At 37.4% G+C, this 288,358-nt stretch overlaps 3 protein-coding genes, 1 long non-coding RNA gene and 2 pseudogenes across 8 annotated transcripts; 2 read left to right on the top strand and 4 right to left on the bottom strand.

Annotated features, from left to right (window-relative positions):
* The window catches only part of LOC105863357 (catenin alpha-2 pseudogene), a 17,813-nt pseudogene extending 12,533 nt beyond the window's left edge, over positions 1 to 5,280 (bottom strand).
* Positions 5,281 to 16,786: 11,506 nt separating this feature from the next.
* On the top strand, positions 16,787 to 17,502 carry LOC105863353 (14-3-3 protein theta pseudogene; annotated as a pseudogene).
* A 60,049-nt stretch (positions 17,503 to 77,551) lies between these two features.
* LOC105863354 (uncharacterized) lies at positions 77,552 to 117,265 on the bottom strand. 2 transcript variants are annotated; one of them, XR_012921425.1, is made up of 4 exons: positions 99,128 to 117,265; positions 83,309 to 83,451; positions 79,304 to 79,410; positions 77,552 to 78,448 (listed from the first exon to the last, which is right to left on the bottom strand). It is a non-coding gene; the product is annotated as an uncharacterized LOC105863354 (long non-coding RNA). The 2 variants fall into 2 exon arrangements; XR_012921424.1 differs by having other exon boundaries at positions 77,552 to 79,410.
* Positions 117,266 to 117,363: 98 nt separating this feature from the next.
* On the top strand, positions 117,364 to 239,236 carry ZDHHC17 (zDHHC palmitoyltransferase 17). 2 transcript variants are annotated; one of them, XM_076007152.1, is made up of 18 exons: positions 117,364 to 117,559; positions 138,484 to 138,587; positions 149,776 to 149,898; positions 156,622 to 156,699; positions 157,673 to 157,817; positions 163,974 to 164,038; positions 164,700 to 164,862; positions 170,144 to 170,269; positions 179,816 to 179,958; positions 181,445 to 181,547; positions 194,856 to 194,978; positions 195,755 to 195,817; positions 199,774 to 199,867; positions 200,679 to 200,762; positions 202,008 to 202,165; positions 202,770 to 202,864; positions 207,022 to 207,085; positions 238,800 to 239,236. In XM_076007152.1, the coding sequence occupies exons 1-18, from the start codon at positions 117,467 to 117,469 to the stop codon at positions 238,878 to 238,880; spliced, it is 1,905 nt and encodes a 634-aa protein (XP_075863267.1). In that variant the 5' UTR covers positions 117,364 to 117,466; the 3' UTR covers positions 238,881 to 239,236. The 2 variants fall into 2 exon arrangements, with proteins under 2 accessions (XP_075863267.1, XP_075863268.1); XM_076007153.1 differs by lacking the exons at positions 207,022 to 207,085; positions 238,800 to 239,236 and adding an exon at positions 203,887 to 206,764 and having other exon boundaries at positions 117,366 to 117,559.
* Positions 210,140 to 240,284, bottom strand: CSRP2 (cysteine and glycine rich protein 2). Of its 3 annotated transcripts, none has more exons than XM_012750349.2 (6): positions 240,202 to 240,284; positions 221,120 to 221,232; positions 218,196 to 218,364; positions 212,340 to 212,469; positions 210,951 to 211,044; positions 210,140 to 210,454 (listed from the first exon to the last, which is right to left on the bottom strand). In XM_012750349.2, the coding sequence occupies exons 2-6, from the start codon at positions 221,229 to 221,231 to the stop codon at positions 210,378 to 210,380; spliced, it is 582 nt and encodes a 193-aa protein (XP_012605803.1). In that variant the 5' UTR covers position 221,232; positions 240,202 to 240,284; the 3' UTR covers positions 210,140 to 210,377. The 3 variants fall into 3 exon arrangements, with proteins under 3 accessions (XP_012605803.1, XP_012605806.1, XP_012605807.1); XM_012750352.2 differs by having other exon boundaries at positions 240,227 to 240,261; XM_012750353.3 differs by lacking the exon at positions 240,202 to 240,284 and adding an exon at positions 239,605 to 239,710.
* Positions 240,285 to 259,802: 19,518 nt separating this feature from the next.
* LOC105863375 (large ribosomal subunit protein uL16-like) lies at positions 259,803 to 260,477 on the bottom strand. The gene has a single exon (XM_012750354.2). It carries the CDS (start codon positions 260,352 to 260,354, stop codon positions 259,863 to 259,865), a length of 492 nt encoding a protein of 163 aa, XP_012605808.2. The 5' UTR covers positions 260,355 to 260,477; the 3' UTR covers positions 259,803 to 259,862.
* Positions 260,478 to 288,358: the final 27,881 nt, after the last annotated feature.

The following is a 288,358-nucleotide window of genomic DNA, read 5'->3' as shown; positions in this document are numbered from 1 at the left end:
TTAATATGAGGTGGTTTTATTGTGACCTCTTTCTTAGTGGTAGGATGCTTCTCCCCTCATTTTCCCCTGTAGTCTCTCCCCAGTACCTTTCATTGGCTGAATCTAACCAGAAGCCAATTGGCAAGGGATACTGGTAAATATAGTTTACTCTGATCATGTCCTGTGATTCAGAACAGATCAAAGAAAGGGCTGAGGATGATAGATTTGAGAGCAGACAGGAAAATGACCACCACAGAATCTGAAATTAGGGGGCTTTTTATATTTAGAAAATTGCTGTGATTCACATAATTGGTTCGAAGTCTTTTATCAAAGATTAGTCCCTCCCTTCCACCGCTGCCCTACTTTGTCAGCATCTTTTTATCTTTTAGGTCAACAATTTGCTTTTTCTTCATTAACTTTGTCTGATCAAGAGGGCCATTGCTTATCATCAAGACAAATAATTAGATAATTATTCCTTTATATTACCAAATTCCTCTATAAAAATATCATGGCCCTCTACCTGACAATGTCTAACTCTCCCTTTCACACAGACTATGTTTTCAGTTTTCCTTGGGATTTGTTCTCTATTTCTCTCACTATATTTTAGCCAAGCACAACTGGTTTGGGGAACAACAAACCACGTGTAGATGCTCATTCAAACTGAAGCTGTCCCCAAGGTCTAATTCAGTTTGTATCAGGAAAACCCAGACAGGAGACTAAATTTGTGCTATTTATATAAGATTTCATTCCTAAAACCAACCTTCTATACATGACACAATCTCTTTTGGGGCCTCCTCCCCACCACCAGCTCTTCTCTATTTTCTGTCTATCCTATATTTTACCAGTCTCTCTTTTTCTAAATGAAAATCGGTTTTTCCTTGCAGCCCACACTCTTGACTCCTGTACTAGTGTACGATATAGATGTGAGTTGAGACCACCCTGATCTTCCAGTGACAGGGAAAATCATTGTATTGTCATTAATTAGAAGGGATATGATTCAGAAGACCAAACCTAGGACCTCAACACTCAAAGTCCACACACTGCAACTAGTCTGGAGGTTCTATTACCAATAAACCCAGGCCCCAGTCTGTCTTCTGACAGACTCAGGACCCGTTTACACTCTTACAAATTGGGGAGGATTCCAAACATCTTTTGTTTATATGAGTTATATTTGTTAATATTAGAAATTAAAACTGAGAAATTTTTTAAAATTTAGTAATTCTTATAAAAATAACAATAAAGTCATTACATTTTAACATGAATTATACATATTCCATGAAAATTAATTGTATTGTCCAAAATATTTTAGTAAGAAGAGTGATACTATTTTTACATTTTTGCAAATCTTTTTTTTTTTTTTTTTTTTTTGAGACAGAGTCTCACTCTGTTGCCCGGCTAGAGTGCCCTGGCGTCAGCCTAGCTCACAGCAACCTCCAATTCCTGGGTTCAAGCAATCCTTCTTTCTGCCTCAGCCTCCCGAGTAGCTGGGACTACAGGCACGCGCCACCATGCCTGGCTATTTTTTTCTATATATTTTTAGTTGGCCAATTAATTCCTTTCTATTTATAGTAGAGATGGGGTCTCACTCTTGCTCAGGGTGGTTTTGAACTCCTGACCTTGAGCAATCATCCTGCCTTGGCCTCCCAGAATGCTAGGATTACAGGTGTGAGCCACTGCACCCAGCTCAAATCTCTTTAATGTCTGGTTTAATGGAAAGCAGCTTGGTTCTCATATCTACTTCTGTATTCAATCTGTTGTGATATATTGTTTTGGTTGAAATAAATGAAAAAAATCCAGCCTCACACACATATATAATTGAAAAAGGAAGGAATATTTTGATAGTTTTTTGTAAAAAGTTACAGTAAATATTCTTCTTTGATGTTATACCACCCAAACTGTGCAAGTATTAATTTCTTAAAGATGAGTAGCAACATGGAATCTGAAACCATATGAATGTACATTTTGTACATTGTTATGTTAAAATCCATTGGTGTATCTTGAACTTTGAATGGACCTTTTACCCATGTATTATTTTGTAACGTCATGCATATAGTTATTTGGAAAATAGTGGTTCATTGAGTTGTGCATATCTTCCAAGTGCACATTCATTTTGAGATGTCAAAAAATCATATTCATTATTATCACCACTGATCTCATCAGAAAGATTTTCAATAATTAAAAAGTTGTCAAATTCACGGGGTGAATACAAGTTTTCGAAAATTCTAAATTTTGCTTGAAAGCCCAAATTTTATCATCAATAAATATTTGCTGAATATTGCCAGTATTTCTTTAGTTTAATCTTAAAAACCACCTCCATTCTGTTCAATTCCTAGAATTAAGACTGATGACCCAGATATAGTTCACATGCCAAAAGAGAATGTAGGAATGTCTATATTTGGGACTCTACCCATCTCTTACCTTAACAAGGGAAATGGATTACAGAAAGAGAAATACACTACACTCCAGCCTGGGTGACAGTCTCTTAAAAAAAAAACAAAAGAAACAATAGATTTATGAAAGTAAAAAAAACCAAAAATAAAAAACCAGGGGGGTTTCTTATTGTAAGGCATGGAAGATGCAGATAGTAGAATAATTAAAGGCAGGCCAGAAAGGCAGTGCAGTGTCATGTCATGAAAGGTGTTGAATATCTGAAGTTTATTTGGCAAGCAATGGGGAGCTATTGGGGATGTTTGAGCAGAGGCAGAGGTAAAGGGATGAAACAGGCTCAATATCAGAGTTTGCAGAAGGTTTATTTGGCAACTATATAGAGGAAGAATTTGGCGCGGAAAAGAAAAAAAAAAAAGAAAGAAACTTAGGCAAGAAAAGCAGGTTGGAGGCCTGAACTAGGGTGTTGCATAGAAACGGAGATGGGTGGAGACAGATTTCAAGTACAATGAGGAACTAAGATCAGTAGGCGGTGGTAAAAAGTTCTTGTCAAAAATGATCACAGTTTCAGGCATGAATTACTGGGAGAATGGTGAGGCTATTAAAAGAAATCAAGAAGTCAGAAAAAGGAACCGTTTGTGTGAGGCAAGAGATGAGTGCAGTTGTCTCCCTGTTAGGCATGTAAATGGCTAAACTCAAGTGGGAATTACTTAAAAACTTTATAGCATTTACAAGAACTGGAACCTTGCAGATATTAGAAGATTGTAGTTATAGCTACACTGGCTTTATATTGTCTCTTTGCAATATAAATGTAAAGGAGGAAAAATGCAGTTTTTCTCCCTTTCAATTTTAATTCCCTGTAGAGTTTCTCTCTGGACAAATCTAGCAGGAATCTTTAGCTTTTCTGTGGTCCGTATATCACAAAGATAGCTCTTATAAAGTGGTACCTATTGTATTTATTGAGTGATTGTATGTGTTGGTTATTATGCTAAATTTTATGTTTTTTGTCAATTAATCCTCACATCAGCTCTTAGGTATTATTATCCAGATTTTCACAAGAGAAGTCAAGATGCAAGGATGTTAAGTAACTTTCCTAAGGTCAAACAGGAAGCAATGTAATGACATTTGAACCCAGGTTCTTTATGGTTTCAAACTTTCTTTTTTTACTCTATACTGCTTAGGTATTTACTTGCCTTCTTCCCTATTCCTTTTCACAGACTGAAAAGGAAATAGTGCTTGTTAGCACAGATTATTGGTATTTACTATATGATTATATCCAGGAATTCATTTATTTTTATTTATTTATTTTTTATATTGTCTTATTGATATTGTCTTTTTAAAATTTTTTTTACTGTAGCATATCATGGGGGTACAAATGTTTAGGTTACATATATTCCCCTGCCCCACCCAAGTCAGAGCTTCAAGTGTGTCCATTCCCCAGACAGTGCACACTGCACCCATTAGGTGTGTATATACCCATCCCTTCCTCCCCACTCTCATCTGCCTGATACCCCATGAATGTTATTACTCTATGTGCACTTAAATTTTGATCAGTTAAAGCCAATCTGAAGGTGAGTACATGTGGTTCTTATATTTCCATTCTTGGGATACTTCACTTAGTTAAATGGGTTCCAGCTCTATCCAGGATAATTGTTTTTTGTGAGAGGGATTCATTTAGTACCCGCTTAGGAGATTTGCTTTATACGCACTGCCTGGTACTTGGTGCATGCGTAATACATGTAAATTCCTGTCTCCTCTTTTGCATTTCCCAAAATGATTTCCCACATCTCATTTCCTATATATATTAAAAAAGAAAACCCTGAGGAATAAACCATATCATTCCCAGTGTAGAAGTACATAAGTCTTCACTTGTTGAAGCTAAGAATGACTGGATAAATCTGCAGCCTGATTTCTCTAACCTGAGTGTTCTAGGTTTGCATTCTCCTTGTAGAACTGATCATCTGTTCTCTGACCATTGCACTGTGATGATGAACAGAGTTTCATCTGGTAGGAAGGGTTTTCCTGCATGGAGTCCGAACTGAACATGGATCCCATATAAGAAAAGGTCTATGACACTTCTTGTGTAAACCTGAACTTCCCTCATGCAGTAGCTGAGTACACTGCTGTTAATTTCTTTATGCCTCGGGCTGTGAGGGTTACATGTTGTACAGAAAAGATATATCAGTTGTTTAGTTTGAAAGAATTATCAAGCCTCATGGGAAATCTCAGACATGAGGTAGAGTTTTAAGGACTGGTAGGATTTTTATAAGCCAAAAAAGTTCGGAAGGTTTGTCAGACATGAAGAAAAGCGAAAGCATGGTGCCATCATGTCACACAAAGGAGACCTGTTTGTCAACAGCATGAAGGGAAATTGAAGGAGAGAAGGTTAACTAGAGCTTCAAAGTTCAGATGATGGGGGATGTTGACCAAGACGATTATTAACTTTGACTATAATGTATTTAAGAAACATTTGGTTATTAAGAAGAGAATACGGCCGGGCGCTGTGGCTCACGCCTGTAATCCTAGCTCTTGGGAGGCCGAGGCGGGCGGATTGCTCAAGGTCAGGAGTTCAAAACCAGCCTGAGCAAGAGCGAGACCCCGTCTCTACTATAAATAGAAAGAAATTAATTGGCCAACTGATATATATATAAAAAAATTAGCCGGGCATGGTGGCGCATGCCTGTAGTCCCAGCTACCCGGGAGGCTGAGGCAGAAGGATCACTCGAGCCCAGGAGTTTGAGGTTGCTGTGAGCTAGGCTGACGCCACGGCACTCACTCTAGCCTGGGCAACAAAGCGAGACTCTGTCTCAAAAAAAAAAAAAAAAAAAAAAGAAGAGAATAAATTATTTACAAGTAAAGCCACATTACCTTGTCTAAGACATATTCTTCCACCTTTATTTCAGGCTTCTTCACTCTGTGAAAGGAAAGGGGAAGGAAGTATAATGACGAGTAACTCAGCAGAACCACAGGCCTCATGTTCCCTAAAGGAGAAAGCATAGCCCCCAAAACAGTGCAGGTAAATGGTTCTTCCCTCTACCAGTGTCTGACAAGAATCCTGGAAACCAGGAAAATTTTCTTACTATATTAAATCCAGACCCTTACAAAATGAGAAGACTGTATATATTAGTCTGCTTATGCTGCCATAACAAAATGCCATAGATTGAGTAGCTTAAACAACAGAAATTTATTTTCTTACAGTTCTGGAGGCTAGAATCTGAGATCAGAGTGCCTGCATGATCAGTTTCCAGTGAGGGCTGTCCTCTTGGGTTGAAGAAGGCTGCCTTCTCCCTTACATGTGTGCTCGCATGATTTCCTCTTTGTTCAAACATTGAGAGAGAGAGAGAGCAAGCTCTCTGATATCTCTTCCTTTAAGTGCATTAATTCCATTGTGAGGGTCTACCATTTAACCCTAATTAACTCCTAAAGGGCCCATGTCCAAATGCTATCACATTGGGGGTTAAGACTTCAACATATAGATTTGGGGGGAGACACAAATGTTCAGTCCATAAACTATTTATGTTGAGATAGTTAAATGGTGCCTCCTAATGGCCTTAATGTAACCACCTATAAAAAACAAGATGGCATTCTGGGGAGGCCAGAATACCTGTAAAACAAATTTAAATGGATCTTTATTAGATCCATTATCTATATATCATACCTAATGTCTATATTCTATTTGTTCATTCAAAAAATATTTATGAATTACCTATTATATGCCAGGTGCTAAGGATATAGTATTTACAAGATAGACATGATTCTTGACCTCATGGAATTTGTAGTCTCCTGGGGAAGACAGGCATTAAATAAATAATTGCATTCATTTTTACCTCTATAACCTTTAAAATAAATTTCCCTTTTTATGCAAATATCATCTAAGCACTTACTCTGTAAAAAATTAACAAATATCTTTTGAGGTTTTATGCTAGCTGTAAAAGATACAAAAATGGCTGTCTCAAGGAAATGAAAGTTTGATCTACCTGTGAAGGCACATGAGTAAAAGTTTTCCTATTTTCACCCTTAATATCCAATATTGCTGTCTTCTGTTCCTCCTAATGTGATCTACCCTGAATCCCCTTTCTGTCAGTATCCCCATTCACTTCTCACTCCACTTGCACCAATTATAGAATACCATCACCAATTACCATGGAAAGCTGTCAAAGGACCTGTGAGTTCCTCCACTGAAAGAAATTTCTCTGCCATATTGTACCTCAGCTGACACAAAACAGGCCTATGCGTTCCTGTTTCAGAAAACAGAGAGGCATCTTCTTTGACCTGAGAGTTTAGGAACCATTCTCATGATAATTAACCAACTCTATTGATAATTCATTAATTTCTGAATGGATTAATCCATTCATGAGGGCAGAACCTCCCTGATCTGATCACTTCCCAAAAGTCCTATCTCTCAACACTGCTTCACTGGGGACCAAGTTTCCAACACATGAATGTTTGGGGGACACATTCAAACCATAGCAGGCCTATAAGGTCCTATTTTAGAATATGGCATGGTGGAGAACTGAACATAAACACCCGGATCCAATAACTTTAGATCTAAGACTTGGCTTTATATATTAATAAGAGACTTGGATTTTAAAAAACAAATTCCCTCAGGTCTCTTTAAGGCAATGAACTAGATGCAAGGCTGAACTTATCTCACTGTCTTCAAAAAACATCAGTGGGACTATTTCTGAATAACCAGACAAATAGAATAAGAATTTATACCTCTTAAATCTCTACACATAGACGAGGTAGGTCTTAAAGCACATATTCCTCCATTGATGTTTATCTAGAACTTTTAGATTTCTGGTCCCAATTTTGGAGCTATATAAGTCATTTATAGTACCTGTGAGCCGACAGTCATTATTACCAGAAATCTGAATGCCAGGATTGGTAACAGTTCTACTTCAGCCCAAACAATAATGAGATATCTTACTTTTATATAATGGATATAGTAATGAATAACCTAAAATTTCACCCTGAGCTCCTCCAACTAAAAGAAAGGAAAAATATAAAACTCAAATAGCATTTCCTAAAAGGTTTCATGGTTCCATATTCGGAAATGTATATTTATTGAGATAAAATAAATTGAACTTTTTAGCAAGTGTTCTATGCAAAAAATTTATTTTTTAAATTGGAAGAATCAAGAAAGAAAAGAGATACAGGCATTTATGCTGGTAAACCAGCTTTCTTTAGAGGGAGTAGCTCTGATTTGAAGTGTTTGTTGATTTCTGTAGGGTATACTTCTACCATAGCCAATTTCAAGCCACCAACCTGACATCAATGAATGTGGAGTTGGAAAGAGATGCTCACAATTGCCTCTCATGAGCCTGTGGAAGGCAGCTCCAGTTCACTGGCTGTTACTGGGGAAAAAAGAAATATAAACTTATTTTCTGCTAAAGGTCCATAACACTACATCTTCCCTGGATGTAGTTTCTCAAAAATCCAGTTTTGAGAATTATATTTATCTTTTAAAAATTATGTTTGGTTTTAATACAGACTAAAAAGTCTTTTGATAAATTTTTAAAATGCTACACACTTAGATGTGATTTAGGTGTAAACATGGCAACAAATTTTCCCTAATGAGAAATATTGATAAGGATATAAATGTTTGTTAATAAGACAATGATATTAAAAAGATTTGTGTTTCTGAACTTGACAGTAATGTTTCCATTCCATCGGATGCGGTAGATTTAGAGCATTCTCATGACTGTCCACCAGATGGCAGACATTTCACAGCAACCTTACAAATAAGCACTATTGCCTTCATTTCTGCAATGCTGAAAAATAATTTTTAAAAATACTAAAAGAAATAAATATTTGATTAAATAACAAAAATGCATGAGCACATTTGCAGCTTGGATTGCACTCTTTTTCTGCCTCCAGACTACTCCTCTCTTTGGGGGTCCAGAGGGCTCTATCCAACTAGTCTTTACTGATATTTTCATTCATGGAGACATCTGAATTTGAACATGGTTAAGACAACTTTTCATCTTTTCCTCCCCTCCAATTCCACTTCTCTTTCTTCCTTTCCTTCCACCTTCTCACCTGGAAATCAATAATTTCATTTTTCTATCTTTCTTACCTAATCCATCATCAAATCCTCCTGATTCTTATTATCATTTTCCCTGGGATGACTTTCATAGTCTCCTAACTTGTCTCTCTTCTGTGTTCCACACAGCAGAAACAGCATTATTTAACAAATGTAAATTATAACATGTTATTCTGTTTAAATCCTTCAATGGCTTCCCCTTTATTTCGTATAAATTTGACATCTTTAAAACAGCCCTGCATGACCTGACCTCTTCCTACATGGGCAACCTCATATCCAGCCACACTTGCCTTTGTTTTCTCACTTCAGCCTCACTGAATTGTATCAATTCCTCAAATATATTCAGTGTCTAGCACAATCCCTCTCGAAAATTCAAACCCCTCCCAATATTGATTTCCCTCACAATCAGCTTGTAAAATTAAACCACATATGAAACATTAGCATTAGAAAACTTCCAAAATATTAAAGAACATTTTTTTTTACTAGTAATTGACTTGCTTTTCTTGAAAGTAATTGGCTTTTCATCTATCATAGCAGGGGTTCAGAATGAACTGGTAAATGTGAACAGATAAGATGCAAAGCATTAAACTATAATATCCCACTGTATACAACTACCTAGCCCTGTAGTGTAGAGTAGATGTGCTCCACACAAAATAAGTCATTATTTTAGTGTTCTCAGGGTCACAACATGTATGTCACCCACCACAAGAAAATTGACATCTATCTCAGGAATGTTAAAGGCAGATCTTATGATCTTATTTCAAAGGATGTAAAAGTCCCATAGGAGAAATTGTGAAGGGAACGCTGGGATGCTGGTTAGGTCTGAAAAGAATTTAGTGCTTCTTAGAAAATCATGAGATAAATCTGCCTCAGCCCCTCAGAAGGATTCTTCAGTGTTCTGGTTATCTATAGCTGTGTAACAAACCACCTCAACTTAGTAGCAGAGAACAACAGTTTGTTTATTATTATTCTCTCTCATGGTTCCAGGGGCTGACTGGACTTGGCTAAACTCAGTTTTTGTGTGTCTGAAGTAAGACTGTGGCTGGGGCTGGAGTCACTCACAGCCGTCCTCATCCACACGTGTACAGGTGTATGCGTGCCGTTGGCTGGGTCCTCAGCTGGGGCTATTGGCTAGAATAGGTACATGCAGCCTTTCTATGTGGCCTGGGCTTCCTCACAGTCATTAGTCAATGAGGGAACATAAAGGTCTAGCCATCTTGGCCCAACTTGAGACAACTCTGAAGGGTCACTCCAGCTCTAGGAGCTCGTTGTGGAGTGGGCCAAGACTGTCCTTGGTACTGCAGCACAGCTCAACTTCTCCCCCTGCCCAGCCCTGCTTCTGCCCCTTGCCTTCCACAAGTGCCAACACCAAGGCACTCCTGTGTAGGTGTTTGAGGGTGGGGTAGGGGTGGAGTTCACTTTGGGGACTTGATTTGAATTGGCTTGTATACAAGTGCACTCTGACTTAGATCGCATACTTGTAGACCTGTGTGGGCAGCTCATATACGGGGATAAGAATAAAAGTCCCTGCCCACCCCACCCCAGCCACTCTTAGGTTGTCTAAGGTTGGCTGAAATAGTGGTGGCATTCTCCAGAAAGTCTAAAGAACCGAGGCAGTTAGCAGAGTGTTTTGTGGCCAAAGAGGAGCAAGAGAATAATCACGGAGCAGAACCAGAGCCTGCAGTGGCCGGACTGAGGGAGGGCACAAGAACCAGTGTACTCACTGCCTGCACTGCTTGTCCCATAGAAAGATTCACTTGAAGACTTTGAAAAGCTTGTTGGAGCCTATTGAGAATCAGCCAAACTTTAGAGCTTCAAAACACATTATCTCTCAAATATTAGTATAGTGGATTCTCCTCATTTCATTTAGATTTTTACTCACATATCACCTTTTCAAAGAGGCTTCCTTGATCACTCACTCTACTTAAACTAGCACCCTCTTCATTCTCTCCCTTTATACTGTTTTTATTAATATTTTCCTGTATACTGCTTATCACCATTTGACACAATTTTATGTATTTATTTATTTGTTGGCCATCTCTCCCACTACAATGTAATCTCTGGAAGGGCAGGGAATTTGTCTATTTTGTTGATCCCTATATGCCAAACGCCAAGCAATAGCAAGAACTTAACAGATATTTGTTAACTGAATGAATGAATTGGTATTTACTTGGGCAATCAAAATTTCTCTAATTCTTCATATTCAGGGAGAAATTCTAAATTCTCCCAGCTATGGAAAAGATAAGCAACAACAACTTTTTACTGCACATTTCCTAAACTTTTATTTTATATCTTTGAAATTAAGAGACTAGATTACTATGGAATGGGGTGGTGATTTTACCCGTGAAAGGTATAAATGCTATCACCTGAGGTAGAATCGTTTTTTCCGAGAATACGTTTATGAACTGGAGCGGCATCCGTAGAATACCATGTGCACCGGGTCCTCCAGCTTCCCGGAAACTGCACTCTCTCTCCATATTCTGGGAACCTGGAGCTCACCTCCCCAGTCCATATGAAAGATTATTATTCTTCCTAAACTGTGACGCTCTTCCCCCATTCTGGGAGACGGAGCTGGGCCAGCTCCTCCCCTTGAGATTTGGAATTGGGATGGAAGATTTAAGCTCTTTTCAACAGAGAAGATAGAACCTAAGGAAGGAGTTGCTGATAGTGAATATTTTTTGCTCTATGGCCTGGAAAAAAGAAAAAGCATGCAGCATGCAGGGGTTGATGACTGGAGGAGACTTGGAGGGAAGCAGAGACCCTGGATGGAGAGCCCTTTGATTTCCCAACGGTGCTCAGAGGCACTGGTTCTAGTTGATTGCTGAGGTCCTGCTGCATCTCTGCCTTCAGTTCTGTGAGACGACCTCATTCCCTATAATTCCTTCTCCCCCTTAATCTATCTCAGTTGGGTCTCTGTCACTTGCCATCAAAGGTTCTAACACACATGCACTTTTAGTAAGTTTTAGGCTTCTCAGGCCTGTCTCTTTCTCTTCAACTGCCCTTGAGAAATCCCAGAAAAACAAAGGAAGAGAAGGAGGTGTTCCTTTCTCCCTTACAGAGAAGCAGACACTGTTGAGCAGCATAAAGGTATGTCTGATAAAGAGGTGACTTCAGGAGGTCCACAAAAGTACTGGTCTTAATTTTCCGTGCAGTTTGGAGACAACTGTAAAAATGTTTAATCCCGTTCTGTCTACTGTTATTAAAAACTCTGTTTGGAAGATGGTTGTACAAAGGAGCCTTTAAAAGACAGCCAGACTTGAGAAGAGATTGCTGCCATGTCCTCTGAAAAATTTGCTACAACCTCCTCCAGCAGTCTGCAGTTCTGATTCTCTTAATAATTTGTTTCCCTAATAATTGGATTAAAAACTGACATCTCTACTTTTAAAAAGGCAATTAAATGTTTGCTAGGTTTCTTTGTTAAGCCTGAAGAAGAGTTTAAAATGGCCTTTCCCCCGTCTTTGTGCATAAATGAATAGCACATCCATGACTCTCTTGGCTTCCTTATTCAAACAGATAGGTGAGAGTTTTTGTCTCTAACTGGAATGGGTCAGCGTTGCACTCACTTCCCATTCCAAACCCATTCTTACTCCTATCACCCAACTTAGTTTCATTGACTGATCCCTAATATTGGGAAAAGTATTTGAATTTCATGAGTCCTTATTTTCTATTATTTCCCAAACCATTTTAAAAGATGAGTGTTTTCATTTCTGTAGTGTAGGCTTGCAGCTTATCAGGATTTGTTTGGGCTGAGCATGAGAGCTACTTGAAGAAAAAGTAATTTGATTTTTGTGGTCTCTTAGGGAAGTGGAAAACTCTCTGCTAAATTTCATTTTGTGAAGAAAGAAAACTCATTTTGGGGTGCATGTACAAATAACATTTATGTTATTTGGTGCACTTTAGTGGGGTCTTCTGGATTTTAGAGATTTACCTGGCTCTAGAGTTTTTTTGTTATGTAGTCCGGGCCTGGGGAACACACAGTGAGAAAGTGAAAATTATTGGAGCCTTGTGTCTTTGATGAAACTGGTCCAGGACATCCCTTAGCTGAAGGCTCCCTAGGGCTGCTCAATTGCTCATTTTCTGTTACTGCTGTCAAAAGAATGAGCTTTGCCTTCTCTTCATGACTCTTGTCCATACTGGGTTATGTATCACGAAACACTCAGCCACACAATTAAGACACAAAGCTATTATGATGTATGTGAGGAAATCTTGATACACACATTGTATACATAAAAGTAATCTGATTCACAGACTTATTTCTTCATTTTCTTCCAGTCCATGTAGAGCACTCTCTTACTTCTGACTTCTGAGGAAGTGAGATTTTTTTTTCTCATTGTTTTTTTCTGGCTAATTTAATTTTATTGTTTTTACTTTTTAATTTTTATGGATACATAATGGCTGTATATATTTATAAAGTACATGTGAAATTTTGATACAAGCATATGATGTATAATGATCAAATCAGGGTAATTGGGATATCCATCATCTCAAGCATTTATCATCCTTTATTTTTTTAATTTTTTGTTTTTAATTATTATGAGTACATAATAGTTGTACATATTTATGGGATACATGTGATATTTTGATACAGGCATACAATGTGTAATAATAAAATCAGAGTAATTGGGGTATCCATCACCTTCAGTGTTAATCATTTCTATATGTTAGGAACATTCTATTATTAATAATAATTTCCACGCCTGTAACCCTAGCTCTCTGGGAGGCCGAGGCGGGCGGATCATTTGAGTTCAGGAGTTCGAAACCAACCTGAGCAAGAGCGAGACCCCGTCTCTACTATAAATAGAAAGAAATTAATTGGCCAACTAATATATATACAAAAAAAAAAAAAATTAGCCGGGCATGGTGGCACATGCCTGTAGTCCCAGCTACTCGGGAGGCTGAGGCAGAAGGATCGCTTGAGCCCAGGAGTTTGAGGTTGCTGTGAGCTAGGCTGACACCACGGCACTCACTCTAGCCTGAGCAGCAAAGTGAGACTCTGTCTCAAAAAATAATAATAATAATTGCACCCCTTTAATTATTTTAAAATATATGATAACATATTGCTGACTATAGTCACTCTGTTGTGCTATCAAATATATGATCTTGTTCATTCTGAATATATTTTTGTTCCCATTAACCATCCCCATTTTATTCTCCCCCTCGCTGCTACCCTTCCCAGCCTCTGGTAACCAGTATTCCACTGTCTATCTCCCTAAGATCAATTCTTTTAGTTTATAGCTCTAACATATGAGTGAAAACATTTACCTTTTGTGTTTGGCTTATTCCACTTAATATAATGTTCTCCAGTTCTATCCATATTGTTGCAAATGATAGGATTTCACCTTTTTATGGCTGATTAATATTCCATTGTGTATAAGTACCACATTTTCTTTATCCATTCATCTGTCAATGGACACTTTTGTTGATTGCAAATACTGGCTATTGTGAATAGTGCTAAAATAAACATGTGAGTGCAGATATCTTTTTGATATACTGATTTGCTTTCTTTTGGATGTATACCAAGCAGTGGGATTGTTGGGTCATGTGGTAGCTCTATTTTTAGTTAGGAGGGATCTCCATACTGTTCTCCAAAATGGTTACACTGATTTACATTCCCGTTAACAGTGTAAGAAGGTTCCCCTTTCTTCACATCTTCGCCAGCATTAGTTATTGTCTGTCTTTTGGATAAAAGCCATTATAACTGGGGTGAGATGATATCTCCTTGTAGTTTTGATTTGTACTTCTTTGATAACTAATGATGTTAAACATTGTTTTCATATATCTGTTGGCCATTTGTATGTCTTCTTTTGAGAAATGTCTATTCAGCTCTTTTGCTCATTTTTTAATCAGATAATTTGATTTTTCCTATTGACTTGTTTGAACTCCTTATATATTCAAGTTATTAATCCCTTGTCAGATGAGTAGTTTACAAATATTTTCTCCCGTTTTGTGGGTTGTCTCTTCACTTTGTTGATTATTTGTTGTGAAGAAGCTTTTAGCTTGATGTGATCCCATTTGTCCATTTTTGCTTTGGATCCCTGTGCTTTTGAGGTATTACTCAAGAAATCTTTGCCCAGACCACTGTCCTGGAATATTTCCCCAATGTTTTCTTCTAGTAGTTTCATAGTTTCAGGTCTGAGGTTTACGTCTTTTATCCATTTTGATTTGATTGATTTGATTTTTGTGTATGGTGAGAAATAGGAATAGTTTCATTCATGTGCATATGGATATCCAGTTTTCTCAGAAGACAGTCAGTCTTCTTCCCTCTAGTTGTATGACCCTGAGAATTCTCCTAACTTCTCTTACAACTCTGTTTCCTCACCCAGAAAGTTATGCCTACTTCGTAGGCTCATTGTGAAAATAAAATAACATATTTGTAACATATTCAGAGCAGTGGCTGGCACAAAATAAGTGCTCAGTAAATAGTAGCTAATATTATTATTATTTCCATGGAAACTCTAAAGTATTTGAAGATGGGTTCCCCCACCCCCACAGCAATTCATTAAGGAAATATTTCCTGACCTGGGAACTTTTGTCTTCGTTGTTGTTAATTAGTATTCACATAATTTAATGTTCTAAATAGTCTGACAAAAAAGTATTTGCAAATTTAATACCACTCCTGACAGATGGTAGGTGCTACAACAAAGCAGGAATAAGGAGAGCATAAGTAAAAGTGCATACTAATGAGATAAATAATGTGAGTTAAATAATGTTAGTGACCCCAATTATGAAACTGAACACTGAAGTAAGACTGTGGTCAGATAGTGTGGTGACAATTAAATTCCCTTAGCTGTGCATGGACTTCCTGGAATTGCTCTGTTTCTACATAAGAATTTTACAGTGTTCAACTGGCATCCTGAAATCTTTGCAAGGGGTTACATACTATTCCAAACATTCTTGAGAAAATTGACTATTTGAATTTAGATATGCATTTTCCCATAAAAAAAACTTGATTTAAATAATAATTCACTTCTGAGGTGAGGTCACTAAGTGAATCCATATTGCAAATGAAAAATCAAATATTTCAAAATAAAAAGGCAGTTTGATTAAAAAAAAAATGCAATATTGGTTTTTAAACAAAAGAGGAAAATAAGGCATTAGTCTACGAAACAGCAGCCCCAGGTTCAGTCCTCTGCTCTGCTACTCACTGGTTGTGTGAATCTGACCAGATCACTTTAGCTCTCTGTCCCTCAAGTTCTTCATCTGTAAAATGAAAGTGTAGAGAAGGTTGTGATAAAAGTACATTAAAAAAAGAAAAAGTCCTTTCCGTTCCCATACCCACTAAAAGGAACTGAAAGAAGATAATTCGAAGAGGAAACCATGTCTACACGGAAACTAAGAAAGGCCTTAACCTTATGCTACGAACTTAAACACATCATCCACAAAGATCATCATTCACAAAGAACATCACTTGAAGTAAAAGGAAAGAGAAGCTAGGTTCTGATGCAGGATTCCCTTGCTTCTGGACACAACACAAACTAAAGATGAGATTGAGGCAAGTCTAACTCTATCCAGGTTAGAGTAATGAGGGCTTCGAAGGATCACTGGGCTTCAGGAAAGACAGCAAACCCCCTACTTTGAAACATTTCCCTGCTTCAATGTCTCCAAGAGGCAATGACATATCCACAAGTTCTATTTAGGATGGATTTGAGGCTGCAGACTGGTTGGAGGAGGGGCCTTAAAGCTAATTTTGCAAAGTACTTTACATTAGACCAAGAGAATGTCAAAGGTCAACATCCAAGACAGGGTACTAATAAAATTATGGGGCCAGAAATCCCCAGGTACCCCTTGGCTCTGTCATTGACAGAAATAATGGGGCAGGAGGAGGAAGCCCTCAATAACAGAGAAACTTTTCTCTTTTTCTTAGACTCTATTTAGAGTGCACTCAGTGGGAAAACACTGAAATGCCACTGAAGCCCCAAACTCAGAGCAGCTGACAGCTGTGCAGCCCTTTGTGCCTCACTTAGTGTTCCTAACATGACAAAAGGAGAGGGACTTGGGGCCACAGAAGCTCAGAAGTTAACCCATCTCATGGTGGGGAGAAGTGAGACCTGTCAGAGAGAATGAAAATACGCCATGCCCATTGTTGAGGGCGCCCACCTCAGCTACTAACACAGGCCTTTGCTTGTGGTAAGAACACGTACGGATCAAGGAGGAGGCCCAGCTAGGCAATCAGCAAAGGGCTCCCTGTGAAACAGATTTCAGGTGGCAAACAGTGGAGACCTGTAAACAAAAGAGTTAAACTCTAAATGAGTTGTATGTTTTCTTCCAACATTAATATCCTAAGAGTCGATGGATAAGAAATCTTTATCATGAAATTTGGTGCTTATAGAAATACAGATTAATGTGGAAAAGAAAAAGGTGGTAAGTGAGGACTTCATGGTGATTCTGAGGTGGGCTTTGAGCACTTTCAAACACTTTGGATTCAAGCTTTTTGTTGTCATTAATTTTTACTGTCATTCTAAAGGCACTCTTAGCAGGCCGCAAAGTTGTCCAACCAGGAGCACGGCCCACTCTTGGCCTATAAGAACACTGTGGGAGCTGTGTGTCTACCTGGAGCTTATCTAGAACATCAAGCAGACAACCACCACCTCTGATGAGAAGTTGCAGCTGATTAAGAACTCTCAGGAGAAAATGGAGTCTGAACTAAGATCCATCTGCAAATGTTGCGTAAGCATTTAATATCCAATGCAACTAAACCAGAGAGTAAAGTCTTTTATCTGAAAATAGAGGGAGATATTACTTCCAATACCTTTGTTGCAGGTGGTGATGATCAAAAACAAATGATAGATAATCTCCAAGGAGTTTCCCAAGAGGCATTTGATATAAAAGAGAGATGCAACCCACACACCCAATCTACCTGGGGTTGGCTCTTAACTTTTCTGCACTTTACTATGAGATCCTTAATAACCTAGAGCTTGCCTGCACACTGGCTAAAACCACTTTTGAGGAGGCCATCCCAGAACCTGATCCACTGAGTGAGGACTCATATAAAGACAGCACCCTTATGTAGTTGTTTATAGGGACAACCTAACATTAGGGCTGTCACAAAGTGCAGGGAAGAATGTGATGTGGCAGAAGGGACAGAAAAGTAAGTGCATACTGAGTGCCATCCTTTTTCCCTGCAAGAAAACTTTTTATAGATCATTATTACATATTCCACTTGGATTTCCTATAGCAGCGGTTCCAAATATTTTTGGTACCAGGGACTAGTTTCATGGAAAACAATTTTTCCACGAACTGGCGGGGTCTGAGAGGAGGGCAGTTGGGGGCGGATGGATGATTCAAGTGCATTACATTTGTTGTGCAGTCAAACCTCTCTGCTAATGACAATCTGTATTTGCAGCTGCTCCCCAGCACCAGCATCACCGCCTCAGCTCCACCTCAGACCATCAGGCATTAGATTATTGTAAGGGGATTGTAACCTAGATCCCTCGCATGCACAGTTTCTCATAGAGTTCGTGCCCCTAGGAAAACCTAATGCCGTTGCTAATTCTGACAGGAGGGGGAGCCTGTGCAGTGATTCGAGTGATGGATAGCTCATCTTGCTTGCCCCTTGCTCACCTCCTGCTGTGCAGCCTGGTTCCTAACAGGCCACTGACAGGTACTGGTCCACAGCCAGGGAGTTGGGGATTCCAGTCCTATAACAAAGAAACCCATTTATGTGTATGGGATCAACCATTTATTATCTTTTCACACTGCAGCTTTGGGAAAACGCTATTCCTTCATTTACCTTGGCCTTCCTGGTGCTCAGTTACTGCTGTAGGAAAGTATTAATGGCTTCATTTTATGTAAATATAAGAAACTTCCAAATACTTATATAGAGGACTAAAAATGTATCTGATGTTTAAGTAATCTGAACTAATCCTGCAAGTGGCTGTCTTTTGTATTACTGTGAAGATACGAAAATATAGTTACTTAGAATTAAAGTGTTCTACATCACTTCTTAATTTTTTCATTCCTTCCCTTACTCTTCTCCAGGGGTTTTCCTTTCAGTAAGCAACTTTTCCATGCTCTTAATATATTTCTTTTTAGTATGAATCCAGAAGTAGTATATTGAGTGGAAAAGCATTTGACATTTCCGGGCTGGGGCAACATGAAATGGCTCCTACAGAATAGTTTATGGAGGTCATCTACATCTGTGACAACAGGGAGTTTTCTTGTTCACTCTTTATTTGCTGCTGTTTAAGTTGGCAACTTCCCTTCTTAATAAAAATTCACTTACAGCTCCTGCCTTTGTAGTTCTGGTATTTACCTTACTTGTAACAGAAGTAGTCCATTGCTGCCAGGATACAAGCATTGTTTTTGGCAAACTAAAGTGTATGTCATTACTTAATACAATTGAAAAGGGAAACAAAGTACACAAGTCCAAGTCTAAAACTTTAGTACTTTTCCATGCAGATCTGTGCACATGTGACATGGTGTCTGATTGTTATTCGGAGAGCTGGACTACTGTTTTGTGTTGCTAATCATTTACTGTGGTTCCATGAAAGCCTCACAAAAATGTTAATGCCCTATGTGATAAGAGAGTAACATTTAAAAAATTATTTTATAAACCATTTACTATGGCTTTATAACAACTACTTACTCATATTTTAAGGGACAAGTGAATTCGTTACTTTCTGAAGTTTATTGATAGTTTCCTTATATCTTTTGCAAAATATAGTAGTGATACCCTTATTTCTGCATTGTGATACCCCTTGTCTAGAGATACCTGGAAATATATAAAATTGGACATTTCTTACAGTAAATATTTTACCATATATCAGTCTCTCAGGCTATCTCTTCCTCAGATATAAGTGATAAGTGTTAAGTTTTATCAGGAATAAAGTGGATATTTAAAAACTGGAAATGCAATGTAGTAGGTATAGGACCAAATCCTTCAAGGAGAAGAAATAAGAGTATAGGGAAGGTATTGGGTCAGGCAGTTCACCATGATGGTCAACAGGTGGCACTAGCGTAGCTTGGATGCCAAATGGAACAAAGGGCGGAAACATACTGGGAATCAAAGCAGGCTTTGGGTGAAAGTGTGAGGGAAGCAGAGAGACTGGTGTTTATATTTTACTGTGTCTTTACCTCTCGTTCTAAATTGTTCAGTGTTTGAATAGAGGGACACTTCCAACTTTTAGTTGTACCGAACCTTTCTGTGCCTTGGAAAAATGGATATAATAATGATGCCTATCTCATAGCTTTATTGTGAGCTTGTTAGAACAATCAATCAATGCGTGCAAATGCAACAGTGCAGATTGCAGAGTAAGTGCTCAATAAATGCCAGTCATTATGACTCTGCACAATGACCATGAGGCACATGTAGTAGGAATTCAACAGGTATTAGTGGATGCATAATTGGATGGCATGCTTATAAGCCTGATGTTGTAACACAGAGACTACCTAGGATTAAGATAGCCATAAAACAGATTGGTAGAGGAATAATCATTTACATTGGTAATATGGCCCTTTACTTTAAAAAGTACATAACCTCAACAGTTCATTCAAATGGTATTGCCCTGAGTACCATTTAGAATTATGTATACTTCATTGAGTCTTTCCAGAGGCGTATTGGTCAGATAAACCTAAAACAGTAATAAACACTGCAAAGCTAGGCAAATCTATTTTGGTTTATTCCTTTGGTAAGAAGTGTCAGTCCAGGCTGGGCGTGGTGGCTCATGCCTATAATTCTAGAAGTCTGGGAGGCCGATGCAGGAGGATTGCTTGAGGCCAGGAGTTCAAGACCAGCCTGAGCAAGAGCGAGACCCCATCTCTACTAAAAATAGGAAAATTAGCCAGGCATTGTGGCACACACCTGTGTAGTCCCTGCTACTCAGGAGGCTAAGGCAAGAGGATTGCTTGAGCCCAGGAATTTGAGGTTGTTGTGAGCTAGGCTGATGCCATGACACTCTACTCAGGGCAACAGAATGAGACCAGCCTGAGCAAGAGCAAGACCTCATTTCTACTAAAGATAGAAAAAATTTAGCCAGGCATGGTGGCATGCACCTCTACTCCCAGCTACTTGGGAGGCTAAGGCAGGAGAATCTCTTGAGCCTAAGAGTTTGAGGTTGCAGTGAGCTGTGATGACACCACTGCACTGTAGCCCAGGTGACAGAAAGAGACTCTGTCTCAAAGAAAAAGAAAAGTGTTAGTCACAGCCATGTTCAGCTCTGCCTGGACACAGGTAATAAAGACCTTCAGCTTTATGAGCTCAGTTGTGTCGTTACCTAGAAAGGCTACTCAAGATGGGCCGAATATTGAAAGAAAGAAGCTAGAACTAGTGGACCAGCAAGGAACTCCACAGTATTTGCTCAGTCATCAAGCTGCACTTTCCCTTCCTAAGATTTTTGTGTGTGTGACAGGGTCTCCCTCTGTGGCCTGGGCTAGAATGCAGTGGTATCACCATAGCTCACAGCAACCTCAAACTCCTGGGCTCAAGCGATCTTCCTGCCTCAGCCTTTTGAGTAGCTGGGACTACAGGCATGCACCAGCACACCCCGCTAATTTTTCTGGTTTTTTTGTAGAGACAAGGTCTCACTCTTTCTCAAGCTAGTGAGCAGGAAAAATTGGCATGCAAACAAGGAAGCCGGGTAGAGGTCCCACTCTAAGATCTGAACTTGCAGAGTCAAAAAAGTTAGGGAGGGTGGCTGGGCATGGGTGCTCACTGACTATCCTGGCAGAGGCAGGCCCAGCTGCTGGGCTAGCCTTCTTTCCCTTGCCCATGCCCATTTCCACCTTCTTCACCTTTCTTTCCCTACTGGATCAGAAAACCTCATTCATGGCTGATAGGCAGGGAAGACTAGAAGGAAGTAAGAGAAAAGCAGATATTACAAGGAAGAGGAGTGATAAAAATACTTTTAGCCCCAGAGATGTAGATATAATACTACTATACATAGGAAATGGAAAAAAAAATTATTTTGAAATTTTAACATGAGAGGGGAAATACCATTTCATATAGAGGCAATATGGAAATAAAATGGGATTCAATTCTGTTTGAGTCCTGCCTCTTCCACTTGCAGATTATATGACTTTGCATAAGCTTAAGCTCTCTGAGTCTCAGTTTCCTTATCTATACTATGGGGTTATAAAACAGTTCATTTTTCAGGGTTGTTATGTGGATTAAATGAGATCATGCATGCAAACATGCTCAATTTATGAGTGACGTCTGTCCTGCCCATGACCAATTCTTAGGTTAAATGTCGAAAAGTAAAACTCCGTTGGCTGGATTTAGCTCAAAGACATGTTTTGTTTGGTCTTGTGTCAGGAGTTCCCAAGACCACCCCTAGGTTTGATGATTCAGTAGGAGGATTTACAGGACTCAGCATGGAGTAATACTCATGGTTATAATTGGCAAAAGGATACAAAGCAAAATCAGCAAGGAAAAAGGCACATGGGGCGAAGTCCCCAATAAACCAGGTGTGAACTTCCAAAAGTCCTCTCCCATAGAGTCACACAGGATGTGCTCAATTGCCCCAGCAATGAGTTGTGACAAAACATGTGAAATGTTGCCAACCAGGAAGCTCATTAGATTCAGTGCCTATGGTTTTTATTGGGGGCTACTCATGTAGGCAACTTATGCCAGGCACATATCCAAATTCCAGACTCCCAGAAGGAAAGCACGTGGTCAGCATAAACCATATTGTTTGAACAAGCAGTTTAGGCACAGGGAGTCACTGTTATCAGTTCTGGGAATGGTGGGAACCCTCCTGAGATCCAAGTTCCCAAATGTCAGCCAAGGGCCAGCCTTGTCAGCGGGACTTTCTAAGGATAAGCAGTTCGGACTGCTATGTTAACTCTGTTTTGTATAGACCTGAACAGTGTTTGTCCATGCAGAGTTTTTTTGTTTTGTTTTGTTTATTTATTATTGCCATTATTATTATTTTACTTAGTTGCCATCCTTTAAAAATTAAGGAATTTCACTCAGGATTTCCAGTTTTTTGAGAAAAACTAGATTCGTGGCAACAATAGCTCCATATTCCCACAGGTCAACAATTAATAGTCCCCTTTAGATAAGGCTTCCTGTTCCCTTAAATTCCCCCTAGTCTCTACCACTCCCAATAGTATTTCCCACATTGAGTGCCAATTGCCATTTACATAAGGCTTTTGTGAATCTGCTGTGGGACGCTTGAATGAGAAATGGCCAATTAACCGAGGACAAGAGAAAGAAGTAGTCATGTAGAATACCACCGAGTCATGATAATTAATATTATAGTAATGCAAGTGGGTCATGGTTAATGAATTCCTGCTGTTGAGGTCCCCAGAAATGCCATGAATTCAGAACTCCTCTTTGACATTTCCTATTAGGGCAGTTACTTGTGGGTACACTTGGATTGCTATGACAACACTTTTATTGCTACATGCAATGAGTCTCCTTTATTTAAGCTAACTTGAGTCAGTCTTTGTTCCTACCCACCCAAAGATCACTGACTAGAGTAGTGTAATCATATAAATTAATCATTGCATATTGTCAGTTAATACTTTGTAAATGGAAGTTATTGTTATCATCCCCACCAAGACTTGTTATAGCGAACTAAAATATATCAACGCAAATCTTGTTTCAAAGGTAATAGATTCAATGAATATTCAAGTATTTCTACATATCAGTGTATCTACTTATTTATTAACTCAACTACTATGTCATAAAATAAAATTTTATCTTTATATTTCTAGCAACTACGAAAGTACCAGACATGGAGTTGGATTCAATAAATCTTTCCTAACATTATAAAGTTCATCTATCAGGAAATCTAGAAACTCAAGGATCGAGATAATGAAAATCATTCTGTTCATGGTAAAAAGGGGAAAATGCAAGTGATATAATTGCAGGAGTATGGCCAGGAGCGGTGGCTCACGCCTGTAATCCTAGCACTCTGGAAGGCCGAGGCAGGCGGATAGCTCGAGGTCAGGAGTTCAAAACCAGCCTGAGCAAGAGCGAGACCCCGTCTCTACTATAAGTAGAAAGAAATTAATTGGCCAACTAATATATATAGAAAAAATTAGCCGGGCATGGCGGCGCATACCCGTAGTCCCAGCTACTCGGGAGGCTGAGGCAGCAGGATTGTTTGAACCCAGGAGTTTGAGGTTGCTGTGAGCTAGGCTGACGCCGAGGCACTCACTCTAGCCTGGGCAACAAACTTTTTTTGAGACTCTGTCTCAAAAAAAAAAAAAAAAAAAAAATTGCAGGAGTATGCTGCATGCCACCCAACCTCATGCTCTAGATGCTGCTTTTCTGATTCCAGTTACAAAACCCACACAGTTACATGTTCTAAAGGAAGAACTGCAACGATTCCAATATCTGCTGAAAGGTTCATTCTACTAAAAGTAAAGAATATGAAAAGTTCATTACTTGACTTCTTGATAACTTAATTCCTCAGAAGACTGAGGAAGCAATTAGAGGAACTTAACCTATAGACTTGACATTTATTAATAAGGAAGAAATGGTTATTGGAGCAAACAGAAGCTATGGGGACACCAAGAAAAGAGTCAGTGCCATACAGGTTGAGTAACCCTTATCAGAAATGTTTGGGACCAGAAGTGTTTTGGATTTTGGACTTTTTTAGATTTTGGAATATTTGCATATACATAATGAGATATCTTGGGGATGGGACCCAAGTCTAAACATAAATGAATTTTGTGTTATATAGCCCTTATACACATAGGCTGAATATAATTTTATACAATATTGTTAGTAATTTTTTACATGAAACAAAGTTTTGACTGCATTTTGACTGCGACTCATCACAAGAGGTCAGGTGTGACATCATGTCAGTGCTCAAAAAGTTTTGGATTTTGGAGCATTTTATATTTCTGATTTTCAAATTAGGGATAGTAAATTAGTTTTAGAATTGGACACTGGGAATAGAGTCTGATTTTGTAAGTATTCTTTTAGCATAAGCAGCAGCAATTCAATCTGAATTGACTCAGGCACAGCTGGATTCAGGTTCACAAATGAAGTCATCAGGAAATAGTGTTTCTCTATTTCTTAGTGTTATTTATTTCCTGTGTGCTGGCTTCATTCTCAAGAAAGGATCATCTCTCATAGTAACAAGATGATCTTCAATAGCTCTGAGCTTATATATGCAAAGTTAGCAACCTCATTTGAAAAAGTACATCTCTTTCCCAATAGTTGCAGCAAAAGTCTAGACAGGGGTGAGGAAACCTGAGCCTTCAGGCCACATGTGGCCTTCTGGGTCCTTAGGTGCTGCCTTTTGACTGAATCCAAATTTTACAGAACAAATTCTTTTATTTTTATTAATACACTTTGTTCGTCTTTTATATTTTTATTTCATTTTAAAGTGAATGTATTTAAAATACCAAAGAATAAAATAAGTTGCAATAAAAGAATCCTCCCAGATTGACCAGCACAATTAGAACATTAGTGAGCCATAAGGGCTAAATTGATGGCTGTGACACTCACCATTTAGTTCTAACTCTACTCTCGCCTGACTTTAGAAAATTCACCTATCACGAGGAGGCTGGTTGGTGAGAGTTTATGGGGCTCAGGGACGTTAGGTGCACTATGTTTCTATTTGAAGTGGAATTTGTGAATAGTTGCACAGCTGGATGGTATTTTTTAGTTCTGTCTGCTTAACAGCCCATCATGTCAAAGAAGACCAAGACAATGCCGCTACAGGAAGAAAACAGATTTTTAAAATGAGGAATGGGAATTGCAATATTCTCTTATTTCTGCTAAAGATAAGATGATTTGCTTGTTTTGTGATGCTGCAATATCAACATTAAAGAAATTCAATGCTCATTAGCATTATAAAACTCATAAGGACCACAAATACTTTAAATTAGAGGGAGAGGTGCAAAAGGTTGTATTGAAGAAATTAAAACATGAAAAGCAAAAGCAAAGACAATTCTTTTAAGCAGCAATAAGACCTGCAAATAATGCCACTGAAGCAACCTATTAAGTAGCTTATATACTCAGGAAAAAAGGGAAGCCATTTGTTGATGTAGAAATTGTGAAAGAATGCACCAAAGTTGTAGGATGTTTAGACCACAATAATGTTTCAAAGTACAAACAACTGCCTCTTTCAAGGAGAACCATAACTGATCTGCAGCATATGTATTTGTGTATCTAACCATAGGAAAGGTACAATGAAAATACAGTATTATAATCTTATGGGGAACCATCATATATGTGGTGGTCTGTTATTAACTGAAACATCTTTATGTGATACATGACTATAATTCTATGAAAAAAAATTTGCTAATACAAGTATGAGAGATGTTGGCAACTCATTCATTCATTCATTCAACAAATATTTACTTGTAGTCGTATTTTAGGTCCAGGTATATAACAGTGACTAATATAGACCCAAAATCTTTGCTTTGTTGGAAATTGTATTCTGGTTGGGGCAGGAAAGATAATAAATAGCTATATTAATACAATATGTAATATTTCAGGTGATGATATACTCTATGAATGAAAATATCGGAAAAGAAGAATAGAGATTTCTGGGGAGGAGGAATGCTGTAATTTTATATGATTTAGACAAGGTCTTGCTCTGTTACCCACATTGGAGTGCAGTGACATCATCACAGCTCACTGCCATCTCAAACCAGGTCTGGGCTCAAGCTTGTGTCCTTGCCTCAGCCTCCTGAGTAGCTGGCACTACAGGTATACACCATTATACCCAGATTTTGCTTTATTTTTTATAGAGACAGGGTTCTTATTATGTTGCTCAGGCTGGTCTCAAACTCCTGGGCTCAAGCCGCCTCAGCCTCCAAAAGTGCTGGAATTATAGGAATGAGACACCACACTCAGCTGAAAAGGAGACATTTGAGCCAAAATAGATAAGGGAATGAGCTCTGTGGATATCTGGGAAAAGAGGGAGAGAGAACAACAGTGTGTGTGTGTGTGTGTGTGTGTGTGTGTGTGTGTTTATGTGTGTGTATGGGATTGTACCTTGCAAAATGAGCCAGGGAAAAGTAGGAGATGAGGTCAAAGATTATAAAATGCCTTTTATGCTATTGACTTTGATTTTACTCTGAGATGAGAAGCCATTAGAGAGCTAGAGCAGGATAGTGACTTGATCTAGCTGACATTTAAAAATGCAGACTGAAGGGAGTAAGTAGGAGATTAGTAAAGAGATTAGTGCAATAATCCAGATTAGAGATGTTAATGGTTTAGACCAGGGGTGGGGAACCTTTTCATGTTGGAAGGCTGCATTCATTTAGCTCTAATCAAATAAGGCCACATTCAAGAAACTTCAATTAGATATACTTAAAAATGTACATTACTTTACTTGTTAAAAAAAATCTATGTACTTAATAATTTCAAAAAATGAAAACTATTTGTTAATTTTAAAGTTAACTAACCTGTTAATGACTTTGTTGTGTCTGCTTTTTGTTGGAAAGCATTTGAATATTTGGTTGTAACATCCATATTTGGATGTAACATGCATCCACAGATGCATATCAGTCATTTGTGACCTTACGGGCATGTTGATCTGGGTTAGGTAAGAGAATGGAGATTCCCAAAATAAATGGTTGAAAAGCAAGAAAGCATATTCTGGGGGGCATGTTGCTGGAGGCATGGGTATTCTACTGCATTTTTCCATATTTCAATTGGACCTTTCTTAGCATCAATGACTTTAAAATGTCATCTACTGAGAACTCAATCCATTCCATCTGTAGGTCTTTAAGTGCCTTGGTGATATCAACTAAGTGAGGCTGAAATGCTAATTTGAGTGTGATGTCATGATTCTCAAAGTCAGTAAATCACCTGTCCCTGCAATAGCCGATGCACTTTAGAATGATATGGCAAATCCACACTGATTACCTCATTGTTCAACTTCAGCATGTTACAAAACTGACTATGCCATGTTGCATTTGCACAAATATAGTTAGCAATACTTATAACTTATTGCAAAATGTCACATAAAATATTAATAGTAGCTTTAGCACAGAAATTTTGCTGATTCAAGATGCAAGGAAAATGAGAGCATCTGGATCTGTTAATGCATTTTTAAATCTGTGCAATAAACCCTCCATGTTTTCCTTCATGGAAGTCACACCATCTGTACGTACACTCACTAAATTTACCAAATTCAATCTAACTTCACAGTTGTTGAAGATATCTATTCCCCGTGTTCTGTTTGCAAGAGTGCCCAAAGTGAGTAAATCTTCATAAGCAAAGAAAATCTTCCATTATGGCCCGAATGAAGTATAAAACCTAGGCTGAGTCAGTAGTATCAGTTGAGTCATCCAAAGCGATTGAATAATATATATATTTTCCTTTTAAAGTATTGCATAAAGTTGCTCTGTTAAGTTGAAGGCTGATTCATGCTGCTGATCAGTTATGGTTCTCCTTGAAAGAAGCAGTTGTTTGTACTTTGAAACGTTATCAAGGTCTAAGCACCCTACAACTTCAACAATGCATTCTTTCACAATTTCTACATCACTGAATGGCTTCCATTTTTACCCCGATTATATAAGCTATTGTCTAAGTTGCTTCAGTGGCATTATTTGCAGGTCTTATTGCTGCTTAAAAGAATTGTCTTTGCTTTTGCTTTTCATGTTTTAATTTCTGCAATACAACCTTTTGCACCTCTCCCTCTGATCTAAAATATTTGTGGTCCTTATGAGTGTCACAATGCTGATAAGCATTGAATTTCTTTAATGTTGATACTGCAGCATCACAAAGCAAGTAAATCATCTTATCTTTAGCAGAAACAAGAGAATATTGCAATTCCCACTCATTAAAAAATTTGTTTTCCCTCCACATGCAGAACTGTCCCAAAAAAAAAAAAAAAAAAAAAAAAAAAATTTGTTTTCTTCTTGTAGCGTTGTCTTGGTCTTCTTTGGCATGATGCGCTGTTAAGCAGACAGAATTTAAAAATACCATCCAGCTGTGTGATTGTTCACAAATTCCACTTCAACCAGAAACACAGTGCACTGTTGTCAAAAGCTGATAACAAACTGACATCCTCGAGCCCCATAAACTCTCACTAACCAGCCTCATGAGGTAGTGGTGCCAGTCAGGTGGGAGTAGAGTCTGACTTTATAAAGTTCTCCTGATAGGTGAACTTTATAAAGTTATGCGAGAGTAGAGTTAGAACCAAATGGTAAGCATCACAGCCATTAATTTAGCCCTTATGGCTTACTAATGTTCTAATTGTGCTGGTCAATCTGGGAGGATTATTTCATTGTGACTTATTTTATTCTTTGGTATTTTAAATACATTTATTTTAAGATGAAATAAAAATGTAAAAGATGAACCAAAATATATTAATAAAAATAAAAGGATTTGTTCTGTAAAATTTGGTGGGTTTTTTTAATAATGTTTTATTCACAGTAGGACTTCATTCAAAATTAGAGCCAATCCTCTCAAACCCTGTCACCACTTTATCAAGTAAGTTTATGTTATATTCTAAATACCTTGTTGACATTTCAGTAGTGTTCACAGCACCTTCACCAGGAGTAGATTCCATTTCAAGGATTCTCTTTCTTTGCTCATCCATGAGAAGTAACTCCTCATCCATTCAATTTTTCTCATGAGATTTCAGCAATTCAGTCACATCTTTTTTTTTCCTTTTATTTCATCATATTATGGAGGTACAAATATTGTTAGGGTTACAAATATTGCCTCTGCCCCCCTCCTTCCCCCTGATGTGTCCAATCCCCCAGTGGTGTGCACCACACACGTTGTTCTATAAAATTTGGATCGAGTCAAAAGGCTGCACTAAGGCCCTAGAAAGCCTCATGTGGCCTTAAGGATACAGATTCCCCACCCCTGGTTGAGACCAAAATGATAACAGCTGACTTGGTAGTCAGATCCTGGATATATTTTAAAGGCAGTGCCACCATGATTAAAGTGTGGGAGAGGAAAAGTGAGAGGAAAAAGGATAACTCCAAGGGTTTTGGCAAGAGTGACTGGAAAGATGGAGATGTGATTAACTGTGATGGAGAAAACTGTGAAAGGAATAGGTTTGTAGAACAGGAGTTCAATTTTAGACATGTTAAATTTGAGATTCCTTTTACAACTCAAAGTAGAGATATTGATAGGCAGTTAAGTCTGTAATTTAGGCTGGAGTGTTATGACTATATAGATAGTATTTAAAGCCATTAGATTGGACAAGATCACTGAAGGAGCGAGAGTATCGAAGATAAGAGTTCCAAGAAATGATGTGTTTCAATGTTTGGATGTCAGGGTAATAATAAGGAATCAGCAAAGGAGACTGGAGGCTGAGAAGTAGCAGCCAATGAGACAGGAGGCAAACTAAGAGAATGAGATATCCTGGACACAAAGGGAATAAAGTGCCTCAGGGGGGAGGTCACTGTCAAATGAAGAGTGGTCGAATGAAAATGCTGACTGACTTTTGGATTTAACCATGTGGATGCCTTGACATGAGCAGTTGAAGTGGTGCAAAGGTGAAGAAAACCCCACTGGAGTCTGTTCAAGAGAGAATGAGAAGAAAGGAATTTGGAGACTGCAAATATTAAACATCAGCAGCACATAGTCTATTTCTATAGGTTTTGTAAGAAAAGGGAGCAGAGAAATGGGCAGTAGATAGAAGAGGGATGTTGGGTCAAGAAAAGGTTTTTTCTTTTTGTAAATTGAAATTTATATGTTGGTGGAATGCGCCAGTGGAGAGGGGAGGGGGAACTGATGATGGAGGAGAGTGAAGGCAGGATTGATGGAGTGATGTTCTCGAGGAGGCATGCAAAAACAACAGATGTCTGCTGCAAAAACATATGGGAAATTTCAGAAAGCTCAGATTTTCTAAAAACCCAGAGTAAAGATAAGTATGGTCCTCTGGCTAACACCATTAAAAAGGGACAGCAGATTCAGAAGGATAGAGACTCTAAGGGATGGAATTCTGAAGGAATGGAGGATTATGGCTTGAACCTAACTTTTGATCACCACTGTCATTCATTCAGACATACCTCCATGTGTAGAGACAGGGCATGAGTGGTTCATTATTGTCCATGAGTGAAAAAGGAGTCTCCCGGGAAAGAACTTATTCTAAAGGAAGAGAAAGTAGGGTTCTAAAGTTGGGACCAATTACTGGCCAGAGGGGAAGGGCGAAATTAGTACAGCATTGTGTCTGCCTTTCCAATTTAGCCTCGGTTCCAGCCTCCTCAAACAGATGTGAGAGTACTAGGGAGAGGGGAATGTAAGAACTGAAAGCTCTGTCTCAATAAACTATGTAAGATACTAGGATCACAAAACAATTTTATTTTGTTGCTGATCTGCTGATGCTAACACAAAAAGGAGAAAAGTATTGATCCCACTTAGGTGCAGCACAGCCTCAGTGCATGTAGGACTCCAAAAAGTGCCTTCTCCCCAACTTGAACACTCAATGGGCCTGCAACGGAAACAGCCCTGATGGCTGCAGCAGCCCTGGAGGCCAGCCCTCGCCCCTCTGCAGCAGTGGGAACCAGGGCAAGAGTGGGAGGCATTTTGATGCTTCATAGCTTCAAGACTACTTAGCGTGGACACAGCACTCTGGTGGTGGACGCCAGCAGCAGTGGCAGTGGTCAGATGCTATCAGATGACTTCTTGGGAAGCAGACGTTTATGCAGGAGACCTCACCAAAGCAGGTCAGGGAAGAGAATCATGGCGCACACAGGTGATAACTCTACAACTTGTTTTTGAGCACCTGTACCTTACAAACTAAGCGCCTCGCAGAGGCAACTGGAGGAAACTTTGGGGATAGCTGGAACTATAATGGAGGGTTGGGCTAAAACTAATACATGAAATGCTATTTTATTAGTGTTAATAGGGTTCCATTTTATCTTTAGATTGATGTGGCTAGAGAAACATGGGTTATAAGAAATTACAATCGCATATAAAGCTGATGAGGAACAAAATACTAAACACATGTGCTGAAAATAATGGACTCTGTTGAATATTTGATTGAAGAGGCACACACAACCAAGGACACATGTGAAGAAAAAAAAAAAAAAAAGCCCAGGAAGGATAAAGCACAGAACCAGCTAAGGTTAAGGATAACACAAAGAATTGCAGGTTGTTTTGGGTTTTTTTTAACTATGTTTGGAGGAAGAAAATGATGTAATGCCGACAGATGGCAGAGAAAGTATAACTACTTTAACTATCCTTTATTTCTTTTTTTTTTTTCTAATAAAGAAAATGGCCTTCGAAGTGGGAGGTAGAAAACATAACCAAGCAGGAACTGACCTTGACCGTATGATTATGGGTGACTCTCTTCTTATTTCTACTTTTCTCTACTTTCTGAAAATTTGTAGGATGACTTACTACATTTTCATAGTTAAAAAGGGCTCTTAGTATTTTATTGAAAAACAAGGGATTAATATTTGACGTAGGTGAAAGATTTAGTAAGACTTCATCGCAGTGCAGTTTAGATGATGTGGCGTCCACAACCCCAGGTGAAGTTCATCCTAAAGCAACATGATGGTGGGACAGCAGCTGATAATCTTTAAGGCGGCATGGAGAACAAGAAAGTTGCTACATTGTATCTAATGATTTCTATAGTTTATAAAGCAACTTCATATGACTACTATTAAATAGTATTCTCTGCCATGTGCTAGGCATTGTGTTAGATCAGGGATCAGCAAACTACAGCCCCCAGGTCAACTTCAACTTGCTGCCTGTTTTTGTGCTATGAATGGTAAATGGTTTGAAAAAAATTTAAAAAAAAAGAAAATTCATGGCATGTGAAAATTATAAGAAAAATCAAGCTTCAGTGTCCATAAACAAAGTTTTATTAGAACATAAGCATGTCCCTTTGTTTACATATCATCTACAGATGCTTTCATGCAATAATGGTAAGGTTCGGCAGTTGTGACAAGGATTGTATGGCTTACAAAGCCTAAACTATTTGCTATTTAGTAATTTACAAAAAAGAAATTGACCCATTTCTGGGCAAGATGCACATCTTATGTTATCTCTAATCCACAGCAACTGTGAAAGTTTATATTTCTTTTGGTCCCCTCCAGATCCAGCCCTGGAAGGTGAGCTGGGAAACCAATATTATCCCTAGGATAAAAGTGAAGCCCAGAGCCTTTCAGTGACTTGCTCAAGGGTCCATAGCTCACCTGGGACTCATGTTGGTTTTCTGTTCCCAAAGTCCACGCCCTTTATACCACATCATACAGCAAAAAGATTGGTAATTGTCAAATGTTTCACTTTTTTTAAATAGAAAAATAGGTGCTCTCAAAATTTCATTCTAGTGAGTTTTATTTTAAATCTCAGAAAAAATAAAATAAATTGTAAATGAGTGGCTATAAAATGTAAGAAAAGAGTATTTACTAAGAATACTTTCCTACTTTGATCATGTTTCTATACTATAAAATTGTTCATATAATATAATAAATCAATATAACAAAATTATAAACAACACTTATTTTTGTATAGTATTTTAGTTTTTTAAAGCACGTTTTACATGTACTATTTTATTTGAGATCACAACTCTGCCAGCTTGGCAAGACAGGAATCATTAGCACTGTTTTGCAGATGACACTTAGAAAGGTTAAATGGCTTATATCTAAAATCATAAAACTAATCAGTGACAGATCCAGGACTTGAACCCAAGTCTTTCAACTTTCAATTCAGTACTCAGGGCGTAATAAAATAGCTAATATTTATTCCATTCTTAGTGCACCAGGAACCGTTTTAAATGCTTTACCCATATTAAGTTATTTGATTTTCACAATGACACTATGAAATATGGACCATAATTTTTTCCACTTTGTAGATGAAGAAACTGAATCACAGAGTGGTCTAGTCACTTGCTCAAGACTACAAAACTTACAATAAGTGGTGAAGCCAGCATCTAAACTAGACCGCCTGGCTCTAGAATCAGATCTCTTTAATCACTACAAACTCTGCTTCCTCCCAGGGCATCTGACCCGGTGTTACTGATACCATTCTGAACCAACTGCAAACCTATGTGCTGGAAGAAAAATGCAGTTGGATGACTATATTGTTGACTGAATAACAATACTAAGAGTAGTGATTAAAGGTCTTCAGTATCCTGAGTGGGAGCTCTTCAGAGGAAAGGGATTGGTAGTGGAGCCTTCAGTCATGTGTTAGTTTTTTGCCTGTGGCATCGCATTGCAGGTTACACATGCAAGTATGTGGATTTATGGATTTTATTATCTGCTTTTAACTAAGTAATCCTCTCAAATGAAAGGACTGTCTAAAAGGATCCCTGAAAAGAAACTACGTGTGGTGGATAGTTTATATTTTCATATAACAATTTTCATGTTTTAATCATCAACAAGATGATGGCAGTGCCATTACCTATAATTGAGGGGGACTCCTTTGTGAGCTGTGCTGAGATAAAAGCAATTGGTAATCTAAGCAGATGTAACATATGTAGTCTCCTTGCTCTCTCTAGAAATAAAATTAATAATATACAAAATGATATAAAATCATTAATAAAAATAATTTTGCAATCAAAACAGTGGGAAACATTGATGTACAAAGTATAGCTGAACTTTTGGGCAGGTAGCTGGATCATTGAGTTCAGCAAATACCAGCAACATTCAGTTAAATGTGTCTTGTTTATATAATCTGTAAAATTCCTATTTCCCCTTTGTTTTGGAAATATTATAAGCAGAATGTATAATCCAGGTATTGTAATTGACTCCCTTGAAGTCATTTGCAATCATTCTAAACCAGTGGTTCAGAGTATGGTCCTAGGACCAGAAGCATTAAGCATTACCTGGGAAGTAATTGCAAATGCAAATTTTTGGACCCTACCCCAGATCTACCAAATGAGAAACTCTGGAGGTGTGAGGCCAGTCTATGTTTAAGCAAGCCCTCTAGGTGATTTTGTTTATAGCTTGAGAACCACACATTGCCCAGATCTAGAATAGTCAAATTAGATGTAGCTGGAAGGATAAGCAGGTGTTCTCAATACTCAAAGATAATAAATATTGGATAAAGGCCATTTAAAGTGAATCTACTTAAGACTATGATTGTATGGGGTTTTTTTTTTTTTTACACTTTTTATGTTCTCCTTTTAGAACCACTGAAAACAATTGTACAGTCTTGTTACTCAAAGTAAGGTCCAGAGACTAACAGCATCAGTATTCCTAGGAGCTTGTTAGAAATACAGAATCTAAGGTCCTGCCCGGACCTAACTAAATTAGAGTCTGCATTAATAAGATTTCCAGATGATTCCTATACACATTGACATTTGGAAGCTCAGTTATAGAAAGTAGATTATAAAATGTTTGGGAATTTACTTTGAAAATGATATTTGGGCCTTTTTTGGAGCAAAATTATATGATAGTATAACATTCTTCAACACTTTATGTTTGACTTCTGTAGTACTATCATAACTTTTGTGACAAAAATAATTTGAGGGCTTCATTATTTTCCAAAGGGCTTCTTTTCATCTTTGATAATCAAATCATTCTCTTTTGAAGTGCCTAATTATCATCTCTGTTTATTTTCTCTTGTAGATAAACATCAGGTTCATCACTTGTCAGTGGCTTTTATGTGACCCAGTAGTTTTCCAACATTATGTTCACTGATTTCATCAAACATATCTTGTTTTTGAAAACAATCTACTTAGAGTCAATTTCCATTACATTTGTGATATTTATATCCAACATTCTGGGAACAGCTGCCTGACAAGCACATTGACAGGATGGGTGGGGATGGGAGCTAGTGCTAAGCTAGATGATGTTTGGGTGGGGATTTTTAGACCCTACCCCAAATGAGAACCTCTGGAGGTGTTGAGGACGAACCATCTATGTTTAAGCAAGCTCTCTAGGTGATTTTGTTTATAGCTCGAGAACCACACATTGCCCAGGTCTAGAATAGTTAAATTAGATGTAACTGGAAGGATAAGCAGGTGTTTCTCAATACTGAAAGATAATTAGTATTGGATAAAGGCCATTTAAAGTGAATCTGCTTAAGACCACAATTGTATGATGTTTTTCGTACTTTTCGACCTTACTTTGAGTATCAAGACTGTACAATTGTTTGCATAGGTTTTAAAAGGAGAACATAAAAAATGTAAAAAAAAATCATACAAATTTTATAAGTGGTCAGATTATGAGGGAATATGTCCATATTGTGATAATTACTGCTTTCTTAGATAATATCATAACTGGACACACAGGCTAAAGAAAAGCCAGATAGCAATGACCTAAATGTTAAGGTGATTATCTCTGGACAGTAAGAGTCTAGGCAATTTTTATTTTCATCTTTGTGCTTATCTGTAATTTCTAAATTTTCTAGAATGCACATTATTTTTGCAATCAGAAAAAACCCTGTTATTTAATATTCTTAATTGAGGTATAAGTTACATTCAATAAAATGTACAAAGATATAACATGTTCAGTTCAAAGAGTTTCAAGAAATGTATACCCATGTAACCATATAACCAATCCAAACAAGATATGAAATATTTCCATCACCCTAAAGGTTGCTTTGTGCCCTTTTAACCCAGAAATTACCCTAACATAGCACTACTTCTGTAGTATGTGCACAACCTCCAATGCTTTCTCATGTCTAGGGGGGTTTCAATGTGCTACTCTGGAACAGCATATTATATCCAGATTTTGGCAAATATGCATTTTTGCTGGCCTCAAGTATAGAAGAACCTAGGTATATAGAGGTAGTCAATGCTGCATTCTGCATTTCTTTCCATATACCAGCCCCCTTCGTGTATTTCTAACTCATCTTTGAATAGAAAATGAGAAAAATGTTTTCTTCCCATAATTTCCCCTCCTCCAGGACCAACCCTTTTTCTTTTTGCTGCTTCCTGCTTTGAAACAGCTACTGTGCTTCTAGCAGAGGATTCTATTAAGATGAAAGCTTTGTCCCTGCCAAGGCAGACAAAGGGCTCTCAGCAGAGTCTGCTTGCCAGAGTCTAGGAGAAGCACTATTCCGTCACACCCGCTCTCCCATACGTGCCCCCGCCGACGCCCACATTTGCCTCCCAAATGTCTCTTTCTTAGTGCTCTGGTTCATAGTAACAACAAACACAATAAAAATAATGCTGATTAAAAGATAATAAAGTTTAAAACACACAAAGAATTTTCATAGAGGTTATCTCATTTTGTTAGGCTCCCCTGCAAATCCCCTTGAGTTCTGTGGGGAAATTCATTCCTTTGTTCATTCATACACAGCACATATTTGCATATGCGTGGATACTATGGGCCAGGTAAGATACTAGGCACTATGAAACAATAGCTAAAAAGGATTAGTCCCTCGCAAAGCTTATTGTCTAGTGGAGGAAACAAATAAGTAAGTCTTTTGCTTTATGTCTTCTTTTGTTCCTTGGAGCATCTCTGAGTCCTCTCAGAAGTTGCTTAGTCTTTCATGTTAAAAGTTTTCCTCAAGAATCTAGTCATCCTTAGTTCTTACTTGAGTGTAAGGTACTAAAATGCTGATAGGAGGTCCAGTTTGCATGTTTGGGGCTTGTCTGTATGTTTGTGGACTTCACTAGAGAGTAATTAGGCAGAAACAGGGTTGTTTGTTGGGGACTCTAAAGTGTCCATTTGTGAAGGTGTTTTCTGTTAGAATGGCCAGCTTTCTTACAGAGGTGACCATCTTCTTCTACCTGGAGAATATACATCTAGCTTCCAACACTCTGAGAGCCCAGAAGGAAAAGGGGTATGTTTGTGTGTGTGTGTGTGGGGGGGTGCTTGTCATTCTATATTTGCACTTTTACTTAAACCTCTGTCCCACCCTTTATTCCTTAGTATGGCCCCTCTCCCCAGTCCTCATCTGTGCCCAGCGTTCCTGAGATCACAGTCTATCTGGTTCAACCACTTAAGAGAGCAATTTGTTTTTTATATATGGGAGGGGAAGGGATAGCCACATAGGGAGAGATGTAGAGTTGGGGAAAGGGGTCATCTCCCTGCTCCTTTTCAAGATTTGTAATGAATCCTTCTGTTTTAGGCCAAACTGCATCCTGACCTCCACTGAGGTCCCTGGAGCCTCCAGCTCCTGAGCCCTTCTGTGCTTCTACAGTTTGCTTCTTACCGGTCGTCTCCATGCAGCCCTCCTTTTACCCCGACGCTTTCTCCCTCCAATGTAGACTTAAATTTCCATTTTGTCTGCTTCGCTAAATCAATTACCATTCATACATATGTTTCTAGGAGGTAAAAGATTTTTCCCAAAGGGTTGTAAGATTGACTTTTACTTCCAACTACTTCACTAATATTGACATGGCATTTGCATAGCACGTTGTAGAGTATGTAATACTTTCCCATGTATTATCCCATGTCATCCTTCCCTCAGTCTGGTGAAAGAGGGATTATTATCCCCATTGTGCAGGCTAATTTAACACTTAGTGCAGGATAGTGCTTGCTGAGTGCCAACCACTGACAAGCCAGCTTTACAGATGATAACTCATTTAATCCTCAAAACAATGATCTGAAAGTGTATTTTATGCTGCAGATGAAATGTCAAATAGCAGACTCAAAAAAGTAATTTTCTACTCAGATTGTAGATAAGGGGTCAGAGCAAGCACTTAACCCCAAGTTTTTTGACTCCATGCCTAAAATATCCTCCAGACTACCTGCAAGGTGGCTGTCAACATCGAAGTTCATAGTAGACCAGTTAGACACAACAGGAATGTGAGCTGATAGAAATTCTATATCTTCTGATGGAACTGATAAAAGCACTTAATATATAAACCTTTGATTCTATCTACAATTTGTTTCCCAGAATGAATTTTTAGATGCATATTATTGGATTAAAAAGACATGAGGATATAACTTTTTTAAAGATTTTTATAAAATTTGCTAAATAATTTGTCAGAAAGTCTGTTTCCATTTAAACTCACCCTTATGTAGAAGAGGTCCTGTCTTACCACACAATTGTAAGCACTGATGCTCTTTATCTCTTGTTTTTCATTCACAGGTAAAAAAAATAAAAATTTGCCTTTATTTATTTATTTTTTTTGATACAGGGTCTTGCTTTTCCTCCCAGGATAGAATGCAGTAGTGTCATCATAGCTCACTGCAACCTCAAACTCCTGGGCTCAAGCCATCCTCCTGCCTCAGCCTCCTGAGTAGCTGAAACTACTGGCATGTGCCACCATGCTGGCTAATTTTTTCTATTTTTAGTAGATACCAGGTCTCCTCTTGCTCAGATTGGTCTCCAACTCCTGACCTCAAGAGATTCTCCCACCTTGGCCTCCCAAAGTGCTAGGATTACATGTGTGAACCATGGCACCCACCAAATTTTGCCTTTTAAAATTTTTTCCATAATTAGATTTAACGCTTTTTTCATGTTTATTGGCCATTTGTGTTTCTTGTTTTAGGAAATATCTTTCCTAGTTTTATTTTTATAGGTGAGAAACTAAAATAAACTAGAACAAATACTAAAATACTTATCTGGCTCACAGAAAAGGTTTTCCTCTTAATTATGTTTATCTAAAGATTTCCAAGCAAAGCCAAAATGATACAGTGAGATAATAAAACCCAAAGTTTCCCCTTTTCCTTCCAGCACTGTGGTCCCCAACCCTCTGGCCTCAGACCAATAAGGGTCTGTAGCCTGTTAGGAAACTGGCTGCAGAGCTCCGCCTACCTCCCAGCCCCAACTCCCCCACCCCACCTCTTCGGAAAAATTGTCTTCCATGAAATTGGTCCCTGGTGCCAAAAAGGTTGGGGACCCCTGAGTTATGCTTTACATTTAGACATGAGACTGGCAACAAAGAAGCAAGCAAGGGTGAGCAGCAGGTGAGCAAGCAAGGCTTCATCTGTATTGACAGCGGCTCCCCGTTGCATCCCCACCTGAGCTTTGCTCCCCACCTCACCTCCCTCTGTGGAAAAATTTGGGGACCACTGTTCTAGCAGATTCGAGTATTTATGGTCTATATTTCTTTTAAATAAGAGAAGATCTGGGAGGCCAAGGCAGGCGGATGGTTTGAGCTCAGGAGTTTGAGACCAGCCTGAGTAAGAGTGAGACCCCCTCTCTACCAAAAATAGAAAAAATTAGCCGGGCATGGTGGCACATGCCTATGTGTCCCAGCTACCCGGGAGGCTGAGGCAGGAGGATTGCTTCAGCCCAGGAGTTTGAGGTTGCTGTGAGCTAGACTGATGGCACAGCACTCTAGCCCAGGCAACAGAGCTAGACTCTGTCTCTAAAAAAGAAAGAGAGAGAGAAGAAACTACTGCTTTGTCTATCTCTAGAAAGTATTGTCACATTATAATTTATGTAAATGGTGCCTCAATGTCCTTTCTGATACAAAAAAAAATCCTTATTTAATAATATTTAACCTCTTTTGAATTATTTCAGTGTTGAAAAACTCTGTACTTCACTAGGTGGCCTATTGTTTTTGAGGATTTTTAATTGTTAGAAAGCTCTTCATTGTGGTGAGCTGAAATATGCCATCTTATAACACGGATCCACTGGGTTTAGCTCCACGCCTTTAAAGGGTGCACAATGAGTCTAAAGTAGGGTCCTCAAAGTCCCTATGCAGGATGGGTGGGGGAAGACATGGGCCAAAAATATCTATGGATAGAATTCAGGGGTCTGTGAACTTAGATTGGGGGGAAAAATAACATCTTTATTTTCACTTATCTCTAACTAAATTTAGATTTCCTTCAGTTATTGAATGGAGGCAACAAACCACACTAGTATTATCAGTCCCTGTGACTTTGTCAATAACAGAAATCACAGATATTTTTGTATCACATTCCACTTATCCCAGAAGTCCTAAGATCGCATTTATGCTCTGTGTAACTCTGCAATTTCAGAAGGTATTAGGCCTGCTGTTATACCTTATTATTTGCATTAATAAAAAAGTTGCTATATCCTAAAGCTTGTTTTAAATAATATTTCAGTGACTGCATTTCAAAATAATTGATTTCTTTGCAATACTATGAGTTCAGTTTGTACATTTAAAAGCATTATTCTAAGAAAGGGTCTATAAACTTGACTAGACCAGCATGGTATAAAAACGGTTAGAAAATCTTGGTCTAATTCCTAATTTATGGGTCAGGCTTTCAAATATTTGAAAACATCTTTTAAGTTTTCCTAACCTTTCTCTTTTCCAGATTACAAATTTCTAGTATGCTATTTCAGGATGTAACTTTCAGGAAGCTGCAGGCTGGGAGCGGCCAGCAGAGGAAATAAGATCCTCCTGCTGGAGAGATGGGGCAGGCATGGCAGGAGCAGAGCCAGCTGCCCATCGAGGCAGTACTACCATTCTGCAGCAATGCACGGGGGTGGAGGGAGGGGCGGGGGGGCGGTAAAAAGAAGGCCAACAAACATGGGTAGTATTTCAAGAAAGTAGTCCACGTGCCTGGGTGTGTACGGGGGTGGTGGTGAAGGTGGTAGGAACACAAATCAGCTGAGAAGTCTCAGCTAGTGGCCAGAGCTCAGAAGTGGAAGAGAAATCACATGTGTCAGGCATTATGCTAGGCAATTTACAGACGTTAATTGGTTTTATCCTCACAGCAAACCAGTGTGGTGGGTATTACTTGTCCTGTTCTGTCTCTGAGCAAACCAAAGTTCAGAAAACATTAAGATAAACTCATCCAAGTTCACCCAGATGCCCAGAGAAGCAGCCAGAGAGGTGAACAGCATCTGGCACTTTCTGCTGGCTGGTGAGTATGCTCTGGGCTGCGGTGAGAGGGTTTTGTCTGGGTGTGGTGCTGGAACTGACTAGAGCCACGAAAGGCTTTAGCCCTCAAGTGACTTGAGGAGTTAGGCAAGATACCAAGAAGCACTCAGGCACAGAAACAAAGCAGAAAGTACTTATCAGAACTGGTACCCACAATGGCTCCTGGGTCTCTAGAACAAGGAGACCTTTCGCCTCTGTGCCTTTACTCTTGCCATTTCTTCTAGCTGATTCTTGAGACCCTCCCCCATGTCAGCCAAAGGCCATCCTTTTCCCCTTGGACAGACCAAATGCCTATCAACTGATTATGTGTCTCCAGGGACCTCATTTGATTTATAATGCCCTTTTTTGCCTTTCAGTGAGATAATTTCCCCTCTCAACCTGGTATAATTTAACAAAGGCATGCAGAATCAAAGCATTTGTCTTCAACTCCGAATTGCCAGCTTACCTACAGAATCACAATTTAATGGCTTTAGCAAGAGTGTCAATGAATGTACTTTTAAATCAGTCTTTATTCGTTTCAAGAAAAATACTGATAGGTAATCTAAAATATTTGACAAGTTGTTGTAAAAAGATGAATGTGTTCATTATGTACTTTTCCCTTCAAGTATTATGAAACTCATTTGTGCAAGTTACTGTTTAAAAAAGATTTATTCTTTATGCAAAAGATTTATTAGATATACATTAATGAATCTGAAATGGTATATAAATTTTTATAGGATTCATTATATTATTGGTATTTGGATGCACCATAATAGTGACAGAATTTATTTCAATTCAAGAAGCATTTATTGAATAAACGCTATTAACAGAAGGTATTCTGGGAGCCAAATCAGTAAACAAGATATGCTCTCTGCCTTCAAAGAACTTTTCACTTAATGGGAGGGACAGACATAATATATAAACATTTGTGGAGGTTTAAACAAAGTGTTATAATAGCAATGTCTTCTTTTCAGCTAGAAGGAAGTTTTTGCAGGGCAGAAATTGTCTTTTTCTTTCCTCCCTTCCCTCATTCCTCCTTCCCTTTATTAATTCTTTAAATTTTTCATAGCATCTAACTTACATGCTTCTTAGAAGACATTTCTAATAAATTTCAGGTGAATGTGTTGAACTCAAGTATTCTCATCAAACATTTCAAGATTGTAGGCTTTAAGAATTAGCCAGCATAATATGGTATGTGTCTAGGTGAATACCATTTGACTAATTCTTTTTGCAAATCACCAATCGATTATTTATTCAAATTAAAAGATTATTATTTTAGTAATCTATTGGATTATTGTTATTATTGCGATAGCAGGTTTTACCTTTACAGACACTCTGAGAGTTATAAGTCAGATTGATTTCTTTGAGCTACAGTTTCATCAGTGACATTGCTGGGATAGATGATCTCTAAGGTCTCAAACAGCTCTAACATTGTTTCTTATTTTTTGAAAATATTAAGGGAGTATAAATGTTTTTGTTACTTGGATACCTTTTATAATGTTTAAGTCAGGACTTCTAGTGTGCCCATCACCTGAGTAGTGTTCATTATACCCAATAGGTAGAATTTTACCCCTCCCCTCCTCCTCCTCCTTGATTTCTAATGACCTTTCCATTTCTTTGTGCCTTCAAACAGCTCTAACATTTCTGTACTTCCTTGACACCTATCAAGAGAGGCTCCATTTTGCTTAGGTAGCCCATCACTCAGCTTCACAATGGTTATTTGGTTCTACAAAGGTCACAAGACCTGTGTAAGGAAAATGTCAAGATGTTTTAGGATGAACCCTGTTATAACATGGTTTAACATTAAGAAAATTGTGTGTGTGTGTGTGTGTGTGTGTGTGTGCGCGCGTGCTATTGGTTAAACCAAAGTCTCTTTAAAATGCCCACATAAACTAAAAGCCCACTATAACTTCATAGCCAATTGTGCTGGTATCTTTTTACATGATAATTCTCCTGCCTTCTGTTAAACTAAAATAATTCTCTCACCTATATTAACATATAAACTTTCTTTTTATTATTATTACTTTTTGTAGAGTTAGGATCTCGCTATGTTGCCCAGGCTGGTCTCAAATTCCTGGCCTTAAGCAATCTCCTACCTCAGCCTCCTGAAGTGCTAGGATTATGGGCATGAGCCACGTCTCCCAGACAATCTTTGTAATATTTAAATGTACATTCTTAAAATGTAAATCATAAGTAGTTTGAAAATGGCAAGTTCTTTCTTAAAAATTAATTCCTTTGAATTAAAATATTAAATATTTTATAATAAAATGGAACATATATTAATACTACCCACTTAAGGAGATTTCTTTTTGGGTCTCACAGAGCTTCACAAGTGTGAAATAATGTGCAAAAGCATTAACTCTGGTTATTTATGACAATTCTCCAAGGGAAGGTAAAAGAATGATCTCGAAGACATCTTTTTGAAAAATTAAAGTTCTTTAATTATTGATATTGAGAGTTTCAGTTAAGTGCCATATGTCTGGGTTAAGCCTTAACCTTTCTTGTAATGCAATTAAATCCAAGAGAAAGACACAAGCAAAGACAAAGTAGCCCAGCTGAGATGTGTAATAGTGACTAGGGAGCAATAAGAAATGAATCTAGCTAGAGAGGCAGTGCCCAAGCAGCCTCTTCCCCACCCCCACGTTCATCCAGGACTTACTGGAGCAGCCAGGATAATCCTGATCCGTGAATACACACCCAGGATTACCACTTACCACTTACCTCTGTCTGTTAAAGGGGGTGTTTGAAGCTATAAAATATACAAATGTAATGATAACAAGAAAGGGTAATTACTGAAGTGTGAGTATGCCTTAGGCATTATAAAAATTTAATAAGCTATAACTCTATAGCAGAATAATTCTTTAAGACTTGTACACTTTTGTACCATTTTGTCCCTTATTGTTTTCCCTACCAGGGACCCATAAGAGAAAAGAACCAGTAAAAAAAAAACAAAAAAAACTGAAGTGGTCTTCAAATAATATTGTTATGCAATCATCATTAGAAAGAATAATAGCTCTAAAATATCAGTGTGCATTAGATATTCCAAAGGTACTTGTAAACTCAGTGTGAATATCAAACTTTCTCAAAATTTGGAGTCCTAGTAATAACTACATCTATTGTCAATTGCAGTAGATAAAAATATCACCAGGAACTCCCACCCCCTGCCCCGTGTGGGTCAGTGCTCGTGCTGAGTGTACTGTAATTACGTACACTAAATGAGCTACAGCTTGAGCTAATAATATCATACTGAGTACTAGAAAGCTGTAATTATACAACAACGTAATGTAAGCTTGGCAAGATTTTCAGTATTGGGGAATCTAGTGTCAAATAGCATCTGGCAGAGTTAAAAACTGAACTTGGGGGCTAGAATAATTGGTCTAGACTGAACTGATTCAGGGGATTCAGGGTGGTTCATGCAGAATAAGTCATATGTCTATAAAACAGCCAAACCCAATGATAATGAATACAACTAGAAACAATGTGAAGTCTTAAATCACATATCTCATTACTTTAAAACTGCGGGCCCCAACCCTTGGGTCGTGGACCAGCAGCAGTCAGTGGCCTGTTAGGAACAGGGTCGCACAGCAGGAGGTGAGCAGGGGGCAAGGGAGCAAAGCTTCCTCTGTATACAGCCTCTCTACGTGGCTGGCATCACCTCCTGAGTGCCGCCTGCCTCCGCCCCATCTGTGGAAAATTGTCTTCCATGAAACCGGTCCCTGGTGCCAGAAAGGTTGGGGACCGCTACAAAAACATACGTCGTTTTCAAGGTGGAACATCTGCTACATACCTGTGCACCATGCTAGGTGCAGGAGATTTTTAAAAATAGAAACGGGAGACAGGGAGAGAATTCCTGACTGCCAACTGCTCATAGTGGTGGCTAGAATTATGGCATAGGGTGAACCTGTGTTATCACAGGGATATGTACAAAGTCAATGAATTAACAACCCACTGACAGCTCTGCTGGCTTTCATGATGACTTTACATAACTCTATTGCTTGGTCTGAAAATGTTTCCCTCAAACCTCATGGTCTTCTCATATTTCCTGGTAGAATAATACAAGATCACCTTCATAAAGCTGTTTCCGTTATGAATTTCTCCCTCTTTGCCAAACACTGCATTTTATACTGTGTCCTGCCTACTCTAAGGGCGGCAAGGATTATTCCATTGTTATTCCATTGTCTTTCCATCTGTTCCAGGTAATGGAGGCAGAGAATTCTTTTCACTTTAATAAAGGTTAATCTTGGGCCGGGCGTGGTGGCTCATGCCTGTAATCCTAGCACTCTGGGAGGCAGAGGTGGGCGGATTGCTCAAGGTCAGGAGTTCGAAACCAGCCTGAGCAAGAGCGAGACCACATCTCTACTATAAAATAGAAAGAAATTAATTAGACAATTAATATATATAGAAAAAATTAGCCAGGCATGGTGGCGCATGCCTGTAGTCCCGGCTACTCGGGAGGCTGAGGCAGCAGGATCGCTTGAGCCCAGGACTTGGAGGTTGCTGTGAGCTAGGCTGACGCCATGGCACTCACTCTAGCCTGGGCAACAAAGTGAGACTCTGTCTCAAAAAAAAAAAAAAAAAGGTTAATCTTGGGGTCTCTTTCCTATGTCTTCGTTCTGAATTCCATTTAGCTTACCAAAAGCTTTATAAAGAAATCTGTTTGGTGGTGTTTGAAATATATATGCTCAACTTTTGCCAAAAGTATGCTTTTATTCGGTAGAAATTACTTGTTGGCTAAGTGATTTCTTGGATTTTTTAGGTAGTGAAGAAATTTTCAGTCCAATTGATTTGATCATTTTCAGGAACTTGTTTGTAAAAGCATCTAGATTTCTTGTGAGAATTTTGGGAAATTTCCAGTCTCTACAGTAATATGTATGCATGAAAAGCTTGTCCAAGTTTATTCTGATAAAGCACAATTTGATTCTGTACATATTGTTCAGTTTAGGGAATCGTATGTACATTTTGATACAATTAATCTCTTGAAGCTCTTATTAAGCAGTGAATTTAGATCATCGGGCAATGACAATCATTTTGACTTAGCTATTTTTGATAGGTCATTATTTATAATAGGAAATTACTCAAGAGATTTTTTCCCCCCACTAATACATGTGCTTAAATTTTCTTCTCATTTTCTTCCCATTACCGGTGAGAATGTTCAGAGGTGGTTAAGTATGGCTATTCAAAGAAAGCAAAAGAATATTGGTTGCTGCTCTGCTTGCTGAGAAAAAGAAGTACAAGTGGTTCAACCTCTTTGTAATATAACATATTCCTAAAATTTCATAACTATATAGCCAAAAAAAGGACTGAGCATATGAAAAGGTAGGAAAAGGTAATTATAGGTATTTATTTGGCAGAATTAAATAAGCTGATCATTGAAATGTAAGGTGGAAAGTACCTATGCCATTAAACTGGCCCAGCTAATTATTGTAATATGCTCCACAAAGATTCAATTCACTGTTTCTCTTGCTATATGTAGGTCATTGGATTATTGGCTTCCCCTTATCTGTTTCAGAGACAGTACACTATTTCTTTTTCTTTTTTTGTTCCCTTCCTTTTCTCCTTCCCTTTCTCTCTCTTTTCTTTCTTTCTTTCTCTCTTCATCCCCTTTTTTTTTTTGCAGTTGAGATAATCCCAACAGAATCAACAGAAATACTACAGATCTAATATGAGAATTCAGCAAGAATGCCAGATACAAGATCTACTTCCCAAAATCAATAATGTTCCTCTGCATCAGCAATAATAAACTAAAAATATAATAGATTCTACAATGCCATTCACAACAGCAATCACAACATGAACTATGAATTTAACCAAATAAACAGTACATAAGACCTTTATGGCAAAAAAGTTTTAAATTTATTTAAAGGCTTTAAGGCCTCAATAGAGTGCTATGCCACGTTCATGGAAGAGAGGGCAATGTGTAAAGATGGCCGTTCTCAAATTTGATCTATAAATGCAATTCAATACCAATTAACATCCCGGTAAGACTTTAAAAAAATGAATTCAATGCACTTATTCTAATATATATAAGAAGATTAAGTGTTATGAATAATTAACATAATTATGAAAAAGAGCAGAGAGAGGTGGCATCTTACTGTCAGGTATCAGGCAACTGTAAAACTATCACAATAGAAAAAAGTGGAACACTGGCTCAGGAACACATATACCAGTGAAACATGAAAGAGAACTCAGCAACTGATTCACACATGTGCACAGGTGGAAAAAGGATTGATAAACTGTTTTATGATATTGCAAAATATCACTGTATGAGAACAATAATGCTGGACTCTTAGCTTATACCAGTGTTTCCCAATCTTTTTTTTTCATTATTATCCTCTTAAGAAATCTTTTTAGACCTGTTCTTTACTAATATTCCTTCTTCTTAATGAAATTTTAATACCACAGGTATACTGTATACTTATTTATGTAATATGGCTCTTGGGAAAGCTATAATCCATTGTAATATCAAAAATTTTTTACCCCTAAGAACAAATTTTTCCTACCTTGGAAGTGATATCACATCAATTAAGAATGCATGCTTATACCATATACACTAGTGAAATCCAGTAGGATTAAAGTACTAAACGGGAAAGATGACACTGAAAAGCTAATGGAAAAGAAAAAAAACAAACGTGGATTATTTCTCTGGCTTTCAAGTGTGAAAGAACTTCTTAAACCAGCTCCCAAAAGCACATACTCTAAGACAAAAAAAAAAGAAAAACGACGTTAAAATTAAGAATTCTTTAACAAAAGATGTGATAGGCAAAGTTTATTTACATATCTCAAACTAGAAAAATATATTTGAAACAACTAAAACCAACAAGGGATAAATATCTACAATAAACATTTTTGGTAACCAAGAAAATAATAAATCCAAAAGAAAAGTAAAGGATATGAACATAAACATGAAAGGATATTCACATGAGAAGAGATCTGAATATCTAACATATAAAGTGATGTTCAATGTCATAAGTAATCAGATAATAGAATAGAGGATAAGATCCAGTGAAAGGAAGAGGTCATGAAACCAAAAGGCCAGACTATTAAAAGGACAATGAATATACTGATTTCTCCAGAAATCTTCAGAAAATGAGAGGGAATAACCTAGGGTTTGTATATGATTGAAACAACAAAGGGTTATCTAATGGTACAAACTTCACAGAGAGGGTGTTTAGGGAGGGGAGAGAAAAAATTATAGAGAATAAGATTTGGGAAACATTCCTCAGTGGTCTCTTATGTTTCTTCATGTCTTGTGAGCAGACTGCCTTTGTTCTGGACTACCTTTTTAAAGATGTTTGTGTGGCAAACAGCTTTGGAAAATAGAGATAAGAAAAGGAAGGTTTGTTTATTGTCCATTACAATAAAAATAATGCCTTCATTTAGGATAAAGATCAGGCAAGTTTATGAACCATTTATATTTATAATCATTTGTAAAAACATTTGTGTTTCCTAAGCTCAGGGTTCCTGTCCTACGACGTATTTCCATGTGTGTAGGTGTCACTTGACCCTTTTTTGGTCACTCTGTGGAAATTGTGTCTCAGGGAACTGGTTCAAGAATGATGATGATAGTCTGGCCACTGCTATTGCTATGAATAATAAACTCTCCTTTGTCTCTGACCCAAGAGTCTCATGTCTTCTGCCAGCATCCATGAAACTGTGGCAGGCTAACTTTTAGCTTGCAAGTAGAGTAAGATCCCAGTCTCTTCACAGTTTTTGTTGTTGTTGTTGTTGTTGTTGTTGTTGTTTGAGACAGAGTCTCACTCTGTTGCCTGGGCGAGAATGCCGTGGCGTCAGCCTAGCTCACAGCAACCTCAAACTCCTGGGCTCAAGTGATCCTTCTGCCTTAGCCTCCAGAGTAGCAGGGACTACAGGCATGCACCACCATGCCTGACCAAGTTTTTCTATATATTTTTAATTGTCCAGCTAATTTCTATTTTTAGTTGAGACGGGGTCTCACTCTTGTTCAGGCTGGCCTTGAACTCCTGACCTTGAGCGATCTGCCCACCTCAGCCTCCCAGAGTGCTAGGATTACAGGCATGAGCCACCACACCCGACCATTTCACAGTTCTTGAGAGGAATATTCTTAGACATCTCCAAGCCCAGTGGTACAAGGTATGTAGGTAAGAAAAATCCTATGGTATGTATGGAATTATTAATAGTTGTTAGCCTGTCCACAGTCAGATTGTTGTGAGTGTGTGTGCTGGGGGAAGAAGTAGAAATGTTTCCAGAAACCTACAGAGTTCTGAGAACTCCTCTTCATTCCAGGAGTACAGGTTGCTTTCCTCATTTTGACATATTCACTATTGACAATGAAGCTGTACAGTCCAGGGGATGGGGATCTTATCGATCACATGGAACTCTGAGTCCTCTCTATTTAGTCCTTTCCTATAATGACTTCACATATATTTTGAATTTAAAAATTACAAATAGAGGCACAAAATAATACTACATATTTTACAAGAACATGGATATATTCAAGGATGTATATACACGAAGATGAGCCCTTATGACAGAGAGAGGAATAGGGGTGGGAAATAAAGATAAAGGAGCAAAATAGAACAAAACAAAATAAGAGAGGGTCCTTGCAAAGATGGATGATGGTAGCACGCCATGGGTAACTCAACTTTCTCCACTTTAGATACCAAACCAAAAAACAATACGGATTATGCTTTACCATACTCCACCAAACAACTTGAGACATGTAAGACTGTGAGACATGTGAACATTAATTCTAACCAACTCCAGCAACAGGACTTAACTGAGCCTAACACCAATTAGAATTCCAAATTCTATGTCCTTTTCCAAGAGTACAGACATAGCCAAGGATATATATTACTTATATATTAGAATGGATCCCTAGGATGGAGAGAGGAATAGGGGTGGGAATCAAGAATGAAGAAAAAGATAAAACCGAATAAGAGATGGCTCTTGCCTGGGTTGATGATGGTAACATGCTCTGAGTAAATCAATTCTCTCTACCTTAGGGACAAAATAAGACAACAAATATAGATTTGGTTATATTCTCTCAAACAACCTGTAATGATTTGTGACATGTAAATACTGATTCTAACTCCAACTTGAGTAGTTTTTGTTCTTTTTCTGATTCTTGAGGTCTGTCACCTATTTGCTATGTCATCTCTGCCCTCAGAACTAGGCATTTGATATTGCATCAAACATGCCTCTCATCGTTACAAATTTCTTATTACCTCAGGATAGGATCATCATGGTCCTTTGGGGTCTAACAACTTCTCTGCCTCAGCCCACTTGGCTGGCACCCTGGCCAGCCACATAGGACCTCCAGGTGGAACCACACATTCCCTGGCAGGTGACATGGTGGGTGAGAAAGAGTCTCAGTATTGGTCGGGGATACAAAATCCTTTCAAGGATATTGTAAGGAACTCTTTCTGGCACAAGGCAATGGTGGTAGTAGATGGTGGGAAGTAATCACATGGTGGAAGATAGAGAATGCAGTGGGGAGAGAAGGATAAAATAATGAGAGAAAAGAAGGAGGTGACTATGAAAGAAACTAAAGTTTCTCATTGCAATTTATCAGTGTTCAGTGTGTGATCTGTGAATTTCAGAGTAAGTGTGTTGGGGCTGGCAAGGCAGCCACATTTGAGTGACTGAGAGCATCAGAAGAACAGGAGATATTAGAATATGCAACGTCAGCCCTACTGGAGTTGGACTAATGGGTACCTAAGTGGTAGATGGGTAGGCTGTGGAAGTAATGAATGCTAAAAGGGTAGGTTCTTCTCTTATTTCACAATTATGAACAGACAAAAAGACTTAACATATTAGAAATTTACTAGTTTATATGAGGGAGCCTGCCAATTTCACATACCAGCTACTGACTTAATGTAGTTATTTATTATTTGATATTAAACTTCTTCCAATTATTCTATGCCAAGAGTATCTGCGAAGTATGACAAATAGGGAAAGAACACTTGTTGGTTCCATGGAATAAATATTCTTTTGTGTACCACAACAAACAAAGTGGTTATCCTTGCATATTCAATGCCTTGAATAAAATAAAAGTTTGTTCAGGAGTGAGCAGTCCAGGCTGTTATGACAGTTATGTGGTGTCATGTCTCTGCCTCCTTGTTGCTGGTTTTTCTACTATATCTAGGGTGTAGCCCTGTCTGTATGGTTCATCTCATATCCCTGATCCAAGCAGCAAGATATAGCATTTGGAGGAGGGAAGTAATCTCCTTCCCTTTCCAGCACTAACTGGAAGTTACAGTCAATACTTTGCTCATATCCCAAGGGTCAGAACATCATCATATGACCAAACCTAGCTGCAAGGGAGGCTAGGAAATGTAGTGTTATGGATTGAATGTTTGTGTCCCTCCAAAGTTCATATTGGAGATCCTAACCCCCCATGTGATAGCATTAGGAGGTGGGGCTTTTGGAAGGTTATTAGATTGTAAGGGTGGGGCCCTCAGGAATGGGATTAGTACCCTTATAAGATGAGACATGAGAGAACTCTCTCACCCTATTTCTGCCATGTTAGGATATGATGAGAATGTGGCAGTCTGCAACCTGGAAGTAGGTCCTCACCAAAACCCACCCATGCTGGCACACTGATCTCAGACTTCCAGCCTCCAGAACTGTGAGAAATAAATTTCTGTTGTTTATAAGCCACCCAGTTTATGGAATTCTGTTATAGCAGCCTGAATGGAGTAAGACATTTAGCATTTATTGGGTTGCCATATGCTCACATAAGATTTTTATTACTCCTAAAAAAGAGGAATAGAGATATTGGATAATAACTATCAATATTAACCATGATAAGATAGCCACAAAATATTTTGATCTGAGATTTTCTGGGGGGAGGGGAGTGATAAGAGCTTACTCTTACAATGGTAAAGGTTATCAAGAGTTCAGTTCAAATAATTTAAATGTCTGACGTGATCCCTGTCCTTGAGGAACTTATAGTCTCATTGAGGGAGATAGGAATATAAACCAATTATTTCAATATAAACAAGATTTAAGATTAAGTATACTCAGAATACCACAGGAAGACAAGCATGGGAAAGTTGATCCATCTATGAGCTCTTTAAAGACTACTTTACTGAACACCAAGGATGAACCAAAGCTCAAGGGAATAAACATATATAGGAATAAAGAGCTACAGAAGTTAAAGGTTAAATGAATTTTCAACGATATCCCCTAGCTAATAACTGTCGTTTAATTGCTTCCATGAAGTGATAAGGTTATCAGTAGCCCTGGAAATATTCTCAGTGACATCTTCAGCATGCCAGGAGTCCTCCAAAAGTGGTGGCACATTCCAGTGGCTACTCCTGTGCCAAAGCATTCCAGGAACTGGATCTTTGTGACATGGATCTCCTTTTGTCCTTTGAAAGAGGAACAGTTAAGAATCTGTTTCCTTGGTTCTATCCTCCATGAGTAAAACCACACTTAGGAAAAGAATCAAAGAAATTGCTTGGTTTCACACAGGCTCTCACTGCTGCTTACCATAGGATCTCAGTATTCTGCAAGGCCTCTCCCAAAGCCAAGTATTTGTAAAGGTCCCCAGAATGTTTCTCCTAGGTGTTCCCAATCAAGTCTAGTCAATTAACTTAGAGTAATAGTCATTTTGCTTCCCATTCCTCTCACCCTAACTCTTCCCCACTGAACACGCCCACCTTCTTCTCCAGGCAGAACCAGTCAGCGAAAGGTTGTTGCCACTTCTACTGCCTGTGCCTGCTGGGTTCTGCCGAGCACTCACACTTGAAGCTGCCAGAACAGTAGAGCCCTGGAAGTGCCAGCAATGTGTGCAAATTGTCTCTTTAGCCTTTTGGAAGCTTACCCATACGATGCTGTTGTCTTACCAAGTTTTTGTGGAAGAAGTCTTAGTTTTCTCTCTTCCAGCCACCCCCATGCCCTGTGCTGGAATGCAGTTCTGAGGGGCCTGATCTAATGGCAAATCTGAGTTGGGGACATCATGATCATGTAGTGCTCAGAATTGCCCCTCCCTCCTGCAGCTTTGATGTCCAGTCTTTTTTCTCTGGCACTCTTCTCACCAGAGGGCTCCTTGTGAATAGACTTCCTGAAAGCCCGCCTCTGCGGCTCACCCAGAGAGGTTTGAAATGCGTGAGTTCAAAGTGGGATGCCTTCAACATCAGGTTGAGGAAGGAAGAGGTGCATGTTAGGCTACACTTCCTGTTTCCCCCGATGTCGCCTCTGAGCCACATCCGCCCCCATCCTCCATCTATCTAACTGTAGATAGCAAGTTTCATCTCTTTGCTATTTTGGCACAGAACAGTCATCCAGAGGAAGAACGCTTTTCAGTGCTATAGTGATTTAGGAAATATCTCCTGATACCGTCTATCTTTTTTGTAGTCTGGTTGTTTTCCCCACAACCCCATTGCTATTCTAACCCCAGTAAAGTGTGTGTGTGTGTGTGTACAGTTCCTGTCAGACAGGAAAGGAAATAAAAAGCCTCCTCTATTATTGGGCACGGAGGAGAAGAAAGGAAGCAAAGGTTACACTATCAGATGGGAGTGTCCAGGAACAATAAGACAAAGGATACAGTTTACTTAGATGAGCTGCAAGGGTAAGCGGAAGCGTGAAAGAAGTGGATTTCAAAAGCCTTTTTTTTTTCCATATTAATATTCCCTTAGGGTAGCTGGTGCTGACTTAGTTGGCTCTCCCCTGAGATGATTACTTGTTGTCTTTTATTCCAGCCAAAGCTGCTGGTATCTGGCTCTGGACTGGAGCCTTCCCTAATATCCCTGGTGCTAATTTGAGTGATGTGGCGGCCAGAGTAAATCCACATTAGTTTAACAACATGGATTCACTGGTGGCGTAATTCATGCTGGCAAATAAAAATTACTTCCCTTGCTCAGGTGATTTTAAAAGTGAGTTATTGGGAGAGCATCAACTCTAACTCCCGAGGGCAGCCCATTAGCACTGTGCCGAATGGCAACAGATGCCAGCAGTAAATTGCAAACAGTGACTATGCAATCAGCTGTGGGCTTTTAGCGGGCAGCATCTGCAGGCATTTAACCACTTGCGTGTCTGCCACACACTCCTTCCAAAGAGATACTCTACGGTTCATTTAGCTGATCAGGACAACAAGGACCCTTATCTGGAAAGGAAGTAAATAATGATTTAAATCATTTGTCTTATTCCCGGTGGGGGGAAAAAAAGCATTGCATTAATGAATTCAGCAATTGGAGCTGAATGCATAATGTCCCTTCATGGCAACAAAGAACAATAAAAGCAATTTTACCTGTTCTGAAAGCTCTGCATTTTTCATCTTCTGAGGATTATAAAGAACTGTACTAGATGCTTTTCCAGATAGGAGAATCTGAATCCTTTAAATAGGGAGAAGAGATAATGGTCTTAGAATTTCATCAACGATCTATATTCCCCAAATAGAATTAGAACTGCTTCCTGTATCAAAAAATGTTTACTGAATGGAAATTTTATTACCTGGGTATTGAATTCAGTGATACCAAGGGCATCCCTTTGTAGACAAAGGTCCTTCTGCCCGGGTTTGGTTTCTATCCTTTCACCAATTTAAATGTAATTAAACAATGCCTTTGAAGTACTGTTTGATTTTTTTTAATGGATTTGATACCTTAGTCTTCCTTTGTTTAATGCCCATTGAACCATTTCTTTTGGAATGTCAGTTTTTTAACATACACTTTCCCTTTTTACCTGTTAGTAAGCAGACTCAGTAAGGGTCCCTCCTCAGAGGGAACAGGGCTGGCATGGACACTTGGGAGTGGGAGGTGGTGAGTGTAATAAAGAAGGCTCATCTCTTAGACTCCTTTTTCCCTGACATTGACACTACTCCAATAATTTTTCATCACAGTCTGAAAAAGTTATTTTGGCACCTTAAAAACTGGTGAAAATAAGTCACTTTGGGAGAGTGTACTCAGGAGGCACAAGTTCAAATTCATTGCCTGCTTCTGAGCTCCCCCACCCCCTTCCACCCTGCCCCCCAAAACACACTCAACTGTCCATTATCTGTCCTTTTCTTAGCATTGGTTTAGCAACTCGATAGCTGGTATGATTCACTGTAATTCAGGTTTTGTTTTATTTGGATAAAATGATTTTTCCCTAAAGGTATCTTTTTTGTACTGCTGGGGGGAAGGGGAAAGATTACTCAAGAAGAGATTAATATTTAATCTGCATGCTGTGGATAAAATTATGACTGAATTCACAAAACATTTGAATTCGTGTTCAACTAATAACAGATTTCTGATAATCCTGTAAGGGCCCGTGACTTCTGTCCTTTGGGTCTTGATTAGTCATAATTGAAGTCCACTTCTCCCATGCCTCTTCTTGCCTTTTTTGCTCACTTATGTGAACTAAATATTTTCTCTTACTGAGTCCTTATTATGCCCATTTCCAGGGTTTTCCAAAATTCCCTTCAGAGAACTTAACTTTCCATCATTTACACCACCCCTAGGCCTTTGTTAGTATTGCAAAACTTAGTACCTTCTTTCTCTTTCCTTTCCATGTTTTTCTGCACTGCCCACCCCATCCCCCCTCTTTCTTATCCTCTATTCTTTGAGAATTGTAGACTGCTGCTATTTCCCCTGCTTCTTGCCCCTGCATCCTCAACTCTCTTCCCAGGTGCTCCACTGACCTAGGAAGCATTCTTCTAGCTGGGTGGGACTCCTTAGCCATTTCAGGCAGGTGGTTCTGTGATTTTATCTGTGATAAAATGATGACCAAACTCAACGCTCTGGACAGAAAAAAAAGCCTTCCATCTCTATAGCTTGCTTGGGCAGAGTATAATTTTCAAACATCTAAAAGCAAGTCTCAGATACAGAATGGGCATGTGTCAAACAATTTCAGAGCTGAGCTTCAGGTAGCTGTCCCAGCGACAGTTTCTCACTCACTGATGAGGGGCCATGCCGACTGCAGGGTACAAGATCACAAGTGAAGCCTCTGTGTTGGGTCCTTAAAAAAACTAAGGCTCCTGAGAGTGATAGATGAAAAGAAAGCCTTATTTTTTTATTTATTTTTATTTTTTTGAGACAGAGTCTCACTCTGTTGCCTGGACTAGAGTGCCATGGTGTCAGCCTAGCTCACAGCAACCTCATACTCCTGGGCTCAAGTGATCCTTCTGCCTTAGCCTTCGGAGTAGCTGGGACTACAGGCAAGTGTCACCGTGCCCGGCTAATTTTTTTCATTTATATATATATATATATATATATATATATATATATATATATATATATATGTTTGTGTTTTTTTTTTTAGTTGTCCAACTACTTTTTTTGTATTTTTTTAGTAGAGACGGCGTCTCGCTCTTGCTCAGGCTGATCTCGAACTCCTGAGCTCAAACGATCCACCTGCCTCAGCTTCCCAGAGTGCTAGGATTATAGGCGTGAGCCACCACCCCCGGCCAAGCCTTACGTTTATAGGACCTGTAAAATCCAAAGGGTATAAAAGCCTAAGTATTCCACACCTAGCACAGTGCTGGACTTAGAGCAGGAACCCGAAAAATATTGATTTCCTTGAGCCAAATGTGCCTAGGAACATTTAATTGTGACTTCCAGACAGACACATTAAGCCATCTCTCCCTCTGGCAGTGAGAGAGACTAAATGCAGACAGGAAAGAAACTTTCCCCCTATGTTGTGTGCAGCAAATTCTGGTACAGGGAGTGTTTGGGGTAGAGGAAGAGGCAGGGTAAAATGATCTACCTTTTGGGTTTTGGTGCCAGAATTGATAAGCCAAAATGTGTACACAACAGGGGTGAGGTCTGCTGCCAGAGCTCGAAGTGCCTTTGAGTTTCCTTGTACCACAATCTGTCTCCAGTAGAGGCCTTTGCCAAACTGGGGCCAAAGAGGGCTGCTCTCTGTAATGCTCTACGGTGCTCCAGGAGCTGGGATTGGCCTGGCCACAAATAAAACAATAAAGCAAGGAGTTAACTGTGATACTCTGGTTTTCACAGCACAATATAGAGATTAAGATTAAGACCATATAAGAAAATGGTCTTTGGAGCCAGATAACCCAAGTTCAAATTCTGGTGCCTTTGTTAAGATCTGGAGCCAGAATGTCCTGATTAAAATCCTGGCTCTGCTACTTATTAACCCCATGATCTTGGGCAAGTTTTGTAACATCTCTGTGCCTTTGTTTGTCCATCTGTAAAGTAGGGAAAATCCGTGACTATCTCACTGGCCTGTTATGAGAATTAGATGAGTTAATACAAGGAAGGCACTTAGATCATGCAGGCCATGAAGTAAGTGCTGAATAAATATTTGGCCTCTTCTTTCTAGCTTAACTTAAACACCTTATGTCAGTGGCAGAAACCATGTACAGCTAACTGAAGCAAAAACAAAAAAAGGTGGTGATATTTATTATAAGAATACAGGGATAACTTATGAAAACTTAAGACAGGGAATGCAGATGGGCCTCTGATGAAGATACAAGGGCTGAGATGCCATCAGAATGCTTTTGCCCAGATACCTTAAATGCTTTAACTTTTGTTCTTCACCCTTAAAGTTTTTAATCTGTGACTGACTTGTGTGGGCAATATGGATCCAATAACATTTTTCTCCATTTAGATTAATTGTCTGAACACTACTTATTGAATATCTTTTCCTTTTCCCACTGAACTACAATACCACCCCTGTAATATGTCAAGAACTTGTACATGTGCATGTCTAGGTTTTTTATTTGATTTCATTGGTTGTCTATACCTATACCAGTATAGGTATACCAGTATGTGATACCAGTATAGGTATACCAGTATGTGATACCAGTATAGGTATACCAGTATGTGATACCAGTATAGGTATACCAGTATGTGATACCAGTATCACATTGTCTTAATCATATGGCTTTATAATAATCTTGATATCTGGAAGTGCAGATATCCTCAGTTTATTGTTCTTTTTTCAGGAGTGTCTTAGCTATTCTTGGGTCCTTGTTCTTTGGGGTAGTTTAAAGTAAGGCTGTGAGTGTTGACATTTCCCATTGAGAGGTAGGGTCTATGTCCTTTCCACTCATCATGTAGCATTATTTAGGCTATTTTGGTTGAATCAGTTACAAGCCCATTGTTATGGACAGAATTGTGTCCCCCCAAAATTCATATGTTGAAGGCCTAGTCCCCAATGTGATTGTATGTGGAAATAGGGCCTTTAAAGAGATAATCAAGGTTAAATGAGGTCATAGAGGTAGAGTCTTAACCCAATAGGATTGGTGTCTTTTAAGAAGAGCAAGAGCCGGGCGCTGTGGCTCACGCCTGTAATCCTAGCTCTTGGGAGGCCGAGGCGGGCGGATTGCTCAAGGTCAGGAGTTCAATACCAGCCTGAGCAAGAGCGAGACCCCGTCTCTACTATAAATAGAAAGAAATTAATTGGCCAACTGATATATATATAAAAAAAAAAAAATTAGCCGGGCATGGTGGCGCATGCCTGTAGTCCCAGCTACTCGGGAGGCTGAGGCAGGAGGATCGCTTGAGCCCAGGAGTTTGAGGTTGCTGTGAGCTAGGCTGACGCCATGGCACTCACTCTAGCCTGGACAACAAAGTGAGACTCTGTCTCAAAAAAAAAAAAAAAAAAAAAAAAAAGAAGAGCAAGAGACATCAGACATTTCTCCCTCTCCACCCACACAGAAGAAAGGCCATGTAAGAACACAGGAAGAAGGCAGCTGTCTGCAAGGAACAAAGAGAGGTCTCGCCAGAAACCAACCCTGCTAGAACTGTGATCATAGACTTGCAACTTCCAGAACTATGAGAAAATAAATTACGGTTAGGGCATCCAATCTGTGATATTCTGTTATGGCAGCCCAAGCAGACTAATATACCTACCCATGTAACATGATCCTGGGCTAGAAAGAGGACCTTAGTGGGACAATTGGTAAAATTTGAATAAAGTCTATAAGTTAATTAATAGTACTATATCAATATTAATTTCCTAGTTTTTATCATTGTACTGTAATTATGCAAAATGTTAATATTTGGGGAAATATAAGAATTTTAGAACATTTTAACTCTAATCATCTCCTTCCTATGTTCATGGTTTTTTGTCCATTATTTTCTTTTTTAAAAAACCTTGTAAATTACATAATAATTTTTTTTACAGCCAATATTTGTTTAGATATTTACCAGTTTCTTTGCCATTTCTTCTTACATTTGTTTGTGGGATTTCTCTTTTCTTTCTGAAGAAATTCCTTTAAAAATTCCTTTGGTGTAGATCATTCTTTTTCAGTTGTTATTATCTTTGTCTTTATTTTATCCTCAGTCTTGAAAGACAGTTTTTCCAGTTGCACATTTCTAAGTTAGTTGTTACATTCTCTCAGTATTTGTAAAATTGTATTCTACAATATTCTAGCTTTCACTTAATTGCCATTTCTTTGTAGGTTATCTGTATTTTTTCTCTGAGTGCTTTTAAGATCTTCTCTTTGTCCTTGATGTTCTGCAGTTTTATTACTTATGGATTTTTTTTTTTTCTTAAGTGATGAGCCTTGCTATGTTGCCCAGGCTGGCCTTGAACTCCTAGGCTCAAGTGATCCTCCTGCCTGGGACTATAGGTGCATACCATTACACCTGGCTACATGTCGATTTTTAACTTATCCTGTTTAATTTACACTGTGTCTTCTGTATCTATGCAGTTATATCTTTCATTTTCTGACAAAATTTCTGCCATTATCTCTTCAAAAATCACCTTGTTGCCTTCATTCTCATCTTCTGGAATTTCAAGTAGACTTCATTCAGTGTTGCATATCTCTTACTGTCTCTTTCATTTTTTTTTCCTATCTCCAGTGGATTTATTTTTCAGATGTATCTTCCAGTTTGTTAATTTTCTTTTATTTTGTGTGTAGTCTTCAACCTAGCCCATCCATTGAGTTTTTTTATTGCAAGAATTGTTTATGTCTATTTGGTTCTTTTTCAAATCAATTGTGTAGATTTATTTCTTGCTCAGTTTTATGATTCCTTTCTTATTTCTTCAAATATTTTATATATGGCTTTTATATTCCATGTCTGATATTCAATAAATGGAGTCCTTAGGTCTAATATGTGTGTTGTGTCTAATCACTTTTACTCATGGTGTTATTGTTTTGGAGTTTGAGTAAATGTATTGTGAGTTAACACTTGAGAGCTAGCAAGGTAGGGACCACGAGTTAAGGATGATTTCCTTCAGAGAGGATTTGTGATGTTTTGCTCTGAGCTAATAGAGTTACTTGACCTTACATCACTCAAGTTCCCTTTTGGGGTCTGAGTTTGGCTTAGGTGTCTCAGCTCACTGCCCCTTCCTTGCTGCTAGCCTAGGGCTACTCCAGTGCAGTGCTGATACTGGCATGTGCTTTCAGGGGATCAAGCTTTCCTTCCTGTATTGGGGCTTACCAACCTTATTTTTGCCCATGGCATTTCCCCACCAATCTGCCCCATTGCCCAACTAGGTCTGTTTTTTTTTTTTTTTTTTTTTTTTTTTTTTTGAGACAGAGTCTCACTTTGTTGTCCAGGCTAGAGTGAGTGCCGTGGCGTCAGCCTAGCTCACAGCAACCTCAAACTCCTGGGCTTGAGTGATCCTTCTGCCTCAGCCTCCCGAGTAGCTGGGACTACAGGCATGCGCCACCATGCCCGGCTAACTTTTTATATATATATCAGTTGGCCAATTAATTTCTTTCTATTTATAGTAGAGACGGGGTCTCGTTCTTGCTCAGGCTGGTTTTGAACTCCTGACCTTGAGCAATCCGCCCGCCTCGGCCTCCCAAGAGCTAGGATTACAGGCGTGAGCCACAGCGCCCGGCCTAGGTCTGTTTTTTATGCAGTTGTTTCATAGAGGGAAGTTCCCTTAGAAAATTGAGTTCCTTCATTTTTATTCAAGGAACCTATCATAACCCAACATCATTATATATAATTAGTTTATTGTTTTATGATTAGGCTCCCTTAGTAGAATGTATTCATGAGAACAGGGACTTTGGTTTGCTATTATAACTCCAGTTACTAGAATATAGTGCTTAGTACATAGTAGAGCCTGGAACTTAATAAACATTTCTTGAATATTAAAATTAATAAATTTTATTCATAAATTTATTAGTATCAGGTATTAATTTGGTTCTCTAGATACAAAGATGAATCGAACAAAGTTTCTTCTTTGAGTACTTAATCTAAATAGAGGTGTAAAAAGGATATGAAAGTAAATAAATTGAAGAAAGAACTTAATACGGTCTGAATGTTTGCGTCCTCCCCCCCAATATTAATATATTGAAACCTAATCTCCAATGTGATAGTATTAGGAGGTAAGGAGGTGATTAAGTCATGAGGGTGGAGTGTTCATGAATGGAATTAATGCCCCTATGAAAGAAGCTTGAGAAATTTTCCTTGGCCCCCCTAGCATGCGGGGACCCTTAGAAGGCACCATCTGTGAAGAATGGGCCCTCACTAGATACCAACTCTGCTTCACCTTGATCTTGGACATCCCAACCTCCAGAACTGTGAGCAAAAAGCTCCTGTTGTTTATAAATTACTCCATCTAGGATATTTTGTTGTAGTATCCTGAATGGATTAAGACAGTACTATAGTATACAGACACAAACACACATATATGAATACATAATATAATATCAAGGCAGATAAGTTATATATATCCAAAGTCTATATGCCATTTTTGGTAGTTTTTACCTCATCATGTAAGTTAATATGAGCCATTTGTAGGGGAAGCAATATGATCAATCTTATGCTTTAGGTAAATTCTGGAGGAGTATAATAAGTGGACCAGAGCAAGCAAGATTAAAGATAGGGAAAGAAGATAGGAGATTATAGCAATTCATGCTTCATTTATTCAAAAAAATTTTTTGATTACCTACAATAAGCCATGTACCCTTCTAGGCACTAAATGAATACCTGTGAACTAGATAATTAAGGTTCTGCTGTTAAATAACTTGCATTCTAGTTTTCTAAAACAAAATAAGTAAACAAATTAATACACGAGGTAATTGCAGATAGTGGTAGGTGCTGTAAAGAACATAGAACAGGGTTGTTGGAAACAGGGCTGTCGGTGGGCAGTGGTTGTGGCCACTCAGAGGAGGCTTCCCAGAAGAGGTAGCATATGAAGAGAGATCTGAATGACAAGAAGGAGGCAAGCCAGAGGGAAAGAACATTTTGGGTAGGGAGAATGGGAAATGAAATCCTACATTTTGTGCTTTTAAGGATCAGAAAGTAGACCACTGTGCCTGACACCAAGTAAGTGATAAGAGAGCATTTCTTGAGTTTGGAGAAGTAGGCAGAGGCCAGACCACTTAGGTCTTTATAGGCCATGGTAAGGAGTTTGGATGTTGTTCAAAGTGCAATTAGAAGGTCTGGGGTTCCAAAGCAGGAGGTTAGTTAGGGACTAGGAGATGGGGCAGTGGGGGAAGCATAATATGACTTAAGTTTTTAAAAATTCTTTCATTCGACTGCTCTTTGAAAAATGGTTGGCAATGGTCCAGGAAAGAGGTGGTATAAACTATTGGAGTGTGCAAGATATGAAAAAGGACTCTCCCCTTTCTAGAACTTAAGTTCTTCTATAGCTTATTCACCTCGGAATCCCTGATGCAACCTAGTGCTTGGTATACAAAGAAGATAGACTACACATTTGAAAAATGCTTAAGTGAACAAATGGCTAGAGGAGGATTCTGTTTTCAGATGGTATCAACTGATAAACTCAGTTACTTAAAGGATAATGTTAAACTGTGGACTCAGTTACAATGTAGATCAGTTAAATTTGGGTGTGTTTCAAGGTCACAAATCATGGTTACATTGTAATCATGGCAATTGTGGTACTATCATCTGCTTGTTTCACAAATGCCTTTTGCCAGAGCAGAGTTTGGGTAATTCTGTGTATATCATACAATACAAATCTGTCACCACCACTAGAAATTAATTGCAAAGAAATATGTACTGTGTTTGTTTTGCCAGTAACATTATCATCACATGCAAGAAGATAACATATGTTTGGGGAATTTTTATTGCTAATAAGTATTAGGCTTTAGTGAAGATTACATTTAGAATTACCAATGGAATATTCAATTTATGTAAAGCAAACTAAACAACTTGTTTTTTATTTAGAAAATCATACTTCTGGAAACAACTACGCCTCCAGAAAAGTGGGAGTATAGAATTCTAGTTAAGAATATGGCTTTGGAGTTCAACATATCTGAGATTGAGTAACAACACTGACACTCTTGGGTAAGGAATTTCCTCAACTCTGATTTCTGGAAAATAATATCTATGTTCAGAGTCATGAGGATTGAAAGAGATACTCTCATTTCTTTAGGCTTCTCAGCATCTAAACTCTTTCTATGGTATATAATTCCCCATTTAAGAGTGTTAGATGGGACAAAGGTCCTCTCATCCTATAGATGCTGATTTTTCCTGGGTTTCCTTGTAGTGAGGGCAAATACATATAACCTTGGCTTTATCATCCAGGTGTAATTAAGCCAAATTTTGATGCAGGAGTTAGTGGCATGGAAGCGAAGGGCTGGGAACTTTCTAGAAGCAGCAGTGGTAGAGGTGGTTTATTGGCTTATCTTTTTATAATGGTCCATTTGTATTCTGAATTATACCTTGACTTTTTTTTTTTTTTTTTTGAGACAGAGTCTCGCTCTGTTCCCCAGGCTAGAGTGCTGTGGCATTAGCCTAGCTCACAGCAACCTCAAACTCCTGGGCTCAAGCGATCCTTCTGCCTCAGCCTCCCGAGTAGCTGGGACTACAGGCATGCGCCACCATGCCCGGCTAATTTTTTTTCTACATATTTTTAGTTGGCCAATTAATTTCTTTCTATTTTTAATAGAGATGGGGGTCTCACTCTTGCTCAGGCTGGTCTCGAACTCCTGACCTTGAGTGATCCTCCCACCTTGGCCTCCCAGAGTGCTAGGATTATAGGCATGAGCCACCACGCCTGCCCTGAATCTTACCTTGGTTAATCTAAGATTCTTTCCTTGACTCTAAACTTTTTGAAAGCAGAGATTATCTTGTTCACAGTTGAAGTATTTTCTGGCTTACAGCCTGACACAGGTGCACCCTTAGTAAAGCTTATTGATGAGATAGAAATATCATCTTATGAATACGGCTGAGGGTCAGGTAGACCTCTAGGTTGGCATTATCTCACCAAAGTAGTTTGGTCCAGGATTGGTCCTCAGCTCTATTGGCCTAAGAACTTGATATTAAACCTTAGTCAAAGGTGATCAGATCACTCTATTGGAGGTAGACTCAGACTAAATAAACCTGTGAGAGACCAATGTATAAACTATACTTATTTTTCACTAAGTTATATTTCACTAAGAAATATAGTCACTTATATTCACTAAGAAATATAACTGTGGGTGGTCTGGAATGCTGCTCATTTACTCATTTAATGACTGTTGATTAAGTATTTACTATGTGCTAGCTACTATTATATCTTTGTATAAACAATGGACAAAACAGACAAGATTACTGCTCTCTTTCTCTCTAAAACTTATCATCTATAAAAAACTAAACAAACAAAAGATTGCTATTCTCATGCAATTTGCAAAGCCATGTCAACAAATAAATATTTAATTATAGATAATGATAACCATTATAAGGAAAAATATAGCAGGATAATGTAATGAAAATTGTTGGGAAGGAGCATGTGCTAATTTTAATTGGATGATTAGGGAAGATGTCCCTCAGGAGGTTACATTTAAACTGAGACCTGAATGAAGCTGGGAAAGAATATGCCAGACAGGAGAGCCATTATACACAAAGGCTCCAAGGCAGAAATAATTTTGAGGGGTGTTTGAGGAATAAAAAGTAGGCCAGTGTGATAGGTAGCCTCTGAAATGACTCGTAAGGAACTCAGGCTACTGGTGTTGGTACCCTAGTGAAATTCCTTCCCCTTGAGTGTGGGCTGGATTTAGTAAATAGCTTCTAATGAATACAATGCAGTAGAGATGCTGGAATCTCACTGCCAACATTAGGTTACAAAAAGATGCTGGCTTCTCTCTGGGCACCTTTTTTTTTTTTGCTTTTTCATTTTATTGCTATACAGAAAAGAGTTAACATACCAGTCTTGATATTGCTATCCTTAGAAAAGCCAGCTTGTAAAGTTGGCCTTGGCTGGTAAATAGTTTCCTATACTAATATAAAACTTTCCCTAGATGATGAGGGAGGCTCACTAGGCCTCCACTGTTTGTGCAAATCACATGGCTTATGCTGAATACCTGCTTCCCTCTTGGAAGTCTAGAATTTTGATATGTGCTAGGCAGAGGCTGCCTGTGTTACCAGCCCCCAGTAAAACCTTTGGGTGATGAGTTTTAATAGGCTACTTTGGGCAGAAGCATCACATATCTTGCCTCATTTTTGTTCCTGGGAGAAGAGTGTAATCTGTGTGATCCTTATGAGGGGTGAGAGCATAAGGGAGCTGCAAATGGATTCCTGAAGACCCCACCCAGGCCCACTTCCTTTATAATTCATCTGTTTATCCTCACTAGTATACATTGCTTTGATAAATCTTAGAGTGAGTGCAACTATGTTCCTGTGAGTCCTTCCAGCTCACCTCTGAAGGTGGGAGCAGTCTTGGGGGTTCTGAACACACTTGGGGACCCTGATGAAGCAAGCGGCCATGGGCTGCCCTGTGGAGTGGTCCATGTGGCCAGGAACTCAAGGAGGCCTCTGGCCTACAGCCAGCCAGGAGGAACTGAAGCCTTCACTCCAACAGCCCGCATGGAACAAAGGTTGACAGGAGTGAACTTAGAAGTGAACCCTGCCCCTGCTGAGCCTTCAGATGAGATTGCAGTCATGGCCAACACCTTGTTTGCAGCCTTTTCAGAGGCCTTGAGCCAGAGGCACCACCAGAACAGGGGTTGGATTCCTGGCCTACAGAAACTGTGAGATTGGCCAGGCGCAGTGGCTGAAGCCTATAATCCTAGCACTCTGGGAGGCCGAGGTGGGTGGATTGCTTGAGATCAGGAGTTTGAAACCAACCTGAACAAGAGCGAGACCCCGTCTCTACTATTAATAGAAAGAAATTAATTGGCTAACTAATATATATAGAAAAAATTAGCCAGGCATGGTGGTGCATGCCTGTAGTCCCAGCTACTCGGGAGGCTGAGGCAGGAGGATCGCTTGAGCCCAGGAGTTTGAGGTTGCTGTGAGCTAGGCTGACGCCACGGCACTCACTCTAGCCTGGGCAACAAAGCGAGTCTCTGTCTCAAAAAATAAAAAAAAAGAAAAGAAAAGAAAAGAAAAGAAAAGAAAAGAAAAGAAAGAAAGAAAAAGAAACTGTGAGATAATATAAATTTATTGTTTTTAGCCCTTAAGTTTTGGAGTAATTTGTTACACAGCAATAGATAGCTAATATAGCCAACATTGCTAGAATATAGGCATCAAAGGGAATATGATAGGTGATGGATTCAGAGTGGCAGACAGAGCCTCAAATCATATAAGGCCTTGATGTGTATGGGAAAGATTTGGATTTTATTCCATTGGGGGATTTGGAGCAAGGAAATCTGATTAGCACATTGTCTCCTTTAGGCCAGAGCTTTTCAACCTTGGCTGCATTTTAGAATCACTAAGGGAGCTTTTTAAAAATGGCTATGCCAGGCCCCACCCTCAGAGATTCTGGTTAATTTGGCCCTGGGAGAGGCTCCAGTATCGTTATTTTTTTAAAAGCTCCCCAGGTAATTCTGATGGGCAGCTCAGGCTGAGAACCAGGTGTGCTTTAGGGCAGCAGACCTGTGAGGGCTGCCAGAGAGGACTGTGTGCTGAGTATGGCATCAGAACTAAGGGAGAGAGTCACGTGTTTTTAATAATGAATTATTATCTCAAATTAAATAGGCCTGATATATCCAGGATGGTGCGCTCTCTCCTGATCAGTGTGGGAGAAATTGCCACAATCCCTAACCATTGGATTTTCCCTTCCCACGACAACTGTCATCCATGTGTTCTTTTCACACAAGGTACAACACTGTGGATTAGCCTTCAGGGTTTTTTTGTTTTTGTTTTTGTTTTTGTTTTGAGACAGAGTCTCGCTTTGTTGCCCAGGCTAGAGTGAGTGCCGTGACGTCAGCCTAGCTCACAGCAACCTCAAACTCCTGGGCTCAAGCGATCCTCTTGCCTCAGCCTCCCAAGTAGCTGGGACTACAGGCATGCGCCACCATGCCCGGCTAATTTTTTTCTATATCTATTAGTTGGCCAATTAATTTCTTTCTATTAATAGTAGAGACGGGGTCTCGCTCTTGCTCAGGCTGGTTTCCAACTCCTGACCTCGAGCAATCCGCCCACCTCAGCCTCCCAGAGTGCTAGGATTACAGGCGTGAGCCACTGAGCCTGGCCTACCCTTCAGTTTTAAAGACATTAGCACGGCCATAGCAAATATAAATCTTTGGTCTTAAAACTCTTTTGATAAATTCTAACTGGTGACAGCAGAAAGAGTCTTTTGTCTTATAGTTCCAAAAAAAAAAAGGACAAAATTAAAATTAACTCTTTAGCCAATTTAGCTTTCTTCTAGAAAGCCTGGATCTAATAATCTATATTATATGGATCTATAATCAATATATATGTACAAGAGGACAGATTAGAATATATGCCAAATGCTTCACCAAATCTCAGTTTCTCAAAACTTAATCCCCCATAATGAGAAGCACAGATATTAACACACCAAAACAGAACACAACAAATGAAACGAAACAAAACTTTTCTTGGTACTACAATTTTGGATTTTTATGTGTATTGTATTTTCAGTCAGTTATCTTTTATATTTTTGGTTGAGGAAATTTGTCTGGATCTTAGATTCTGATCAACACACTAACATTCTTTTTTTTTTTGAGACAGAGTCTCACTTTGTTGCCCAGACTAGAGTGAGTGCCGTGGCGTCAGCCTAGCTCACAGCAACCTCAAACTCCTAGGCTCAAGCAATCCTCCTGCCTCAGCCTCCCGAGTAGCTGGGACTACAGGCATGCGCCACCATGCCCGGCTAATTTTTTCTATGTATATTAGTTGGCCAATTAATATCTTTCTATTTTTAGTAGAGACTGGGTCTCGCTCTTGCTCAGGCTGGTTTCGAACTCCTGACCTCAAGCAATCCACCCACCTCGGCCTCCCAGAGTGCTAGGATTACAGGCGTGAGCCACCGCGCCCGGCCCTACTAAAATTCTTGATTGAAATATAATTTAAAATTTTAATGAAATTTAATTCAACTGAAATGTAAATGTAAACGTCTTGATTTATAATGCTTTGTATTAAAAATGTAGTAGCTTTTTGAGGTAGAGATGAAAATAATTACATTTGTTTCACCTTCCCTGTCAGTGTGGGGCCTGAACAGAAGGGAGATTCTTTTGGGGAAAGTACTGACGGGGTTCCTGGGACTGGGAGAGTGGGGACATACCCTTACACTTATGATGAAAAGTAGCAAAGATGGCAAGTTCATAAGCATTAAATGCCAATCATCCATTCATTCAGTAAACATACTGAGTATATAGTATGCCAAGTGTCTTTCTAGGTGCTAGGGATATCTCAGCAAACAGCTTAGACAACTCCCTTAATGAAGCTTTTCATTAAGTGATGAGTGGAGAGCGATCAGGCAACAAGCTAATAAATGTCAAGTAGTAAGTAATAAGTACTACTATTATAATAAAATAAGATGATGTGATTAGATGTTGCTGTTCAAACTACAGCTGCTGGACTTGGAAACTCTCTGCCATCCACTGTATTCACCAGACCTTGCACCTACTGACTTACCACTTCTTCCAGGCTTTGGATCACTTCTTGCAAGGAAAAATATTCAATTCTCAACAAGCTGTGGAAAACGCCTTTTGCGATTTTATTGTCACTCACTCTCCAGGCTTCTTCACTGCTAGCATAAACAAGCTACCATTAAGATGACAAAACTGTGTTGATGGTTTAGGTGCACACTTTGAGTGTGCTTCTCATTTTGAGATAGAATAAATACACTATCTTGTTTGAGGTATAATAAACTAAACTTTTGATTCAAAATCAGACACTTCATATTTAATGACCTAATAGTTTAATAGGTGAAATATAAAGTTAAAATGTGTGTTATAACAGGGGAATGTTTGGAACTTGGAGAGCATAAAGAGATATTCCTGAAAATTGAAGTAAAATCTGGTGAGTTTTCTATAAGGATATCATCACTGCCACCTTGTTAGCACCTAATTTATTAATATGTAAATTGCTGTAGCTGAAAATGGCATTGTTGTTTATCTGCCCACATCAGGCTATAAAATTGTAGGCATCAACAAATTAGACAAGCGTAACAAGATTGTAAATGTTTTATCAATTAATGTTTAAATGGGGCTTTATAAACATGAAGGCTTTACAACTTTCTGCAAGATGAAATGTTTTGTTAATGTAGTGAAAAAAAAAGTAATGGAAAAAGTTATGGACAGCATTATCATAGGAGAGCTATTTACTTTAGAAGCTTCAAAAAGATGAACATAGAACTTTTCCATAAACATACTGAATATAAGAAGAAAAGAGTCATGCAATTCTATTTGACCTCAATGTAAATTTTATGTTAGAAATAAAGCAAAGTTATCCCTAAACTAAAATTCTGGTTTCGTTTTGAGAATAAAATTGAGAGAAATCGTGTCATGAATGAGATCAATTGCCGGAGAGACAGGCTAGCTGGGCATTTACTAGACATGTTCCAGCCTCTGTTGCAGTTAGATATGGCTGGGTGACTGAGTTCGTCAGTAGAGTGTGAGTTGCAGTGATGTACGCACCACCAGGACTGGTGCATACAGCCCTCCCATGTTCTTTCCCTTCCTCTGGCTTGATGTAGAGGAACATGGAAGTCTTGGAAGTCATGTGCTAAAGATGAACAATCCACAAGATGAGCTGGGTCTGTCCTAGAGGAGAACCATCTTCCATTAGAAACACTTATTTTGGACTTCATATCCGTGAAAAATAGATTTCTACTGTGTTTGAGTTATTGTACATTTTGGGGGTGGTTTATTATAGCAGCTAGTGTTACCTAAACTAACATAACAAGGATCTGTAAATCATTTCTTAGCGATATGGCACACTTCAAAACAGGTTAACCTCAAGGCTTCCCCACAAAAATTACTGCTATGTCCCACCTTTATCCAAACCTGCTGTATAATCCATCCCTAGTAATGGCATAAGTGTTGGCCAAGGGTGTAATTAGGTAGAATAATATTTAATACCTGGGAGTCCTGAATTAAATAGACTGCATTGAATCCTGGGTCTGCAATTACTAACTGCATGGCCTTGGGTACATTATTTAATTTCTTTATGGCTCAGTTTCCTCAGCCATTAAATGAGGATAATAACCCTCAGAGTGTGTAGTAAAGATCAAAAGAGATGATTTAAGAAAATGTCTCAGAACAACATCCCCACAAAGTATGTAATAATTTGGTTAGCTGTTATTAAGATCCTGTGAAAAAACAAAAATGTCCTTGCATTTGTCTTTTTCCTTCTTTGGGTTCTCCTTTTCACTTTGTATTTCTCTTTTTGCAGTCTGCCTCTTTTGGATTCCATAGTAGAGTTTTATGAATTGTCTTCTTTGGAACTTTATAAGGCTAGTGCCATAGATGGGGCTCAGGGGAATCCAACTCTCTTGGTGGTCCATGGGAAAGTAGACATCTCCCAAGCCATCTAGGCCATCCTCCAATTCAGGCAAAAGGAATAATCATGATTCAGCCTATGCACTAAGTTCCACTGGAGCTTAAATACATAGCTCCAGAAAGGAATAATGAATGATTTTGCAACCAAATGATGGTTACTGTGTCTTTGGTAAGTATTTGATTCAAGGTTCCAAATTTTGGCATCTTGCTGTCTTTTGCTACCTAGAAGACATGACGACCATTCAAAAAATATCCAAGTTCAGTCTTGGTGACCTCAACTCCAGGGAGTTAGGAAAAATGTTAATTTAACTTATAACTGTAGCTAGTACCAATTGAATACTTGTGTGTACCAGGGACTGCTTTAAGAACTTTGATATATTCTTTATTGCTTGAGATAAATAGGAATGTTGGCTTAAAAATCACAAGATCTATAAATTTGGAAAGGAGAGCTTTATTTCTCATAAAGGATTGTGGCCTGAAGGCTGGTCATCCGACAGGCTGGAAAGCATACATAGCATCCAGCAGGAACTGAAAACAGGCATGAAGGAGGAAGGGTGAGACAGGAATTTATGCTGAACTCATTGGCTAAGTATATATCTTCAACAGATTTTAGGAGGAGCTATGAATATTCATGAAAGGGTGTGTGTGCATGCATTGTAAGCAAACATGCATTTTACATATATGTCCCATGTTCACTTTGGGGTAGAGACTTAACATTTAAATGCATTAAAATCAGGCTGTATATATCAAAATGTGAAATGGAGGACACAGAGGAATCCTGTGCACAGTCTCTGTAAACCAGCTAGAATCAGTCCTTGGTTGGTGGTTTCTTATCAGGAAGGAATGCTGATCAGTTGTTGTGTCAATACTGCAAAAAGGGAGGGGAGTCTGACTTTAGCATCAGGTGGTTGGCTGGAATCAGCTGTGGAACAAATCTTTCTAAAGGGCTGCTTTCTGTTTAATCCTTAGGAAAGAAAGTCTAATGGCATTAGTGAGAGAGGGGTATAATGAGTTGTGTCCAATCTCCCAGCCTGTCATGTCTGGGAACTCAGTTTTTAGGGTTTTTCTGGTTCCCCTTGGCCAAGATTGGGTTCATTCAGTTGGTTGGGGGCTTTGGATTTTATTTTTTATATTTATATTTTAAGAATAGAAATATTTTTTCCCCTAATCCATGAACCTTCCCACTGTTCTCTGTTTACTACTATTGATCCTAGAGCTACCTTAGATTCATTACTTTTATTACACCTTATATCTAATCCATCAGTATATCCTATATGCGCTACCTACAAAATACGTAATTCCACCACTTCTCACTTTTTCATGGTCACCACTTTAGTTTAAGCCTCAATATCTATTGCCTAAGCTTTGGCCGTAGCCCACTGTCTCTGCTTCCTCTATTGGCATATTCTTTACATAGCAGTGAAAGCAATCATGCTAAAATGTGAAACAAATCATATCCCATCACTCCTCTCCTCCTCATCCTTCCAGTGGCTTCCTGTGGGAGATAGGGTGGATGGGCATCCAGCATTCATTTTATTCTTCTAATGTGCTTTCACATCCTGCAAGTGCTGGAAAACTAAAAATTGCATTTGTTAGACTCTCTTGCAGCCATGGCTTGGGGTAGGTCTTAGGTTTTACCAATTAGATACACCTATGAGAGACTGGAAAGATAGAAGTGGGGTAGAGGCCATATTCTGTCTGTTTTGACTATTGTTGCAGGTAAACACGGTCACAGAGACATTGGGTTGGGTTGGTCAAGAGACAGTTTTGGTGGCAGTAATGAGGACTTCCCATTCCCTGGGTGACAGACATGGCATATGTTCTTTAGATCAGTGGTTCAGCTGCAACCTCTTGATTGCCCATCTTCCTGATGTGGCAGAGGTAGCAGCTTTTCCAGCAGCCCGGTTGGGTGGTGGTGTTCTGGATCTCATTCCTGGAGGCTCAGAGCTCTTGCAGCCCTCTCAATGATTTCATAAGCACTCAAATTCTCTGCATCAGATCTCTTTCAAATTAAATAATGAAAGTATTTTCTCATTCTTGTGACTAAATCTTAACTGATACACTTCTAATCACATTCAGAATCAATCTAAAGTCCTTACCAAGACCTACAAGCCCTTAGCTGTTCTCCTTCTCTCTGACATTGCTTAAACCACACTGCACTTTTGCATTTTCATTCTTCCTTGAATATGCTAAGCTTGTCCCTACTTACAGCTTTTGGACAAGCTGTTCCAATTCCTCTGGATCTATGGCATGACTCATTCATTTTTTTTTTCCTGTCTCTGCTCAGATATCACTTTTTCACAGAGGTCTTCCCTGACCGCCTATGTAGAATAACATTCCCTGTCACCTTGTCCCTTTACCTTCCTTTATTTTTCTTCATTATACTTAGTATCTATCATAGTATATATTTGGTTGAAGTCTATCTGCCCCATTGAAAAATAAGCTTTCTGTTAATTGCTCTATCCTCAGAGGGTCAAACTGTGCTTGGCACACAGTAGGTACTTCATGAATATTTTTTGAGTGAATTCCCATGATACCTGAGGCAAAGGATGATTAAGTACTTATCCAAGCTCAGACAATAACGGGCAGAGCTGGGGTGTGAACCTAGGGAGTCTGATGTGGGAGCATTGGCTCTTATGCAGAACACCACACTGCCTCCCCAGTGTAGCCAACCTCTGTTCAAGCGTTCATGTACTTTGAAGAAAGACCAGTAATACTGTTGGAGAAAGAAAAGGAAGAAATATGCTTAAGCTTTTGCCTGTCCAAGAGGGGGGGTGTCCTGACCCATAAACACAACTGCTTGCCTGTGAGGCAGGCATGTCCCTGTGGTGGAGACAGGTGGCAGAACAAAAAAAGAGATGGCTCAGTTCCTCTGCCTGTGAGATCATCCAGCTAACTCCACCCACTTGGCCTGATTCTAAACCCATCCTTTCCTCTGCTTCCCAACCTCCAAATACACGGCCATGCCCTCAAAATGACCTTTCCCCTACTGGGCACCTGGATGTTCTCGGTTGTTGTGGTTTCTTTTTAATCTCCCAAGAGCTGGTTTCTATTCTTCACCCATTATCCTTATTCATTTCCCCCTTTTCCCTTCTTTCTCTTTTTTTCTTTTCTGTTCTTTCCTTACAGTTTAACAAATCAGTCCAGTGCTAATTTTACACATTTAAACATATTAATTTAAATCCAGAAATAACAAAAAGTGTTAACATCTTAACAGTTCCACTCTGGGTCACCAGGGAGGGAGGTTGGTGGCTTTGTATAATATCATTGGCCCCTTATGTCACCAGCCTAGGGTCAGGGTCTCCATCATTTCTCTTATTCATTTCCTGCAGGATTGCTCCCTGAAAGTCCCTACAGTGTAGTGGAGTGAGCAAAGCTTTGGAGTCATACAAATCGGGGCCCAAATACTGGCCTACTTCTTATTCGGGTGTCCTTTGCCAAGTTTCTTACCTCTCTCAGCCTGTTTTCTTGTCTGTAAAATTGGAATTAAAAAAAAAATCTTCTTTACAGAATTTTGTGAGGATTAGAAAAACTGCATGTAAAGAATCTGGTACAAATAATAAAACACAGTAAAACTACAAAAGGAAGTTTTTCTTCCTTTTTCTCTTCCCCCCTCCACATTAAAGCATAATACTATTAAATGATTATTTAATGATTGCATGTGGAATTAATTTGCACAATTCACTTTCTGAACATGTATGCTTCCTACTGGCGATTGTATTATTTTTAAAAATCTTTGTTCAAGTGCCTGTTGCAAGATTTAATCATTTAAATATGATTTAAATTAACACTCTATTTTATTTTTTATCTGAATTTTCTAAAAGCTAAGACTCTTTTTTTTTTTTTTTTTTGAGACAGAGTCTCACTTTGTTGCCCAGGGTAGAGTGAGTGCCGTGGCGTCAGCCTAGCTCACAGCAACCTCAATCTCCTGGGCTCAGCAATCCTACTGCCTCAGCCTCCTGAGTAGCTGAGACTACAGGCATGCGCCACCATGCCCGGCTAACTTTTTGTATATATATATTTTTAGTTGGTCAATTAATTTCTTTCTATTTTTGGTAGAGACAGGGTCTCGCTCAGGCTGGTTTCGAACTCCTGACCTTGAGCAATCCGCCCGCCTCAGCCTCCCAGAATGCTAGTATTACAGGCGTGAGCCACCACGCCAGGCTTAAAAGCTAAGACTCTTATAAAGACAAAATAGATTTTTTGTCTGAATTTAAATTTAATCACATAACACTGTGTTATTATAATCCATTTATATTTAGACTGATATGCTTCACTATTGTCTCCTCCAATAATGAAGGCAGATTAGTCCAAATATATTGCGTAAGGAACTGTCCTATTCTGATTACCATGACTTCAGTGTCTTTCACAAAAAATGTTTAATTGTTAATACTCAGTGCTTATTAGGGTAAAAGGAAATGGGTACTCTTAACCATTCTGATGAAAGTATAAATCGAAGCAATATTCCTGAGAGCTACTAGGCTTAGAGAGTTCTTTAAAAGTTCATACCCTTGATTCCAATAATTCTACTTATAGGAATCTAAGAAAATAATCAAGGTGTGGTTAAGTATTTTTGAACAAAGATGTTCACCAAAGCATCTCTTTAAAATAGAGAAAAAGTGTAAACATCCTGAATGCTCAACAATAGAAGAATAATTAAGATAAATGTTAAAAATCATTTTGGAAGAAATTATTTAATGGCACAGGAATATTTTGGGATATAAGTTTAAAAAGCAGAACAGTTTATAATAATATATAACATAATAATATAAAACAACATATTATGTAATATAAATATATAAGAAATATAAATAAATGTGACATAATATAAAATAATATATATACACACACACTACAATCCCAATTGTGTAAAGAAAACACTGTACATAAAATGCATACAAAAAGGAATGACAAAAAATACAGGAGAATATTAACTTCATATATCTGAGGGGTAGGAATTTTCTTTTCTATAATTTTATGTATTTTGTAGATTTACTATAATAAAAATGTTATTTTGATAATCAGGAAAAATGTTATAAAACAATAAAAAAATTTAAGATATTTAGTTTCACCCTGAAGTATAGAGTTTAAAGCATCAAACAGCAGATTGGAGTAGCCTGCACACAACTAATTCGCTTTCCCACTCTGCTCACTGCTTCCAGTTGCGTTTCTGTGACTGGGAGAAAGTAAACTGGTTCCTGATGTTATCAAATGCGAGGCAGATGAGAAAGGCGAGAGTCCCTGTCTCTTCCAGGCTCAGTGTTTGAGAGAGGACTATTTCCAACCCTGCATACATGAGTGGTCTACCTTCATATCTTCACTCACTCCTTCCTTACACTTTCAACTTCCCTGGGATCCACTAGTGTCATGCAACTCTAGTAGGCACTAGAAGTATGCAGACATATTTTTTTGCCTTCATGGAGTTCTTGTGGGAGAAACAGAGAAGAAACAGTAAAATAACACACCAACTGCTACTTTAGCCCAGACTGATTTCCAGGGAAGGTTTCTTGGAGGAGTTGATGTACTAATATATTTCAAATTAACTCCAAATGCACATGTATCTCTTACCCCTGCAGTCCTACAACATAGCTTAAAAATTCTTTTACTTGTCCTTAGTCAATTCCATCTCCCATTGTGCTCAGGGTGTTTTCCAAACCTTCCCCACTTTCCTCACCTAGCTCACAACTTTCTCCCCTCAGCAATCAAACCCCACTTTCAGAAAAAACTTGCACTCTTGTTTTTTGTGTGCCAATCAGAATGACATAATTGCCACTTCTCCATTTCTGCCTTTGCTACTAGGAAGCTCAGTGTTAAAATTAGAGCTCAATTGCTGTTTTATCTGATTCTCTGTCTCCTAAATGATTTGTAATTTTTAATAACAATGCCATTTTACTTTAAAGACTGATACCATCCTGTGTCAACTAACTCAACTTTCCCCAAACCCATTATATTTCTATATTTTTAGCTTTCTTCTGTCCTATGCTCTAGGAATTCACTTGAATTTCTAAGTACTCCAGGTGATCTCCAATGGGATTTCTTGGCTTGCCTTCCTGTCCTCTCTCTAATCCTGCTTTTTGGATAATTATTGTCTATAGACATGCAAATAACTGCCTAGTGGGCAGACAATCCTTCTCCTCCCCATTCTAACCATCTCCATGGCAAAAGCCAGTTTTGTAGTCATTTGTTAAATTAATTTTAACACTCCTTTACTACATACAAATTTGTGATTTTCTGGTTTTGGATGGGTCACAACATCTTTACAATTTCCTCAATAAATAATATATAATAATAATCTTTGACATGTTTTCACTTTATTTCTATCAGAGTCATGATTTTACCTGTTTAAAAAATTATTCTAGACACTTACATCAGTTTTTGAAAAATGAAGTCTATATTTTCCAGTTCTACTTCCTCACTTTCTATTCTACTTTCTAGTTATCCATTGAAATCTACCTTCTGCACACTGCCTTCTCTCCCCCAAAAACTATCCCTTACACTCAATACTATACTGAAATATTCTGAAAAAGGTCAAATACAGGAAATACTTCCTCAGTCTTATCTTTCTCTCATTTGCTGCATTTGATGCTATTAAAACTGAGTAATATTTACTGGTAGAAAGACAGTAATATTTACTGATAGAAATATTTACTATGTCTCATGGCCTCGTTTGAGCAACCAAAATTCCTATAGCCACAGACGTTTCTGACCAGTTCCTGTTTCAGTGTTTTATGGGAATTCTTTATTTTTTTCCTTTTCTCTAAGTCCTGGGGGAGGAAGCTGGAATTAAACAGTGCAGATGTCTATGTAACCACAATTGTCTCTCTCTTTCTGTACTTATAAAAGTGCCTCATCCTGGTAGGGAGAACTTCCTAGTTATACAGCTGAACAACTCTGAAGCTTTATATCTTCTAAAAATAGTGTAGTCTTTTCCCATACTCTCTTGCAATATTGCTCTTAAAGAAAAGAAAAGAAAAAAAAAAAAACTCCTTTAGTTTTAATGACCTCTTGCAGATGAATTTCCCCGGAGCTCAGTTCTCAGATCTGTTCCTTATTTATACTCACTCTTGTAAGGTTTTTCGGTGGTGGCGAAAAGAAAAGAGACACAGAAAGAGAAAGAGTGGGGGGCCAAACCACGTGGCTTTATTATACACTTGTGGAGGAGGTTCTGGGGCCCCAAGGGTGGGGGCCCGGGAAGTCGCCGCAGTTTGAAGGGGCTGAGGCCTTTTATACCCTTTGGGCGGGGCTAGGGACTTGTGGCGGGAAGAGCTGGGATTCTCCATTGTGACCTTGGAAGGTCGTTGAGAAATAGGAGGGGCTGGAGGTATTGTGGAATCCAGGAGCAAATCCAGGTGGAGATCTGGGTGTGGTTCCTCTCAGTGGGGCCTGGCAGTTTGTCCTTGGCTGGTCAGGTCACTAAGCGTTTTCTTTTTCCATCTAGGGAGGGGAGGGGGCCCCTGCCACCAGCCTTACAACTCTTAGGCGATTTCATCTAATCTTAAGGTTTTAAATGCAGTCCCTACACTGAAGGCTATGAAATGTGTATCTCCAACCCAGATCGCTCTGTCAACTGAAGAAAACGATGAGGTTTATAATTTGGAAAGGAGAGCTTTATTTCTTACGAGGGTTGCAGCCTGTGGGTGCCCATTCCGGCCTGCTGAAAAGCTGAGCCCCGCCCCAGTGCCCCAGGACACTTGCTTCCAGGGAAGGACGATGGGAACAGGAATTTACGCCGAGGGGTGTGGCCAAATATACATACTTAACAAGCTATAGGAGTCATGAATATTTATGAAAGGAGAACCGTGCACATGCGCAATTGAGCTTCCTGCGCCTTCGTAGGTTGCATGTGTGAAGAATGGTGGCCTTAGCATAACTCCCTGGTGGAGTTTTTGGCCCTCTGATGTCAAAAGGTGAAGCAGAGGACATGAAAACCCTTATAGTGCATCCTCCGTAGCCTAGTTAGAACCACTCCTTGGTTGGTGGCCCCTTAGCAGGAAGGAATGCTGGTCGGTTGTTGTGCCAACACTGCAAAAAGGGAGAAGCAGAGTTAGGCTACTGATTGAAATCAGCGGTGCAGCAAGTCTTTTCAAAAGGGTGGTTTCATCACTCAACCTTTCTGTGTCTGTTTTCTTATTCATAAAATGAGGAGAATAACAGTACCTTTCTCATAGCCTTGTAAGGACTAAATAAGACATCGCATATAAAGTGCTTAGAACAGTGCCTGGCACATAGAATATGCTCAGTAACTGTTAGCTATTCTTGTGTATAGTGGGTATGGTGGTATCTGTTCAAGACCCCTTCTTCAAGCACGTGCTCAGCTGTCTGCTGCCAACTGCACCCCACCCTGGGAACTGCCCTTGGCTTCAGAGACCTGCTTCAGAGAAACGTTTTGACTGGCCCCCAGCCCCCTCTCAGGAGCCAATGGTAAATGATTGGCTGATGCAAAGATACAAGGGTTCCACCCCATTGCCTTAATTGGAACAACTCTAAATGTCATTTCAGCTCCACAGGTCCTTTTAGGATCAACTGAGTCTTGGGGGCAACTGCATTGCAGGTCAGCATCTTTTGCCCAAACCTGCCTCCCTTCCAGATGTATTCCTCAAGAACACTCTCCAACAGACTTGATGCAAACAATTTTCTGTCTCAAATTCTATTTCCAGGGAACCCAATTAAGGCATTAAATGAATCTCTCAACAATCCTTATGGGACAAACATCTAAATCTTTAGGACCGCGCATGAGGTTCTTCATGAGATGACCCCATTGTCTTCCTCTTACCCTCATCTCTCACAATTCCCCATCCTGCACCTTTTCCTCTAAGGCACTTTCCACAGTGTTCACTGCCTTGCTCAAGTTTGGTATATGCTGTAGTTACAACATACTTGTGATTTCTTCCTGGCTCATTCCTGCTCATTCTTGCAGACTCAGGTCTTTTCTTCCGGAAAATCCAAATCCAGGCTTAATCCAGTCTGAAAGTCCCTCCTCTGTGCTTTTATAGAACATCATGTTTACTTGTATCAAATTAGTTACTATATTACATTAAAATTGTACAGAATATTAATACTATGGCAATGGTTTGATAGTTATAAGGAGGTCTACTAATTCAGCATATAGAGAATTGCTTAAAGATTTATTGTTTGGGGAGGAGGAAAAAAGAATTAGTATCAAATTTATTTATCAGCTACAAGTCTTTCTTATTTGTTTGTTTATTTATTTATAGAGAGAGATAGGATCTCGCTCCGTTTCCGGGCTGGAGCCTAGTGGTGCAATCACAGCTCACTGGAACATTAAACTCCTGGACTCAAGTCATTCTCCTGCCTCAGCCTCCCAAGGACTACAGACATGCACCACCACACCCAGCTAAATTTTTTTTTTTTTAGAGAGATAGGATCTCACTATGTTGCCCAGGCTGATCTAGAACTCCTAGCCTCTAGTGATCCTCCCACTTCCGCCTCCCAAAGTGCTGGAATTACAGATGTGAGCCACTATACCTGGCTTTATTTTATTTAATCAAAATTAAGTCTTGTACCGGTCTTATCCACAAGAATGTTTTGGCTCTCAGTATTACCAAACACTATTCTCATAGCAAAATAAAGTAGTTTCTAAGGAGTAGATCTTGGAAATAAATATATCTTTTGCTTGTGAGGGCTGTGGAGTTGGGAGGTGTCAGATGATGAAGTGAAAATCCCTGCTTTTGATGAGAAGAATATAGTGAAGACAGTGCATGAGGATAGAGTTTTGATCATTGATTTGGGCAGAAATGGGATGGATGCTTATGTCACCGGTGTACAGGTTCTTGCTTACATCACAGAAAGGAATTTCAGGACATGCACACAACCGAGTGATGGTGGCAAGTTTACTGAGTGAAAGTGGACTGGCTGAGGACAGGCTTGTGCAGAAGCAAAAGTACACTCCCCGGAAGGGGAGTGGGCAGACTTGGAAAGAGAAACTGCCCTGCACCCCGAGTGGTTGCTATTTTTCTTTGTTGGAGTCAAAGAAGGCTGGGCGGTCAGTGTTCATTATGTTCTTATTCATAGTTCCCCTGTTTTTCCCACAAGGGGTCAAAACCACAGTGTTAACTTATTGCACTTGCGATATAGTGGGGGAAAGGTCCTTTTGTACCTGTGCAACACTGGGGAATGAATGGCTCTTTTCTTAAGACTGTTTGTTCAAGGGCTGTTTGTTCTAGCCAGTTGACTAATGTTTCCATTCCCTCCTCCCTTGCTCATACCTAACTGACCACCTGCTCTAACACTTACAGTTGGTATGCTATAGTCTTCCTTTTCTGATGATGTCCCAAAAAGCAACCTAACCTCTGCGCCCTATACAGAAGCCTTGGTGAGGATCAAAGAAGAGGTGCCTAACCTTACATCTTTTGCCAGTCCATTCATCCTAACAAAGAATGTGCAAATGATACTTTACTCCCTCGGTTCCAGGGGATGCAGGATAAGGCAGGTATTTGGTAGTGCTTCTACTCTTTCCCTTTTTCTTTCCCTCTTTTATTTCTTTATTCTTTTGTGTGGTGTGTCTAGTATTAAATTGGTAATTAGAATAGGTAAGGAAAGATTGGCTTGACAAGCTTCATACATCCTTAATCCTGTGGCTCAGAGGCACTGCAGAACATTCGAGCAAAAATGTGACCTCCTTGGCTCTTTGCTCCAAATGGCAGAACACATCTAACAGCAAGTCCTGAGCTTTATACATTTATAATCCAGTCACTGAGAAGCTGAATTAGCTCTCTTGGTCTCCAGTTCATTGGCCCATTGGCCCAAAGTGGGCCAGGTGCCCACCTGTGGTCCAGTTGCTTATGGCTAGGGCACTGAGTTGCAGAGTATTCATAATATAGATGAAGTCAGCAGTGACAATTTCTGGAATAAAGGGAAAGGAGCAGAGAATACTGTAGGTATCCACTGCATTGTTACAAGTGTTCTTGCAAAAAATGTTTGAGATGTTTCCACAATGTTTATCAGATATGAGTTAAAATGAGAAGATCCACCCATATCAAATTTGTGTATTTCTGTTTTCTCTATATTTATTTTTTATTTTATATTTATATGTAGAATCTCTATATTTAGGATATTCAAAGAGATTCTAACTTCTTGTATTTCACGTGGCAAATCTTGCCCTTTGCAAAGGAATGTATAACTTGGTGAGTTGGTGGGGAAATTTTGTTTGTTTCTTTTTCTCTATATTTAGATTAGGAGAAAACTGCAGCTATAATACATCAGGAATTGCATAGGGTATTTTTTGAGACAGAGTTTCACTCTGTTGCCTGGGCTAGAGTTCCATGGTGTTAGCCTAGCTCACAGCAACCTCAATCTCCTGGGCTCAAGCAATCCTTCTGCCTCAGTCTCCCGAGTAGCTGGGACTACAGGCATGCACCACCATGCCCAGCTAATTTTTTCTATTTATGGTAGAGACGGGTCTCGCTCTTGCTCAGGTTGGTCTAGAACTCCTGAGCTCAACAATGCGCCTGCCTCGGCCTCCCAGAGTGCTAGGATTATAGGCATGACCCACTGTGCCCAGCCAGCATGGTTTGACAGTTGATGTTTCTATATCTTTCTGCTGATTAGTAAACTTTCAATATTTGATTTTTGGTAAATGTAAATCAAAATTTTCTGACATCTCTATGAATACATATGCTTAATGTCTAAGTCAGCCTGGCAAGTAGTAAAAAAGCATCACAACCACAAACAAAAACAAAAATAGTCAGATTGCTCTCTCTCCTGCTAGGAAACTTGTAGATAATAAAATAAAAATAGGCCAGGTGCAGTGGCTCAGGCCTGTAATCCTAGCACTCTGGGAGGCCGAGGCAGGAGGATCCTTTGAGCTCAGGAGTTTGAGACCAGCCTGAGCAAGAGTGAGACCCCATCTCTACTAAAAATAGAAAGAAATTAGCTAAACAACTAAAAATATATAGAAAAAATTAGCTGGGCATAGTGGCGCATGCCTGTAGTCCCAGCTACTCAGGAGGCTGAGGCAGAAGGATCGCTTGAGTCCAGGAGTTTGAGGTTGCTGTGAGCTAGGCTGACACCACGGCACTCTAGCCCGGGCAACAGAGCAAGACTCTATCTTAAATAAATAAATAATCATCTTACTCAACATGAGCAGGTGTATTCTTCCATAAAGAGTAGCAAACTGGGACTTAGAGTCTTTATGATCCAGTCACTACTAACTAACTGTGACACTAGACAAGTCACAGTTGGCTTCAGTTTTCCCATTTATAAAATAAACTGATTAGAATAGATGTTTATGGTTCCTTCCAACTTTAGAAATTTCATTCCACTAATTGCGAGTTTCAGAACTCGCAATTAGGTAATTATTTGCAGGACAAATAGTATAAGGACAGGAAAGAAAATAGTAAAGAATGTTTAACTGCCCGAAATACAACCAGACAAACTTAGCAAAGCAAAACTGGGTTTACTAGAAGTCACTGCAGTCAGGGAGAATAGTACCTCCATGGAACCAACAGGGAGGAGTCAGAATTATATAAGATCTGGGGAATCTTGGCTTAAGGGGTTTATGGCAGATGTTGAAAAGTGGGGGAAAGATTGGGATTGGGCAAGTTTGTGACATAATAGTTTAGGGTTGGGGGAGGGGGGGAAATGGGCATTTATTGAAACCTTAAAATCTGTACCCCCATAATATGCCGAAATAAAAAAAAATTGAGAGTATAAATAAAATATTTATAAATTTTAAACAAACAAAAAAAAATAGTTTAGGGTTGATAGACATAGTGAAGTGAGAATCTTAAAGTGAGTTTTGATAAATAGACCATGATTTGATAAGAAAGTTTTGTCCAGGTAAGCAGACTTCTTTCAGATAATTTGATTTGCAGGGATTTCCCAAAGCAAACAGTGAAATTATTTATTGGCTTATGATCTTACCTTCTCTGGACAAATTTTCCTGGAACTAATAACGAAATCATGTTGACACAGGTATTCTCTGTTCTTAGGCCTTGTAGCTATGTGGTGCGGGTGCTGGTGGCTGCAGTTTTCTTGAACGTTGAGTTGATATAGAAGAAAATAGCCTGGAGCAGAGAAACGTTTCGTGAAATCTCCACTTCTGGCCTGTTTAGAGTTCCATACTCAAATATTCTCCTTCCTACTTGACATTGTTTCTTGCATATATTATATATTTCTCAGATTCCAAATAGAACAAATAACAAATTCCAAAAAGAACTCCCCCTAGTATTCTCCATCTCAGTTAACCATCCACCCAGTTATTTAAGTCAAAAAACCCGGGACCCTCTCTTTCCCTCATACCCCATGTGCTATAATAAGTCTCGTTGGTTGGATCTCCAAAATATCTAACAAATTCAATCACTTAACATCTTCAGTGTTAAAACCTTAGTTCAAGCCATCCTTATCTCTTGTCCAGCTACAAGAGAGCCATTATATTATCATTTATCACACTGGTCTTTTTTTTTCCTAGAATGTGCCTATTTATTCCCATATCAGGACTCTTGTCTACCTCGTGTAGGTCACTCTTCCTTCAGATCTTCCTGTGGCTCCTTCTCATAGTTGAAATCTCATTATTGAAATCCTGTATTTTGTCAGAGAGGATTTTCCAGAATCGCCCTAACTGAAGTTGGCATCTCTCCCCCATCACTTTATCCCATTGCCACATTTTATTTATTTTATAGTAGTTGGCAATTTCTAAAGCTATATTATTCTACACTCTGCTTCCTTGTTTCCTGTTTGTCTCTGCTCAGTGAATATGAACACCATCAAGGGAGAGATGTCACCTACTATCTACCAGGCTCTTGTGTCCCTGCTGCCTTGAACAGAACCTAGCACATAGTAGATTCTCAAGAAATAATTTGTAAAATGATTCAAGAGGAAATTTTCAGCAAAAAAATGCATGAATGGATGGATGGAAGTATGGTTTAATATATGAGTTATTTCAAAAGTAATAACCATTTAGTGATAATATAGTCAAAGATGCTAAGTATATAATTTCTCTATCCTTATTAATGACTTAACTTACTTATCTCATCATTTAAATTATGTTCAATGTCACTTTCATCTGGTGAATCCCAATGTCAAGTAATGAAATTTTTTTCATGATGGAACTAAGTACTATCAAATTCATAATATGTATTTTTATTGGACTACTTAAAGAGGCCATAAAAGGAGAATTGTTAATGATAAGAGGCTCAGGAAACATCTGAATGTTTAAGTAGCTTAGAGCTGTAATCAAAATTACTAGGAAAGCTTGCCTTAAAATTTAAAAACATCTCCAATGTAATAGTATATATTTGTTTATTTATGCAGATGCTAAATGTTAAAATAACTTTCTGGGGGTTCACAAGTATACTTAAAATACTGTTTCTTTATCTCAGAATAGCAAAAATGAATTTTAGTGATTAAAATAAAATATACTAAGTGCATATACTAATATATGCAATTTACTCATGCAACTTAAAGGTTGGTTTTCAGGTGCTGGTGGGGAGAGGCTCCCCCAGGTAGTAACTCTGGGAAGTAGCCTTTGTCTCACTTAACATTTGGTATAACTCAAAGTCCTTGAGTTATACAAGCCATGAAACCATAGTGTCACAGTGCCAGAAGGTGAGTGCTATTGAAGGTCTAGAAAACAAGCTCAAGGATGAGTCTGAGAGCTGATGGGGAATTTAAGAAGCTTGTCGGCTTCATTTAAGCTTCAATAGAGTGAGAGCATAGTTTTTACTCTGCAGAACTAGGCCAGAAACTCCTTAACACATATTCATTCAATATCTACTGTCTTCTAAACACTGAGCTGGCAATGAGAATATAAAGATTAAAAAAAAAAAAAAAGCTTTAGTCATTGCCCTTCAATTTTGTAGTAAGTGACCATACAATTGGAGACCTAAGCAGCAGCGTGGCATGATTAGATTTTCATTTCATAATAGTTGGTCTATGGGAATTTTAATTTTAACTTTTTTGAGACAGAGTCTTGCTTTGTTGCCCGGGCTAGAGTGCTGTGGCATCAGCCTAGCTCACAGCAACCTCAAACTCCTGGGCTCAAGCAATTCTCCTGCCTCAGCCTCCCGAGTAGCTGGGACTACAGGCATGCACTACTATGCCCAGCTAATTTTCTCTATATATTTGTAGTTGTCCAGCTAATTTCTTTGTATTTTTAGTAGAGATGGGGTCTCACTCTTGCTCAGGCTGGTGTTGAACGCCTGACCTCGAGCAATCCTCCCACCTCAGCCTCCCAGAGTGCTAGGATTACAGGCGTGAGCCACCATGCCCCTCCAGTCTATGGGAATTTTAAAGCATGATTATAGGTAGGAGGTTGGTAGTGGAGGTTAGAGGCAAAGAAACTGAGAAACCATTTATAAGGCTGTTTCCATAAACTAAGCCAAGAGATGATGGTGGCCACAATTAAAAGAGCCACAGTAGAGAGGGAGCTACTCCATTGGAAATACTAAGGGTATAGAATTGGCAGAACTCAGTAAATGATTTCTTATTTTTGTTTTGGAGACAGGGTCTTGCTGTGTTGCCCAGGCTGGTCTCAAACTCCTGGGCTCAATCAATCCTTCCACCTCAGCCTCCCAAGTAGCTGGGACAACACTTCAGTAAATGATTTGATAAAAGGAAGCACTAATCAGGGAAAAGAAGGAGTAGAGGTGGAAAACTGTTTGGCAGAGAAAAGATGAAAGTTCATCAGGAGGATTTTGGCTTTTACTTATTTTTGAAGCTTTACACTATGTAGTTTTTGCATTTAACATTTATTCCAAATAAGCATTTAAAAGAAATCTCTACTGTAATTAATTTCTTCCAAAAAATTTTGCTCCTGCTGTAAAGTATGTTTGTGATTAGAACTGTTGCTGATTACAAATTTCCTTATTGTTCTACTTAACATTTTAAAGGAAGTTAATTAATGTATTTAACAAAAAGATTGGTAAAGATACTTTACATGAGTACACTAAGTAAACTCTATGTGGTTGGCAATGCATAGTTCTCAGATTTTAAAAGAATTCTCCAAGTGTGAATTCATGGGTAGTGGTGACAAGTCCACCCACATTGGTTTTATACAGACAAACTCTAAACTATCCGTATTAGAAATGTTTTAACCATAATCTTTTCTAATTGTTATGTTCTTTAAAAAGTAGCATTCAATTAGACAAATAATTACATTCAGACAATTCTTTCAAATTTCAGCTATAAAATAATTTAGTCTCTAAGATAAAAGAATAAAATTATGACTTTTCTTCTTAAAAAAAGCAAAGAAAGAAAACTGATCTTTCTATTTTAGCCATAGGTATAGAAAAGTGATCAATATTATTATTTAAAATATTTCCCAGTGGACTTTCTACATGAAGCCATGATTACTCAAAATAAATCTCTGACCACATCTACTTACATTGAGCAGTGTTTTTACAGTTTTTGAATCATTTCAATCGGTATTTTATAATGCAATGACTTTATAAGTCCTTGCTCATTAAAAAGATTTTCTAAATAAATGCTCAGATGTTTACGTAATTAGTGTATAGCTAATACATTAGGGCAATAATGAAGTGAAGCTCATAAACTTGGAAATAGGGTTGTCAGTTAATTATAAATTTTTAAGATCTATAAGAAACACACTTATACATATGCAAAATCATCTTTTAAAGACTGCCTCATTGCCTGAGGAAACCCTGGGTAGGGTCTAATTGATTGCGTTAATATTTTCAAAAGATAGGGATTAATATACATGTACAAATATGACAATAAAGGCAAGCCAGGTGCCCAGTATTTAGTTTGTCTCAGTCCACAGAGAGTGCACAAAGGGATCCAGTCTGCAGGGGCCTGTTGGGCAGCTCCAGAATGTTCTGTGGGAGGGACCTATGGGAGACAATCCCCCACACCACGCAGATCTAGGAGTCTATTTTGAAACTGCATTTGCAAATAAGCACAATGATTTCATTTCAATTTTACAGTTATTTAGGTTACTTTAGGGGTGATGAAGGAGATTTGGGAGAGGGTAATGGCTCCTCAAGACATCCTTTGGTGCTACCATTGGCTATTCCTGTGTCGTATTGGAGAGCTGCCTGTCTTAGGATACCTTGGGAGCACTGGAATTGAGAAGAATATGCCTCTCCTAGATTAAGAAAAAGAAAAGACAAAACAATGTGGTTCAGTTTACGATACCTGCTATAGCAGTTACTGGCATGATACTTTCACAAAATTAAGCAATCTTTTTGAATTTCAGTTTGCTCATCTGTAAATGGGTATAATTATATCTTGATCAAGGATTTGGCTATGAGGATCAAGACTCAATGTGTAAAAATTCCTACTACATATTATAGCAAGCAATAAATAAATGCTAGCTATTATTATAATACCATAATGCATTAAAGTGATTTTGTCACTTAAGTGATTTTGTCAACCAAGAAATATTTCTTGAATATCGTATTAGTTTCCTATTGCTACCATAATAAAATATCACAAATTTACTAGCTTAAAACCATATAAATTTATTATCTTATAGTTCTGGAAATCAGAAATCCAAAACAAGTGTTACTGGGCTAAAATTAAGGTGTTATGAGGGCTGCATTCCTTCTGGAGGCTCTATCTGTTTTCTTGCTTTTTCCAGCTTTTCAATGCTATCCTTGATTTGTAGCTCCCAGCAAGCAGTCATACCATGAGGACCCTCACTTCTGCCCTCAATCATCTCTGCCTCTGACATGTCTGCTTTCCTCTGATAAGGGTCCTTGTGATTACATTGGGCCTACTGGATAATTCCAGATGATCTTCCCATCTCAAGATCCTTAACTTAATCATACCAGCAAACTCCCTTTTGCCATGTAAGATAATGTATTCACAAATGTGTTTGTCATGGTTCTCCAGAAAACAGAACTAACAGTATATATATAAATAAGGGGTGGCTATAAAGGGGGAGAGAGAGATAGAGATGGATAGAGATGACAGAGAGAGAGAGAGAGAGAGAGAGAGAGAGAGAGAGAGAGAGAGAGAGAGAGAGAGAGAGAGAGAGATATGCACTGAGAGCGAAATTGGCTAATGTGATTATGGAGGCTGGCAAATTCAAAATCTGCAGTGTGAGCAGGCAGGATCTAGACCCAGGAAAGCAATGGTGCAGTTCCAGTCCAAAGACCATCAGGCAGAGACTTAGGAGAGCCAATGGTACAGGTGAAATCCAAAGGCTGAAGAATTCCCTCTTGCTTGAGAAAACCAGTCTTTTTGTTCTATTCATGCCTTCAGCTGATTGGATGAGGCCCATTCACACTATAGAGGGCAATCTGCTTTACTCAGTGTTCCATGATTTAAATGTCAATCTCATTCAAAAACACTCTCCAGTTTGACACATAAAATTAGCCATCATGACAGGTTTCAAGGATTAGCATGTAGACATCTTGGGAGGTGGGGGATGACTCATTGCTCTGTCTGTCCCAAATTTCTATCCTTTGATAGCCATATATTGAGCCTTGTGCTGTGCTCACCACTAAGACTACAGACACAAGGTTGCCCAGTTTCTGTTTCTAAGGAACTCAGATTTATTGGAAAAGATTCATAAGTGGTAACTGCAATACAATGGAGTAGGTGTAATGATACAGTTATGCACAGTGTGCCATGGTTAATGCAGAAGAAAAGCAAGTAACTCAGCTTAGGGGTGGGAAGTGCAGGTGGGGAGGGAGGACATGACAAAGAAAGCTTTCCAGAGGAGATGAGGCTTAAGCTGAATTGTCAAGGACATGTGGGAGTTAAAAAAGGGAAAGACACTGCAGGCAGAAGAGACAACCTGAACACAGAGAAATAATTGCTTCTCCAGGTCTGATTCTTCACTCACCTAGCAGCTTTCTCATTATAATTTAACTTTCTGTCTTCATCCGTTTTGTGTTGCTATAACAGAATACCAAAGACTCTGTAATTAGTAAAGAAATTTGGGCCGGGCAGGGTCGCTTGCGCCTGTAATCCTAGCACTCTGGGAGGCGGAGGCGGGTGGATTGCTCAAGGTCAGGAGTTCGAAACCAGCCTGAGCAAGAGCGAGACCCCATCTCTACTATAAAATAGAAAGAAATTAATTGGCCAACTAATATATGCAGAAAAAATCAGCCAAGCATGGTGGCACATGCTTGTAGTCCCAGCTACTCAGGAGGCTGAGGCAGCAGGATTGCTTGAGCCCAGGAGTTTGAGGTTGCTGTGAGCTAGGCTGACACCGCGGCACTCACTCTAGCCTGGGCAACAAAGCGAGACTCTGTCGCAAAAAAAAAAAAAGAAAAAGAAAAGAAATTTATTTCTCATACTTCTGTAGGCTGGGAAGTCCAATACCACGATGCCAGCATTTGGTGGGGGATTTCTTGCTGCCTCCTTGCATCAGCCCATGGTGGAATGTGAGAGGGTGAGAGAAGGAAAGAGAGAAGACGACAAGAGTGGGAGGGGGCAGGGGAGGGGATAAGAGAGAGAGAGAGTAAACCTGCAGCCCCAAGCCCTTTTATAATTGGCATTGATCCATTCATTAGGGTGGGTGGGGTCCTCACGACCTAAACACCTCCCAAAAGGCTCCACCTCCCAACACTGTTGCATTAAGGATTAAGCGTTCAATGTATGTCTTTTGGCAGACAGTTTCAAACCATAATACTTCCCTTGAATTTTGTTTTTAATAAGGAAAGAATATGTTGGCCAGAGAACTCAAGTGCCCAGTTTTGTTTTTTTGGGGAGGTGAGGGTGGGGAGGAGCAATAATATTTCTCCATGTAAACAAATAAATTGACATTCAGATGTATATACCAGCCTTTGTATTGTGGTAGGCATTATTGATTTCTGACCACACAATCATCTAGCCCTTAGTCCTTGCTAACAAAAATCCAATATTGTTCAAAGATTTGGTAACAATATAGTCAGGGAAAGTGGGTCCCTCCCTTAGCCCCAGGGGACACATTTTGAGTGTTCTAATTCAATGGATACATTCATTCCCTTTTGTTGTGATTAGTTTATGGGAGGTGGGTGAAATGGTTGTGGCCATTGAGATAAAAGACAAAAGAGAAGTCAGCTAAGCAACTTCTGGAAAATATTTTCCTTCTTGATAAAAAGAGAGATTCATGAGGAGAAGCTCTTAGCCCTTCTTTCTTGCTTGCTTTTTGAGCATGATGATGTGGTGTTTGCAGCTGAGGCAGCTATTTTGTTACCATGATGGTAACCATTATGACACAGAAAACTGAAGAAGCTGGAAACTAAGTGACATTATTTAGTGCCACCAAAGGTTCTGGGAAGAGGCCAATGAAGATTCTACGTTGAGTGCCTTCAGAGATTATCTACAAAATAATCAAGACTTTCCATTATCTAGATCAGGTGTTCTCTAACTACGGCTGGAGGGCCACTTGCGGCCTGCCAAGGACATTTATCCAGCCCAATGAGTGTTTTTGCCACTGCTCCCTGTCCTGCTTAGCAGCTGACTCACCCTGGGCCCACAGTGCGCATGTGTGGAATGTGGAATGTGCGCCGCACTCTCCAATGGCTTTCCAACAGTCTGAGGGACAGTGAACTGGCCACCTGTTTAAAAAGTTTGAGGACCCCTGATCTAGATTAGCCTCCTTTCCATTATTTATGTTAAGAAAGCATTTGTCTGTGTATCTTAACATGATCTAGTATTCCAGACTCCACAGGGATGACAGAAGAAAGAAAAGTCCATCCTGAGAAAATATGTATTTATTTTAAACATTTTATCTATGAACTGCTAAGCTTTGGACTTAGAAATTATGGAAAATCACCTCATCTAACACTCTACCCCCTTTTTCCCTCTAACTTTTGGAAGTTTCTAGTTCTAATCAGGTCTTAGGTACTAAGAAATCTCTTTTCCTTGTATTTTAGCACTCTCCCATTATATTTGAAAGAGTTCAACTGCACACAAAATTGTTTTTAAAAACATGTAGAGATTTTCAAAGTTAGAAACAATATGATTACAGTTTTCCTTTAAATTTTGGTTTATACATATACATATGAAAGTATATCCTCCCTAAGATTGTCTAAAAGTAAGTTTGAGGTTTATACACATACATCTTCATACATCTTTAAAGTCATGGCATTTACTATTTAGAGTATCACATTAATAAATAGTTAATGAATAAAGAACTAGAGAATATACATAGAATGAGTATTCCATTTTTTTCATTTTTTTTTTCCTGGCCTTTTTCTGTGAAAATAAAATTAATATCCCATTTAGCAGCCTTTTGGTTTTTTAACCATTTTTTATTGCTATTAAAGTACAGTAAATGTTCTGCACTGTTACTGTGCATCCTTGCATTATATGTTGATTTATAGCACAGTTAAGTAGCAATTATTCTCACTGTTGTGAAGTGCTTGTGCTCTGCTCACTCAACATGCAAAAATTCAAATTACAGTACATTAAGATGTCAATGACAAACGGGAACATTCTAAAAATAAAGTGATTTTTAAGCATATTATAAAATGACTAACTCCTCCTCTACCAGTGAGCACATACTCTACATTCCCTCAAATGTTTCTTAGAAATCCTTATGAAACAAAGAGGACAAAGAGGCATACTTCTAATTGCTTTATGTTAGTGGGATCAAGAAATAAGTATCTCTTGATTCTTCAGCATTTGTATTCATAGCATTAGACTTACTTTCCAGGCAAGGATGAGCCTTGCTGTATCCAAAGATAAACTGAGGAACACTTGGTTGACTTTCTTGATGACCCTTCATGAGGACCATTTCAGGCTGAAGCAGCACATGTGTCCTGTACCTTTAGGCAAGACTTATGGTGATTCTCATTCTCACTTGTGAATGAAGGGAGTGTTCAAAAATTATTACTTCTATGTGTTGATAAAATTAACTTACCTCTTCTTTGCCCCCATGTAGCCTTGAAAAATTTCTCTCAAGTACCTATGCATGAGCCAGGAATTTCACTATCATTTTTAGAGTCTTCTGAAGGCTAATGTATTTGGTAAAACACTCCCTTTTCTGGCTAGCATATGAAAGTGTCATTTAAGGCAAGTCTGATTCTTGGAGAGCCCAACCTTTTGGATTGCCTAACTCAGAGAAGAGCTTTATCAGTTTACTCTTTTAAAAGCCATTTATTGAGTGCTCGCAATGAGATGGACATTAGAAATATATTAGTAATCAAGACAAAACTGGTTCCCTGTTCTTCTGAGTCTCAGCCTGGAGGGAAGAGGACAGGGGCGAGGCAGGGTATAAGGGAAAGAAAATAGCTAGCGTGAACTGAATGTCCACTGGGCTAGCTACTGCACTGCCTGTGTGTGAGCACATTCACATCTCCTAGAAACCCCATGGCGGAGGTTTTTTATAACTACCCATATTGTACAGGTAAGAAGCTGGGACTTGGAGAATACTTAAGTCTCTCAAGACTGCGGGACTTCTAAGTGGCAGAAATTCAACTCCAGTTTGCCTGAATCCAAACTCTATCCACTTAAACACTACACCATAATCTCTCTCTAGTATCTCATGCCAACAAAACTGCCAACAAAAGAAAAAGGACTTTTGTTTTTCTTACTTGAAAATAAAATGTTTTCCTTCATGGCTGACTTTAAGCACTTTCTCCATGTGTGTGGCAACACCACCGAATGCCTTTGGACCTATGTGCTACCCTTTTTCATGGACAGCAAGTGGATTGTCATCTTCAAGTAAGCCAGCCAGAGAGGCCTCTGATGCATAGATTAGACAGATACATAAATATAAGATACAAAATATGTATGTGTGTGTTTGTATATTTATGTATAAGATTTAAAAAGTTGACAACATATGTGAGCTGGAAATTTCAGCAAAGAAATGAACATCAAAAAAATGAAATGCTAGAAATGAAAAATATGATATCAGAGACAAAGAATTCATTTCATGGGCTTAACAGGAATCTTGGCACAGTTGTGTCAAAGATTACTGAAAAGGATCTAGAAAAGTCAGTAGATATTAGACATTACCAAATTAAAACACAAAGAGAAAGGAGAGATTAAAATAAAAAGACTACAACATCCAAGACTTTGGGGAGTAATACCAATTGCCCTAAAACATGTAACTGGAGCTCAAGAAGGATAGATGGGGGAGTGGGAGAGTTTCTAATAACTTTTCAAAAATTTTGAAAGACATCAACTCACATCAAGAAGCTCAGTCAACCACAAGCAAGATAAATATATAAAGAAATCACACATATGTATATTATAGTCAAACTACATCTTTAAAGTACTGAAAGAAATAAAAAGCCAACCTAGAATACACCAAAATGTTTCCTCAAAAAGAAATACAAAATAAAGATATTTTCAGATAAAAAAAAATGAGATAATAATTTGTTGATAGTTGACCAAAACTACAAGAAATGCTAAAAGAAATTCTTTGGTCTAAAGGGAGATGCTATCAGATAAAAGCCAGATTATCAGAAGGGAATAAAAAGTACTGAAAGACCCAATGGATCTTTTTTATACTCTTTACTTCATGTATGTGCATATATGTTTCATATATATTTCACACACCCTTATAGAGAGAGACAGACAGACTTCTGTAATCTAAAAAAATTGGCAGAAAAATCTTATAGAAAATAAGGTCCCCTTTCTAAGGACAAAAAGAAAACCCAAAAGTAATGTATTCAATCCTCCTAGGAGTCGTTATGAATTCAGTTTAGGCATCAGCAGGGGTCCGTTCACCCTGGAATCTGGAGTTCCAGATATAATTGGCTCAAATCCTCATTCCCATGGCCTGAATTTTGTTTTATGCTCTGCATGATTGTGTATTTTCCTTTATCTCTGCTGTGACATTGACCCACGCTGGATCCTAGCCCATGCTTTCTGTTCCCCTCTCTCATCCCAAATTAACTTTGAGTAGAAAGACTCTTATCAAGTAGCAGAAATTTTGCAGAAGATAGGAAACTGTATATCCCATTTCGAATAACAGAAAACTGTAAAACATTCCTGTTCCTTGTTCATCCCACCAAGGTTTTCCCACTGGCCACTTCACCCACTTCTACTATCACAAAGGCTTTTCTTTTTGCCCTGCCATGTTTCTGATACTTTTTTTGTCTTCTGTTCTTATTCAAGAGATAAACTTTTCGAATGTTCTCATGCAGAGCAAGTTAGCCACCCCTCTAACTACTTTCGCTCCTGTGAACAGTTTCACCTTTTTCTTAGCTCAGCCTCAGTGCATAACTCCAGGGGACTTGCTTACACTGCAGTCCATGTAAATGCTGCCCCCTGGAGTTGTGCAGTGCACAGACTGAACAGCAGTGTGTAGAGGCCCTACCTCTACCTTATTAAAGCATTTTCCTAATTGAAGACTATTTTGGTACTAGCTATTATACTAACAATCTCTCACCTATATTATATAAAATATCTACAAAAACTTCTAGAGTTTTTAGGAGATTGAAAAAATTTGAGTAAGTGGAAAGCTATTCTATATACTTCGACAGGAAGTTTAACATTATAAAAATGTCTATTCTTTCCAAATGACTCGTAGGTATCATACATTCTAATTAAGATGTTAACAGGGTTTTCTATTTCTTTGGTTTATGATAACAATTTTATAACATATTTGAAAAAATGAACAGGAGAGAATAGCAAAAATAAATCTTTTGGAAAAAATAATGAGAATATTAGACCCTATATTGAGCACTAATGCATCTCTCTGTCATTGCTATAGTTATCTAATTAATCAGCTTCTTAACTATCTATCTATGTATCTATTTTTGATCTATCTTTTGTGGACATCTGAAGCATTTCTTTTCAGTGAAGTTTGATGTCTTCAGAAGGGCATCGCCCCACTATACATCCCATGTGGTTTTTGTGGAGCTGCCAGTCATAGTACTCCACGCCCTGGCCTATGAGTCAACATGCAACATAGACTGGCCGATCACAGTAAACCATCCATCCTCTTGATTATAATGCTTGGTCCAGGAATAAGTAAATAACAAGTTACTCAGAGTTTTCCCTGGAAATTTTCAAAATGAAGTTGCGAAAATATGCCCTCTTTTAGAAAAGATAACTGGGATGATATATGCCCAAGCCTCCTGGCAAATAGGTTTTCTGCCAGTGGAAAAAGTCCATCTGTTCTAGGAGAGAATGAAGCCAAGCAGAAGTAAGCAAACATGAGAGGGTGAGAGAGAAAATTCTGGAGGTATTGAATTCCAGCTTGAATTTCTGAAGCCCTAGAACTTCTCTGGTTTCAAAAGATTTTCTCTCAATTCTCTAATTTTCCCTAATATACTTTTAATGATATAGGCTTGGCTATAGGCCAGGCATGGTGGCTCATGCCTGTAATCCTAGCACTCTGGGAGGCCCAGGTGGGCGGATTGTTTGAGCTCAGGAGTTCGAGACTAGCCTGAGCAAGAGCGAGACCCTGTCTCTACTAAAAAAATAGAAAGAAATTAGCTGGACATCTAAAGAAATATATATGTGTGTATATATATATATATATATATATATATATATATATAAATTAGCCGGGCCTGGTGGCACATGCCTGTATTCCCAGCTACCTGGGGGGCTGAGGCAGTATGATAGCTTGACCCCAGGAGTTTGAGGTTGCTGTGAGCTAGGCTGATGCCATGGCACTCTAACCCGGGCAATAGAGTGAGACTCTGTCTTGAGAAAAAAAAAAAGACATGGCTATAACTATGTCTCCCTTTTGTCCACCCTTTCCTGTTTAACACCCAAAAGAGGAAAGGAAGAGATGCCACCCTGACTGGCCAGGATCCCAGACAGGTTTTAGGATTATAAGTTACTATTAGGTAGTTTCGTTCTTCGCTAATGATAGTGATTGTGGTGGTGATGGTAATAGGGGTGATAAGAGTATTAGTATTTGTACTAGTAGCAACAGCAGTAGCTCTCTGTTCTCTGGGTGTGCCAGAAGGTACTTAGGCATTTGAAATTTCTTCAACTATTACATGCCTTTAGGGTTGAAGTGAGGCTCAGTGGCTCAGGAAAGTGGATGGTACAGAAACAATAATTGGTATGGAAAAAGGGATTCTGAGAAGACAAATGGCCTTATGCAAACTTTGAGGGAGTCTTACCAAGGGTGGAACTCTCTAAAGTTTGCCTTTACTAGGAACAATGGAATTCCCCTTGGTTTTGGGGAATATCTAGACACCCCTCATCTTGGCTTTAAGCTACCTGACTTGAATTGTGTATTTCTCTGGGTTACCCTATGTTACCCAAGGATAAGAAGGCCTACCAAGTGTGCCATACTATTAAGACAGCTCAAGATTCCCATTACAATTCTTCTTAGCATGGTTTTCTGTCATTCCTTCTCATCATGTCACCTGGATATTTTTTCCTCCCCCTTCATTTACAGAGTTTGTACAAGTCTCTAAGGAGTCTTTCTTCTGTCATTCATTCATTGATCCATCCATTTAGTCAAATCTATATTTAATGAGTACCTACTATGTGACAATCACTATGTTAATTGCACCCCAGGAGCTTTTAGCCTGGTAGAAAGACAGACATGAAAACACTTTAATAATTGCTAAACCCACGCCCATTTAGCAGTGGCTTGGTATGGTTGGTCCAGCAATCTTTCCTCAGGATCGCAGTGTGTCCTGCCCCCTCTTCCCTGTGTTAGATATCAAGTCTCATTTTAGGGATACAGCAGCGGACACTTAGCTCAACCTTCTAACCATAGGCAAAATCTGGCAACTCACACCCTCCTTATTTCCCTGCTTACAAAGCAGGGGGAAGTACAACTGCCCCCACTATACCATATGATGCTTTCCTCTGCAGACATAGTGTACATAATACCAGGGCCCCTGTCCATTACTCCATATGGCTGAGCTTCCTGTAGGGCAGAGGTAGGAAGTGGGAAAAATTGTATATCCCTGATCCTGCAAAATAGCTCCAACTGTCCTATCAAAGATGGCAATGGAAGGACAATAGGAAAAAATAAGGACTTGAAAACAAGGTATAGAAGTAGTTTTACTATTGTCTATTAAAATATAATACAATACATACAATAAATTTGGTCTCATAAAATAGAATTTAGTAGTTCATTTATATTCATATTAGTAGTGTCTATATAGATTAAAAAGTGATTAACCTTCACATTTCACTTTTATACGATTTTATCTGTGCTTCTCTCTCATACTTCAATTCATTATCATCTTAAAATACCACCTATTATGAGAGCGGCATGTAAGCTTTAATTATCAATTAATTTTATAGCAGAGTTTAACTACATTTTCTATTGTATGGATTGCATAGCAATGCAAAATTGTGACTGAATTTAAAAAATATTTTATTAACTGGTATATGTTTATTTAAATAGAAATAATTGAGAAATAAAAAGAAATTGTCCTGTTTTTTCTTCTTACTCCCCAGGAGTTGCTACCATTTCACTCCCCAGGAGTTGCTACCATTTTGTATATGTTATTACAGATATTTAAGCATGTGCATTTTTTCCCCACAAATGAGCTTATGCAAAACACACACTCACACACACACAATCTTAAAACTAGCTTTCTCCACTTAACAATCCCCCCATTCCATATAGATATTTCACAGTATGGATATACTATATTTAACTGTTTCTGTATTAAAACTCAATTAGAATTATTTTAGATTTTCACTATTACAAACATTGCTGCAATAAATAACTTTGTGAAATATGCTGCATGCTTATGTGATATATCTGTAGGGTAAATTTCTAGAAATGGAGTTGCTGGGTCAAAAAGTAGATGTATTTGAAATTTAGATAAATACTATGAAAATGCCATCCAAAAAGCTTGTGACAACCTGTGCTCTTAGCAGCATGTGTCTGAGAGCATCTGCTTTAAATCTTTGCCAATCTGGTAGTAGAACATAGTATAATATTGTTATTTTAATATGTATTCCTTTAATCATGAGTAAGATCTAGCACCTTATCATATATTCATTAATGATCCACATTTTTTTCTGGACTGTATTCTTTTTATGGCTAGATTTGTTTTACATTGCAGATAATTTCTGGGAAACAGTATACATAGTTTTGAATTTGACATCAAGACTCCTGAACTTTTTAAAGGAGACAATTTAGAATTAGATTGGCACCAGGGTCAAATATTTAATATAATGAAATAATGATTTTTGATATGAGAAAAGATATTTGGTTCACTGGGGCCCTCATGGAGCCTCCCCTTTTGCACAGTGCAGAGCCAGTAGTGTACCTGCGTCTGCACTGTCATTCTTAACACCCAGGAGCTATAGTCTCAGAGATCTGCATCCTCTTTAAATTCACATCCTCTTTAACAAGCTGCACAACAATATGGTTTATTGTAGCCTTAAAGCTCAAAAATATAAAAATCATAGAGGATGGGTTGGCTTAAAGCCAACAACACAGAAAGCAGCTTTTCAGAGGTTACATAAGAAAGAGGTAAGAAGCAAAATGATTATGCCATGTGCAAAACGAAAAAGCTGGGATTGGCCCAGATCTCAGGTGCAGCTGTGAAAGAACCAAGAGGCAGTAGTTAAATGCAAAGAGAAAATCACTAGTAGTGGGGAGAGTTTCAATACTGGAATGCCATTTATAAAGATGAAGTGGAAAACCTATTTACCTTTGTTTAAACTCAGGCTAAATAGATCTCCAGAGAAGATCCTGAGTGTGACAGACCAACTGTTTTTGTTTTTCAGTTAGTGGTGGGTTTTAGTTGCAAGCTCAGGATCTGACTCAAACTAGTTCAGGCTAAAAAGAAATTCACTAGTTTATGTAAAAGGAAGCTGAGCGATTAACAATTTTCAAGTATCAATGAGTCCAGGGCTGACTCATTGGGCTCTGTCTTATCCTCCAGCTCTCACCTGCTTTTCTGAGTGTGGGCTTCCTTCTCAGGTGGGCTTCCTTCTCAGCTCTCCCCACGTGGTAGAAGAGATGGCCACTGGCAATAAACGCATGAATAAGACATCATTTTCATTATTTTTAGTTAATGAAAATTTATTAAGTCCATTTCCAGAGAAATCTATCTCTGTTCTCTTTCCTTCAACAACTATTTCTATCTTTTCTTGGCCTATTTTCATTCTCTTTCTACATGTGACCACAGTAGTAAATTCCAGAGTACATACAATTTTTTACCTTTTCATTTTATATGATTTTATTTGCATTCACTCAAGAATGTAATCTTTGTATTTTCATTTTTATTGATGGCTGCCTATTTGTCCATTGATTCAATGTACATTTTTAAAGCATTGTTTCCATTCGGAAATTATATGGTAGCTTAGAGTGAAAGAGCTCAAATTCTGAACAGGGTGTTCTGAATTATCATCACAGGAAAAGGAAGTTCTAGATTACCTAGAAACCTGCCCTTGGTTTGCTTCAGATCGTTTCTCTCCTGACTTCTAGAACATTTATTGGCAACTTACTATATGGCAGTAGGCATCATGCTAGGTGCCAGATAGATAGGTAGATATAGACAGATATAGATAGATTCATACATATGTATATGTTCATATATATAGATAAATAAATATCCATTTCCTTATCTAAAATTTAAAATTTTTATTTTGACATAATTTCAGACCTTTGTTGCCATAACCATACAAAAAATTGCCACGTATCTTTCACATCTTCAGATTACTCAAACATTAACATTTTTTAAGACTTAAAAAAAAAAGTGACCGGTTCAAGTTACCAACTTGCAACTGGAATGAGGCTGTGAAAAACAGAAAGCCTCTAAGGCAGTATTTAAAGAGATGCTTGCCTTCTGCATTTGTAGCGCAAACTGTGCTGATAACCAGCCCCAGAACTGAACTGTGAGATAGCACAGCTGCAAAGGAGATGGGATGCACTGCTTTGACAAGTCTTCTGTGCCAAAGGCAACTCCCTGGTTGGGAAAGAATGGAATCCTGAGATCTGTTATGCTGGTATTTCATTTAGGTGAAAACGCCTGAGAATTCCCATCCCCAGATTCTTCTGAACTCAGTGTTGGCACAAGTATCTTCCTCTGCTTTGCTTAAGGAGAATAGTGTCCCCTTGTCTGGAGAGCCTGCAAATCCCTCAGTTGAGGCAACAGCACGTACATAAACAAAGAATGGTAAAACCTGGCTAATATTTACCCGGTACGGGAGTGGGTTTTAAAAGTGTTAGGCCAGGCAGGGCAGAATATAAAGGTGGGCAGGAGAGAACATGTTGACATTGGAAAACACTTGAAGTTTCATAATATGGCAAGGACACATGGCCCTGGTTCTAATATCTGCTGGGGTGGCTCCTTGAAGCTTGGACAGGATGAAGGCCTATTGCAAGTGAGGGAGATATTCTAGAAGTGTCTTGACTGCCTTAAGGAAGGGGTCAGAAGGCTCAGGGAGGTTAGAATGTTAGAGTAAATCTATGACATGAGACCTGAATACCCAGCATTTGACTAAATTCCTTGGAGGGACTCAGAGGACATACCCATTTCCAAGGTAGTAAGAAATACACTGGAAATACAGTGATGCCACTGGCATCTTCTAGAAGCTCAGTGGCAGCTATCCACTGTAGTTGACAGTAAGAGGTGCTGGATTTCCTAATATCAAATACATTGATAAGAATCCAAAATAGCAGAGCCCAGATGGTAGCACTTGACTGACAGAAGGAAAGTGTACATAATTACAATAATGGGCTGCAAGGCCAGAGTGGCAACCAGAATGCTTTCACCCACAGGGCTCTGTGATAGTAACTAATAGACCATAGTGTTTCTTGGGGCACGTTAAATGAACATCCACCAGGGTATTATTTGACCTATATGTATAATGAGAAAATGTTGACAGCTGGTGAGCAGAAGGCTGATGCCAGCTGTCTCAATGGGAAATTGCAACCTCTCACTGAGTTTACAGATCTAAGCAAGTTCTCAGACCTAGAGCTCATCATTTGAAAGGGAAGCTGAGTAAAGACCCTGCAATAATAGCACAAGTATGTATACTACATATTCCCCAATCATTCCCCAAAAGGATATACATCCATACTATGGTTTGGATATTGGATATTTGGCCCCTCCAAACCTCATGTTGAAATTTGATCCCCAGTGTTAGAGGTAGGGCCCATTGGGAGGTGTTTGGGTCATGGAGGTGGATCCCTTATGAATCAGGGGTGAGTTCTCACCATATTACCGTGTTTCCCCGAAAATAAGACAGGGTCTTATATTTATATATTCTCAAGAAGACACCGTAGGGCTTATTTTCAGGGTATGTGTTATTTTTTTTAAGTACAGTACAACAATCTACATTTATTCAAATATAGTTACGTCATCTTCTTCTGGTACATCTTCATAACTCCCCAAACCCCAAATTCCATCCTGAATTTCTTGCGACTCTATTTCCTTTAGAACCATTGGCCCCAAATCTATGTCCTGTGGCTTATCTATGATAACAGCTCCTTATGTAAAAACATTCCAAGCCTTTAGACAAAGCTTCATGTCTTTAACCAATTACAAGCCAAAGAATCTTTAAACCCACCTATAACCTGTAAGCCCCCCCACTTCGAGATGTCCCACCTTTTTGGGCCAAACCAACGTATGCCTCCCACATACTGATTTATAACTTTACTTATAATCCCTGTCTTCCTAAAATGTATAAAATCAAACTGTAACCCAGCCACAACAGTCCACTTGCTCAAGGCTTCTTGGGAGTGGCTCCAGGTCATGGTCCTCAAATTTGGCTCAGAATAAACGTCTTTAAAATTATTTTACAGAGTTTGGCTCTTTTCCATTGATAATACCAACACAAAATGGACCAAGACAACCCATTTATGGAGAAACTGTACACTGAGAAAAAGGGAACATTCAGGCATTTCAAGGCTTGTTGGATATAGAGTCTGAGCTGATACTAACACCAGGAAGCTAGAAGCACAATCATAGCCTCCAGATGGAGTGGAAGTTCATAGAGATCAGATGGCCCAGGTTCATTTTCCAGTGGTTTAATGGAATCACAGACCCACCTTTTGCTTATATCCAGTTGCCAAGTGAACAATTGAAATGGGTATACTTAGCAACTGGTACAACTCTTACCTTGGTTTCTTGACTTGTTTAGTAAGAACAGGAAGGATCAATGGAAGCCCCTGAAACTTACACCTTCACTGGCTAAAATAATGAATCAGAAAAAATACACCATCCTGAGAGGAAATACAAGAATGAGTGTCACCATCAAAGACTTACTGGATGTAGACATACTGGTACATATCATATTCCTGTTCAATCACCTATTTATCCTATTTGGCCACTATAGAAACCAGGCTCATCATAGCAAATGATTGTAGACTACTGTAAACTTAACCTAAAAATAACTCTGATCACAGCTGCAGTGTGAAGCATTAGAATATAACAACATAGTATATGCATAGTATATGCATTAGAATATATCAACATAGCCTTTGGTGCCTGGTATGCAGTTACCTGGTGAATAGATTCTTCTGAATCACCATTAGTAAAAAGGAGCAAGGGCAGCTACTTCACAATAGCCTTTATCCAATAAGACTAAAGCAACTAAAGGCTCCAGCCCCTCCAGGATGAAGAATTAGGCAACCCACCAGGCAAACAATCTGGGTCAAGTAGTGGTGGAAGAAAAAGAATGAATATCAGTTATGTCCTTGAGAACAATTACAGTATAAGGAGCTGTTGCTTATTCCTCTAATGCTCTTGTATTAAATCTTCTGTATGATGGCTGTCAGCTACCACCTTGCAGGCAAGGTGACAGACTACATACAATGAAGATTACTAGCAGATCTGAATAATTTACACTGGGGAGTATATCAGACCTCTCCAGCCCATTTCATATCCATGGCTACCAGTTGAACCAAGATGACAACTGATAGCTGCTCTAGGTATCTTTTGCTCTTTAGCCTAGGGCTTCTCTATTGTGCAAACATGGAAGTATGAGGGACTGAACACTCTGGTACAACCACATATCAACAGGGGATGAGATTATTCCTTCTTCTGTGTCTCACTCAGCAAACATTTCTAATTCTGGCTCCTTGGAAGCTCCTTGGAAGCTCCTTGGAAGACAATGGAAGTCCCCATTGTCTATAATGATAACCAGCTCATTAATGTGTCTTATCATGTTTTACTCTTGCTCCCTGGGATCACTTCTCCAAATAAATGAATGTGAGGAAGCCTTTATTTCAGGCTGTGCTTTTTAGGGAACAAAGACACAGACAAAAAAAAGTAGACAGAGCCCCAGATGTGGTCCTATAAGGCTTTTCAGAGGAAATAACACTTGAGTTATGTCTTAAAGTTACACCTAAGAAATTGTCTAGGTAGACAAAAGGGAAGAATGTTCCAAGTAGAGATAACAGTAAGGACAAAGGCAAAGAATCAGGAAAAGTCTTGGTAAATTTAGGGAATTTGAAGTGTTCATAATTGAAGGAGCAATAGAGTCATATGCTTGAGGTAGCAGGGCATGCTGGAGAGGTAATCAGGAGTCAGACACAGAAGTTTTTGTGTGTCATGTTAATTGGGACTTGTTTAGTAAACAACAAGAAAACAATTTAACCCTTAGACCAAACCTTCTGTCTAACTTTAAGCAGTGTGAAAACAAACTCACTTTCCAATACTGAGACATGACTTGCTGTTACCTCTCAACATTTAAAGATGAATCTGTTCTCAGAGAGCCGATTGAAACTTCCAGAGAAAATATGTGGTAACATAAAACAGGCATTGTCGACTACCTATCCATTCTTTTCCCCTCTTCATCCTTGCTGGGAAGAGCCCCAGTTTTGTTTGTGCTTACTTACTGACCACGTAGTCTTATGATGGGGGTGGACTTCCTGGCTGCAGGTGATAGTCTAAGCCAGAGATTGGTACACTTTTCCTGGAAAAGAACAGACAGTAAATATTTCAGGCCTTGTGAGCCATATGGTCTCTGTTCCAACTACTCAATTCTGCTGTTGTATTTTGAAAGCATCCTTTAAGAATACCTAAACTTTATTTACAGACACTGAACTTTGAATTTCATATAATTTTCTAATGTCATAAAATATTATTTTTTAATTTTTTCCAACCTTTAAGAATGTAAAACTCATAGCTCACAGGCCATACAAAAACAGTCAATGGGCCAGATTTGCTAACCCCTGAGCTAAACTAATCAGAGTGGTCTCATTTCCTTTGCCCAAGTCTGTTTTTAGCATGGACATGTAATTAAATCCTAACCAATGTGACCTGCAAGTGTTCCTTAATTCAAAAAGGAGGCACATTAGAAGGAACAGTCCTTTTATTGTCTCTAGTTGCTACTGCATGATGAATAATGCCGAGAGCTGCTGCAGCCATGTTGAGAACATGAGGTTTCTTGCCTTTATCTTAGAATAACAGAGGAAGGAATTTGACTGAATGTTCATGACATCACCAAACTGTTCAATTAACCTGACTCTAGACTTCTTATTGTAAGAAATAATAAAGGTCCTTATCATGTATGCCAATTTAGTTTTCTGTTACTTAAAGACAAAAATATTCTGACTGATATACAAGGACCCAGGAGAATACTATGTAAACCATTAAATAGAATAAAATTGAACAATAAATGCTGCCATGGAAAGATATCTAAAATAAATTCCTAAGTGAAAAAAGCAAGGTATGGAACAGTTTGCACAGTTCAATATCTATGTATATATCTTAAAATTATTGGAAGACTGTGATTAACCACGATTAACTCTGGGAAATGTTGTTGGAATGAATGGGGAGGAAAAAGAGGCTTTAATTGCATATTGTATGCAATTTAAAAATTTCAAAATATGCACAATTATTACTTCTAGAATTTAAAAACACATTTAAAAAAATACAAGGAAATGAAAAAAATTATTGACTTTCCAGATGGGCAGGTATTTTGAATAGGATTCTATGGGAATATAGGAGTATGGCAACCCAATGCTGATGCCTAAAATGGAGTAGGGCCATAAATTCAGATAAATGACTTACCTTTTATTTTATTTTCTTAATAAGGTATCTTTAGCCATATTGCGTTCTCTCTGAATGAAGCTTAGAAGGGTATAATCTAAAACAGAAGAGTAGGGAATACCAGATACTACAACTACAACAGTTTAGCTCTTCTTATCTCTCTGAATATCTAATGGGATGTCTCTGGGTGTTAGTACTATGTCTGGTCTCATTTACCATCTGCATTAATAATTTAGAAGTGGGAAAAAGGGTTTTTACTGATGGAAGTCCTTTCTAAGGTTTCGGTAGTAAGACTTAACCTGTCCGGGAATGATTTAGGTAAGGAAGATAAAAAGAATATTAAGAGAATTGAGAAAAAAATAAAATAAAAGAAGACCCAAAGTATGAGGGATTTAGGATAAAAATCAGGAAGAAATTTCTGATAATAAAAATTGTCATAGACAGAGAACAGAGCAGAGGTTAATTGCAGAGATCGTGGACTTTTCATTATGACTGTTTAAAAGGAAATTATTATCTGTTTAGGATGGTCTTATTATTATTATTATTAGAATTATAGGGATGAAAGAGACTTTGGAGCACATCTATTTCAAACCCTTCATTTTACAGATGACAAAACTAAGGTTGAGAAATTAAAGTGACAAAGATCACACAGTTAATTAGCTATAAACCCAGAACCAGTACTCAGTTTATTATTACTTTCTTTTACACTACATTTGCTGAGAATTACTTTGTCTGAAGCAGTAGCATAAACTACTGGATGAATTCCCAAAGTCCTTTCTAAGTTAAGCACTTTAGTTAAGAACTAAAGCTATAATTTATCACAATCAGGGATTTTCACCTGGGGTTCTTGGACCATGGTCAGGAAGTCCCTGAACCCTCTGATATTTACGCAAATTTGTGTATATATATGTTTGGAAATCTGTAGGTCCCCATTGCCCTCCTGTGTTGAACCAATCTGACAGCAAGTATCCCAAAAGTTGAATTTGACATCAATTTCAGACAATGAAATTAGAAAAACTCATGCAATGAATGAGGTAACCAGTTATAGAAAAAACCCATCTCAATAATGAGAGGCAAAGGAGTTAAGGGGATCCTCAGGTTCAGGGACTTGGAATATTCTCTAGAACATTTGATTATATCAGCATATTAAAAGCTAAGCAGTTGCGGAGGAAAACTCTCATGTTTGGGGGATGTCTGAAATGTTCAGGTGGCCAGCTATATCACAGACTTTCTCTACCTTAACACCTGTTTGAAAATTTTAAAAAAAGTCTAGAAAATTCACCAAAACAGCAACCAACAAAAGAAGGGGCATACCCTAAAGTTAAAAAAAGAAAAATTTAAAAAACCCAGGCAGGGATACAAAGACATAATATTATGAAACAAAGCAGAGAAGAAAGAATGGGCTTACATCCTAACTGCCCTCTCATCTACCCACCCACCTCAAGCTATACTGATAAATTCTGAGGTTCACATGAATGTCCCCAAATTTGTAGAGAAACAAACCTAGTGAATCTCCTTACATTTTTCATTTTCTCACTCTGCACTATTAAAAGTGGCTGCAAGAAAGGCTGGTGAAATAGGGAAAATGATCTAGGTGGCTGACTCTTTCTGATGAAAGTAAAGACTCTAGGGATACTCAATAAAATAGGGAAACTATCTTTATTTATTTGTTTAATTTTTGGTTTTATTTTTTGTTGTTTTTCTTTTTTTATTTTTTTCTTTTGTTTTTTGTTTTTTTAAGGAAACTGTCTGAAGTCTGAGGATATCTTTCTATGGGCCTAGAGGAATGAGATATAATTCTCACCTAGATAGAGTAAACAAAAACTTGGCAAAGAGAGCAGGACCAAGGTTTTCTAATGTAGCTTGTATCTTACTTGTCGAAACCAAGCTTCTCCCCCCACCCCCAACCATTTCCTTGAGGTACAAAAAAGTAAACAAAAGATGAAACACTTTGTCTTTAAACAGAAACTAAGAGTGGAAACCAAACTGGACTCAGATATGGAGGAAAGAAAGTAAAAACATCACCCATACCATATGACAAGGAATGGAATGTCTGTCTGAGCTAGCCAAGCCTGGGCAAGACAAGAAGAAATGACATGGCAACTATGCAAGCAGAGTCCAGCCAGAGAACTTACGTAACTTTGCTCAGGTCATAGAATTAAGATAAGAGCAAAGCCAGGTAGTCTGACTACCCTGGGAAATCAGGATAGAAAAATGTTTCAACTGACTAAATTCTCTCCTACATAAGATAAAGCAGTTGAGCCAACTATAGTTAGATTTCCAACTCTATTGTTTGATTCCTACGTGTAAATAAGCCAATGAGAGAAGAGCCCTGGCTCTTAGGGGATATAAACCAATCAGCATACATCCCTCCAATGAAGGACCAGGAATTTGGGGAAGGGGTCAGGGACAGCAGTGCTAGGGAACATTCTGGAAGTGGTCTGATAAGAGTCTAGGCCTGCTACAGTTACTGTACATCCATACTATCCTAATGAAGTCCTGATATAAAAGTTTACTGTTAATATCCTCCTAACCAGGAGCCTTGGCAGGGGGCCAGCACAGCCAAGTCAAGGCCTCAGCATCACGATGGTTGCCCTTTCCTTTCCTAAGTTAAGCATATCTGAACCATGAGAGTATCCTGACCTAGAACCAGCGGTGGGAGAATAGTGAACATCAGTTAGGTGGGGCCACCTCCTTGTTTCACACAAGCCAAATCAATAGCCCCTCTTTTTTTTTTTTTTTTTTAAGACAAAGTGCAAAGAACACCCACTTTGTTCCCAGTGTGGGTTTGGGTCAGTGAAGACATGTGGAAGTTAGTCCTGTAGTCCAGCAGTCATTCTGAAAAAATATAATAACTTAAACTATAAGGCAGCATACAAGGGGCAAGCAGAGATAAGAAGAGGTATGGAAAGGATGTGGAGTTCACCAAAAACACATTTTGATTTTTCTACATTTTCCCCTAATTGATACAAAGGGTTATAGCATAAAACTTCTCTCAAATGCTTTCATTGCCTGATGATAGCAATCTAAAGTATTTATTATTAATAAGAATTAATTTTACTTCCTCTTAAAGCTGTACATTAATTATAAACACTATGTAGATAGCCAATTAAAAGTCTTCTGGAGTTGTTGAATTGTTGTAGAAAAGCTAGCAAATAGTGTCTTTGACATTGGATTTCAAAAGTAATCTTACAGAAACATCTTTCTGTCTAGTCATGATACATAATCAACTAGCATGTATCAGCCTGATAGCCTATTAGCTGTTGTCTGTATATTTGATTTCAGGAATTGTTGATGCATCATTAGTTATTTGTAAACCACTCAATGTGTAGACGTCTACAGTCTCACTGGTGCAGCTTCATGTAGCCATGATGTTAACTCACAGAAAAGGGCTAACTCTAGCTCTCAGGCTTCTCATGAGGATTAAATAAAATAATGTACATGAAGTACATGACTGGCACACACAGTGTATAGCAGTCAGAGCCCCTATAGGAAACAGAATTTCTTCCACATGGTCCAAATGAAGAAGTGTTAGTGAGAGTACTACTTACCATGATGTGGTTAAGCAGATAAACAAGGGATGGTGGGCATCCAGAGATTAGCAATACCCTTAAGGCTGAGGGACACAGCAAATGGAGAGAGCGTTACAGAAGTCAGATGACAGCTAGAACCATACAAAAGGGACCACCAGGTGAGCACTGTAGTCTAACAGGGATGAGGCTTCTTATAAAGATGATTTGTCAAAGTAGGGGCGACTGGGAAGAAATACTCTGATCTCTTTCTCTCCGTCCTCCTATCTTCTGCCAGGGCCTCCCATTAACCAAGCCCAAACAACAGCTGACTTGGCAAGACAGGGGTAGGATTCAGTCTTTTGTGATCAATTCGTGAGCAACAGAGGCAGAAAAAAGAAAAAGAATGGATTTGGGGAAAGGGGGGAAGGGAGAATGCTGATTAACTAGCATATATTGATCCATTTTGTATTTTAAACCAAAACATAGTATGTTGATCTTAACAAAGTAGTTATAACTTCATCTTTTTTCCCCCAGGGGACATACATTATGTGAAATTTTGATCCTCCATAGGCTCATACATGCTTTCCTTTTTTCTTACCTTTTTCATTTATAATTCATTCATTTAACAAATAATTACAGAATAACTACTCTGAGAAAGCAGTATGTTAAGTATTATTTATGGGATTGGTATTCTTGTCCTCATGGAGATTATCATTTATAAACCACTCATATCAATTAATGTAATACCATCAAAATAATACCATAATATAGTAAACATTTCCAGTAAAAACTTTTCATTTATGTAGAAGGAAATAGTACTTACAAAAATACAGATTTAACATTTTAAATGTTCCTAGATTTGAGCAGCATTTTTTGGATCATATACTCATTTGAAAATCTTATGAAAACTGTAGACTTTCTCCCTAGAAAAAATATGTATATGCATATAGGGCTTTCACTGATCATTTTCTCAGTTAGAAAGAGGAGAGGGTCTCAAGCTTGCTCATTCGAGCCTTTCTCGGATACTCTTCCTTTCTCCCTACTTGCAGGTACCGTGTTTCCCCAAAAAGAAGACCTACCCATAAAATAAGCCCTAGCAGGATTTCTAAGTATTTGTGCAATATAAGCCCTACCCTGAAAAAAAATAAGACCCAGTGATGGACGTGGCTATGTAGCATATCTGCACAACCCATGCATTTTGTTGTGGAGCGGTAAAGAAGACAAGCAGCCCTTCTCATCTGCCCCATCGTGGTGACAGCTACTATCCCAGAGGTGACCAGAAAGGTGCGGGCAGCCCCACCAACAAGGTCGGCTCCCCAGTCAGGTGCCGGCCATCCTGTGCGTGCTGCAAGCTGAGGCTTTAAGGGGAAAGTGTCCTCAGTGAAGTGAGGAGTTGGACTCTCCACGTTAGATATTGTGTGTCCCCAGGGGGAAGAAGGACAGCTGTGGCTGCCATTTTACTCAGCATTGTGGGCCTCTCTCATCCCCCACAAACACCAGGGGATAGGGGAAAAGCTTCAGCAAGTAGTCTTCTACTGAGCCCAGAGAGAATAACACATCCCCTGAAAATAAGCGCTAGGGTGTCTTGAGGAAAAATAAATAGAAGACCCTGTCTTATTTTGGGGGAAACATGGTACTCAGGGGGACCCTTTGAGCTTACAGGTGTTCTGGAACATGGCATAGGGTGAGAGTCAAAAGGCATAGAGTAAAACCTAGTTGGCACTGCTTGCCATGGCCACACCTTGAGTTATTCCTAAGGAGTAGTAAAATGATGCAGTGCTGGTACAAAAGAGAAATTTGCCCCCATGCATAGAATGAGGCAAGGCTCTGGGGGCTGAGCAGTCCCTGATCCATGAGGCTCCTGAGGAATCTTGCTCTTGCTGGGGAATCTTTTCTTCTCTGAGTGCACTCGCTATTTCCTAGAAGCAGGGTGTGCTCTAAACCAAATTCAGATCCAGCAATCTACACTCTTGCTACGCAGATAATCTCCTTTCCCCACCTTTTAAATCTATATATTGTTGTTTCAAATCCTCATTATTTCTTTTTCTTTTCTTCTTTTTTTGTTTTGAGACAGAGTCTCACTCTTGCCCGGGTTAGAGTGCCATGGTGTCAGCTTAGCTCACAGTAACCTCAAACTCCTGGGCTCAAGCGATCCTCCTGCCTCAGCCTCCCGAGTAGCTGGGACTACACGCATGCGCCACCATGCCTGGCTAATTTTTTCTATATATTTTTAGTTGGCCAATTAATTTCTTTCTATTTTCAGTAGAGACGAGGTCTTGCTCTTGCTCAGGCTGGTTTTGACCTCCTGACCTTGAGCGATCCACCTGCCTCGGCCTCCCAGAGTGCTAGGATTACAGGTGTGAGCCACTGAGCCTGGCCAATCCTCATTATTTCTTAACACAAAGTTCCATCCTCTTCTCTTTCATAAGTATATTGATGGCCCTTGAAGGCTGACCCCAAGTTATTAGCACCGATCTTTTCGGGGACATGAACAGCTCAACCTTCACATTTCCTGGGAAGGAGAAATTTGCACATCACACCTCCACCGCCCCCTACAAGAATAACAACCAAATAGATTACACATTTCTTCTATGGGAGAAAAGTTGAGGAAAAAATAACCAATTTCATTAAGTCAGACTGAATGTTTTTTTTTTTTTTTTTTTTTTTTTTTTTTTTGAGACAGAGTCTCACTTTGTTGCCCAGGCTAGAGTGAGTGCCGTGGCGTCAGCCTGGCTCACAGCAACCTGGGCTCAGCGATCCTAGTGCCTCAGCCTCCCAAGTAGCTGGGACTACAGGCATGTGCCACCATGCCTGGCTAATTTTTTGTATATATATATTTTTAGTTGGTCAATTAATTTCTTTCTATTTTTGGTAGAGACGGGGTCTCGCTCAGGCTGGTTTCGAACTCCTGACCTTGAGCGATCCGCCCGCCTCGGCCTCCCAAAGTGCTAGGATTACAGGCGTGAGCCACCGCGCCCGGCAGACTGAATGTTTTGATCCTGCTGGATTCTTGTAAACATAAAACTTTGCAAATGATTTGAGAGTTTCAGGCTTTACACACTGTATTATTTATTGTTGTATAACAAATTATCTGAAAACTTAGCAGCTTAGGAAAATAACCACTTATATTTTACACAATTTTAGTAGATCAGGAATTTAGGTGTACTTTAAGTGGCTGGTGCTGGCCTAAAGTCTCTAATAAGTTCATGGTCAACATGAGAGCTGGGATTGTAGCCATCTGAAGGCTTGACTGGAGCTGGAGGATCCACTTTTACAGCAATTCACTTACATGCCTGGCAAATCAGTGCTGGTTCTTGGCAGGAAGCCTCAGTTCTTTGCCATGTAGACCTCTCTATAAAACTGCCTGAATGTCTTCATGATATGGCAGCTTGCTTCCCCTAGAAATAGGGATTCAAGAGAGAACAAGGCAGAAGCACTGATGCCTTTTATGAGCTGGCCTCAAAAATCACACACCACTGTTCTGAATATCTTATTGGTTCCACAGATTAGCCCTACTTAGTGTGAGAGGGTACAAAGGTATGCATCCCAGGATATGAGAATCATTGGGGGTCTTCTTGGAAGTTGGCTATCACACATGCTAATTCCATATATTTCCTTCAATCTCAGGTAAGGTTTTGTCTACATCACTCATACAGAATATGAGTGCAGAAAAATTGTCCTCACTTCACTAAAATAGGAGTGTAGGGTACTGGTAATGTGTGCTGGGTTTCTCTTGTCAAAATAGCAACTCCCTGCCTTAAGAAAACAATACTATTTATGACAGTATCAAAAAATAAAGTATTTAGGAGTAAATTCAACGAAGGAGGTAAAAGACTTGTATGCTGAAAATTACAAGTCATTGACGAAAGAAATCACAGACACAAATAAATTGAAATATAGCCCATGTTCATGGATTGGAAGAATTAATATTGTTAAAATGTCCCTACTATGGAAAGTGATCTACAGATTAATTGTAATCCCTATCAAAATCCCAAAGGCATTTTTTTCCAGAAATAGAAAAAAATAATCTTAAAATTCATATGAAACCACAAAAGACCCCGAATAGAAAATCTCGAGAAAGAACAAAGCTGAAGGCATCATACCCTCTGGCCTTAAAATATATTACAAAACTATTGTAATGAAAATAGTATGGTACTGGCATAAAAACAGACATATGACCCAATGAAATAGAGAGCTCAGAAATAAACCCACATATTTATGGTCAACTGAATTTTGACAAGGGTGCTAAGACTACATAATGGGGAAAGGATAGTCTTTTCAATAAATGGTGCTGGGAAAAGTGGACATCCACATGCAAAAAATGAAATTAAACCCTTATCTTGTGCCATACATAAAAATCAACTCAAAATGGATTAAAAAGTAAAATGTAAAATCTGAAACTGTAAAACTCCCAGAAGAAAACATAGGTGAAGACTTCATGACATTGGACTTGGCAATGTCCAATGATTTCTTAGATATGACATCAAAAGCACAAGCAACAAAAGCAAAATTAGACAAGTGAGATTATATCAAATTAAGGGGCTTCTGCACAGCAAAAGAAACAAAGTGAAACAGCAACCTACAGAATAGCAGAAAATATTTGTAAATCATACATCTGATAAGGGATTAATATTCAAAATATACAGTGAATTTCTACAGCTCAATGGCACAAAGCCCCAGATAATCTGATTAAACAATGGACAAAGGATTTAAGTAGATATTTCGCCAAAGAAGAAACACTAATGGTCAACAGATATATGAAAAGGTGCTCAACATCACTAATCATCACGGAAATGCAAATTGAAAACACATTGAGGTATCACCTCATACCTGTTATGATGGCTTCCATTAAAAAAAAAAAAAGATAACGAGGATGTGGAGAAATTAGAATCCTCATACTCTATTTGTGGGAATGCAAAATGGTGCAACCACTATGGAAAACAGTATGGCAGTTCCTCAAAAATATGAAAAAAGAACTGCCATATGACCCAGCAATCCCATTTTGGTTATATATCCAAAAGAAGTAAAATCAGAATCTCAAAAAGATAATATGCACTCCCATGTTCATTGCATTACTCACAATAGCTAAGATATGGAAACAACCTAAATATACATTGATGGATGAATAGATAAAGAAATGTGGGGTGTGTGTGTGTGTGTGTATATATATATATACACACACAATGGAATATTTATTCAGCCTTTAAAAATGAGGAAAGGCTGGGCAAGGTGGCTCACACCTGTAATCCTAGCACTCTGGGAGGCTGAGGTGGGCGGATTGCTTGAGGCCAGGATTTTGAGACCAGCTTGAGCAAGAGCGAGACTCTCCGTCTCTACTAAAAAAAAAAAAAAGAAAGAAAGAAAAAAGAAAAAATTAGCATATGTGGGCATGTGCCTGTAATCCCAGCTACTCAGGAGGCTGAGAGAGAAGGATTGCTTCAGCCTAGGAGTTTGAGGTTGCTGTTAGCTAGGCTGACTCCATGGCATTGTAGCTCAAGTGACAGAGCGAGACTCTGTCTCAAAAAAAAAAAAGAAATCCTGCCAAATATGACAACATGGATGAACCTGGAGAACATTATATAAGCCAGTCATAGAAGAATGAATACTGCACGATTCCACATATGTGGAGTATCTACAATAGTCAAACTAATAGAAACAGAGAGAAGAATGGTGGTTGCCTGGAGTTGAGGTAGGGGGAAATGAGTCACTGTTCAATAGGTATAAAGTTTCAGTTATGTAAGATGAATAAGTTCTAGAGATCTGCTGTACAACATTGTACCTATAGTTAATACTGTATTGCGCATTTAAAAATTTAAGAGGGTAAATCTCATGTTAATTGCTCTTATCACAGTAAAAAATATTCAATGGACAAAATAATTCATTGAGGATAATTGCAACAGAAGAAATATGGGGTAGAGGCAATAGTATTAGATGTGGAAGATTCAGGAGGCTTTTAGACATGATTCTGCTATCACCTACTTCTAGGATTTTAAGAGGGTTTCTTAAATTCCCCATCATTTCCCACTTGTGAATTGATAGAATTGGACTAAAACTGTATGATCTCTAATGTTGGCTTTAGCTTCAGTAATCTCTGAAGTTACATATGAAACTGTATTTATATAACAATGCTCCATTACTTCCAATCTGTCTGCTTCTAAATCTATTTCTCAATTCTTCTCTAACAAGGTCTATTTTTCTCTTTGAATTTTATTCTCTTTTAGCCACTATTCTGCATTTCTCTATAATTCTATGCCATTCTTTTGCCAATCTACCCAATCAGAGCACTTTCTTGGCTGTCCTTTACAGTCCCCTGAATACACTGTCTCAAATTTGAGCTATAGATAAGAGCTCTATAATTACCAAGAGGGACTCTGATTATATCTAAAGAATTTTCTGGTCCATACAGAACCCAGCCCAAGCCTCAACTTAAACATGTTTTCCCAAGAATAGCTGCTCTTGCTCTTGATTTCTTTCTTCCTTCAGTTCTTCATTTAAAAACTATTTATTTCAATCTTAACACCAGTGAGCAAAGCAGATACTGCCCCTAGCTGAGTTGTTTCAACTTCTTTTCAGCTACCTTTAGTATTTTCTTTATGTTAAAGTTGTAGAATTCTTAGATGTCACAAATAAAAATGTCCACAGATGCCATGCAGGTAATGAAAACAAAGCAGGCCATAGGTCCAGTGGATAAGCAGGAAGGCTTATCATGTTTTCCAGGTGAACTAGAAATCTAGACTTTAAAGTGAAATCTGATTTATTGAATTTGCAGTATCTAATTAAAATATATTTTGAAAACTACCAAACTACCATGTGGGCCAAATGAAACATTTTTACTAGCTGAATTTGGCTCTTGATCCTTCCACTTAGGACCTTTGTGAACCTGAGATCATTGAGAAGACTAAACATCTCCATTTTATAAATGCTCCCTCCCATACATATGCACTAACACTCCTAAAGATGGGAACCCATGAAACATTTTCTCCTGTTCTTCATGCCTAGTTTCTTCACTTCATTCAAGACTTTATTGATGCCATCTTTCAACTTTTTCACTGACTTTCCTTTCTTTACTCCCATTTTCTATTTGCAGTAAATGCATGAGGGTAAGGAGGGGCAAGATTAAATATGAAAACGTTGATGTGAAAATGACTTCTGTCCATGTTAACATGTGTCTGAAAACAATTTGGTGCTCCAAAGGCAGAACCCCAATTCTGCCTAGTGTTGCATGATGATTTCTACTTTGGGCCAGAACTAAGAGAATGAAAATCAGCTTGGACTGAAAGAAAAAGCAGCTGTTGCTGGGAGGACTGACACAGATAAAGCCAGCTGCAAAGTGAACAGAGAGCCTTCTTTTCCCCCACTGCCATGAAGCAGCTATAAAATGCCATAGCCACTTTGAGTGATTACTGGTCTCTTACCAACGAGCCCCAGGTCCACTTTACTATTTTCATTTATTACTGGGGTACCCAGTTATTAAATTGTCCCAGCCTCATGACAGTATCCAATCCCTTCTTAATCCCAGCTTTTCCTCATAGCGCTGCAGAAACAGCGTCCAATCCAGAACTGACTCCTGTTCGCTCTGGACCCTCCTCAGACTCCTTTGGCGGGAACATAAACCTTACAAAGGCTTCCTCCTCCCTTTCCCAGTGGTATTCCACTCTTTCTTTGGAGTGACCTCCCTCCAGATTTTAAATCTGATGTTGTGGGACTACAGGCTTCTTTGTGGTGGCCTTTGGCTGATGGGGGTTTAACAGTAGACAGATTGCTAGCACCGGGATTTCTAATAGATCATGTTCCATGACCTCTGCTAAATCTTTCTCTGGGCTGTTTAGAGCTACAATTTTTAATAGCTAAAAACAAAGACAAATGCCTTCTAAAACTGTCCCATCACCCCATTCTGGCGAGCAACCTCCCATGCCAGCCCTATAACATCCTTTAAAAAATGACTTTAGTCATGTTATCTGGTTAGCATTTCAGCGAATTCAGTTTAAATGACTTCAGTTCTGAATTCCTGGGTTATACCAAAACGGAGCAGATGGCGGTGTGTGGGCTTTGAGCTCGTAAATTTTTTATGTGGTAGTAATTCAAGACCAATGAAGGCAGGTTGGGATCGTTTAAAAAAGGCTTCTCTAGGAGGAATCCCCAAGTTGCACCCGTATTTTTCCGGGTGCCCCCCGGAGGCTTAGGTTGCGGGGTGACCTTTTTGAGCGTGGAGGGAAGGGGTGCTTCTTTAGTCTCAGGAGTGATGCACGTTTCCACTCAAGCCTGACAGAACCAAACCTTCTCCCTGGAGCCGGGCGATGGCTCCGCCGGGGTCTCTGAAGCGGGGTCCCGGAGCAGGAGAGCTGGGTGTGTGGGCGTGGGCCGCCCCGGCTGCCTAGACTTGGGCTGCGCGGCTCCGAAGCTCCATTCTTGCTCCCAAGCGGCCGCCAGATTTCCCCAGCTGACACCTCACAGCCCCGCCGCCTCCGCCGGGCAGCCAGAAGCGCACATCTGCCTCCGGCCGGGACCCGCCCCCGAGCCGCGGCGCCCACGCCCAGAGCCGTCCGTCTGCCCCAGCGCAGTGCAGCAGAGCGCGCTCCCGTCCGCGGCCGGGCCGCGCTTCCGCGCACGCGCGCAGAAACCCGCGCCCTCCGAGCGGGAGGGGGCACAGGGGGCGTCACGGGGGCAAGGGAAGAAGGAGGCAGCCGCGTCGCCTCTGGCGGGGCTCGCGCTCGCGCTCGCCCTCGCCCTCCGCCTCGCCGGAGCCCCGCGAGGGTGAAACGCTTTCTCCCGGCATGCAGCGGGAGGAGGGATTTAACACCAAGATGGCGGACGGCCCGGATGAGTACGATACTGAGGCGGGCTGTGTGCCCCTTCTCCATCCAGAGGTGAGGAACCGCGCCGAGCGAATTTCTTGCCCTGCAGCTCTCCAACCTTTCTCCTCCGGACGCGCCGAGGGCGGTGGCCTACGTGTGTGGGTTAGTGGGACGTGCCGAAGTTGGGGAGGGTGGGGAGGCGAGTCCAGGCCCGAGCGCGGCTGCGAGCGGATAACGGGGGAGGAGATAGCGGGGCGGGCCCGACCGGGGCGGGCTTTGGGACGCAGTCCCTGGCTGTGCCTGGAGGACAGAGGTGGAGATGTTGATGGTTCTGCTCTGTCCCCTCGCTGCTTGCGGGTGCAGAGGCGCCGGGGGTCCTGGTGCTGTTTTGGAACCGCGGCTTAGCTTCTATTCCTGCTCCAAACCTTTCGGGGGCAAGGAGGAAGCGCGTCTGGTTTTGGTTTCTTCTTTTTTTCTTCGCCAGTGTGAATGACGGTATCTATCCTTCCATTTAGCTCACTATGAGGGGACAATTTCTTGGACATAGCGATGTCCTTCCAGGTTATGCCATGGGCAGCACCTTGGGGCACCTTGTGTCAGTTGTCCTTATTTGAGCATTTGTCCTTAAGCGATTAAAAAGATAGGTCAAAACTTTTGGGAATAGAACTATGCTTACATTAGCTTGTCAAAGTACTGTTTTTTAGGAGCCAGGAAAGGACAGTGCAACACGTTTCCCATCAGCATGAGTATCTTCCCATATAAGTAAACAGTGCCCCCCTCCAGGATCAGTCACATTCTGTACTTGTTTACCTCTCCTAGTTTGTAGCTGAGCTAGTGCTAGTTAAGGCCTGGAAGCAATTCTGGATGCATTCTGGTTTTTAATGATTCACAGTGGTCTGTGGATGGGGCAGGGGCACAGCTTCCGGGTAGTTTTTATGAGGTTGAGGGTGAAGACAATCATTGTGTTGTAGGGTGAACAAACATGGAAGTCTCTACCTGGTTGCTTTACATTAGAATGATTCTGTTTATTTCTGGATTTTGGTTTGTAGCATGCTCCTATTTTTGAGTAAAATGCGAATAATGGCAGTCAGTCTCATATGTTAGTACTCAACTACCCTCCCGTTCATCACTTTGGTTTGTCAAAAACAGATGGGTCATTTTCTTAGGAACATATTCGTGGGCCAGTCTCAATAGAAAAGGCTACTCTGGACTTCTGACAAACAAGAATTGTACAGTAAGACGAAACTTTTTTTTTTTTTTTGACCAAAGTGGTAACATTATCAGAATTGGCTTTGGAGATTTCTCTTTTGGTTCACACTTAGGCCCCAAAAATAAATATATCAAGAAGCAGACAAAGTTTTAAGATGATGCCTTGAAAATGTTGCTAAGGGACTATTTCTCTTCTTTTGGTCCTCTGGAAATATTTCAAACACTTAAATATTTATTCTATATATTATAACATACTATTCTTCATAAATCTTTGCTTCGTAAAATAGTATTTATGCTGTTTGCTACTTTAAGAATAATTAACCGGGGATTGCTTGGTATAATAGAATGGCCAGCAGGTTTGAAGTTTGGAAACCGGTCTTCAAATTGCCAGTTAATGGATAGGATATTACTAGAAAATCAACCTCCTCATAATTGAAAAGTGGAAATTGGTGTTAATAGTATATTTCATTCCTTTTTAACCAAAAAGTATAAGGTCTGATTAGTTTTAAGTGCCTTGGATCTTAAGCTTGTAACCACACAGCTGAGGTCTTTCTGCATTTTTTTTTCATTTTTTTTTTTTTTTTTTTGCGATTAGTGTCTGCACTTGGTGCAGACCTGGTGTAGTTCTGCTGCTGCTTAGCAGTGTGTTCTTGGGCAAGATACTTCTCTGAGTAGCTTCATTTATAATGGGATGATAATATTTAGCTAGTAGACTATAGTGAAGATTAAGTGAGATAATGTATTTTTGTTGTTAAATAAGCAGTGTTTTCAGCCTCCTTTAGAAAGCACCCACTCTCTGTCTCGGTGAGCAATGAAATAATACTACTTTTAATCACTTTTTGAAGAAAACGTAGACTTTGGGTCAGACAGACTTGGATTCCAATTCTGGATCTTTAGTAACCACCTAAGTGACCTGAGACAGGTACTTAGTTTCTTTAAGCCTCGGTTTGTTCATCAGGAGATAGAGATGTTGCCTAGTTTACATGACTGAAAGGTGTTAGGTGAAACTGTGTTGAGGTTAAAGAACTGGCATGTTGCAGGTGCTTAGTTAATGTTATTTCTGTTCCTTCTACCAGAAGGAGGGAAGTGTTACACATTTATTTTGATTTTGGTGAGTGATTTAAAACTTATGTGGATTTTAATTTAGTGGAATAAGATCTTGCAGGAACAAGTTTTATTTTACTTTTTATCTTTCGATTTAACACTGTCACAAAAATAGTTTCTCACTAAATATTCATTAAATAGATGAATTGTTTGTAGGATAAAAAAATAAGCCATTGCTTTAATCTCTTGTTAGTATGCAAACTACTGTTAAAACTTTAGGATTATGCAATTAGGGGAACACTTTTTAGAGGTATTTGTGGTAAGAGAACCTTACTTTTTAATGAATTAAATCATTCATTCAGTCATTTAAATATTTGTTTATGATGTTTGGGTCACTTATTGTGCTGGGACTCTGCGTGAGACTTCAGAATTTTTTTTGGTACATTCAGTGAGAGGTACTGTAGAACCAAAGCTGTGGTGAAAAACCAAAAATCTTGATTCTGCTGCTTACTGTTATCATGGTCAAATGACATTTTCCTCATTTGTAAAATCGGATTGATAATGCCTACTTTCAGAGTTAGTGTTAAGTAGGATAACGTTTACAAAGCAGTCATCACAGATCTAGGCAAGTAGGCTGCCAAGCAAAACCTTGTAAAGGCCCTGACATATAGTAAATACTGAAAGAGAAGCTGGTGTTACTTTGTTTTCTGTTAAAATGGTGATTATTTGTTTTATCATAATGGAAGAAATTAAAGGCTATTTGGAAAAAGATGAACTGATTATCAAGGGATTAGGGTGCTATCCCTAGCTTTGTGACCTTGAGCTAGTAGATACTTTACTGCTCTTAGTTTCTTTGGTTTTGCGATAGGGAGGCTAGACTAGATTATCTCTAAGATTTCTTCAAACTCAAGTGTTCTGATTGTAAGTTGTGATTTTTTTTTTTTTAAGATAATCACCTAACCACTAGGTACATAGCACTGTGTTAAGTTTTATGCGTTAAAATAAAATAGAAAGGATAACATGTTTTCCAGAAGGTAATATCTAGTTGGGAAGTTACATGCACACAAAATACTTGACAGAATTCAAATTGGTGCCAAATTAGTAGAGTCAGAGTCCTGTCGTTTAGAATGGTTGGAGAAAAGACTTCAGTAGAGGGACAGAGACCACATGTTGGTCTACTGGTCCAGCAGACTTGCTATAACCAGTCTTCTGTTTTACCCATTGGCACATCCTCAGCAAGTTGTCTCAGCTCATTCGTAGAATGAGATCATAATACCCCCTTCTGCCAGAGTATTATGGGGGTTCTCTATTTCAGCAAGATCTGACTCAGCTTTGAACTGGATTGCCTAGATTATCTAGGGCTTTCATCTTTTGCTTTCTTCCTTTTTTCTCAATTTCAAAACTTCTGCTATAGCTTTTTTTTCTCATTTTACTCTCTCTGTCTTTTTAATGGTAATATTTTTTAAATCTCACATTCATTTTATCCATATTCATGTCTAATGGGTTTTTTGTTTGGATATTAAACCGAAGTATTACTGTATCTACTGTCTTCACATTTAATAAGGTCTGCTTTTTGAACACAATAAGGTCTGCTTAGATTTAATAAGGTCTGCTTAGTGAACACAATAAATATTAGCTAGTAATGTTGTGGCAAGCAGTAGTATCTCAAATTGATAAGTCAAGAAATAGTATTATGTATATATTAGACATGGATGCAGCTGACTGGCCAATTAATACTGGCTATCTCTGGGGATCAAGAATAGGCAGATGATGACTTTATTATTAATATAAGCCTTTTTTTCCCAATTTGATATTCTTAAAAGATGTGTGCTTTGATATGGAGAGTGTTTATTGAACATCCAAGTGTAGTCTTGACCCTTTGCTAGGCCACAAAGTAATGAGATTCACAAAATAACAAAAGATTAATCTGAAGATTAGATCTTCAGATACCTCAGGATAGATGAGGGTTGAGTGTGGGTGTGTACCTTTTTAGAGTCAAAAGTGAATTGTGGTCCTCTTTTCCTCCAGAGAGTATCCTAAAGGTTATAGGATAGTCAGGATTGAACAGGTAAGACGTCTTATGATGTATCTTTTAACAGAACCCCTAACAATCATGTAATCTAAAGAGGTCTTTTACTATTGAGGTTATGTAAAATTCTCTTTCAAAGCATCATCTGATTGTAGTATTATTTTGTGATTATATTTTATTACAGATAAATAATTTAAGAATAAAATATTAAATATTTTAACTTTAGAGCTTGAAAAATTGTGATGGAAAGCAATACTGTATTTATAAAATATACAAATAAAATTTTAACCCAATGCAATAATTATTTAGACCTAGGCTAATACCTTCTTTTAAAATTATCTGAAAGTAAAGCGATAGCATGAAAATACAGTGAAGCATCAGCCTTCTGTGAAGGAAATACTATGAACTTAATATCCTGAGTTACAAAAGGTTAAACAGAATACTTTTTTGTTTTTATTTCAATCCTTGTTGAAAATTTGCCAAGTGACTTATCCTATTTTCTAGGGTTATACATACTAAATATTAAATATAATAAAATCTTTCTTTGATAATCAGAATATTATATATAGTGTCTTAGCATCATCTTTCTGATTATCAATGATTGTAGAAGATATGAAAATAATAAGGCTAAATGTGCCCAAAGCAGTTTTTGTATATATTATCACATGCCTTGTGCTTTTATCCATTATTTATTCTAGGAAAAATCAAGTGAAAAATAACTTCTGATTGAGATGTTACTATATTAACCCTTGTTTATTTTTTTTCCTCATGTAAATGACCATAGATCTTGTTTAGTTTTTAGGAATAATTTTCTGATCCTGAACATTCATTAAGTTGTGAGACATAACCAAAACTGATGCACAAAACTAGTGATGTCTCAAACTATCCCTATTCTTATGAAAAAAAAAATAAATCCTTTTTTGAGCTGAAGACAGAAGGTACTTGTTGTGGAAGTTAGAATCCTCTGGTTGCAAATGTCAGCAACTCTGTTGAAACTTATTTGGGCAAAAAAGGGAATTTACTGTCTAAACCCAAATTCAGAATGGCAGAGATATTGTTAGATCAAGCACAGCTGAACTGAGAACGCCAGCAAGACTGTTTCTCATTATTCCTCTTCCCTCCTTCCCTTTCTCCTAATGGAGATCAGTTTCTTTGTGGTGGACATGGATGCCAGTGTTTTTTTTTTTGGCCATATATTTCAAATCTGCACTAACCATTAAAGATGGATTGCATATCTTCCCCTGTTCCACACTGAAGAGTGGCATTGGGTGGTCCTGATTTAGATTATGTGTTCATTCCTGTGACCATGGGTGTGTAGCACTGTAATTGGCCAAGATGACTTGGTTGGATTTGGGGGAGGAACAGCTGGGCAGGCAAAACTATTTCTGTCTCATACACCCTTATGTGAAGAACTGTTTATTTGCTTTGTTTCCAGCCTTCTTTTTTTTTTTTTTTTTTTTTAAGCATACTTGAAGTGATGTTGTAATTACATTGAACTCAGTTATTCTTCAAAATAAATGTTCAAGTTGGGCTAGTGAATAGTATTCTTTGTGATTTATGTATACCAGGAATTGGCAAACATTTCCTGTATGGGACCAGAGAGCAAATATTTTCAAGTGTGTGGACTGTATGGTCTTTGTAGCAACTACTCTGCGGTTGTTGTATGAAAGCAGTCATAGACAATATGGAGATGAGTGGACATGCTGTGTTCCAATAAAACTTTATTTATAAAATCAGGTGGTGGGCCAGATTTATCTCCTGGGCTAAAACTAAACTATAGTTTTCCAACCCTTGATTTAGACAATACATAGGAACTCCAACAAGAAATTTACGTTAAAATATGTGATATCTCAACACATTGAATTCCATTAATTTCTGGTAGGTAATAGCTTCATCATGGATTTATTTAGGAGGTGGGTTGGGTGAAGTAAGAATATATGTATGTATATATTAGAATCCTATAGGGAGCTTTGTTAGAATACAGGTTTCCATACATAACACCTCAAAGTTTCTAATTCAGTATGTGAATTTGTGGCAGGTGTATTTTGAAAAAGTACCTAGAATGATTCTGATAAACACTCCTACACTTTCTCCCCTACTCTCTGATACCTACTTAATATGTGGGAGAAGTTGTATTATAGAAGAGGGAAGGAAGCTAATTTGACATTTAATATATGAGGCATTGTACTGAGTGCTTTGAATGTTACCTCCTTAATCTGATAGGTAATGTAATAAAGGCTAACACTTATTAATTACAATTATGAGCTAGGCACAAACCTAAACAATTTTGTATATATATTCATTTACTTCTCATAGCGTTTTACACCTATTTCACAAATGAGATAATGGAAGCATAGAGAGATTAAGTAACTTGCTGGTAAGTGACAGAACTGAATTTAAATCCAAGTTACTACTGTTTTCATAGCACAGTACAGTGTGATAGACATGATATAGAGTTGATTGAATATTATTTGTTAGACACTAGCTGGCTGTGATTACAAATGTCCTCATTTATGTTTTGTTTTAAATTTTTTGAATAGAATTTTTTTAGAGCAGCTTTAGGTTCATAGTACAATTAAGCTGAAAGTACAGACAGTTCCCATATACCCTCTACCCCTTTCTTCCATGTCAGCATTGTTTTTTTTTTTTTTTTTGTTTTGGCCTTATAGCTCAAGTCTTTATAAAGTAGTAGGTCACAACACAATTTATTTTTTACTTATATTTTACAATATAGTAGAAAAACTTTATCCATTACTATCAATTCTTCCTTGTTATTAAAGGAGTCAGAGGAGGATTTATTTTTGGCAGTTGCTTTAAAGCTACTTCTTTAGTAACCCTTTGACTTGAAATAATAAAATTCCTTTAAATATTTTTTTTAATTCAATTTTTATCCTACTTAGTATAAATAAGGTAAAAGATACTTTCATTAATCCTGTGAAAGGAGGGGATTTTCATTAAATAATCCTAGGTGTAGATGGTGTTGGGGATAGATACACTGAGTATTAAACCTGTGCCATTAGCTGTTCCGAGGACAGGTAGTGCTGGTTTAATTTGCAGGTGCCTCAAGTTTAAGCCTTTTTGAAGAGTCCTACTGTATTATTTTTCAAACTCTTCTAAAGATTTGTTGCTGAACCACATTCTCCTACTTAATAGAGCTTTTGTGCTTACATTTCAGGGAGAATAATGTAGTTCAAATGCCACATCCAGCAGTTAGTGACTATAGGATCTTGGGCAGGTTACTTAACCTTTTGGGTGATCCAGTTTTCTTATCTGAAAAATGGGGATAATAATAGCACCTACCTCTGAGGGTCCTTATGAGATTAAATGAATTAATATATCATATTTTATAGATTTTAACATGTATATATTTTAATATCTCTGAAAATGAGATTTGTGACTTACAGTTAATGGTGCCCGTTGATTTGGCCAAGTTACAGTAGTGATTATTTGTCACTTCCTGTGTATGGGCCATCTTTGTGGTTATTCCTGATGGCATAGTTGCATGCCTGCAGCCTCCATTTTAGTTAGCAATCCACTTACTGAACATTTGAGAAAGGAGTATGATTCCTGGTTGTTTCTGAACATTGTTGGTAACTTCTGGTAAGATCAAGAAAATCATCAAAATTTGTGGAATGTGTGTCAGTAGCTTGGAAGGAAATCCCAGAGGTATAATGAAACTGACAAAATCTTTTAAGAAAGACTGTTTGCCAGTATTCTTGGTAGCTCATAAACAATATTGTGATGAAAAACATGGGGATTGACAATTCTAGGTTGAACAGTGATTCAGAAGAGGCTAACCTTGAGTATGAAGAAGTTTTAGCAGTACAATAACTGATTCGTTCTCTACTTGTTAGATCCAAAAGAGTGATATATGATAAAAACCTGTCTATAAAAGATCTTTCAATCAGTATAAATAATACTCCAATTTGTATAAGTAAAAATTCTAATTGATAAAAAAACATTGGATTGTAGTTCAATTGGCAGTGTTTCTTAGTGATACATACAGTAATGGTGCATCTTACAATCAGTGGCATTTTTGATTCTATGAAATTCTGTGTCTGAGTAAAATTTAGAATAGTATCTGGCAAATAATTTAGAGTTAACTATTATTTATTTTATAATCTTTACTTTCTTTCTGCAGCTCAAGATTATGAGAAAGCATGTATACCATTGTTAATCCTGTTTTTACTGGGTAGATTTGATCTCCACTTGTACTTTCACTGAAATTACAAATATTCGTTAATCTTCATAATTCAGTAAATATAATATGTACAGTGTACAGTACAATAAAATATGTACAGTGTTTTCTGTAGAAATTTTGCTTTCTTTGAATACCTGTAATATAAATATCCAGAATCTTCTACCTGTTTATGTAAGAAGTTAATTAACTTAATTTCAGAAGCTCCCATTATATAAACTTTTTTTCTCCTTATTTCTGTCTTTTTTCCTATGGATAATTGAATGTAATAAAAACCAAAAAAAAGAGCACACTTGGACAAAAAAATTTGACAAACTAGAATCTATCATTGTAGCATAGCAGACCATAGCAAATATAAACTGAAACTTTCTGAACTATTATCCTAACATCTGATTTATTCTGTATTGTTGAATAATTTATGAATTTTCAAGGTATCAGAAATTTAAATCTGAGTGCAGTTTTTTTAGTCTCAACAAAAGTGATGCATGATTATTGTAAAAAAAATCTAAATAGTACAGAAGGGTACATAGAAAGTGAAAGTCTTGCAGTTCCTTATGCTCAACACATACACATTTCTTTCCTCATAGGTAACCATTACATTTAAGTATACTTAAATTTTCTATGCTTACACATTTAAATGTATATTTTATATACATTTCTTTATTTTCATTACTTAAATGGTATTTATGTTATAAAATTTGTATTTTTTTCTGTATATAATTTAGACATAGTTTTATTTTAGCCCATAATGGTGTTTCCCATTCTTTGTAATGTCTGGACCTGCGTTGTTCAATATGGTAGCCACCAGTGACATTTGGCTATTTAAATTAGTTAAAGTGAATAAAGTTTCAAATTCATTTTTTACTGTCATATTAGTCACATTTCAAGTGTTTTTCAGTCATGTATGGCTAGTGGCTACTGTTTTAGGCAGCACAGAGTTATATAACATTTTCATAATTGAAGAAAGTTCTATTAGACAACATTGGTCTGGAAATAGTTTCTTTAAAAATTTGTATTTTAAAAATTTTTTTCCTGCATAACTTTTTTATTGAGTCATATTCAATTCATGATAAATTGTACATATTTTAAATGTTCAAGTTGATAACTTTTGTTTAAATTAAACTGTTTTTTTTTTTGAGACAGGATCTTGCTCTATTGCCTAGGCTGTGCAGTGGCATGATCATAGCTCACTGCAACCTCATACTCCTGGGCTCAAGTGATCCTCCTGCTTCAGTTTCCCTAATAGCTGGGACTACAGGTGCATGGTACCATATCAGACTAATTTTTTTCTTTTTTGTAGAAATGGGGTCTCACTCTTTCTCAGGCTGATCTAGAACTCCTGGCCTCAAGCCGTCTTTCCATGTAGGCCTCCCAAAGTTCTAAGATTGCAGGTGTGAGCCACTGCTTCTGGCCTAAACTTTCTATTTTAAGATAATTGTAGATTCACATGCAATTGTGAAATAATACATGAGAGAGCCCATCCATGTACCCTTTACTGGGTCCTTCCTGTGGTAACACCTTGCAAAATTATAGCATAATATCACAGCCAGGGGATTGATATTGATACAGGCAAGATACAGAACATTTCCATCACCACAAGAATCCTTCCTATTGCCCTTTTATACCCATATGGTCATCCGTCTAGCTCCCAACATCTTAAAACTTGGCAGTCACTAATTTTATTTTCCATTTCTATTTTATAATTTTTGATTACCTATTTTTTTTTTTTTTGAGACAGTCTCGGTCTGTTGCTCAGGCTAGAGTGAGTTCTGTGGCGTCAGCCTAGCTCACAGCAACCTCAAACTCCTGGGCTCAAGCAGTCCTTCTGCCTCAGCTTCCCGAGTAGCTGGGACTACAGGCATGCTCCACCATGCCCAGCTAATTTTTTCTATATATATTAGTTGGCCAGTTAATTTCTTTGTATTTTTAGTAGAGACGGGGTCTCGCTCTTGCTCAGGCTGGTTTCGAACTCCAGACCTTGAGCAATCCGCCCACCTCGGCCTCCCAGAGTGCTAGGATTACAGGCGTGAGCCACCGTGCCTGGCCTATTATTTTGTAATTTTAAGAATGTTATGTAAGTGGAATAATGTAGTATATAACCTATGGATTGGCTTTTTTCACTAAGCATAATTCTTTAGACAGTCATCAGATTGTGTATATCAGTAGTTCATTCCTTTTTATTACTGAATAGTATTCCATGCTGTGGATGTAACACAGTTTGTTTAACCATTTCCACATTGAAGGTTATCTGGTTTGTTTCCAGTTTTCTGTTATTATATATAAAAACTTCTTTAAATGTTTGTGTGCAAGTGATTGCATCAACATAAATTTTCATTTCTCTGAGATAATTGCCCAAAAGTGCATTAATGGGTTATATAGTAGCTGTATATTAATGTTTGTAAGAAATTGCCAAGGTGTTTTCCAGAGTACCTGTACATTTTAAAGATTCCAACCAGCAATGTATGAGTGATCTTATCTCTCTACATACTGGCCAGCATTTGGTGTTGCAATTTTGTTATGATTTTTATTTTTTTTATTTTTATTTTTTTTTGAGACAGAGTCTCGCTTTGTTGTCCAGGCTAGAGTGAGTGCCATGGCGTCAGCCTAGCTCACAGCAACCTCAAACTCCTGGGCTCCAGTGATCCTTCTGCCTCAGCCTCCCGAGTAGCTGGGACTACAGGCATGCGCCACTATGCCCGGCTAATTTTTTATATATATATCAGTTGGCCAATTAATTTCTTTCTATTTATAGTAGAGACGGGGTCTCGCTCTTGCTCAGGCTGGTTTTGAACTCCTGACCTTGAGCAATCCGCCCGCCTCGGCCTCCCAAGAGCTAGGATTACAGGCGTGAGCCACAGCGCCCGGCCTGTTATGATTTTTATTGTTACAGTTTTTTTCTAATTTGGTCTTGAGGTCTCTCCAGAGAGTGGCCATAAGCCCAGTAACCCCACCCTCTAGGAGAGCCTGGGGTAGGGTAGGGGGAGGGGTTAGAGTTAGTTTTCAGTGTGTGTGTTAGGTGAGACACTTGAGAAATTAGAACCAAAATGCATGAAACAAGAAATTTATTACTCACAGGTCCCAGTGAGGTTAAGATTAAGGAAGGAGGGAAATGAGCTGGGAGAGAGGAAAGAGGGGACATCTGTGGAACTATGCTTTTATTAAGACCCATGGGCATGATCACCTAGGCTTTCCTGTGAGAGTTGGGGATTGGCTGCTTCAAAGCAAAACTCATGAACTTAGTTACATAACTTTGGTGTTGTCCTAGCTTTCTGAGACCTAGTTGGCCAGGACTTGTGTATGGGCTGTTTGGTAAGAAAAATTGTCCTGTGGTTTGGTAGGGAAACAAGGGGGAAGGGAAGGTGACTTCCATAAGATTATCGATCCAACTAGGAGGTATATTAAAAGAATGCTAGTCAGAATCTTAAGAGTCGGAGGATGAAATTGAGAATTTCAAGTGAAATATTAAATTAGACAAAGTCTATAATGCAAGAGTGTATCTGGTTCTCAAGTAGGCATTTCTACCAAAATACAGTGTTATTCATTCCCTGGAAATATATTTAAATAAAGATGATTTAACTACTTTATATATAATGGAGAAACACTAAAGAAATTGTCTGTTAAAAATGGAGAAAATACAGGGAAATAAGGATGTATTCTAATTTTTTTCCAGTATCACATTTGATGTTTTTGCCAATTCCATAGGCCATGGAAATGAAGAAAAACACACTTTTTTTTGGCAGGAGATATGATTGTATTCTTAGACTATTCAAAGAGATCATCTAAAATAAGAGATTATAATTTTAACATTGTGGCCAGATATAAGATAAATTCATGAATATTATTCATAAAACCATGTAGTAGTTATAACCACCTTCAAAATAAAATGAAAATGATTTATATAGATAAGTTTACATGCTATGCTGTTTACCAAAATAAACAACTCAGAATTAGTCAGGATAAGCTAGTTTTTGCTACAGTAGCAACCCTAAAATTTTACTGGCTTATTAGCTGGGCCCAATGGCACACACCTGTAGTCCCAGCTGCTTGGGAGGCTGAGGCAGGAGAATCGCTTGAGCCCAAGGGTTCAAGGCTATAGTACGCAATGATTGAGCCTGTGAATAACCACTGCACTCTAGCCTGGGCAACATAGCAAGACCTCATCTTTTAAAATAACAATGTTAGTAGTTCATGCTACACATACATTGTGAGTTGGATGTAGCTACTCTGGAACTCAAGAATAATTTAGTATCTCTACTTTCAGGAAGATTGCCAGTCTCCATGGCAGAGGGAAAGAGAGAGTGGGAAATTGCATATTGGCTTTTAAACGTGTTCTCTTAAAGCAATAGGTCCCTTTTATTAGTATTCCATTGGTTAAAAATCACTTGGTCAATCACTCGGACGCACTTATCTTTCAGAAGGCCAAAGTTGTACAATCCCATCATGTACCTGAGAACTGGAAATATTTGATGAATAGAACTAATGATTGCAGAAATGTTTAAATATAAAAAGTGAAGACCAAAAAAGTCCAAGGATAAGATTAATATATGTGGCTATAAAGAGTATAATCTCTGAAATATATTGAAAGCCAAAATCAACAATTCTAACAATGAAACAGAAATCTTTAGTTCAGTATGAAAAAGGTTAATATCCATTCTTGTATATATATATATAAAAGTATGATTCGTTCAAATACATTAAACAAATTTCAGGACTTAAGTACAATAAAATGGTCAAAGAATATGTACAGAGAATTGTCAAAAGGTGAAATAGAATAGGAAAATATATTTAAAGTTGAAATTGCAAGTATTACTTAATTTAAATAGGGGAAAATTTAAAAATAACACTATTGCCAATGAATTTATGGAGAAATAGTCATATATTGGTGGTGGGATTATAAATATAATCCTTTTGCCAAACAATTTAGATATCATGGCAAGAACCTTTAAAATATTCATTTAATTTAAGAATTTCTGTCTAGGAAGTTTACTTACCTTGGTTAAATAGAGGAAATGTTTAATAAAGAAAATATTTTTCATTGGTGAAGAAAAATCCATCTATTTATTCTTTCATTTCATTCATGGGCACTACCATTATGCCAGACACTGTTCTAAGCACTGGGGGTACACAAATGATAAAGACTGGGTTCCTGTCTTGTCTTAGCTTAAAAGTCTACTGGTGAAGAGAAGGTTAGGGGAAGACATAGACGAGGAATGCCTAAGAAATGACATCTGAGTTTAGTTAGGACCTTTAAAAACAACCTAAATGTTCAGCAATTAGGAAATGTTTCAGAACATTTCAATGTATCAGTGTATGCAGTGGTTCACAGCAGTACTTATAACTATGTGTAATGGCATGAGGATATAAAGTATATGAGTACTATGTCTTCAGGTCATATATGGTGAAAAAAAGTATGAGTACTATGATTACAAACTGTAAAAATATGTAATCATTTGGACAAATAAAGATTGTATAGCAGTGTTGAAAGAAATTTGCAAAAAATAAGGTTAGATTAAAAACATTTCTTGCTCAAAATGCATAATTTCAGTCTAATAATGAAAAACATCAGACAAATCTCATTTGAGGGTCATTCTATGAAATACCTGGCTAGTTATATTCAAAATCATCAAGGTCATCAAAAACAAGGAAAGTCTGAAACAATGTCACAGCCAAGAGGAGCTTACTAAAGGAGACATTACAACTAAATGCAATGTGGTATCCTGGATTGGGTTCTGGAACAGGAAAAAGGACATTACAAAAAAACTAAAGAAATCTGAAAAAAAGTATAGACTTCAGTTAAAATAATGTATCAATATTGGTTTATTTATTGTAACAAATGTATCATACTATTAGATGTTAATAATAGGGGAAACTGGGTGTAGGAAATATGGGAACTATCTTTGCACTGTTTTGGTGGGGTTTTTTTGCATTGTTTTTATAAATCTAAAACTTCTAAAAGAATTATTATATAGTTATTCTAAAAGAATAACTTTTTTTTAAAAGGATAGGAAGGGGAGAAGCGTATACATATAGGCATTTGCTTAAACGTTTACCCAATGTCTGTGGAAAGAAAATAGTATGCCAAATTTATATCTATTGTTACATACATGTATACATGTGGATTAATGCTAGAAGGAAATGAAGTGAAAACCAGTTTTTAAAGAAACTAGAGGTTGATGAACATTTTCCTAGTCTAAAAATTTCCTTTATTTTCATCATGTCAAACTTTGTTGATGGAAGCAAGGTGAATTTGATAGTTTGGATTGAGTCAGTGGTAATAATACAGCATAAATAGAACCTGTGCCTCAAGTTCCAACAGTTTATTAGAATCAACAGTTACATACTATTAGGTAGGGATTGGGACCACAGCACATGTTATATAAGGAACCTGGTATTGACTGAAAAAATTGGTTTGATAGCTTTCCATTATATATTCCTAATTAACTAAATTATTTTTGTCCAATCTTCAAGATGGTGCATCACAGAAAGATAAATAGACCACATGTTCTCACCCATATATGGAAGATAAAAAGTTGATCTTATAAAAGTAGTGTGGAGTAGTTGTTACTAGAGGCAGAAGGGGAGAATAGCCAGAATCTGTATTTGGATAACAGATACAAAAGTATAGCTAGATAGGGGGAATAAGTCCTAGCTAGTGTTCTGAAGCACTATAGGGTGACTATAATTAACAGTTTTTTAAAAATATATTTTCAAGTTGCTAGAAGGGAAAATTTTGATTGTGCCCCCCATCACAAAGAAATGGTAAATGTCTGAGGTGATGGATGTGATATGCTCATTACCCTGATTTGGTCATTACACATTGTATACATGTACTGAAATATCACACTGTACTCTCTAAATATGTACAATTATGTATCAATTAAAAATAAAAGCAAAAATGGTTTAAGTAGATTAGTAAAGGATTCTGTCTTGAGTGTAGTGCCATCTGCTGGCACTATTAACTAATTACTTTTTTTTTTTTTTTGAGATAGAGTCTCACTTTGTTGCCCAGGCTAGAGTGAGTGCCGTGGCGTCAGCCTAGCTCACAGCAACCTCAAACTCCTGGGCTCGAGTGATCCTTCTGCCTCAGCCTCCCGGGTAGCTGGGACTACAGGCATGCGCCACCATGCCCGGCTAATTTTTTTATATATATATCAGTTGGCCAATTAATTTCTTTCTATTTATAGTAGAGACGGGTTCTCGCTCTTGCTCAGGCTGGTTTTGAACTCCTGACCTTGAGCAATCCGCCCGCCTCGGCCTCCCAAGAGCTAGGATTACAGGCGTGAGCCACAGCGCCCGGCCAACTAATTACATTTTAAGAGAAAGTTTTATAATTTTGTAGTGGCACCTGGTTTTCCTTGCTATTCATTGTTCACTTGATTATGTATGCTTTATGCTTATGCTGTCTTCTTATTATAAACAATAAATATTCCTTTTTAAAAATCCATATGGTATCCCTAGAGTTTAGTTCATTGCTACCTGAGGTTTCCTTCCTTACAAAAATTTTTTGCCTGTTTTTATGGCTTTGAGAAAATGCCTTTATTTTACAAATCGAATTTGGGATGTAAGAGTTTTGTTTGTTTTTAAGTACTCTGTATATGTGGGTTTTGTTTTAAGATGTTTTCACATTTGGTACATAAATATTAGGTAGGACTTAGAAGTAAATTAAGTACCGACAGACAGTTTTTCCTTCCCTATCTTCTTAACAGCAACACTTGTTAGTGCTGTAATATCTTACAAATTTAATAGAGTTAAATCTGAACAGCTCAAAATGATGTAATTCAGTTCATTTAGCTTTTTGGTTCAGAATCCAACCTCTTGGAATGATACCTGACAGCCAGCATTTATATAGTTTGAGTCATGAACATATTTTTAAGTCCTTTTGGCTTGTTAATTCACCTGTGTATATGGGCTATCCAGGCAGGTAACATGTGTCATATAGGTAACGTGTATTATTAAATAATATGTGCCCTAGAATCTTGTTGAATCAGTTTTTCTCTCTCTGGTTTAGAAATGCATTTATTTAATTATTTGAGAATTACAGCATCTTTTCATGTATGTATTTGTCATTATACATTGCAGTCTTTGAATTATCTTCATATCCTTCATTTTTCAAATGTGTTATTTATGCTTTTCTCAGAGCTTTTTTTTTTTTTTTTTTTTTTTTTTTTTTGAGACAGAGTCTCACTTTGTTGTCCAGGCTAGAGTGAGTGCCGTGGCGTCAGCCTAGCTCACAGCAACCTCAAACTCCTGGGCTTGAGTGATCCTTCTGCCTCAGCCTCCCGAGTAGCTGGGACTACAGGCATGTGCCACTATGCCCGGCTAATTTTTATATATATATATATCAGTTGGCCAATTAATTTCTTTCTGTTTACAGTAGAGACGGGGTCTTGCTCTTGCTCAGGCTGGTTTTGAACTCCTGACCTTGAGCAATCCGCCCGCCTCGGCCTCCCAAGAGCTAGGATTACAGGCGTGAGCCACAGCGCCCGGCCCAGAGCTTTTTAACATTAGACTATTATCACCAGTATTCTTTATATTTAAATCTTTGGTCTGGTTGGAAGTTATTCTGACATAATGAGTGAGGTGGGAGTCTATAAGGAAGAGCCCTTAGACTTGGCCCTTCCACTGGATATTTACCCTCTTTTGCAGTAACATTCAGTAAAAGTCCTGGATCTGTTTTTAACGATTTATTATACCTGGTAAACACCAAGCTCATAGCCAGAGTCTCTAGGACAGTCAGGAGAGTCCAGGGGGCACAAAGTTTTCCCAAGAACAGTAGGGCGCATGCTTCTATTGCCAGTAGAATAGTATCGTAGGTATCTGTGTGTTCTCATGAAGAGTATGGGGAAACTGGGAAGCCCCCACTTGGGAGCATGCTGCCCTCAATTCTGTTCTGTGTGGCCCCTTATTTTCAGACATGTTTCAGTATCCTTTTTTCCATTAAAAAAACTTTATATCCTCGTCTATATTTGTTGTCATCTTTGCATCAAGCATATCACCTTCCCATGTTGGAGCCTGCTGAATTTTTTCTCCTCAGTGGCTAGGCAGTTGTCCACTTATACCATTTGTTGAATAACATGTCTTCCCTTCTGATTCTCATTTGGCAAGCTCTATTCCATTTCCCTGATTGCTTATTACTAAAAACCAAACAAATAACTATTGTTAATGGGAAAAAAAACACAAATTCTGTAAAATAAAGAGCTTCGTTCTGAGCCCAATGAGTGACCATGGCCTAAGGCCATGGTCTTAAGAGGGCCTAAGAAAGTGTATCCGAGGCACTTGGGTTATACTTGGTTTTATACATTTCAGGAGCCAAGACTTGGAGGTGAAATCATAAATCAGTACATGGAAGTTATACATTGATTTGGCCTGGAAAGGCGGGACATATGGGGAGGGGCTTACAGGTTATAGGTGGATTTATAGAGTCTTCAATTTGTAATTGGTTAAAGAAATAAAGCTTTGTGTAAAGGCTTGGAATCAGTAGAAAGGAATGCTTGAGTTAAAATGAGAGATTCTACCTGTCATGTGATGCTATACCGGAGTCCCATTGGAAAGTAAGCCACATTATACCAGGTAAATAAAACCCATTTAATGAGATTTTATGGTTTATAAGGCCTGACTTAACCTTTTCCTCATGTGGTTTTAGGTCCTATTTGTAATTTAATATCTATTGCCACAAAGATTCTGTTTTGTCAGGCTTATGATCTCTATTTTAACATTAACGCTAATCAGTTGTAGTGTCTAAATTCCAAAAGGAAGGGGGTATGAGGTGTGTCTGACCTCCCTTTCCATCATGGCTGGGAACTGTTTTAAGATTTTTCTGGGGTCCTTTTGGTCAGGAAGGGGTCTGTTCAGTCAGCCAGGGGCTTAGCATTTTATTTTTAGTTTACATTATAGTTGGGGCAAAATAGATAGTTGTATAAATTAATTTTAAAATGTTTCTGGAAAAAGGTCTAATTTCCAATAACATGGGGAGCTCACATTTGGCAGTGTCAGTGAGACAAAATGGACTGCAGAAGAACTGAGAATACAATTTAATCATTATGTACAATAAGTGAGGTCCTGAGGGATGAAAATAAAATTCAAGTAATGTGAAAGCTTTATGATAGAAATCCTCAAAAAAGAGATTTATTTTTATTTTATGAATATTCATTATTTGTATGTAAAAGCAATATATTTGTCCTTAGTAAAAAAAGAATAGTAGTTTGCCTTGGCACGTTTCAAATTGAAACAGTTTTTAAAGTTACTTCCTGGATATTATGTTATTTTATTATTGAAAGACTCTTGCTTGTATTATTAATATTTGACTTATTTTTCTCTCCCTTTGTCTTTCCATTCTGGATTGTAAAGTCCTTGAGGGCAAGAGGCTGTATTTTGTATACATTCAGAATACTGCTATGAGCCATAGTGTAGCCTGGCGTGAAAAGAAAAATCAGTGATTTCTGATGCTGCCTGAATTTAAAATGTTGATATTTGGTTTGTCATACATTTTTTTTTTTTGGCAGGGGGTGGGGGGTGGGAGTTGGTTTTGATTTTTAAAAGGTGCTCCATTAAAATTTTATTGGGCCAGATGCAGTGGCTCATGCCTGTAATCCCAGCACTTTGGGAGACTAAGGAGGGAGGATCTCTTAAGGTCAAGAGTCTGAGGTTACAGTGAGTTATGATTGCACTGCTGCACTCCAACTTGGGTGATAGAGCAAGAAGACCCTGTCTCTAAAAAAATAAATAAAATAAAAATTTTTTAATCTTGATTACTGAGTTTTTTGATAGCCTCTTAAACTTTGTACTCTCCTTACCCCATCCTGGTCTTGGGTCCCAGTACATTGTAGAGAGCCGTATAGTAGGCTCTCAGTATGTTTTCTTGGGCATATTATTATTACATTTCTCCTGAGCAAGTGTCTCCTTTTCAGGTGTTTTACAGCCCTATAGATGTCAGACTTGAAGGTTTAAAAAATAATTTTCCCTGTGGTTGGAGTAACAGAATCAAAAAAGAAAATTTAGAAAGTAGGAAGTTTTTCTGGTTTGAGAAGTGTCTTTCTTCACCTCACTTTACTTAGTATAGAGGATAGAGACATTGAAACCTGGAATTCAGTGGAGAAATTAAATAGAAAAGGTTTAAAGACAGTAAATGGATATCTTATATATCAGTTTGCTTCATCAGTTATCCAGAATGTTGCATATACCCAAAATACTACACCTGCCCATGTTCTAGAATAACCAGTTCTATTTTGTTGGAGTTTGAGAACAATCTGTTAAAAAATCATTTAGTAAAATATCTGCATTGTATTGTGCATCTTGGCTTAAGAATGATATCTTTTTTGCTTTTTCTGCTAATGTGGATGTATGGTATTCTAATATTGGCTATAGCATTTTCATAAAAAATTAAACATTTACCTATTGAAAGGTTATATACTAAGCAGAATTTGCTTTTGTGAATTTTTTAAAATTCCCTTTTGTTGAAAATATTCAGATTGATAGTCTCCAAATTTATGGCTCAAACAAATTAGCTTTGGAATTATCTATACAATTTCAGTAGCTAGAGTAAGGTAAAGAATAGCCTTTTTCTTCCAGTAAAATGCCCTACTTAATTTTGCATTATTAAGTATCAGTGGTAGGTGATGTGATCAGAGGCAAGAGAATATAAATTGTTCTAAGGATTTCTTTCCAAATATTTTGTGATTTATCTTTTTATTTATATTTATTTATGCACTTGTCTGTGAAAAATACCAGAAACATAGCAATTTGAATGGATGATATTAGAGCTGAACATGCTCAATTTTTCTCTGTTTTCATTTAAAAGAAACATAATTGTATCTTAGGTGCTATATTATATTGGGGAAGTTGACTGTAGCAAATTTTGTACTTTAAATAGAAAATTACAGACAGCATATAAACTTTGAATGGATGTAATATTCTGTGAAACTCATTTAATTAAATTTTTATATAAAAAGTTAGTTTTCTTAAGGGTATTAACATTTTTAGAACTATTTAAGTGGATTTACTTTTTATCAGAGCTGCTCTATTGTTTGTAATTCACCTAATGGTGGCCCTGAGCATGGAGTTTAAGAAAAGGTAATATCTGAGAATGATAGAAGAATAATATCTATCTATGGTTCCTTCCAAAGGACCTGAGAGTTTATTTGGGAAATAGGACAGTGCTTGTGATGAAAGTTTAAAAGTAGAATTGTTATGCTAGAATAATGGAAAAATAGGTCTGAAAGAATGAGTTGATTTGATGAAGAGGTAAGAGTTCTGTGATGAATTACAGTTGCTAATTTGTTACTAATTTCTAGTCTTAACAGCTTTTTAATTTTGAGAATGTGTACAAGGAATATACACACTGTTTGAATATACTTTTTCTCTAAGAGTACAGACTTCAGAATAAGAAAATTTATTAACTTAATCATTTCAACAATTAGCATTCTTCAAACAGCACAACAGCACTAGTAAAAAATATTGAAATATTTTCTATACCTGCTTTTTCACTTCTTGCCTGTGTGTGATTTTTCTGTTTAACAGGAAATCAAACCCCAAAGCCATTATAACCATGGATATGGTGAACCTCTTGGACGGAAAACTCATATTGACGATTACAGCACATGGGACATAGTCAAGGCTACACAGTAAGGTTTTTGTTGTAATCATTTTCCTCTTTGGCATCTGTTAATCCGAATAACAGTCTTACTACCTTGGGAAAAATGTCTATATCTCCATTAAATAAATTAGTTTCTTTTCCATTGGTTACTTGAATATGTCTATTTGCTTTTGGTATTATTTGCTCATCTTTCCAGAAGTTTATTATGCCCTAAGAATATTAACATTGGTTATGGAGAATTGAAAAACATTGTTGGTATTAAAGCATTTTAAATGGAAAATATTAGTGCTTATCCAATATTCTCTTCCCTCTCAACCAGGTATACAGATTAGAAAGAAAATGTAGTCAGTGTCTCATTTACTTATTTAACCTGTGCTAAGGGAAATATCACAGAGTTGTTCAAACTATTATCTTCAAAATGCCAGATTATATCAGTCTTTGAAATAGGAAAGGGTAAATCTAAGGATACTATAATGTAAATCATATGGAACTTGAAATATAACATATATTTTCATCTACAAACAAAGAGGAGAAACTAGTTGATTGGGTCTTCAGCTTTTTAAGAGTTGTCTGACATTCATTGCGTTGAACAGAGCTAATAGTCACAATATAGTTATTTAGGGTGTATGTTTTTTCTGGTCTTTCTGGTTATCTGCTATCTACTTCAATAAGAAAGGATGAAGTGGTATCTGTTACACCAGTAAACTAAGTAAAACTGGGTATTTTTTGTTTCATGAAGCTATGAAATCACATTTTTCTAATATGAAGGATTCAGTGTGCTTTTAGGTTCTTAATATTATATAAAGTGCTGGAAACCTTAACACTACTCAATACAAACCAAATTTTAGAGTAATGTGGCCTTTATTAAAACTTGTTTAGGGCATCCTTACCTGTATCCTAGGAAGCACTTCAGACTTTCTGGAATACTTTGGAATTAAATGCAAAATTTTATGTGTTAGAGCATGTTTCTTGGTAGAGTCTGTGACTTTCATTACATTCTCAAAGGGGCCTGTAATTCCCATAAAAGATTAATAACAATTGATCTGAATAATTTGATTATAAAGTGATCTCATTCTTTGCTCAGGCTTTGAGTACAACAACATAAATTCCATGACATCTGTAAAAATTATGATTCTGTTTTCTATTTTTTCTTTTTACTTTTTAGTGTTCTTCAACCTTCTGAATATGATTCTGTTTTCTTTTGTATCTTTGTTTGTTGTTAGGTTTGAATAGGCTGTATTATCTAAATACAGGTTGAGTATGCTTAATCCGAACTGAGTGTTTCAATTTCAGATATTTTTGTATTTGGTAATATTTGCATATACGAAATGAAATATTTTGGGGATGGGACTAAGTTGAAACATGAAATTCATTTATGTTTCATATATACTTTATACACATAGCCTGAAGGTAATTTTATATACAGTATTTTTAATAATTTTGTACACTTCACATGAGGTCAGGTATGCAATTTTCCACTTGAGGCATCGTGTTGGCACTCATGAGTTTTAGGATTGGAAGCATTTTGGATTTCAGATTTTTAGATTGGGGATGCTCAACCTGTAAATACATTTTATTAGAATAACATGAATATTCTTATTTTTTTTCTTCACACTTAAAGCAACAAAAACAAGACAAAACTCTTAAAATTTGTGTCATTACAACCTAATTTATTTTGTTCATAGTCTTCCCTTCCTCACTTAGTATTTGCTTGGAAATTATTAATTATTTATAGTGGAAAGAAGAGGTACAATACTAAATTTTGATATAAAAGTTCAATGCATTTTTTAAAATACATAGGCCTGAATTTAATGTTTTCCCCAGTTACATTTAGGCCTTCATATGTAAATAATTCATTCTGTAAAATAGCTGAGGCTTTTTGACTGGGGTGCCAGATTTAGCAACAAATTAGCAGGGTGCCCAGTTACTTATTTCAGATAAGTAAATCATTTTTTAATGTAAGTATTCCACATATTTCATGGTAACCCTGTTTTTGAACCTTTTATACTTGGTGATATCCAAATTTGATTATCTTTTATATATTTTGACTTGGGATACTATCCATTCTAGTCTTGTCATTATCTAAATTTTAACTGTTATTCCAGAAATTGGAAATACTCTTGAGTAGAAATAAATAGATGGTGTATTTAGAAATAATCGTTGGTGTTAATTTGCTCTCCAGTATTCCACATATTGGAATGCTCTATCATTTTTCTGTTTCCTTATATTTTTGCTGATCTCTGCATTTCTTTTTTTTTTTTTTTTTTTTGACACAGAGGCTTGCTTTGTTGCCCAGGCTAGAGTGAGTGCCATGACGTCAGCGTAGCTCACAGCAACCTCAAACTCCTGGGCTCAAGCGATCCTCCTGCCTCAGCCTCCCGAGTAGCTGGGACTACAGGCATGTGCCACCATGCCCGGCTAATTTTTTTTTTCTATATATATTAGTTGGCCAATTAATTTCTTTCTATTTATAGTAGAGACGAGGTCTTGCTCTTGCTCAGGCTGGTTTCGAACTCCTGACCTCAAGCAATCCGCCCTCCTCGGCCTCCCAGAGTGCTAGGATTACAGGTGTGAGCCACCACGCCCGGCCTGATTTCTCCATTTCTATTCCCCTTTTTCTGTCCCAGTTTTACTCCAGCCCAACTTACGCTCTGGGTCTGTAGTTGGAAGCAAAGAGTAATTGCTTGTGGTAGCTGGCTTGGTGAGGGGTGGCGCAGAAAGGGAGAAGGTTAAAGAACAAGTTTGAGCCTTTTGACCAGTTAATGACACCGTGTTTTCTGAAAATAAGACCAGGTCTTATATTTATTTTTCCTCAAGAAGACACACTAGGGCTTATTTTCAGGGGATGTGTTATTTTTTTAAGTATGGTACAACAATCTACATTTATTCAAATATAGTTAAGTTGTCTACTTTTGGAACATCATCATAACTCTCCAACCTCAAATTCCATACTGAATTTATTGCGAATCTATTTCCTTTAGAACCATTGGCCCCAATCTCTCATGTGGAGCAATAGAGCTCTCATGGGGCAGATGAGAAGGGCTGTTCTTCGTCTTTACCGCTCTGTGACGGAATGCATGGGTTGTGCAGATACACTGTGTAGCCATGCCCATCACTAGATTTTATTTTTGGGGTAGGGCTTATATTGTGCAAATGCTTAGAAATCCTGTTAGGGCTTATTTTATGGGTAGGTCTTATTTTCAGGGAAACACGTTAGTAGTAGTTGGCCTGGAATCTTTTCTATTAAGAGAAGACTCTACTTTTTGGTAATCATGAATAGGATAATCATTTAACAAAATAATTGGTATCATATCAATATGAAAATAGCTAATACATATAACAAATTATAATGCTTAGTATATAGTAAACACTCTATGAATGCTGCCAGTTGCCAGAGAGAGAGCTGTCCTTATATTTTCAAAGGTTATTCCTAATCAGATTGCACTTTCAAATTCTTGATCTTTTTGTTAGGGGCTGTTTTCTTATTTGTTTGTATTTGAGCATTTATAATTATCAATAGTGTTCACTTTATTACTTTTATTGCTCTTAAGATATAGGCTAAAAATGCTTAGTGTTTTTGAATGTTTAAAAATATTTGGAAATTCTATAATGTTGTCATTTATGGTGTGTGTAGTTCACCTTATAAACATAAAAAGCAAGCTTTGGAAAATATATAAAAGTAAAGGAGAAAAATGTGATCTATATTACCAGCTTAAGAAACACAAGTAGCAGTTTCATATTTACTTTAAAAAGGAGATTTATTTATAAATTTAAAAAAATGTTGAAGGGTTCCCCCCTTTGAACCTATGTATTGAAACTATATTCCCCTCCTTGAATCTACATGTTGAACAACAATCCTCATTGTTCAACTTGAACAAAACCTCAGTAAGTTTACATTCTTTTAATTGGAGCATTTAATTAATGTACATTTAATGTAATTACTGATAAGGTAAGATTTACATCTGCCATTTTGATCTGTTTCATTTATGTCTTTTGTCTTTTTGTTCCCCAATTCCTCCATTACTGCCTATTGAAGATCCCTTTTATGTGATGAGTCACTTCTCTCTCCCTTCTTTCAAGATTCTGTCTTTGCTTTTTGACAGTTTGATTATGATGTGTCTAGGTGTGAGTTTCTGAGTTTATCCTACTTATAGTTCATTGGCTTTCTGAATATAAAGATTATAGGACTTATTTATCTATAGATCTTGGAATATAGATTAATGTTTTTCATCAAATTTGAGTTTTTGTCACTATTTCTTCAAATATTCTTTCTGCTTTTTTTCTCTCTTCACCTTCTGGGACTCCTGTTATGTGTATGTTTGGTGTTTCACAGGTCTTTGAGGCTTGTTAATTTTTCTTTATTCTTTTTTTTCTCTTTTTATCAGACTGGGCAACTTCAACTGACCTATCACTAATTTTTTTTCTTCTGCCTGCTAAAAGCTACTTTTGAGCCTTTTAGTGAATCTTTCATTTTAGTTATTGTACTTTTCAATTCTAGATTTTGAGTCCTTTTAATAATTTCTTTTTTTTTTAATTTCATCATATTATGGGGGTACAAATGTTTGTTTCATGTTTGATACATATATTGCCCATGCCTTCCTCCCCCGAGTCAGAGCTTCAAGGGTGACCATCCCCCAAATGTTGCACATCTCACTCATTATGTTTGTATATACCCATCCCCTTCTTCCCCCTCCCACCTGCCCGACACCCGATAAATGTTATTCCTATATGTCCACTTAGGTGTTGATCCGTTAATACCAATTTGCTGGTGAGTACATGTGATGCTTGTTTTTCCATTCTTGAGATACTTCACTTAGTAGAATGGGTTCCAGCTCTATTCAGGAAAATACAAGAGGTGCTATATCACCATTGTTTCTTAAAGCTGAATAGTACTTCATGGTATACATATACCACATTTTATTAATCCACTCATGAATTGATGGGCACTTGGGTTGTTTCCACAACTTTGCAATTGTGAATTGTGCTGCTATAAATATTTAAGTGCAGGTGTCTTTTTCATAAAGTGACTTTTGATCTTTTGGGTAGATGCCCAGTAGTGGAATTGCTGGATCAAATGGTAGATCCACTTGTATTGCTTTAAGGTATCTCCATATTGCTTTCCACAGAGGTTGAACTAGTTTGCAGTCCCACCAGCAGAGTAGGAATGTTCCTATCCGCATCCACACCAACATTTGTTGTTTGGGGACTTCTTGATAAAGGCCATTCTTACTGGAGATAAGTGATATCTCATTGCAGTTTTAATTTGCATTTCCCCGATGATTAGAGATGTTAAGCATTTTTTCATGTTTGTTGGCCATTATTCTGTCTTCTTTTGAAAAATTTCTGTTCCTGTCCTTTGCCCACTCTTTGATAGGGTTGTTTGATTTTTCCTTGCTGATTTTTCTGAGTTCTAAATAAATTCTAGTTATCAGCCCTTTATTGGGTGTGTAGCTTAAGAAAATTTTCTCCCATTCTGTGGGTTGTCTGTTTGCTCTTTTGACAGTTTCTTTGGCTGTGCAGAAGCTTTTTAATTTGATCATGTCCCATTTATTTATTTTTGTTGCTGCTGTGATTGCCTTTGGGGTCTTCTTCATAAATTCTTTGCCTAGGCCAATGTCTAGAAGAGTATTTTCAACGCTTTCCTCTAGGATTCTAATAGTTTCACACCTTAGGTTTAAGTCTGTTACCCAGCGTGGGTTGATTTTTGTGCAAGGTGAAAAATGTGGATCCCGTTTCAGTCTTCTACATGTGGCTATCCAGTTTTCCCAGCACCATTTGCTGAATAAGGATTCTTTCCCCCAGTGTATGTTTTTGTCTGCTTTGTCGAAGATTAGTTGGCTATAAGAGGATGGTTTTATATCTGGGTTCTCTGTTCTGTTCCACTGGTCAATGTCCCTGTTCTTGTGCCAGTACCATGCTGTTTTAATGAATATAGCTTTGTAGTATAGTTTGCAGTCTGGTACATTGATACCTCCTATTTTGTTTGTATTATCTAGGATTGATTTTGCTATACAGGGTCTTCTCTGGTTCCATACGAAGTGTAAAATTATTTTTTCTGTATCTGTGAAAAATGATGATGGTATTTTAATAGGGATTGCATTGACTCTGTAGGTCACTTTAGATAGCATAGACATTTTAAAAATGTTGATTCTGCCGACCCATGGTATATTCTTCCACCTGTTTACATCCTCTGCTATTTCCTTCTTCAGTGTTTCATAGTTCTTTATTTCTGATATTTTCTGTAAGGTGAGACATTGTTCTTATATCCTTTAGTTCTTTAGACATGGTTTCCTTTAGCACTATAGTGTTTTTCTTGACTAAATGTTCTCTCCATTGCTAAAAGCCTTTAGTTAGTTTGCAGAGTTCTGAAAAAGTTGATTCAGATAATTTTTGCTGGCTTTTTCTTTGCTTTTGTGGAGGGACAAATAGCCTACTGATGTTACTTTTCATTCTTGTATGGTATGTATACTCAGAGACCAAAGTACACCTGTGCCAACTGTGTTTATAAACAAATTACACTGCTCTACATTCATTTCAAGAATATTGATAGTAAAAGTTTATAGTTATGCTTTATTAATTACATAAATGACCAAAATTTAAAGCTTTTTTCTTTCAGTCATTTCCCTTGTAATGTAATGGGTAGCAGGACACCATTGTTAAGTTGTTAATCATTACTAAACAGATATTTAGACATTAAGTAACTTTGTATTTTTTAGTAACTTTCTCACACTAAGCATCATAAAGACATACTGGATTTTATGAGACTTAATGAGTGGTTCTTCCTGTTCAACTATCTGTTTTTTGGTTTTGTTTTTTGAAAGCTTAGCCCATTTTTCCTTCAGTATTATTACATTTTTGCTTCCTTGGACACTTAAGTACTTCAGGTCCCAGATTCTAGAAGACTTTGCCTTCCCAATTCTGCACACCTATCCATCATCTGTCTTTTTTTTTTTTTCCTCAAAGCCCAAATTCTCTATTTTCTTCTTTCGATATCTCCTTTCTCTCCTTTGTCATTAATCTCTTCCATGCTAATGTATCATTTCTCATCAGGAAATAAATGTACTCCAGCATTGTCTATCTTAAGAAAAAATGCCAACCACTCTACTTTATCCCTTACGTACCATTCTAACTATCCTATTTCATGAAAAGTACCCATGTATGCTGTCAGAAATTTCTGTTTTTAAATCATTTACTTAAGTTATGAAACATAACTGTCAGATTAAGCAGATACTAGCATTTTGCTATAGTTGCTACAGTTTGCTCATTGGTGTGTTCTTTCCTTTACCTCCCCCAGAGAAACCTCCCTTGAAATTGCTATGAATCATTCTCATTCTCATTCCTGTACATTTCTCTAAACATCTTTTTCTATAAACAAAATATGCTGCTGTAATGTATGCTGGCAATTTATAGTAATATAAGTTGTATTCTATACACATTCTTTTTCAGCTTGCTTTTAAAAAAAATATAATTGCTTTTGTGATTTATCAGTGTTGATAGATAAAGACCTAATTTATTCTGTTTAACTGCATTGTGGTATTCTGTTATTTCTTACTGCGAGACACATAAAACTGTTTCCTCTTTTTCATTATTAAAAACACTGCAACAATGAATGTCCTTGTACTTGATTTCTACTGCACATAAGCAAGAGTTCCTCTAGGGTAGTCATGTCAAGTGGAATTTCTGGCTTGTGTAGTATATTGTTTTTCAGTTTTATTAATTATTGCCAAATTGATTTCCAGAGTAGCTGTGCCAATTTATACTTCTACCTGCAGGAAATACTTCTTCCTTCACTGCATTCTTGCAAAATCCTAGTTTTATCAGAATTAATAATTGTTGCCAGTTTGATGGTTGTGAAATGGTTTTTCTCTGTTTTCATTGGCCTTTCAATGATTACAAATGGTGTTGCATACATTTCCTATGTTTATTGGCCTTTTGGGTTTCTTCCTGTGTGAATTGCCATTTTAAATCCTTTACTCATTTTTCTGTTGAGTTCTTTTGTCTTTTTGTAATTTATTTATAAAAGTTTTTTATATATCCTGGCTATCTAATCCTTTATTGATTAAGAAGAAGGCAAATATCATATTGCTTTTATTGTCTTCTGTCATTTTGAGTAGTTTTTATTTGTGAGAGAATGTATCTTTTAAAATTTAGGTGCTTCTTTTTATATGTCTTGTTTAAGAAAGCCTTCCCTACTCAAGATCATAAAAATAATCATGTGGAAGGACAGGAAGATGGCATTTTTGGAGTGCTTAGACTGTTTTATTACCTGGCTTGACTGGTGATTATGTGGATATTTATATTCAAAATTCTACACATTTTTAATAGTTTGTTATATGTATCAGAGCTTATAACAAAATAATGTCTTAAAATGAAAACATCTATATTTCTTCTGAAAGTTTTTGATTTTTAACTTTTTATATTTGTGTACTTATATACACATGATATGATATGAACATGATTGTAGTTTCATTTTTTCAACATATATAACCAGTTATATCCCAACCACCATTTATTAAGTAGTTCATTCTTTCTCTATAAATTTATAATATATCTCTTTTATGCACCAAGCTGCCACATATGTGGTCCATTTCTAGATATACTTTTCTGTTCTATTTGTTAAATCTTGAATACCACATTGTTTTTATTCACTATAGCTTTCTTCCTAGTTTTCCAAAAGCGCTTGGCTATTCTTGACCTTTTACTCTTTCTAAATGAATTTTATTTTTATTTTTATTTTTTTTGAGACAGAGTCTCACTCTGTTGCCCAGGCTAGAGTGCTATGGCACCAGCATAGCTCACAGCAACCTCAAACTCCTGGGCTCAAACATTCCTTCTGCCTCAGCCTCCCGAGTAGCTGGGACTACAGGCATGTGCCACCATGCCCAGCTAATTTTTTCTATATATTTTTAGCTGTCCAATTAACTTCTTTCTATGTTTTGGTAGAGATGGGGGTCTCACTCTTGCTCAGGCTGGTCTCGAACTCCTGAGCTCAAACGATCCACCCACCTCGGCCTCCTAGAGTGCTAGGATTACAGGCGTGAGCCACCGCGCCTGACCTCTAAATGAATTTTAGAGTTCCATGTGTAATACTCATGTGGGGTTTTAATTAGAATTGTGTTGAATTTGTAAGTCAGTTTTGGAGAAATATATATATTTTTAGGCCTTTAACCACTTCGGTACCGGCGTTGACTATAGTTGGTAGCCACAGATGAACGCACTCAGCGACTTTAGCTGATAGCCATGATATAAAGGCGCACAGCTGAGCGTCGACTTTAGTGTTGATAACAAAACTTGACTTTTCTAATTTTTCATTTATCAAAATAAAATTGTGAACATTTAAAAATAACATAATAAAAACATATATGTATATGTTACTATTCTGATTTACATTACAAGTAAAGCTACCTGTAAAGTAAAACACGATTTCAGTGCTTTAAAGCTTTCCTCATCACACAAGAGCAAAACAGATTCATCGTCAATGCACAGCACAAACTATCGTGGGGACTATGAGTGCTGGCTGTGGGCAAGGTTTCCCAGCCGGTGAACGCCGTACGGAAGTGGTTAAGTCTCTTGTTAATCTCATTTACAGTGAGAGTAGTCATCATTGTTATTGTTAGTCTTGGTTAATATTCTATGCACATCTGATCGTAAATTTACTTTATTCCGATACTTTAATGATTTTCTTGCCTAAGAAAAAGGATATCTCACAAAGAAACATAATTCCAAAATGGAAGAATTACATTATAGGTGGCATCTACTAAATCAAAATTATTACCTTTTCAATATTATTTACTAATTAACACATTGACTACCACACTAGAAAAAAGTTTTTTCCTAGGGGCTGTGGTGTTTTATCACGAAAATAGAATAAAAACTTCAAAAATAAAACAATCCAGGCCGGGCGCTGTGGCTCACGCCTGTAATCCTAGCTCTTGGGAGGCCGAGGCGGGCGGATTGCTCAAGGTCAGGAGTTCAAAACCAGCCTGAGCAAGAGCGAGACCCCGTCTCTACTATAAATAGAAAGAAATCAATTGGCCAACTGATATATATATAAAAAATTAGCCGGGCATGGTGGCACATGCCTGTAGTCCCAGCTACCAGGGAGGCTGAGGCAGAAGGATCGCTCGAGCCCAGGAGTTTGAGGTTGCTGTGAGCTAGGCTGATGCCACGGCACTCACTCTAGCCTGGGCAACAAAAGCGAGACTCTGTCTCAAAAAAAAAAAAAAAAAAAAAAAAAAAAATAAAACAATCCTTTCTAATTTAATAAACAATTTGTTATCTTTTATTGTTTTCTCTGTGTGAGTTATATGCAATTAAATTGTCAATATTATTGTAACAATAAGAACATCAACAAGTGAGGTTCTCATGAACCAACTGCAGGGTTTTGCCCACTTATTTAAATTTTTGTGTCATATATTTCTTAGGACCTAATATTTTGATTATGATAAAGTTGATGGTGGTTGTGGCTTGATGATGGATTCCTGGTTGTTTATTGTACTATTCTCTCTTTTGTTTGTGTTTGAAAAGTTCCATAATAATAAGTTTAAAAAAATTCTTGCTACCACACAATGAAGGAAAACAGGAAGGGAGTATCACGCTCTCTGGTGAGGCTTCTCTCTTTTATCAGATACAAATATCTTTTCTAGAACTGTCCCAGTAGACGGATATCTCATTGGCTTGACTGAGTCACAGGATTCTTGTCCCACCCCACTTCTCACCTCAACACACCTTTGTTTATTTGCCTTCAGGAATATCAAAGCTAAATTTGTAAATAGAGAATCCTGGGGCTTATAAAACATCCTTTCTTCTTGATGTTTTTCTTAAATCATTTATATGCTCCTTGTTACTGATTTTTGTGTATTTAATTTTTTAATTTTAGCTTGTGTGTATTTTTGTAATCTGCCTCAGGTGTTTGGGGGAATAAAATAAGTGGTTATATCAAGAAAAACATGTAGGTGATTGAGTTTTATTTCTGGCATCTTTTTTCCCTTTCACCTAATGAGTTGTAACGTTCTTACAAATAAGAAATTTTAGAACTGTAAAATGGATTAGTAAAAGGTTTTTGAATATTGATATCCTAAAAGTAATATTTTATGTTGAGAAATACATTTAATTTACAGTTATTAAAATGAAGCATTATTTTCTTCTGAAAATGTTACTTTCAGCTTTAATTTCTTGTTCAATAGTAGTAACAATGCCATATTTTTTTTTTCAAGATACGGAATATATGAACGCTGCCGAGAGTTGGTGGAAGCAGGATATGATGTACGGCAACCAGACAAAGAAAATGTTACGCTCCTTCATTGGGCTGCCATCAATAACAGAATAGATTTAGTCAAGTATGTTTTTCTGTATTTTTAATTAGTAGTTGGTTTTACTATTAATATTGTTATAAAATTTTTGGAAGTAGTTGTCATAAAAACAAATTTCTAAAATTTGTGACTTTTAAAATGTAGATTTTATGTACCTTTTTCCCTGAAAACATTGCTTTTAACAATTTACTGTATTGACTGCTTTTTCATGTATATTTCCTTTAATCTTCTTGAAATAACCCTATGTGAAATATAACAATCACGACCATCCTACTGATGAGGAAACTGAGGCACAGAGAGCCTCAGTTAAATGTGCTACCCAATGACACACAGCTAATAAAGGTTGGAGTCGGGGCTTGAACTCAGGCAGTCTGACCTGGTATTCCCATTCTAAATATGGATTCTGTGGGAAAAAGCAGCAAAAGGAAAGGAGTTGAAATGACAATAGGTAATAATAATCTGATTTAATTATTCACACCAGCATAAGTGATGAATACTTTATATACTAAGTGTAAACAGGTGGTTAAGAGTCAGGATGATAAGAAATCTTTCTTAGTAAGTCTTGTTTAGTAATTTTCAACATTTTGGACATAAAATCTTTAAATAAAGATATGAATCTAAAGTGAACTGCTTGCAGATGTGTTGATAAGTACAGCACAGATTCTAGAGGCAAATAGTATATTAATGCCAGGTAAAAGAGTTTGCCCTTAGGGTATTAAGCAAAGATTAAGCAAGTAATAACTAAAGCATTCAGTTCTGTGAATCACTTTCTTCCAGAGAGTGTATTTCCATTTTCTTTGCTCTTCGTTTTCTTCTTGTAATCTTTTTTTTTTTTTTAAGCCTCTAAACATTTGGCATCTTCTTGTAATCTTAACCTTCCCTCTGCCTTGAGTATGAGTCGCTTGATATCTAATTCTGTGTTGGTCCAAAAATGTTTTTATTTCATCTTTGTGAAGGAGATTTTCATGTGGCACAGAAGTCTCCATTGGCAGTTTTTGTTAGTTTTATTTTTGCTTTTTACCCATTGAAAAGATTATTTCACTGTTTTCTGGCTTCTGTCACAGTTGAGAAATTGTCTTAAGTATCACACTTCTGAAGGCTTTTTTTTTTTTTTTTCTGACTGCTTTTAAGATTTTTCTGTTTCTGGTTTTCTGCAGTTTCACAATGATATATTCAGGTGTGGATTTCTTTTTATTTACCCTGAATGAGATTGTAAGGAATTCTTGATTCTTTGGATTGATGTTTTCATCAGTTCTGGAAAAATTTTAGCTGTTGTTTCTTCAAATATTGCTTTTGCCCCATTCTCTTGCTCTCCTTCTGGAATGCCAGTTAAACGTATGTTAGATCTTTTCATCATATCCCCATGTCTCTTACCCTTTCTTCTGTATGTTCTATCCTTTTGTCTCTGTTTCATTTGGGAATTTCTTTTGATCTATTTTCCAGGTCATTTACTCTCTTCTTCTGTATAATCTGCTGTTAAATTCATTCATTGTATTCTTAAGTTTTAAAATTTTATTTTTCAGCTTTAGAATATTTATTTTTTTCAAATTACTTAAACCATTAGCTGCTGAAAATTTCGATCTTGTCTTACATACTTGAATGTAGTAAATATAGTTATTTTATGATCTGTGGTTAAGAATATAGCATCTGAAGTCTCTGTAGGTCTGTTTATGTTATTCCTTCATGTGCCTGATTATCTTTTAATTGTATTAGAAAAATTATTTGTTGAATAATTTGAGGCCTAAGTTGCAAAGATTCCCATTTTTTTTTTGGCAAGCCCAACTTAATTTCAAGGCTTTAGATTTTCCAGATCACGAAGCTGGCTGAAGACCATGCTAGAGCCAAGTTTACTTCTGGTTCTTCCTTATTCCTATAATGCAGCTTTTGGGGATCCCAGCCCTTATTTTTGCTTTTATCTGCTTAGCTTTCTTCCTGGCCACTCTTTTGTATCAGCATATTGTTTCTAGGGCAAATTGTATGTGAGTGTTTTTCTAACTTCTTCAAGTTTTAGGCATCTCCTGAATCTTGGTCAGGTAATGCTCTTAAGGCTTTGCTTTATTTTTCTTTAATGGGAGAGTTGGTCCAAATTCTCTATTCTTTTAATCAAAATAGTATGTAAACAATTAGAAAAATCAAGAAGTGCTTAGAGGCATACAGTACCTTAATATTTCCCCATTCCTTGGTCCTGTATCCCAGAAGTAACTATTTTCAATACTTAGCTGTTTCTTTCAGTAGTCACACTTATATGTTTATATTGCTACTTTTATAAAGTTATTTTCTTTACACAAATGATAGCAAATACTTTTCTACCATTTTATTTAAGTTATATATCTTCAAGATTTTTCGTATCAGTACAAACAGAGCTGCCTCATTTTTTAAAAAATATCCATATAACATTCAGTTATATGGAGGTACCTGAATTTATTTAGTGGTTTCCTTATTGATGGACATTTGATTGATTCTGGTATTTTTGCTATGACAGTGCTGTAATTAATATCATGTTCACGTATCATGTTCATTTATATCTGCAGAATTCTTAGAAGCAACAAAAGACATGAATTTTTAGTTTTAATAAATATTGCCAAGTTTTATGCTGTTGCTTCTTGATTTATCGATTTTTAACATTATATTTGTTTTTATATCTTGGGATAACCAGATGTCCTAGACTGCCTCACCACTAATACTTTTTCTTTTATCCACTAGTATAGTTTTAGTTAAATCACTATACCATATTTAAATTGTTATGAGTATGTTAGTATTATGCACTGCTAAGCCCAAAAGAGTTCTGTGATTATCTGTCCTTTTCTGTAGACCTTTTGATTTTGTCTGAAGTAACAATCATTTTGTTTTGTCTTTTCATTTATTTAATTTTCAACGTATTGTCACTAATTCTTCCCATATTCTTAGAACCATAAAAACCCTCTGTATGCAAATGGGATCAGATAATTTATCAGCTCTTTTTTGGTGGAGGAAGGGTATAAAATCATTGGATTTCTTTTTCTTTTTCTTTTTCATTTTTTGAGACAGAGTCTTACTCTGTTGCCCCAGCTAGAGTGCCATGGTGTCAGCCTAGCACACAGCAACCTCTAACTCCTGGGCTCAAGTGATCCTTCTGCCTCAGCCTCCCGAATAGCTGGGACTACACGCATGGGCCACCATGCCCGGCTAATTTTTTCCATATACTTTTAGTTGTCTAATTAATTTGTTTCCATTTTTAGTAGAGACGGGGTCTCTCTCTTGCTCAGGCTGGTTTTGAACTTCTGACCTTGAGCAATCCTCCCGCTTCAGCCTCCCAGAGTGCTAGGATTTAGGATTACAGGAGGGAGCCACTGCGCCTAGCCCATTGTTGGATTTCTTTACTTCTGTACTTCAGCCCAGACTTTTGCTCATCAGGGCTACTAAGCAACTATTACCTTGAAACTTTCCTTTGCCATCATCCTGGGAAATCCCTTTACTCCAGGATTGATCTCTGTTTCCCTAGATCTCAGGTTTTTGTCTCTATGGGTTTGTTCCCTGCTTTAGTAGAGTACACTTTGTGATAGATTTCTGAGACAGTACTTTGGAGGAAATGTTTTGAACTTAGTATCTCTTCTGCTCTCATACCTTATTGGTTGTTTGATCATAGAGTTTTAAATAAAAAATTGTTCCCTCAGAATTTTGAAGCATTATTGTATTATTTTCTTGCTTCAGCCGTCGAGATGTGTGATCTCTTTCTATTGATGAAAAAATTTATAGTTCTTTTTTTAAAAAAATAAAAATCTGAAGTAAAAAATACAAAATATCTGCCGGGTGCGGTGGCTCACGTCTGTAATCCTAGTACTCTGGGAGGCCGAGGAGGGCGGATCACTCAAGGTCAGGAGTTCGAAACCAGCCTGAGCAAGAGCGAGATCCCGTCTCTACTATTAATAGAAATAAATTAATTCGCCAACTGAAAATATATAGAAAAAATTAGCCGGGCATGGTGGTGCATTCGTGTAGTCCCAGCTACTCGGGAGGCTGAGGCAGAAGGATTGCTTAAGCCCAGGAATTTGAGGTTGCTGTGAGCTAGGCTGATGCCACAGCACTCTAGCCTGGGCAACAGAGTGAGACTATGTCTCAAAAAAAAAAAAAAAAATTACAAAATATCTTGAAACTGTCTATTGACTAGTGAGGTTATAGAATAAAACCAGTAAATTATAGAGTGGGTTAATAATCACAGTGTTACTGTGTATGTTACATCTTCAGGTGGGTGAACTTAATTCTTATAGTACATAGTTTAGCAAGTTACTGTGCTAAAACAGTATGGAGAAGTGTCTGTCCCAACAGTGACATTGTATCAGGATGTATCAACAGAACTTACTGTAAGCAAAGAGGTTGGTTCAGTTTTGTAATGATAAATGATAAAATATAAAGTAGGTATAATTTGGAGAGAAGACCTTCATCCTAGCTGGGATTAAGTTTATATTGCTAGTGTTTTCCAATGATAATCTTTTAATTATTTCTAAGCTTTTACCCTAATATAATAAAATAGAAGTGATTCGCTCAGGCCATTGTCTTCAGTAGTCTCCTATTCAGATTCTTCATCAACAACAGTTAATAATACTTGTGTCTGATTTCACTTTGATTCCAAGTCAAGGCTTTATTAAAGAATATGAGGCTTTATTAAAAAATATGGAGCTTATAATTTTCTGAGAACACATTATATGTATTGCTTATTCTTCTTTCTTGGGAACATTTAAGATCTTTTTCTTTACTCCTGACTTTGTGAAAGTTTACATTACTGTGCATTGGGGTGTGTGTGTGTGTGTGTGTGTGTGTGTGTGTGTGTGTGTGTAAATAGATGCAGTTCATGGGTATTTGGTGGCCAGTTTTAATCTGGAACTTTGCCTTATTAGTTCTAGGGAAGTATATTTTTATACTGTTCCCTCAATAGTGCCTTGCATTCATTTCTCTGTTTTTTTCTTTTAGGAACTCTTGTTTGTCAGATATTGGAACCAATGAGAGTGATTATCTCATTTCCTTAGCTTTTTTCCAACTATCTTTTATACCTCACTATAACCATTGTACTTTTGGGGAGAGTTTCTTAATTTATCTTATAATCCTAATCCTTCCTTTGAATTTCTAATTTTATCTATCACATTTTCAGTTTTCAAGCATTCATTGTTTTTTTTTTTTTTTAGAGAAATGCAACAGACTGGCTTAATAAAAGCATTCATTCTTAAACTATGTTTCTTTTTTTCTAATATTTCCATTTTTATATCATGGATATGTCATCTTTTAGTTCTTGGAGGATATTATAATTTTTTTAAGTTTTTCTTCTCTACATTCAGTTTGTTTATTTGGGGCTGCTTCTGTTTATTTTGGTCTCCTTCTATATTTGAAGCTTTCCTCAATTACCTGGTTATATTTGACCATTCACACTTAGGACACAAACATAACAAAGTTGATTGGAAGTTGTGGGACTTAGGTTCTCCTAAGGAACTCCTCTAGTGTCAGTTTCTGGAGGTTCTTCTCTGCGGCTGTTCAGTTTCTCTTAGAGAAGAATCCTCTAATCTTTTTGTGGGGAGGAGCTCAGTATCTGTCTGGCTGCCACCTAACCTGCGTAAGGAAAGGAGTCTGGGGTTCTTGTTCACGATGTACACTTTCATTAAATTACGTTTTGGCAGAGGCTGAATGGTTAAGTATTAACATCAACATGGGACTGAAACTGAAGTCAGAGATCACCATCATGCAGTGAAGTTTAGGGAGACAAATATCAATCTGGGCTTTAAAAGAAGAGTTCGAATTATAACTGCTATTCTGTCAAAAACTTGAATAGTCATTGAGATTTAATGAATGCTACAGTACACAAAGAATGCTTTTCTAAGCACTGTCAGCTGCTTGATTGCTTTCATGTCACTAAAATGCCTATTTGTGATGCTAAGTAAATACTTTCAGTGAGGAAATATGTTAGAAAACACAATTATTCAGCAACATATTTATATTGACTTTCAACTAGTGTTTCTGTTTACAGCCCAGCTACTTACTACTATCTTTGGATATAGGATATAACAATTACCTCTAATTCCTTAGTCTTTCCAGAGTTGTATAACATATTCTGTGGCTGGCACAGTGTCCCCTCCAGAGAGGGGAGATACATATGTCAAGTATATGACATCAAATGCCACAAAATCATTTATATTCAAGATTCATTGCCTTGATCAATCCCAAATAAAGCATTGTAATAAACTGCAAGGTCCTGTTTATTTTAGAGGATATCAAGATGTTATATTAATATATTAAGCAAGGAGGTTGCTGTTTCTTTTTCAAGCATCATGGCTTTAAAGACACAAGTAACAAGACATAATAAAGAATATTTATGTTTATAATTTAGAAAATTATTTAATGTATATTGTTTGATTTAATCTACAGTGATCTTATGAGGAAAGTACAGCTTAAAGCTGAACTACCCAAGGCAGATGATGTCTTGCCTGTTCTACAACTATTCGAATTACAAGATTTTTATATTCTGCTACTCAAAGCTTTGTGGTTCTCTACTTTCTTTTTTACATGATTATTTGGCATTTCTGTTCTTTTTTTAACTTTTACTTCTAGAACAAAAGAAAGTGATGTACTTGATATAAAGGTTTGCTAAATATGTTTTTAAAACTATCACAAAAGATTATCTTCAAAGCCATAAACTAGCATGATCTCTAAAATGGAAAGGTTTTATTTTTCATGTAATTTTTTGAAAACGAAAGTTGTCTAAATTATTAAAATTTTGTCTTATAGATACTATATTTCGAAAGGTGCTATTGTGGATCAACTTGGAGGCGACCTGAATTCAACTCCATTGCACTGGGCCACAAGGTTTAAATAAATTTGCTTCTGGATTTGTTTTCCCTTTGATTCCTTTATTAGTGTACAACTAAACAACTTTTTAAAAATGATATGCTAAAATGAAGGAGAGAACTTACTATGCCAATAGTTAATATCATTAATATGGTAATGTATTGCTGTCCAGTGTTACCTTCATTGGAAGCAAAGTTGGTTGTCTAAACTCTTTTTAGGGAATTATGCATGCTGATATTCATCCAGTTACTTTATAAGATTGGGTTACACTTTTAATGTAATACTTTTGCATCATATATATATTTGCCGTTTAAGAACTAGCTCAGTTCTCGGGAACTTATTTTTTGGTTACTTTCTATAGATAGCTGAGATCATATTGGAATAGAAATAATAGAATATGCTAACTATATATTTAAGGAAGTTATGAGTTTCTCCATAGATTATCAATAACTGTTTTTCCTGTTAAGATTTTTAAGAACTATAAAATCCTAAATGTCTCTTGACATATATCTATTTTAAAATAACTTTCTAAAATGTATGTGTAATCTTGCCATCATTACCTTATTTTATTTTATTTTATTTTTTTTTTTTGAGACAGAGTCTCGCTTTGTTGCCCAGGCTAGAGTGAGTGCCGTGGCATCAGCCTAGCTCACAGCAACCTCAAACTCCTGGGCTTGAGCGATCCTTCTGCCTCAGCCTCCCGGGTAGCTGGGACTACAGGCATGCGTCACCATGCCCGGCTAATTTTTTATATATATATCAGTTGGCCAATTAATTTCTTTCTATTTATAGTAGAGACGGGGTCTCGCTCTTGCTCAGGCTGGTTTTGAACTCCTGACCTTGAGCAATCCGCCCGCCTCGGCCTCCCAAGAGCTAGGATTACAGGCGTGAGCCACAGCGCCCGGCCGATTACCTTATTTTTAAAAGCTCTTTCCAGAGGATCCTGTTTAAAATAACCATATATCTAAGTGTTTGCTCTTTTATATTTTAGACAAGGCCATCTATCCATGGTTGTACAACTAATGAAATATGGTGCAGATCCTTCATTAATTGATGGAGAAGGATGTAGCTGTATTCATCTGGCTGCTCAGTTTGGACATACCTCAATTGTTGCTTATCTCATAGCAAAAGGACAGGTAAAAAAAAAATCACAGTGGTGTGGATTTTAATCAGATGTTGTCCTTCATGGTTTAAATGCCATATATCATTGGTGTTACACGTGTAACAACCTGGTGATATTTAAATAGTGCTTTCTGTTGGTTGAAGAGAATAATATAGTTAGCTTGATATTGAGCTATTTAATGCACTTAACATAAAAATAAGATAATCATGAATCAGATAAATGAGCTATTAAGTTGAGTTTTTGTTTCTGAGAGTGATAAAGATAAATTCCAGAAAGTAAGAGAGAAAATTTAAGTATTTATTTTTTCCCTTAATTACGTTTTTAAAATATGTCATCTGAATTAATCTAAACCTTTTTGAACTTATTTGTTAGTTTTTTAAAATATTAAATACCTCTTGAGGGGGATAAATTTTTTAAGATCAGTTTTTTAGTTTCTACTGTATAAAATAATACTGCTGCTTACTTGTCAAAAAACTTATGATTTAAGTGATTGCTCTGATTTTTCCTGAATGTACAGTGACCATAATCACATTAAATATTACCAGTTTATATTACCATGTTTTTGTGATAAATGTATTTTGTTAAAAAGTAATGTCACCCACTTCTTCTTCCATGTGTTTTTTCTGGTTATCTTTAAACATTAGATTTTATAACTAAGGATCTCATCACAAGTGTAACTATGATAAATGAATTAAATTCATTGCTATCAACATGTATTTATGATTATTTTAGTTTAAAATTTTATGCTGATTTAGAATTTGTATACTATTTCTTTTAATGGAACCTAATGGAAGGTATTTGTTGTTGGCAGTATCAAGCAGTGGTGGTGTGTGTTGTGTATTATAGCTTAGGAAAATAAGCATAGACTGATTAATTGCTGGAAAGGAAGAGTTTATTATTTACTACTGTGTTAACAGAATACCCTCAAAATCTAGTGGCGTAAGAATGACACCAACCATTTATTATATATTACAGTTCTGTGGACTTGTCTGGGTGGTTTTTTTTCCTTGTGACAATGGCTGGTGCCTGCCTGGGCTGGAGAATTAATTGGCTCATTTACATATCTTGTTCCTTGATAGGAGTGGCTAGAAGACTGTCTAGCTGGGATGCTGGGACAACTAGCCTCTCTCTTTTTCCATGCAGTGTCAGAACTTCAACTTCTCTACAGCACCACTCCACGTGGTTTCTCTAGTAAGGGAACTTTCTTTCAAAGTGGCTTAGACCTCCCAAAAGAACAAAAGGAGAAGCTATTCTGCCTTTTTAAGTCTTAGGTCTTGAACTGGCACAGCAATGTTTCTTCTTCATTCTGTCAGTTGAAGTGAGTAACAGGGTCAGCCCCTATTCAGTGTGGGAAGGAACAATATGAGCTTGGGAATACCAGAAGGCACGAGGTTCACTGGGGGCCATCTGTGACGACCAACTACCACAGGAGATTGTCCTTGTTGTCCCATAGTTTTTTCTAAAGCAGGGGTTGAAGCATATGTACTGTAGCATATCACAGTGTCTTTAGTGGCCTTGTGTATTGCAGGTTTAAATTTATAGGACACACTCACTTTTTTCTTTCCATTTTTAACTGGGAAAGAAAGGTAGTGTGAAGTTTTGAGTCTTCATGGTCTTTTTATTTTTAACTTACTGATTTTGGAGTTAAAATGATTTCATTAATCTTTTCATCTCTGGTATAGTATATAGGCTATAAAATTCTCAAAGGGTGGGATTTCTACTTGTCGTGCTTTCTGTACAAAAAAATGCATTGTGCTGGTGCTAAAAGTCTGCCAAATAGTTTTCTTTTCCACAAGTAAATTTTTTTTCTGCAGATAGAAATAACATGTTTATTATAAAATATTCCAACATAATAGAAGAGTATGACTTAGACAATGAAATCCTACCTCCCCCCCAACTGAGATCACTTCCTGTAGTAATTTAGTATATATTTTTCCACATTTTTTTCCACATACAGGTTGAGTATCCCTAATGTAAAAGTCAAAATTTGAAATGCTCCAAATTTGAAACTTTTTGAATCCCAGCCATGAAGTCACAAGTGGAAAATTCCGCACCTGACACCTTTGCTTTCTGATGGTTCAGCGTACACAAACGTTGTTTCATGTACAAATTTACTTAAAATATTGTATAAAATTACCTCCAGGCTATATGTATAAAGTGTAGGTGAAACATAAATGAATTTCAGGTTTAGAGTTTAGTCTCATTCCCAAGATACCTCATTATGTATATACAAATATTTGAAAATCCAAAAATATCTGAAATCCAAAACACTTCTGGTGCCAAGCATTTTGGATAAAGGATATTCAACCTGTATACACTGGTATTTTGTAAAAGACATTCTTCCAGCATGTGTTGCATCATACTTTGAATCGAGTCCAAAGTTTTTCTCTGCTCTGCAGAGCACTATGTAGCCTGGCCCCAGATACTTCTTGAGCTCCTCTTCTGTTACTTGCCGCTCATCACCCTGCTTTAAACCACACCAGTTTTCTTGCTGTTCCTTGAGCAACTCTGATGTGCTAGTGTCTCAGGGCCTTTGTGCTTGCTGTTTCTTTTGCTGCTAGTATATTCTTTCCTCAGAAAGACACACAGTTCTCTCTCTTACTTCAGTCAGATGGTTGTTCAAATTTTAGTAGCTCAGATGACATAGTTCCTAATTATAAGCAATAACAAAATTAGTATATTTTTATTTCTTCTTTCCCTTCCTTGTCTTTCACTGACTTTAGTCCATAGTATTGTTTTTCTTAGTGTTAACTTTGTTCTGATAAATGTAACTGCATTTTATTACTTGATTCTTTAGCTTTTGATAATATCCTTTGACTCGTAACTATTACAGATGAGGCTCTCAGCATACTTTCTTTTCATCCTTTTTCCATTTTTCCCCATTTTTTGTTAATTGTATCAATTTTACATTGTTAGGGCATCTAACATTTCCATTCAGTTTTGTCATTCTGTTCTTCACAATTGTTTTATTTTAGTTATACTGTTAAATATATTCAGTGCTCACTACCAATTCTTTTGGATGATTTTCAGGAGAAAAAGGGGAAAATGCTAAGTTATGGAGCCCTGTTGATCATGGAATTTCCATAAGCTTTTGATCTGGGCTTGTTAATTCTTCCTAATAGAGAATACCCATACGTCCAGGCTGAACTTGGAAAAGAAGTACCAAGTTTTAAATCCCGACCCAAAGAGAGAAAAGGTTGAATTTCATTTTTCTTTTAGTACTCTAGAGATGTGGCATAATTTTACATTTTTATTTTATTTATTGGTATTTTTAATACTATCACTTTTTAAAAAGGATATGAAAAGACTCAAAAACAAGAAGAAGAAGAAACTTAAGCATAAAATTTTTCATGTTTGCTTTAATTAGACATCAAATTTGGTTGAGCTTTCTTGAAACCAGGGCAATAAGGAATAAAATAAATTACAGTACCTATCTCTCATATTAAAAAACAAGGAAGTTTGTCATTTTGTCAGAAAACATTTTTTTCAAAGTGATGTGATTATTTAAAAAATGAACCTGTATGTTAGAAATGTTGAGTTACAGAAGATATTTCCAACATTATTAAAGTAAATCTAGAAATGGATTTGTAATGGGTAAGGTATAACATTCTATTGTAGTATTTATGGAGTGGGACTAAAACTAATGATATCCAAAGAAATATTCTAGTTCTCTAACGCAGTGGTTCTTAGAGTTTTTTTTCTTTCTCAATACACTTGGATAATGTTTACAGTTGAGATGTATTCTTGTCAATAATAGGGACTCACAAAGAACTGCTGCATAGAGATATTCAGTGTTTTACAGTGATTCACTCCTCTCTGCACTGATTGTTAAATTGGGTAACACAACTTGGGTTAGAACTACTTGTTTAATGTAATCCAGTAATGGGAGATAGGGAAGGGAAGAAGAAGAAACTTAATATATTGAATATCTATTATGTTCCAGGCTATGGACTAGATGCTTTACAAGCACACTATTCTATTTGATCACCACAGAAGTTTAATGAAGTCATTATTAAGATTCACGATTTTGGTCGAGGAAGCTGAGACTAAGAGTTTGAAGTAACTTTGCACACAATCTCATAACTATTAAGTGATGGAGTTAGGAATTCAAAACCATGTCTGTTTTATTCTGAAGGCTATACCTTTCCCAAACCTAGAAGAATCTTTTTATTTAACAATTTTTTTTGCTTGCTTGTTTTTGTTTTTTGAGATACAGTCTTGCTCTGTCACCCTGGCCAGAGTGCAGTGGCATTGTCATAGCTCACTGCAAACTCCATCTCACTGCAACCTCATACTTATACACTCAAGTGATCCTCCTGCCTCAGCCTCCTGAGTAGCTGGGGCTACAGGTGAATGCCACCATGCCAGCTAATTTTTGTACTTTTTGTCGAGATGGGGTCTCACTCTTGCTTATGCCGGTCTTGAATCCCTGACCTCAAACCGTCCTCCTACCTTAGCCTCTCAGAGTGTTGGGATTACAGGTGTGAGCCACCACACCTGGCCAACAAATGGTTTTTTATTATCTACTCTGCTGGGCATTGAGATACAAAGATGGATGTAATATGGTTTTTATCCTCAAAGAACTCCTAATTCATGAGACAGGTGCTTCAGGCCAGATCAAGTGAGTTAGGAACGGTAATTTTAAGGCAGTGAAAATGATGGAATCAGAATGTCTTGAAAGGAGATTTAGATAACTAGAGAAGAGTTTTGGGTTAACCACCTCGGTACGAGTGTCAACTATAGTCGATAGCCACAGATGGATGCGCACAGTGACTTTAGCCGACAGCCATGATACGACTTTTCTAATTTTTCGTTTATCAAAATAAAATTGTGAACATTTAAAAATAACGTAATGAAAACATATATGTATGTGTTACCTATTCTGATTTACAAGTAAAGCTGCCTGTAAAGTAAAACAAGCTTTCAGTGCTTTAAAGCTTTCCTCATCACACAAGAACAAAACGATTCGTCATCAATGCACAGCACAAACTGTCGTGCGGACTATGAGTGCTGGCTGTGGGCAAGGTCTTGAGGCCGGTGAGCGCCATACCAAAGTGGTTAATAGATTGGAGTTTTAATTCTAATTTGCTAAAAAAATTGAGCAAAAGGAGGGAAAGCAAAAAGGTAGAAGAGAAAAAATAGTCATAGTTTATTACATGGTTTGGCTAGCAATAGTATTTATACATAGTTATAATAATGTAACCATCAAATATTTATATAACTGTAATTATCATAGATCTCTTGAGAGAAAGGAATAGGAAAGGTGCATATTTGTGATGGGTCAGGGAAAGAGAGAAATTCTCATTTTTCATACTGAAGAGTCTCTGAAAATAATGCCAGACTGAAAAATCAAGAAGTAGCAATTCAGTCATCTTAAAGATATGGAGGTAAATACCAAAATAATGAATTTTAAAAAAAGGTGAAAATAGTGGGAAGTTAGGTAAGAGGATTCCTTTAGCACATTGCTTTTTTTTTTTTTTTTTTTTTTTTTTTAAACACTCATCCCATTTAATTTCCTGTTACATGCTCTGAGGAAGCCAAGAACATCAGGCCCAGGCCAGCAATGCTCTGAGCTCAGGCCCCCTCTATGTGACAGATTCATGCACACACACCCACACATACATTGACCCAGGCAGAAGTACACATGCATGCACAAGTGGCTAGCACATTGCTTTTTCCCTCTAAATTTTGCAGGAATTATTTAACTCTATAAATGTATATGAATAACAAAATAAGAAATAATAAACTCGAGTTTATTAAAGTCAGATCTTTTTATTTTCTATTTTGAAATATGTAGGAATAAACAGGGTTTGTTATTCCCCCATGCATGAGAATAACCAAATTTTTCAGAGACTTAAATCACTTAACCTGTCCTTCGTACCTAGAAGATCAGAATAGGTTAAGATCTTTTAAGGTTTAAGGTTAAGATCTTGAAAGTCTGATTAAAACATCTTAAAAGGGGAAACTATAAAAACATAACATATGTCAATTAAAATATTTAGTGGCAATGATTTTAAAGTTAAAAAAGAGAAAGTTCCATGAATCATCCTTAATTGGGTTGTATTGTGTTGACTTCTTCTATTCTGTGTAAATTAGATTTTTTCCACGTAAATTTGGTTAGGAACTTATAAAATTTTACTGTCTGACCTTTTTCTTTTTATTCTATCAGGATGTAGATATGATGGATCAGAATGGAATGACGCCTTTAATGTGGGCAGCTTATAGAACACATAGGTATGTAACCGTTATGAAATGCTTATTCAGATCATTTTCAGCCAGTATACAACATGAAACAAGTGATGAGAAAATTCAGTTAATATTATACTTACTAATACTTACAATTTTTATTATGGCTATATACTATATAAAATAAATTACATTTTTTAATGTTTTGGTGTCTCCATGCTTACCTCTACCTCAGTTAATTGTAGTTTCCTTAATCTATTCCTCTTTCAACAATCTCCAAGACTAAACAAGATGTTATCTTCTTTTAAAAATTAATTAATTTTTTTAATGTGATTATGTGTTAGCAAGTTTAATGTATTAATTAGTAAATTGTCTTAAATAATTTTTGGAACAATCCAGATTTAAATTAAAACATTTTTTATTTTTATATTATATAGGTATTAATGACATCAGTTCCTAGATCAAAAATAGAAAATGTTAGGACCAAGTATTCTGTTCCTTGGAACTCTATTAATTTTATATGGTGTCACACATACTTAATATTTCATATTAGAATATTTCTCATTATTGATTATAAAATTGTTGAGTAGGTTAGAAGAGTTCCAAGTTGGAATTCAAATACAGCCACAATCAGTTTAGTATTTGTAATGATTTCTATAATTGAAATTAGGGTTGTTGTTGTTGTTTTTTTTTTTTTTTTCCTTTTCAGTGTGGATCCAACTAGATTGCTTTTAACATTCAATGTTTCAGTTAACCTTGGTGACAAGTATCACAAAAACACTGCCCTGCATTGGGCGGTACTAGCAGGGAATACCACAGTCATTAGTCTTCTTCTGGAAGCTGGAGCTAATGTTGATGCCCAGAATATCAAGGTAAAAATATACTATATTGATGATGATGTATGAAATGTGGCTGCTAATATGTGAATTCCTTAATGAAATAGGTTTTTCATAGGTTGTTGAAATTGAAAGAAACTTACAAGTTGGACCCTTTGCTTCCATGTATTAATTTGTTTTGAAAGATGAGGTCATTTATTTTCATCTTGTAGTACTGAAGTAATTTTGGGGCTTTAGTGGCCTTTTCATTAGTGAATTCTTACTGGTTTTTGGAAATTAAATTATAATCTGTATTTTATAGATGAAGAGGAATAGTTTTCTAGTTTCTTGAAAAAGATGACAGAGAATGCAAGTTTGTAGTTAAACCACATTATGCATAATTTTAGTTCTTTGACTTGGTCATCTTATCATCATATTTTTTTAAAGGTCAAGACTTTTAAATTTGATAAATACCTGTATGATGTTTATAGGAGAACTCCTCCCCCTCCAGTGGTGGGCCAATCTGTGAAAAGAATACAAAATTATCCAAGAACCAAGCACAGTTAACACTTAACACTCTTGAGTATTTAGAAATTTGTACACATTTTATGAATACATGTGAGAAAATTCTATTGGTAGTCTCAAATTTTGATTGAACAATAGACTCTTGTTCTATTGAACAATAGACTCATGTTTAAAGTGAAATGACTTTAAACATCATCTTTTAATAATGTACATTCGTAAATAACTGTGCCCATTGACAGATCTTCATTAATTCTGACTATAATTCATAGTATTTCCCGAGTCATGTTTTTTAAATTTCTAAGGGATATGTGCTAATTAAATATGAAGGAGGTCCAAGCCACATACTAATCTGAAATTGCCAATCAAAAAGTAGGTTATCTCCTGCTGGATCAGGGCATATTTATGTTCCAATGAGTAGTTCTTCATCAATTCAGTTGCTTAAGAGAAGGCTAAATTACTAAAATAAAATAGCTTAGACTAATTATATGCAGAATAATTTATTTAACATTATATTCAGTTTCTAGAAATGAGTAATTACAAATATTTTAATTAAAAGTAAATAATGTTGGAAGGTATCAGAAATTGATAAAATCATTTATTCTCTTTTTTAAAAAAATTTTCTATCTTCTTGTCCTTATCCAAAGTGATCAGAATGGTCCAGTGTCTGCCATTAAACACAGGGAAAGAGGGAAGTCAGCATACCATGGTGCCTGATGTGTGATGGACACTCAAGTTACTGACTGAATGAAAATTTGTGTAGTCTTGAGCTTTAGCTAAGCTAGTTTTCATTACTCTATCAGGATACCTCTCTACCACTTGAGAAATTATAAAGATAAATATTTTAAAATAAGATGCTCTGAAAAGTTCATGACACTGGGATTAGTAAATTAACTGATCCCAAGTCTAAAGGTTAAGGAGGAGTTTGACTAAACCTGATCACTATCCAAATAAGAAAAAATTAGTGAGATTAACTCATGTTTTATTGTCTGAATTGCTTTCAAGTGTTATTCTTCTTCCCTTTGCTTCCAGACAGCCATTTGTAAAGTGATCATGTACCAGGAATATATTTCAATATATTTCATTCAACAAATTCTTGTTCAGTGGGGGCAAGTCAGAATGTTCAAGACAGATAAGGTCCTTATTCTCTCAGAACTTACGTTTATTGAGGAAACAGGCAATGAGTAAATTTTTTAAAAAGGCAAATGTTGTAGAGTGACAGGGCTGGGAGTGCCCCGTCGGGTGAGAGTGATTTGGGAATGCTTCGAGGAGATAATTGCTTTGAGAATTATCTGATGCCAGAGGGTCAGTTATACAGTAATTGTGGGAAAAATCTTTGCATGTAGAGGAGCATGCAAGCACAGGGTTGTAATAAGCAGGAATAAGCTTGCCATGTTTGAGGTGCAGAAACAAGGACGGCTTGGCTAGAGTATAGTGAGCAAGGGAGTGAAGTCACTTGACAAAGACAGCTGCCAGATCATGCAATGTCATAAGGAGCTTTAATTGTATTCCCAGTCAGAGGAAGCAGTTGGAAGGATTTATATAGGCTGATTATATGATCTGCTTTTTGTTTTAAATATTTTAAATGAGTGCTTTGGTTGATGTATACAGAATGCATTGAAGAATTAAGAAAATGGAAAGGACAGAGTTCAGTTAGGCTGTTACAATAAATCAGGCAAGTGATAATGTTAGCTTAGCCTAGGATTGGAAGAATAGAGATGGAGAGAAATGAATGGAGTTGGTGGTGATATTTTAAAGTAGAAATGAAAAGGTAGATTAGATATGATGATGAAAGAAAACATCACTGATGGCTTTGTTTTGAGTGCCTGTCTTGTGATAGCATATGTTGAGGTTGTGAAGACTAAAGAAGAAATATTTTTTTTGGATGAAGATGATAAGAATCGGTTCTGTTTTGGTAATATTTAATTTGAAGTGGTGCCTATAGTTATGTGGACTATTAAGCTAATTAAGTAAACTTAAGTTGCTGCAAATTTTGAAAGGTCTTGTTCATAATGAATTATGACAATAGAATGGAACCTGCAAATCTAGATAGCTATAAAAAGTTACTTTTCTTCAAAGAATATGAAAAATTATACTTTGAGTTATACTAATATATAATTATTAGGTGATCCTGTATCTTCTAAAATAACTATTTTCTAAATAAGATTAAGGTTGAGTTTCTGAGAAATTTATCTTTATAGTAACTAGAGATTTACCCTTATAAATTAGTTATTTGAGTATCTGATATACTCAAATATTTTTATTTTAATATATTAAATATATATATTTTAATATACATACATTATATTTTAATATATTAAAAATGGTTCTTTTATCAAGTAAGATAGAACTTATTTTGAAGACAATTGATGTTAAATGATAGATAATTTAAAAATTGCTGTTGTGATCCTTAGAAGGATTAGGAATAGCCACATACCCTAGATTAGAGATTTTTACTGTGGGTCCCCCAATGGACTTTGGTTGGGAGAGGTAGGTCCATGGACCCCCAAAATTGCTAGAACAAAGTTACATCTATCAGTATTTTTCTGGGGAGCTTATTGGGCTTCCATCACGTATGACTCAAAAGAATTTAAGAACCACAGCCCCAGATAATACATAGACTAAACAAATCTTTTCTTGTTAAGTAACAGCATTAGGGAGGAAAAAAAGTGATTTGGGATACTAAGAATAAAAAACAAACAAAATTACGGTATATATAATGATCCCTTTTTGTGTCAATATCTCATTTGTGGATTAAAAAAAGATAATAATTTATCCCCTAGCGTATGTTTTTGGTTATACAGGTGAATTTGGATGGATTGAGTTTGGAAGGGACAATTAATCTCTGAGTGCTGCCCAAGCATTTATAATGTTTTCTTTCTAAAATTATCAAAGTACATAATCTTTAGCTTGCACAGAATATAAAATTACTGAGATTTGTTAATTACTATATTGAAAGAGCTCTTACAGGCTTTTCTGAAATGAGGCAAGAAACTGTTTTCAGAAAATAGTTGTTCATTACCTGTTAAATACCTCACATGGATGGTCTCCAGGAATGATTTTCCTTAGTTTTGACAAAGAAATTCAACCTTACTTAGGCAAAACTTTAAGTGATCTTCCTCCTGCCCCCAGCCATAATGTTTATCTCACCAAAACCCTAGAAGAATTTCTTTTATTACCAGTTACATAGTCTATAAATACTCCATGTAGATTTTTGCTGATGTTACTGTTTTTAGTATTATTTATTATTTTGGCTAAAACATGGAGTGATCAGAAGCCTGGTTTTAATATGCTTCCTTAAATTAATTGCTATTTATTTTACCAGCTGAATAAAAGAGCAATACAAAAATAGTCAGATGACTAGAGGAGTAGTTGAAAGAAAGATTTTTTTAAAGCTCCCTCAATCTTTTTGTCTAGGCAATCCTTAGGTGTCACATGGCCCTCTAGTGGAAGGGATGCTCAGCTGGACCGAGGCAACTGCAGGATATTCTCTGGGAGTTGTTACCCAAGGGATTGCTTTTATTCAGGTAATCTTTATAGTTTGGATTAATTAGCTGGTTCTGACAACTTAGGTGGTGGAATTTTGGAATAGATGAGGTGATATTTTAAAGTAAATATCTCTATTTGTGGAAGACTCACCTAGATTAGCCCATTCTTATTAAATACCATTGATCTTTATATTAAAGAATTTATTGGGCTTTTTGTTTTTACTGTTGTTTTGTAATAGTTGTTGCTGTTGGTGGTAGTGGTGTATTTTATTTTGTTGTTTATTTTTAATTTTTAGGGTTTTTTGTAGATAAACTACTACAGACTTGATAAGTAATCATCCCCTCATAAGTAAGGTACCCTAAGGCTCCTTATTCCTCTATTCTTTTTCATTCAGTCTTTTGAGATAAAATGTCAATGTTTTTTATTTTTTAAAGGTAATTTTGAATGGTCATCTATACATTCTTGAAATTTTGGCAAACATTTTTAATTTCACTTTTCTATTTAAAGAAGTAGATAAATAGTGGAGGACATTAAATAGAATGGTAGTGTGTCTAGCTAATTTGCAAAAGGAGAAATAAGATTTTAAGCTAGTTAAGGCAAACAGAAGTATAGATCTAGAATTGGGAATGTTTATTTCTTTGTCCCTTAGTTCACTTAATACATTTTAGTCCTATTAAACTTCTTGACATTCTTTTTCTTGAGGTGAAAGGGAGTTTCAAGTTTATAACTGGAACGTCACTATTTTTTTTATCCCTTCTTTCATTCCTTTGGAAATTTCTGGATGGGTGAATGAATTTAATATATGTCAACAATGCCAATACAATATAGGAGAAGTAGAAGTTGACTTTTCTTTTTCTTCCCTGTTCCTTCCTGAAGACTCTTACCATTTCCGAAATAAAACTGAGAAATTTCTGGCAATTTGGCATCATGGCAAGATGTTTTATAGCAGTAACTATTACTAATGAAATCTTTCGAGAATTTGAAATACCTGGTAAACTTAGTGATAGCCTATGATCCAGCATGTACTAAAATACCTACTTTTTGATTTGCTTTCTTATATGTCGAAATGCAAGCAAAAATAGAATCTATAGAAAGAATAAGATGAGAAAACATATTTTTTTATTGTACTTTGAATGGGAAAGCATAGTAAGAAATATGTGATGATTTAGGTTCGGTTAGTCATCAACTTTACCCAACGTTAAAACAATGTTAAGGGATTAATAGTGCCATTGATTTATTTTTATGGAAGTTCTTTAAAAGTTAATGATTAAGACATTCTGCTTTTTCTTTTATTTTTAATGTGAATTTCTTCTACTTATATCATCAGGGTGAATCAGCGCTTGATTTGGCAAAGCAAAGAAAAAATGTGTGGATGATCAACCATTTACAAGAGGCAAGGCAAGCAAAAGGATATGACAATCCATCTTTCCTTAGGAAGTTAAAAGCTGATAAGGTAAACTCATGACTGAAGATTTTCAATATATTATCTTTTAAGTAGGCATGGTTAATTAGCATGAATATTTACAGCCTTTAATTTTGCCATTTCCCAGTATAATTTTTAAAATATTATTTCACCCAGAGTAAATGAAGGTAAATAGCAAAGTTTCTCAGGGATCTGCTTACTTGGTTGGTGACCTATTTGGGTTGTCTAATAATTAGGAAGGATGGGAATATATGAAATTATTTAAGTTTCCATAGGCTACTAATATAAATTGTTGTTCATTGGTTCAACTAGCTTTTTTTAATCAATAGGTTAAAAATAAATATTTTTCTAGTATATGTTCATTTGTTGGTATTAATAAACTGTGAAACATCTTAGTCCTAATACATATTCTTTTTAAAATCTAAAAGATTAATACAATCTGAAGAGAAACCAGAGTATACATATCCTTTTTAACTACTCATAACTCCAACTCTAATTAACTTGAGCTTTCTTCTCTTTTGTGATATGTTCTATAACATTTTTTAGAGAGAAAACTTACATTCTTGACTTCTCTGTAAAATACTCATTTTAGATCTTCATAGATCTTCAGTTTTAAACTATATAACCATTGACACAATTGCCTAATAATGATAATATGATTTTAAAATTTAGAACATTTTCCCAAAAGGGGGGTCTAGATTCTGGCAATTTGTTTATATACCTAAATAATTGACAAAATGTCTGCTAACTTGTCATTAACACAACTCGAGTGGCATTAAGTCTTGAGTACCATCTTATGTATGTCTTATTCAGGCTGTTCTAGTAGTAATACTAATTGTTTAGAATTAACGTTGATCTGTTATTGAGACAGAAAGACAAGTTTTTGGATAAAGAGAAGCAACTTGAAAGCAGTGCCTGATTTATTCATTGGTGTTCAGATTCCCTTAATGAGACGGAAAGTCCCCTGGTCCATTACTTAGACATCAGAAGAATTAGATTGATAGTTTATAAACTTGCCTATTTGTAACCCCATAGCTGAGTATAGTGAACAGTTTTTACATGTTGTGTTAACTCTTTTATTTAAATATTAGATATGATACAGAAAATGGTTTGTTTATTGTGATCTTGCTCTGTTCTCTAGGATTTAGAGCAGTTTTCCTCAACTGGGTAAAAAATAGCTGATGATAATTAGGCTAGTAATAAAAATATTTTGTGTTACTTTGGAAAATCCTATAACTTTTATGCTTTCATTTTGTTGAATGTAAATATTCTCATTTTTTAAATATATAATCAAATGAAAATGATTTGTAAATTCTAGGTACTGCATAGAATTGTAAATATGTAAAGTTACTTATAGCATTAATAAATCAGGTTTATGTGTTTGGTTTTTTTTTTTTTTTAGGAGACTTTTATACAAAGTTTAGTGCCATTTTAACATTTGTATATTATTGTCATCGGTTCACAAGTTGAGTTTCTTTTCTGTTTTACAGTAGCTTTAAATATACTAAGTCTGTTAAAAAAGGTTACTAGATAAAAATATATAATGACTGGGGACTCTGTGAGGTTAAGCAGCTCTAATTATATAGAGTGTTCATTTCTTTTTCCATGTCACATTAGAAAAATTTAAATCGAGCCAGGTGTATGTGGTGGTGTACATCTGTAGTCCTAGCTCCTCGGAAGGCAGAGACAGGAGGATCACTTGAGCCTAGGAGTTTGAGGCCATGACAAGCTATGATTGCACCACTGCCCTCAAACCTGGGTGACAGCATAAGACCCTTTCTCTAAAAAAAAAGGAAGAAGAAAGAAAAAAAGAAAAGAAAATTTTAAATCATGAACCATGAACATATGATTTGCTAGCTTACAAAATGTGTACTGTATTTAAAACTAAACAAGAAAATAATGACATGTAGGACTCAATAGTATTATATTTTTTAAAAAGTCATCTTTAAGGGGGGAAACATTTTGAATAGTGCTAGTAGACAGGGAGAGAATCTTGATTTTAGAAAACTATTTTAAGAGCTCCTAGATTTTTAAAGTTAAAAAATTTTAGACTGGGCGCAGTGGCTAACGCCTGTAATCCTAACACTCTGGGAGGCTGAGGTGGGCAGATTGCTTGAGGTCAGGAGTTCGAAACCAGCCTGAGCAAGAGTGAGACCCCGTCTCTACTATAAATAGAAATTAATTGGCCAATTAATATATAGAGAAAAAATTAGCCGGGCATGGTGGCGCATGCGTGTAGTCCCAGATACTCGGGAGGCTAAGGCAGTAGGATTGCTTGAGCCCAGGAGTTTGAGGTTGCTGTGAGCTAGGCTGACGCCACGGCACTCACTCTAGCCTGGGCAACAAAGCGAAACTCTGTCTCAAAAAAAAAAAAAAATTTAAACAGGCAGATTTTATAGTTAAATAATTCTTAACTGCTTCGTAATAAGTTGGAGAGAAATCTTTAAGTTAGTATTTCTCAATATTGTGAAAACCATGATTCCATTTATTAATGATGGAAATGTCACATATCCTTTTTAATTTTGTTTGTTGGTTATGTGAAAATAAATCTGGGAACATGGAGTAGATGTACTTTTCCCTGTTTTTTTTCCACTAAGAACTAAAAACCCTGGATGATATGTATACATTAATACAAAACTCTGAAAGATGGAGAGAAGACGGCAGAGTTGCTAGGGAACTCAGCATCTGAAGAATGACAGGGCAGTGAGTTCTCTGGGTTTTCTTTTTGGCTCATATATCCTAGACTAGGAGCTGACAAAGGTGGCAACTTAGAATTACAAACAGATGCAGACAAAAAAGACTCAAACAAAAGCCAAAGCACCACAGAAGAGGCAGCCTAGCGAGACACAAAACTTTTAGGAAATAAATGCTTTGCTATAGCCAAACACTACAGAAAAAAATATGACCCACCCTGACTCATAGCCACAAAAGCCCATTGGTGAGCCTAGGCTTCTGCCCTTGCCAGGTTATAATGAAGTGCCCCAACTTGTCTTCTGGGGTGGTATCAGAGAAGGCTGAATAGGGAGTTGGGACTTTCCGCCTCATTAGCTGTTAATGAGGTCCTAACCCCTTCCCCATTTTCCCATATCATTAGAGACCACATGGGAACAGTAATGAGGCACTCTTATCCCTCCCAGCCAAAGAAGTATTAGAAGAGATAAGAGAGCTAGAGGTCCCACCCTTGCCCAGCAATAAACAGGAGCCCCCTACTCAGATGTCAGTGGAGGCTAAATGGGGGATCCTAGACTTCTATCCAACCTGTCATCCTTCACCCACACCAAGGTGTATCAGAAGAATCCATCTAAAAGAGAAGGTTCAGATAAGATGCAGAGCCTCATAACGACTAAAATGTTCAGGTTTCAATTGAACATCACTTGTCATACCAAAACCCAAGAAGATTTGAGACAGAATGAAAAGAGAATCAATAGATACCAATGTCATGGTGACAAAGATATTAGAATTATTTGACAGAAAAGATTTTAAAGCAGCCATTGTAAAAAGGCTTCAATGACTAATTATGGACATGCTTGAAACAAATGAAAAACAGAGTCTAAGCAAAGAAATAGAAATACAGAACTAGAATATAAAGAAGAACCAAATGGAAATTTTGAAACTTACATTTACAAATTGAATTTAAAAGCTGAGCAAACCCCAAATAAACTCAAAGAAATCCTCACTGAACATATCATAATCAAACTTCTGGCCACTGAAGACCAAAAAAAAAAAAAAAAAAGAAAAGAAATTTTTGATCTTATAACCGGTAAGGGAGAAGCAATTCAAATGACAGCAGATTTCTTATCAGAAACCATACAGGCCAAAAGGAAGTGGCACACTTTTCAAGTGCTCAAAGAAAAGAACTGTCAACCCAGAACCCTATGTCCAGTGAAAATATCATTTAGGAATGAAGGAGAAATCAAAACATTCTCAAATCAAGGAAAACTAAGAGAATTTGTCACCAGTAAATATACCCTAAAAGAGAATAGCTAATCAAAAGTTCTCTAAACAGAAACGAAATGATAAAAGAAGGAATCTTGAAACATAAGAACCCAGTAAGCAAAATTATAGGTGAATATAATAGACTTTCCTTCATTTCTTGTGTCTTCTAAATTATGCTTGACAGTTGAAGCAAAAATTATAGTGTTATCTGATGTGGCTCTAAATGTATGTAGGGAACATATTTAAGACAATTATAAGTAGGGCAAGATAGAAGGACATAAATGGAGGTAAGTTTCCCCTACTTCACTTAAAACAAAGAGAACAGAAAATAAAAAATAAAATTGCATACTTAAACCATAACATCAATTATTACATTAAATATAAATGGTTTAAATACACCACTTAAAAGACAGATGTTGGCAGTGTGGTGTGGATTATACTGTATTTCCCAACTATGCTGTCTATAAGAAACACACTTCACATGTAATGATATAGGCAAGTTGAAAGTAACAAAATGGGAAACAGTATCAAAACTAGGCAAAGACAATACCAAAAAAGAAAACTATAGATCAATACTCCTCATGGATATAGACTCAAAAATCCTTAACAAAATATTAACAAATAGAATTCAGCAATACAGTAGTTTCCCCTCATCTGTGGGTGATATGTTTCAAGATTTTTAGTGGATGCCTGAAACTGTGGTTAGTACCAAACACTATATATACTATTTTATCCTATACATACATACCTGTGATGAAGTTTAATTTTTAAATTAAGCATAGTAAGAGATTAACAACAATAATACAATAGAACAATTATAATGATATAATAAAAGTTATGTGAATGTGGTTGGTCTCTCATAATATTGTACTTATTCATCTATTTTTGGACCACGGTTAACCACCAGTAACTGAAACTGTAGAAAGTGAAACCACAGACACGAGGGAGGGGGACTACAGTACATAAAAAGTTTTATTCTATGACTAGGGTTTATTCAAGGATGCAAGCCCAGTTAAATATTTAAATATTGGTTAATGTAATCTGCCATATTAACAGATTAAAGAAGAAAAATCTCATGATTATACCAATCAGTATAGAAAAGTGTTTAATAGAGATCAATATTTATTCATGGTAAAAACTCTCAGAAAAATAGGAATAGAGGAGAGCTTCCTCATCTTTATAAAGGTTCTTTATAAAACTTAAAAATAATGGTTAGTTATAAGACTGAATGCTTTCCCCCTAGATCAGGAACAAGGATATTCCTCATTCTTGCTCTTATTCACCATAGTGATGGAAGTTTTACTAAGTATAATAAAGCAAGAAAAGGAAATTAAAAGGCATATAGCTCAGAAAGGGAAAAAATAAAAATGTCCCTGTTTGTAGTTGACATGATCATTACATAGAAAACTCCAAGGAATCTACAAAGAAAACTTCCTAGAACTAAGAAGTGAGTTCAGCAAGGTTGCGGGATATAAATGTGCAAAAAATCTATTTTAATTCTATATATTTGCTATAAACATGTGGACACTGAAATTAAGAATACATAATGAGTTAGAGTGTCTCAAAAAAATTGAAATGCTTAAGTAAATCTAACCAAAAATATAGTATACTTTTATATTGAAAACAAAAAGTGCTGATGAAAGAAATCAAAGATAATTTGAATAAGTGAAGAAGCATACTGTATTTATGAATTGGAAGACTCAACATGGTAAATATGTCAGTTATCTCCAAATTGATGTATAGATTTAATGTAATTCTTATCAAAATTCCAGCAGGAGATTTTGTATATATTAACCAAGATTATTATAAAATTTATGTGGAAAGGCAATGGACCTAGGAGATATAAAATAATTATGAAAAAATTACATAATTTCTAGACCTGTTATAAAGTAGCAGTAATTAAGACGTGATATTGCTAGAGGGATACTCATAAATCAGTGGAACAGAATAGAACCCAGAAAGAGAACCACACAGATGCCCACTGACTTTTGACAGAAATGCTGCAAGCAATTTAGTAGAAGAAAGGTAGCCTTTTCAACCAGTGGTTCTGGAGCATTTGGACATCCATAGGCAAAAAATAAACTTCTACTTATTTATTTATTTATTTATTTATTTATTTATTTATTTATTTATTTATTTATTTATTTTTTTTTTTTTGAGACAGAGTCTCGCTTTGTTGCCCAGGCTAGAGTGAGTGCCGTGGCGTCAGCCTAGCTCACAGCAACCTCAAACTCCTGGGCTCGAGTGATCCTTCTGCCTCAGCCTCCCGGGTAGCTGGGACTACAGGCATGCGCCACCATGCCCGGCTAATTTTATATATATATATCAGTTGGCCAATTAATTTCTTTCTATTTATAGTAGAGACAGGGTCTCGCTCTTGCTCAGGCTGGTTTCGAACTCCTGACCTTGAGCAATCCGCCCGCCTCGGCCTCCCAAGAGCTAGGATTACAGGCGTGAGCCACAGCGCCCGGCCTGCTTATTTAAACCTTATACCTTATATGAAAATTGACTCAAAATGATTAACAGACTTTAATGTAAGATGTAAGACTATAACACTTCAGAAAAAATCATCAGGATCTAGGGGTAGGCAATGAGTTATTAAACTTGCTATAAAAAGGAAAAATTGACAAACTGGACTTCATTAAAATTTAAAACTTTTGCTCTGTGAAAGACTCTGTTCTAGGAAGAACAGACAAGGTGTAGACTGGGAGACAATTATTTACAAACCATATATCCAACAAAAGACTAGTATCCAGAATATTTAAAGAACTCTTAAAACTCAACAGTGAAAAATCAAACAGTTCAGTTAGAAAATAGGCTAAAGACATGAAGTGATAATTTCACCAAACAAGGCATACAACTGGAAGATAAGCACATGAAAAGCTGTTCAACATCGTTAGTAGGGACATGCAAATTAAAACCATAGTGATTTACCTATCATAATGACTAAAATAAAAAGTTGTGACAACACCAAATGCTAATAAGGATGCACAAAAACTGGATTAGTCAGTCATTGCACAACCTGGAGAACAGTTTGGCAGTTTTTAAAAAAAATTCTAAACATGCTATTACCATTCAACCCAGAAATTGCCTTCTTAGACATTTATCCGAGAGTAATGAAAACTTATCTTAGCTCATAAACTTACACGCTAGTGTTTATAACAACTTTGTTTATAATAGTCCCAAACTGGAAACAATGTTGATGTCTTTCAGTGGATGAATGGTTAAACAAACTGAAGTACATCTATACCGTGGAATACTTCTCAACAATAAAAAGCGATAAACTAATAATAGATGCCATAAACCTGGAACAATCTCCAGAGAATTATGTTAAGTAGAAAAGCCAATTCCATGAGTTATATACTGTATGATTCCATTTATATAAAATTCTTGAAATTACAGAAATGGAAAACCCAGATTAGTGGTTGTTAAGGGTTGAGGGATTGGGAATAGGAAGAAAGTTGACTACATAAGGGTAATATGAAGAATCCTTTTAATAATGAAAATATTCTGTATCTTGACTCTATCGATGTCAGTATCCTAGTTGTGATATCATATTACTATTTTGCAAGATGTTACCATTGAAGGAATTTAGATGAAGGGTACTCTGGATCTGTGCATATTATTTATTACAGCGGTGTGAATCTGTAATTATTTCAAAATAAAAAGTTTAATTAAAAATAAGTTTACAAATGGTAGAATCTAGGTGGTGGATATGTAGGTATTCACTACTAAAATTCTTATAAATTTATTACATAGTTGAAATTTTCCATAATATAGGAGAAAATAGCTTTATCTTTATAGCAGTGTATCACCATTACATCTTTACAGTATCATCTTATGTATGTTAAATGACAGTATGAAAAAAATTTAAAAAATAAATCTGACCCAGAAATCCTACATATAGGTATCCAAGTGAAATTTATCTTTACAAAAGAACCTAAATGGAAATGATTATAATGGCTTTATTCATAATCACCAAAACCTGAAAACAACCTTAATTTGTTGGATAAACAAACTGGTACATCTATGCAATGGAATACTAAGCAGGAAACAAATTGCTGGTACATAAAACAGCATAGATGAATGTCAAATGCATTCTGTAAGTGAAAGAACTTAGATTTAAAAAGCTATATTTTTTATGATTCCATTTATATGGCATTCCTGCAAAGAAAAAGTTTTAAGGACAGAAATTTGATTAGTGGTTACCTGGAGCTGGAACTCTAAGGCATTGGGGAATTTGGGGGCTTGCAGAACTGTTCTATATCTTGATTTTGGTGCTAGTTAAATCACTGTATATGTTAGTCAAAATTTAGAGCACTATCCACAGGAAAGGGTAGATTTTACCTATATACACATTAAATATATTTTTAAATTTTTAATAATTTAAAGTTTTAAAAATGAAAAAGTGTGGCCAGTGCTGAGGGAGAACAAATATCCTGACTGAAAACAAGCCAAATTAAAGATAATTTTAGAAAATGCTTTTTCAAAGGATACTGTGTCTGCCTTTTCTCCCTCTAGTACCCTATACACTCTCTCCTCTGAGCTATAAATTTTCTCTATTGTTTTAATATAAAGTTCACAGATAGTAGAAAAAATTAGATTAGCTATTTTACTGTGGCATAAAATTAAACTCTGAAATTGATGTTTAATTATTAGTGTAAGTTAAAATTACACATTTAGTTTAGAAAATGAATTACAGTGACCAAGTTGGGAAAGACATGGCCATTTATATGAAAAAAATATTTATTTTACTGGAAACCAACAGTTAGAAAGGGGTGTTAAAAATGTATAATATAATCTTAGCCTTAAGAAAAATAAATGTTCAATGAAGAAAGCAATATTTATACTCTAAGCTTTATTGGACCTCAGCTGGAATATTTTACATAGTTTTGTCACCTAAAGTAACTCAAGAGAGACTTGATAGCTGCTTATAAGTTTGTGAAGGGCTGACTTTCTTTTACTGTTAAAAAAAAATTGTGATAGATGTTACAAGGAGGCATATAGATTTTACACTTACAAGTGTGAACTTTCTAACAACCAGACCAGTAGAGAAATGAAGTGGAAGTACCTCTGGAGTATTGAGCACTTTGTCTTGATACGTGTTCAGAAGTACATATCTTCACTCTATGGATTTTAGAAACCTGTAGATTGTTTGATTTTATTCTTTATCTCATTTTAAGATTTAAATTTACTGTTTATAATTTGAAATGTCTTCTCCAGACTAAGCATCCTCAGGTTTCCTTATCTGATATTGTTCTTACAACTTCAGCCGTTCTCATTGTCCTTGTCTCTTTAGTTATCAATCCTCCTGTTAAAATGGGCTGGTATTTGTCATGAACTGTTTTCTAGCCAGTCCACGTGTTAACAGGTAGTCTGCTGTCTTCTATATTTGCCCATAGAACCCACTCCTACAACTTCTATTCTCATTTTCCACAGTTTTAACAAAGATCTTTTAAATTGTTTAATGCCTGTCTCCAGCAGACAGACACCAGTACCTTGTATAGTACCTGCACATAGTAGGCAAATTTAAATAAATGAATTTTACCCCCTGTTGCATGCCTTCACAAAGATAACAGTGGTTCAGACTGAAGTTACTTGAAACTTGTGAAAGTTTTCTAATTGTTTGTTTCTGTACAGGAATTTCGGCAGAAAGTAATGCTAGGAACTCCTTTCCTAGTTATTTGGCTGGTTGGGTTTATAGCAGACCTAAATATTGATTCTTGGCTCATTAAAGGGCTAATGTATGGTGGCGTTTGGGCTACAGTACAATTTCTTTCAAAGTAAGTGTGTTGTTTTTAACTACATCTTTAACTGTATATGAAAAATATAATTTGTACCCTGCTGTATAAAATTAATGTTTCATATGTTTAGAATATTGCCTTTATGTAGTATGTTTGATCTTAATTTATTGTTTAAAGAATTTTGAGAAGTTCATATGTGAAATCCTTTAGATTTTTTAACGTTGTTATTAAAATGATTATAAAAGTTCTTTAATGACAAAAGTCTAGCATGTAAATTTTAAGACTAAAATACAGTTTTAGAAATATTTGAAGTATTTCAATAGAAGTAAACTTGAGTCTGTTGAACTCTGAATGGAATATACATATTGTTTGTTTCTAGGTATTTGTAATACTTAATCTCACCTTTCTATTGTAATGATATTTCTTTGGTCATAGGCAGTGAGGAAGGAAGATTTGATTTTAGTAGCAGGGTAAAGTCTAAGCATGATTATGAAGTGGGCTTAGTTGTTTGTGGTGTGTTTTTGTTTTTGTTTTGTTGAAACAGGGTCTCACTGTTTTTGGAGACAGGGTGTTTGTTTGCTTGTTTGTTTGTTTATTATTTTTTTGAGATGGGGGCTTAGTTTTAAAATTCTTTTCTTCATCTTTTTTCTTTAAACATTATGACCATTCATACCCTTTTCCTCTTGTCCTTAGGTCACATTGCCCTGAAGTTGCCCCAGTTAGCAAACCTAGGCACATGTCTACAATCGAGAACTTCCCATCTAATTTCCATTCTTTTAATAGTATTTTTTCCCTTAAATTTTTTAAAAGCATTCTGAAAATAATTTGCACAGAGATGAGAAATGACGAGTAATGTGCTAACTCTCAAGAATGGGCTTAATTCTAGTTAATCTCAATTGTTGTATTTCTAGGAGCTCTAAAAGACATTATCAACAGGAAGTCAGTAAGACTTCTTAGTATACATGGATAGTTGATTCTGTTTATGTTTAATAAAGTTTACTAGTGTTTATTTTTTCTGAATTTTATTATAAACACAAACCTTCAATTTTACTGAATTAGCCACTGCATTATATTTGAAAAGATGTGCCCCAACTTTATCTGGAGTATGTAGGTAAGGAGAAATAATGATGAAGCAGAGCAAACCTGAGGATTGTTTGTACTTATTTGTATTCAAATTATAACACATCTTTGGTGAATAATAGGCTGGATGATAGTTACTATATATACTAAAGTGAATTATTGACTTAAGAGAATAGGAGTACACTGAAATTCTGAAGTCAAAGTGTATATGAAGTATATTTTTAATTCTTGGAGAACTAAAAGGAACTTCAAAAACTTGCTGAATCATTCAGCTGTAAACTCATTTATTATTGATCACTGAAAAGTCTCAGTATTTAAGTATCTTGAACTCTTGAATCTGGTTAAATCAGTGCTTACTATACAGAATGTGTGTAATTTTCATTTAAATATTCATTTTTTACAATGACATATAGGGCTCATAATTTCTAAAACTTTTGTTTTGCAGATCCTTTTTTGATCATTCAATGCATAGTGCATTGCCCCTTGGGATATATTTGGCAACCAAATTCTGGATGTATGTGACATGGTTCTTCTGGTTTTGGAATGATATCCTTTGGTTATAAAGATTATACCTAAACAAATTTTGCTTGTTATTTAAGCAAACATTTAATAATAATTTGACATTAGGACTGAACTACTCATGATTTGCTGTGTTACAGTATTTCTAGAAAAATGAATGAACTCATATAAATGTTTCATTTAAAGGGTTGTTTTGAAAGCTGCTTTTAATAATGTAAATAAAGATAGCTACCACTTACTGATTGTTTAGAAAGCACTTTGTAAAGTACTCGTTTAATCCATATACCATAAATTAGTATTGTTATTTCCATTAGTATTAGTAATCCATATACCATACCATTAGTAATCCATATACCATAAATTAGTATTGTTATTTCTCATCCATATAGATGAGAAAATTAAGGCTTAAGGAGCCCAAGATCACTTAACTAGTCTCTGATAAGGGTGATATTGAAACATGTATTTGTCTAACTCTAAACATATCCTAACTGTAATTTTTAAATTTTAGTATCAAACTATTTTTTCTAAACATTTTCTTAATGTCATAACTTACTTTGTTGTAGTAGGTAAGAGTTCATATTCTCTTAAAAGTATTTCATCTCTTTTGCTTCTTGAAAAGCCTAGAATACTATATCTCCAAACATTTGCTGACTGTAGCAAATTATGAGTGTAGTATACTTTTTAAAAGTAATGTATTTGAAATTATGTGAACATGTGTGCATGTCAGAGAAATAAAGCCAATATCATTTTTTGATCTTTTCACACAGAAAAATTTCAATCAACAAGACAGACTGATTTATTATAATAAAGGCACATGTTCATGAATGTCTGATAATTAAATCTTTCAAAACATTACTATAAAAAGTATATAAGAAATGTTTTGAGTGGTATATAATTTTTGGTTACTTGTAACTGTCTATAAACAATTTTAGTTAGTACCTTGTTTCAGTTCACAGCCTTACATATTATAATATTTTTATTAAGTGGCCTTGTGTTTTAGTTGAAAAACAAAATGTGCTTATTTTTGATACTTGAAGCACAGAATAATAAATACATTTATAATTTTCAAATTTTTATTGCATTCAGTTATCTTCAGAAAGTATAGTACTTTTATTAATAAATATTTTCTTGGTGAAAGTATCAGTTCTTCCTCATGGAAGTTTTCACTAGTTAATTCTGGCCTTGTATTATACTTTGACATAAAAATTATTCCTCAAGGATATATTAAACATTAGAATTGCCATATTGGAACATTTAGTGAGTAAAAGAGATCTGCTTGTTTTCATTACCTCATCTATTTTAAATTTGTAAAAAGCACTGACCTTTGAAATGACTTTAGTATTCCAGACATATTTTCTAACTTTGTATTTCCTAAATTGGACATTAAAATTTGTGTTCAAGGGAAAAAACTAAGATTCACATCTCTAAATAATTTTAACCTGTTGTTGTACTCCTAATCCATGGGTAAATGCTGAAAAGCAGGATATTTAGTAAATTAGTAAATTATGAATAACTTAATAATGAAAACGTAATGCTAGAGAGTATTATATAGTATAATTTGAATTTTTTCCTTTTTTCCCCTTTATGTGGAGATAATATAAAATAGCTATGCAAGTTTCCAAAGCTGGGGAATTGTGAATATGAGAGTGAGATTTTGAAGGGAAGGCCAGAACAATCAAGTCTATTTAACTTGCCTTATTTGAAGAATTCTGCTTTTAAAATGGATTGGTATATATTTCATTTTTTAAATTCATTGACTAAATTGCATTTGTTAATTTAATTTTTCAAATAAAAATTATAGTATGAGAATACCAACCTTTATACTTACCTGTCTATAAAAGAGGGATGATGGTAGTACTGTCTCATAGAGTTCTTGAGAAGTGAACACCTGAGGACATATTTGATATGTAAAAAATGTTAAATAAGTGCGTGTTATTTATGCATGACTTTTAAAATCTAGCTTATAGAAATGCTGTTGATTTGTGTACATTAATTTTTGTAACCTGAAACTTTACTGAATTTATCAATTCTATAAGCCTTTTGGTGAAGTCTTTAGGGTTTTCTAGGTATAAGATCAGCAAGCAGAGATAGCTTGGCCCCTTATTTCCCAATTTGGATGGGAAATTGAGAATGTTTTCTTTCTCTTACCTGATTGCTCTGGCTAGGGCTTCAGTACTGTGCTGAATAAAAGTAGTGACAGTGGGCATTCTTGTCTTGTTCCAGTTCTTAGGGGGAATGCTTTCAACTTTTCCTTGTTCAGTATGATGTTGACCATGAGTTTGTCATATATGGCTTTTATAATTTTGAGGGATGTTCCTTCTGTGCCTAGTTTGTTGAGGGTTTTTATCTTCCAGGGGTGCCCAATTTTATTGAATGCTTTTTCTACCTCTAATAAGATGATCATATGGTTGTGCTTTTTTCTTCTGTTTATGTGGTAAATCACATTTATTAATTTGTGTATGTATATTGAACCATCCTTGCATCCCTCAGATGAATTCCACTTGATCATGGTAGATTATCTTTTTGATGTGCTGTTGAATTTGGTTTGCTAGTATTTTGTTGACTATTTTTGCATCTATGTTCATAAGCAATATTCATCTGTAGGTTTCTTTTTTTGTTGTGTCATTTCCTGGCTTTGGTATCAGGGTGATACTGACTTCATAGGATGAGTTAGGGAGGATTTTCTCTCTATGTGGAACAGTTCAGTAGAATGGGTACCAATTCTTTTTTGTAGGTGTGGTGGTGGAATTTGGCTGTGAATCTGTCTTGTCCAGGGCTTTTTTTTTTTAATTGGAGCGTTTTTTATTAAGATTTTAATCTCATTACTTGTTATTGGTCTGTTCAGGGTTTCTGTTTGTTCCTGATTCAAACTTGGAAGATTGTGTGTTCTTAAAAATTTATCCATTTCCTCTAAATTTTCTAGCTTGTGTGCATAGCGATTTTCATAGTATTCATGTATGATATTTTGTATTTCTGTGGTATCAGTTGTAATATCTCATTTTTCATTTCTGATTAAGCTTATTTGGGTCCTTTCTTTTCTATTTCTGGTTAATCTAGCTAAAGGAGTATTGATTTTGTTTATCTTTTCAAAGAACCAACTTTTTGTTTTGTTGATTCTTTGTTCCTTTTTTGGTTTCCAATTTGTTTAGGTCTTCTCTGAGATTTGTTATTTCTTCCGATAGCTTTTGGATTTGGTTCATTCTTCTTTTTATAGTTCTGGAGGTGTGAGTTTAGATTGTTAATTTGTGATCTTTCTGTCTTTTTGATGTAAACAGTTAAGGCGATGAACTTCCCTGTAACAGGGAAGTTACTGTATCCTACAGGTTTCCAATGCTTGTGTCATGATTGTTGTTCAGTTTGAAAAATCTTTTGATTTCCATCTTAATTGCCAAGGACCACCTCTCTTCATGATTGCAACCACTTTTTTGTTGCTTCTACCGTTTTCTTCTTGCCACTCATGGCAACATATATAACTAAAACTGATTTAGATTAGTTTTGAAAAGTATAATTACAGTCGATTTTCATTATTCTCAGTAGTCATATTCTAGAAAGTTGCTGCAAGCAATAACTTTTAATAGAAAATACTGAACCATTGTTCCCAAGGGAAATACAAGATTAGGGCCCTACAAAGACAGGTCACTACATTTTCATCAACTGATCAGTATATAACCTTGTTTTACATGTGTTTCTGTTAAAAAAAAAACACCTTATTTAATATACATTGAACTCACGATCAAAAACACTATAACTTACACCTAAATGAAGCTTATCTAACCTATATATTTTCTCTGTAAGACACATCACAGCTTCCTTGTGCTTAGGAAGACTAGATAGCACTTCAGCATTGCACTTCAGGGCCTTTTTAAACGGCAAAATCAACTGAAAGCACAAAAATGTGCCATTCAACCACGAAAACGATACTTGTTTACAGTATGAGAACTAAAATAAGAAGTCAGAATGTTGCCTTGTTCATGTCCAGTGAATGAGTGAAAAAGTGCCATTGCATATTGATTTTTGGGGTTACAAATAAATTTTAGCAAGTAGGTGTGAGGATCAAGTGCATAAATTTTGTTTTGGTTTCCTGTGATACCCAACTTAATAGCTTACTTAATGGGTGTTTTTATGGTAATAATGAATTTTATGTTGATATAAACTATTTTAATAAATAAGTTTTTACTTAATGTTCATTAAGTAATTATCTCCCCATATACCTTATATTTATTCAGTGCTTTTTGGTTTATAGTTTCTTCAGTTATTTTACTTAGTTCTCAGAATAATTCTTTGAGATTAAAAAAACCCACACAAATCTTAATGCTATTTTCTAACTGATGGAAAGATTGAGGCTCAGAGAACATGTATATTTTGCTCAAAGTCACAGAGTTAGGTGTTAATAATTACCAAGAGTTTGTTGTAGGCCCCAGCTTTCTGACCTGATTCAGTGTATCTTCAGATGTCCTTATATTCTGCATGTAATTTTAAGTTTGTAAAACATCCTGGAAATCAATTTGGCAACCCATAGAAAGAAATTTTAAAATATCCTTGATCTCTTAATGATATATAAATAATCATGTGATCAAAGATTTATTTGCAAGGATATTTCTCATAATGTTATTTATAATAGGGAAAAAATGGACACAATCTGAATATCCAGCCTCAGTAGGGGGATAGTTTTATCAGTTGTGCTATATATGTAATGGTATTAAATAACCACTAAAATGGTTTTCTAAGACTTAATAAGATGGGCTCATATGTAAGATAGTATGAATTAAAAAAATACTAAATTATATTTACAGAGTGGTTCTAATTTTAAATTGCACAAAGGAAAAGAGCCGGAAATGAGTATGTGTAATTTCAGCAGTGGTTATCTCTGGGTATTGGGTTAATGAGTGATTTTGCTTCTTATCTGTTTATTTGAAAATTTTTTTCACTGGCCATGTTTCTTTTGTAATAATTAAACAACTCTAGAATCCACTGACATAGCCAGTATAGTCAGTGGTTTATTGCAGCAGTCCCCAACCTTTTTGATACCAGGGACCAATTTCATGGAAGACAATTTTTCCATGGTTGGGGGATGGTTTCGGGATGATTCAAGCACATTACATTTATCATATAGTCAAACCTCTCTGCTAATGATAATCTGTATTTGCAGCTGCTCCCCAGTGCTAGCATCACCGCCTCAGCTCCACCTTGGATCATCAGGCATGAGATTCTCATAAGGAGTGCGCAACCTAGATCCCTCACATGTGCAGTTTACAGTAGAGTTTGCACTACTATGACAATCTAATGCTGCTGTCCATCTGACAGGAGACAGAGCATAAGCAGTGATGTAAGTGGTGGGAGGCGGCTATAAATACAGATGAAGCTTCGCTCACTAGCCTCCACTCATCTCCTGCTGTGCACCCGGTTCCTAACAGGCCACCGACCGGTACTAATCTGTGGTCCAGGGATTGGTGACTACAGTTTTAATGTGTTGGTACCACTTTTGAAATATTCATAGTAGGTTATTAGGAATTTTATGTTGAAAATGTTATTTTTCAATCTGATTTTAAGACAAATTAAGCTTTTCTAAACCCCCAAAAAGATGTGAATAATGTCTAGAATCTGGAGTGATTACATATATAAAAATCAAGAATGTTGGCCAGGCGTGGTGGCTCACGCTTGTAATCCTAGCACTCTGGGAGGCCGAGGAGGGCGGATTGCTCAAGGTCAGGAGTTCAAAACCAGCCTGAGCGAGACCCCGTCTCTACTATTAAAAAAAAATAGAAAGAAATTAATTGGCCAACTAATATATATATATATAAATAAATTAGCCGGGCATGGTGGCACGTGCCTGTAGTCCCAGCTACTCGGGAGGCTGAGGCAGTAGGATTGCTTAAGCCCAGGAGTTTGAGGTTGCTGTGAGCTAGGCTGACGCCACGGCACTCACTCTAGCCTGGGCAACAAAGTGAGACTCTGTCTCAAAAAAAAAAAAAAAAAAAAAGAATGTGCAGAATTATCAATTTTCCATTCTTCTATGCATTTTCCTTTTATGCATTTTTCCCTGTAGGTTACTTGTCAGACTTCTCCAGTTTTCTTTATGTCTTTTCCAGTTACCTTTTAATACCCTCAGCTTTTTAATACTTATTTTCATCACCTTTCATGAATTACAACAATATTGCTATAAATATTTATAGATCTTTTTTCATGTGCACATTAAACTTCATTAAAGGTATTCTCTTATTTATGTTTTTAATCATGTGCATTTGACTACTGTAAATGAGTGATGTGAGGGGCAGGATCAGTATCTTCCTTTTTCCCTATTGGAGAGCTCATTGTTCCAGCATACCTTTTCTTTACTCAAGTTGCATTCTCAACTTTGATATTTATCAAATTTCCTAGATACTTTATGTAATTTATTAATCTGTCTACCTGTATTTATACTGTAGAATCTTATTACTATACCTTTGTTCTTAAATTATGATATCTGGGAAGGGCAGTTTTCCTAAGTTTGTTATTTCTCAGAGAAGTCTTAGCTTTTTTTTTCAGTCTTTTGCTCTTCCATTTAATTTTTTTAGAATCAGCTCTCTAAGTTCTGAAAAAGCCTAATGCAGTTTTGAGTGAAATTCTATTTAAACTGTAGATTGATTTAGAGAAAGTGACTACTTTTTGATATGTAGACCTTTGTTTTTTTAATCAAGTCATATAATTTTTTTTATTTTTTTTTATTTTTTTTTTGAAACAAGGTCTCACTCTGTTGCTTGGGCTAGAAGAGTACAGTGGCGTTGTCATAGCTCACTGCAACCTCAAACTTCTGGGCTCAGGTGATCCTCCTGCTTCAGTCTCCCAAGCAGCTAGGACTACAAGTGTTTGCCACCACACCCAACTAATTGTTTAAAAAAGTTTTTGTAGGCCGAGCATGGTGGCTCATGCCTGTAATCCTAGCACTCTGGGAGGCCAGGGCAGGCAGATTGCTTAAGGTCAGGAGTTTGAAACCAGCCTGAGCAAGAGCAAGACCCTGTCTTTACTATAAATAGAAAGAAATTAATTGGCCAACTAATATATACAGAAAAATATTAGCTGGGCATGGTGGAAATTAATTGGCCAACTAATATATACAGAAAAATATTAGCTGGGCATGGTGGCGTATGCCTGTAGTCCCAGCCACTCGGGAGGCTGAGGTAGCAGGATTGCTTGAGCCCAGGAGTTTGAGGTTGCTGTGAGCTAGGCTGATGCCATGGCACTCACTCTAACCTGGGCAACAAAGCGAGACTCTGTCTCAAAAAAAAGAAAAAAAATAAATAAATTAATTGACCAACTAAAAATATATATACAAAAAAATTAGCCGGGCCTGTGGCGCATGACTGTAGTCCCAGCTATTCGGCAGGCTGAGGCAGTAGGATTGCTTGAACCTAGGAGATTGAGGTTGCCGTGAGCTAGGCTGATGCCACGGCACTCACTCTAGCCTCGGCAACAAAGCGAGACACTGTCTAAAAAAAAAAAACATGTTTGTAGAGATGGGGTCTTGCTATGTCGTTCACTTGGTCTTGAAATCCTGGCGGCCTCAAACAGTCCCCCCACCTTGGCCTCCAAAAGTGTTGGGATTTCAGGTGTGAGCCACTGTGCCCAGCTAAAGTCATATAATTTCTTCTGTAGAAGTCTATTCCACTTGTTAGATTTATTTTTAAGAATTGAAATTTTTTCCTATTATGAATTTTATCTTTTTAAAATTTTAAGTGGGTTTGGTATATAGAAATGTATTAATAGTTGACCTTTGTATATTGATATTTTCAGCAACCTTGCTAAAGTCTCTTATTATTTCAAATAATTTGTCTGAGGTCTTTGGATTTATGACATGAATAATCATCATGTATAAATAATGAATTTTTAGTTTTCTTTCTACTCTTTATATTATTTAATTCCTTTACTGATCTTACTGCATTAGCTAGATATCAGTACACTGCGGAATAGACACAGAATAGGTATCCTTCTTTTGTCCCTGATTTTAAAAGGAATTCTACCATTGAGTGTGATGTTTATTTGGATATTATAGGTAACCTCCCTTCCTGTCTTCCTCTACCCCCATTTTTTTGGCCTTTTGTGAGCTGTATATGGTATTTTCTTTAATATTTTAATATTTAATAATAATGGATTTTTCTAATGTGGAACCACTTATACATATCTGGAGTAAACATACTTGAGCATAATGTCTTTCTATACATTGCTGGATTAAATTTTTTACTAGTTTTATTTGTTACATTTGTAAATTAGATTTCTTATCGTTTTTTAATGTTTTTGTTACGTTTTGATACCAGTGTGATATCAGCCTCATAAAATGGGTAGGGGATTGTTCTCCTTTTTATAGTCTTTAAAAAGGTTTGGGTTAGTTGAAATTATTGATTTCTTAGCAGTTTATTAGACTTTATAAAACCATTTTATAACTACTAGTCAATTTCTTTGTTATTTACAGGTTAATTTTATAATTTGTTGAAGAATTTTATAATATATGGGTTATTTGACTCAACTTTATATTTAATATATTTTAGGGATTTGTCCATCTCTTCTGTTTTCAAATGTGCTATATTTTCTGTTTTTAAAGCTCAGACGCCATGTCTTTTTTCTTGTTCCTTATATTAATTAGGGCTGTCCATTTTTTAGTTAATCTATTTTATTAGGTTTTTCAAAGATACAACTTTAGGTTAACTCCTTTCTATTTATTTTCACTTTCAATAATTTTTATTTCCTTTTGTCTACTTACTCAGTTTTTTTCTTTAACTTCTGGATTTAATCCTTTAGTTTTCATTAAGATTCAAAAGTAACACTTTAGAAACATTTAAGGTTAAAAAGTAACACTTTATATACTATTTTAGCTTAATTTTATACATAAAATCAGGCTTATTAATTGAGTTGCTAAAGTCAGTATATCTTTACTAAATTTTTACCTATCATTTTTAGTATCATTTATTGAGAGAGTTCTGTTAAAATCTCCCACTGTGTTTGTGAGTTTCTTTTTGTGGTTCAGTTTTTGTTTTACATATTTTGGAGTTACATTGTTAAGTGCATATAGGTTTAAAATTATTTCTTTCTAATGCATTGAACCTTGCATCAATATCTGGTGACCAAAAGTAAAAAGCATCAACAATGAATATTTTATTTTAATTAGTATTTGCTTTAAACCTTACTATGACATTAAATTTTAGAAATGTCTCTTGTAAACAGCATATTGCATATGGGGATAGAGAAATCTCAAAGAGTGGGCATGAAATTTCTGAACCAATTTACCTCTAGATTTGTGCTTATTTATTATCTCTGGTCTCCATGGGGTTCTCTTACTCCACTGGCAGCTCAGCAACACATTTTAAAAGATACTAAAAAAATTTTACTAAGAAGGACATTCTTTATCATTGAGATTGAAAAACAACCAGTGTATTTCAGAGGATGTTAATCATTATCCCTCAGATTTTCTTACTATACAGTGTGTCTTTTCAGTATGCAGTATATAAAATGGAGGTTTTATTTGTGTATATTGGGTATATAATACGCAAAATGGAGGTTTTCCTTCATTTTTTTTCTGAAACTTTTCTGTATTATAATCTCTGAATTCTTTTCTGTTTCCTACTTCAGGGATAAAATTAAGCATATGTTGAATTATCTTTGGCTATCATCTGTGTTGGTACTCCTGTCTCTAATTATTGTTTTGTCCTTTTCCTCACTTACTGTGATTGTCATCATCTTTTTATGCTCCTTGTATTTATGTTTATACATTTTTAGTTCATTTATTATGTAATGATTTTGTTTGGTCTGTGTTTTCTTATTTATAGAATTACCCTTTTCATGTGGTTCTAATTATTGTATCATCTTATCTCTAATCTCGTATAGGACTCATTTTAATTTAATTATGAAACATTTTTTGTTAATTTGCCTTTGTCCTTAGGTTTTCAGACTGAGTTATTTGCTTTGTGAATGTTGTGCACCTTTTTTTTATTTGATTTTTTTTTTTTAAGTATGCTCGCATAGTTGTTATACCATTTCTTTTCATCTTTCATCATGTTCCTGATTAACTTGGGCAAATTTATTCAGACTTTTTTGTTTTCTCTGGTGTGCTATAGAATAATTCTTGAAGTTTTTCTTATCCTATATGGTACCAGGATATCTCTTCAGTGCTACAGTTTGGCTAAATTTCCATCCATTTTTCTGTAGCCTGAGGGAAAAAAGAGCTCAGTTTTTAAGTTCTTGCTCAGGAACCTGAATTTAGCTGTCTTTTAAGATCTTGTTATATGTTCTGCCTGAGTTTCCATTCTAACTAGCCTTAGAGATAGAATGATGTTGGAATTATCTGCCACCAACCACCCCCTCAAATTAAGTTACCTTATTAATGACAAGCCTTAGTATGTCTTTGATACTTAGTGGAAGCCATGCAGTGGTATTCAGGGACTTATGTTCCTCAAGGGATTTTCTTGACTAGTTAAAATTGTCTATTCACCACTTCAGTTTTTTTTCTCCAGTTGAGTGGGGCTGAAAAGTGAGAATGTGTATTAATTAGTTAACCCAGGCTGCCATAGCAATATACTGGTGGTTTAAACAACAGAAATTTATTTTCCCACTGTTCTGGAGACTGCTTGCTTAAGATCAGGGTGCCAGCATGGTTGGGTTCTAGTGAGGATTTTCTCGTTGCTTGCAGATAACTCTCTTCTTGCTGTGTCTTCACAAGGCAAGAACAAAGAGTAGGAGAATTCTCTTTTCCTCTTAGAAGGCCACAGTCCTATTGGATTAGGGTCCCAACCTTGTAACTTCATTTAACCATAATTACCTCCTTAAAAACCCTGTTTCCAGATGCAGTCACATTGGGCTTAGGGCTTCATCATACGAATTTTGAGGGGACACAGTTAGTCCATAGCAGAGGGCCAGGGTGGGATTGATCAGAGTACTCACCTGCAGTTTTTCATACTATTAATACTTGTAGAGGTAGAAGCAGGATTAATAGCTGTCCTAGGCAACCTGCCTTACCAGAATCATTTTCTTTAATTGGCTTTCAGTTTTGAGCTTTACAGTATAGTGTGGATTGTTCCCCTTTCCAAAGTTGTTGCTAATATTTTGGGAGGCAGTTGATGTGTTTGATTTAGTGTTTTTGGTATATTTTGTTGAGTAAAGAAATTTAGTGTGTGAATTTCATTATGTACTTCTGGCTTGAAAGTCTAGTTAGATATGTTTCTTTAAAGTTAGAGCTGCAGTTCATACTAGGCATCAGAATAACATCCAAATAGTTTAAAGAGTTAAATGTAAAAAATGATTCTATAAACATTTATTTATTTATTTTTTTTAACGTGCTTTATGTCAGAATATAAACATTTAAATGAAAACATCAATAATTAATATTTGTTTTATCTTTAATTGGAGGGCTGTTTAAGCATAAAAGCATAAATAGAAATTAAAACAATAAAATAATGCTTCTTTTGCCTCAACAAGTGGCAACGTTTTTTCTTTACTCAGTGCTAATGCGAATGTACTAATCAAGCAGTCAGTGTTGCTGGGAGGGTTATAAATTGATATATCTGTCTGGAAAATAATTTAGCAGTATAAAAGGGTGTGTATAAAAATGTTTATACCTAAAGATACTGTTTCTGTAATATTTATTGACCTAGAAGATTACTTTGGAGAGGCAGAATAGCACAGATAATGAGAAACTGGGTTTTAATACTTGCTTTACCTCTCACTCACTCTGTAATGTTGGACAATTTAGCCTATGCCTCAGTTTTATCATCTGTGAAGTGAGGATACCAGGTTTTATAATAGTGTTCTTGTGCTGCTTAAACATAGTTGGTAATTAATATGTTATTTATTTTGTTAATCTTAATATTTAAATACATTATGATCTGATTATGATTTAAAATACAAAATACCAAAATTGAAAGAAGTTATTGCTAGCTGTTAGTATTATTTTTGCCTTTATGCTTTTTTAGTGCTTTCTCATTGTCTCTGATAATCATATTAATACGAAAACAACCATGCTATTTATAGAGTGGCTGTTTCATTTACATTTTTAAAATTAGCTTGTCTAGCTTATTGCTAAAGTTCACACTACCATTTGAAGATAGAAAGCAAAGAAATTCTTTAAGTTCATCTGATATTTAATTCTGGAATATCCCTTTCAAATATGTAGTCATATATTGAGTTGCTGGCTGGCCCCGTGCAAATTTAATCCAAGTTCTAAGAGCCTGACCTATTTATTTACATGTTAGAACCTTTTTGAAACTGTTGTGATAAATAAAGGTACTGCTTCTGAATAATACCAGGGTTCAGCATTCTTTTGCACACCTTTTTCTCAAGAGCTGGAGTTAGAACAGCTAAAAATTTGAATTCTTGCTCTCTGGTGGCTGTACCAGTACATTTTATAGAATACAGATGGTAAAAGTTGGGGAAGATAGGAGACAGAAGAAAAAAGCAAAAGAGAAATAAATCACTTTTGAATATGGCTGATGATAAAAACTAATTCTTTTTCTTCTTCATTTGTTTCCCCTGTATTTTAGTTGGTTATTTGGTGGTTTGGTATTTATCAATCAAATATAGGATTATTTAATTAAAAAGCAGTTCTTTTTCTATCAGTCCTTCATGAGAAATGTAAAAAGTGTATATACATGATAATGTCAAAAATCTTGTGAAATTCTTGTATAATATTTGGATCCGTATAAAGTCTTCAGAATGGTCTTTGAGTGTATCAGCTGTTTGATGTCTCAGAAATGTATTGTTCTAGCAATATTGCTTTATTTTTCAGTGTTATTTAAAATAGTTTTTGATTATTCACTTAAATTTATAAATGCTGAGTACATTTCTTATATTTTTATGTGATAGAAAAAAGTGAACATAGAAACTATTTCTGTTTTAAGCAAGTTTATAAATACCTTTTTTGAAATTAAGGACAACTTCTGTGTGTTTAAAAAGGGCAAAGGAGAGAATTTTTCTACTTCCTTATAGTTAAAAGCAATCTTTTTATCACTGGTAGATATATAAAGATTTTAATGCATATACATAAAGTATATGTTAATAACTTTGAACATGAGAAATCCCTTTATTTTTGTCAAAAGAAATATTAGTCATTTAAAAATATAGTACTCACTGAATTTTTACTATATTCACTGACTTTTAAAATGTCAGATCAGTGTACTTGATGTAAAATTTATAAAGAAGTCACATCATTTTTACATTTAGTTATAAACATGAGAAAATATTTTGATGAAAAACAGCTTATATATTTTTGATTGGTAGGTATTTTCTTTTGTGGTATAATTTTATAGATTATAACTTTATATATAATAGTAATTCATTTATCATTGCTTCTTTAGATTCCTTAACTTCAGGCACATCTCAACTTTTTATTTATCCATCTTCCATTTCTTGCCAATAGTGTTGCACTTTTCTACAATTTTGGAAAATCTTGGAAATCAGATCCAGGGATTATTAAAGCTACAGAAGAACAAAAGAAAAAGGTAGCAGAATATAATCTAAGTCACATGTGTTTGGCTGTCAAATTATCAGTATTTATAGAATTTAAAGCAGATATTAGAAGAAACTGTCTTTTAGAATATAAAGAAGTTTTAAACTAAATTGAGATTATGTATATTTTATTTGGTGCTTACCCTTAGTGCTCTTGAGAAGCCTGTCCTCACACTTTCATGATATTTAATAATTTCATGTTTCTCTCCCTTATAAGGGTACTGTGATTGCTTTGAGGAGTCTCTGAAAATCCCCAGGAAATAGTATACATTTAGTAGATATTTGTTGAACAGCCGTATAAACTAGAAGGCCAGTATACAATTCCAGTAACTAAATATTTATATATATGATCCAGGGCACCCCTTTTCTGTACTTAGGTACTTAGGAAACCAAATTTATAATCTAAAGAATATCGTACATTTAGAGAATTAGACTGGAGGCATTTTAGATTATTTTAAGAGCTGTTTTATTTAGTCTCTAAACACAACAAATCTTGAATTTTTCTTGTCCATAGTAAACTAAGACAATGGCAAATTCTTACGGTCTAATCCCCCCTTTCTGAGTTGCACAGAGATTGCTATCCTTATGTTCTTCAGTATTTGTACTGTAATAAAATAGCAGAAGCAAATGGACAAAAGATTTTATTTCTTTTGAGCTGAAAACATGGGTACATTGAAGATGAACATCCTGCTTATTGATTCATAGTGATGGTAAAAGTTGGTGAGCTTTGTTCAGTTTTGAATAAAATGACTATTTTTTTAATTCACAGACAATAGTTGAACTTGCAGAGACAGGAAGTCTGGACCTCAGTATATTCTGCAGTACCTGCTTGGTAGTATTTTCTTTTTTGTTCTTTCCTCCCTCCTTTTCCTCTTGACAGTGGCAAAGCTTTGAGGGGATGGGGAACAAGGAGAAGAATTTCTTTTGCTAAACACACATTTTCATCTCCCCTAAAAAGTACCATTTAGAATGGTACAAGAGGAAAGATGGTCAAAAGATATCTCCCTCCCAATGTGTTTATTCTCCTGATGGTAGACCTTGATTACATTTCTCAGAGGTACCATTTATTCATATTCATTCTCATTCTTTTTCTCTTAAAATGTAGCTCAATAAAGTAGAAACTAAGTAATAAAATATTTAAAATCAAAGGTTTACTATGATTCCCTGTGAGGTTGTTTTCTTAACTACATTTTGAGAAAATGTGTTCTCGTATTTAAAAGTCACGGTGAGAAAATCCATTAAATATTAATAACTTTTAAGACAACATGGCCTCTAGACAAGTTCAGTTTGAGTAGTTTTTGTCTGTATTAGAGTGTTTATGCAACTTTGAACACTATTTTATTATTTTAAAAGTGGTCACCTTCAACCAGGTCTGTAGGGAAAGAGATATATGAAATTAAGTAGTATTTATTTATGGAGTCAGGTATAGTAATATTGACATTGTTTATTTTATTATAGATATCAGTTTTCTATAGAATACTGTTTTAGTTATTTTCTGCTTAGCTTTTTTTTTTTTTTTTTTGAGACAGAGTCTCATTCTGTTGCCCCAGCTAGAGTGCCGTGATGTCAACCTAGCTCACAGCAACCTCAACCTCCTGGGCTCAAGCAGTCCTTCTGCCTCAGCCTCCCGAGTAGCTGGGACTACAGACATGTGCCACCATACCTAATTTTCTCTATATATTTTTAGTTGGCCAATTAATTTCTATTTTTAGTGGAGATGGGGACTCACTTTTACTAAGTAAGGCTGGTTTCGAACTCCTGCTCTTGAGTGATCCTCCCACCTCAGCCTCCCAGAGTGCTAGGACTACAGGTGTGAGCCACCACGCCTGGCCCACTGCTTAGCATTTATAGTTAGTATATTTTTTTTTTTTTGAGACAGTCTCTCTCTCTGTTGCCTGGGCTAGGGTGCCGTGACGTCAGCCTAGCTCACAGCAACCTCAAATTCCTGGCCTCAAGCGATCCTTCTGTCTCAGCCTCCCGCTGGGACTACAGGCATGTGCCACCACATGCTAATTTTTCTATATATTTGTAGTTGGCCATTTAATTTCTTTCTATTTTTAGCCCTTTGCACTCACTTGCTTTTTTCTCGATTCCTTTATTCTACTAGGGATTTAAGTTTTTAAATACCCCAGATTTTACAAAGCGCGGCAGTAGAATAAAAAACTGGAGTTTCTTTTCATACAAACTTAGTTATTTGGATTTTTTAATATTTCAAATTATTGACACATTCAAAGAGTAATTTTAATCTCTATAATTTTTGCTAACTGTGTCGAGTCACACTCGACATCCGAGTGCAAAGGGTTACTAGAGACGGGGTCTCGCTTTTGCTTGGGCTGGTTTTGAACTCCTGACCTTGAGCGATCCTCCCGCCTTGGTCTCCCAGAGAGCTAAGATTACAGGCATGAGCCACCGCGCCTGGCCTATAGTTAGTATTTGTGAATAATTTATAGGCTGCCACAGTGGTTAAGTTGTGTTTTTCTACATGAAAATTGAGATATCCACAAATCATACGTGAAACCAAATGCTTTTTCATAACTTTAAATTATACATTCCAAGTAAACTGATGCCTTAACATTTGATTAATTGGTTCAGGGTTATGGAATGAGTTTTGAGATAGAATTCTGGTTCTACAGATTCTTTTTAAGTTATTTCACTTAATGTTCTTTGACCAGTTTACGATTTGGTTTTTTTAGGCCATATCCAAATTTATTTTAGGCTTGAAAATATAGAACCAAAAGAGTCAAAAAAGGAAGCTTAGCTCACATTTAGTAAACTTTCATTTTACAATTGAAGAAGCAGGTTACAGCCAGGTTCTAGTTACGATTTTGAATACTCAAAATATATGCTGCTTTACTTTGGATAGCAACTTTAGAATACTGACTAGATTCTTTCACATGTTCAGGCATTATTTAAAAAGGTTTTTGTTTCTCTGCTTTATATTGGGTAATCTATAAGATGGACATTCTTTGCTTATCATCTAGATTGTTTTGGTACACTGCTGTTCTGTGAAAATAATATTCTGTTCCACTAAGTCAAGTATGCAATGCTGATATACTTCCCATATGGCAAACAAATTATATCGTCATTCAATAGAGATAGCAGTTTCATTGTTAAGTAAATATCTGATGGCAAAAACAAGACTATTTTTGTCATCATAGTGTAACTATTTTATTATATATTATGTTATTTTAAGCCATGTACTTTAGATAATTCCTTGTTATAAAATAAAGAACATATCCTATTATAAAATGATTCAAATTGACAAGTAGTTTTATTTATATGAGAATGCTTCACTTTGATAAACAGACATATGTAGATCAGAGTTCTCTAAAAATGAATTACTTTGTAAGTCAGACAAGGGGACTGTTATGTTCAGTAACCTTCTGACCATATCACTGCTTAACCCATCAGTCTGTTGTACAGCTTTTCAACTAGTCTTGCCCAAAGGGAAAACATAATTGAGGGTTGGAAGTGAGGGTAGAAGTTGCTTGATATATCCAACTGCATTCCCCTTAGTAGATTTACTCTCACATCTGTAGTGATGAATAGTCCCCTTCTCTTTGGTCCACAGATCATTTTGTAAATATAAGAACGGCACAGTCCACCTATGCCTTTTACCTGGTCCCTCAAAAAATAGTGTATAACCTTGTGCATAGTAATAAGGAAATGGCAGTGCTTTTGTTGAAACACCAATGAAGGATATTATAAATTTTGTTTCTGGCATTAGTTAACAACTCTAACTCTTATCATATACCCATCATTGGGACTGCCAGCCCTTCGAGGATCACCAATGAGTTCTTGTATTCACTTGGCTGATTTAGAGTAATGTGGGGTAAAAAACATTACAAAACACTTAAAAGAGGCATCATAAATATGAATTCTTTATTGCCTATCAAGAGCTGATTAATGGATTTTGTTTTTTCTGCAAGAAATAGTGACTATCTAAACCTCTTAAGCATGTTCTACTTTCTTAGATATGGTCATGCATTTCAGCAGGGAAAATGCTTAATCTGAGATCTTGAGATGCACTTTATTATTATAATAAAGAGAAATGTATACCCTTACTGTTTCGTGCTGGCATTGTTAATTTGGGTAAAAATTATTTTATTAACATATTTTATTAATGATTTTTAATTTTAAAAGCTTTTTTAATTCACTTCTAAGATGATCTTCCTTTTAATAAGGAACAGTTTTATTAAATAGCAACCAGTATCATGACCATTAATCATTAATAATGAGACATAATTTAGAAGCCTGGAAAGTGGTATGTTTTTATTATTCAGAAATTTGGGGGATGTAAATTTATCATTCATCATAATGCCAAATTTGTTTTTAATTCTTAGTTATTTTTGTAAATTGATGGTTCTCTTCCATTCTTAAGAGTATGTATTTTAGAAGGGGGAGAGGGAATGGATATATTCACACCTAATGGGTGCAGTGTGCACCGTCTGGGGGATGGACACGCTTGAAACTCTGACTCGATTAGGGCAAAGGCAATATATGTAACCTAAACATTTGTACTCCTGTAATATGCTAAAATAAAATTTAATATATATATATATTAAAAGTTTATATTCTGGAATAGGCTTATCCTTTTAGTCTTTGTGGTTGCAGTTGAATTTCATTAAACAAAACAATAGTGATTTTTGTTTGAATTTATTCGTTTGGAAACCTTGATATAATGTTTTAAAAATACAGATTTTTTTAATAATTATATTTTTAGAAAATAAATGTTTGGCTTTTCTTAGTATAATGTCTTTCATAATCCTTTAACATGCCTATTAACAGATACGGAAACCAGTAAGGTCCAAACATTGTGGTGTGTGCAACCGCTGTATAGCGAAATTTGACCATCATTGCCCATGGGTGGGTAATTGTGTAGGTAAGTTATGTTAGAAATTTCTAAGTGTATCATTCACTTAAGTTACTTTAGGTAACTGATAAAGTACAATATTAAATTGATAATAGAAACTTTATTCCTGCACCTCTCATTCCCCCAATTATCTTCTGGTTGACAAAACAGCAATTTAGCTGGGTGGTGGGGAGGGGTGTGGAATGTTATAAAACCAGTGTCTGGAGAAGATTGATATCATTTCTCTATCAATTCTCTTGGTGCGTACTCTTCCCTTCTTTCTCCTTTGGGTAACAATGAAATTGATAGGAGGCAAATAATACTGATTTTTAATTAAACTAGAGAAAGTAAGGCAATAATATTTGACATAATGTATGTACAGAGACACAGAGGAATGACAGATAAGAATTGTACACACCTCGGTGTTTAAGAATGGTGTAGTAACTAAGTGCTCTGAGAGATGGCCCTGGAAATTTTAAGAGGTGACAGGGGAAACATTACAAAGATTGTGTTACTGTTCAGGAGAAGCCTTTGAAAAGTTGAATTATAAAGTTTACAAAAAGAAAGATAAAGTGGGGTTTAAACCTCACAAAGCAAAGAATAGGATTAAAGATCAGAAGTGTGATTTCTTTATTTTTTTGAGACTCCTTTACCTTCAGAATGAACATCTTTACAGTCATCACATCTTTGTAATTATAAGCATTCTTATTAAAATATTTTCTTGAAAACCATTTTATAAAATAATTATGTATGTGATCACACCTTTCATGACATCCTCCTCAAAGATGTATTACCAGTTATTTTTTCTTAGCTAAAAAAATATTGCTTCTATGTTGTTTAGGTGCAGGCAACCATAGATACTTTATGGGCTACCTATTCTTCTTGCTTTTTATGATCTGCTGGATGATTTACGGTTGTATTTCTTGTGAGTACAATTTGTTTTTTGCCTTATTAAAACATAAATGTTTGCATACCAAGATTATACTTACCATATTAACAAATTATGATAATGACAACAGTCTTTTAACTAAAAATTATGATTTGGGACACCTTATGAAGCACAAAGGAAAAAACATCCATCAAATATGTTCAACATTTAGTATAAGCAAACAGTTATTATCAGTTGACCACCTTTTAATACTTGTGTCCTTTGAAAAATATGTTGGTTTAATAGGCTTTGAAAAGCTTCTGAGTAAAATACATTGACATTTTTCACATCACGTGCTTATTTTACTCTAGGAGTTTATAGATTAAGTGGTTGTGCTAGTTGTTTCTTTCCAAACAGTTGGGAAAATATACTTTAAGTTTGCACAGATGTGAAATATTTGAAAAGTAAGGTATAATTATTGCCTATTTGAGAATATTAGTATGTATCAGAAGTTACCTTTTTAAGGATAAGATGTCCTTAATTCAGTCATGTGAATTTAGTACCTTAGAAGAAATGATGAGTTTCTGTTGCATTAAGAACACAATCTGGAAAGAGTTTAAATGAAGGTAGTAGTTACAATGCTTCAGGGAATTGTGGTGCTAAGCATATTAGATCCTAGTTTAAAAAGAAATATTGGAAAGATGATTTCCTGGTCCTCCTACCCTCACAGATATTAAAAATAATCAGTGTTACTGCCCTAAGAATGAAAGGAGGCTACATCTTAAAATAGAGATAAATAGAAAGATTTGGTCACAGAGCTTGGCCTAATTTGTGACCCAACACACCTGAGAGAGAATAGTTTCTTGCCAATAACAGTACTACTTTATGGCAGCAGCTTTCAAAGAGCAGGAGATTTTGTATTAGAGAAAACTCACCTCAGCAAGGTGATTCTGTTATGTTATATGCCTCCCACTCCCCCCCAAAAATCTCACTTATATATATATCTCATCTTTGTATAAGGAAGATTAAAAAAAAATATTGTGTGTCTGCAATACCGAATATTACCATTTATTCTTAAGATACAGTAATATTTTTAAAGATTGGCTACTGCTTTTCCATTTCTTTGTTATGTTTTTTCACTAATACATGTGGGGTTATTTAAGAGCATAAAATCATTTGCTATTAAATGTCATCAATTATATCTAGACTGTTAAAGATTATATTTTCTAAGTGATGCCAGTACAAATGCCCGTTTGAGGTACTTGGGTGATATTGAGTAAATGTGAATACTTCTGGTTTTAGACTGGGGTCTGCACTGTGAGACCACTTACACCAAGGATGGATTTTGGACATATATTACTCAAATTGCCACATGTTCTCCTTGGATGTTTTGGATGTTTCTGAACAGTGTTTTTCATTTCATGTGGGTGGCTGTATTGCTCATGTGTCAGATGTACCAGGTATGTTCAAGTGCATTATTTCTTCTTTAGTGTACTAACTGAAAACTCTTTTAAAAATTCCCTCCTTGCTTAAAAGATGATAATGTATTCTCTTCCTAAATTCCTGCTTTTCAAGGATTAATTTTATTTTTCAATTTACTTTTCCTTTCTGTTGCCCTCTTCTACTCCTTCTCATATTAGCGACTTTTGATTTTCAGTACTTCTCTCAACAAAAATTGTTATTTGTGTCATTCCTGAGTCAAATACATCCAAATGGATATGTGTGAGCTTAGATTGATAATGTCATCAACTTTGTGTTCATTTTTTTAAAAAGTAAGGATATTTTAAAAGATCATTCTAAAAGAGGCTGATGGAGAAGTTGTCTGTGGTTGTAGCATCTATCTGTCCACCTGCATTATGCTAAGTTACCTGTTTTCAAACATTTTTCCCATGGAACTGGCTACTTTTCACAAAGTCAAAATGATACCGTATAACTAGCTTGATGATCTGATGGAAAACCAAAAACAGACTTTATTATTTTTTTCTCCATCCTAGTCCTCTTGAGAATTAACTTGTTTTTACATTAAATATTCAGAGCAAGTAATGGTTTACTTTTTCTTCTCAGATATCATGTTTAGGTATTACTACAAACGAAAGAATGAATGCCAGAAGATACAAGCACTTTAAAGTCACAACGACATCTATTGAAAGCCCATTCAAGTATGTACATATTTATAACTCTAGTATTTTCCCTTGTCATGCAAATTACCTTACTAACTAGACTCAGTAATTGCTCTGTGAATACATCAAAGAGAAATGTTGTCTGTGGGTAACGCAGTAGGATATGAAATGGAGGCTATTTCTTTTACTTAGCTGTATGTAAAATAGCTTTTAAATACTATTGAATTTAAGATTTCTGCAGAAGTAGCATTGGTTAGCTCAATATGATAACATAACAATTCATATTAATGTATATATTTTTGATATCTCTTTATATATGTATATATTTTCTTTTGAATTTTAAATTTGGATTCAGTCTGGTGCTTAGAAACAGTAGAGTCCTAATCACGTGAAATGTTTAACACTTTGAGTTTTACTCAGGCCACTATCAACCCTTAAGCTTTTGTGATAATATTAATTATTGTATACTTTCAGAAAGGAAGCAAATCTTTTAAATAAAAACAAAAGGGAGTCAGTTGGGCAGTTTTGAGAATTCTTCCATAGGTACAATAATTATATCAGAGGTAAAACTGACTGCTTTTCCAAAGGTGTTATTCAAGTCCTAAAATTTCCTGAACTTTTCCATGACATTTCTTTTTTTAAATTGTTACTCAAGGGTCCACTGCCAAATTCATGCTATTTATAATTATTTTTTCTTTTACTTTCTTTTCCAATTTTGGAGGTAGTTTGTCTTCTTGCCAAAGAGCCACCAAACAAGGAAGATTTTTAACAAAAACTCCATATGGCATAGGAATGAAGTAAATGCAAATTTGAATAACTTTAAAATATAGTTGTATAGCCCTTTAAGTTAGCAAAAGAAAGAAGGAGAAATCAGTGTTGGCAGAGAAGTGGAGAAAAACGAATTCATATGTATTTTGAAGAGTTACAAATTGGTTCTTTCTTGCATTTTTAAGTTTAGAAAAAGTTATTTTTAACACCAAAATTATATTGAACTCATGTATTAAGTCATTTGTACTAATTGACTTTTTTTCTTTTTGTTCTTTTTGGGGGGATGCTTTTAGCCACGGATGTGTAAGGAATATTATAGACTTCTTTGAATTTCGATGCTGTGGCCTCTTTCGTCCTGTTATCGTGGACTGGACCAGGCAGTATACGATAGAATATGACCAAATATCAGGATCTGGGTACCAACTTGTGTAGCAACATCTTTATCCTATGAAGCATATTGCTGAGTGGTGCCTGAAAATTGTGTCTGTCCGTGTCTCTCTCACACTCGAATCCACATCCTTTGAACAAGAGCATGCTATGTGTAGGGCTAACAGTGAATTTTACAGTCTTTTTTTCAACACTTTTATTAACAAAAGTAAACATGGACAGAACACACTGCCATTTCTGGGAAGAATAAAGATCGTAAAGAGAATTTTAATGGTTCTTAATGTGGAAATTCACAACATACTCAACTTTTTCGTTTTGTTCTCATAGTACTTTTCACGAAAAAAGGGTGAACTTATTTTTTTGACAGAAGTGATATACTGACCAGAAATGTTCAGTTTTAGCTAAAACTAAATTTACAGTAAATGGCTAAATTTTATGATGCAGTCTACTAAAAGTTTTGCATCTAATTCCAGGAGAATTGTCTTACGTTGATTGACTAGTATTATGTACATTTTAGAATGTACATGTAAATACTGTGATGAAAATCATGTGGTTTTATTAGAGGTCTACTGTAATATGTCTTCAAAGGCACGAGAAAATAACGTTCACAATAAAATGTGCTAACAATATTTTGTTTCTATCAGCTGTTGCAGTGCTGATATATTTCTAGTTCAGTGAAATAATTTGTAATAACCTTGTTCTGAGGTTTTATGGTCTGATAATGAAGCACTTGCATGAGTATAGTAAGTTACATTATTTTGTTCAAATTTAAAAGCCCTACTAAGTGCATGATACACCACATAGAATGTATACTAGCAGATACTTCCAGTGAAGAATAAATTAGAATTTAATTTGATGTTCAAGTGGTCCAATTTTTAAAAGAGTTGAGGTGATATTTTCAAGAAAAGGCAGAACAAATAATGCAAAATTCTCAGTAATATAGATAAATGGATATACTTCTTTTGAAATTCTGAGCTGCAAAATAAATTATAGACAAAATAATGGAGTTTACATAAAGAGGTAGCATGATCTCTGTACATAGCATATGTGAATAAAAGAAATGCTAATGGTATATTCTGGTTTCCAAAAAAAATGACCTATCAGAAAGTAGAATTTAATCCCCAAGATTATTTCCATTTTCCCATTATTGAATATGTTTTGAAATTTGTTAATTCTTTCTGAAACAATTTCAGAAAGATTTTCTTACTGTTAAATGTGATGCACTGATCAATTTTTGTTGCAGCATTTCCATACCTTCATGGTGAAGTAGTCACTGCTTCCATAACTATTGTTTACAGAGCGAGATTTGGTTTAGTCATCTTAAGTGCTGTAGCATACTGTGGTTCGAGCAACCTGTGGGAAACCTGTGAGAGGGAATGGGGTGGGAGAGGGGAAGGGAGTGTGGTCAGACTGATGACAGATCCTCGACCAGTGTAAAGAATGTGTATCTGTATATAAATAATTTATCAAATAGTTTTCTCTTTGTGTCTGTATGTATTAGTGTTTTTAAAGCTGCTCATTTCATTTTATCCAACCAAAAAGAAAAGGGAGATAACTAATGAGCTTCTAGTGATGTTCAAAATTGCTGTTAATAGGCATTATACCCTGCAAGTTCACTGCATGTCTGATGCTTGGTAAAATTAGTATTCTCTGTAAAATGCAGATTACAGGTATTAAAGCAATCTAGTGGTATACTCGCCCCTTGCCTTAGTAAGAGGAGCAGTGAAAATGTATATAGTTGACATTCAGTATTTCCAAGTACCATTTTTATATAGTAGTTTATTTGACCATAAGTCACACATCAAAAAGATTACCCTTAGTGTATGTGAGTGTTTTAATATTAGAAAATTGGCATATGTGCTTTATTTTTGAAAAGGGAAGAGATGGGTGTGGGGTGGCAATAGCATTGTGCCATTTTGTCATAGAATGTAAAAATTGGTTAACTTTACAAATGTTTCTGCTAGTTTTGACTACTAATTGGGGGAAATTTTAGATAATTTTTAAATTCAAAGTTATTTATACAATGTTAGAATTTGTTTTAATTTTGTATTTTGAGCCACTTCACATGAAGACTCAGTTGCAATTTTTATCGAATACATTTTTACCTACAGTTGAAGACTATGGTGGTTTTTTCAGAGTTTGGATAAGAATGTTGTCACCATGCTCTTTCTTTGTGGTACAATATTCTTTTCAGTTCAAAAGAAATGTCTTTCAGTTACATAGACAAAAACCTCTAGAAATTACATGGAAAATATTAGCAATGTGAATGCATCAGGAGTAACCATCTCATAGTACCAGTGAAATCTATAACTCAGAAATGGTTGGATGGCTAGGAGCCAGCTATGCAGCAGTGTGCCGTCTGTTTAATTATTCGGTAGGTCCTGCGTGTAGAACCAACTAATTAAACCCAGTTCTAAAGTTGTATATGATGGTGAACCTTTTGGGAATAGTTCATATCAGCTTAATTGGATATTTTTAGCAAATAGGAACTTAATTCTCAGCTCTGAACATGAATTACTTCTTTGGAGTTTTTGTTAATATTTTTGTTTCCAGGAGTTTATTTGAAATATTAATAGGCATAAAACAGCATCATTATACTTAAGCTATGGATATTTTTATTTTATATTTTCTTTATTTATAACTGTGCCAAGTATTATTTTGCTACTTACTGTGTTACTCTGTGAAAGAAAAACCTGTAAAGTGTTTAATAAATTAGCTCTCCTTACATAAATTAAATCTGTCAAATTTTGTAAAATATTAATCAGAATAAATACTGACTCTTAAGTGTGTACTTGTTTATGATTTCATTCAGTTCATTCAGGAAATTGATGAAACCATGATAATGGTAACTATGGTATGAAAAGATTATTCTATATATTTATATCCTGGTCAACAAGGAGTCAAATGGTGTAAGACTGTAGGAATTTACAAATGTAAAAGGTGGTGTTAGTATACTTAAAAAAATTTCTAATACTGTGTGTATGCATGTGTGTGTGTAATTAATGTTTTTTTTAAATAAAAAAAATACATTTTTCTTTAAGAATTTTGGATTCCATGGAGTTAATTAGGATCCTCAGGGACTATATAAATCTCCAAGTTTTAAATGTAAGTATGTCTAATGATACTATAATAAAATACTGCAAAATGAAATCTACCAAACATTGATCTAATATTCATGGCAAAGAGAACTTTTTTTTTTCTTTTTTTTTTTTAATACCAGGGACCTTTAGATTGCAAAGAGAACTTTATTTGGGAATTTAAAAAGGAAAAAATATGAAGGAGCCCTTTCCTGTTGTTTACATGTCTGTTTATGGTTTGAGAACCCAGTGGTATTAAACAAGAATATTTTCAGATTGGATCAATACTCCATTTATAATTATTTTGTGATATTGAAAAATGCCTCAAGAGCAGTCTAGAGCTCAGGTAACAGTATTTTGAACAACTGTATAAAATAAAGCAAGCTGTCAGTTTTCATTCCAGTCAAGTACTTTCCTCTTCTTTGTTGTCTACTTATCTGTCTCTCTCAGTCCTTGCCTGATTGGTGGATCTTACCTATAATATGGATGGATGTGTGCTTTTACGAGTTTATGGAGATAATTGGAAGTCATGATTCCCAGTCTCACTGGTGGGAACAGGCTTTTCCCACCCAGTGTGAGTACAGGGACAGTTGTTCCCTCTGAGCCTTTTGTTCCCTGATTCTTTCCCTGGCCTTGGGTAGTCACCTAACATGCATGTTCTACCAGAACTCAGCTAAAAACTATCATGGTAGGGTAGTGCTCTGCATAATCCTAGAGTTCTCCCTGTGCGGCTCTCTCTAGTCCTGCTAAACTTTTGGCACCTTGGTCACCCTGGACTCTTCAGCTCTGTCTCCTCAACTCAAGGTGGCTTCCAGCTCCACCTGTGTTCTCCCTTTTGTACAGTAGTAGCCTGGAAATTCTCAAGGCAGTAAACTTTGGTAATGGTCAAGAATGATCTCATTTTTCCCCATAACTGGTCTTTCTGGCCTGATGGCCAGAGTCCTGAACATCTTATCACATACTTTGTCTGTTTCCAGTGACTCCATCTTGGCTGTAAGTAGAAGTGTGAATTAAATTTTAAAAACTGTTTTAATTTCCAATGTGGAAAATATTGATAGATATTAATACGACTGTCATAAACAAAAGCTCTTTGGAATCCTCAATAATTTAAGAATGTAAAAGGGTCCTGAGATCAAACAGTTTTGAGAACCACAGGTCCAGACCTCCATTTCCCTAGATGTCAGTGTTGCCATGGACAACTAATTCAGTGTAAGGCTCTCTTCAAGTTAACATTGACTTTTCAACTACGGATCTCAAGGCCTTCAATATGCTAGTATGCACTGTTATTCTACAGGGATACATACACATATATACATACATGTGTGTATTTTATATATACATAAAATCTGTAACACTCCATAAACTTATTTGATCAGGAAGATTTTTTGGAACTAGAGTTGACAGTAGTCTTCCATAAAAATATACTAAACCAACATAAGGGGCTGAAAATTCATCAGATGGATAGTTTTTAAAGTAAAAATATATATATTGAACATGCAGCACTTTAATAGTGCATTTGGATTACTTGGTGCTACCTTACTTACATCCAAATGATCAAAGTGAATCCTCCTAGAAGAGTGTGGCCTAAAGCCAAATTCCTTTTTCTACTCCTAGAACAGCTGGAAACTAATTTTATAGTTTTGGAGTAGCTGTTCTGCCATCACTCCCAATTTAATCAAGAATGATTTTAAATATGAATGGTTATCTATCTTGTTTTATTTTACCAGACAGAAATCTCAAATTACCAAGCACCTGGCAACTTCACTGTTACTATTTTTCCTCTCTGGAATATCTACTGGCAACTCCAATTCCAGTTCTACTAGCAACCATCTTGCAGTTTGGGAAACATGGTAGGTATGGGAAATGTAGGCTTTTTGTAAGGAACACTTTACTGTATTTCCCATTGTTTCTCATTCTGGTTATCTCTTGCTGCCTAACAAACTACTCCAAAATTTGATGGCTTAAAGCATTTTTGTTTGTAGATATGGCTTCCCCATGTAGTCAGGGCTTCCTTAAAACATGGTGACTGAACTCCAAGTGTGAGCATCCCAAGAGAAAGAGGCAAAAGCTGTATTGTCTCTTCTAACCTAGCCTTGTCCATCATACTCTCTTGGTTAAAAATGAGTCACTAAGATAATGTCAAAGAAGTCGTGGACATGTTTTAAAACTACCACATATAGAACCAGAAATTATTCCATAACTCATCTCCTTCAATTCAACCCCTTTTATTGCCAGTTAACTATTTCCTAGACTGCTGAACCAAAATTTCCTCCTACGATGGAACTGGTGTGCCTTATAAAACACCTAAAGTTGCTCAAGGCTAAGATATAAAATAACCACCCAGTACATCCTCATTCAACTTATTCCCATTATGTTTTGGTTTATTTTTTTGATGCCATACCATACCTTCTTTAAGCTTTTCAAAATAAGCAATATAGTATGTTAAAGTGGACCTTGGAAAATATTAAGATGTGTTTACAGACTGGGCTGGTTCAATTTTACTAATATGTTACAGGCCAACTTCACACCTTACCCTTGTGGGGGGAAAAGATTGAATATCTTGGTAAAGAACTAAAGCTTCTGGGGAATAATGAAACCATACCATATATAGTCTAATGCTCCTTTTCTACCAGAGCCAGCTGAATGTGCCCGGACAATGTAGCATCTTTGCTACTCAGGCAGAATTGAAATATGTGAAAACACCCCAGTTTCCTGGTTTTAGTAAATCATCATCTATCAGATTAGAGTGGAGAGTTTACAGTTGTCTGTAAGTGGTTGTAACTATTTTTAGGTATAAAGGAACTCAGACTATAGTGGGGCAGGAAGGAAAGAGATGCTGCACTGCCGAACACCAGCTCTGAGGAGCTGAAATGGAGATGCCTGTTGCCTACTAACCCTCCCTCTTGGGACGTACTTGCCAGCCTAAAAGAGACATCCTTTTCAACACCTGTTAGGCAGACAGTAACCTAGTGAGTCACTGGGTGAGGGGGTTGATTCTTTAACAAAGTGGAGGCCCAAATGATTATCTACTAATTGAAGTCACACCAGCTCCTCCAAAAGGTTAATTAAAAGACAGTGAACACACATTCAAGCTGAAGTTTTATTTAAAATGTAAAAGAAATGGTTCTTGAAAATGCTGGTGAATAAAGCAAAGGATACAGTGCTCATTGCCTACAGGATAGCCAGCCTATCCAAGTACAGGGTAATATACAGTACTTAGTGCTGGTAGAATTTCACAGTAGTTTAGTGTTACAAGATTATCTGGGCCTAGATTATGAAGAGATTCTCAGTGCGTAATGCTTATTTCTGGGTTTACACCTTTACTGAGCGTGAACAAGAGCTCCTGCTCCTTGGCCATAGCCAAATCCCTTTGGCCCGAAGTTCTTTGCATAGCATCCTACAAAAGAAAAGGGAGAGTCAGTACAAGTCCATTAAGCTCTGCTAGCATTGCTTAAGACCCACTAACAAATCCCCATGGATTAAAAAACAAACTACTGGCAATGTCAAAGAGTTTAAATCATTTAAGATGTAAAATGTGCCACGTAGCAAATATCTTAAAGCCTTGAAGGTAAGTCCAAGCATTCTAGTTGCATAGTGTTCAGCTGAGTTGCAAGCCTATAAGTCAGATCAGTTACATATTTGTCCATTACTTTCATATACTCATAATGCTTTGCTTAAAACATGAAGCTGAAAAATAACTGGTGTTTTTGCTTATTTGTGGGGGAGTTTCAAACAAGATTATCTGTAGTTCATTGTCATCTGTAAGCATCTTGGGATCTTTTATTTTCCAATAGCCAGTGACACCTCCTTTGGTTTTTTTTATGTTGGTGACGTTTCATTAAACAATAACCAGTGTAGGATATTCATATAGCAATAAATGAAATTAATTTTACCTTTACAATAGATTTCACCTTCTTTTTCAGTCAGAGTTGTTGATTCAAGACTCTTCCCACACTTGGCACATCGAAAACAGTTTTTGTGCCAGGGCTACAAGAGACAAATGTGTTAGCACATTTGAGAAGCCTGTTTCCTGAAGTACAATTTAGATGTGTGGCAAAAAGTGGCTCAGGAAGAGAAGCCCAGAGCAAGCATGGTTCAATTCCCACTTGAAGACAGAAACTAGCCCTCCTCACTATCTACATTCTTGGTCACCTACAAAAGGGCTATTTCAGGCCGGGCGTGGTGGTTCACACCTGTAATCTTAGCACTCTGGGAGGCTGAGGCAGGCGGATAGCTCAGGGTCAGGAGTTTGAAACCAGCAAGAGCAAGACCCCATCTCTACTAAAATAGAAAGAAATTAATTGGCCAACTAAAAATACATAGAAAAAATTAGCCAGGCATGGTAGCGCATGCCTGTAGTCCCAGCTACTTAGGAGGCTGAGGCAGTAGGATCCCTTGGGTCCAGGAGTTTAAGGTTGCTGTGAGCTAAGCTAACGCCACAGCCCTCACTCTAGCTTGGGCAACAAAGTGAGACTCTGTCCCCAAAAAAGTGGGGGGCACTATTTCACTAAGAGCAGTCTCAGACCTTGCCACAAGCCCAGTCTGTTCCTTTAAAGACTGCCTCCTTTCTGGTTGAGAACATTGCAGCTAAAGAGGTTTAAGTGGTAACTTCTCCAAATCCATGCACCTAATTAGCATCAGGTATCCTGACTCTGTTTACTGCTTTTTTTACGGCACTAAATTACTGGCAGATTCCAGGTTTTTTAATAGCCCGGCCTTTTAAAGTAAATGTTTAGGAGCGCCCCTATGAAAACAAGTTTCTTTTTATACATAAAAGTAATTTGAGGCCGGGCGCGGTGGCTCACGCCTGTAATCCTAGCACTTTGGGAGGTCGAGGCGGGCGGATTGCTCAAGGTCAGGAGTTCGAAACCAGCCTGAGCGAGACCCCATCTCTACCAAAAATAGAAAGAAATTAATTGACCAACTAAAAATATATATATACAAAAAATTAGCCGGGCATGGTGGCACATGCCTGTAGTCCCAGCTACTCGGGAGGCTGAGGCAGGAGGATCGCTTGAACCCAGAAGATTGAGGTTGCTGTGAGCGAGGCTGACGCCACGGCACTCACTCTAGCCTGGGCAACAAAGTGAGACTCTGTCTCAAAAAAAAAAAAAAAATAATTTGCTAAATAAGGGTATTGTTTCAAAAAATTAATGATTCTGATGGAAATTTGTTTAAGTTTAATACAAGGCATTTATAGTACCTGAGTGACATGGGAGCTTTAGAGGGAAAAAGAGCAGAGAGGAGTCATTCACTGTTATTAATTCAAAACAGCACTTTACCTTTCCGGCACCAATTATCTTCTCAGCAGCATATACGGAATCCCCACATCTGGAACACTTCTCAGCACCTCCGTATTTCTGAGCAAATTTAGAAGTGTTTGGATTTGTTGTAGGCCTGTGAGGTTGAACACTTGTGAGAAGAGAAAAAAAAAATTAGGCAAAATATTGTACAGGGTGTTCACAAGTCCACATGGCAGGAACAATAGGACTCCGGGACTTGGCTACTGTACTGTCTCAGGCCAGAGTCCTCTGCAGGCCAGTATAGAGGAAAGAATAAAGAAGAAATTAATCTCAGGTGTCAGCCACAGTTACTACTTTAATCAGTTTATGAGTTCATTATTAGTACAAAAAGAAAGGCCCCTAAGTCTAAATAGACTTTTCATCCCCAGTGCTAGCCTCTCCAATAAGCAATAGTTTTATAAAAACCTATCAGAGTACATGTTTTTATTCCAGATTTATATTATTAATCACATCTAGCTTTTTTACTTCACAGGAGACTGAAAAATCAATGTTAGCAGTTAAAAAATTCTGCAAATAGGTCAGTTGATTTACATAGTCTATAAGAAAGTTAAGCATGTTTTACAGCTTACTTAATTTCCTAACATATCTTGAAGAAAATGTGAATGAACTACTTTCTTTATGAGAAAATATTTCAGAAAATTTGCCTATTACCATGTGATCTGTTTACTTTTTCTCTGGATAGGGTGGTATTTTCGTCACTATTTACACTGGGTCAACCATATTCCTTGCTCTTAGAAATTTTTTTCCATTCCAGTAAGTAGGTATACCTACTATTTCAGAATACCCACTGGGCTTCAATAAGATTTAAAAGCCATTTTAGAATCATATAAATTAACTGAGCTTATCCAAAGCACTCAGCAAGTGGCAAGTAAGTGTCAGTTCTTCCTGCTGGAAAAACAATGTTTGCCAGTTCTGGGATCACCAAGGTGAGTCTGGCTGTAGTGGAGGGAGGGAGAGCAGTGAGCGATAAGATCAACCAGTAACGGTGCAGGGGGGTTAGATTATCTGGGGCTTTGAAGACCTTTGCAAAGACTTTGGCTTTTACTATGAGGAAAATGGGAACCCATTTAAAGGTTTTGAGAAGTGAAGTGCTATGATGTAGGTATGACCAAGCTCATTCTATTGCCCCATTGAGGGAAGACCGGGGGTGGGGGGGGCAAAGACAGAAGCACAAGCCTTGGAGATCAGTTAGAAGTCTGTTGCCATAAACCAGATGAAAAATTGTATTCACTTGGACTAACCAGGTTTCTAGATAAGTTTTGAAATGCAGCTGTAAAGATCTGATGAATCCAATCCTTTTATACTTGATTGGCTGTAAGATGTGGGAAAGAATGATCAAAAAATTTTATTCTGAGTAACTGAGATCGGATGAACTGCCATTTGCTGAGAGGGGCATGACTGTGGGTAGAGCAGTCTGAGGGGGATATCGGCAGTTCAGGTTTGGATGTACAAGTTTAGGAAGCTCAATAGATATTCCAAGTGGAGATATCCAGTAGGCAGTTGGAGATATGAGTCTGGTGTTCAGGAGAGACATAAATTTCAGAATCAAGAGCAGACAAACCTTGAGACTAGATGTGTTCCTGAGAGTGTATAATAGGGAGAAGGTACAAGGACTAAGCTCTAGAGCATTTCAACATTGAGAATGGAAGATTAAGAAGGAACCAGCAAGAACTGACTTAGGCATTTAGTAACACAGAGGTAATTGAAATTTTTTTTTTTTTAGTAATAAACTAGTTGTAAATTTAAATTCTTTACCTCTGAGTTCTAGGGACACTTGTGAATCTTTAGTTGCTGTGGACAGCATGATGGGCTTCCTCTTGTTGAATTTAATGTCAGATGAAGGATGGAAACTTTAAAATGTCTTTGAGCTATGTTCATGTGATAACTTGATTTAAACTAAAATACATGTTACATGGAACTATGGTACTTAAAAAACATATAATTAAAACTATTTCCTTATGTCATTGAATAGCCCTATAACATCCTAGTCTCCAGCCACTTTCTTTTCAATAATTTAGAAGCTACTTTCCTCTACCATTTTTCTAGCACACACCTCTGGCAAATCTCGCTTTTATCTAACTACCTTATTTCTCCATGAAATCACCATTTCTGAGGCCTCAACTGTCTTAGCACATCTTCCCAATGAGGTTGTTCTGGCATTCTCCATAATAAGTGTTTGAGGCCGGGCGAGGTGGCTCACCACACCTGTAATCCTAGCTCTCTGGGAGGCCGAGACGGGCGGATTGCTCAAGGTCAGGAGTTCGAAACCAGCCTGAGCAAGAGCGAGACCCCGTCTCTACTATAAATAGAAAGAAATTAATTGGCCCACTAATATATATAGAAAAAATTAACTGGGCATGGCGGCACATGCCTGTAGTCCCAGCTACTTGGGAGGCTGAGGCAGGAGGATTGCTTGAGCCCAGGAGATTGAGGTTGCTGTGAGCTAGGCTGATGCCACGGCACTCACTCTAGCCTGGACAACAAAGTGAGACTCTGTCTCAAAAAATAAATAAATAAATAAATAAATAAATAAATAAAAAATAATAGTAAGTGTTTGAATCTTTTTCACTTTCTTCTAACCTTCTTTCAAGCCCTCCTCTCCCATCTTCATCTTAGACTCTATATTGAACTGGCTATTAAAAATCTCCAACCCACATATCTTACAGGCACCTTGAATTCATCATGTTCAAAGCTGAACTAATGATCTCTCCTAAGACTGATTCCCTTCCTAGTAAATTTTGCCATTCTCTAAGTGCCCAAGCCAGAAACCCTAATCATCTTTGCATCCAATCAACACCAAATCCTGAGTCTACCTCCTATTAAATAAACCCATTCACCATTCACTATTTTACAGTCATTCTAAGTTTTAAGGGGGAAAAAACCCTAAAATCTGGTCTTATCACTTTCCCACACTATACCTCCCCACCACCCAACCATTCCCCCCAATAAAAGTTTTACTAGTTATATTTTTAAGGTATATGCATATTTAAAATCAAATGTTAATTTAGAAATATTGCCTTTTTATAAAATAATTTTTTCAAACATTGGACATGTACCTTGAATATCTTCATCTCCATTATATCTACTTTTTGTTGTAGATATATAGCATTTAAATGTTTGATGTGGCCACTGGAAATTTTATTCTAGGCAACAAATACCAATTCAAAGTACTAATTCACAGTATTAGTTTTCTCCAATTGTCCTTAATGTAGGTGTATTTTCAAAGAATCTTCAAAACCTGTTCATATACTGCACTTTTAAAAAATGATTCTTTGAGAGCTTGTTATCAATGATACCCAGCACTTGCAGTTATGAGATTCCCAAGGAAATTTTCCAAATCTGCCAATCATCACATTAATAAGAACTTTACGTAGATTACCTCCCAGTTGCCTTCTAACAACTTCATAGGATAATTGTTACCTCATATTATAGATGGCAAAATGGGGGCTCCATGTTAATTAACATACTGAAGGACTAGAGATTTTGTGAATTGGTGAGCCTGAACTGAAAACTGCAGGTAGGCTTCAATGAAAAGGTTCTTGAGCACAATTCTGCCTCTCTGGGAGATCCTTGTGGAGACGTTTAGTCTCCATGAATGTTATAATTACCACATGCCACAAGGGCAGTCAGACCACAGGTGTTCGTTCAGTCATTAAGAAGGCCTTCTTGGTCTGGGCAATGATTTTTTTGGACCTCAAAGAGCACAAATAATAAAAGTAAAGATAGACAAATGAGATTACAGCAAACTAAAAAGTTTCTGCACATTAAAGGAAACAAAAGTAAAGAGACTACCTACAGAATGGGAGAAAATATTTACAAATTATTCATCTTATAAGGGGTTAATAACCAAAATATATAAGGAATTCAACTTAATAGCAAGAAACAAATATACCAATTAAAAATAGGCAAAAGGCCAAAAGACCTACAATAAGCAACAAGTATATGAAAAAACACTCAACATCACTAATCAGGGAAATGCAATTCAAAAACACAATGAAATATTACCTCACTCCTATTAGAATGGCTATTATCAAAAAAACAAAAGGCAACAACTGTTGGTGAGGATGTGGAAAAAAAGGAACTCTTGCATACTTGATGGTGATTTAGCTTACTGCTAATTTAGCACAGCCACACAGAAAACACTCTGAAGGGTCTTCAAAAAATTAAAAATAGAACTACCATATGGCTCCAGTATGATCCTACTACTGGGTATATATTCAATGGAAATAAAATCATTATATCAAAGAGATCTGTACTCCCATGTTCACGGCAGCACTATTCACAATAGCCAAGGTATGTAATCAACCTAAGGGTCCATCAACAGATAAATGGATAAAAAAAAATGTGATATATATACAAAATGGAATACTATTCAGTCATAAAAAGAGAATGAAATCCTGTCACTTTTGACAACATAGATGAACCTGGAAGACAGTGTGTTAAGTGAAATAAGCCAGGCACAGAAAGACAAATACCACATGATCTCTCTCATATGTGGAATCTAAAAAAGTTGATCTCATATTAGTAGAAATGGAGAATAGAATGGTGGTTACCAGAGGCTGAGGTTATTAGGGGAGAGGGGTCAAAGGATATATAATTACATTTAGATAGGAATAGTAAGTTTAAAAGATCTATTGTATAGGAGGGTGACTTTAGTTATTAACTGTATACCTGACCCTTAGTGTTCTCATCTATTAAATAGGGACAAATTATCTACACCTCAGAGTTACTGTAAGGCTTATGCAGAATGAAGATGATAAATGTTCAGCAGACAACAGGCACTCAATACATATTATTTCAGCCCAGTCAAGCACCATGGTTCAGATCATAAGCTTTGGAGTTAGAGTAGGTTAAGTTCCAGGCTCTACAATTAACTAACAGTGTGACTTTAGGCAAATTACTTGTTACTGTCTCAATTTGTTCTTGATAAGAAAGAAAACCCTAACTTGTGGGATTTTTGTGGTGAGGATTACACGAGTTAACATATGTTAACATTCTATGAAGTCTGGCACAATTAATGGTCTTGTCCAAGCAAAGGCTGTTTTATATTGGAGTATTACACCAATTTTGACCTCTTCAATATAAAATGGATATGAAAAATATGAAGTTCAAATAGGGAAATTAATAGGTTAAAAATAAGAATTAAGAGGAATTTCCAAATGAAGTTAGCTTGAGTGCAAAATACTACGTGAACTTTAACAGAGTTAGCACCTTGACACGCTGACTTTGATACCAGAGCCTTTAAAGTTTAACACTAGTCTCTCAAAAAATCAAAAACAAAAAATAATTTCAATTTTTAGAGAGTCTCCAACTCCCAGCCTCAATCAATCCTCTGCCGAGGCCTCCCAAAGTGCCGGGATTAAAGGAGTGAGCCACCACACCCAGCCTAAGTGAGAATTTTAAATTATAGAAAAGTCATTTCTTGATGAGGAAAAATTCTTACATGGAAAGAGTAACAGGAATTTCCATTGACTGCTTAACTATACATGAGAAACGCTTCAGATACTACATTTCCCTATCATTTAATTTCATAACATCTGGTCTCTGAAGTGCTGTGAAATGGAAGTAAATTTAAATAAACTGCTTTTAAGAACATGACTCCTAGATACACCTTGTAATGCTATAAAACCAGGACTAGAAACAATAATATTGTTAGGTTTAAAACTATCAATGTTTTGAACTTAAAGAACTGTCACTAGTTTACACTGGAAAATTAGTCACTTTGTATTTGCTTTGTTTAAACTAAAAATCTGGAAACTCCCAGGTTCCTGTTCACCATGCAACGTTAATTATTGTAACTCATTCCTAAAGGTAACAAACAGTCTCCCATCTCACCTCTCTGGCTTGATGCCCAGCCTCTCACCACGGTCCATGTTGAGCGTGCCAGCGCCCTGGCCATAACCATAGCCTTTCGGCCCATACTTCTTTCCATAGCAGGACTTGCAGTAGATCTCTTCATCGTGAATTGCCACTGTTGTGCTATCTAAATTCTTCCTGCAAACCACTGGGGCAGAGGAGGAGGAGGAGGAAAAGTTAGACTTTAAACATGTTCCAAAGATGCTTTTTCCTTAGAATAATGGTGGCACAGACACATGGTCTACACATGGTAAAGGCTGAGGAGCTCTCACATTCCTAGCTTATCCTGTGGTTTCCCAGAAGCCACGAGACAGCCAGCATCTGGACTGGTCAACTACAGTTGAGGATTATTGGCCTTTCTCCATGGGTATGATAGTTGTTTATGAATCTCAATATCCAGAAGCCTCAAGCTTTTAATATGATTTGCCTCTGTCTCGGAGATGGCTATAATTACAGGAACAAAAGGAATAAACAAACAAGGACTTGCTGGCAACCCTCAACTCTTAATCTTTCAGCCTCTCCATACCAAGTCTTGTTAAATCACAATGTCACAAGGAACAAAAGGGTAGCTCAGTGCCTTGGGGGAGTTGCCTGTGTAGCGCTTCTTCCCCAGAAAACATCCCCTGGGACGAAAGCAGCTTTAAATCCAGAACTCTAGTTTTCATCACTCATCTAGAAGGGGGGAAGTGTTCTTCTCTCAACTCCCCACCAGCTTCTCTAGCAGTGACAAGTGTGTCTGAAAATCGTCAAGTGGTTTAGAGTCTGCGTTTGTTTTCCCTTCTGTCCCAAAGGAGAATACGTTCTTTCTTGATGGATTTCTTGCCACAAGACATTTCCACATATCCCACTTCATAAAACTGCCAAACATCATCGTGTTTTATCCAGACATTATTTCACTTTCTAAAACTTCAATTAAGCTTGAGAAGGAAAGTAAATTGTGAGGGAACCCACTGGTGGCACATTCCGCAGCCGGAAAGCAAAGATCAGAATGGTTGAAAAGGGGATCCCCCCTTTATTTAAAAGGGAGAGGGAGAAACAGAAGGAGGGAGAGAAGGACAAACGGAAAGACAAAGCTGGTAGGGGGAAGATGACAAGCTGGCTGGCTTAAAGTTGAATTGGGAAGGTTCTACGATCTTAGAGTCTTCTGTGGTAGGATAAAATGACACCTACTCTGGAACCTATCTGGAGGCTCGTGCTGAAACACATTCAACTAAAGATGCAGATAACCTAAAAACATACACTGTTGAGGGGCAAATACACTTAACAGACAGAATAAATATAAATAAGAACTGTTTTGAAAAAAAACCTATATTAAACAAAGCAAGTTTACCTACATGAAAATGTTACTACATAACTGCTCCTCTCTTCCCAGCCCTCTTCCCTATTCTCTGTGGTAAAATTCTCACAGGTCTGCAAGCTACTCTGAATTATTTCCTTAAAAGCTTTAGTCAGCAGAGACAAATATTAGGAATGGTTAGTAAAAATGACCAATAACGAACTTGACATTTAGTAAAACACTGACTTTATTACGGTGGCTTTATCATGGCTCAACCTAGATAGATAAAACTGAGAGCAATATCTAAAGTACTGCATTTTCTCTGTTTCCATACTTTCTTGGTAACAAACCGGCCTGCTAAAAAATAGACTTTTTTAGGGAAAAAAAAATTCAGTAACTTCAGAAAGTAATGGTGAAACCAAATCTTTTTAATAAGCAATAGTAGCTATTATGAGGAATACATAGCAAACATTCATATGTAGTGTTTCTATAATATTTTTTGTAACTATAACTTTCCATTATCTGTTTCTACTTTTGTGTGAAGCAGTTACACTATTAAAGAGATGCAGACACCTTGAATGCTGGCCTAGAGGGAAGAGAATGATTCAAATTTGGGAGATTTTTCTCAAGATTTTTTTCTTAATGTAACCAAATTTATTTTTAACATATGGTTTCTTATGGCAATTTTCACTGTACAATACTACAGATAAGGCAAATATCTGCATGTATGAGTGGGTTCCTCTAATGTAACAAATCCTTCAATAAAGAAAATTCTGTCATTTTAATCAGATGACTCATGAAGAGCTTTCTTAAGCTGCTACTGTACTGTTTCAAAACTGAAGACAAAGTTGTCATTAGAGAGAATTTGTGGTGTTGGGGCTTCTCTCTTGTTCTGTTTCTCCCATTATCAGGTATTTACTAAACCAAACAGGCATGTGTTGTTTTATGTCCTACTTCCTGTCAACACCAGACACTGGTCGTTTTCCATCTATGAACAACAATTCCTAATTTGCTTCTATGGGACTTTCATATCCTGTGCTTCGTTCCCTCAAATTTAGAGTATCAATAACCAGGAATAACTCTGAACATTCACTTACCAGAGAAAACAGAATTTGAGCTTCTGAGTATCTGAATTTTAGTTATCAGTGTGGCAAGAAATAAGCAAGAAGGTTTCAAAGAGAAGGAACCCAGCCAGAAGGAGAAAGCTGGGGTAGAAGAGGAACGATTCATTTATTCAAAAATTGGCACCAAGACTTACAGCGTGCCAGAGAACCTGCTAGACTACGTGAACGACACTGAATTCTCCGTGAGGCAGGGGAGACAGATGCGGTACCAAGGAAAGGCCAAAAGGTGAAACAGAAGCCAAGAGCTGTGGGGACGCACAGGGAGGCTGAGTGTCTTGGGCCACTGTTTCTGGCCTTGCTTGCGACGCTTGGCACTTACAATGTCGGGACAGACGGGGAAAATCCACTCGTGCTTCTGTAGTCATCTTTACTAGCAAAACCTCTGTTTTTCCTTAGATAGGCAAAAATAGGGGTTTTTTTTTTTCTTTAAATAGGTAAAAATAGTTTACTGAGGGTTTTTACACACGTATCCTGTCAAAGGTCGAGCACAGTGAGCTACTTACTGCACAGAAAGCAGCAGCGGTGGAAGCTCCGGCCATCACACTGCACCTCTTCCGCGTGGTACACGGTCCTCCCGCAGGCCCCACACTTGTTGCCACCTCCCCAGACAGGCATTCTGAAGAAATAAAGGATTTGTCAGAACGTCCCCGTGCTGGTCTTACAGCTCCCTAGAGGGCTGTTTAAACCCAGGGACAGCTGCAGATTTTGTTTCTTTAGGAACCGCTCTAACCACATCTTTCAAAGGCCAGCGTTCCTCCAAAATAACCTCATCTCTTCTCCCAAATTACAGCTCTTTCATTAGGAAACTCAGGCTTGTCATGCACCAATTTTTTTTTTTTTTTGCAAGACAAAGGACTTGCATTCAATAGAACAGTACAGGTCATCAGGCACAAAACAAACTATGCCACTAGAATCTACAGGAGCTAAGAAAGAAGTGTGAGGAGTGGAAAGGCAAACTTGCTCCCCCTTCCCCAACAACCACAGTCTTTAATAAACTTTAAAAAAAAAAAACTCAGCTGAAGCTCTTACACTTGGGTGGTTTTTATTACATGCTTAATTCACTGTAACAGCACTAAATTCTTAACATTTAACATACAAAAGCTATGACATACTTTCTAGGGAAGAAGAAAGCGTGTTGCCCTGAAAGAACAAGTTTTATATTTGTCTGCTAGAGCTACGTACAATTACAGCATAAATAGTTGTGTCTGTGACTAGCACGACGGCATGCATGGAGCCTGGCTGTAACCACAACAAACGTTCATCCAGATGGCTCTGATTTAGTTTCTATGCCTCACTAATCCCAAGGCCCACTAGTCTAGCCAGCAGTCGCTTTTCCCGCTTTGACAGGTCTGTCAGGCCATGCAGAATCTGCTACCAAGCAATGTGAATTGTCTGCTGAGTGTACAGGAATAACTTTGAACAACACGACCTGACGTGATGGGCAAGGTGGATGTTTAAATCCTAGGTCATCTCACTATGACATGGGGCAAAGTTTTCTCATCACCCTGGACACAGCTTAGAATGCCTAGTTTTGAATGGCCAGCTTCCTCAAGTGCCTCAACCAATACAGAAAGTTGTCCTGCTAAGGAGGCAAGTTATGTCTGCCCTGCCCTGAGTGGTAACTAAGAACAGCAGAATAATTCCTCTTTCCCCACTGCCCTTTTCAGACTTCTGTGCAGTGGTGCTTGCAGGCCGTGCCTGTCTCCTCCGATGAGCTGTTTGCCTCTCTAGGAAACAGCTGGGTAAGAAAGCCGAGACCTCAACACTAACCCAAACCTGCCTAGAAAAAGAAGGGAAAAGGAATACTGCTCAGCAGAAAAGATCGAAGAATCTGCAATCCTTAAAATAAAAAGGGGAGTGGTAAATTCCCCTCTTACCCTACCAAAATGATCCAGAACCCAACAATTTCCTGAAAACTAAGTTGAGGCCTTTCTAAAAGAAAGATCTTTAGAATTAATGATGGTGGTGGACATCCTTCCCCCACACAGTATTCTCTTGCCCCTTCCCCAGATTTTCTCCCAAGGAAGCAACCATCTCTTTCTTAGTCCATGTGGTTTAGAGAAGTACTTATTAAAATGTGGTCTCCTGGCTATGGTCCACCATGCTTACTACCAATTCAAGACAAAATTCACGTAACTTAGAAACTTCTAGGGCCGGGCGTGGTGGCTCACGCCTGTAATCATAGCACTTTGGGAGGCTGAGGTAGGAGGATCGGAAAAGGTCAGGAGTTCGAAACCAGCCTGAGCAAGAATGAGACCCTGTCTCTACTAAAAATAGAAAAAATTAGCCGGGCATGGTGGCGCATGCCTGTAGTCCCAGCTACTCAGGAGGCTGAGACAGAAGGATTGTTTGAACCCAGGAGTTTGAGGTTGCTGTGAGCTAGGCTGACGTCACGGCACTCTAGCCTGGGCAACACAGTGAAACTCTGTCTCAAAAAAAAAAAAAAGAAAAAAAAAAGAGAGAGAAACTTCTATATAATCTTATGCAACAAACCAAAAGCATGATCAGTGAACTCATCTTGTTGGACAGTGTCTGAGAATCAGTCAGTACTTGGAAATTGAAACAAAAATAACAGTCCTTCATCACAGTCAATTTGAAAAGCCCTGATTTAGATGCTATTGTCTTAGTCTGCTTTGTGCTGCTATAACAGAATACCTCCAACCTGGTAATTTATAAGTAACAGAACCTTATTTCTCATAGTTCTACTGGCTGAGAAGTCCAAGATCAAGGCACTGGAGGTTTGGTTTCTGGTGAGGACCCAGCATTCACTTGAAGGATGGTGCCTGCATCCCCTCTGGAGGATGATCCTCACATGGCAGAAGAGCAGGAGAGAGTGAACCCACTCTCGCAAGCCCTTTCTATTGTAGTATTAATCTACTCATGAGGGTGGATCCTTCATGACCCAAACACCTCCAATTAGGTCCCACCATCCAGTACTGTTGCACTGGGAATTAAGTTTCCAACACATGTACTTTGGGAGACAAATTCAAACCATAATATTCTGCCCCTGGCACTGCAAAATTCATGTCCTCCTCACACTCAAAATACATTCATTCCATCCCAGTAGCCCCCAAAGTCTTAACTCATTCCAGCATCAACTCAAAAGTCTAAAATCTAGAGTCTCACCTAATCATATATGGTTGAGACTCCAGGCATCATTCATCCTGAGACAAATCTCTCTGCAACTGTCAGCCTGTGAAATCTAAGAAGTCACATGCTTCCAAAATACAATGGTGGGACAGGCATAAGATAGACATTCTTATTCCAAAAGGGACAACTAGGCAAGATGAAAGGGATAACAGGTCCCAAGTCAGTCCAACACCCAACAGGGCAAACAACATTGGGTCCTAAGGCTTGAGAATAAACTTCTTTGACTCCATATCTGCTGTTAGCACACACTGGGCTACGGGTTGAGCCCTCAAAGCTCAGTGGCCCCACGCCCACAGCCTTGCTGGGTGCAGCCCACACGGCTCTCACAGGTTGGAGTCGGGTGCCTGCAGCCCTCCCAGCCTGGTGCTGCACACTGGTGGCTCCACCGTTATGAGCTTTCAGGGACAGCCCTGCCCCATGGCTCCAATAAGCAATGCCCTAGTGAGGGCTCTCTGTGGTGGCTCCACCCCAAGGTCAAGTCTCTGCCTGGGCCCCGAGGCTCTCTGAGCTACCCCTTTGAAATCTAGGTAGATGAAGGCATGCCTCCACAGCTTGTGCAGCCTGCGAACCTGCAGAATTAGCTAACATGGATGCCACCAAGGCTCACTGCTTGTGCCCTCCAAAGTGGCAGCCTGAGCCACACCTGGCCTGCCTGAGCCGCAGCTGAGGTGGCCGAGGAGTGCTGTGCTGGAATATGGGCAGCGAGCCCCACAGTCCTATAAGCACCCTCTGCCCCTCTCTCCAAACCTTTCTGCCCACGTGACCCTGGCACTCTGGGCCTATGATGGTAGGGGTAGCCTTGAAGATCTCTGAAATGTCTTCCAGGTCATTCTCCCATCATTTTTTTTTTTTTTTTTTGAGACAGAGTCTCACTCTGTTGCCCAGGCTAGATTGCCATGACATCAGCCTAGCTCACAGCAACCTCAAACTCCTGGGCTCAAGTGATCCTCCTGCCTCAGCCTCCCAAGTAGCTGGGACTAAGGCATGAGCCACCATGCCCGGCTAATTTTTTCTGTATATTTTTAGTTGGTCAATTAATTTATATTTTTAGTAGAGACAGTGTCTCGCTCTTGCTTGGGCTGGTTTCAAACTTCTGACCTTGAGCGATCACCTGCCTCGGCCTCCCAGAGTGCTAGGATTACAGGCAGGTGTGAGCCACCGCGCCTGGCCTCCCCATCATCTTGATTGGAGCACCTGGCTTCCTTCTCAGTATACTAATCTCCTTATCAAAAGGTCACTTAGCCATACCCTTGGTTTTCTCTCCTGAACATGCTTTTTTATTCTTTACGTGGACAGGCTGAGAATTTTTCACAGCTTTACGTTCTGCTATCCTTTTAACTATAAATTCTGTCTTTAAATCCTCTCTTCTCACAATTTACTATAAGTAGTTAAGAAAAGCCATGCAGCACCTTGAATGCTTTGCTCCTTCCTTAGATATTACTTCTGCCAGATATCCTAGTTCATTGCTCTAAAGTTCTTTCTTCCATAAAGTCCTAGGAAAGGGATAAGATTTAGCGAAGTTCTTTGCCACTGTGCAACAAGGATGGCCTTTCTACCAGTTTCCAATACCTTGTACCTCATTTTTGTCTGAGACCTCACCAGAATAGCCTTAATTAGCTAACATGGATGCCACCAAGGCTCATATTTCTACCAACATTCTGGTCATGAAAACCTAATCTCTAAGAATGAGACTCCCTACAGCTCCTTTCTTCTGATCTCTCACCAGAATCATCCTTCATGCTCTGTTGACAGCAATACAGGCTTTTTCTAGCATTCACTCCAAAACTGCTTCAGCCTCTACCTAATACCCTGTTGCAAAGCCGCTTCCACATTTCAGGTATTTGTTTATAGCAGCATTCCACTCTTAGTGCCAACTTTTGTGTTGCTGTGTTCTGTGTTGCTGTATCATTTTTTTAAATTTTATTACTTATCTTTTTTTTGAGACAGAGTCTCGCTTTGTTGCCCAGGCTAGAGTGAGTGCTGTGGTGTCAGCCTAGCTCCCAGCAACCTCAATCTCCTGGGCTCAGCGATCCTACTGCCTCAGCCTCCCGAGAAGCTGGGACTACAGGCATGCGCCACCATGCCAGCTAATTTTTTCTATATATATATATATTAGTTGGCCAATTAATTTCTTTCTATTTATAGTAGAGATGGGGTCTCACTCTTGCTCAGGCTGGTTTCAAACTCCTTATCTCGAGCAGTCCGCCCGCTTCGGCCTCCCAGAGTGGTAGGATTACAGGCGTGAGCCACCACGCCCGGCCTGCTGTAGCATTTTAATAACACCCGAGACTGGGTAATTTATAAAGAACACAAATTTATTTCTCACAGTTCGGAGGCTAGAAAGCCCAAGATCAAGGCACTGGAAGGTTTAGTGTCAGGTAAGGGCCCGGCTCCACTTGCAAGATGGCACCTTGAAAGCCTGAACCTCCAGAGGGGAGGGACGTTGTTCCTCACGTGGCAGAAGAGTTACAAGAGAGCGAACCCATTCCCACAAGCCCATCTTATACTAGCATTAGCTACTCATGAGGGCAGATCCCTCATGACCCAAACACCTCCCATGGCCCCACCTCCAACACTTGCATGGCGGATTAAATTTCAACATCCGTTTTGGTAAGGGGACAAAAACATTTAAACCACAGCAACCCCCACACCCAAGTTGGGCATATCAGTCAGAGCCAATCGGATCACTGTATTCCCTTTCTTGCCATAGTTATTGGCTCAGAAATAACTCAGTGAAAGTGAAACCCAGGGGGTTGGTTTAGCACTGTATGAATATAGGAGTAGAGGTGCTAGCAGCTGTCTAGCCACCATAAGAAAAGAACCTACGAATGAAGCCAGCAAAGAGGAAAACAGAGAAATGGTTTAGATCAGGGGTGGAGAACCTACAGCTTTAAGGCCACATGTGGCATTCTAGGTCCTTAAGTGTGGCCTTTTGACTGAATCCAAATTTTACAGAACAAATCCTTTTATTTTTATTAATACATTTTTGTCTTTTATATTGGTATTTCATTTTTAAAATGAATGTATTTAAAATACCAAAGAATAAAATAAGTGTCAATGAAATAATCCGCCAAGATTGACTGGCACAATTAGTAAGCCATAAAGGCTGAATTAACGGCTGCCATGCTCAGATTTAGTTCTAACTCCCCCCCGCCTGACTGGCGCACAAAACTGGCTGGCGAGAGTTTATGGGAGTTGAGTACACCAGTCTGTTATAGCTTTTGATAATGGTGCACTGTGTTTCTGTTTGAAGTGGAATTTGTGATAGTTGCACAGCTCAACAGTATTTTTAATTCTGTCTGCTTAACAGTCCATGATGTCAAAGAAGACCAAGAGAACGCTGAAGGAAGTAAACATGAGTTTTTAATGAGGACTGGGTTTTGCAATATTCTCTTGTTTCTGATAAGATGATTTGATTGCTTTGTGATGCTGCAATATCAACATTAAAGAAATTCAGTGCTCATCAGCATTACAACACACTCATAAGGACCACAAATCTTTTAGATTAGAGGGAGAGGCACAAAAGGTTGTATTGCAGAAATAAAAAGATGAAAAGCAAAAGCAAAGACAATTCCTTCAAGCAGCAATAAGACCTGAAAATAATGCCACTGAAGCAAAATATAAAGTAGCTTATATACTCAGGAAAAAAGGGATGCCATTTGGTGATGTAGAAATTGTGAAAGAATGCACCAAAGTTGTAGGATGCTTAGACCACGATAATGTTTCAAAGTACAAACAACTGACTCTTTCAAGGAGAACCATAACTGTTCGGCAGCATGACTAACCCTTGAACGGAACAAAACAACTTTATGCAATACTTCAAAAGGATAATATATATTATTCAATCACTTTGGATGAATCAGTTGATATGACTGACTTGGCACAGGTTTTTTTTTTTTTTTTTTTTTAATTATTTTTTTTTATTTTGGCATATTATGGGGGTACAGATTTTAAGGTTTCAATAAATGCCCATTTCCCCCCCTCCCCCCAAAAGTCTGAGTCTCCATCATGACCATCCCCCAGATGGTGCACATCTCACCCACTATGTATGTATATACCCGCCCTTGGCACAGGTTTTATACTTCATTTGGGCCATAACAGAAGATTTTGTTTGCTATGAAGAGTTACTCCCTTTGGGCACTCCTGCAAACAGAACACGGGGAATCAAAAACTTTCAAGATAAATATCATGAAGTTGGACTGAAATTGGTAAATTTAGTGAGTGTATGTACAGACCACCTTCCATGATAGGAAAACATGAAGAGTTTATTGCATAGACAAAAAAAGTATTAATAGATCCAAACATTCTCATTTCTTTTCATTATATTTTGCATCAGGAAAATCTCTGTGCCAAAGCTAGTATTCTAAGTAACACTTTGCAACAAAGTATTGTTAACTATATTCATGCAAATGCAACATAGCATGGTCAGTTTAGTAACATACTAAAGATGAACAATGAGGTATTCAATGTGGATTTGCCATATCATTCTAAAGTGCATTGGTTATCACAGGGACAGGTGGTAGCCAAAATTTTACTTCTGCAAGAACAGAATCAGCAATGGGGAATTATTGAAAGAAGATTTCTCTAGGAATGCAGCATTTCTGTGTGGTATCATGTCAAACAATAATGACTTAAATATTTCTTTGCAAGGTGAAACTAAGTCTATATATGATAAATGGCAAAAAAAAATCCAAGCATTTTGAAAAAGCTGATAGCTATTTTGGAAAAAAACTATCTTTTTTTCAAAACACTTCTTCAAAAGGAAATTTCAGATAAACAGTTTCTCCAGTTAGCAAAGGTCATTGATGAGCAGGATGATGTATGTGAACCATTTGAAGAATATGCAGCTGTATTGGAAAATACAATGAAAGGTTCACTGACTTTGAGAATCATGACATCACACTCAAATCAGCATTTCAGCCTCGCCTAGTTGATATCACCAAGGCACTTATAGAACTACAGATGGAACTGATTGAGCTTTCAGTAGATGATATTTTAAAGTTATTGTTTGATGCTAAGAAAGATCCAACTGAAACATGGAAAAATGTAGACTATACACACCTTCAGCGTCATGCCCAAAACATGCTTTTCCACCACTTACTGCTACCAATCTACATTCTGCTATCTAACCCAAATCAAGATACCCTTAAGGTCACAAATGACTGATGCCCATCTAGAGGCTCAACTGAAACTGCGGACCTCCATGCTGCAACCAAGTATTCAAAGGTTTTCCAACATAAAGAAGACACAACAAAGTCTTTAAAATGTTAGTTAACTTTAAAATTAACAAATAGTTTTCATTTTTTAAATTATTAAGTACATAGTTAGATTTTTTTATAAAATAATTTACATTTTTAAATATTTCTAATTGACATTTCTTGAATGTAGCCTTATTTGATTACAGCTAAATTAAAGCAGCCTTCCAACATGAAAAGGTTCCCCACCCCTGGTTTAGATCTTTTGAGCTCCTGAATTCAACTGTGCTTAATCTTAGCCCGCATACCTCAGTTAGGTGAGCCAATAAATTCCCTTTTTAAGTCATTTGGAATTGTTCCTTGAAACAAACAAACAACAATACATACACACAGAGAGATAAGACTGGTATTACTTGTTATTACTAAACTGTTGATTGGAATTTGCAAAAAGTCTACTTCTCGTATCCAGACAGGAACAAGATCATTTCAAGGGTCCACAAAAGTTACCAGGCTTACTGAGAAGCCATCTACATAGGATCGATATCTTGCAACAATGGGACAGATTATCAAGCTTCCTTCTGTACTTGTATAAATCTTGTATTACCTTCCCTGGAGACAGGTGCTCCATTGTTTAAATCCAGAACGAAACTTGAGTCTCACTGTAAAACCTAAGACACAAAGGCTTAGGTCCAGTAGCCTGCAATAACTTGAATTTGGAATGCAATTAGTGATACTGACTTTGCCCCTGGCCTCCAATGTTACTTGCGTTCTAGAATGCTCATGGATGTAACAGACATCCGCTGTAATGGCCAAAAGGCCAAATCTAGGCCTATAGGAATGACACTACAAATTACTTATACTGGATCCCAAGTATCAGCTGGCTCTTCAAATACTTTGTTGTTGAAGCATTTCTATTATTGAGGCATTTCTCATCGTACTGCTACATTAACCAGGAATACAAGAGAAAGGATCTATATAAGCTCAATCAGAAATGAAAAAGGAGATATTGCAACTGACACCACAGAAATATAAAACATCATCTGTGAGTACTATGAAAATCTCTATGCACATAAACTGGAAAGCACAGAGGAAATGGACATATTCCTGGAAACACACAACCTCCCAAGACTCAATCAAAAAGAAACAGAACACCTGAACAAACTGATAATGAGCAGCCAGATCAAAGCAGGAATAAAAAAAACCCACCACCACCACTAACAACAAAAAGCCAAGACAAGATGGATTCACAGTCAAATTCTACCAGACTTACAAAGAAGAACTGGTATCCATACTGCAGAAATTATTCCATAACATCAAGAAGGAGGAAATCCTCCCCTACTCATTCATAAAGCTAGTAGCACCTTGATACCAAAGTCAAGAAAGGACATAACAAAAAAAAACAAAACTACAGAACAATATCCCTTATGAATATAGATGCAATAATCCTCAGGAAAATACTGGAAAACTGAATTCAACAGCACAACAAAAATATAATCCACCATAATCAGCAGGCTTCATCCCAGTGATGCAAGGAGGATTCAACATATGTAAATCAAACATGATTCACCATATAAAAAAAGCAAAAACAAAGACCATATGATCATCTCAACAGGTGCAGAAAAAGCATGACAACATACAGCATCCTTTCATTAAAAACCCTCAACAAACTAGGCATAGAAGGAACATATCTCAAAATTATTAAAGTCATATATGACAAACCCATAGCCAACATCATACTGAATGGGGCAAAGTTGAAAGCATTCCCTCTAAGAACTGGAATAAGACAGGAGTGCCCAGTGTCACCACTTTTATATACCATAGTACTAGAAGTCCTAGCCAGAGAAATCAGACAACCGAAAGAAATAAAGGTATCCAAACTGGGAAAGAGGAGGTCAAACTACCACTTTTCACTGATGATATGATCTTCTACCTAGAAAATCCCAAAGACTCTACCCAAGAGACTCTTGAAATTGATAATTCAGCAAAGTCTCAGGTTACAAAAATCAATGTACCCATCAGTAGCATTTCTATATACCACTAACAATCAAGCTGAGAGTCAAATCAAAGACTGAATACCATTCACAATAGATACAAAGAAAATAAAATACTTAGGAATATACTTAACCAAGGAGGTGAAAGATCTCTATAAGGAGAACTATGAAACACAGAGAAAGAAATTGTAGATGACACAAATGGAAAAACATATCATGTTCATGGATTGGTAGAATCAACGTTGTTAAAATGTCCATAAGGTCCAAAGTGATTTACAGATTAAACACACTCACCATCAAAATACCAACATATTTCACACATCTAGAAAAAATAGTTCTGTGCTCCATATGGAACCAGAAAAGAGCCCAAGTAGCCAATGCAGTCTTAAGCAAAAAGAACAAGTCTGAAGACATCACATTACCAGGCTTCAAACTATACCGCAAAGCTATAGTAATCAAAACAGCATAGTATTGTACGAAAATAGAGACATAGACCAATGGAACAGAACAGAGAACTCAGACGTAAATCCATCTACCTACAACTAACTGATCTTCCACAAAGCAGACAACAACATACATTGGGGAAAAGAAGCCCTATTCAATAAATGGTGCTGGGAAAATTGGATAGCCACATATAGAAGAATGAAACAGGATCCCTCTCTCTTACCACTTACAAAAATTAATTCAAGATGGATAAAAGACTTAAATGTAAGGCATGAAACCATAACAATTCTAGAAGAAAATGTAGAAAAATGTCTCTTCTAAACGTTGGCCTAGGCAAAGAATTTATGACTAAGACCCCAATGACAATTACAGCAACAACAAAGGTAAATAAATGGGGCTTCATTAAATTAAAAAGTTTCTGCATAGCAAAGGAAGTAATCAACAGAGCAAACAGATGACATACAGAATGGGAGAAAATATTTTCAAACTATATCCAATAAAGGGCTAATATCCAGAATCTACAAAAGCCTCAAATCAGCAAGAAAAAAAAACTATTAAAAAGTGGGCAAAAGATATGAACAGAAGCTATTCAAAAGAAGATATACAAATGGCCAACAAACATATGAAAAATGCTCAACATCACTAATCATCAGGGAAATGCAAATTAAAACCACAATGAGATCACCTTACCCCTGAGAGAATGGTGTAGACGCAGAGAGAAAGGAACACTTGTACACTGTTGGTGGGACCGCAAGTTAGTACAACCTCTATGGAAAACAGTATGGAGATTTCTCAAAGAACCAAAAGTACATCTACCATTCGATCCAGCAATCCCACTACTGGGTATCTAAAGGAAAAGAAGTCACCTGCACTCGAATGTTTATTGCAGCACAATTCACAATTGCAAAGATGTGGAGTCAACCTAAGTGCCCATAAATTTATGAGAGGAATAACAACATGTGGTATATATATACACACCATGGAGTAGTACTCAGCTATAAAAAGAAATGAATTAATGTCTTTTGCAGCAATTTGGATGGAACTAGAGACCATTATCCTGAGTGAAGTATCTCAGGAATGGAAAAATAACCACCACATGTACTCTATAATAATTTGAAACTAAATGATGGACACAGGGAGAAGTAAAAGTCACTGGCAATCAATAAGGGGAGAGGGGGCAACAGGGGAAGGGTAAAAGACTACCCAACAGGTATAATAAGCACTATTCAGATTATGAGCACACTTATAGCCCTGACTTAAGCATTATGAAAGCTATCTATCTCACAAAAACTGTTGTACCCCCTAAATATTTTGAAAGAAACAAAAAAAAGTGAACTGTTAATATCAACCTGGTATTTTCCATTTTCACACACATATACTTTGGAGCAATAATCAATAAGAAACCAGATTTCTATCAAGGTTAGATTAGATTGCCTTTGAATAACTCTTTTTTTTTTTTTTGAGACAGAGTCTCACTTTGTTGTCCAGGCTAGAGTGAGTGCCGTGGCGTCAGCCTAGCTCACAGCAACCTCAAACTCCTGGGCTCGAGTGATCCTTCTGCCTCAGCCTCCCGAGTAGCTGGGACTACAGGCATGTGCCACTATGCCCGGCTAATTTTTTTATATATATATATATCAGTTGGCCAATTAATTTCTTTCTGTTTATAGTAGAGACGGGGTCTCGCTCTTGCTCAGGCTGGTTTTGAACTCCTGACCTTGAGCAATCCGCCCGCCTCGGCCTCCCAAGAGCTAGGATTACAGGCGTGAGCCACAGCGCCCGGCTGAATAACTCTTAAAAATACATTTTTTTTTAAAACCTAACTAATCACTTTGTTATTTTCTTCCATGTCATTGAAGAGCAGCCTGGATTTTTTGGTTTTTTCTTAAAGGGGGATCTCTTCCCTTTCTTTAAGGGCAATTCAAGGTTACTTTAAATTCAATTATTCTAAGTTAAATCTAATTTCTATTGTACAAGCTATCCCAACCAATGTCAATGTGTCAGCTTTTCAGGAAATACCAGACTTCCACAACATTCAACTTACCATGCTACAAGCTTCTTCTCCTCTAAAGTGAGGGCCATACTTCTGCATTCCCCATACCATCTACTAGAGTAGTTGGCATATATCAAAATATTTAAAGTTCTATTCAGTTTAAGTGCTTTCCTAAGGATTTCTGAATTATCTTTTCTGTGATTCAAGAAAGGTTCTATATCACTATATCTAATATCTTTCTAATATCTAATGATATAATAGAGCATCCTCAGAAAGCTTCAGCTGGATTTATGTTTTCTTTAAGATGGATAGTGGGTAGCTGGGCTTTCTTTGTATTTTTCTCTATTTTGTATGTCTGAAGTATTTCATAATGGAAGGAAGGAAGGAAGGTAGGCAGGTTGACTGGGCTAGACAGACCTGGGTTAACTCTACTATTATAATAGCTGTACAACCTTTGGCTTAGTTTTCTCATCTTGTAAATGGGGAAAGGTAGCTGTCTCTACTCACAGAGAGATTCTAAAGATAAACCACGGTAAACAAATGTCTTGGCAGTTCCTTGCCAGTAAAAGTTAGCTTGGAGATGGAGAGGACAGCTCATACCCTCCATCCTGCTATCAGTACTCCAGTAGGAAAACCCACTGACCAGCGTCTGGAACATAGCTGCAGAACAACAAACAGGGTAAAGAAAAAACTTAGCTGATTAGTTGTTCATAAACCTTCCTTTTCCGGGCCATTAAAATGTACTGCAAGTATGACAACAGTTCTACTTATGGTGGTGACCGTCTAAGAAATGAAGTTCAAATTTACACTTTTAGGCTGAACCCCTATGGACATTTCCTGAATTTGGCAGGAAGAAGTGTGATCTTCCATTTCTGTCACTCTTGGCATTGCTGTGCATATAAAAAAAAAAAATGCAAAGCTCCATTTTTCTTACAAGCCTTTGGCCGCACTACTCAGCAACAGCTGCCATTAATCACAGCAAACTGGATTTGCACTGAGCAATCTGGGCTGCATGCCTTTCCCAAATCCTGTGAATTCATTTACAGAATGGTAAGAGCAAATACAAGATCCCACTTCATACATATCTCAAAAAATAGGGCAATTTCTGTTTTTTAGTCTTGTTCTTTGGTTTTCAATGTCTGAAAGAGTTATAGCACTAGAATTTATCCACTGCATTCGATTAAAAAGCTAGGTTTATATCTGTACACCTTTCTCCTTGCTGCTTCTACCCAGTCTAAGATATCATCCCAAATTCCTAAGACTTTAAATCTGAGTCATCTTGTGGTACAGATACCTCATTCTCTAGATAACCAACCAAGAGCTACAAAATGACCTCATGGATCATTCTCACACCCGCTGGTGCTGCATTTACTGTCTTACTTTAGAATCTGAATGACCTGAATCCATGAATTTTAAGTCTACATGTTGCCACAAACAGTTTATCTGCTCTGATACTAAAGGTTTAGAGTGAATCTGTCTATAAACCCAGATCCTAAATGCTTCCAGAAGCTTTGACATTTTATTACTACATATAGGGCTTTGTTATTACACTAGAACCTGGCTATAATCCAATTTACCAAAAGGGAGAATTTATTATAAACCAGTCTCCTCTCATCCAGGGGGGAATCACTTGTTAAAGAATGCAAATTAGTAGCACTGTCCCCAATTATACTGATTTTTAGCAAGGCCAGGATTTGAGAGCTGTAGTTAATTGAAAATTAAGCCTTACCTGACACCTGTTCTAAAATTTTTTTCTTCTGCTACCCAAATTACCTGCTTAGTCGTCTTCTCCTACTGAAGTGAATGCCACTGAATCAAGGATGTACTCTTCATTCATGTCTTGGTGATCAGCTACATATTCCACTAACTTCTCCTGAAGCCAAATCCTCAACCAGGCCTTTAAGACAGCTCAGCATAAGGGTAAATTAAGAGCATAGGTTTTGGAGTCAATGTAGTAGTTCCCTTATATGTAAGATGAGGATAACAGTACCTTCCTTATAGAGTTAAGAAAATTTGATAATACTTGTATAGTAGGCACTCAATAAATGATAGCATTTGTCATCAATATGTAGCAATGTTCAACCTTTGTTATCAGTACTCATCTTCCCCTACTCATCTATCCATTCCTTCATTAACCCCTCATGCCTCCCCATCAAGGCAACTGACTTATCTCCTTCGTTTATCCAACTAATTCCTGACTTAATTTCTGCATCTCATGTAGTTCTTCTAGGGTGGAGGCAGCTTACAAACAATGTATACGAAGCTCTCCTATAAATGTATTAATTCAACATCTCATAAGCCTTGTACTGGGTTAGGAGCAGAGGATAAAAGGGATACAAGGAAAGGTGCCCGTTTCTCAGTGAGTTCTACTTTAGTGATAAAATACATGGATAAATAATGGCAATATAACCAGTGAGACAGAGGCATGCAGAAAGGGCTTTCAGAAGTCTGCAGTTTACTTTTACAGGTGTGGCAAAACAGTTTCACTGAGCAGATCTACTGATACATTCCTGGAACTATGTTGAGAAAGATACTGAAGTTCAGTCCAGGTTCTACATTAAAGAATATTGTGATTAATAATGTTTGAATGGAAATTGCAGTACACATGCCACCTCTTAGACATTCCTGGTATAACAGAAAGAGTGTGGAGCTTAGAATCAGACAGACGTAACTTTGAAAGTCAGTTATCAGCTCTGTGATCTTGGCTAAGTTCCTTAACCTCTGAGTCTCAACTTCTTCAGCTGTAACTTGGAAATGGATGAGAACTATCTCACAGGTGGTTGCAAGGATTTAATGAGATAACGTTTGTAAAGTACCTGGCAAAGCCAGTACTCCACAAACATTGGCTTCCTTTTTCTTCAGAAGTACTACTCAGCATGAATATGGCCAGCAAATTCAGTTGTTAAGTCACTCGCTGAGGTCACTGATCTCCAAAGAAGCAAATCAGGCTTACATTTTGACTCCAGAGCCACAAACTGTCCCCAGAATGCCCATATCTGATTTTCTGCAAATACCAAGGGTTGAGACCATTCAAATCACCTGAGAATGATCTGTCCTTGAGTTATCGAATTACACGCACAGAACAGCATTCCTCTCTGCCCAGTCTTTATCCATTCAGCTAGCAGTAAGTGGCCTCTATGTGCCAATCTCACACCCAAACTGCTTTCAACCGAAACACTCTCTACCACTCCTCTATGCTAACTTAAATCTAACCTCATTTACAGAGGGAAACCTCCTTTCTATCTAGTAAACTTTCCTGTGTCTACCTCAGCCTCACCATTCTAATTCTATATCCTATTACCACTTATGTCTTCAATTTGGAGTACAGCAAAACCCTTCACACAGATTTGGATCACTACCTAACAATCCCACATTGTAATTAAAATGCGACTATACTATTCACTTGGGAACCCCTGATCCTGGGCATCTGCCATAGCAATCCACGGTCTGTGCAAACTAGAAGACATTTAATTCTTCAAATAATTTAACATTTGCATGATTCTTATATGGAGTCAGACCTAGACTTCTATGCCAAGACTACTGTTCATTTGCCAAATGATCATGGGCTGGTTTCTGATCTGCTCGTTCTCATTTTTAAAATGAAGATAATGCTTACTTATATCATAAGGCAGTTTTGAGATTAAACAATACATTCAAAACACTTAGAACAGTGTCAGCCACATGACAGGTAATAATAATTAAAAATACTTCCATAAAGCTTAACACATGCTTTACTTATATTAAAGAGTTTGTTTACATTAACTCAATCTTCATAACACCTGAGGTAGGCATTATCACTATTCCCATTGTTTGAGTGGGGAATCTGAGGCATAGAGATATGAAGAGACTCAAAACTGTGAAACCAAAATTATCAATTCAACTTAAAAATGAATTTCGATAAAATTCAAAATTATTTGACTGATCTTTTGCTAGAACAAAACCATTGCTATATTTACAAATATAGTACTAACCTCTATGGCTATGACACAAGTTCTTTTTAGGTTAAGTACTTCCTGTATGGCTGTGTGTTGAATGAGGATTCAATTCTCACTTTAGTTTTCTTTTAGAAGCACTATGAAACCTTCATGAAACTTTCTCTCCTATAGTGAACTGGGAAGTCATTTGGCACTAATATATTACATGGTGTCTGTTCTTTTCTTATTAACAAAAGACAATTAGTAGTACTGTTGGCACGAAATTATAAACAAAAAAGCAAGAATCCTAATATCTTTTGCAAATGATTCACAGTATACGTCTATTGGTTCTTTCTCTATGACTTACAATAAAACTTTTAACAATCAGAAATTGTGCCTGGCTTCTGCCCAATCCAGACTGAGAAACACTCTCCTAAATCAAGATGATTAACCCAGAATCCAGAGATTCCTTTTAATTCTGAGGATCAGTATACTCAGTGACATGTACTTTATGTTAGGTACTTAAAAACATTTGGAGAAGGGGTCCAGAGCCTTCCAAAGAGGTCCATGACACAGTAATAGAAATCCCCACCTAGGTAATCAAGATCCTAAGGAAGTCTGGGGATCCCCACCGGATAGAACCCAAGAGATGACGGACGAATACCAGCTCGGGTACAGTGCTTTGAAGTAACTTGTGGATATTAGCAAAGGGAAGAAAGCTGGCCTCCAGGCACTGCCTAGGAGATACTGCTCAGCTCTGACTCAGCTCTCTCCTGGAAGAGACTTTCACTGATAGCCATTTCCCCATATATATTCAACAAAGTGCACAACTTTGTCTAATTACAAGGAACCTCCCCCGGGCTGGGCTGGGCTTTGTACAAGCATCAGCATGCCTTACCAACAACCCTGCAAGGTATGTTCTATCACACCCATTTCACAAGATGAAATACTGAGGCCAGAGAATAAAGTTAACTTCCCCAAGGGCATCAAACCCATAGGTACTGGGGCTGAGATGTGAATTTGGGCCCTTCTTGCCTCGCTATGCCTCCTCTCCCATAGGGGGCTCTCTCTCCCAGGCTCATTTGATTCATCTCAGTTTTTGACACAAGAAAAATTAGAAACGCAGATGTCCACAGCTATTTAATGGCACAGTTGCATCTGAACCCAGGCTTTTAAACCTCATTTATTGCTGTCCCCTGCTCTCTCTACTCTACACCAACATTCTTGCTGTCATAGAATAAAATACAATTTCCCCAAAATCCAAGTGACTTTGGAATTTCATCAGGACACACCTCCAATGAGTACTGCTTTCAGCATAGTACTTACCATTTACCAGTATCAATCTGTATTTGTTGAATACGTTTGGAGGAATTCATTAAAAAATTTGGAACGAGAGAAACATTAGATCAACTTTGCTAATACATATCTATTGCTTAGTCAAATTAAATTTTTGTTTCCTACAATTGCAACCTTATTCGCTCCTTTCTTCCTTCATTCAGTTCACTGACTCTGGCCCTCGTCCAACCATGCCCAAGGCACCCAAGCAAGCACTGCGAGTTTCAGAGACTCATGGGATGTAGATCCTGCCTCAACGGTAACAACGGCACCAAAGAGCAAAGGAAACCACAGTGCAGAGAAAGAACTCTGAGAAACATTGATAAAGTATCCTAGCAATCAAGAAGAGCAATGACCCAGGAGGTAGCGGATGGAGGGAAAGACCAGGAAATACTTCACAAAATCGGCTGAAGTTTGGTATGCAGTTTTGAGACTATATGCCATTCCCCCTTTCAAAATCTATCACCCAACTCTTTCTTCAAAAATTTGAGTCAAAGTATAGCCAACTTTGTGGTTGCCCTATCTGAATTCCTGGCATTTTTATAAGTAGAGCTTTAAAACAGATTAATCCGGAATATCAGGAATTAAAGAGAGTATTTTCAATGCCAGGGTTAAAAAAAAAAATTACCCCAAATAAAAAGATTTTCTGTATCGCAAAGCATTCATGAAGTGAAAATGTGCTTGGTCTGCAGACTGCAAATAAAACAGGTTAAACATTTCGGGTAACCACGTAAACAAATTTCATTCAACAAACGTCTGGCTTAGAAGGGGTCTGGGGACCCGCCGGCTTGGAAAGCCCCTCCCTGCTCCCTCGGTGGGTGCCTACGTGGAGCTCCTGAATCCGCCTCTGGAACCCAGAATGTGATTTTTAGGACCTGTCGCAGAATTTCACAGCCCGGCATTCTTGCATCCCAGTTTTGTACCTGAATGGCAGAAAGTTCCGGAAAAAGCCAGGGGTGCTGGACTGACCTTTCACGGCGGCTCCTTCCGCACTGAGGGTTCGGCGGTGGGCAGAGACCACCAAACAATGGTGACGCCGGGAGCGCCGCGCGGCGGCAAGGGAAGGACCGCGGGCTCCGGGGCGCAGAAATCCCCACCTCGCCCCCGGGAGCGAGCCCGCGAAGGGCGCCCTCTGCGCGCCGACACTCGGGGCGGGGAGACCCCACACTCCACGGCCCGCTCTCCCCGCGCGCCGAGGGCCCCGGCCGCAGGAGGGGACCCCGGGCTACTAACGGCGGATTAGCAGCGACGCGAAACTCACGACCCCGCCTCCCCCCAGACACCGGCACTGAGACATTCAAAGGTCACTCGGGACTGTTTACCTGCCCGGCGGGTCCGGGACCCGAGGGCAGGGCCTGGGCTGCCTGGGGAGAAGCGCAGGTGTGTCGGGGGGAACGCGTGGGGGAAACCGGGCGCAGGGCTGACGGGGCTGGCTGGGGGCACAAATGGGGACCGGGATGGGGATGCGGGAGGAGACGGGGTTGCACTGGCCAGGGGACCCCGGGAAGCGGCGGGAACCCCCTCCCCGGGGACCGGCGGGGACGCCGCACCGCCCTACTCACTCACTCGGCTCGGAGGCGAGAGCACGCACCGCGGGCGGAGCAGGCGAGGCCGGGCCGAGGGAGCGCGCGAGCAGAGCGAGAGCTGCCGCGAAGCGCGCGCCCGCGCCTTTTAAATAGCCCTCAGTGGGCGTGGCCTGCGCCGCCCCGCCCCCTCCCGCCAGGCCCCGCCCACCGCGCCCGGCGGATTCCCGGACCGCTAGGCTGGCGGGGCGTCGGGCGTGAGGGCGGCTCGCGGCCGGCCCGGGCCGGGCACCGGGGGACAAAAGGCAGGGCTCCCGCCTCTTCCTGTGGCTTCCCGCCCGCCCGGCTTCTCCCCACGTCCCGGGACGCCTCCCGCCGGCCGCTCCCTCCCCACCAGCGGGACCCCCGTTCCACAGACCGAGGACTCGGAGGGGCCCTCCTCGCCCGCGGGCGGCCCGCCGGGAGGCAGCCGCGCAGCCTGGGCCTGCCCTCCGCGGGCGCCGCGCCCCTCCAAGTGAACTCGACGTGATTAACTTCCCCGGCAGGCAGATATTCTGCGGTCCGATCTCCAGCTTCCGGGAATCCGCAACGTTCCCGTTCTTAAATAGCAAAATTCCTCGTCTAGACTAAATAAATGACGTTACGAAAACGCCGCACTCCCGAAGGGTTGTGCTGTTCCCTCCACGAGGGCAGGGCACACGCTGCTGCTGGGGAAGAAACTAAAGGGCCCTGGGTTTTCGACTTGCTGAGTCAGAAACGCCTGGGATGCCAGTGACATCCGAGGGGACCTGGTAACTAAGCCACAGGGTGATTTACTGTTTCAGAGGAGAAGGAAGATAAACGCGCAGTCTGTATCTGGTTCTAGGCCTTCCTCGACCTCTCCTGCCAGAAGCGATGGTCCCTGAGAACTGATACGTGGGGAGTGGGGAGCCCGAAAAAGGCGTGACAAAAATCCCCTCATGCCACAAATGCATGAGCTGTGGTCCAGAGCTTCTCAACCTCCACACTAGTGACGTCTTGGGCTGGATAATTCTTTGCTGTGGGGGGCTGTCCTTGCCTTGTAGGACGCCTCCACTCACTAGAGGCCAGTAGTACCCTTCCCCCCACGTTGTGACAGTCAAAAATGTCTAGACATTGCCAAATGCCCTCTGGGGAGGGAGGGCAGGAAGCATATATCTGCATGACAAAGTGCAGACCTGGCTTATAATATTTGTTTTATTTTATATGCTGGGGCCAATCCAGGATAAACTCATTATAATAGTAGCCTTATTCTCTCCACCAAGTTCTGTACAAAAACACATAGTGGTGATTGACACCTCCTGATACCGTGGCGGGAGTCTGGAAGCATTCTTGCCTGCTGTGAACTTTTCTAAATATGGGCATTAATTATTTCCATGATATCAGCTAATGTAAGTGACTTGACTCCTGAGCCAACATGAAAATTCTGCTCCTTAGATTCTACATTTTTTTTTTTTAGCTCAGCTACTTATTTTTTTCTTGCACAGGTTTGTGTAGTGCTTCTACGAAGTGAAACTAAATCAGTGAATTTCACTGCAGCCCTGGCTTTCAGCAAACCATTGTCCTTTCTCTTCTACCCCTGAGTTCTTCTCAATGCCTCTCTGTGGCAGGGGCCTCCCACACCTGACCTGTTTTTCTGTCAGGCTCATGTTGTCCCTGAAATTCCACAGCGGCATCTTATCATTTGAACTTGGGCTTGCTTCTGACCTAGAAGTATTTCTGCTATATGTGCCCATGTATATTTGTCTCCGTATCTCACAGCAAGTCTCGGGATGACATATACAACATTTCATTTTGAATAAATCTGTTTGTATTTAATTGCCAATACTTTAAAAATATTATTTCCCTGTTATTTAAACATTTCTTTAACCTGTTGACTCTTTTAGTTATGAACATGAGAAGTTCTTTAAATTTTTTTAGACAGAGTGTGGGCTTTGGAGTCAGACATGGTTTCAACATACAGCTATACCACCTGTTAGCTCTGTGAACTTGGGCTAAGTACTTGACCTCTTTACACCTGTTTCTTTATCTATAAAATGGTGGTACTACACACTTGTAGAATTGTTGAGGATTAAATCAGATGATGTAAAATGCCAAGCATAGCACCTGTCACGTGGTAAATACTGAATAAGTGATGGTTCTTATGTTAAGCAAGGATACCTTGATGTCCTTTTCTGCCTCTTGAGAAAGAAACAGAAATTGTGCTTTGCTAAGCACTCATCTTGTGGCCTTCTCCAGGGTTTGGTAGTAAGAAGGTGTGCAGTGTTTTCCAAAACAATCAAGGGCCTTCAGTACAAAGCATTTTTGTAACTGGGGAAGGGTTACTGGGAGAAATTTGTCCTTCTGTAGAAGCATACGCCCTTCTTAATTCTGTAAGGTTCCAGTCTGTTTGACCCATTCAACATTGTAATAGGCAAAATTGAAGGTTAAATGTGTCCAGCAGTTCTTTTTCCCACTCACAATGCACATTATACCTGTAACGACTTCATTCTCTGGAACTCATCAACCAATTTCCAAAGTCCTCTGTCAAGGTGACTGTCCTAAGGCAAGTTGAACCAAGGCTGCCTTTCTTCATGACCTTGTGCTCCAAGCTTAAATTTTTCAAATATTTTTATTATTTTTATTTCATGCCACTTTTTCTTCACAAAACTCTGAATCAGATGAGTGTGACTACAAACATAAGGCCTCTTTATTTTATTTTAGGGCAATAATTTCTTCCCAGAAGCCAGCTGGGGTTGGTGGAGAAGAATTTTTTAGTCTAAAAATTTTACTATGAAACAAAAGAAAAAAATTAGTTCTCACTTTGCTACTCCACACACTTAACAATATAAAAAGCAGCAGCTGTTGTACCTTAGTTCTTAGCTAAGATTTAGCCTCAGTGGTAGGAATTAAAAATTACTCATACTCAATACTCTGTGATGCATTATCTGACAGAGAAAAGAGATTACTTATGCTTATACTTTGAAAAGTAAATTAGATTATTTTTGATATTTGTCATAGTTGCTTTTGTTAAGCTTGCCATAAACTCCTACCTCTTCATATTTGCCTCATTTCCTAAATCACTTTCTCTAGTAAGTACAATTTTCCATCAATGCTGTTACTTTTTATGACGGTGTATGTGTTCTTGTCAGGCAGAGCTTTCTAGCGTTTTGAGCTCTGCTTATGCTTTTTATTATAGCAAGAGTTGTTCTAGCACTGCTAGTATAAAAAACACTGTTAGCTTTAATCTCCTAGACTTCCCATTCTATCCACCTTATTTCAATCCCTTAAATGCCCTATTTCACTTTTCTCTCTTATTTTCAGCTGGTGACATTGCCTTCTTCATTGGCGTTCACAGCCACGAGCCAACATTTGCTCAGCCTTCTTCCACTCTGTCTGGAAGTATCCAGGTTTTCTCCCATGTTTATACTTGCTATCCCTCATCCTGGAGGAGAAGGTGATTCTCCCACTCCTTACCAAAAATATCCACTCTGCTTGGATTTTTCGATCCATTTCTCGGGCATTCTTTAAAGCTGTGCATCACTTAACAAACGGAGATACGTTATGAGAAATCGGAGATATGTTATGAGAAATGTCTCGAGTGGTGATGTTGTTGCTATGTGAACATCATACAGTGTGCCTACATAAACCTAGATGGCATGGCCTAGCACACACCCAGGCTATAGGGTACGTTCTGTTGCTCCTGGGCTGCAAACGTGTACAGCATGTTACTGTACTCGATACTGTAGGCAACTGTAGCACAGTGATATTTCTGTATCTAAACATAAAGAAGGTTCAGTAAAAAAACCATAGCATTTATACTCCTATGGGACCACCATTGTGTAAGCAGTCCATTGTTGACTGAAAATCTTTATGCTGTGCATGGCAGTCCTCCCTTGCTCTTCAATTTCTATCTCTACTGTTCCCGTTCAGGTGACAAAAATGATCTTTTCCCCATATTTTAAAAAACTGTCAAAAATCGGAGGTGGGGGGAGCATGTGACCTAAGCCAATTAAATCAGAGTGAATCTCAGGACTCTGCTGGGGTGCTGAGACAGAACTATGCTCACCTGTTCTGGAAGGTGCTATGTGCATAGAAGAGGCCTAGAGTTACTGCCTACAATTTTGCTAGTTGAAAGCGGCTGAGGATGATTTGGCACAGAGAGGAGGACAGAGAAATGGAAGCAGAGCTCTAAACAAACTACTTACCAAGTTTACCTACTGGGGGATCCTTTCATTGAGGGACCAAATGAGTTTCCATTGTTGTTTGATCCATTTTGAGATAGATTTTCTGTTACCTACCAATGGATTGTGGTGGTTTGAAACTATATCCACGAGTTCTTTGATAGTCCTCCTTTTAACAGGTGGAATTTAATTTATTCCCCTGCCCTCGGGTGTGGGCTATTTAGTGACTTGCTTCTAGAAAATATTAATAGAATAAGGTATATGATTATGATTCTGAGACTAAATCAGAAAAGGTTTTGTGACTTCCTCATTCTTCCCCCTACCTTCTTCTCTTATCCCCTGCCCATCTCTCTCCCTCCCTCCCTCCCCATCCCCCTCTCTTTCCCTCCCTCCCTCCCCATCCCCCTCTCTTTCCCTCCCTCCCTCCCCATCCCCCTCTCTTTCCTCTACCCCCCCTCCTGACTTGCTGCAGGGGATGCCAGCTGCCATGTCAGGAGGACACTCAAGCAGCCTATGGAGGGCTCACATGGTGAGGAACAGAGGCCTCTGGCCAACAGTCCCAGAGGAGCTGAACCCTTCTGCCAACAAAAATATGAATGAGCCTGGAAGGAGATATTACAGTCTTATCAAAGCTGAAAATGATTCCAGCCTTGGCTGACACTTTGACTGGAACCTTGTGAGAGGTCCTGAGACTCTCACTGTGGTCATCAGAGAGTTCTAATTGCCTAAGCAATTACCATTTTTTGGTGCTTACCCTACTTGACCTCTTGGTTATTGGACAACATTGAATAAATATATGATTGTGTAAATATGCACAGAATGAGATATTTTAGTAGGGATACACTTCTGAAATTTCACACAAATGTTAACTTCTGTCTTTCGATACCGTTCTAATGAGAAATGGTAATAAATTCTCAAAGCTACAACCCCTAGGAAGCATAGTTTTTGCCCTCAAAAACTGTAATGTGAAGACCAGCGGATAATAGAGGATGCATTGAATGATTTTTTAATCTCACTTATGATAGGAAATGTGAGACACTTCAGGAAAATTAAAGTATATATATATATATGTATATATTTACTTTCTAACTTTTATATAGATTTTTATTCTTGCTAAAGATTATATAAAAATAAATATATATTTTATCCACCAAATTTCAAGAAAGATTTTTAAAATTTACAATAGGGCTTATCCAAAAATTTTGGGTTTTCCCCCTGTTCAGGAAAAGACTAACTGAAAAATAACTCTAATTTGGGATTTAAAAATTAACATTTAGGTGTATATTTCATTTTAAATGAAGTTAATGAGATTCCCATATGTATCCTGATTATTGAGCAAAGCTCTAGAGAAAACCTCATAAAAATTTCCACTTAAAACTCTCTGTGTGTGTGTACGTGTATTTCTCTGGGAAATGATGTAAGGAAGGTTAACTAGATTTTGGAAACAATACACAATGCTATAATTGATAGGCACTTAATTATTTATGGCATATGCCTGCCAGGATTTTTGTGTAATCCTCACATATGGGATTAAAAGTCATTTGTAAAATGAAACTTTTCTTGTAAAAGAAAATAAAAACTGTCATGTTTCTATAGCTCTCACCTCATAAGAAAAGTGTTGAGCTATAGGAAAAAGGTTAATGCTTTTTTAAAAAAAAATAGTTTGCATAAATTCTATATTTATATCTTTATAAGGAGTGCTGGCTTAGATTTTACTTTAAACATTATTGACTTACACTGTACCAAAAACATTTTGGGGAATATCTAATTCCCATTCCTAATTCTTAAATAATGTCATGTGTTGAAAGACTCAGCTTTTGATTTATTTGTCCCTATGTTCACTTCAATTATAAGATTTGGAGCGCTGCTGCAGAACTAAACTCCACTGACCTGTTAATGGCTGGGTATGAGCTCAAATATATACACTATATATGAATATATATATACACACACACACACACATGCATGCATGGACTTGCAAAGCCATCTGGGTTCTCTGGGAAAGAGCATCAGGTTATCTTGGAGTGATCATCCTCCCAAAATCAGCTGAAAAATCATAAATGAGGAAGAGCCAAAGTCCATGCCACTGCTGTTCTCCAAGCCAACAACATGTGTTTCAATCAAATAACAATAACTATTTATTAAATGTTCCTCGCATGTCAAACATTGTAGAAATATTTTTTTGGTCCATACGACAGCCTTTTAAGGTTGTTATCTTTCTTTCCATTTTACCTACAAGAAAAGTGGGACTCATGGAAAGTGAATAATAACTTGTCCAAGGCCAAATAACTAGTAAGTGGCAGAACTGGAATTCAAGTCCAGTCTGGATCCAAATCTCACGCTCTTTCCACTACTGAATGGGGCCTTTTAACAGTGATTCTATCTGGTCATACTAGAGGAGTTAAGAAAAGTACCTTTGCTTGAAGACACTAAAGACTTCTAGCTCCTTGGGAGCAAGTCTTTGGGCAAATGAAACATAAACCTTTCCAGTATGAGGAGACCCCCACAGGAAGGCTAGGACAAGTAGTGCTACCATGCACAATCCTAGCTGGTCTTCAACCAGGGAGTGGGTCTGGGGACAGGGCCTCTGCTGAAGGGTGGTGGGGGTAGGGGACAAGGTAGACATGAAGAGGAAGCAAACACATTAGAAAGGCATTGCACTTTGACTATCCTCATGGGGCAAAAGCCTGCCAGATGATGGATGAGTAAGTATGTCACATTATGCTAACACAAAATTACCAAAGTCTAACTCAGAGCACAGCCATTCTGTCTCACTTCCTCTTTGGGGCATAAGGATGGTATAAATTCCTTACGCAAAGTGAAAATGAGGAGACCTGAATGTGGTCTTGCCTCTGCCACTACCTATCTGTGGAATCTTGGGTGAGTTATTTAACTTCTTGAGCTTAAGTTTCCTAAGTCTAGCTGATCATTCAGGTCCCATTTAGCTGTAAAAGTCTACTAGTAGCAACTATATAGTAGTGTAGGCATGTATGTTTTGACAAGGAAAGGTGTTCACATGCATCCATCAGGGTTCTTAGTTGCAGATAATGTTGGGCCGCAAAAATGTACAGCCCGTGTGGGGGAGAGACGACCGCTCAAAAAAAACTCAGAGTCCAGAGACTTGATGCAATAGCATGAGGTGGATTCATTTACCAGCGCGCGCAGGGGCAAGCGAGCTAAGGAAGCTGCCGCACCAGCCCTTTTTTCCTTAGGATTTTTATAGACAGAAACCACACGCAGGTGGCTAGGGGTCACAGGGTGGGGGGAAAGTTTCATGGGCTTTGACCTTGCACAAACATGTACCACATTAGCTAATGTCGGGAACTTCTAATCTTGGTCAGTAATTTCCAAGGACTAACGGCTGGGGAGTTACAGAGTGGCGCCAGCGAGGGGAGGGAGTAGGGTTGAGCGAGCGGAGTTTATAGAAGCAGAATGGCAGGTTAGATTTTTCTCCACAATAACAAAATTTCCGAGAGGGGCAAAGAGCCGAATGATGCTATAGATGAGGGGTCCTCAAACTTTTTAAACAGGGGGCCAGTTCACTGTCCCTCAGACCATTGGAGAGTGCTGACTGTGGGCCCGCAACGAGTCGGCTGCTAAGCAGGACAGAAAGCCTGGCAAAAACACCTGGAGGGCCGGATAAATGTGCTAGGCAGCCCGCATGTGGCCAGGCCATAGTTTGAGGATGCCTGCTATAGACTCAGGATCACTGCCTGATGCCAGCATGGCACAGTTTTAAAGGAGTCCCCATTGCTGCCTGTGCCTGGTTCTCAACATCTGTTATGCTAGAGCCTGGGAGCAGACCTCCTGCTTCAGCTACTGGAAGATCTACTGTCACTGACTATGGCCAAACCCTTGTGTTGCCCATTTACCTTCCAAATCTGTCTCAGGGATCTTCCATCAGGGCTTGGTAGAAACAAGGTTATATGTGGAACCTGAGCTGCAAGGGAGTCTTGGAAACATTTAGCTTTCTATCTTCTGGAGAACAGGAAGCTGTGTTCAAAGAGTGAGTGGGTGTTAAGTGAGTCTGTGTGCAGTGTCTGCCACATCATGTGATTAATACATTGCTGAGCAAAAAGTTGGGGGGAATCAGTATGCTCACTATGAGTCCATTTTTTTATATATAAAAAATGTACTCCATAAAAAAGGCTGAAAGGGTATACATGAAAATTTTAGTAGCTCTTTGCTTTGCTCAGAAGGATTACTGTGTTTTTTTCTTCTTTTTGCTTCTCTGTATTGACCAATTTTTCTCCCATGAATATTACTTGTATAATGTCTTCAAAGAATGATACTTATTATTTATGTGCCTATGATTCTACCTGACATAGAGGTAGTGTCCCTGCCTTTTTGTGACTTGCAGATGTCTGCCTTCAATGTACAAGCCTCAGAATTAGACCTTGAAAATAATTTTAAAGGGCATGCAAACCATTATTCCAATTCAGCTCATGTTACCAAACCTCTAGATATTAGAAACAATATTTTAATGGAGACTCAGACAATATATTAATAATAATGTCAGGCCGGGCGTGGTGGCTCACGCCTGTAATCCTAGCACTCTGGGAGGCCGAGGCAGGCGGATTGCTCGAGGTCAGGAGTTCGAAACCAGCCTGAGCAAGAGCGAGACCCCATCTCTATTATAAATAGAAATAAATTAATTGGCCAACTAATATATATAGAAAAAATTAGCCGGGCATGGTGGTGCATGCCTATAGTCCCAGCTACTCAGGAGGCTGAGGCAGAAGGATTGCTTGAGCCCAGGAGTTTGAGGTTGCTGTGAGCTAGGCTGACGCCACGGCACTCACTCTAGCCTGGGCAACAAAGTGAGACTCGGTCTCAAAAAATAATAATCATAATTATATCAAAAAATTATCTGGAGGAGTCTCTTTTTTTCTTCCTTGGACTATTTTTTTTCTTCCTCATAGCATATCTCTTGCTGCTTATATTAAAACAATGAGAACTTTTTATGAAAGTCATAGTAGTATTATGCAGTATTGTTAATAAGCAAAGATAGATTTGAATTACAGATAATTTGCATGATGATCACATGGCCTCATCCACAGGAATGGTGAAACAGAATGAAAGAAAAAGCTGGAAAGGGAGGTGAGGACTAGACAATATGGGTCTTCGAACTATAATCAGGAATATGGACTCAATCAAAATCATGTCCCCTCAAATCCCTCCTTGGGTGATTATTTTTCAACTAGAAAATGCTAAAATATATTCAACCTATTACTTAAACTTGAAGCCTTATTTTGAACTTGGAACAGTACCTTATGTGATTTCTAAATTGATACATAATTATAATTCATAAAACTTGGTGTAAGATTATTTGATTTATTTAGTGCCACAGTGAATGTTTTGAACTATTTATCTAGGTGTTAGATTTCGATTTTTATATATATATATATATATTTTTTTTTTTGAGACAGAGTCTCACTCTGTTGCCTGGGCTAGAGTGCTATGGCATCAGCCTAGCTCACAGCAACCTCCAGTTCCTGGGCTCAAGCAATCCTGCTGCCTCAGCCTCCCAAGTAGCTGGGACTATAGGCATGTGCCACCATGCCTGGCTAATTTTTTCTATGTATTTTTAGTTGGCCAATTAATTTCTTTCTATTTTTAGTAAAGATGGGGGTCTCGCTGTTGCTCAAGCTAGTTTCGAACTCCTGACCTTGAGTGATCCTCCTGCCTCGGCCTCCCAGAGTGCTAGGATTACAGGGGTGAGCCACCACAGCCGGCCTCTATACTGTCTTAATTCTACAAATTCCGAATTTGATTAAATCTAGTTTTCTCAAGCACCTGCTGTGTGCAAGGTATATTGCTAGGCTTTGAGGGATACAGCAATTAAAGGAAGTTTCTCCTCTCAAACAGTTTACAGCAGGGGTCCTCAAACTTTTTAAACAGGGGGCCAATTCACTGTCCCTCAGACTGTTGGAGGGCTGGACTATAGTTTAAAAAAAACTATGAACAAATTCCTATGCACACTGCACATATCTTATTTTGAAGTAAAAAACAAACAGGCAAAAACACCCGCATGTGGCCCGTGGGCCGTAGTTTGAGGACGTCTGCTTACAGTTAGGAGAGCCAAGACATTCACAAAACCCTCCATTACATAGTATAATGTAAGACATACTACAACACAGGAATAAAGGAGCTCAGAAGGAGACGTGACCTTGATACAAGGATTCAAGAGCAGGCAGTTTGGTTTGGAAGGTGTCAGAGGATAGGAGAGGGGTAAGTGAGACAGTGAGAGAAGATGGCTGACAGAGGATACAGCATCAAGCCAGTCACCAGTGTGGCCACCTGGAGCTCAATCTCCTGGGGAAACTGGGAAAGGATATTGACACAAACTTAGCGTTACTCTACAAAAGGAGTAAGGAAGCTGAGGTGCTTATTTACCAAATTCCATCAGTCTTGGATCGGAGGCTTTTCTGGAGGGAGTTACTTCTAGCATTTCTGATGCAGAGTGGCTCCTCCCGGGTTGGGAGGAGATCCTCAGTCAAATAAATACATACTGTGAGCACTGATGGTAAAGTTGGAGGCACGTGGGTGGGAATTAGCAACATATGCTATAGAAGGAGGTCAATTCTTAGCACATAGGGATGTGGAAGTCTTGATACTTCAGGAAGGATGTAGTGCTTCAACTGAGCCTTAAAGAGGTAGGACACCAACAGGTACAGGGAAGAGTTGGAGCAAAGACCCAGAGAAGGCAAAGTTCAGGACACTGTAGATAACCAACATAATTGGTATAACTCTCTTGTTTATTCTCCCCCTCCCATTTCATTCTTATTTTTATTACCACCTAGCATTTCACTGTGTTGACTCACTCTTTGCTTAACCATTCCCCAGAATCTAAACATCTAGGTTGTTTTTGAATTTATTGTGAAAAATGTTCATTTAATAGATAAATATGTATTGCACAGAGACAAAGGTGAGCAAGACAGATCAAATACCTACCCTTATGGAGTTGACATTTCAGTAAGAGACACTGTTGACACATAGCTGTGGGAGATTAGTCAGGCTACAGTAGTTCACAAGTGGTACATAGTTGTTCTCCTTCGGAAGAACAGGCAGTTGAGAATCAGGTGGCTGCTATGAGCTCCTGGCAGGCAGCGCTCCAGTTTCTTTATATTTAAAACCCCTATAAATATCACATTATCTGGCACTTAGTAGATGCTGGGTGAAATTTGTTAATTATAGGAGAGAATCCCTAAGTAAAATGTGAAAGGGGTGTAGAACTTTTTCATATAAAAGAATCATTGTGATTTGCAGCATTTTTTTCCCTTTATAACTTTCTGCATGTCCTAAGACATAAAATCTATTTCTCAGATATTTCTTTCTGTGAGGTCTTTAGCTTAGGTGGAAATATTTCCTGGGAATATGGCCAGCCAAGGCTACATCTCCCTTGCTAACATCATAATACATAACGAAAGCTCTTCTTTAAATTCTAGAGGCCAACTTTATTTACTGTATGACTATCTTCACCACCTGTGAATTCCCAGAAACACCTGCCCAGGCTTCTGGCTTTCTCTTGAATTATATCTTAGAAAGCAGTTGCATATATAATATTTTATCTTGGTAAGTTTTCTCTCTCACCAGAACAGTTCATGAATCACTTTTTATGGTTTTTGTGTAGACTAAAGGATAAACTTATTCTCACATAGATCCAATTCCCTGCCAAACTTAGGAGATCACCTTTAAAATTTATCCCCAAACTTGTATTTCCTTGCTAAGACCCACTTTTCAAGATCTCCTCCCTCATCCCTCCTTCCTCGTCTTCTTTCTTCTCCTTTTTCTCCTCTTCCTCTTTTTCTTTTTCCTGCATTTTTATGTAACTGGGAATCTCCTCTTCCTATTCTTCTAATCTCAATCATCAAAACCAACATCTTAAATTTCTTTCAGGGCCATTTTCACAAAACAAATAAATTTTTATTACTGCAATAAATACATGATGAGCAGCAAACTAGAAGCCACACTGGGGTGTGCACTATGGGCAGTGGTGGGTTCATTCTTCCTCAACTGAGTGGCTCACTCCTCCAGTGTGCTGCCTTGCTCCATCAGAATCACAGATTACTACAGCAGTGGAGCTTCTTCTGATAAATAGCTAACACTGAAAATAGTAAATTTACAAATGCCAAGGGCCTCCTCTAGTATTTCCCAAACTGGCTTCAGAGGAGCATAAGAGTTTTGCAAGTTACTAATAGGTATCTTTTTTTTTTTTTTTTTTTTTTTTTTTTTTTTTTTTTTGAGACAGGGTCTTGCTTTGTTGCCTAGGCTAGAGTGAGTGCCGTGGAGTCAGCCTAGCTCACAGCAACCTCAAACTCCTGGGCTCAAGCGATCCTTTTGCCTCAGCCTCCCGAGTAGCTGGGACTACAGGCATGCGCCACCATACCTGGCTAACTTTTTTCTATATATATTAGTTGGCCAATTAATTGCTTTCTATTTATAGTAGAGATGGGGGTCTCACTCTTGTTCAGGCTAGTTTCGAACTCCTGACCTTGAGCAATCCTGCTCGCCTCGGCTTCCCAGAGAGCTAGGATTATAGGCGTGAGCCACCTCGCCGGCCTGCTAATAGGTATCTTATAAAATGTTTCTGTTGTCAAATAAGTTTGGGAAACATTTCAATTTCTATCTTCCTCTTGGAAAGTTCGTAAAACACACTAACATAACAGCTTCTTAACCCTATTTGACTATACAAACCTTTCACAAAGCACCTACTAAAAACTCATAAAGTACTAAATTTATGAAGAATATAATTTGAAAAAATTGATCTACAGGATTTCTGTGGAGTTGATTTACTGGATTTACCACATAACATGCGCAGCATCTTGTTCTCTGTGTTTGCCAATAGATTTAAACAACAAATGTAAGTACTTATAATTGTGTTTCTATGACTAACAGATTTTCTTTTAACTATCAATGTGGTTCACACTCTACTGTTGATTTATAGTTGAACAACATCCGGGAAATTCTTAATTGATTAGTTTAACACAGTAGTTCTCAAAGTGTGGTCCTGCACCAAAGGCTTCTGAATCACCTGAGAACTTGTTAGAAATGCAAATTCTCAGGTCCCACGCCGACTTAATTAGGAACTCTGTGGGGAGCAGCAATCTATATTTTAACAAGCCTGCCAGTTAATTCTGATGCATGCTAAAGTTTGAGAATCACTAGTTTAACATAGTCTAAGACATTCATTTTCTGCTCAGAAGGGACAACAAGGACTGGATTTACCCTGGTACCTGAAACAACTTAAAAAAGGGAAAAAATATATAAAGCAATGGTTCTCAGACATTGGAAATGAGGCAGCTCAAGATAGTCTTCCCTGAGAAATGGCAAACAAATGAAGCAATCCCTATGAATGTTTCAGCTTACTGCCTGGATGAGGAGAAGGAACCCTGGCAGAGCCTGGTCATCTCTTGAGTTAAGGAGATGGGTTGGTAGTTCCAGGAGAGCAAGGTGGCTAAAATTTGCAGGGCAGAGTACCAGACGAGACAGAGCTTCAGAGAAAGGAAAATCCAGAGAGCTGCAGAGGGTGCTCCTTGAGGTTTTAGTTGAGTACTGATCAATGTGTGAGTATGAAGAAACTAGCTGAAGCTGAGGATAGAGCCACCCAAATGGAAAAGAGAAAACAAGCCCTATAGCTTGTATAGGGCTAGGGATAGTTTCTGTTCACACCAGCCAGAGAGAATGAACCTTCTAATTCATGGAGCAAAGTAGAGTACTCGTTAGGTAGAATATTCTGAGGGTACTGCCTCAATAGTGGGGCAAAGTTATTAGCCCTCGACTAAAGGCTTCTCTGATCCTGAATAATAAAGCTTAAAAGCAAGTCTTGAAAGAATCAAACTATTTCCAAATAACATTAACTGCATCCCAGAACAAAGCTCAAGACTATGGATAGCTTACAATGACTGGTATCAAATAAAAATTTACCAAGCATGCAAAGAAACAGGAAAATGTAATTTACAATGAGGTGAAAAAATCAATAAATAGAAACAGATATAAAAAAAGAACATTGAAATAGTTATAACTGTATTCTGTAAGTTCATATAACAAAGAAAGTTGAAAAATGTTTCAACATGTTAAGTAAACACATGGGATATATTTTTTTAAAAGATCCAAATTGAACTTCCAGAGATGGAGATACAATGTCTGGGATTCTAAAAATGTAAAAATATATTAGTATCTGGAAAATAAAAAATTAAATAACTTAAAGACATAGCAACAGAAACTATCCAAAATGAAACACAGAGCAGGGAAAAAGACAGAAAAAAAATTAATAGAGCATTATCAAGGTGTAGGACAATTTTACATGACCTAATTCATATACTTGGGGTCCCCAAAAGTGGGGGGCAAAAAGAATATCTGAAGAACTAATGACCAGAAAATCTCTAGAATGCATGAAAACTATAAATCTACAAATACAAGAAAGTCAACAACTCCAAAAACAAACAAACAAAAACATGAAAACTACACAAGGCACATCATCACCAAATTGCTTAAAATCAATTATAATGGGAAAATCTTAAAAGAGCATGAGAGAAAAAACACCACAGTATATACAGAAGGGGGAAAATGATACGACAGCAGACTTCTTGTAGGAAACAATGCAAGCCACCAGATATTGAAGCAATACCCTTAAAGTACTAAAAGAAAAAACCTATCAACGTAGATTTCAAAAACCAGCAAAAAAAAAAAAACAACTTTCAAAAATAAAGGTGAAATAAAATATCTTTTAGATACATAAAAGCTGAAAGAAGTCATCACAGTAGACTTGAACCAAACAAAATGTTAACAAGAAGTCCTTTAGGTAAAAGGAATGATGCTAGAAAGAAATCTGTACCTACAATAGGAACAAAGAGCACTAGACATAGTAAATAGGAAAATATGAATATTTTTAATTTAAAAATATGTTTAAAATAGAATTGACTATTTAATAAGAAAACACTAACAATGTATACAATGTATTATAGAATTTGTAATGTGTGTAGAAGTAAACTGAGTGACAATAATAGCACAAAAATCTGAAGGTGGGAAAAGAAAGTGTACTGTTGTAAGGTTTTTATACTATATGTGAAGTGACATATTATCACTTGAAGGTAGATTGTAATAGGTTAAGAATGTATACTTATAAACCCTAAAGCAATCATTAAAACAAAAGAAATATCGCTAATAAGCCATCAATGGAAATAAAATGGAATCATAAAAATATTCAGTTAATCCAAAGAAAGCAGAAAATATGAAAAAAGAGAATAAAGAACAGATGGATTAAATAGAAAACAAATTAGCAAGATGGTAGATTTAAACCCAACCATGTAAATAAGCACTTAGTCTGTTCTCTTAGGCAAATAAACAAGTTAACTTTGATCTCCTATCTGCATTAAATTTCTCTCAAAAAGTTGTGCAGTGAAAGATTAGAAACTTGAACTAATCATGGCTGTAACAGCAAATGACCTTGGCAGTGATTCCTTTTCTGATTTAAGCGTATCACAGAAAGATGTCTAACAAGTTCAGCCAAGAGACACTGTGCTGAAGGCACTTTTCATTTCTTTCTTCGCAGAGCACTTTCATAACTCAGGTTGCTATAGCGTAACAACCCAGGCAGAGTGTTCAAAAGGGATTTCTGCACTGACTATTGCCTTTCTCACGAGGCTGAGGCTCAGGAAGGGTACTAAAATGGCTTTCCTCTGTCCTCCTTAGACTCAGAGATTCTGGAAACCTTTTGGGCCATGCTGTCTTGTTTTTGGTCACTGGCATCTACTCTTTTGCAGTTTCTTGCCTGAGGATTACCTGGGCCTGCCCTGCAGCCTCACCTTGTGTCACACTACCTCACTCTGAACACACCTTGACCTTCTTCCAGGCTCAGGGTCCTGTTTAATGATGTGTCTTTTTCCCAGAACACTTTTTCACCTGGCCAATCTTGTTCACTTAGTGAATTCCTTTTCATCCTTTAGATCTTAATTCAAAAGTCTGCCACTGCCCTTGTCTAGCCTACCCCTAGCCCAGATTCTTATCACATTTTGAAATGGTATACTGTGGGAGCAGAGATGGAAGCAAAGACACTGTAAAGTGTGTTTATCACCTCCTCAGATTAAAATAGTCCCATGCAGGGGCATGGCGGCACACACCTCCAGTCCCAGCTACTCAGGAGGCTGGGGCAGGAGGATCATTTGAGCCCAGGAGTTTAAAGCCAACCTGGGCAACATAGCAAGATCCATCCCTTAAAATAAAATAAAATAGTCTGATCTTTTGCCACTGGGTTCCTCTCACCCCTACTTTTAAAGGCAATTTCTAAAGTTTATTATGAAGTTTAGTTAAATCGGTGGAAGGAAAACTAGAGAAACAGGTAAGCCTGGAAGACTCACATTGGGGAAGGAAAGTACTGGGAGTGAGGGACAAGTGGACCCAGACCAAGGAGCTGAGATATAGTAAATGAGGAAAGGACAGCAGGGATGTGAGCTAGGGCTGGAATTTCAGTAGGGACTGGATAAGAGAGCATGCAGAGAGGCATTGGGACAACTATGGGATATGAAAGATATTGAGAGCGAGAGAAAAGGAAAATGAAAACACGTGTGTCTGTAGGTTACAACTCAAATCCCCTTTGACAGTCTTTGAGAGGCACCACTAAGGTCAGAAATTGCTTTAGTGGTATTTTGGTTGCAGAATTTGTGTCTAGGAATAGGAGGGCACAGAGAGACTGGCCCACACGGGGCACCGTAGTGGACAGTGGCTAGTTGCTTTGGCTGCCAAGGTCTATTCCCCCTCCTTCTATAAGCCACCCCAGTTTCTTCTGGGGAGTGACCTGTCTTGCCCACTCCCAACCCACAGGCTTCTCCTGGAATTGGCTCCACCCTCAAGTCTAAGGCTGAGCACCACATTCCCCTGGCCAGGATTAGTTTAGGAATGTGTGTATGTTCTGTTTTGAATTAATGAGAGTCATGCCCAAAACACTGTTCTTTTATCACTGGGTTAGAAGGTGGACATGAAACAAAAATAGGGACGAGCAGGGCTGAAGGGAAGAGAGGCACCAGGTCCTGGTGACATTGTTTGAGCCCCTACACCAAGCCATGCCTGCACCTAGTCCTTGAGCCAATAAATACTTTTTTGGGGGGAGGGGGCGGGCGGGTCACTTGTAATTGTGAGTTGCAGGTTTTGGCCACTTGGAGCCAAATTAGAAAGAGTTCTAAATTCTACAGCATTCAACTTATATCTACGTTAAATATGATTAAGACCTGTCTCCATGATTAACTTTCATGAGACAGGGATTTTGCCTTTTTTGTTCTCCCCATGACCTAGTATAGTGTCTGAAATATTTGTTAAATAAATAAATTCATCCTGTATAAAAATATTGTTTTGCGACTGGTTATTGTCTGCTTCCATGCTAGACTTCATGCTCTCTGGGTGCCAGGAGTTTTTGTCTCACTAATTTTGAGTGTCCAGACTAATGCACAAAGGCTTAGAATATGTTAGGTACTTCATGAGTGTTGGCAGAATCAATGAACAAATACAGGGAAAAAAGTCCGAAACCAAATCAGAGAGCAAGGGATTACAGTGCCCATTATGAAAAGGCCAATTAACTTGGTTTTTATAAATGGATTTCCCAGATACATATATTTAATGCCTGTAAATCAAAACCTGGGTTCTTATGACAGAATTAGACCTTTATAATTACTATTCTTTTCTTCTCCATTATTTTATATCCTCAAAAGAGATAACTTGTTACAACTAGACTTTTACACTTCTGTGATCTAAGAAGGCCTAAGGTTAGGTTTTAAATAACAGTAATGGTTAATATATTATTATATGTTTATATATCTGGAGTATCTGAAGAAAAACAATTGAAGCACTATTTACACATTTACAATGTCAAAAGTTAAGGCAAAAATTCAAGCTACATAAACTATATTTCTAGATTATTTGAAGTTCTAACTTTTAAAGGTATAAAAACAAATATCCAGTAAAGACCCTAAAAAAACCTACAAGTAATTCTAATCCCCACACGTGGACCCATGCGTGCAATGAGTCTATTCTGAGAACAGGAAGAAAAATTTTTTATTTCCTCTCCCTGTTCAGGTCTTGCATTCAACAAAGAAAATAGAGCTGTCTGGAAAATAATTGGATGGTGTGATTTCCCTAAACCATCTTTAGTAAGGGGAGAAAAAGCTGTAATTCCAGGAAAGTGTGGTTTTCCAGCTACCTTTTTCTGTCAGGGCAGCACTAGTGAGCAAGAAAAGCATCCCTCTTCTCCAGCAAGACCAAACCAAACCCAAACTCAAACCTGACAAACAAAAAGCAAACAATTAAGAAACAAAACGAGACTTTCCTTTGCTAGTTTGTGACATCATCTTCTCTCATTTGTTCTACCTATTTTTGTCCTCTTAAGTGAAATGACCCAGTAAATTCACCACATTGAGCATGTCACGCACAGGAATCTCAGATTTCTTAGGCTGATGTTAATGGTTAATGAATGCATCATGTTGTTGGAAACGGTAGTCCTCTATTCCCATTACAATGAACTCTAGAGAAAATTAAAAAACTTAAAACAAGAAATGTAGTTAGTGGACTCATGGTTAGAAAGAGGTCTGAAAGAAACAATTACATTCGTTCACTTTGTTGTAACAAGGAGAAAGGATTGAACTCAGAAAGAAGGAAAGTCTTCCTTTGTTATGTTAACTTCTAGAGGGGGGATTTGAGAATTTATACAACATGAAAGGAAGTGAGTGTTTCTTTCACATCATGACAAAAGAAACATGTGGCTTTTAGTTACCATCCAGCTTAACTCTCTCCTCTACAGGAAATAATTATGGCCTAGTGGAGTAATTCTTTTTTTAAAGAAAGACACGAAAAACTATTTACAACTGAAAGAATGTGTAGCAATCAGATCAATAGCACAATGATGTGGACACTCTGCCATGACTTTTATGTATATGCTATATATAATAAAATCACTTTATAATAATATTTACTATAATGATATTTTGTGATATTAAAATGCCATAGTAGCAATCATTTTATGTTATTTTTATGTACCCTAAATAGTATACTGTGGGTACTTAGTATTCATTTCTATCAGATTTATCATAGGTGCTCATTGACTGTTGAATAAAAGGATAAAAGGTTGATTTGTCTCACCAAGTATTTATTTAAAAATTCCTCTAGATTCTTATCTGATCTTTTTTTGGTAAGACAAACTTGATAATTTAGCCTATTTATCTCTTCACAAAGATGCACCTAGAGATCCCACAGATGTCTAGATCCCATTTGGCAGCCTTCTGAACATTACATTTAAGCACTATTAAGATTAATTTACATTATAATCTTAGTGCCCTTGGATGCCAAAATTAATTAATGGCTCTTCTCATACTTCACACGTAGGCAAGATTGTTTCTCTCTATGCCACTTTCTCAGGGTGAGTGTTGCAAATTAAAGAGGAAAAAACCCTATCGAGCTGTTTTATCATCAACTGATATTTCTCTTTTTTTTTTTGGACAGAAAGCAGAATTTATTGGGGACACCACCATGGAAGCCCTCATGAGTGCAGGGCCCGCCACTTGTCCAGGGGGCCACGATTCGGGATGTATTTGACCCCACAGCCATCTGGGATGAGCCGTTTCTCAGCCACCATGTCTTCAAATTCATCTGCATTAAACTTGGTAAAGCCCCGCTTCTTTGAGATGTGGATCTTCTGGCGGCCAGGGAACTTGAACTTAGCTTTGCGTAGGGCCTCAATCACATGCTCCTTGTTCTGCAGTGCGGTGCGGATGGACATGATGACTTGGCCAATGTGAACCCTGGCCACAGTGCCCTGGGGCTTTCCAAAGGCACCTCGCATACCTGTCTGGAGCTTGTCGGCCCCAGCACAGGACAACATCTTGTTGATGCGGATAACATGGAAGGGGTGAAGCCTCACTCGGATGTGAAAGTCACCTTTTCCACTGCTTTTTACCATATACTTGTTGGCACAAATATGGGCAGCCTCCAGGGCTTCAGAGGAGAGCTGCTCATATTCACCTGACACCATGTGGCCACAGAGCGGGAACTCATCCACTTTTGCCTTCTTCCGCCCCAGGTCAAAGATGCGAATCTTAGCATCTGGGACGCCTCGGCAGAAACGGGACTTTGGGTATGGCTTATTCTTACAACACCGGTAACACTGGGGGGGGGGGGGGGGGGGCGACGGCCCATGGCGATACCAGGATCTTCGGTGGTGCGCCGAAGGAAAAGAGTGTCATCAACTGATATTTCTAAATGTTAATCCCTAGGATAAATATAGAGAGAATTAGAATAGTCATTCAATTATCAGTACTTTTTTTACTAAACTGAATCTTTGAGATGTGTTTAAGATTTTTTTTCTAAGATAGAGTCTCTCTCTGTTGCCGGGGCTAGAGTACCCTGGAGTTCAGCTAATTTTTCCTATTTTTAGTAGAGACAGGGTCTCAATCTTGCTCAGGCTGTTCTCAAACTCCTGACCTCAAGCGATCCTCCCACGTCAGCCTCCCAAAGTGCTAGGATTACAGGCTTGAGCCACCACGCCCAGCCTGAGATGTGTTATTTTAGAGAGGCTTGATAGTGACAGGACTTTTTTCTTAAATTTACAGTGGCCCTGGAATTTGGTATTCCTGATTTTAACCATACAGATTAAAGGTGTAAGGAGGTTGAGCTATGTGGCATATTGCACTTCCCGCAGATGATCACCACACTGTACCCCACTGCATATGCCCTTACAAGGTGAGGCTGATGCCCCTCCTATCAAGGGCTGGGAGGTAGGCTTGAGACTCTGGTGTAAGTGACCCTATGTGACTTCTGAGGCTAAGTCATAACAGACGATATAGCTTCTGCCTTGTGCTTTTGGACACTTGATGTCAAAACCCAACCACCATGTTGTGAGGAAGCCCAGGCCACAAAGAGGGGCTGTGTGGGAGTGTTCTGGACCACCACTTTGTCTGCCATTCCAGCCAATACCCAGAATCCATGGGACCTGGGCATGAGGAAGCCTTCAAAATGAGTCTAGCACCAGAAATTGTCAAACTGCACAAGAATAAGTAAAACTCCAGAACTGTGAGCTGGTAATAAAATGTTGTTGTTTTAAGCCATGAAGGGTTAGGGAGACACATTATGCAGCAGTATATAACTGTAACAAGATAGAAAGATGTTCTCTTTAATTCACTAGGTAGCCTTTTGTGGTCTAAAGAATTCATAGAATTCTCTATTTTTTGAGAGAAGGTTTCCTTTCTGATCACATAGCAACAAACTATGGAAAGATAAATCAGACTGGACTGCCAATTATGCAGCAGTAGTGCTCATCATATCTCTTGGTTAAATCAAGACTACTGGGAAAACCATAAAAGCCTGACAAAATTATTGGGATACCTCAAAAACCTAACACATAGAAATAGCCAATTACAAACTATGTATACACAAAATATGGTGTAATTTTTGGTTTTTAAAAAATGTAATTTTTTTGTACATAACTGAGCTCATTTAAGGGCATATATATTGTCTGTTTTATTCATGCTGTACCATCAAGGCCTAGAATAAATAATACCTGGCACAGGGCTAGGTATAAAAATATGTTGAATCAATGAATGTATGAATGTAAACACATCTGGCAGGATAAGCACCAAAATTTACTTCTGGCAGATTATGATCATGTGTAGTTTTTCTTCTGTCTTTTGTTTTTGTTTTTTCTAATTTCTCTACTCTGATCATGGATTACTTATATAAAATACTTGTAAAAGGCCGTAGAGTTTTATAATAATTTTTAAATTAAAATATCTACACATACACGGGTATCCAGATCTTTTTCTAAGCAAAATATCCTATTTAAGACAAAATGTGCATGATAATAGACCTCAAGAGGTGGTTTGTATAGTGTAGGCAGGGCCAGTAATAAATGGAGATTTTCTTGGCCACCATAAGATTTCTCTACAAAGTATCATAGAAACACACATTTCTGTCAAGGATCAAATTAGTTATTTCACTTGTTTTATTGTCTTATGATCTCTTTATTTTTGCTCAGCTGGGATTTCTTTTGTCTGCCAATTTAAAAACACCAGATCAGCCAGATGTGGTGGCTCACGCCTGTAATCCTAGTACTCTGGGAGGCTGAGGCAGGAGGATTGATCAATATCAGGAGTTCAAAACCAGCCTGAGCGAGACCCTGTATCTACTAAAAATAGAAAGAAATTAATTGACCAACTAAAAAAATATATATACAAAAAATTAGCCGGGCATGGTGGTGCATGCCTGTAGTCCCAGCTTCTTGAGAGACTGAGGCAGTAGGATCGCTTGAGCCCAGGAGATTGAGGTTGCTGTGAGCTAGGCTGATGCCACAGCACTCACTCTAGCCTGGGCAACAAAGTGAGACTCTGTCTCAAAGAAAAAAAAAACACACCAGATCATCACCTTATTCCAAAAAAATGCCCTGTGAGAATAGTGTTCAAATTTAGGATGGCAAATAGATTTCAGTTTGCATGCCAATTCTGCTTGACTGTACCTACTGGTGATTAAGTAGCATGCTCTGGGGGAGATTCTAAGGGTACAATTATACCTAGTTGATATGCAATGTCTGCCATGGATCAGGTACAGAGGAGAAGAGGCACAGCTGCCTTGTGAGCGTGTGACTTGCTCAGTTACTGTTGTCTTAATCTGTTCTGTATTAGACCTTACTTCATTAAAAACTATTGATCCTATTTAGCTTCTCATGATGAGATCAAGATGTGGTAAGCAGAATAATAGTCACCAAAGCTGTCCACATGCTAATCCCTGGAACTGAGATAACAGTCAGTCTTGACTGAATTGAGAGAGAAGATGATCCTTTTGCTATGTAATTGGCAGTCTGGTTTGATTTCTCTTTCCATTGTTGTTACTATGTAAATATGCCACATGGCAAAGGAGAATTAAGGGAGCAGATGAATTGAGTTTGCCAATCAGCTAACAAAGTATGGCGAGAGAGAACCCTGGATTATCCAGGTGGGCCCATTTGCTCACAAGGGCCCCTAAGAGAGGTAGAGGGAAAGGAAGAAGTCAGAGGGACTCATTTTGTGACTATAGAAAAGAAAACCAGAGTGTTGGTAGCATGAGGACTGCCGTAGCGAGCTTTAAAGACAGATACAGGAAGCCAAGAGTTAAGGAAAGTGGACTCTAGAAGCTGGAAAAGGCAAAGAAACATTCTCCTCCACAGACCCCAGGAAAGAATGCACCCCACTGGCACCTTGATCTTAGCCCAGTGGGATCCATGTCAGACTTCTAACACACAGAACTGTAAGATAATAAATTTGTGTATTTAAGCCACCACGTTTCTGGTAATCTGTTACAGCTGCAATAGAAAACTAATACACAAAATATAGCTTATTCTACCTTTAAAAAGGAAAATTCTACTTCACAATCCCCTCCCAATGGCTGATCCATTGGCTTTTTCTGGATATCACTGTAAAATTTGTTGCTAATTCCATCCAACAATTTTAGGATCAAGTCTCTCAACCTAATATATTGTAATAAACTGTATGAGAAGCAAGCAGCTTTTTATCACTGCTGCTAAACAGTCTGTTTAATATCCCTTTCTCTCAAATAATTCTTGTCTATCCAGTAAGACTACAATTCATTGAACAATTATAGGACAATATAAAATAAAGCATTTGAAATTGGATTGCTGTGTAATATAAGGGAAGAGAGAGATTAATATTAGCTATGGCTTTAAGGAAAAACTATAGTCACTGAATATCAGATTTATAAAAAATAGTTACTATTTATTAAGAACCAACTATTTGCTTTATATGCTTTATCTCATTTAATCAACAGAACAATCTTATAAGGTAGGAATTATTGTCCCTATTTTACAAATAAGGAAATCAAGGTCTAGTTCAGGAATTAACTTGTTCAAGTTCAAATAGGACTGTAGAAGTTCTTTTGATGGATCAGATAACATTTTCCTTTAGGATAAAAAGATTTGCCCTCTGACCCCTTATTCTCTCAAATCCATAGTTTAATGACATGATACACATTTTTGAGCTTTGGAAACATGTAGATAATTTGCTTTAATCTTAAGAACTAGAATTGATTTTTCAAGAGGCAAAAGCCCTAATCTTTAATGACAGCTAAATCAGTGTCTATAGCAATGCTTCTCAAATTTTGTCACATTTTAGAAGCACCTGAGGAACTTTTAAAAATCCCAATGTCCAGGCCACACTTTACACCAATTAAATACAAATCTTTTTAGTGGATTTAAACTCTAGCATTTTCTTAAAGCTTCCAAAGCAGTTCCAAGTTTGGGAACTCCTGATCTACAACCAGGGACTGTATTTTCAGTAATTATCTCCTAAGAATTTAATTGGTTTATAGTATGTATCACATGAGTTTACTTTTTTTTAATCACTTTAATTTGAGGATTCACCAGAAAGTTAGTTTCTTGAGCTTAGAAGCTTACTGAAATTCAAGTTCTCTTAAACTAGAAACATGCCCTCACTCTCTGTACTTTTTCTATTTATATCACTAGTATATGTTTAAGGAATGTCTGTCTTTCTAGTCTATTCCTATTAAGTCGGTCCTATTATATTGACATTAAGACAACTCAGAAGCAGGAAAACCTTTTAAATTGTACTGTAAATAAAGGAAATCCAAACAAAGACACTACCAGTCTTGTGATCTAAGTTCTTACAGAAGAGGTAGTAAAAACTCATATCCCAATGGGGCCAGTCAGGAAATCTAAATAAATGAAATGGACCAGTGTGTTTGAATAGAGAATGACAGGGAAAAGGAAAAGAAAGATAGAATAGACAGTGTCCATTATTGCCAGACCTTCCAATTTTTAAAGAAAAGTCAGCTCAGTGTCTATATATTTTTTAATGTCTGCTGAAAAAATTTTTAAATCCTGTGTTATTCAAACAAAATATGTCTATGCTTGGGACTCACTCCACTGGTCGCCCATTTGCAATGTTTTAAGCACACAGTGACGGATATACAGGGGTGAGCATCCTTAAATGAGTGTCCTTGGAATCCAGCCTTGATTAGAATGATAGCAGATGGTGCAATCCTGATTTTATTTTTTTTTACTTGAGAGATAAGATCATTGGCTCCTTGATATCGGGAATAAAGTTAAATATTATTTATGTGAACTACATTATAGCATGGTAAATTACACAATTTCTGAAACATAACTGTTTGATTTATGACTAGGGATACTATCCTAAAACTGAACAATTCTTCATTAATTAATTGCCTAAATTACTATTTTTGTAAGTTTGGATGGCTAATATTTATTATCTATTAACAGTATCAGTTAGTAAAGAATTAGGGAATTAAGACTAATTGTGGCTCTGAAAGAGTTCATGGAACTGTGATAACAGTGATGTTTGAGACTAGAACAATTACTGAGGGACAGGGTTTAAAAGTGAGAAAAGGGGATTAGAACCCAGGAAAATGGAATTCATGTCTGTTTGTGGGCAACTAGTGAAATTATTTACTTAAAAGAGATTTTGATACTCACGGGTGAATTTAGAACTCTATTTTTATGAATACTTTTATCTCTTGCTTTATCCAAGCCATTATCTATTAAACTCAAAGCAGACATTCCTTTTATCAGTTGTCTCATTATTAGGAAAACATGTGTAGACCAAATTCACCATTTCTCTGACATTCCCCTACCAGCCCTCAGCTTTCATTTCCTTTGTGCTAGATGCTTTGAATTGCATGTAATAATACACACTGGCTGCAGCCCATTAGTTCTGAAGTTCTAAAGAGTGTTAAGATGAGTTACCTGCAACCCACAGCAGCTAGAAGCATAAAGAATTTTCTTTTTTCTTTTATTAAATTTGCTCAGCTACTGACTTGAAAATGCAATTTCCTCCATAAACTTACTGCGGCTACTTTCAGCTCCACCCTCTGATCAGCTTCCCAAAGTTTGTTAATATTAAACTCTTAATTCCATATAATAAAAGTAATATCCAAAAAGGCCAATTTCTTTTAGCTCCTTCTGTTGTAAACTTGGCAGCAGCTACCAAAGGTGAAAGGGAAGTGATGATAATCATCCCTCATTTCCTAACATCATAAAATTTGATAGCTGGCAGGGATTCAAAACAGATCTGGGTGAGCCCTTCTGTTTACAATGTGGGTTAGTGATTTGGCCAGTGGAGGTGTTGGATCCTAACGCTAAGATCTTGACTTTCACCTCACTGTCAATCTCCTGACAGTTTTCAAGGCATTTCCGTATCTGGTCCTTTTAACAGCACCATACAATAGGCAAGGTGGGAATTATTATCTCATTTTAGAAATGAATAAACTGAGTTTCTAAGAGAGAGAAATATATTCAAGGTCAAATAATTAGAAGCCAGAATTCTCCATCATATCAGGACCTCTTAGAGGTTGAGAATGTCCAAGCCAGTTCCATTTCTTCAGTTTTCTAATACCTTTAAACATGAAGAAAGGCCCCAACAGGATCACATTTATTTTTAAATGTTTACATTTAACAAACTTCTCTTTTAACATGACTCCCAGCCTCCAAGCCAACTATAACGTCTGAAGTCTACATTTCAGACTTTAGTGAATATGAGGCCAGGCTAATGGGTCCTTGTGGATGAACCCCTGGAGGAGGAGGGTGTGACCCTGGGTGGGGAAAGGAGGGAGAGAGAAAGAGACAGACAAAAGGAAAGATAGTGAGACTATAGCATCTTCATCTGATACCATAGCACCTGCCCATAACAAAACACTCAGAACTCTGGGTTTCTCAGGTAGCTCCATAATTTCTACACAGAAGGGGCAACAATGGCTGGAATCTTTGGCTTAAGCTGAATTTGCATAGAACTTTAAGATTAAGAACATACATCAAAAAATGAAGGTGTTGGTGGGGGTGGTAACTGGCAGAGATTATTGGGAGTGGGTGAAAGGTTGTGGTCCAGCGAGAAATAGATATTTGGTATTTGTCCCCAGGTCTTGGCACACAGCTCCTAAAATCCATGGAATCTCTTGAGTGCTAAGAGTGACTTTTGCAATGTTTGGGGGATGGACACACTTGAAGCTCTTACTTGAGGGGGGAGGGTGGGGATGGACAATATATGTAACCTTAACACTTGTACCCCCATAATATGCTAAAATAAAAATAAATTAATTAAAAAAAAGATTGACTTTTGGATGTCAGTGAGATGACTGGTAGCTGGGGGTGGTCCCTAAATAGCTTCAGGATAGGGACTGGTTGTCAAAAAGGCCAAGGCATGACCTTGGGGAAGAGGTTGAGTTCAATCACTAAGGGCCAGTGATTTTTAATCAATCATGCCTACATAACGAAACCTCCATAAAAACCCTCAACAACTCTTCATAAATGGGACTCTTTAGAGAGCTTCCCGATTGGTGAACATATCGAGGTACTGGAAAGGTACCTCAATATGAACACGAAAGGTACGTTCGATAAGAACACCACTGGAAAGGTGGTGTTCCTGGAGAGAGCATGGAAGAGTTGAACTCTTTATAGTAATAATATTAATAATAAACCAGCATTAGTAAGTAAAGCACTCCTGAGTTCTGTGAGCCATTCTAGTGAGTTATTGGACATGAGGAGGGGGTAATGGGAAACGCTGAATTTGTAGCTCCTTCAGTCAGAAGTGTAAGTGGCAACCTGTGACTTTGCACCGGTGTCTGAGATGAGGGTGGTCTCGTGGGACTGACCCTTAACCTGCGAGATGTGTGCTAATAATTCTGGGTAGTTAGGGTCTGAATTGAACTGAATTGTAGGAACTTAGTGTGCAGAGAGTCGGAGAATTTAGTGTCAGAAGTGTTGTGGATGAAAACAGTTCAGAGTTTGGGTGGGAAAGAGCATCTAATTATCCTCGGCTCCCTCACTTGTTCTTTAGTCAGTGTAGACTGGGCCACCAGCTGACTGCCTTCACAGAGAAGGGAATGCAAGCTCAGCCCAGACCTGGGAATCCTTCCTTCTTCCCTTCCTTTCCTCCTCTCTCTTTTCCCTCCTTCCATCCCTCCCTCCCTTTCTTCCTTCCTTCCGTCCAAAAATATCTATCAAGCATTCATCATGTTCCAGGCCTTGGGCTATAGAGTTGAACACGGTTCCAAAGGCCCTACTCATATGGTGCTTAGAGACTAGTTGGGAGAAAAAGAAAATACACAAGATAACATAAAGTAAGTAATCAGTGGTGTGATGAAAACAAAAATAGAGCATTGAAATAAAAAGTATTTGCCACTCTAGGACTGGGCATTCTTTCCTCTAAAAATTTCCTAATTTCCTGGGGTAACTTGCTTAAACTTTTTATTCTGATAAAGCATTACTAAAGAATTCATGCTATGACTGACATGTACATACACATAGGTATAGCTATGCACACCTGAGCATATGAACACATGTGCATGAGGCAATGTAATAAGACTAACAATGGAACGAAACCATAACTTGCTTAGATAGTATCTTTAGAAAATTACCTTGGAAAGTTAATCAAGTATTATTTAAAATATTGAAACTGCTATTGCTAAAACAGTTTAAAAATTCTCTTTTGTGACTGCCTTTAATTGAAGACCTTGTGGCACTTTCTTTTGAATAATCCCTAATCCTAGCAAAATGTGTTTTTTAAGACAGATTTAAATTTTGTCAGGAACTGAAAATGTTTGGGGGCCAATTCTGGATAGCATCTTTTTGGTTTATGAAGTGTGTAGCAAATCTAAAAGTAGTTTGAACTGAGGGAGTGGAGAGAAGTGAAGATAGTAGTTGGAATAAATATGTCTATTTTGAAGACGTGGTTATTTTGAGGCAGGTGACATTTTATTTGAATAAAGAAATTCTGATATATTCCCTATAAATCTGTTTCATTTATGCAAAGTAATACTTCTTCATTTTTTGGCTAGACAGACACAGATTTCTAGAGAACACAAGTTAATTGCTTTAGAGATCACCAGTTCATTATTTTTAGTTCCTTTCTGTCTCATTTCTAGCAAAGCCCACTAAAGGGATTCTGTCCTCTTTTTATTGATTATGGACTTAGATAAAGAACTCTTTAAATTCTCACCTCCTTACCATCCCTGGCTCTTTCCAGATCAAGCTGCTGAGCCTAGCAGCATAGTGAAAACTGTAGAAATTTCTCACTGCACAGATTCTCATAGTTTTTAAAGCATTTTCTGGTTTGGTCCTTTTAAAGCATCACGCAACAGGCAGAGTGCTTATTATTGTTCCATTTACAAATGGTTAAAAGAGTTCTCTGAAAATAATAGAAATATGTACAAGGTTACATAACCATGACCCAGAATTGGGTAGACTGTTTCCAAAGTTGCATTTTTATTCTATAGACTCTCCAGAACGACACTTTGCTAAGGGCTCATAGAGAACTTGGGGAAAACTCATGTCTGATTTTAAAATTCAGGATATTTTTATCATGTTTATCACCATTTATCCAAAATAACTTCAAAAGTTTTATGTGTTTGTGTTTTAGTGTTTACCAAATCATGAAGCTATTTTTAAATGGTTTGGTATTTATTTTGGACTCTAACCCAGATTTTGTTCACTACTGCACTTTTCCATTGGTCAGCTATTTCTATGTTGGTAGTTGTTTATCAAGATTATGATCAGTTTAGGAGAAATTTGAGGAGGATAGCTCAGTAATTACTGGTGTCTTTGCTGTTCATCATTTGATAGATGGTTTTTTAGGAATATTTAAGATAGAACTTGCTACTGATGAACTCTCCACTGAAATTACAGTCTTTTTCTTAAATTACAGGAAAACCATTCTTTTTTGACATAAAAGAGCTCTTCTAAGTGCTGGAATGTATAATTTAAGGCTCTGACTACTATTTTTTATTTTTTCAAAGAATTTTCACATATGTTATCTCTACCAAGTTCTGCAAGTGGGAAGATGATGTAAATTCCTACAGTTTTCAGATTAGGAAAAAGCAAGGCTAAATTTGCCTAGTGTCGTGTAGATAATTAGTAGTGGAAAAAGAAACCTATCTAACTCCAGTTTGCCTTTTGACCATGCTTTCTATGTATTGACATAATGAAAGTAATGATTGTGGCCAACCAGCTAGTGTTTTAATATCTGAGAAAAATAACAGTTTGTATCCCTTCCTTTGGTGCCAAGCCCCACTTGACAGCTTCTTGCTATCTTGGTCCAAATAAAAAAATCTCTCAATCTTAGATCTTATGAGCTTCTCTTTTTTGGTGTATATTTAAGGTATACAACATGCTGTTTTGATATTCTTATAGTGAAATGGTAACTATAGTTAAGCATATTAACATATCTATCATCCCACATAGTTACTTTTTTTTTCCTGGTGAGAGAACCTAAAGCTACTCTTTTTGCAATTATCCCAAACACAATACAATTGTGTTTTGTATTAACTATTATACTCATGTATTAACTATTGTACAATTGTATTAACTATTGTACTCATGGTGTATGTTCAAGCTCAAGACTTATTCATCTTACACTTAGGAGCACCTTTTGATTTAAAACATTGGCTACTCTTTTGCCAGAGCCCTCATTATCTGTAATATTGTATTCTGCCACTTGGTTTGCATTTACTTTAACTCTCTACCATGCTATTTAATCTGATTTTTAAAATTCTTCATGTATTCAACCCTGGTCTTGCCAATATCATGAGGTTTTTGTGGCTAGGAACTTACAAATTTTTCCATATGCAATGCAACTATTTTATTCTTTCTTCAAGGTTCTTGGTTTTGTCTTTGTAAAAAGATCTATATTAAAAGGAAGATTTTTTTCCCCCTGATTTTTTTTTTTTTAATCAATTACTTTCCTAAAGTAAAGACAATCAGAAAGGACCATTGCCTGGTGCTGGTTTCTTTTTACATGTCACACTTTTTAATTTCTTCCTTGTGTTCTTTTCTTTCATATTGATGTCCAGATTGAAATGGTGAAGTGTCTTTGTCCATTTTGTGCTACTATAACAGAACCAGAAACTTGGTAATTTATAAAGGAAAAAAATTTATTTGGCTCACAGTTCTGGAGGCTGGGAAGTCCAAGGTGGAAGGGCTGAATCTGGTGACAGCTTTCTTGCTGTGTCATCTCATGTCAGAAGGGGGAAGGGCAAGAGAGCAAGTGCCAGAGACTGAGCAAGAGGAGGCAGAACTTGCTTTTATAATGATCCTACTCTTGCAATGACAAACCCACTCCCATGATAACAACATTAACTCATTAATGTCTGCCTCCATGGCTTTACTCTCATTACCTAATCACCTCTTAAAGGTCTCACTTTTCAACATTGTTGCATTGGGGATTAACTGCCCAACACATGAACTTTGGGGAACACATTTGAACCATAGTGTGAAGTTTCAAAAGACTATGATCAGGGCTTGCTGCATAATTTATGGGGCTCAGTGCAAAATAAAAGTATGAAGCCCTCTTTTCAGAAAGGAAAAAAAAATTGCCATTAAAGGTCCTAAACTTAGGTCATGAGGTCAGAGTCTAAAAAGAAAAAAACAGGCCAGGCGTGGTGGCTCATGCCTGTAATCCTAGCAGTCTGGGAGGCCGAGGCGGGTGGATTGCTCAAGGTCAGGAGTTCGAAACCAGCCTGAGCAAGAGCGAGACCCATCTCTACTAAAAATAGAAAGAAATTAATTGGCCAACTAAAAAATATATATATATAAAATAAAATTAGTCGGGCATAGTGGTGCATGCCTGTAGTCCCAGTTACTCAGGAGGCTGAGGCAGGAGGATCGCTTGAGCCCAGGAGTTTGAGGTTGCTGTGAGCTAGGCTGACGCCACAGCACTCTAGCCCAGGCAACACAGTGAGACTGTCTCAAAAAAAAAAAAAAAAAAAAGAAAAGAAAGAAAGAAAAAGAAAAAACAAAGTAAAAATAAAAAATATTTGAAGATAAAATAAAATTTTTTTAAAAAGTTCTAAACTATAAAGCTTTCGTCTTTAAAAATATTTTGTAAAACATAACAGGGGTAATAGTGATATGTGAGTAGCCATATAAACTTGTAAATTACAAAAATGAAAAATATTAAGTTTCAGTCTGAAACTATCGGTTGTTGGTGCGCTCATGGCCGAAAAATGACCAGATAGGCCAAAGTTAGGCAAGCATGAAAATGAGGTTTATTGAGGAGAGAAAGATAGGATTATAGGGTAAGACCAACATATAGGTTTATAGAACATGGTACATACACCACAGATGATGACCGGACCCACTGTTGCAGCAAGGCAGACAAAAGGAAGGGCAAAGAGAGTGAGTTGGCTATGGTCTGCATCCTATTTTATAGAGTCTGGATAAGGACCTTGCTTGTGGTTCAGTGGTCATCATGGAACCACTTTGATTAGACAGTAGGAAGTCACATGACCTAAAACTTAACTATGCATGTGGGTTTTACGTCACTTCTGGACTTTATGGTACCCACTTGGTCTGTGGACTAGAGAGTCCTCTGCATTCTTTTGCAGCTGGTCCACCAAGTTCTGATTGGCAGATTCATAAGGTATTCCCTCTTCCCCCAGGTATGGAGAATAGGGGCTGGGCAGGACCAAGACGAGGGCAGCAGCACCCACTTTGTCCCTAGAAGACCCAGAATCCCTCATTGTCTACCTAACAAAAATATTTTCGGTGCCATAATTGTATATAGTAAAATAAATAATACTACTTTCTTATTGTGAAATATTTATCGATCATAAGATTTTTCAGGCTCAACTTTTCTGCAAATTCATTTATAAGATCAACAAAATCTGTACTTTCCCATCAATAGAATTAAAAGCGATGCCAGTTACTCTTAGCAAATGTAAGATGGCAAATAATTTTTGATAATTTGTAATTTTTAGCAGATTTTTTCTGTTGATGCAACTGTTGCTGGAGCTGTTAAGAATATTTTATAGTCTGACAACATTAGTATAAATTTTTGATAAATTATTCTGATACAAAAATGTTAGTATATATAGGGCTGATGATTCCAGGGGATTAATTTTTCTAAAAAAAGTTTTAACTGTACAAGTCAGTTTTGTGTAAGTCTGAATTTAACTTTAAATGTTAAGTTTATACAATGGCATTTAAATTTTTTCTCTGGGGTTTTCTGGAAATCGTGGAGGCCAATACAAGAAACTGAAAGAGGCTTTCCGATATGTATATAATTGAAAATGTCCTTTTATGAATTCTATTGCTGCATCTTTAATTACAAGAACAAAATTAATTTTAAAACTGTTTTCCCTGTTAATAATTGGTTCAGTCAAAGCTTCAGATGAAAACAGGGACCTTTCTCATTGAATGTGAAAATTTTTTAAATGTAATTTCCATTTCTAAGCCTGTAGACATTTGCTTTGCAATATTGCAGCAGTTTTCAAAACCAGAGACTGTGAACTCTTTCAAGAATTCTAATAATTCCCTAACATGCTCTATTTCCATGTCCACGTGTACACACTTTTATTTTGTAATAATTCACTGGTTAGGTTTACTGTCTGAGTGCCAGCAATTATAGTCCCTGTTAATATTTCTGCAGACAGGCAGGGGCGGACGCGCCAGCTGGCCTTCCACTGCAGGTCCTGGTGCTGGCTGCACACAAAGCCCTTCTTCCTCTCTCTTGTGATTTCTGCCATTCCCACTGCTGCTGCTACTTCTGCTGCTGCTGCCGCTGTTGCTACTGCCAATCTAAGCCCAGGTTCCAGTCTGGCTGTCCCCTGGGGACTGCCGCAGGACACTGCTGTGCATTACCTGCTGCCCATCGTGCCCGTGGATCTCAGCCCTCCGTGCAGCCGCTTGCACGCACTGCAAGCCTCTTTCCTCTGCTCATGCGCATTCACCATTGTCCGCCAACCTTCACTACAAAACACAAGTTCAACAGTAAAATATTAGGAATTTTAAGACACTAGAGCAGAGGTTAAACCAAATGCGGGTCCTGTGCAAATGCAGATTACATGCTCATGAAGCCTATTCTCATCATTATGCTTTTCTGAGCAATTGCTTCACCCCGAAATCAGACATTACACGGCAAAGTTAGAACTCACCAGTTTCCGTTGCTCTGCTTGGTTTTGTGACACTGTCCAACGTCAACCCCACCCTCACTCTTCTCCATTCTTGCCCCAACAGGATTTATTGTCCTCACTTTTGGATATCACCTACCCTTGCTTACCTACTAACACTGCTTGCTTTGTAGGTACTGCCCCTTTATCGGTTGGTCCTGTGTATTGCCTTTCTCTCGTGTCCATTTCACTAACTCTTGTTTATTTCACACCTCTTTGGCCCTCATTTCTGCCTCATTCCTAATACCTGGGATCACTTTGCAAACAAACTACCTGCAAGCAGTTTGTCTCAGGTTCGTCTCTGGGAAGAACCCAGATCCTAAGAGTTAGTACAGTGCCTGGAGATAGGATTTTGGATGGGACTAATTTTATTCAGAATATGATTAACCATGGCCACTAACCATGGCTGTAGCCCCATTTTCAGATACCAACATTTTCTCACTAATTCATTCAACAAATATTAATTGAGCACTTACTCTGTGCCAGGCACAATATGTGGAAAACAAAACACAAAAATCTCTGCTTTTGTGATGGCCACATGATAAGTGTTATGGGGAGAAATAAAGCAGGGGAGGGGGTTTGCAATTTTAAGTAGAGTATCAGGAATGACCTCACTGAACAAAGATTTCAAAAATGCAGGGGGCTATGGATTAATAGTAGCCTGAGAGAAGAGGGTTCTAATCAAAGGCAAGGACCACTGCAAAAGCCCTGGGGGCATAGAGTGCCTGGCTGTGCTCCAAAAGCACTACTAGGAAGGACAACATAGCTGGAGGGCAGTGGTCCAGAGTGGAATTGTAGGAGCTGAGGTAGAAAAGCAGGCAAATGGAGCAGGACCTTGAAGACTTTTGTGTTTACAAGAGAAATATTAACTTTTTTTTTTTTTTTGGTAAAAACTTGACATTGATTCTGTTTTACAATCCAGATGCAAGAGAGTCTTACATATGGAAAGCCATCCCAACTGGGTCCCACAAACTCAATTAACTTTCCAACTTATTTTCTCTTAGGTTTCAAAAAACTTTTTAAGCAGACCTTTCTAATTTTCTTTTCTTCTTTCTTTTCTTCTATTTTCTAAATGTTTCATTTTGTAAGATGTTCAAATTTTACTTCTCACATTAGAATGACACTCTTTGGTTTCTTGATTAAAAAATATTTTTTGAAACATTTACTTTTATTCTGCAACAAATGTAAATTACATTCGCTATTGTCTTTATTCTAAAGAGAACTTTTGTCTACTGGTAGGAGTACTTGACATCAATCACTGCCTACATTCTTTGAAGACCAGCTTATGATGTTGTACGCATAATTATTCTCCTTGTTTGAAAATACATAGCTTCCACTCATTTGAATTTGCATTTTGATTTTCTTTCCTTTGTTTTGCGATAAAATATTTTCTTGTTAGACAAGTATGTAAGAGAAATCTAAACTGAACTGGTTTGCTAAGAGGTATGGCATGAATATAACATGAATTTTTATATGGCGTCAATTATTCTCTGCCATAATTAAGTCAGGATGGCATAAAATTAGTTTTCTGGGTCTTCAGTCAATAGTGTTTTTGTCCAAAGTTTTGAAGATCATTTGAAATAGTCATTGAATCGTTCAAAGGAGGCATCTTTCCCAGGACTCTAAATGAGTCCTGGAAAAGATGTTGACAACAAGCAATAGACAAATATTTATCCATGTCCTGGGAGGCACAATTTAATCTGTATCACCTACTCTGTTTTTTTTTTTTTTTTCCTCTACCCACCTTTCCCTAACTTGTTTCTCTTTTTATGCTTCTGGCCCTTTCTTTTTTCTTTATACTCTACTCCCTTCCTCCAAGCCACCCATTCTTAAAAGTCCACCAAATTGAAGTTGGGAGGAGGATAAGGTCTAGATTGCAGGCTGGACAAATTATTGTAGTTCCACTTGTTCTTCCATCAAAAGCTCCGTCTAAATACCAGTGACAATGTTCCCCAGTGACCAGAGAACTTTCCCACAAAAACAAAATGTTCTCCTCACTTGGTCAGATTAATGACCTGTGAAATCTGCAGTGCAAAATGCTTTAATAAGGATGTAGAAATAACTCACGCGCTTCATGACAGTTGAAAATGTATTCCTCTTGTAGGCTCAGTGCTGTCAACTCCATGAGGGCAGGAGTTGGGGTCTTTGTGATTTGCTTTTATTTCCCCACCAGTAAATGAAATGCCTGGAACATAGTCAGCACTCAATAAATATTTCTTGAATAAATGAACAAAGAACAAACTTCATACAGAGTATTGTGCTGCTCTTAAGTCAAAATAATTCTGTTTATTAAAGACCTAGCTGAAAAGGGCAAAGTGATTTAGGAACTGACCTTGAGAAGTTACTGAATCTGTTGGCAAATACCCGTTGAAAAGGACAAGTCAGTACCAATTTTGCCCAAACCCAAATAGTGACTTCTGGCAAATGGCCTCGTCCTTTAAGTGGACTAGATAGTATTGAATCATTTCATGCAACAGACCAAATTTATTTTGTTATGTAGGGGGACATTGGCAATTAATTCATCTTGGTGCGCTCAAGGTTGGAGCCCTATTTAAAATAAAACATTTGACTGAAGTCATGGTGAAATGCACATCTGATATTTGTGCCCTACAGCAGGCATTCACCATTCTTCTCTAACTGCACCTCGATTTTGGTTAATGTGCTGCTAATTATGTTGACTCTGTTCCCTGCTCCAGCTGAGACACGTGATTCAGACTCAGTCAAGCAGAGCATCACATTCCCTGGGCCACAGTGACTGGATTAGGATTCACCAGCCAATGAGAGTCACTAAAACACAATGATACATTTACTGAGACACTGTTCCTTTTGTTCCAGATTGTAGTTATGAAGATATTGGCTTTAGCTCTGTTATCCTACGGGGCGAGAGTCTGTTTTACAATAACAGAACTAACACAGCAGAGAGTAGATTTGTAGACTTGGGAGAATGAGAGCAACAGGTTTGAATTTGGCTCATGGGAATATAATTTAAACTCTTGATTAGTCTGTGCCTAAAGCTATGCCTATCTCTGGACTCTTTCAGAATATGAGTTAATACTTTCAATATTTATTTAAGCTGGTTTGTGTTGATGTTTTGATTCTTTATGACCAAAAGAGTTAAAATTAATGTATATGATTAAAAGAAAAAGTCTACTGATCCCTTTTTTATTCCTAATATATTTGTACTGCCTTTTTTTTTTTTTTTTTTTTTTGGCCCCTGATCAAACTTGCCAGGATATTTTGTTTGTTTATTTCTGTTTTATTAGCTTTACAAAAATTGTCAGCTTTTGGTTCTTGTGATCCTCTAGTGTTTCTTTTCTATTTCAATAATTTCTATTCTTATCTTTATTATTTCTTTTCTTGTACTTCCTTTAACTATACTGTTTGTGTTTTTGTTTCCATGCCCTGAAAAAGCATTTATTTGAAAGCATTTATTTCCAGTCATTTGTCTTTTCTAATCTATGCATTTAAGAGTGTAGATACCTTTCTAAGGACTACTTTGGCTGCATCCAATAGGTTTTTACTATTGGATAATATTTTCATGTTGTTAGGTTTTTAAATATTTTGCAATTTCTACTTTGATTTATTCCTTGATCCATGAACTCATTATAATTGCATTTTAAAATTTCCAAATGTGGATATTTAGGGAAGTTGTCTTTTTGTTAACATATTTTATTTTTAATTAATTATGAATAGGCAATGTAGTGAGTATTATGTTGATTTTTTGATAGTTCAAAGATTTGCTTTATGACTTAGTATAAGGTCAGGTTTTATAAATATCTCATGTGTTTGAAAATTGAAGCACTAAGGATTCATATATATTCATATGTCATTATGTAATATTGTCTGAAAATCATATTTATATGATATTAATATAGCTATGCCAGCTTTTTGCTGGTTAGTATGTATTTAGTACTTCTTTTACAATTCCTTTTCTCTGAATTTTTTTGTCCTCAGGTTAAATATTTTCTTTTGTCAACAACATACATTTAAAACAATTTCTAAATTTTATTAATAGAATAATTACAAAAAGAAACATAATAAAATATATAACTAAAAAGCTTATAGAGGAGAAAGATGGAATAATAAAATATGTAATTAATCCAAATGAAGAAATAAATTGAGAAATAAAGGAACAAAGAACAAATAGAAAACAAATTATATGATGAAAGATTTGAAACTACCAATATTAAAATTTTAATAAATAAATAAAATAAAAAATTTTAATAAATAAATTTATTAAAAATTTAATAAATAAAATTTTAATAAATAGAATTCACATTCCACCTAAAAGACAAAGATTATCAGACTAAATTAAAAAAAACCATACCTCTGGATTCTTTTTCTTTATCAAGTGAGATCACCAGAGAGCTCAATTTGGACTGTCTTACTCTAGACTCTAAATGGCTTTCTTTTAGCTGTGCTGTAGTGTTATGTTGTCTGCATATAGTCTTGGTTGATATTAGAAATGGCCATATAAGGAATATTTCTGTATTTTCTGTAAACCCCTGATTAAAGACCTGATGTACTATGTGGTTCAATGTCTCATATAAATTTTCATGCAATAAATCTGTCCTAGAATTAGTGCTAGGAAAAGTTTGGTCTCCTGACAAACTGAAAGTTTTCTCTTACTAGAGTTACATAAAATGGTGTTTTCCTTTCCTGTCTTATATGTGATAAGCTTAGGGGTAAACTGTATGATTATCCTTAGTCTCAGTTTTTGGTAGTACTAGTTCTTCCTCCAACTTAAGTACCACAAATTGATTGAGCACTAAACCTATTCAGAGACTAAGGAAACAAAGAACACAAAGATACAAAAAAAAAGGTAAAAACAGACATATAAACAAATAATGAAATTATAATAAGGTAAGTGCTGCAATAGAGGTATATGCAAAGTGCTCTGGGGACATAGGTAGAAATAATTAATTTAACCTGGAATGAGGGAGCTGGGAAGGCTTCACAAAGGAGAATTCACAGTGACATCTGAACCAAGGTTTAAGAACAAATTAGATCTCATCAGAAGGAGAAAAATAGACTAGAGCAGTGTTTTCTAATAGAAATATAACGTGAGCCACACAGGAAATTTCAGATTGTCTAGTAGACACATTAAAATAGTAAAAAGAAACAGATGAAATTAATTTTAACAATATATTTTCTTTAACCGAATATATCTGCTATATTATCATTTCAACATAGAATACTTTTTAATAAAACATTATTAATAAGATATTTGGCATTACATTTTGGTACAAAGAATTGAAATTTCAGTGTTCATTTCACAAGTACATCATGTCTCAATTTGGACTGGCCATGCTTGAAAGCCATGCATGGCTGGTGGCCACCATATTGGACAGCATGAGACTAGGGCCATTGCAAAAGACAGAAAGAAAATAGGCCAGGCATGGTGGCTCACACCTGTAATCCTAGCACTCTGGGAGGCTGAGGCAGGCGGATTGTTCCAGGTCAGGAGTTCAAAACCAGCCTGAGCAAGAGCGAGACCCCATCTCTACTATAAATAGAAAGAAATTAATTGACCAATTAATATATATAGAAAAAAATTAGCCAGGCATGGTGGCGCATGCCTGTAGTCCCAGTTACTTGGGAGGCTGAGGCAGTAGGATTGCTTGAGCCCAGGAGTTTGAGGTTGCTGTGAGCTAGGCTGACGCCATGGCACTCACTCTAGCCTGGGCAACAAAGCAAGACTCTGTCTCAAAAAATAAAAAAAGAAAGAAAATAGATTGTCTGGGAAATGACAAATGAACCCATGTGGCTAGAGTGTGGGGGACTGTGTGTGTGTGTGTGTGTATTTTGGGGAGGGAGTGGCAAATGGCAGAAAAAGGAACCAGAAAGGTAGGTGGAAGAAGAATGTGAAAGATGTTTTGACTTAATTACATTGGAACTATTGAAGGTTTTCTGCAGAGGAATGCCATTTTCACATCTGTATTTTCAAACTCTAATTTGGGGAACAGTGTGAAAAATCGACTTAAAGAAGGCTGGAGATTGGAGACCATTAAGGGCTATAAGTGGCAATTCATTGATGAGATGATGAGAACTTGAGTCTGTAGTTTTGAGAGGGTGAGGAAAGAATTTGATAGTTTTCAGTTAGTATTAACAGGACTTGGCAACTGTTTGGATGTGGGCCATGACAGAATAAGTGAAAGTGACATTAGGTTTTGAGCATGGGTAACTCTGAATACTATTATGTGAGAGGGAATTAAAAAATAAAGAATTTTGAAAGAGCAATAATTGATTTGATCTGCTTCCTGCATATTGAGTTGAGGGTTGTAATAGGTGTTTGAAAATACATGTTCCATAATGGGAAAACCTGCATCATAAAAATGATAATCTCTACCAAATTGATAGCCAAATGTAATGCAATATTAATCATAATTTTAATTTTTTTGAACTGACAAGATTAATTATTTCATGTGGAAAAATTAACATGTTAAAATTTCCAAGACAATGTTGAAAGAGCAGATGAATATTGAAGTACTTGAACAACCAGATATTAAATTGGGTATGTATTAAAATGTACTCAAACTGCCATATTCACATAAAATAGAAACAAGAAAAGATAGTGAATCTAAAAATAAAATTCAAATGAGACTTAGAAGAGAACTTAGAGACATGTCTATTTGTAGAGTTTAGGCAGGGTTAAGGGAACCAAAGGGGAGGTTGAGGCACTTTGGTGACTAGGCAAGGAAGGAATGAGGTAAGAAATATTCTGACAACTCTCTCTTTTTGACCTCTGATCTGCCAGTGTGTCCTGTTGGCCAAAGCCAATTTTAAATCAGGAAGCAAGTGGGCCTGGATGATATAGACCCTAGGGTTGGCTCATTAGCATACAGGGCTGGGCAGAGAATGAATCCGAGGGAGCAAAGTAACATTAATTAGCACACGTGGAAAGTTAATCTATGACAGTTGGCATTTCAATTCACTGGGGGAAAAGACTTTTTAAAAAATGAGACTAGGCCGGGCATGGTGGCTTCTGCCTGTAATCCTAGCACTCTGGGAGGCAGAGGCGGGAGGATCATTCAAGGTCAGGAGTTCAGAACCAAGGTCAGGAGTTCAGAACCAGCCTGAGCAAGAGTGAGACCCCGTCTCTACTAAAAATAGAAAGAAATTAATTGGCCAACTAAAAATATATAGAAAAAAAATTAGCCGGGTAACATTATTCTGGACATTGGTTTTTCATTTCCTATCAGTCTACTTCATTATATTTTAGAGCTATATAGTATTCTACACTTAATATGCATCATAATCAGACTTTAATCAGACTTTTAGGGTGTTTTTAAACTGTTGCTACTATAAACAATACTACAAAGAGTATCCTGTGTTTTCAGGTATGCCTGTAAGACAAATTCTGAGATGTGTAATTGTTGGATCAAAGAGTTTGTGCAATTCAGATTTTATAGCAATTACCAAATTGCCTTCCAAAGTGGTCACACCAGTTTCACTCCCAGTAGCCGTAGGTGTTGAAGGATATTCATCAACCTGTTAACACCGGTTACCTTAGGATTTGGAATGGGTGGGAGTCAGACTTTAACTTTTTCTTTATATACTTCTGATTTGTTTAACTTGTTACGGCACCCATGAATTACTTTGTAATTATTAATTTAAAAAAATAAATACCAGTCTGAAGTTCAGTAGACATATATGAGAACAAGCCACAAAGTAAGCAGACAGCTGGGCGTAGTGAAAATGGCCCCATTTATGTGCCTTTTTGGAAGTAGGAAGCCTGAAGATTAATGTAAGCATGAAATATATCAGCGCCTAGCTAAAATGGAAACTCTAGCATTATCTTGGGCTACACCAGCCCCTAGGGGGGGTGAAAACCTATTATCTCCACCATTTACCTAATTTCTCTTTTTCTCTGCACACCACTAAACGATTGGAAAATGTTAGTGTCTTTTCCTAAATGCACATTTGAATTCCTCTCAAAGAAGGTGATTTATGTGAGCCATTAACATGAATGCACCCCCGATTTTCTCATTAAATGAAGGTTATGTTTTAAGGATCTTTTAAAATGTTTACCTCCATTTCCTTTCCCCGCTGCCCCAACTTTTGCACTTCCTGGCGTTAGCCCCTTTTCAATATGGTGCTACAGGCTAAGACCCCAAAAGATTACAGAATAGGAGGGGGGCATTGTTTATTACGGGTTTTGTCCACAGTTGTCTCTTGTGCCTTCCTGTCCCTGCAGGCAATCACTGTGCTAGGACCAACCAAGGACGGCCCTGCTGCTGTGGATGAGGACTGTGACTTTAATTAACCCTTTGCACTCAGATGTCAAGTGTGGATAATGTCCAGTGGATAATGAGAAAAAAGCAAGTGAGTGCAAAGGGTTAAGAAAAACAGGGAGGTTCCTGTAAACTTCTTGGAGGGAGGAAAAAAGCAATCCCCGGGACTTTGGAGAGAAGATGGTAGGAACTAATGACGGAACTGGATAGGACTATGCAGCAGAGAAATAAAGATTGGGATGCTAAAGGATTTCAGAAAAGAGCCACATACCAGGATTAAAAAAAAAACAACACGTGGAAGTACTGAAGAAATTATTAAAGACTTTAAAATCCACATGAATGGATACTTGCATTTTAGAAAGATGTTTTTTTCTTATGGAAAGTTTTTATATGTACATCATCCTACCTGGAGAAAGAGAGCAAGGGAAAGAGAAAGAGAGAAAAGCATTTTCTTTTCCCTATAGGAAAAAAGCCAAACCCTTCTTAACTTAGCATACCAGATACTTCACAATATCCTGACTTTACTGAATGCCAGCAATCGTCAAGCATAGGAGATATTAAAAATGAAAATATATATTAATTATTTTCTCCAAGAACTCATTTATCAGGGAAAGTAAACTTAAAGCTAATGATTATGATATGCATGATGTGTATAACATTAGAAGCCACAGAAATAGCTCTAGAGAGGGGTGATTTATTCTACCTGTTGGGTTAGGACAGATTCCTCAAGGTGGTGACATCTCAGATGGGATTTACTAAAGACCAGGAGGCAGACAAGGGGAGAGGTTGGAAGAGCATTTCAGGCACAAGCAGAGGCAGGGCTGTGTACAGGGAGCAGCGCAATAATGCACCCTTCTTGGAATATAAAGTGGAAGGAATGAGGAGAAGGAGAGAATGTTAAAAGATAGATAGGGGTCAGATCATGGGGGGCTTGTAGGTCACACTTGGGAATTGAGGCTTTATGAAAGGGTTAGGGAAGCTTGCAGAGAGAAGACTTGCTCCTATTGTGTCTGGAAATATCACTTGGGCAGCAGTGTGCAGGAGAAATTGTAATTGCCATGTGCCACAATAGAGGCTTGCTGGCCCAGGTGAGGTTTGATGTGGGCTGAGGTGAAGCAGTGACAGAGGGAATGGACAGGAGGAAACACATTTAAGACTTTTTTCAGAATAGGCAGAATCTTTAGGACTTGGTGATTGCTGAGATGAGAACGGGGGAGAAGGAGAGTCTCCCGGGTTCCACATACTATCTGCTGCCATATCTCCATATTTACTCCGAGTCCTCAGCAGGCCAATCAACTTGGGGTTCCCCAGTACCCCTTTTCTACTCAGGCCTCCAACGCTGCAGGTACTGCTTTATTTATCCACTAAACTCATTTCCATCCTCCTCTGGGAAACTCCCAATCATCCTTCAAGATGCTGGTCAAATGTCACCTGTTCTTTGAATTCTTCACCCTTGCATGCTGTATATACCCACAATCAGTATTAATCACGTATTATTATAATTATTTGTGTAGCGAGGTCTCCAGTCTGAGGTTCAGCTGTTTGTATTGTGGAAGTCGTTATGTCAGATAATCCTACAGGTCCAGCAGAGCTTCCACAAACGTGTTTGTATCAAGGACCGAGGGCTCTTGTGGCAGAAAACTCAACTCAAGGGAAGAAAGGCCAAGAATAAGCAGAGTGTTCTATAACAAAGCCTTGGTTGTTACAGAGCAGGGCCATTCGAGGACCGCATTATGTCAGTGTGCTACTGTTAAGCTCTTATCCCTGAACTCCAAATGGATGCTTTTTGCACTAGTCTCTGTGATGCTGGGGCTGGGATTCTGCTCCCCTGTAGGAAGTACAAGGGGGGGGATGGGAAGGCAGTAGGAGGGAGAAGGTACCTGCTCCCTTCTGCTCTCTGTTCTGTGCCTATGTGGCAGCACTTTGCTCAAGGACAGCAGTTGACTAGAAATCCTCCTCAGAGGTACCAGTGGGAGCTGGCTGGAACTTCTCAAAGGCAAGTGCCTTTGAGCACTTTGAGTGCCTTTGTGGGTCTCCTCCTCCAAACTCCGAGGTTGGAATAGTACCAGTCTTTCCTGTTTGTTCCCCAGCCCTGGTGTCCAAATATCTGCGTAACCAGTTCTCTATTCAATTCTTTCTGTTAAAATAACTAACGTGGCTTCTATTTCCGGACTGGACCCTGACTGACAACTTCCACTCAGTTCCATGGACCTATACGTGAACCCTATGGAGTATAAGTAAAAAATGGAATTTTTTTTGCAAAAACCAGTACTGTTTTGTATCCCTCCTAGAGAGCATGGCACAAAAGTCTCTTCATTTGACCACAGAATTTTTCTAAGATTCACCTGCAGAAGAATTATCCTGTGGGATTCCATGGAATCACTGAAAGTTTTTAGAGCTTAATACAATGGTAACCAGTTGAGAAGGTCAGAGCTGGAGTAGAGGAACATTTGGCTGATGGCCAGGCAGGCAAAGTAAATGAATAAAGTAGGTTAATTCACTGAAACAAGCAATAGAGGTAGGTTGTTGATTAACTGGATACTGTATACTTTGTCTACAACGAACAACTACTACCTAGTTCTAGTCTATTACTGTCATGTAGGAACATGGGCAGTAATATCTTCTATATTTTCAAGAAATCTCAGGGCCGGGCGCGGTGGCTCATGCCTGTAATCCTAGCACTCTGGGAGGCTGAGGTGGAAGGATCGCTCAAGGTCAGGAGTTCGAAACCAGCCTGAGCAAGAGTGAGACCCCCGTCTCTACTAAAAATACAAAGAAATTATAGAAAAAAGTAGCTGGGCATGGTGGCACATGCCTATAGTCCCAGCTACTCAGGAGGCTGAGGCAGAAGGATCGCTTGAGCCCAGGAATTTGAGGTAGCTAGGCTAACGCCACAGCACTCAGCCCAGGCAACAGAGTGAGACTCTGTCTCAAAAAAAAAAAAAAAAGAAAAAAAGAAAAAAAGAAAAGAAATCTCGGGAACAAAATTTTTAGGTGAAATTAGTTAGCAACTATGTGAAATATTAAGAAGTGTAACTGTGTAGGTCACAACCATGCAAGTCAAATGATATCTTTTACCATTACAGACCATTGGTCACTATTTCTCAAACTCCCAAGAGCTAATAAGACTTATTCAGGAGACCTGTGGGATCCTTCAGAATACTTGAGGATCTTGGGAGGTATCTTTGCAGAGCACTCTGTTCTTGTAATTGTAGATGAGAATAATAGCCAGTGACACAGTTTACATTTATTTACATGTCTTCTTCCCTTTTAGATTGTGAGCTCGCTGGGGGCAAGGATTATGTCTTATTTATTTTTGTATTTCTAGCTTCTGGTATAATGCCTGGAATATAGTAGGTGCTCAATAAGTTTTTATGAGTAGCTGAATGGGTAAATAAGTTAGTAATTAAGGAAGATAGTATGTTATATGAAACACAGCTTGGAAATTAGACTTGTATTTTAGGCTTGCCTTCACTATTAGCTATGTGACTTTGGTAAATCTCTTAATTTATCTGAAGTTAATTTTTTAATTAGTAAAATGGAAATACTAATATGTGGCTTTCAAAGTTTTCTCATGTTGTTATTTATTAGAAAACTCAACTTCAAGGTCTTATATTTTATTATTTATTCTCAATTTATTAAGGTAATAAATATGAAACTGCCTTTTGGAGGGATTAGCTAAGAATGGGAGTTGGGGAAGGGTTCATATTTTGTGTTCTTCTTCAGTAGTTTGCTCTATGTCTGCAGCAGAACTAGGACTAACCCTCAATCTAAAGTATCTTAGTCCAGTGATATTTTACCTGTACATACTGACAATTCATATGCATGAATCAAAAGAGAATTCTATTGTTTTATCATTAACATTGAATGTATTTTCCTCAGAATGACTGCTATGTTGAACATTTACCCTCCATTTAGTGAGATCAAACTTATCCACATTTGGGTGGCTCCAATCTTCAAGTATTTTTTTTACATGAATGTATCTTTGATTAATTTTCCATTCCTAGAATATCTAAGGTTATGATTTGAGCAAATAAAACTGCTTATGAGATATACTTCTTGGATTTCTTCCCAGAAATCACTTACTTTTCCTATTTTCAAGTTATTTGAAGTAATGAAGTGAGTGCTTTCATGTAGCGCCAGTACTTAACGTGCTTGAGGTGTTTACGTGATGAGACGTGCTCAGGATGTCACCAGATAGAAAGCTCCTCTTTACTGTTAACTTTCTGTTGCCTTTATCCAATACCCCCATAGCATCTCCATTAAAGATCATGCCCCCAAGTTCCCTCTTTTTTTTCATTTCTCCCCCATGCCTCTCCTTGGCTGCCACTCTTCAGCCAAATATGAGTTTGGTCAGTTGATAAGAGGGCAAAGCTAATTTACTTCAGTGTGTGCAGATCCTGGGAAAACCCACTTCATAAAGTTAGACTGACTCTAAGTACTTGTACATGTTATCCAATGCATTCACTTTGTCCTGACTTTGTGTAAGTGTTAAGCTTTTAAAAGATAACTTCTATTTTACTTTCTGTCTTGTCCTTTGCTTTTCTGCCTTCTACCTTTAAATCCAAACTAGAATTTTAGAGCTCCTGCTCTCTTAATTTTCATAGTCACCAGGGAAGCAGACATTCAATGTCCTAGGCATCATCATTCTAGTGTTAGTTGGAAACTGCAATTCTTGCAGCTACTGGACACACAATTGGTCTTCTCTTCTTTCCTCATTACTCTTGTGAACTAGGCCCTTTCTCTAGTAAATATTGCTTTGTGTGACTCAGTATTTCATCTTTTTCTGTCAGCTGAGAAAATTAATTTATGGATCTAGAGAACTTTCTCCTGGCACCCGAGCTTTTCCTACATGATCTTAACTGGCCAATTAATGTTCAGCAAACGTTTACTGTACATTGATTTAGTGAGGCTCTGTGTTTATTCAATACTAGATTTCATCATCAAACAGTTAGACTCAATGGGAGACAATCAAGAAAACAGATAGTAAGAATTTAGTGTAGTAGATCCTATAGAAGGGATAATTATCCCTGTCTGGGGTAGGAAAAATAGAAATTAGGGAACTTTTCTTAAAAAATAAAAAGATAGTTTGGTTTTGAAGGGTGAGTACTACATAGTAGAAGAGAAGAAAGAAAGGAAGGAAGGAAAGAAGGAAGAAGGAAGGAGGAAGGAAGAAAAGAAGGCCAGTTCTTGGATTTTTAGCAGGAGAATGATATAATTTGATTTTTAATTTAGAACCATTTCTCTGAAATATTACAGAGTATAGATTAGGATTAGGAATAGAAAGAGGCAGAGAGATCAAATCATTTATGTTGCAGTTCAATATTCTCAACCATTTCCATAATCAATTGTCTGATTATTGATGAATCAACAATGGGAGCAGGATTATGGATTATGAGGATACTGAAGTATATTCTAGGATAAACTTGAAGTTTAGAAGTCTGGAGCCTGATGGGGTTGATTCTCACCTCTAGTCAGCAGTTTTCTGCTTGAGTCAAAATTACTTTTAACCTCTTGACACAGCCAGGGCATATGCATTCTCCCACATGGTGGAGGGTAAGGAGAGTAGGAAGGAGAAGAATATCCCTCAAAATTCCAGTAGTGCCAAGCTGATTCTCAAATTTAAATAGAAACGTAGGAGATCCAGAAAAGCCAACACAATTTAGAAGAGTAAGAACCAAAGTAAGATGATTTGTATTATCTGATTTTAAGAATTATTATAAAGCTAAAAAAGCCAAGATAGTGATTATTATCATAAAAATATAAACACAGATCAAGGGCATAGTAGAGAGTGCAGAAAAAAACCCATACTTTATAGCCAATTCATTTCTGAAAAGGGTGCTAA

The sequence above is a fragment of the Microcebus murinus genome, chromosome 10 (assembly GCF_040939455.1).
Source record: "Microcebus murinus isolate Inina chromosome 10, M.murinus_Inina_mat1.0, whole genome shotgun sequence".
Taxonomy (NCBI): domain Eukaryota; kingdom Metazoa; phylum Chordata; class Mammalia; order Primates; family Cheirogaleidae; genus Microcebus; species Microcebus murinus.
The sequence above is the reverse complement of the archived record's forward strand: the minus strand, read 5'-3'. Positions and strand labels throughout refer to the sequence as shown.

Coding starts and splice junctions, on each gene's coding strand:
- ZDHHC17 (XM_076007152.1), top strand. CDS start 117,467: ATGCAGCGGGAGGAGGGATTTAACACCAAGATGGCGGACGGCCCGGAT. Junction 170,270..179,815: donor GGAAGTTAAAAGCTGATAAG/GTAAACTCATGA, acceptor GTTTCTGTACAG/GAATTTCGGCAGAAAGTAAT. Junction 179,959..181,444: donor ACAGTACAATTTCTTTCAAA/GTAAGTGTGTTG, acceptor TTTGTTTTGCAG/ATCCTTTTTTGATCATTCAA.
- LOC105863375 (XM_012750354.2), bottom strand. CDS start 260,354: ATGGTGTCAGGTGAATATGAGCAGCTCTCCTCTGAAGCCCTGGAGGCT.
- CSRP2 (XM_012750349.2), bottom strand. CDS start 221,231: ATGCCTGTCTGGGGAGGTGGCAACAAGTGTGGGGCCTGCGGGAGGACC. Junction 212,470..218,195: donor CTGGGCATCAAGCCAGAGAG/GTGAGATGGGAG, acceptor TCTTCTCACAAG/TGTTCAACCTCACAGGCCTA. Junction 211,045..212,339: donor AGATAATTGGTGCCGGAAAG/GTAAAGTGCTGT, acceptor TGTCTCTTGTAG/CCCTGGCACAAAAACTGTTT.